Source organism: Zootoca vivipara, chromosome 12 (genome assembly GCF_965207765.1).
Source record: "Zootoca vivipara chromosome 12, rZooViv2.hap1.1, whole genome shotgun sequence".
NCBI classification, from domain to species: Eukaryota; Metazoa; Chordata; class Lepidosauria; order Squamata; family Lacertidae; genus Zootoca; species Zootoca vivipara.
The window spans coordinates 22,537,265-22,766,613 of NC_142595.1; the positions used below are offsets into that span (position 1 = coordinate 22,537,265).

The window sequence follows — 229,349 nt, forward strand, 5'->3', positions numbered from 1 at the left end:
AGTACATTTATTTGAATCAGCCTCTAGCACTTTTTGAAATTCATAGATGCCTTGCTAAGTAATGATTATAACAAAACAAACAAACTAAAACCTAGGAATCAGCTGGTATTAATAAAATACCTTACATTTTAGCCCTTTCCAGAGATTTCCTTCCTTGTGCAATTAACTTCACTGGCTCCACCCTACTCTAGTGTCCAAGCATCGGGCGGTAAAGATGGAAGCGACCGACAGCTCGTTGTACATCCCTGCGCAATCAAACCCCCCAAGTTGTTACGTTCTTGTTCTCCGTTCCCTACAACAGAGAGATTTCTTCCATCTACTCGCTGTTTAAACTGTAAAAGCTCCCTACGCACTCACAAACCTTACTCCCCTGACCAAAGTGGCCATTGTTAACCAAAAAACACACACTGGCCATTAATTCCCCTGCAAAATTGCAGACAACACTTTATTAGTAGCACAGGGCTAGAGAACATTTTCAAAACATTAATATTTCATCAAAATATGTATTTTCCACATAAAAAGTGTCTTTTGTTCCAAATAAAACCTAAAAGGCATTTAAATCTATATCCCTTGAGTTCTCCCATTTCCCCCAAATTTAATAATAATAAAAAATCAGTTGCTCCTATGACTTCACTTTTTAGAGAGTGATATATTAGCAGAAAAAATATTTTTTTAATATATTTTCCATCAAAACTCTTCATAGTTTTGGCAAAATAACTATTTAAAATAGTGCAATAGTTCTGTTATTTAGGGTGCTTTCCCCCACCCCACCCCGAAAATATTAGCAACATTTGCAGCTGTTGCTTGGACAGGCTTGGCCTCACTAGAGAAAATGAGACAGGCACAATCCACCAGGAATTTGTGTGCAGTTTCCACGGAAATGAATGGAAACACTGTGCTCTCCTGTACAAGCCCCACAGGACAACTGCCTAGCGGATCACAGTGCCCTGTGCAAAGGGAAAGAGGAACAGGAAGTTATGACAACCTGTTCTGTGCTAGACTGTTGACCATTGTTTACGTTCCAACCTGAAGCTGGATTGACATACAAAGCTCCTGTAATTTTTTTTGCCAGCCTTCAGCCCATTACAAGGATTTTAAAGCGTATGTACTCATTTCACATAAGCACTGTCACCTTACTTAAATGTGATACCTTGCTTTGTGTCACATACAATTTAGGAACACAGAAAGCTTATATATTCTGAATCATAGACCATTGGGTTCATCTAGCTCATTAACATCTACAGGGATTGGCAGTGGCTTGTCAGGGTTTCAAGTGGGTGTGTGGGGTTGTCTTCACCTTAAGACGCAAGGAAATTGGGCCTGCAGCCTTCTGGGTGCACAGAATCTGCTCTTCTGCTAAGTGACAGCTCTTCCCTATGTCACTGACAGCTCCAGGAAATGTGTCAGGCCCAGGACATGTTTGTGTCTCAGTGTAGAAAATTTACATGGCACCCCATCTCCCACACTGACCAATAGGGAGAACCATCCATTGGGCAAGTTCTCCTGCACAAGTATCCTTGCAATGAATGGGTAATGCTGCAACTCCTGCTCATTTTGATGAGGCAGCCACAGAACTTCCTAATGGATAAGGCTTCCGGTCCGCTCGTGGGGGGGGAAATGGCTGACCCTTGTTCCACCTCTCCGACCTTCATGGGGAATTTGGTGGCTGCTTGGGGAGTAAAGCAGTCTCCCCACCCCCCTGGGTTTGGACGGGGGGGCGCTGGCCCGCGGATGCCCCCTAACCCACCCCGACTCTTTGAGGGGGGGCTGGGCCGAGCACCCATGGGGGCCGGAACTCCTGGAGGCCACCCTATACGAGCGCGATCTCCATGATTAAAGAGAATAATTGGATTTAAATTCATGGACATGCTTCAAAAGAAGGGGGAGAAGATACTGCCAGGACTTTATCAGCGTCTGAGCAAGAAGAGAATCGAGGGAGTATTTCGTCAAGAAGAATGAATGATTGGGACGGAACGAAAAGGGAAGTGAACTTTTTATTTTTATACTTTAAGATGTACTTACCACCTTCCCGGATGGACTGTCTGATTATTTGGGACAAATGAGAAATGGAAACGAACTGTGTGGCATCGGAATTCATATAAATAGAGGATTGTCATCTGGTATGATTTTAGAAGTTGCTTTGTTAAACTGTTAAGAGTAAAAAGCCTCCCCAGTCAGTATGCTTATTGGAGTGGCCTGGAAGCCGCCGGTGAGTTGGATTTACGAGCTGTGGCATATTTGGAATTTGAAAGATAATAGCAGCCTAATTGGAGTCTCGGAACGCAGAGGGTAGCTAAAAGGCGAGGAAAGCCATAATCAGCTATAAGAGATTGTGCATAATGTGAACGGGCTGTTCCTCGCCAAAAAGCTGTACTCTTGCGATCGGTGGACAGTTTAGAAGATGGAATACAATCTGAGGCGTTCAAGATGGCGCTGGCTTGTGTCAGACTGTTGACGCGGCAAGAAAGGCACTCCAGATCAAGAGAGATTTATGGGGAGGTTGGACTGGATAAAAAACCCACACAGGAAAAATGGATATGTGTTAAATCTTGTTTGATGCCTATCTCAGAAGCTGCGACAAAAGACAAAGAGAGAAGAAAACATCTAGAGGGACTGTTGGAAAATATCGGGACTATTGTGGATTACAGCAAGATTTTGATATCAGGATTAGGATGGCAGTGCGAACAGTTATCTAGAATCCCCAGACATTGAAGCATGGGAAGCCTAAATTTTTTTATGATTTGGCATAATATTTGGCTTAATTGATATGTATGTGCCACCATAACTTGGTGGCAGAGCACGTGCACAACCTATACCAAGTTCCAGATTCAATCCCTGGCATTTAATGGGAGAGACCTCTGCTGGAGACTCTGAGAGCTGCTGCCAATCAGAGCTGCCGATGCTGTGCTAGATTAACAAATAGGCTGAGCTGGTGTAAGGCAGCTCTTAACGCTAGCTGACCCTGCCACCTGAAAATGGTGGAAACACACACACACACACCCCTGTACTTTTCAGCTTTTAATATAAGCAGTCTTTAAAATTCTTTAGCAGAGTCCTCACAATAAACTTAGGCTGTATCCCTGGGAGCTCGAATAAGATTTGGCTTTTCCATTTGCCTGCTGTTGATGGGAGATGTATTCTAACCATTTGAGCACCATCCAAGAGCTGTCATTTGAGCACCATCCAAGAACTGTGTCACCCTCCCCAGGGGTCACCCCAAAAGTGAACAGGACAACCTCTCACTGCACACTTGTTTTGTCGATGCCAGGAAAAATATGATAGTTGTTATATCGGAGACTGAATCCTTCCCTCCTAACAAATTACCTGTTCCACAGATGCATATGTGAGAAAGCTACAACTTCGGTGTCGAAGTTAGTCTGAGCTTTATCGGTGAGTAAAAAAATAACGTTTGGAGGGAGTTGTTCTTCCCAATTGTTCAGCCAAATGAAAGGGCAGGAAGCTGGGGGATCAGAAGAAAAAAGGAACAGATTGGGCAGGCTTTGTCCATACATCTAGAAATTTCCACTCAAGGCATCCCTTTTTTCCCTCGGAACCCAGCAATGAAATCCAGGGGCCTTCTTCTCATGCCACCCCTAATCCTAACAGGGGGAACACTGTTTCTGATTCTAATTCCTGCACTTTCGCTTGCAACTTATTTAAAAACACCACCACCATCACCACCCCTCAGCAATCTGCTGAACTTTTGATACCTGGGAGCAAAATGTCGGGCACATCAAAAGCCAAAAAGTACTAGATGGTGCAGGAGCCAAGAGGTAAGCGACTATCTTGAGACAAGGCAAAAAGAAAGGCGTTGGGGTGAGGCGACAGATAGTGACTCCAGAGGGTTCTGTCAACCCAGGGGGACCTGGTAAGAGTGGGCTACTACAGAGGGGTCCGAATAGAAGCAGCGCTCCCACTGAGTCAGGGTCTCTTGCACAGAATGCTGCTACCCACATGCGTGTGCACCCGGGAACACAGGTCAGAGGCAGGCAGACGCACGCACACACCCGTTTATCCTGGGTGCAGACAAGAAAAGAAATGTCAGACACATAAAAAGATTACGAAAGACAAATACTTCAAATAAGGCCTACTCTCCTCCACAGCTCAGCAACCCCCCACCCCCACCCCAAAGGCTCCTGGGCAAAGGACGTGGCAGTGTGTGGAATCCTGGGAGAAGGGGAGGGAATGATCCCCAACGCAAATCATATGGCAGCTTGGCAGGAGGCAGTGCGCCAAAGCAGAAGGCCCGAGAAAAGCCGAGCAGATGGGAAAGCCAAGCGATACACTCCACTGCCTTTTGCACGTGCGAAAGGGGAGAGACAAGACCCACTGCCTCTCAGGCACAGCCCCACACCCCAGTCAGGGCAGGGCGGGCTTGCCCTCACTACGGGGTGAAGAAATGCAACCCCCTCCAAACACACACACAGCAGCTGTACTCCCTAACAGCAGTGCCCCCCCCCATTTTTCACAGTCTCTACACGGTCTCTCCAGGGGAGGCGGCATGGTCATGACTGGGCATGTGAGATCCACTGGCTCTCCATGGGGCGCCTCAGCAGCTCTTCCACGTGACGCGCCACGTCCATCGAGTCATCCAGGTCATAGTCCGCTTCTGGGTCCAGCACGGAGTCGGGGCTGAGATGGAGAGAAAGGAGTAGTATAGGTCAGGTGGGCTGCAGGTATGTGTGTGTGTGTGTGGAGATGGGTTGGGAGAGAAGCTTCTCTGCTTCTGAAAATGCAGGAAACTGTGAAGGAGCTGTGGTTTTCAAGCCAATTTTTCAACACCCTCAGAAAATTACGTACAGTCCTCTGGCTTGTTTGGAGGAAGCCAGAAGAGTTAACTTGGGATTTAAACAGAAGATTATGCAGAAGTTGCATTAATGACAGCTGCCCTGTAAATAAGCCAACAAAAATTACCAGCCTGCAATTTTTTAATTTATTTTACTGGTTTGGTAAGAGGCTAGTAACCCATGTTTCTATGCTGGCCAAGGAGAAGGAAAAGCCTCTTCTTTCGCAGCTAGCAATTAGCCTCTTAGTAGCCTGGCTTTTGGGGGTTTTTTTAAAGAAAAAAATGCCCTCTACTGGTGAAGGAGAGACAGATTTGAGGGACAGGCTTTCCTTCCTCTGTTGCCAGTGTAGAAACCAGGTTGCCTGAGAGAGGAAGAACAGAGAAACCTGCCGGCCCCCTCACTCTCCTGTATGGAATTTCTGGTTGCCCATAGTTACCAAGCAAGTTATTAAATACAACGCTGAATAATAACAGGTTTGCTGAAGAGCACGGTGAAGGGCCATGAAGCAGAACCCACTTGCAATGGAGAGCCCCCTCCCGAATATCCCACCAACCCAGACTTACTTACTTTGTTGGATAAGTGTTGTACAGGGACTGATGGCAGACAGCTGGGGATGAAGCTTGATCCATGTAGGTAGGCCCTCCAGCCGTAGAGTCTCCAGATGTAGTGGCAAACCTGCAACAGATGGGGTCCGCATTGGTGCTAATTTCATATGCCCAAGGGACCTTTTGCCCATTGCATTGGGCACCTAACTCCACCAAAGGGGGACTTGATATAGACAAATGAGGATCACCTCTGTCTTAGTAGTTTTCCCAGCCTCCATCCTGCTTTGTTAGCAATCCTTCGCCCTCCCCTCTGCAGCAAAGGCCTATCTGCCCCAATTAGCTTATACTCTCCTGCCTTCTACCCACTGCCATTCATTCATTCATTCATTCATTCATTCATTCCAGGAGTTCTGTTTCCTGTTCCCTGCATGCCTTCCATGCCCTGTGTTTTAAGGAAACCCCCCCCCCCCAATGACTGTCAGTATCTGAAGCAGTCAAACTCACTCCCTCGCATCATAATTAGAAGCTGGTCAAACAGCAAGCAGACATAGCTGTCAAGAAAGAAAAATAAAATAAAAAAGAAAGGCCCATCACAGTGGAAGGTTGTGTGTGGAGAGAAAGACAACCTTGAATGTGAAAACCACAAGTCCTCAACCATGTCAATTTCCTACCCTTTTGTCACCCATTCCTTCCCTTGGGGATACTGCTAGCAAGATATAGACCCAGACACATTTAGCTTGCTTCCGGTTTCTAAAAACACGAATCCGAATGCAGAAGCCATCACCCCCATGTTTGGAGATAGGGCAGTGGCCAGAACTCTTGGTCGAGGGGTAATGAGGAGAGATGGCAGCCAAAGCAGAGAATGCATCTGCTTCCCACCCCAAATATTTACATTTCCTTCCATTTTTTAAAAGAGCCTTTAAAGAGCCATGGTACTCACTCTGGCACAACTTGCTTGATCAGTGGCTTCACATACCCATCCCCTGTCTTTGCTGCAAAAGAAAAAAAAAGCGGGGGGGGGGAGGCACTGAGTTATTACACAGGGCATGCAAGCACCTTGTCCTACCAGCTCTATGCAAACAGATGAGCACCTTGAAACCTTTCAGTGTTCCTTGTTCCTCTTGCTTTGCTTTATTTGTTTTATTTTCTTCCTATCCCGACTATTTCTCCAAAGAGACTAAATGCGGCTAACAAACAGAAAATATGCTTTCAAAGAAATGTGTTAACGATATCCACCTCATTTAACAAATCCCAGCAGCGTAAATAGAATGCAGAACTGCGACAGCAAAAATTAAAACTATTGTACAGTTTTGCATCAACTGCTTTGAAGCTGAATAGTGATGGCGCCTGGTGGACCTCGGCTGGCAAAGCATTCCATAGGGTAGGTGCCACAAAGGAAAATGTACTCCCTACCCCTAAGCTGCCACCCATCTTGTATCCCAAAGTCAAGGGAAATGCAGTTTGCAGGGAGGAATATACTGAAAAGGCTATCATACACTTGGTCATGCATAACAGGGCAAACCCCTCTGGCCCATGGAGAAGGCAAGATTAAACCTCACCTTTACCCCTTCCTGGCATGCTTTATTCTATCTGTTTTTTTCTAATTTCTGGCAACTTGGCTATTCTGTCTGCAAGAACAGCTGCCAAACATGGTTGTTTGTTTTTTCTCTCTTTGAGCCCCATTCATCACAAAGACATTTTTCCAATAAATCATTTTCACCTGCAATTCCATATTCTCAGCCTCTACACAATCCAAGTCTAGCGCCACCCACTTTCCTCTCCCTTTCCTTTTGCTTCTTCTCAGAGCCATTTCTGATCTATGTTTATGTACCTGGCTAAACATTATAATCATGTCTATATATCCCCCTAAGGTAGCCTCTTCTCAACCTCGGATTCCCAGATGTTCTTGGACTACAACTCCCATCACCCCTAGATAGCAGGGATGATGGTACTTGTAGTCCAGCAACATCTGGGGACCCAAAGTTGAGAAAGGCTGCCCTGAAGAAAAAAATGTTGCACATACAACAGTGCAACACAGATCACAGAAATTCTAGAGTAGAAAAAAATGAGAGACTTGCAGCTGAATGTAACCATTGCTTAGGCTCCCTTGCCAGAGGCATACAGAAGTCTGTCTGTGATTAGACGTGAGAGTGGGAATAGACCATGCCTGAAGAGTGCTGCAAAACCTACAAAGGACTGGCATGTAGTATTTGGAGAAGACCTCTTCCTTGGGACGGTCAGGATACACATAGAGGAGGTATGGGAGGTCCCCGAGACGGTCTGCCAGGGTGCGGATGGAGAAGTCACGAGTGGTGAAGGGCATCAGGTTCCAGAACATCCTATCAGCTGCAAGACCCAAGAGCATAATAACTCAGCAGCAGAAACAAACAAGCAGCTCTGCTGACCAACCAGAAACAGAGACAAATCCCCAAATAAAAGCAAAACACCTACGCAGAATTTCAGGGAGAGGAAGCCTGGCAGAGGGCTTTCTGTATGGCAGCTCCTAAATTGCGGAGTTCCCTTCCCACAGAGGTGCATCTGTATAGCTTTCACCATATGCTGAAGAGGCACTTTTTCACCCTGGCCTGTGACACTTTAGGTAAGTTTATTCTGTGGGACCTCCTCTTTTGATGAATCTATACTGCTTCATACTATCTGTAACCATTTCACTTGTCTTATACCGTAATTGTAATAGTTTAATCTTTTTTTATATATTATATTGTGGGACGTGGGTGGTGCTGTGGTGTAAACCACTGAGCCTTGGGCTTGCCGATCGGAAGGTCGGAGGTTCGAATCCCCATGACGGGGTGAGCTTTCGTTGTTCGGTCCCAGCTCCTGCCAGCCTAGCAGTTTGAAAGCACGTCAAAGTGCAAGTAGATAAATAGGTGGGAAGGTAAACAGTGTTTCCGTGCGCTGCTCTGGTTTTGCCAGAAGCGGCTTAGTCATGCTGGCCACATGACCCAGAAAAACTGTCTGTGGACAAACGTTGGCTCCCTTGGCCAGTAAAGCGAGATGAGCGCTGCAACCCTAGAGTCGTTCACGACTGAACTGTCTAGGGTCCTTTACCTTTTTATTATATTGTGGTGAGCTGCCCTGGGACCTTATGGTGAAGGGCAGGTCAGAAATCTAATAAATAAATAGCCACATTTATGACTGCTACGAAACATTGTTGCTTCAGCAAATCAGATATGAGTGCCTATTTCCAGCTCTGCCTGGTCCCTCAGCTCCTTGCCTTCCTGATACTGGTACAGTGGAATCTCGGTTTACGAATTTTCGGTTTACGAACGCCGCGGACCCATCTGGAACGAATTAATTCACTTTCCATTACTTTCAATGGGAAAGTTCGCTTCAGTTTATGAACGCTTCAGTTTATGAACAGACTTCCGGAACCAATTAAGTTCATAAACCAAGGTACCACTGTACTGTATAGGAAAGTCAGTCACAGTGATGCATGCTCTGATAGCTTACAAATTAGACTACTACAGTGCACTCTATGTGGTGCGGCCCTTGAAGATGGTTCAGAAGCTACAAGTGGTGTAGATAGAACACAGCAGCTAAGCTTCTAATCGGACTCATATTACACCAGTCTTGAAAGAACCTGCAATGGTTGCCAGCTCCCTACCAAACCCAATTTAAGGTGTTGGTATTGACATACCAAACCCAAAATGACTTGGGCCACAAATACCTGAAGAACCACCTCCTCCATGCATCTGTTGAGATGCTAACATTGACAGGGGGGACTCTGTAAGCAGTAACACCACTTTGTGTGGTTTGGGCATGTGAGAGGGCCTTTTCTGTGGTGTCCCCCAAGTTATGGAATGCCCCCCTGGTGCATCTTGCATTACTGTTGTACTGTTTTTGATCTGAGGTGAAGCTGCATCACTTTACCCAGGCTTTTAAGTGAGTGGATTCCTCCCCACCCCGTTCTGCTGAATTGCTGCATTCTTGTTTTGCAGTGCTTGTGATTTTGTTTAGTTTTGTGGTTTTAACACATGGTTATAATGAACTGTATCTTGTTTTAAATTGTGGTATTTTATGTAACCTGCCCTGGCTCCATTCAATGAACGGCAGAATACAAATATAAATAGCAAAGAAAGTAAATAAGATTTCACACATAACATAGTCACATCTAACCCAACTAATAGGAACATACAGGACAGGAAGTGAAACCAGATGCAATTATAAGCCAGCAATTTTGACCCAGAAGGGCCAAGTTAATGCACAACATGACAAATGGAATGGAATAAACTAAAGCTATATTAGCCAATGTCACCTAGAACCCCAGCGACAATTAATAATAGTGTGTTAATGGTAAACAGTAACTTGTTTGCAACGATTTTTGATTCAACACTCTCAGAGCAGGCAAGGACATAATGCAATATTTATTCTGCCAAAAAACCGAACTCACTGTTGTCAAACCTCCAGGCGATTGTGATACCTCCAATCTCAGAGTCACTAAACCTCAAAAGGAAAGTTCCATCTGGCTTGTTGATTAGCAGGTTGTGGGCTTGCTGCTTGTTGACAAAACCTAGAATAGCCCTGGAGAGAGAAGAGAGAGAAGTCAAACTACAAAACGGTAAGGTATGGCTATTGCAGCCTGTAAAAGCCAGTAAAGGCAGCAAAAGGATGGGGGAATCTCACCCATCATTCCAGTGAGGTTTCAAGTGTTTCTTCAGGACTTCCATCACCCCATCAAACCACTGCCAGAATGTATAATTTCGTCCTGGGAGGTTCTCCTGGTTAAACAGAAAGAAAGACCAACATTCCTGCCTGTTTCTCAGTCACCCTGGGGTCTTGTAAAGCAGCTAGAAGCCTTTATGTGTCCTTGGATCCTAAACTAATGGTTTACAGAAAGTAGAGTAAATTATTATCCAAATAAGGCTTGCCACTATCACATGTTATGGGGAGAACAAGCCATCAGATGAGAGACACTTTTGTCTTTGTTATGTACCTTGATGATGATCAGCTGTTACTATAGCACTTCATTGTCAAAAGACAGTGCAATCTCAACACATTTTTTCACCCAAAAGGTCCTCATGAGCTGCTTTTACAGATTAGGGACAGAGAAAGAATGACTTCTCCAGTGTTACCAAGGGAACCCAAGGCTGAGAAGGACTTTTTGGACCAAACTTGTTTTTGTGCGTTATATATATATATATAGCCTTCTGAACTACCACCTCAAGTCAAGTCAGTTTACACACAGAGCAAGTGAGGAAACATCTTGGCATGGCCCAGAGAATGTCCTAAAGACTTCTGACCAGGATCCAGGATCAGAAGTCCCCAAAACCTCTGTCATGCTTTATGGGTGTGTACAGAAAGCCCTACCTGCATAAATGCCTAGAGTGAATTGTGGAATCTGTGTAAAGATACTACAATGTGTATTTGTTAATAAGCTTGTTCAAAGTAAAGCAGTTAGCTGGACTGAAATTTCTTTAATCAACCGATGGCCTAGTTTTATACCAGCCTTTCCTAAACTGGTGCCTTCTTGATGTTTTAGACTACCATTCCCATCACCCCCAGAATGAAGAAGGTTGCTTGACACAAATGCCAGTACAGTGGTACCTCTACTTACGAATGCAACCCGTTTCGGGGTGCTATTTGCACCCCGAAAAGTCTGTAAGTAGAGCGCTGCTTCTGCACATGCGCAAAGCACGCAGATAGCTTCTGCGCGTGCGGCGAACCTGGAAGTAAACACTTTTGGGTTTGCCGTGTTTGTAACCTGAAAAGCCGCAACGTGAAGCAAACATAACACGAGATTATTGTGAACATTGGCACAGGCCTATAGTCTGGGTTCATGTAGAGAGGTGTGTTCTTTCCATTTCTCCCTTACTGATTGGATCTCAAAACTGGCTGCCCCTAACAAGGCTGGCCCTAAATGGTACTGTTGCCAACCCAAGCTCTCCTTCCTCCTGCACCAGAATGAAATGTTTCAGACAGCAGGGAGAGGAAGAAGTGAGAAAAAGAGACATAGATATGGAATGGAACACAAGTCCAGGTGGGGTGGGGTGGGGTGAGCTGCAGTGATGGGAGAAGGCCTATAGGCCATGATACCTCGCGGCCTATCCTAAAAATGGTTATCTGGCCAGTCTAGTTACTAACCAATTCTGAACTACAGTCGTACCTTGGTTGTCGAACACCCTGTAACTCATACATTTTGGCTCCTGAACGCTGCAACCCCGGAAGTGATTGTTCCTGTTTGCAAACGTTCTTTTGGAACCTGAACCTCCGATGGGGCTTCCGCAGTTTCTGATTGGCTGCAGGAGCTTCCTGAAGCCAATTGGAAGCCGCGGTTTGGTTTTCGAACATTTTGGAAGTCAAACGGACTTCTGGAACGGATTCCGTTCCACTCCCAAGGTATGACTATAGAACACACACTCACACACCCTTACCCTGTTGAACTGGGCCCAAGAAACAGCCATGCCGTTGTAGTCTTCTAAGAGGTTCATGTTGCTATTGAACAGTTTCTGGGCCAAGAAGAGCAGGTTTTCCTTGGTGAGACCTCGGCTGCTCTGGACCTCCGATTTGAACTTCATGTTGAGGGCCTCGCACAGCTGCGACCACATCACCTTGTCGGGCACGGCGAAGGGCACACGGCCCGGCTCTGCAAAAGCGTTGTCCCACAGCACTGTGGCTGTGGCGTTGTTGTCCTGGCTGCCGTGCACAATCACCACCACAGGCAGGGACAGAGTCTTCACCTGGAAGACCAACTCGTTGCCGCCAACACTGAACTGGGATTCAAAGAGGATGGTGAACTTCTCCTCGGTCACTGACTCGGCGCCGCGTCGGTCGGAGCGCTTGATCCGCTTCAAGGACTGTGGAGGGGTGCCATGGGCAAGGCAAGCACAGCAGCAAGGAGAGGTGGAGAAAAACAGAGCACAGGCTGTAAAGGCCCTAGAAGTGATAGCCATCGCTTGCAGATAGTGGTAGGAGAAAGCTATGCTGTATATTGAGGCATATTTGTGGAGGGAAATACGCACAGCGTATTTCGGTCTACCTAGAGTTTTTCAGATGCAGATTTTGGCATTTTTACCAAAGGTCATCACACGGAATTGGATGGGGTCACTTATAACACTGGCAAAAGGCCAAAGAACCAGAGAGCAGGGAGAGGGAGGACAGGTACAATTGAGTCCCCCAAATGTCATTAAAAGCTCCACCTTGGCCCCTGGCTTTTGGCTCCATATATGGCTCATTTCTCTCTCTCAGAATCAGGAGGATTAATAACAGACCCTTGGTAAGAAAAATAAAAGCGGGGTGGGTGGGAATCAGTGCAGGCATCTTTGTCTTACCATGTTGCGGAAATGAGCGCTCAGAGTACCAGTCGCCTGGTGATATTCCATCACACAGCAGTTGTTCAAGATATCGCCGCTGCTCTCACTGCCAAAATAAACCAATGGTAGTTAGCAGAATATAAGCCAGTGCACCACAGGCAGTTTAATATCTTCCCATCTACAGTTCTGCACTAGGACGATCCTGCTGACGTAGCTTTTCATTGCTTCAACAAAAATCTTGATTTATTTATTTTTTAACATTAGGCTAAATTCTACAAACGAATGCATGCAAATGTACACATGTATACTGAACGGGCTTAAATGGAAGTGTCACTTTTTGCCTTGTGACCTTTCATTGCCAGCCTTGAGGGAAGGCTGCTGTCATGCCAGCAAGCATGTCAGCTTCCAAGAAGAAAGCCTTTTGCAACACAATGGTAAGAAGACGTGAAAAGTCTGCTTGCACAGAAGAGCCCAAGAGCCATGATAGCCGCAAGGGAGCAGTCAGGAAAGGAAGCTTCAAAAGTTCTATGGACTGAGGGGTAGGATGAATTTCACACACTGGCCAAGATTGACATTTCTTATTTCCTGAACATCTTGCACAGGTGTGAGACACCCTTTTTTTTTTAGCCTAGAGACCATATTTCCTTCTGGGCAACATTCTGGGGGCCACATGCCAGTGGTGGGCCGGGCCAGATGCAAAAATGGGCAGAGCAAAAAAAAATGCAAATTCTGCCTAGTTTCTGCACATGCTCTCCTCTCTAGCCTCCCTCCAGGCAAGCAAGATGCATTATCAGAGTACAATGACATGTTCCAACCAGGCAAAAAACACCTTTCAAGGATATGGAGCATGTCTGGCTAACCCTAATCCCCTGCTCTTGTATGGAAATAGTGAAAACATTCCCTCTACTAACTCCCCTGCTAATATTTTCCACTTCTACTTTCTTAACAGAATTAAACTCTATGCACTGAAATGCAACTCCCACCCTTCGAGCTCCATGGCTTAGGATGAGCACAAGTGTCTGTCCTAACCTTGTAAAATCACTCATAGAGTCCCTGCCACATGAGGTGTGTGAGGGTTACACATACTTGCGGGTGCTCTCATTCTTCAGGAGGGCTTTGGCCTGCTGCTCGCTGATGATGGTGGCCTTCACCTGTGGAGGGTTCATGTGGACATTTAACTTTCCACCAACCAGCAGCCTCACTGTGGCTGCAAACTTGGTCTGGGTCTTCAGCACCTGGGGAGGCTGCTTTTCAATAATAAAAGTACTGTGGAGGGAAGGGAGAAATAGAAGGAGTAACTATTTGCAAAAAACAGGACATTGTAAAGGAAATCATTTACATAACTAGATGTATCTGAAGAAGTGTGCATGCATACGAAAGCTCATACCAATGACAAACTTAGTTGGTCTCTAAGGTGCTACTGGAAGGATTTTTTAATATATATTTTTAGCTGCTATTACTCATTTATGTCCATGCTCTTTCCACCATGGTTGTAAAAAGTTGAAATTCCAGATGTGGAGAAAACAGGGAGGGCACATTTGCATGATACAGGAAAGTAAATCTTTGCAGTTCAACCCCACAGTGAACACCATACATTTTTTGCAAATAAAATGAGGAACCCACACTATAACTACAAGAGGAGAAAACTCACACTATCTGGCTTGCCCTGTTTTTTTAATGCGAGTGTATAAACTACATACATGCATTATTATATGCTGCTGCTTACATTTTTAGTTGTCACTGCAATCTATTTCAATTTTTTAAATGTGTTTATAGCATGTTTTTATTTTTTATCTGAATCACAGTTTATATATTTACATTAGCTACCTTGCACTCTATTGTGGAAAGGTAGGCTATAAATGTGTTTAAAATGGACAAATATTGCTTATGCAACTGGTTCTGAATGCTAATGATTTGGTGTATATACCGTTCTATTTTAAATACATTTCAATAAATATACCTTGCTGTGTATTATTAGATGGAATGACCCTACATCTCTGAACAAACAAAAGTCCATCCACACCTCGATGATTCTCCCACAGAAGATTTTCCCTTCTTTCAGCAAGAATGTCCCCACCACCGCTCAAATTACCTAGTCACCAGGGCAGAAATTATGTCTGTGACGGTGGTGTTGATGTCAGCCAACATCTCTTCATTGGGCCCTGGAATGGGCAGCTGCTGACACAGATGTTCAACACGGCGCACTTGTTGGCGGTTCTGGCAGATTATCTCAGCTAGCTTCTCACACCTGCAGAAAGAAGAAGCTGGTTTAGGAGCATGGGGGTGGGCAGGATGCCAAAAGTGAGATGGGCTCAATCCAGATAGCACTTTCAGATGATGTCTACATCACTGCCAATACATCCTACCTACACCTTTGCTTAGGACACTTCAGCACATGCAGGCTCCCAAAAGTTTGAAAATGAGTATTGTGTATTCAAGGCTATGTAGAGTAGAGCCATTGAAGTTAATGGACATGACTCACTTAGGTTCATTAATTTCCATGCGTCTATTCAGAGTAGGACTTGGTTGAATAACACTCGTAGTGCTGCAGTAACTTAAGATTGTGTGTGTGTGTGTGTGTGTGTGTGTGTGTGTGTGTGTGTGTGTGTGATCTGTGGTTCAGCTACAACTCCCATCATCCTTGACAACTGGCTATGCTGTCTGGAGCTGATGGGAGTTGCAGTCCAATGACACTGGGAAGGGAACAGATTCCCCAGGGAAAGGTGCAACTATTCCATGCTCCTTCCCCACCAAAGTCACAGCCCCACCTATAATGACTTTCATCTTGTCTGGATTTAGGTTTCAGCCAGTTCACTCATATCTAGCCTTCAACTATGGTAGCATATTGAGTAAGCTTTGCATTAGTGATGTACTGGATTTCAAATGATATCCATATAAGCTTGTGATGCCAAATTGTTTTATTAACTATGCAATTTTAACTGCGGCGTTTATTTGATATGACATGACTCTGGTTTTTGTTGTTGTGTGGCCTTGTAAAGGCTAACCGCTGTATCAAAAATGCATTTAAGCTGAAACTGAGACTGCAGAATGCAACAGGACAAAGATGAATGTCATTAGCGTATCAACAGCACTAGCATGTCTCCAGATGATCTCAACCTGCTGTCTCATACACATGCTGAACATAAAGCGGGGAAGAAGATGTAATCTTGCAGAGCTCTCCAAGAAATATTTGGGGAGTAAGGGGCTGCATTTGGCAGCTCCCAAGTTCAGCTGAAAAAAGTGCTTTGTTTGCAATGTAAGTAGTAGCTCTTGTCACTATCAGGATGTGAAAGTTCACTCCCTGGTCAAAGTTGTTACGGATTCAGCATCTAAAGTAGTGCAGCTGGCAGCATTTTGTTGTTGCTGCCAGGCTTCAACACTGTTGTTGTTGTTGTTGTTGTTGTTGTTGTTGTTGTTGTTTTAAAACAACTATTAATGCTGCAATGTGCTTGATGTATGTAGAGAGTCACTTGGGAAGGGATTACATATTCCACCTCATTCCTTGAAATTCCTCCACTGTGGCATTAGGAGGGGGCAACTTACTGGTGGGAAAGCCTCCCATGGGAAAAGAGAGTTAGTTCAATGCCTGCCTGCGTACATTTCCAGAATCGGCCATGCCCTTCACCCTAGATCCAGTTTGCTAAATAGCACATGCAGTAGTTCTGCTCTGCCTGAAATCACTCCATCTGATGTAACCTGTAAGCCTCCCACCCTTATCTCAGAGCTGCACATATTCAGGCTATGATCAGGGCTGTGTACACGCAGCAATTCTGCAGAAGCACAGAAAAGCGACAGCATATAAATTGCTAAACATCTCAAGCTTTCCTTTCTTATTTTTGAAAAGTATGTTTCCAGCCCTTGTGGCTTTAAAGATTTTCTTGAAAACATGTGTCAGGTGACTTTCAAGATGCCAGAGAGGTGGTAAGGATCAGGGGGCAGCATAGCACTTTGCCTTGCCTTGCTTAAAATTTGCATATTTCAGCTTTCAATGTTAAATAATTTGTATTACCTTGGGACTGAGTTTCGATTTATTCCGGTGTAGACTACTCACAGCCTTGTCTAATGTAATTCAATGCCCTCTGCACACGGCTCAAGGAAGCTCTCTTCTCGGTTTTTACTTCGCGTTCCTAAGACTGGACCCCCGACACTTTAAAAGTGTGCATCTTACATTAAGCCTTTCCCCATCACCATTCATTAAGTGTGGAGCTAGTTGGGAAGCCCCGTTCCCCCTCTCACCACCACCCAGGTTCCCTCCTCACCCATCACCTACCAAGCCTGCAAGCCATCCAAAGGGCCCTCAGGGGGCCCGCCATTCCCTGCTAACTGTTGCCGCCTCTTCCACTGAATCAGCTCATCATCCAGGATAATGGTTTGCTGCTTGCGGAGCAGTGAAAGTGTCTGCTGGTGCTTTTCAGCCAGCTCCTGTGAAGGAAGAAGAGGAGACATGCATAGAGAAATTGTCTAGCTCAACGCTGGTGTATACGGAAGTTTGGCCAGGGCTGGAGATGGTAGAGCTCACCACACGATACTGCTGCAGTGTCTGTGCCTCACGGGTCAGCCAAGCTTCCAGCGATACCTTCCTCTGCTGCAAAGTAGACTCACGGGCCATGCGCTCCTGGGGGTTTAGCTGGGCAAGTTGAGCAAACTGGGCTGGGAAGGGAAAGGAGAGAGTATTAGGCTCCCTCCTGGGTCTCCTCATAATCCCCCACCTGTCAGACAGGGGTGCCTCAAATCCAGCCCTGTCTCCTCAGCTGCTTATCGCTCTGTGCTTCAACAGATAAGCCTAGGAACATGGGCCATGTTCTGCAGATGTCTGATTGTTGTCTTCGAAAGCAACTACTCTATTCCGAACTTAAAAATGGAAAACGCCATGCTGGTGGACAACAAAAAGAGGTTTAAAGACTCTCTCAAGGCAAATCTTTAAAAATGTAGTATAAACACCAACAACAGGGAAACACTGGCCTGCGAGCGCTCCAACTGGAGAACAACCTTTACCAAAGGTATCATAGGTTTTGAAGATGCTCAAACTCAGGACGAAAGGGAGTAGTGTGCTAAGAGGAAGGCACAATTGGCAAACCCTCACCATGATCAACTCCCACCCGGAAACCTATGTCCCCACTGTGTAAGGATGTGTGGATCCAGAATTGGCCTCCACAGTTCCCTATGGACTCAATGTTAAAACCGTGTTCATGGAAGACAATCTTACTCAGCTACGAGTGATCGTCAAAGAAGAAGAAAATCCCAAGTCTGACTGTTGGTCCGTCTAGCTCAGGACTGGCAACCCTTATACTGTTGGCTCTCCTGTGTTTCAGAACAATATCTTGAGTTGCCAGGGATTGAACATGGGACCTTCTGCATGTAGAGGACATGGCAGCTCTTCCTTCGGCTTTGCAGAGTGACCTACTACTTGCCTCCTCTTCCACATACACACACCTTGTACGCGATGGCTTTCTTGGTACTGGATGATGAAGTACTCCTGCGTCTGCTGAAGCCTCTTCAGCTGGTTCTCAGTGTCCTGAGTAACAAGGCGAAGCTCCTCAAAGGTCTGGTTGATTTGCAGGTGCTTCTGAGACAGGGCATCGGCCAGATTGCTAGCTGGCGAGGGACTCTACAGACGAAAGGAGAGAAGGTAATTGCCCACAGGCAGAGCAGAACTGACAAAGCAGGGCACGGGACACAGGCACCCTTCCAAAGACTATGAGTTGCAACACCCAACTTAGCTCTACTTGAGAGCACACCCTTGGAAAACCATGAACCAAAGTTATTCCTCTGCCCTGAGTAGAGCAGTCCTTTATCCTACTCACATCTGTGGCCTCTCGCACCAGACGCTGCTCATGGTAAAGGATGTGTCTGATGCAGCGCACCAGTTCCATAGGGCAGCGTTCGTACGTATTCTGTAAAGAGATAGAGAGAACAAACAGGCTGAGGTGTTGGGGGTAGAACAAGTCGGGAGGATCAGCTAGTCACTCCACAGCCCATTCACTCATGAGGAATCCTGAGTGCAGCTTCTCTCTGCTGCCCTCCCTTCCCACCACTGACAGACAAGCCACTAGAACCCACCTGCAACTGGGTGGCATAGTGGCCCAGTTTGATCTTCAGAAGGAAGCCGTCCTCGCCCACCTGGTGGTCCGCTTTCTTCTGCAGCTCCTGGATCAGTCCCTCCAACAACTGTGTGGCCTTGGCACCCTCCTGGGGGTTTTCCGGATCGATAGAATCCCTACCAGTTGGGGTACAGACCAGGTGTACATTTGTCAATCCCAGAGAGCAGCCCCTGCACACCTGCCAACCATTATCTGCCTTATCCAAAACATTAGAAGGTAAGAGGGAGAAAACCGCACCACCTCGACTTTCAAATGAGGACAGAAATCCTCTGTCATACAGCAAACCCATGACTTTGTACATTGTGTTAATTTGTTTGAAAGAGCTACAAACCACCCACCCCTTGATTTCTTATCAAGAAATCATCACTGAACTAAATTTAAATTCATGTGTCATTCAAAGGGATTTGAAAGCATATGAAAGTTTGTCCACTTATCACTCTGATAAAAAAGCCAATTCAACGTATATAAAAATACAACACTAAAAAGGAACAGTAGGGTTTTTCCCCTCCTGCAATGCATTCTCAGCATCCTCCCACCTTTGAAACGTACATGGCACATGTATATATATGTAATCAAACTGAATGCTGGTTTAGCCATCAGTCTTATCCTTCCTTGAATACTTCCACCAGACTGTCTGGTGTTTTTTTTAACCTATTATTTTTAAATGCTGCATGGGCATCTGTTTATTTGAAATATCCATCACTTAAAACAAAAGGCACAATCCATTTTAAAATAGTTACAGAACTGCTCTGCGGTGGGGAAGAAGTGGGTTGGTGATGTGACATGCACTATCCTATCAGCTCCATCCATAGAGAGAAAACTGTTGGAACAGAGATGGCAAGTGCCTTTCTAGAGCAGTCCCACCCACTGAAATAATGCTATGTCTGTTCCCATGCTAAGTGGATGAAGAAACAAAAACTCAGAAGCAGTGAAAGGAAACTGTATACTATGGAAAGCTGTGATTGCAAGGTGGAAGTAGCAGTTATCAGTTAGGGCCCCTACAAATTCATGGGGTGTTGTTGTTGTTGTTGTTGTGTGTGTGTGTGTGTGGCTGTGTCCTGTAATATGTCATGGATGCTATAATACTGCACCAGTGGATAATTTATACTGGACCGTCCACGCCTAATTCTGCTTTATTAGTTGTTCCTTAATGCTTCTCCACTGTCACCACATTATTGCTGCCTGCCACCTTTGTGCCACAGAACTGCAAAAGCAGGGCAATAAAATAAACTGGAACACCTTTGGTCTAAACAATAACAGGACTTCAGTAGGAGGTCACAGGCCACGTACTGATTGGAAAACGAAGCAGGACGTCCGCACCAAAACTTTTGTTGGAGGCACAAACAGTAATAGAAAACGGAGTTGTGTACAACTGCCCAGATATGATCATGAGCACCGTGAATGCACAAGAAAATGGATGTCTGGAGAGGCCTGGCTCTATGGCACTCAAAAGGCATGCTCTAGGGTAAATAAATGTTCTGAAAGGAAGCTGATTGTCCAACAATGGAATACTTCCAAAAAAGAACAGGAGAATTGAAAGAGGGGTACCAGTGGCGATTACTGGTTAGGTAGGTACCAACAACCATCTCCAGCAGCTGTGAGATACTACTTCAAGCAGATCCAGAAGGGAAAACTGGTGACTGAAGGAAGAATGTGTAAGTGCTTTATAAGTTGGGACAAATCAGGGACACTTGGGAGGCACATGGATCAGGCCTGGAAAGCCAAGGCATGCTGTGTGTGGTGTGAACCAGAAGTTTTGCCAGTATCCTATCCCACCATATTCCTCTGCAGGGCTGAAGATGGTCCTGGACAGCCAGGCCTCGCGCTCACCTACCATGGCTGGCTCTCAATCCACTGCGAGAGGTAATGGCGGACCTCGATGGGAAAGTGCTGCCCATACAGCGCCTGCATCTGCCGCAAGGCATCCCCCTGGAGTTGCTGCGCTTGAATCCATACCGCCATGGCTTAGGACCTGACAGGGGAGAGAGACTTGTTAAAAGAAGGGGTCGCCAGGCATAGAGCTTCTGACTCATGCACACTCAAGCCTGCGTATACTCAAATCACCCCAACCTCCAGTGGCTGGAGAACTTCCAATTATAGTAACAAAGCCAGACACAGCAAGGACGTTTTCCTCATGTAACTCAAGAGCAAACACTTGACATACCTGGATTCTTTTGGAAATATTCCATTGTTTGTTGTAAGTATCTTAATCCTCTACCCTTCTTTCCAAAGGACGGATTAAGAAGAGATGAGAGAGGGTATGGGTGTAGTAGGGTAAGCTTTAATTAAGAGGATTGCAGCAATGAAATTCCAGGCTTAAAACGAGCAATCTTATAAAGTGGCTTGGGAAACAAGACCTTCCTACCTCCTTCTTTATCTGTAAAATGGAAATTACAACCTATTCTCCTCCTACCAGGTTTATTGGGATCAGTGCGACAAAGGACCTTGACACAGTATAAAGTGCTGGGACACAAGCCTGGCTAGAAACTCTACTTCGGTCTCCTGAGGCTCAAACTTCCAAACACCAACTTTGGGCACAAATAGCAGCCAGGAGACATAACTTTATGGCAGAAAACCAGCTGCCTGCACATCTCCTGATCAGGGCCCCACATTTCAAACGCAATTCCTTCCACGTAAAAGCAGCAGCATTACACCCACTTTTGAACAAATAATGTGTAGCTTGGCCCTCAGTGGGTAGATCGTTGAAGCTAGGAGGTACTGTCCAGTAGCATATGGCGGGTGATCTTGCGAGGTAGGTCAGGATGTAGAATTAAGTTGTGCCTCAGGGGAGGAAGGCAGGCTGTGCCTATTAAAAGCACTTTGTACATACCAGATACACCTTCCTTTATTATTACTTCACATCACCCCATACCACCCCATCCCTGCCAATGAAATATCTGACAAGGGCCATGAATTAGTTTTTACAGCCAGAAAAGATAATTGCTGGTGTTTCTTAACACGTTTTGCTGGGAAAATCCTTCTGCCATTGAAAGTTGGTGGAAAGGAAGTGGAAACACCCACTGCTTGCAAGTTTGGAGAGAGCTGCAGAGGGAAACCAGAGGGTGAGAAATAACTTCCTCAAAAAGCGAGTGGCTCACTCAAATTCCGAAAACGAAATGTGCCAGAGGTCATAGAACTGCAGAGTTGGAAGGCATGCTGAGGATCATCTAGCCCAACCCCCTGCAATGCAGGAATCAAGGCTCCTTTGAAGCTATGGACCCTCTGGTGTGAAAATTCCTTCTCCTTAATCTGAGATCTGTAGAAGGTTATTGCGGCTCCTCAATGGGGCAAGTGGTATATGTGTGTATGACTATGCTCATGCACAGGCACACTGTTTGTTATGGCTTTTCATATTCCAGGGCTGAACTCTGGAGCTAAGGCAAATGAAGCTGGCGATTTGCATTCACCTTGATTTGTGTTTTTAAAAATCTCTACTGACATCTAAAAGAACAGTAAGGGCACCTTCTCTTAGAATGGGCTCATGGGCCAGAATCACCACTCTCTAAGCACTTTTTTTTTGTGGCCCCAAAGGAACCCACTGAATTTGCTTGTGGCAGAAGTGTCTGCCTGACTGTTGGCATTGTCACTGTACTCATCCCAACAATGGGAATTTTCTTCTTTCTCCAGCACTCAGGAAACAGGAAGGAACACTGAGATGTAGGACCCAGTGCTGGGATCCCCAATGTGGCACTTGTGGGCACTACAGCACTATCAGACACCCCCATGTTGCTTGCCAATGACCCCTACCCTGCCCAATTTTATGTTTACTTTTAAGTGTTTTGAGGCTTTTTAAGCTTGGCAGTGGGTAGGAAGGCAACTGAAGGCCAAACAACACTTTTCATTCGGAGATTCAAGCACAAGCAATCTCTTAATGGGAACACCTGTGCGGTTTTTAATAAATGCAGGCATCGAGAGCCTGCTAATATGATTGGGCAAAGATACACGTTAAGCTTTCCTTTCACCATTTATTGATCTAAACCACCCCCACCCCCGCCAAGTTGTTATTTTTGCCCACTTTTCATTCTATGGAATGAAAAAACTTTCCCAAACAAATTACCACCCCCACTGTGGTTGCATTTAGCAAAAAGAACCCCATACAGCAGGAGACCAAATTATAGTTCTCCCATTACATTTCCTCATTCACGGTAGTTATATCTCACTTTTCAAAGCAAGGAGCCTTTGCAAAGTGGCTTAGAAAGTCAGGTTCTGCCTCTGTGGTTGGAGGCAGTAATGCAGGCATCCCCAAACTGCGGCCCTCCAGATGTTTTGGCCTACAACTCCCATGATCCCTAGCTAACAGGACCAGTGGTTGGGGAAGATGGGAATTGTAGTCCAAAACATCTGGAGGGCCGAAGTTTGGGGATGCCTGCAGTATTGCTTCTGAATACCAGTTTGCTGAAAACTCTAGGATGTGAGAGTGATCTGGTGCTTCAGTCCTATTTGCAAGGTTTCCCACAGGCACCTGGCTAGGCCCTATGAGACCAAAATAATGGGCTAGATGGGCCATTGGCTGGATTCAGCAGGGCTCTTCTTATGCAAACCCCAGAGGCTGCTCAGCATGGCTTAACAGTGTGGCTGAGTGACCTCTGCATTTGCAGCCTTCCGCACATATCAGCTGGGGTGGAAGATGTGTGGGGAAGTGGGTAGGCAAATCACTGCAGCTGCCTGGACCTGGTGCAGTGACTGGGCCTGAATTGGGCCCAGTGCCATCACATGGTGGCTGTAGGGCCATTTATCTCAGCCCCTCACTGCAACAACCCACCCTGGGTCCCTCTGCTAGCTGCGGGAGTACTTCTATATACCTTTTCACCATGTTCAACAGGAGGAAGGGGGAGCTGTGTGCCAGAAAAGTGCCACTGGCGTCGCTCCCACAGGCAGAGGCCAGCAGGTCTGGGCAGAGGGAGACTTATGCGCAATTCGGCACGAAGGGGAATTGGGTTTGTGCCCTTGCAATATTATGAACAAGTACAAATAAATAAATAAAACTCCTACTAGTTTAAAGCTGATTAATACTAGTGTAGTTTAGCAATGACATTATAAGAGGTTTACAAAATTCTAAACACGGGAGGTGGGGGTGGGGAACAGATGGAGGAAAATCTCTTCCTCTCAAACACTTGGGATGTCATCTTGACATTGATCGATTGGATTGAAAAAGAAGTACTCCTTCATAAAACGCATAATCAACTTTAACGGAATTCGCTACCACAAGAGCCTTATTTGATTGTTTGAAGGACATAGGGAGGAATAAAGTGTGGAGAGGCTGCAGAGCCACCTGTGTCAAGCTGCTCTGCCTTGTTCCCCACCAGCTCCACCTCTACCCTTCATAGGAGCACTGGCTAGAGAATGAATGAACACAGAACATTGCCTTACACAAAGTCAGACCACTGGTCCAACTGGCTCAGTAATGCCTACACCGACCAGCAGTGGCTGTCAAGGGTTTCAGACAAAGGACTTTCCCAGCCCCGCCAGGAGATGCTGGGGATTGAACCCAAGGCCTTTCAAATGAAAAGATAATGCTCTACCACTGAGCTATGGCTTGTATAGAAGCTGATAATCCGAAGGAGGATTCTTCACGTTTTCAGCTGAACACACTTAGTAGAATCCTCTCCCCTGTGTGCTATTGGGGTTCCCAATCACAGAGAGGATTTGAAGAGTGTTCAGCCAAACATGCAAAAAAAAAGCCCCTTCCGACTTCCCCACACAATGCGTGATGGCTGGAGGTGGAACCAATGAGGAAGATTTTTGGGGGGCGGGAAGCAGGGCTGATGTGCATGGCCCCACAAAACATTTTTTCCTCCCATGTGTTCTTTGAATGCCCTGAGATTTTATGAAATGGGATCATGCAAATTCAAAGAGGTTAAGTTTATCAGTAAGCTATGAAGCTGTGACAGGCAGCTAAATGAAACACCCATGTACAAAGGCAGCGTGCATCAATATCAGGTGCCAGAGTGGGGGGGGGGGCAGAGTGAAGTTACAGAGACTTTCCAGGGGCTTATGGCTTGGCTGCTGTTAGAAGAATAATGCTGGGGGAATGAGCTGTTTGGTCTACAACAACTCCATTCTTCTGCAGATCCTGGGAGCTCACTTACAGTCAGACACATAACCCACAAGAACAAGAGTGTGATGATAGACGTGAGTTCTACCATTGGATCCATGGGTGCTATTTTGGGCGGTGAGACTTCCCAACTACTACAAGTTAGTGCCAGCTTCTATTTCAGCCCTGGGCCGCACTCAAGCATGGCAGTTTATTTTGGGCTGTTGGGTGTTCAAGTTGGTGTGTGCACTTTATAGCAGGAATAACAAATGCAAGCATAGGAAGGACAGATGGGGCGGAAAGGCCCATTATTATTATTTTTAAGCAAAGCTTTGCTCTGTCTCTTATGGATCCAAAGCCTGACAGGCCAGATTCAATGGCTGGAATCCTAGGAGATGATGCAATGGTAACTGAAAAGGAGGTGCAATGTGTGTGTTTGTGTAAGAGAGCAAGACCGAGACAGAACAGACTGGGCGATTACTGGCCACAAAAGCACACAACATACTACTGCTAGTTCAGAAATTTTAAAAATGCAAGCGTCTTTCATGCCAAAAGGCAGCCTGGGATAGAACAAGCTGGACTGACAAATGTGAAATGCACGACTAGTGTGACACACCTCTGCTTCCATTGTATCAACAGGGTGGAAATGGTAAATCAAGCAAATGTTTCTCTGTAGTGGAATCGCTGCCTTCTTTAGGCATACTTTGCATGCCATAGCTTAGCTGCAGTGCTGTGAACATATTCTGCCCAACAGAAGATGAACTCTGAACTTTACTCCCCACTGTGCATGACATACAGCCCCCTGGAAAATAAATTTATCCATGTTCCTACATGGACCTGCCTGGCCATTTATATTTCCCTTGGAGACCCTGCTCCATGCTCACACTCTAAAATGAGGTGGGCAATTACAGGAGACAAGGCCTTTCCAGTTGTGGCACCCCAGAAAACTCCCAGAGAAGTCTGCCTTATGCCATTATCGCCCCCCTACTCCAGCCTTAGCTAAACATCTTTTTATCTGCTCAGGAATGCTATTTCTGAGATCATTTTATTTTAATTTTACTAACTGCTTGGTGCAATTTCTTGATACAAGTTTTATTTTATTTATCATATTTTATGTTACATATATACCGCTCTGAAAGCAATGATTGAAGACCATATCTGTGTAGGTATGGATGGAAGAGATGGAAACTCCAAGCCTTCCCATTGCTCTGAAATGCCCCAATATGTGAGAATATACACTACACCAAGAACAGGCTTCATTTGATTGAATGCAAAAAGCGAATTATTCCAAGTTTTTCCCTAGCAAGATATGAGCCTGGCAAGGCTTAGAAAGTGGTACTTCCAATGCCATAGCCTTTTCCTCCCCTTTCAGCTCTGTAGGAATGCTCTGCTCCGGGTGACGGGGCCGAAGCGCGCCGGAGAAGCCTCGTCCCATCCCCGCCTTGTCGGGTGGTGGTGGGGGGAAGCGGAGGATCCAAAAAGCGCCCGCCGCGAACTGGCTTGGCGGCGGGGGGAAGAATCCACTTCTTCCCGCGCTGCAGCCTTTGTGTTCCGCTGGTCTCTGCCGGTTGCCCCTCACCGGCAGAGACCAGAGGAACACAAAGGGGAACGAGCTACAGCGCAGGAAGAAGGCAAAGGAAGATCAGCTGAGAGGCGGTGACAGCTGTCAGTGCCTCTCAGCTGATCTTCCTTTGCCTTCTTCCTGTGCTGCAGCTCGTTCCCCTTTCGCTAGAGGAATGCCCTGTAGGTTTTGTGATCGGAGGTTTTTATGGCCACGCTTCGCAAGACGAAGCGGCAGCCATAGAAAACCTCGTATTGCGAGGCAACCTCCTATCGCAAAACCTAGCGGAAAATTCGTCTAACAGGGCATTCTTCTAGCGAGGCACCACTGTACAGACTTTTATTGTATGCAGTTTCACCATATAAAAGAATTTCCCAGAATCCAACAGCGATGGCACAGGAACTGAAAAGGACATACAGTACAGCTCATACTTTTGATAGTCACTGTTGTGGATCACCAGCCGATTTGCACCACTTCAGCATGTCACATTTTTTTCACGCCTCACCGTTCTTCTTGCCTCTACACAGCCAACCAACCACCAATTACAGAAGCAAATCCCATGCACACTATTAAGCAAGGCCTACAATAGCAAGAGTAGTGTTCCCACCTTGCCTCTTGATGTGAAGGCTGGAGAACAGGGAATTGACAAGATCATAGAATTGTAGAGTTGGAAGGGACCTCGAGGGTCATCTAGTCCAACACCCTGCAAAGATGAAGAGAACAAAGCATTAGACCAGAGCTTTCCAAACTTTTCATATTGGTGATACACTTTTTTAAAAGACATGCATCAATTTGTGACATAGTAATTCAGTTTTACTAGCAAATTGGAGGTTAAACTCACTGCTTTCCAGTGCCAGGAGCATTTGCACAACACACCTACACACTACAGCCGGCACACTAACATGTCGCGACACATAGTTTGGAAAGCTCTGCATTAGAGGGAGAATCATGACCGCAAGGCAAAGGGGAAGGAAAAGAGCTACTCGCAAGGAGGAAGAGGGGCTGCAGTAGGGTCTGACAGAATCAGGGAGAGATCAGTTTTTTTTTAAAAAAAAAACCTAATAATTTTAAAAGCATGTTCAAATTAAGAAGAGATTCCAAAGCAAGGTTAAGAAACAAGGGAAATCCACTCAGCTGTTGCAGGATCAAGACTGAGCTTGCCAACGTCCTGATCCTTGGAGAAGAAAAATAAATCTTCTGGGCCATTATAGTGCTTCTCAGCTTCTGACAGGTTTAGTACTTTCGTCATGATGTGAAGGAAAACATACTCAGTGAAGTGTGATACCCAGCCCATTAATTGTATGAAGGCCACATGTGAAAGAGAAGGCCACATGTGAAAGAGAACTGAAAGAACTCTCATAGGTTTTCTGTGCTTGACCAACCAAATCCACATTGTTATACCACTGCTACCCTCCCATGACTGCTGTGCCTTTAAACGATGTGTTTGCAAAAAATAAATAAAAATAAGAATGTGGCACATGCAGATATACCCAGAGTTGAGATATGGTTGCACCTATACCACTGCTGTCTTCCATTTCTATATGATACCATCAGAACTTAATCCACAAGTGATATTGTTAGATAATGGTGGTAACTGTTTCGGTTCTGGCTCAGCTCTTTCAATGCTTATTAGATATACAGTCTCCCCGCCCCTCCTTGTCAGTCACCACCAGGCATCCCCAAACTTCGGTCCTCCAGATGTTTTGGACTGCAATTCCCATCATCCCTGACCACTGGTCCTCTTAGCTAGGGTTCATCGGAGTTGCAGGCTAAAACATCTGGAGGGCCGCAGTTTGGGGATGCCTGGTCACCACACACAGCTTGACAATTGGGGACACCCAAAAAGGGTAGCAAGCAGGCTCTTTACCTTGCTTAGCAACCTGCCCACAGGTTTGCCCCTGGAGCACCAGTGACTAAACACCATGGGTAGGCAAACTAAGGCCCGCGGGATGGTCCGGGATGGATCCAGCCCGCAGATGGTCCAGGAATCGCTGCATGGATCGACAGCACACACCTTCTTTCCTTCTCCCTCCCTCTCCCTCATACGGCAGCAGCGCCTCCTCCCTCCCTCCTCCTGGCTTCTCCCCACCCTGCCTAGAGGTGGAAGGGGGCTGGGCTTTATTGGAGCCAGCAGCAGCAGCAGCAGCACTTGAGTGGCCGCCATTTTAAGCAGCCCCTCTCTGGAGCCCTTTCACGCACCACTCATTGTCCCACTGCCCCCGCTGCCAGACCCTGCTGCTCGCAAGACAAAGGTAAGCAACCACTGGGGCTCGGGGTGCTCTTGCATCATTTGTCCCCCCCCCTCAAAATATAGTCTGGCCCCCCATGGTATTCAGCAGGGGTCAGCAAGCTTTGTCAGCAGGGGACCAGTCCACTGTTCCGGCCCCCTGCTGAAAAAATTTGCTGACCCCTGCTGAATAACATGGGGACAGGCCATTCTGATAACCTTCCTTCCCAGTCTCCTCAACCACAGGTTTCTCCACCTTTCACATTTACAACGTAATTGTTAGCCCTCTCATACTGCTACTCTCATAGGGGAAACCCATGCCTAATATGCTGTGGAAGCAAATGTGAGTCTGGGCTGGAAACTCTTTCTGGGAACGCTGTGCTGGGGGAAAACACACACACCAAGTTGTTCAGTTACACCAATTCACAGCAGTCACTGAAAGCAAAAGTAGCGAGCCTTGAGTCACGAGCCACAAAGTGACTCCAAACTGCAAAAAACAGGAAAACGAAACAAAGCTTTTAATATTGGAACATTACCAAAAGCAACAACCTACACCAAAGGAAAGTCCTCATTACCCCATAGAGAACTCAGCAATCGGTCCATGTATAGGGAAGGGTGTGTCAATGTGATCTATACTGAAAATGTTTCAGGGCTTAGAAACCCCAACAAGACTACTGTAGTACATGATTAAAAGCCATCCTGCGCCACAGGCAGTTTTACACAGGGAGAACTGTCACAGCCCTTAGTTCATCTATATGCCATTAGTTCATCTACAACTGTTGTCATATTTTGCCACAATTTTTGCCTGAATCCAGTTAATTCAGGACCAACCTGCACACGAACAAGTACATTTACAATCACTTTTTTTAAAAAAAGGGCACAGCAATGCCAGAACCACAGACATGTTTTTTTCTACGCAAAGTAGCAGAACAGCCCTCCTGCATGGAGATGAGGGTGACAAAAGATAACAAGGTGTGCCAGCCTTAAGTTGCACACATGCAGACAAAGTGTGCGGTGTGGTGACTTGGAGTCGGAGGGAAACAGTGCAAAGACATTGATCTAAGCTAGCGAAGATCTACCCTTTTAAGGCACAGAAGAACCCCCAGGTGATTGGAAGCCCTGTCTCTGAAATTGGGGACAGGTGAAATCTGAAGCCTCCCGGGTTCAAACTGCCCCCCCCCCTTATGCTACCCTCTCCTGGTTCTATGGCTGTCTGGGACTGGAAAAACCGAAGATTTGTTGAGCACCAGGCAGAATAGTGGGTTACATTAGTAGGTCTTAAGTTTGCAAGCCTGAGCCAGATGGCTGTGAGAAACTAGTCTCATAGAAGCAACCTGGGCCCCAGTTCTTGCTGCTGCCGCCACTTCTCCAGCTGCCCCCTGACAGGAAGACGCAATTTCCTTCCAGAAAATCAGCTGCCTCTAGTAAACCAGCTTCCTCCCACTCAACGTTTAACAGAAACATTCACCCACATGCTTGTACTGCCTGGGAGACAAATGCACCATACTACAAACTTCTGGATTCGTTGTAACAAAGGACTGGATTCAGTTCAAATACATAGCAACTTCAAAACGTAGGGATAAACAAAAGTTACCCTGGGTACTATGTACCCAAGGAAAACCCGCCCCCCAAAAAAATACAAGAAAATGCAGATTTTGTACTTCACATAGACATAGCCATCCTGGTGAGCAGGGATGCCCTTTGGTTCTAGAGAAATGGACCTGGGCTTGGTTCCAGAGATATGCATGTGGGAGGTGGTCGGCAGATTACTTTCCTGTCTCCTGTGTTCCCCTGGCAGCCTTCCGAATCCGGTAAAAGACTCTTCTGATGGTTGGGGGGAACTCACCTGAATTGGGTGGGTTGTGGCAAGAGGGTTTTTGTGTGTGTTACAAATAAACAACTCGAGTGGAGCTCTCTCTTATGGGTGATAATTCCACATGATTTTTGGCATTCCCCTGTGTCTCATTTCCCCACAGAACAGCCAACCCCATTAAGAGAATTTTCAGAGGGGCTGGATAGGTCTCCTTTCAGTATCATTTCTCTAAAAGCCAATTACTATTGATGTTGTAGCCAATGTGGTCATTGGATTCCCATCTCCCCTTGTCAGTGTGGACAACCACAATGGAGGACACTCATGTTTGCTACCCCTGCTTAGATAAGAAAAAAATGGAGGACACCATACTCTGAAGTACCTGGCTTTAGTTGACTAATATGGACAGACAAAGGCAGTTATCCGTAACAGAACACAGGGTCTACAAACCCATTGCTGCACAATATGTCAAGTTCTTTTGTTTTTTGGAAGAAAGGCAAAAGGCCCAGTGCATCCGAAGAGGCTTTTTCGAAAGCAAACCCTGAAGAGGCTTTTCAAACTACCAGTCCCTAAGGATCAGGCTCAGTTCCAACAAAGCTGGAGGGCACTTGGTCACATCTCTGAAAGTTGTGAACTTCATCCTTATTAGTCAGTTCATCTGTACACAAGCCTTGATTCCACTGGGTAACTTAAGTAGACTAACTTTAGCTGAGATACGATTCCAACTACGCGATTTCATTCCCCCACAAAGTTTTAACAATGTGACTTGAATGATCACCACAACCTGGAAGGTTTGCAAATGAACCGGAAAGAGGAATGCAAATCTTGGGTGTTTGTTTATATATTTTAGCAAATGTATCCACCACCTTTCTATCCAAGATGTTCAAAGCAGAAAACATTGAATAATTTAAAATGAAACACACACATTAAAAAATAATAATGGAAACAGTGACTGATAATATAACAGATGTTAAGATCATTAAGAAGGGCACCAGACAGAAATCTCTGAGCAGCTATGTAAAGGAGAGCCAATGTGGTTAAGAATGTCAGTCTATGACTTCGTAGACCTGTGTTCAAGTCTCAACTTCGGCCACATAAAAGCTCACTGGGTGGTTTTGGGCCAGTTACTGTCTCTCAGCTTTACCCGAGGATAAAATGGGTTGGGTGGGTTGGGGTAGAACCATGTGTGCCTCCTTGGAGGAAAGATGAGGTATAATTAAAAATATAATAATAATTAATCTGGATTTCACCCCAGAAAAAAACTCTCTTCTGTATTCCAGCTGCACATTTATCTCATGCAGGCGGGATAAATGAAAGCCTCCTTGATTAAGCTTACTGGACATCAACTTCGTTGGACTGGTCATGTGGTTCTGATGCCTGGAAACAGCCAGGGGTTAATAAGGCAGTAACAACTTGACAAGTACTCTGAATATAAGTAATTTTGCTTATACTGTAGTAATTTTGCCAGGAAAAACAGCAGCAAGCTGCTTTGTTAGAAACCCATGGGGGACCCTAATCTCTATGTGTGCTGCCCTGTCAGTATAAACACCTTCAATTAAAGATGTACCCAGGCCTGATGTACTGAAGGCTCCCTACTGGATGTGGCAAACAACTATCAGCACAAACTAGAAGCTGGTAGAGTTTTATAAGCACTAGAATAATGGCAACTTAGCACCTGTATTTTATACTAACTGAAGTTTCCAGCAGGTTTCCAAAATGGTAGCCTCAGGAATAATGCATTACAGTGTCCAAGAGGTTCTCATATCCAAGAGAGAATGCAGCTGGCCCACCAGTCTCAGTTGATGAAAGACCCACCAGCTGGACTTCTGGTGACAAAGCTGGGGACACTTCCAGGGGAGTATGGTCCTGTCCTGAAATGCCTGAACACCATCTCCTTAAACAAATGAAGCACCTCTGTCCATAACACACCCATCTTCTCAGGACTGAGCTTCAGTTTATTAGCCCTGATCCAGCCCACTACAAATTCCAGGCTCCAGGCTCAGCACTTCCACCACCTCTTGATTCAGATACAAATGAGAAATGCAGAGTTGCTTGTATTGTGAATACTGATGACACCTCACCCCACTGCATTCAACAGTTTCATGCAGATGTTACAGGACATGGGAGAAGAAGATGGAACTCTGTGGGACCTCACAACATAAACGCCACAAGGCCCAGCACAACCAATGTGACTACGAAAGAACCGATAATAAGCAATTACTCCAACCGAATAGGGGAGGGATCACCCAAAACTCCATGCCACCAACTCTTTGAGAATCTACCCAGAAGGGCACTGTGGGTCAATGGCATCGAAAACAACTGAGAGGTGCTGGGGAATTATCAGGGCTCCACTCCCACTCCCAAGGCAGTTTCTGAGCCAAAACCAAACCAAAGCCATACTTGGCATATGTCCAGAAAATCAATCAATAATTCCTTGAGTTGCCCTGCTACCGCCCTTGCCCCAAAAAAGAGTATATGTGACCAGCTTATTACACTCCTGAAATGCAGAAGAATTTCTTCAGGAGCAACTTTGTTCAAGGGAGGCGTTAATTATACCCTGCTTTCAGATAGGCAACACCCTTTCTGGGATCATCAGCCATGATGGGTTGAGTAGGCACCCTCTCCATGCACCTTGCCCATATTCTCAGGCCACAGTAGCATTCATTCCCTTAAAACAGGATCAGATTACTGTATGCCCTTGATGTATTCATTTACTTTACTGCACAATATACAGTATTGCATTTGCAGTTTTCAATTGGATTCAAGCAATTTTTCAAGTGAAGTGTCTTGCAAAAAAAATAGCATGCTTGTGATAGCTGTGGGCTAAGACCAAGTATGTCCCAAATGTCTTGGAAACACTCCTGAGGGTAACACACTAAGAATGCAATGGTGGCAAAGTATTATTGTACACTGTCATCATTTCCCCAGAGTTTGTTTGTTGGTTTTATTTATTTATCCACAGATCACAGGGCAGTTCACAATACAGTAGGCAAAATCATACTCTCTTAGCTGTGTTCAACTGTATTCACATTAAGTTTAATGCCGCATGCTATCAATCTTCGTGTTTCATCATCCCTAGCTCTCTGGTAAAACAAGGTGCCAATTGGACCCTGCAAGAAAGTTTAGGTTCTACTGCATCAAATGCCCAGGTAACCTCCCCATCCAACCGTTTGGCTAGGGCAGGGATAGCCTATGTAGTGCCCTTCCATTAGTCAACATGGCAAGTAGGCAGGAATAATGGAGATGGAGCCCACAACATCTGAAGGGCATCGCACTGGATACCCCTTTAAGTAGGGTTCAAATAAGAGAGCCAGCCATACCAAGCGGAAACTCCAAAAGAGCCTCAAGTATCATCTAGAGTCCATTACCCTCCAGAAGTGAACAATATCAATAAGTTTGTCAGAGTTTTGTGTGATGAGTGAATTATTCCCTTTTGCCAGTCCTCAACTTTCTGACAATCAACTTCATTAGTTACTCTAGTATTACGAGACAGCGGGAAAAAGAATGCCTCTCTTCATTCATGTCAATAAACCAATTATATCCCCACCTTTTAGTCTTAATAACAAAACAACTAACAACACACACCAAGCCCTTGAGCCCTTCATCATAAGAACAGTGTGGAAAAGAACTAAGCCACAATCCTTGTACATCTGTACATAACGCAGACTACAAATATATTCATATTTAATTTTTGGCAGAGATTTATTCCTTCCCACAGCACAGCCCCAGACTATTAAAATCTCTCTCCAGCTGCCCTGACCCAGTTGTTATCTGCGCACTGCACCATCCTTCAAAAATTAAGAGGACTTAAGACAGTCATAACCTGGAGGATTAGTAGCCAATATGTAGCCCATAATAGCTCCTGCTAAATAAAGAGGGCACCAAGCTCTATCAGAGTGCTGCCTACCACAAGCTTGGGTCAGACAGAAAGAACTTGAAAGAAAGTGACACATTTCAGGGGGAGAGAAGGTTCCAAAGGAAACACACACATTTTTTATTTATGTTTTACGTTTATGAGGCCGAGGAAGGGAAAGGCCTCAGGAACAGCCTAGGCTCTCCAGCAACAGTATGCTGACTATAAGCAACGAAGAGAAATGTTGAATTCTAATTCTTAACAGCAAGGAAAACTTCTTACTGGAATAAGCTGCTGAAAGATTGTCCAGAGCCATACCTTCTCAGGTATTTTTTTATTTTAGTTTTTGACAGAAGGAACAAAAAATCTGCATCAGGTTTACCGTATATGCCGGCGTATAAGGCGACTGGGCATATAAGACGACCCCAAACTTTTTCAGTCAAAATATAGAGTTTGGGATATACTCGCAACTATGCAGGTTCAAAAACCCTTTCTTCCAATTCACAGCAATAAATAAAATGCAAGACAGAATAGGAGAGGGAAGCTTGGAGAATGATAGATTGTGGGAGCCACACCCTGTCAATCTCTTAGCTTTACAATGGAGTGATAGATGCCCTCTAAACAAGAGCAACTAGCAACATGAAAGATTGTGAAATAAGAGCCACTAGACACCAACAATTAACTGAAGAGATATATCAGTGTATTAGATAAGGCCTACCTTCAGAAGAGCAGGGGAGTTCATAGCAACACTAAGTATTCACAATTCACATCCCGACCCAGAAGTGCACCGGAAATAACGTTTGTGTGCTTGCGCAAACGTCATTTCCGGTGCACTTCCGGGTCGGGGGAGGCCCATGCGCACAAACGATTTTCAGTGCTTTTTTCCAACCCTGAAGCGCACTGCCGCGCCAGTAAGAGTGCATGCGCATGCGCACGGGCGCAAGCCCAAAGCCGGGTAAGTTTGGGGACCCCTGTTTTGAACCATGCCTAGTAACTGACCGTGTGTTTTCTAGATGCTCTCCTGCCTTCCTTGTGAGAGGAATAGGGCTGTGTAATAAACCGGTATTGAAATAACATTGTGATAAGCAGTTTGAACAAGGCAATATACCGGTGAACAAAAGGTGGGTATTTAACAGCTTCCCAGGGGGGTAGCTCAGCTGAATGGATACTTTGCAGGCACCAGTGTTTCCAGCTTTGTTTGCTCTAGTTCAGGGGTCCAAACTAAGGCCCGGGGCCCGGATGCGGCTCAATCGCCTTCTAAATCCGGCCCGCGGACGGTCCGGGAATCAGCATGTTTTTACATGAGTAGAATGTGTCCATTTATTTAAAATGCATCTCTGGGTTATTTGTGGGGCCTGCCTGGTTTTTTTTACATGAGTAGAATGAGTCCTTTTATTTAAAATGCATCTCTGGGATATTTATGGGGCACAGGAATTCGTTCATATTTTTTTCCAAAATACAGTCTGGCCCCACACAAGGTCTGAGGGACAGTGGACCGGCTCCCTGCTGAAAAAGTTTGCTGACCCCTGCTCTAGTTGATAAAAAGGGAGAGATTGGTGGGATGAGGGCTTGGGGGGGGGTGGAGGGGAGAAGATTTTGCTGGCTGCCTAATGCTGAGGTTAGGTACTATGGGAGGTTAGGTACTATGTGAAAATGATGGGGAGGGTGTTTTTCGGTAAGCAGTGCAAGCAAATGTGTGTCTACTCACAAGCAAGTACTACTGAATTAAATGACACTTACTCCTGGGAAAGTAGAAGTCAAGTTTAGTTGAACTCAGTGGGGCTTATGCATGTACAGATTCCACTAAGACCTCTTGACTAGAGGTCTAACTTGACTAGCAAATCACTTAAACTACCCTTAAATTAAGGGACGTGGGAGGCGCTGTGGGTTTAACCACAGAGCCTAGGGCTTGCCGATCAGAAGGTCGGCGGTTCGAATCCCCGCGACGGGGTGAGCTCCCGTTGCTCGGTCCCAGCTCCTGCCAACCTAGCAGTTCGAAACCACAACAAAGTGCAAGTAGATAAATAGGTACCACTACAGTGGGAAGGTAAACGGCGTTTCTGTGTGCTGCTCTGGTTCACCAGAAGCGGCTTTGTCATGCTGGCCACATGACCTGGAAGCTGTACGCCGGCTCCCTCGGCCCATAACGCGAGATGAGTGCCGCAATCCCAGAGTCGGTCACGACTGGACTTAATGGTCAGGGGTCCTTTTACCTTCACCTTTACCCTTAAATTAGTTGAAAATATATTAACGATATTATATGGAAGTTTATTTAATATTTTTATTAAATCTACTAGTTCTTTACATTTTAAGCCCCTCCACCAACACAGGGAGGCCCAGCAAGGTTCTCCGCCACCACCAATATATATCGTGATATATCAAGATATCGTGATTTTTAGCTGGTGATATATTGTGATGTTTAAAATCAGATATCGTCCAGCCCTAGAGAAGACAGGCCTTTAGGGACTGTTCTATCAAGACTGACAGAATCAGAGAGCTGAAAGAGATCCTAAGTAGTTTTTGTTTCTATTTATTTTAGGAGGCCTTTTAGGGCAAAGCTTTCTTAAGGCAACTTACATTGAACAAACAAAATGTATTTCATTTTTAAAAAAACAACCACATTAATCTAGACAAGAGAATCTCAAACTTGAAAGCTCCATTCAGGCGGTCAACAGAATGGTTAAGGAACAGCTGAAAATATTTGTACCTGACTGATTCCCCCTCCCCCCCCCTGTCCCCGATGGTGTTGATTGAGGCTGTTTTAACCAGGGTCAAATTATCAAACAGGCTAACAAGGTCATGGTCTATGGTACAACATTTTCATAATACTTGTGTTTGTCTTGACACTGATGCTGGTGCAGAAGAAAACATTATTTTATTTTTCTGCACATGTAACTCAGAAGCACATTCATATGGCTATTAAAACCATGAATTACAGGTCTGCTTTATATGCAGAAGAAGAAATGTTTATTAAGTGATCCAGAAGCATTCTCAGCTATTCTCAAATGGCCCATGTTTGTTTGTTTTTCAGAACTGGTCCTCAGTCATAATTGCTTGCCCTGAAAGATCAATAGATGTCTGCAGTGCAATACTTCCGCATGATTCATGCAAACAAGTCAAGCTACATTTCTCAAGGAAACAGTATATACTTGAAGAAGCTGGGCTGGCGGGGGGAACAGGGAGCACACAGTTTTCAGAACTTTCTGAAAATAAAACTTAAAAGCAAAAGGCTCACAAAACGATGGGGCCTTATGAACATATGAAGGTGAATTTCAGACTGATCCATCTAGCCAAGAATTGTCTACTTTGACAGTGGCTCTCTGGCAGAGATTTCCCTCATTACTTGCTACCTGTACAATTAAAATGGAGATGCCAGGAAGCCACTGTGCAACCTTCTTCAACCAAAACAGGTGGATCTAACAACCACTGATCTACCGGCCCTTTTCTCCATATTGGGGGTAGAAAGCAGAAGTATATTTGCATATTTTCCACTGGAAAATATGTTATGTATTTTTCTTTTGTATGTTTGTTCTCTTTATAATATAAAATCAATAAAATATAATAATAATAATAAAAAAGAAGTATATTTGCAATATTTAAATTTCTTAGCGGCTGTTTTGAGTTTTACCATCCTTGAGAGGTATAGCAAAGGAGCAATGTGTTGCCAAGTGACTGAAAAAACAACAACACGAGAATCCTAAAACTGGCACAAAATGCCATGGACCTGGGTAAGATACCCAACAGATGCCCGAGGCACCCAGACCATCACATGCTGATTGTACCTGAAGCGCTAGCAAAAGGGAAAAGCTGCAAATTATGAATAAAAGACAGCATTTTCAGTGCCTTGCGGAAAAACTACATACCTACTCAATCGAAACTGATACCTCAAGGAAAAACCACCAGTCTGCCCCTTACACCCATGAACAAATGAGGAAAAACTGTGCATTGAGATTTGTTTTAGGTGGGATTCCTCCTTGTGTCAAGTTACTGGCCTGGATGACCCATATTCTCCCTTCCAACCCTAGGAAATTACTGGCCTTAAAAGACAATGTTATGAGCTATACCCTCACATCTGAAAACAGTGTCACTTCTGTCAATGCTATTGGGCCAAACAGCATCAAAAAGAGATGTTTACAATTCCAAACACTGCCAGCTAGAGCAGCTGCGTTACTAAACTCCAGGGCTCAAGCCTCAGAAGGGGAAAGGTATTTTTGCTATCTCCGCAATGAGAGGCCAACGAAACCTTAATCCGACTGGGAGATTCCAGGTTAAACCTGCCCTTAATCTCCAACATAAGAACAAATCACTCTGGATAAAGCAGCATCTGTCTGCACACATACACTTAAAAATGTGTCATTTTGCAAATACTGACAGAAGGCAAAGATCCCAGCGTTTCTGAATATTTAATAAGTGCAAGGCGGGAGGAGCATTCTAGGTTCAAACAAACTTGGAAGGCCTTCCATCTCAGCAATGACAAATGTTTTCTGTATCATGCAACTCTTTAAAAAAAACCAAAAAACAAACAAACAGAGCAAGTGCAACTTGAACACTCTTTAAAAAAAATCAGCAACACTTGATGCAGACAATTTAAACCCTAGTTACAGGTAGGTAGCTGTGTTGGTCTGACGTAGTCAAAACAAAATAAAAAAAATCCTTCCAGCAGCACCTTAAAGACCAACTAAGTTTTTTATTTTGGAATGAGCTTTCGTGTGCATGCACACTTCTTCAGAGACGTTGGATTCTTATCTCATTATACATGATAAAGCGATCTTCAGCTATCTCACCCCTTGCTTTTTCATGCAAGACCACCTGCAGTTGTTTACAGTCGTCAACAGCTATCAGTCAGTCAATCACCCATTTCCACCACCCTTCTGAGTGATACCCCTCCCCACCCTTTCTCTACATATAAGCGTCTGGGGACTTCTGTTTCAGTGTATCTGAAGAAGTGTGCATGCACACGAAAGCTCATACCAAAATAAAAAAGTTTGTCTTTAAGGTGCTGCTGGAAGGAATTTAAACCCTGTAATGGGCTAGTGCTAGTGCAAGTTCAAAGCTACCTGGTTTTTGCGTAGGGTGTCTGGGAAACAGTGCAAGAGAGCTGGGAAAATCCCAGGCACCTTGCTTCCTTGATGTTTGATGTCAGTGTTTAGAAATGTGCAAAACCTATCCAGACTGTGCAGGAGCACCAGCTCCTAAAATAAAATGAAAAGCAACACATCGGGAACAAAAACGTACGGTATTTTCCAGACCTGCAGCAGAATCTTTTCCCATGGTAGCCCCATGACTCTGGAATTCATTGCCAGCTGACCTCCACTAAGCTAGTCCACTGCAGTTCTTAAGAAGGTCTTCAAATATTTGTTTTATATGGCAAATGCATGTGGGAATTTTTTTAAATTTTATTTTATGACTACAAGGCAAACAAGATGCTCCGCGATGAGCATCCCATTTCCTTCAGTGGCTCACTGTATGCCTCTGGGAAGGCCCACAAGCACAACCTGATCAAAGAAAACCTGCTTGCCATATAGGCAGGTAACCATCAAAAAATAGTTCCTGGACCAGCTTCTGCAACATGAGACCAAGGGTCCATTGGGGCCGTCTCCCTGACAGTTTGTGGCTCTAAGTCCCAGGCCATGTGGGAAAGGCTTATAGCAGGGGTCAGCAACCTTTTTCAGCCATGGGCCAGTCTACCATCCCTCAGACCATGTAGTAGGCCAGACTATATTGGGTGGTGCCCCACAAATAACCCAGAGATGCATTTTAAATAAAAGGACACATTCTACTCATGTAAAAACACACTGATTCCCAGACTGTCTGCGGGCCGGATTGAGAAGGCGATTGGGCTGCATCCAGCCCACGGGCCTTAGGTTGCCTACCCCGGGCTTATAGTAACTACTAACCACTTCAGCTTTGACTCAGTTTCTAGGATGTTTGCATGGTGAGAAGTTGCACTGTAAGCTCAATTCACAGAGGTGAAGGTCTCTCATGATACCCTTGGCGGTGAGGGGGGGGGTCCACATTGCAGGAGTTCCCATATCAATGGGTGCATCATCAGTCAGAAATCCAATAAACAGAAGTAAAAAGAGAAGCCCAAAAGTGGAGATGGAAAGCAGGCATGGAGCAATGGAAGGAATAAACTGTCATCCATGTCGCTCCTTCTTTAGCGAACATTTCGCTAACTGAGCAAATGTCAAGACTGCTGCTAGTTTGCAGAGAGCAAAACAAAGTCACTAACAAAGGAAACACCCTTCCCCAATGATGTTGTCACCGGGGGGGGGGGGCGGAATCTGTGGACATGAAATGTTGATAGTAAAAGCAGTTAGGACACATAACATGTGTACATGCATATCTGCAATAATAGTACGACCATTAACATATTCTTTTCTTGCATACAGAAAAGAAATCACTAGATCGGTGTGTGATTCAGCCTTTTTTAATCCAGCAAGGAGGGAGGAGCTCGCAAGTTTTTTCTCTGTCCTCTGGATCCCAGCAAGGCAACATGACCGTTTCAGCCCACGTTGCTGCGCCCCCCCCCCAACTGACAGGAATAGTTGCACAATCAGTACGTGGCTTGTGTAGCCTGCAGGGCGGCATCCTGCTTTGAGTGCGGGAGTGTCCTGGCAAGGGGGTGGGCAGAAAGGTACCTGGCTTTCCCCAGGGACACTTTTCCTATCCTCGCAGTTATGTACTGCTCGGTAAATGGGGCTCCTTTGGCACCCTGTTCCACCCACAACAAAAATCAGTTTGCAACAAATGCACTTTCAGCGACGGGCTGGGGGGAGTTAACTTAGGTAGGGTTCTGAAGGGGAGGAAGCAGCAGTTAAAATTATCAAAAACACCCTTGTGTTGTCCTCTTTCAAGCCCTCTTGGCTTCTTGTGCAAAGAGGAAAGGAGAGGCATGAAGATGAGGACTGTCACAATCCGCGCACCCCAAAACAAATGTGACCTTTGCTGCCATCTGAATGCACTCCTCACCGTTCTCATGAGCACAAAAGGACTGCTGATGATGAAGGGACGCAAAAGGAGAACATAATGAGCGCAGCCGGAGCCTGCAGCCTGAGACGTCACCAAACACGCAAGCTTGGCAGTCAGGGAAGGTCACAGCTTTATTTAATTTTCAAAAACATCACAGCTATTCTGAATTGGTTTGGAGCATACTGCTTGTTTGTGTAAGATACAAAAATAGGCAAACATTTCATTGGCTTTCCGTATGCCATTCAACAGATAGCACTGGGCAAGCATGAAAAACACCCAGCTCTCCAAATCAACAATAGGGTGCTAAACATGAAAGCAATGTAGTTTTTTAAAAGGAGCAAATGCTCTCTACCATCCAAGACGTCACAAGAGTTCACCTAAAGCAACTTTGCTACTAACAAGCATGAATGTGAGAATGTTGAGGGAGAGAGTAAGAGACAGAGAGAGAGGAGAAAAAGAGTGTCTGCTAAACTTACCGACAATTGAATGAGGCAAGACCAATCCGTGACCATGTTACAGCAAGATTACAACATTGCACAGTGGGAAACTGTTATCATTGAGTTGGGAAACCGACCTACTTTGCCAAAGACACAAACGTCAAAGAGTAGGCTGTACATACATACAGCTGGGGAATATGCACAGCCAAGGTAGCAGATTAAATAGCTCCTTCGAGGTTTTGCAAGCAAACAGAGGGCACTTGCTGTTCCACTGTCTGGGCCAGTCAGATGGGTGAATCCTGTTTTATCAGCAGCTTGAGCCCAGCCATATCATCCAGGAAGTGGTGCTCACAAAGAGCCACCCCCAGCACAGCAGGGAAGAACAGTTAAAGGCAACGCACCTTCTATCAACAGTTCATGGCTGCCCTGGCGCAAGTAACCAAGCTTTTAGTGAAAGCACACCACAATACTTACTGTACTCTCTCTTGCGAAGCAGCATTCCCTTAGACACCCTCAAAAACACATGTACACATTCCTCCCCCCCCCCTACAAGGGCTACAAATGGATTGGGGAAAATATAGGGAGGGTTAGAAAAGTTAAAGAAGCATAAACTAAATGCCAGTATTGATAATTTTTAAGGAAACAATTTGAAAAATCGCTTTCTGTAAAACAACATTAATACTGATTAAACAACATTGGAAAAGAGGAAAACCATTCATTCCTGCATATTCCCACTCAAGAATGTTGTCTTAATGGAAACTTCTGGAGCAAAGGCTCCAAATGTCTGGGTTTCTCATTATTTTCCTTTTTCTGGATTTGGTTTCAACACAATACATTACTCAGGCCATCTCTGGAGGCAACTAAAAATCACAAGGAATTACTGCCCAGCTCGGAAGCCATGGAGTCAAATGAATATTTCTGTACTGAGCAGAACTCAGTTATGAGAAATACCCTCCCACCCAGGGTATGATGATGATTGTCAAGCCCCGACATGGAAGTGAAAAATTTCCTGATAAAAACAGTTCAAGTTTTGTTATTACACAAAGACACACACATGGGAAATCCCTGGCATAAACAAATACTTCATTGCTCATTTACAGCAAATGCAATTTACCTCTGCCTGGAGAACTGCTAAGGGCAAAATTTGAGTTCTGTGCACACAAAACCTTTATTATGGAGAGAAGTCACAACAAGGTGTAGATGACCGTGCATAGTGTACATACTGGAAGTTTCCTACCATTGGGCAGAGTGATATGACCACCTTAGGCAGCTGATTCAGTGTGTCAAAAAAGGGCAGCAAATTGTTATGACTCATAGAATCATAGCACTGTAAAGTTGGAAGAGACCAAGAGGTCCAACCCAGGAATCTTTAATTGCCATGTATCAGGAGTGAAACACCTTTGGCCCTCCAAACATTGCTGGACTCCCAACTCCCAATCACCCTTGGACAACTGGTCTTGCTGGCTGGGCCTGATGAGAGTTGGAGTCCAACTACATCTGAAGATCCACAGGTACCCCACTCTTGTTTTTACTGCCAATGAGGTGGAAGAGGCACTTGTGGGATCTGCTGCCTCAGATACCAAAATAACTCAGCTGCCCTTGGCTGCTATATACCTTGGCTGGGGGTGTGGGAGAACCATTTCCTACTCCAGCTAAGGCAACAAAGTTTCTTGGTGAGTATTCTTGGAGCAAGGGTTCATTTGATCAGATGCAGGAAAGTCATACAGGCAGACCTCCCCCCCCAAAAAAAAATTTTATGTACAGTCGTGTATACATGCATCGCTTTGATCCCAGGAGTGATCCAGAAATGTCATAAAGTCATCACTGAAACGTCACTAAAAGGGCAGGACGGGTGTTTGCAGGCTTTTTCAATTACACACGATTTCACCAACGCACGTGGTGCCTCTGGGCATAACCCCGTGCGTAAACAGAAATCCATCTGTGTAGACAAGACTAAGATCGGGCAAGTGGCAGGCCAGAGGCCCAAACCAACATTCCTGTACTCTACCTTCTTTCCATATTGCCCTATCACTTACTGTTCACACTGGTAGCTGAGCAATGTGTTTTTGAAGCTTCAAGTATTAGGCACAGGAATGGAACAACTTCTCATGCGTCTGGATCCCCACGCTCTTAAAACCACACACAACTGAAATTTAACTCACTGGCACCCACACACGGGATACACACACACACAGAGAGGGGGGGCAGGCATCAGCGCGATTCCCACACTTCTAATACATTTCCTTCACATCATACCATTTGCAAACGGTAATTAAAGTTGAAACCAAATATCATTTTCCTGGCAGTAAAGCTCCAGTGAATTCAACGGAGCTTACATCCAAGTAGACACGCATAGGATTTCACTGTGCATAAGAAAGGAGTACAGTATCTGTGGCCCTCCATACATTGTTGGAATCACTCCCATCAGCTCCAGCCAGCATAAACAATGGTTTGGGAGTTTTAGGTCCAACATCTGGAAGGCCATGGGTCCTCCATCCCTGAATTAAGATAGTATACTAGTAAAGGAAAACAATAAATCAGGGGCACACCACTGAGACGACCTTATATGGGGGGGGGGAACCATACAAATGACATCACAAACTAGAGAAGTCCTGGGGAACCTGAGGCCCTCCAGATGTTGCTAAACTACAACTTCCAACACCCTTGACCATTGTTGGCTGAAGCTGGTTGAAAGGAGTTAAGAGTCCAAAAACACAAACAAAGCCACTGTTTCTCCATACTTTATGAACAGGCTCCTCCTTGTTAAAATGAGAAACAAAACTGATCTCAAGTAGGTACATTTTTAAAGCCTCATATCCATACCCTCTCTAGCAAAGGAAAGGGTTTGGGCTAAGTGCTGTCAAGGTCCAAATTCCGTACAATAAGCAGGCACAGAAAATTTGACTAGTTAAACGGTCAAAAACTGAAGAAAGACACTGAATGAAAAACATAGCTGAATACATGGTGTATTCAGAAAGGAGGGGGGGGGAGAAAAAGATTTCTACAACAATTTTAAAGTGTCTGTTTCAGCAGAAGTCTACCAAAGTTTGCAGAAAAAATTATTCTTATTGTTTTATCCTGAATTCAGCCTTTTCTGTCTTCAAGCCCTTTGTATGTTTAGTAATGGTTCCCTTCTAAAATGTTCTGCACATTAGTACAGCTCATAAATCACTTGCAGTAAGTCATTTCCATCCTCAAGGTTAGGGGAGGGGACCTGTGGGTTACAATACATTGTTGGACTACACCTTCCTTCAACGCTGACCACTGGACATGATGGCTAGGACTGATGCGGGTTGTACACAGGCGCCCCATCTCCGCTCCAGCTAGTCAGCCTTCCTCCAAGTCCCTGTCTCTCTAAATACTCATGTCTCAAAATACCCATCTAACCAGCATCGGAGAGTGTTTTCCCCTCTAGACATACCCTCCCCTTGGTCACCTTAGGTTACTGTTTGCATTTATAACCTCGACAATGGAGACCCATTATCTGCCTCATTTGAGCTCTTATACCTAGCTTCCCTCTCCACCTATCAGCCATCAAATCTTGAGCTTGTTACTGATAGATTGGTAACTATAAATAGGCAAAAAATAGTCCTTTGTCTGTCTCCTGTCCTGTCACCTACAGGCTTTCTGCCCCTGGACAATGGTTCTGCACTGTCACGAGATGTTCACAAACATTCTAACTGTTCAGTGAGTGTCATAAACAGAATGTTGACAAATAATAAGGCTTGCTGTGGATAGAAGTGAAAAGTTAGCTTGTTTGGGAAAAAGTGATAATGAAGGGCCAAAGGACAGGTGGAACTATGTGCTGCCAGCAGGAAGGAAAGAGACAGAATTCTGGGAAGATACAAGGAAGACAGAAGCCACACAACTGAAGAAAAAAGGGCAGCAGGCTGAGCGAAAGACATTGAAAACATTTGAAAGTGTGGAGACAGAAGACTGAGATAAAGAACAGCTAAGCAGAGTGAGGGGCTAGGGTGAAATAGCTTGTGCAGCCTAAGCACAATAGGAGCTCCAAGTGGTTGGCAAAAGGGGAAAGTATAAGGACAAAAAAACTTTTAAGCTAGGAGCTGAGGAGAAGGGAAAAGACAAAGGCTGAAGGTCACATATCAAACGGAAATAACCAGCCAAGTGTTCAGCTGCAGGTTTTTAAGGTACTTAGAATTAGTTTATTTAGCTATTTTAAACCCAGAAGCAAGCTAGGAAATAATGAAAGAAAGTATTAAAATACAAACATAGTATTACCACTTATAGCTTTTTATAATGAGAACATTTTTTTCAAAGAACATACAATTACAACAGAAAATGCCTATTGCCTTGTCAAGCCAAGTAAAATTGGGCCCCACACTGCGATATAATAATCTAGGAGGCTGTGTTCTTCTACTTCCTATGCCGTATGAACAGGCAAGAACAACAATTCCCTCATCATTTTAACACTCACAGGAGAGCAGTAACCATCTTTCCAATTACAGGTAGGTAGCCGTGTTGGTCTGGCATAGTCGAAACAAAATGATTTTTTTTCTTTTTTCTTTCCAATGACAGGGAATTTAAAAGTAATGTTAGCTCCCCCTACCTGCAAAACAGAATTATCTATGGCAGAGATGGGGAACCTATGACCTTCCATCATACCTGTTGCTCCCATCAGTTCTAGCCAGGGTGGCCAACAGTCAAGAGATAATGGAAGTTGTAGTCATAGAATAATAGAATCCTAGTCCAGCAATCTCTGCAGAGGTACGTGTTCCCCACTCCTGATCTATGGTCTTCAGAGTCTGGGAAGTAAGGCTCATGCTTGTGGCCACATATGACAGTCTCTGCCAAATGGTGCCCTCTAGTCCTTTTGAACCACAACCCCCAGCATTCCAGATCACTGGCCATGGTAGGTAAGGCTGATGCAGATTGGGAGTTCAACAACATCTGAAGGGCACCAGATTGGGGAAGGCTAATATGATGCATTCCTTTTCCCCCACCACCTTCATGCCTTAAGCTGTATCCTCATGTTGGCCCAATAAGTTTCTTCCTTCAGGTAAAACCTTTCCTGAGCAGTGTTAGAAACTGAGACATGAAAGCTAGGAGCTAAATGGCACCTTAAACCTAGGTTATGGGCGCAACAACGGAATGTCTGAGCGCACTTTTTTAATATATAACAAGAATACAAAGCTGAAAATGAATGAACTGCAGCTAAAATATTATGTTCATTTTTCGTATGGTCTAATCCTTCCCCTGCCCACCTCCCTAATATTCTTAAAAGGGTCTCTTCTCCAGTCTTCAGGGAGTAGCTGGAAGTGGGGAGGCAGAAAAAGATCCTCTTTTTCTTCCACTTTGCAGTTTTAACCTGAAATCTTAGGTGCAGTACTGCACCCAGAGCTCAGAAACTGGTTGCGCTAATGAAATTCCCTGTCACAAAATGCGCCTAGAATAATGGGAGTTTTGAACGCTGCTCCTGAGCCACTGTATATTTAACCTGTCTCTGGTAGCAGAAAACATGCTTTGCATTCATAAGAACAAAAGTTCAGAATCCCTGCCATCTCCAGTTAAAGCAGGGATGAGGAGCTTGTGGCCTCCATATGTTTTTGGACAACAGAGAGAGATAAACTGTTGTCCAACAACATCTGGAGAGCTGCAGATTACCCATCTCTCTCTGTGTGTGTTTGTTTGTTTATGTCATTTACATACAATTTTGTCATTAAAGGCTCTCAGGCACAAGAGGCAGGGGGAAAAAATCTACCAAAGACGTTGGAGAGTTGTTGACAGTCAGAGGGAAAAAAATACTGGACAAGATAGTCCAGTGTTCTGGCTCAGTATAAGGCAAGTGGATACATCTCTCACTTTATAATCTTTCCGCCTAAACCTTGTGCTGCCCATCAATTGTAGACTGGGAGCTTTCCAAGCAAAAATAATGCTAGTTCTGTGCTCTACACAGCATCTAGAAACATTACAGTCGTACCTTGGAAGTCAAACGGAATCTGTTCCAGAAGTCCATTTGAGTTCTGAAACATTCGGAAACCAAAGCGCGACTTCTGATTGGCTGCAGGAAGCCCCGTTCGACTTCCAAAAATAAGTTCGCAAACTGGAACAGTAATTTCCGGGTTTGCGGCGTTCGGGAGCCAAAACGTTCAAGAACTAAGCTGTTCAAAAACCAAGGTACGACTGTACTTGTGTTAGAGAACATTGCTAGCTGTTATAGATGTGAGATATGGGGCCATAATGTCAGTTCAACACACATACACATACCCCAGATCTGCATAAATTTAAGGGGAATATCAAAATTCTGCAGAAAGGCAACCCAAAATCTACAACTTAAATAATTTATGCAGATGTGCTCACAGGCCTGTCCAGGGGCGTAGCCAGGATGAAAATCAGGGGGGGCAAGGGGCGAGGGGCGGGGCCAAGGGGCGGGGCCACATCGGAGCAGCCCGATTTCGGGCTGCTCCGACTCCCTCCTCCCCCTCCGCGATCGGCAGGGACGAGGGGGAGCCAGGATCAGCCCGAAATCGGGCTGCTCCGACTCCCTTCTCCCCCTCCGCGATCGGCAGGGACGAGGGGGAGCCAGGATCAGCCCGAAATCGGGCTGCTCCGACTCCCTCCTCCCCCTCCGCGATCGGCAGGGACGAGGGGGAGCCAGGATCAGCCCGAAATCGGGCTGCTCCGACTCCCTCCTCCCCCTCCGCGATCGGAAGGGACGAGGAGGAGCCAGGATCAGCCCGAAATCGGGCTGCTCCGACTCCCTCCTCCCCCTCCGCGATCGGCAGGGGCGAGGGGAACCAGGATCAGCCCGAAATCGGGCTGCTCCGATCCCCTCCTCCCCCTCTGCAATCGCTGGGGCAGGTGGAGGGAAAGCCCCAGAGCCGCGCAAAGCGGTTGCCTGGCTTTCCCTCCGCCCGCCCCACAGCCAGCCGGCTAGAAGGGACGTCTCCCTTCTCCCTTGCTGGCTGTGGGGCGGAGGGAGGGAAAGCCAGCCAAACGCTTTGCGCGGCTCTGGTGCTTTCCCTCCGCCCGCCCCACAGCCAGCCAGGGAGAAGGGAGACGGCACCGGGCGGGCAGTGGGGCAGGCTGGCCAGCGGCCCTGCTTCTAGGGGGGGCAATTGCCCCCTCCTGCCCCCCCTGCCTACGCCCATGGGCCTGTCTGCCTACTTGTTCTAATGGCCATTGAAAAGGGCAAGAAACATTGTAGGGCAACTAAAAGTCTCCAGGACCAAAGGAGATTTGGGTCTTTTGAGATTTCATTACTGATCATTACTCTTCAAGTTTATCACTGTGATTCATAGGATGCTGAATTCTGTGTCTAAAACAGATACCATCTAGCAGCAGATGGTCTGATGGTGGACGTACAGCTTTATGCACTTGGCATAATAATAGTAATACGGTAATTAAAAGGGGGCAGACGTCTGGGAGAAAAGTATTTCGCAATCCCACCCACCATTGAACCCATTGCGTTTTGAGTGTATGCGATTTTGGCTTTACGTGCTATCGCCAGAACATAATCCCAGTGTAAACTGAGAGTCACCTGTACAGAATATACACTACCCAGATCAAAGTGAACTATAAGCAGGAAAGTCCAGAGTGTATATGTCAAAGGGACTTGAAGTAAATAAAGTAAGTTCTGAAACAAACTTTCCACGATGCCGCAAGCAATAAAGCAGTACCATCAACCAGGAGAGAGCAAATTCTCCTAGTCCAGAGATCTGAAGATTTGAGGGGGGAATGGGGGAACCCCTCAAATTCCCCTTGAGGACCCCCCCCAAAAAAAAAACCTGGGGGGGGGGTTTTCCCATACGTTCACATATTTACTGCAGCGCATAGACAACGGGTGGTATTCAACTAAGTTTCACTCAGAGTAGACTTAAGTTAGGTTCATTCATTTCAATAGGTCTACTCTAGAGTAAGACATAGCTGAGTAACACCCACTCTCTCCAGAAATACACAGCAGCAAGACTCAGTCTACAAGATATAAACAATAAGGGAACTGCAAAGCATATCCATCTCTGCCTACGCTGTGCATCATAATTCCTTCCATTTCCAAAATTCAGACTGTGTATCATTTGCTTATGTAGCCAAAAAGGCACATCCCATGCAGGTTTGGTAAAAACCCCTAGGTTTGCAGAGATACAAAATATTTTTAGGTGGGATAAAACCCAAACTGACAATGGGCATGAAATGCTGACTGGTTGTTTGGAAGCAGGGAGAATGAAATGGCAGGAATCCTCAACAGCAGTACACCACACTGGATTTTCTGTTGCTGCCCTGGACTTCTGGAGGAAGGGCAGGATATAGATGGATTAAATAATATTAAGTGTAAACAAGATTTCTAACCCGGTTTCCACCACAAGGTCCCAGGGCTGGTTACAACAACGCAGTGATACAATTTAAAATGAGATAAAGAATTTAAGTAAGAAACCAATGCAGTTTAAATAAGAAAATACAGTAAGAGTGACTTCAAAATCCGATGACCAATGACAGCTATAAGGTGAAGAAAAGTACACACCTCTTTGGGAAGAGAATTCCACAATTTCAGGGCTGTCAATATGAATGGCCTGATTTTTATTAAATTTTTCAATAATAGAGCAGTTAAGTACCAAACACAAAAGATTTGTTCTAAGGAAGACACAAGTCTCTTTCCTTAGCACCCTAGAACCTAACACCCTAGAACACAAACATATAAACAACAGCCAATGTGAAAGAAAAGGAAAAGGAAAATAACCCACACACACACCACCAAAAAAAAAGCCAAACTCTGTAAAGGTTCCAAAAGTTAAAGGTAAAGGGACCCCTGACCATTAGGTCCAGTTGTGACCGACTCTGGGGTTGCAGCGCTCATCTCGCGTTATTGGCCGAGGGAGCCAGCATATAGCTTCCAGGTCATGTGGCCAGCATGACAAAGCCACTTCTGGCGAACCAGAGCAGCGCACGGAAACGCCGTTTACCTTACCTATTTATCTACCTGCACTTTGATGTGCTTTTATACTGCTAGGTTGGCAGGCGCAGGGACCGAGCAATGGGAGCTCACCCCGCCGCAGAGATTCGAACCGCCGACCTTCTGATCGGCTAGCCCTAGGCTCTGTGGTTTAACCCACAGTTAGAGAATGGCTTTAAACATCAAAGTAAGTACCTTGAATTGGGCCAAGAAATGAAACTGCAAACAATGCAGTTTGTTTTAACACAGAGCTTATGCGAGTTCTAAATGGAACACCAGCCAGTAAACAGGCTGTTGCATTTTGATCAGTTGAAGTTTCTGAGTCATCTTTTGCTGCAAGTTCCACTTGTAAATTCCAATCAAATTCAATAACGATGAATGAAAGAGTGAAAAAGAATGTAAAACAACTTTGCAAACTTTAAATCTGAGGGCAAAGCTACATTGCACAGGGCATCTACAACTTGATCTCCCAAGATTTGCATTTTTACTGAAAAGCAACCACATTCAAGAGGTGTGTGTATGAATTTCATCAGAGCAGTGGAGCTGTGGGGTATTTAATTCTTCTGTGCTGTTTTCCCAATTTACATTCTTGGCTGCACTCTCAAATCTGGGTTATCTTTAGGATCTGGGGGTGGGTGGGTATTTAAATAAGTAAAATGGCACCTGTATAGCTATATAGCTGTTTTGATAACTTTTCTTATCTGTACATGACAAGCTGTGCCTTAAAGCCCCCTCTTCTGCATAATATTAAAGAGATAGGAGTCCCTGTCTCCATTCTGTCTGGTTGCCATAAAGCAAATATGGGGAACCTGTGGTCTTCCAGATGTTGTTGGACTCAAACTCCCATTAGCCCCAGCAAGCATGGCCAGAAAGGAAGTTGAAGTCCATCACTATCTAAAGGGCCACATGTTCCCCACCCTTGTCCTAAAGGAAGACGCAGAACAACAGCCATGTGTTGCTTTTTAAAAAAAATGGGTCTCATTGTTGAAGGCTGCAGTTAAAGAGGTGGCCTTGCTTTGAAATTATTGGGCTAAGGCAGCTATTGGTTTTCAAACTGTGTTGTAGAAAAGCTTTAGAAGGGTTCCTCAGTGGAGGACGATGTAAAAACAGCTCCAACAAAGTAGAAAGGATGGCAAGCCACTGAGCTGAGTGTTTAACAGCAGCACTACCACTGTTACTGCTAGGGACAATGTATGCAAGTTGCATCCCACACTCTGTTTCTCGAAACATAGTCTTCATCCTGCTTTATTCCTGGACCAGACCTATAGCTTGTACAGCTGACTACAAAAACATACAGAAGACCAGTTTGGTGTAGTGGAAGACCAGGGTTCAAATACATGATTCTGTGGGGAGGGCAAATTTCTGGTTTTAATTCTAAAACCTAATAACATTTTCAGTTTGCTCTACCCTAACTGAAAAGTATGGGGAACACACTTTTTTTAACAGAGAAGTTTTGTAAATATGTTTAGGGGCTGTATGTGAGCAGGGAGATCTCCGGCTAAAAGTCAAGACTAAAGCTTCCCACCCAAAGAGCAGGTTTTTGCAGCACTATTCATTTTATTATTCATCACTCATAAAATACCCCACTATGCTTTATGTTCTGACTCTCCTCCCTGGCTGGCATCTCCACTTGCAAGAACACCAGCTTCCTCTCCTCATGTGAACTCCTTGGAAAATACAACAAACCTGATGAGATTGGCAGAAATTGCTATGAAGGATAGAAATGGAGATACATGGAGGATGGCCATTTCACGTTAGAAGCCATACAGTATGCCCTCTGAAAGGGAAAACTGTCTCATGAAACAGATAGGTATGTACAGGTGAAACTCGGAAAATTAGAATATCATCGAAAAGTGCATTTATTTCAGTAATGCAACTTAAAAGGTGAAACCAATATATGAGATAGATGCATGACATGCAAAGCAAGATATGTCAAGCCTTTATTTGTGGTAAATGTTATTATTTGTCGTTAGGCGGGTCAATTATAAATGGAACGTAATTAATGAAATGTAATAGCAATGTTTATTTTTGTATTATTGTAACTTTTTGTTTTATTACTGTGGAATTTCCAAAAGAAAGCATTTATAAAAATTAAAAGAATAATAAAGAATAGTAAGTTGCATTACTGAAATAAATGCACTTTTCAACGATATTGTAATTTTCCGAGTTTCACCTGTATGTGTGTATTGATTGATTTGAGAGACCAAAACACGTCTAGCACCTGTTTCCAGCCTGCAAGGCCCTCAAATCATTTGCTGAGTTTTTGTGCAATGTCAAAGAACACTACGGACAGACAATTTACCAAAACAATGTTTTTCTATCATGGCATTTCATGGCTGTCTGTATTTAGCAAAAGAAGGAGCAATCTTTCTCTGCTATGTAATACTTGGTAAATGTTGGGAGCCTATCACCCCCTACAGCTGCTATATATAAGTTTTTAAAAAGATTCATGCAATGCCAAACTATGTCTTTATCACTGTGTGTAATTTGTCCTTGAGACTTCAGAATTCTTTTTCCAAGTGTTGTTTATATATTCTGAAATACCTAAAATGTGTTTAGTTCTGTGTCACATCTTTAAATAATCTCTTTTAGTTTTGTGTGTTTTGTGTAAGAACGCTTTTTAATATAGAAATAAAACTCCTACTCACATTATTTGCAAGTTGTTTATTGCTGGAATATCCTGGGCAAAAACTAAGAAGGATCAGGAAAGAAGTCTTACTCCTGTCCATAATAAGAGGTTCCAAATCTAACCCCATAATAGTCAGATCTGAGATATAAAAGAACCCTCATAGTTCTGTGTGAGTTGTATGACAAGGGACTGGGGTGAAATGTGTACAATCCACACATGATTAATCTTGATTTTAAGGTGTGATGTTACACTCAATAGGCAGCTTCACAGGATTAAAAGCTACACAACAATGGGCTTCGCAGACAGAAATTTTGTAAAAAGTATGTTGTTGTTTTTACTGAGACAGAACCACTCCAAAGAGAGTGGAAAAATCTTACTGACCTCTTTGAAACAACACAATTATCAGTGTGAATAAAGTTTTAAGACTGTAAGAACAAATAACCTACCTACTTCCCTAAACAAAGACCCAATAAATAGTGATAAAACACGGTAGCAATGCATGGAGGGGCAGGCCTTCCACTCCATGGCAACAGAACAGAATTATTCCGTAACTAAGGGCAGAGCAACAGCAACCACAGAATAAGACGAAGCCAGCCATGGTTGTATGTGTTGTTGCACATAAGAAATGGGCAAACTTTCCCACATTCACTGCTCAGTAAGCTGATGGTTTCTATTCACTCAGTCTATCTGCTCAGAATGAGAATGTGTCTGCAAGCAAGGAAGGGAAAATAGTGCAGCTTCTGAAACGGAAAGTTCCAGAACGTAGTGGGTGAGAAGCAGGAACTTTAGTGAAGATCAGATGGAGAAGACCAATGCCCACAGAAAAAGGAGGAAGAGAGAACCACCTAAATATAGGAGGGGCTTGGACAGTGTTGGCAGAAAGAGAATGGTGAGGCTAAGGAATTCGGAAAATTTTGAGACTACAGGCCAAAGAGTTGGAGAACTAGGGGGCTGAATTTCACATCGCTCTTTGATCTAACATGTGGCACTGGCCAAATGTTTCTAGTTTATATCAGAATTATTTTGAAAGGGTCAACAAGCATATAAGCAAGAGCAGTTTTACAGTTTACTTTGTTTTCATAAGTGCTTGGTCAAACACTTTATAAAGGCTTGCTCATCTTACGTTTATACTTCTTCCCAACCCATATATACATTTTGTCAGAACTGTGATGTGCAGAAACTGCAGACCAAAGCAACATCCCTCAGGCTACTACATCTCACCCCACCCTTGGCATGCCACTTGTCTTGCATTTCTCTATGTGGTCATGCTCCGCACTAGGGGAAACTTTACTCTCACTTGGTGTTGCATAGAACTTGGATAAAGAATGAAACAAAACCAGGGGAAGTTTTTTTTTTTAAAAAAAAGGGAGATGCAGAAGCAGCACAATAGAAATTATGTAAACATAGATTATGAAAGTTTGGGTTTATATAGGACCTACCTACACTGGTTCCTTGCCCTCAACTTGAGCTCTTGAAAAGCACTGCAAAAAGATAGGAAACAAAATTACTACAAAATTAAAATAAGTGGACTCTTGTAGGCACATAGTGTACTGTATTCTAAATAAAACTTGGCTCTAGATTTATTAAGCATGCCTATAGCTCCATGATTTCTACACACACAGACACAATACAGCATGGAAAATTTCCCAGAGCCCCTGCACAGAAAGCAGGCAGATGGAGTTTGGCCTTCTGAATACTTCCCATTGCAAGTTGAGTTCCCTTTCTCTCTGCAAAAGGCAAGGCAAGCTAACCTTGCTAGACTTTTTCATGAGGCCAAGTTATAGCTAACACTTTAGGGGGGGCTTCAAAAATCATACTATTAACATAATGAAAAGATGGCCCTGTATATCTAACACTGTGCTGCTTTAAGAAAAGTGGCATATAAATGAAGTAATAGCAGCCATAAAAACTTTATCAGCCCCACATTTCTATGCTAGAACTGTGAAATCATTACCTGGGAAGGGACTGAAAGTCATCTGCTCATCCATCAGCAAGTTACGGTATTCTACTACCAGCTATTTAGAAGATCAACTGTGCAGTAGAGTAACAGCCCATTACAAGGCTTCAAGCCGAGAACATGTGTTAGCACTGAAAAAGGAACCATACGTCTCGTGCAAACAAATCAAACCACACAATGCAGGCAGTAGGCAAATGTCCAGGGTGTCTAGCTTTCTATTTTCCCCCCACAATTCCGCGCTCTGGTAAAGAACTACAGTTTATTCATCCTAGATACCTGATCTGAAGGAAGTGCTTATCCCACACAGGCAGCCAAGTATTCTCATGGTGTAAACTGGGCTTTTTCTATTGCCCTTTGCTTCACTGTATCGAACAACAACGTAATTCCAAAACACACAACCCAATAGATAAAAGAGTAATTGCTCCACAGCCCCATTGTCCTGGGGAAATAAACAAAGGGGTGCCCTCTTTTAAAGGCTTAGATAGCAATATGGGGTGGGGGGAGATTGATTATCCATGTATATACAGAGATAGCAAAAGCTGTATCAGTTGAATTTGAGCCTGCCATGTAGCAAAATCTCAACCCGAAAGCAACTATGCGAAATGCATATCAATTGCACTTCATAATGAATTAGCAACAAAAGCTGTAAACCGCACATTTAACAACAGGTGGGATCAACTTAGCAGCCAGCTGGTATAAAAGCCCGTCTTTAGAGCTTGATATCTGCCCTAGAGAGATATAGCGCAGTGGAACATTTAGGAGTCATGTGCAAAACTCTGTTCTGCCATGAAGCATTCATGTTTTACTTGCAAACTGCCCACCACTATGACAGAAAGGAGGAAGTGCCCATATTGTGGGGAGGGGGGAGCACAATTCATCTATGTGTGCTCTGCTTTATATGAGAATGCAGTTGGACTGTAACTAGGGATAGAATTCCAGGTACAGTGGTACCTCTACTTACTAATTTAATGCGTTCCGAACGCACATTCGTAAGTCGACAAAAAATTGTAAGTCGAAACCCTTAGGAATGCATTGGGAGAAAAAATTCGTAAGTAGAAGCAACCCTATCTAAAAATTCCTAAGTAGAAAAAATCCTATCTAAACCGCATCGAAGGTGGCAGGCGGAGCTCCATTCGTAAGTAGAAACATTCGTAAGTAGAGTTATTCGTAAGTAGAGGTACCACTGTACCTCAAAAGAGACTGTCCTAGTATCTATGATATGGAGCAAGTATTGGCCCTCTGTAAATTTAAATCCTTTGTTCTCTATATCAATAAGCAATAAGAGCTACAGAGACCAAATCAAATCCCCAATGTCATCACCCACTCCTGCTTCTATGTCATGCAAGATGCAGCAAAGAGTAGACAACTGTACCCATCAAACTATTGATAGTTATTTATTTTTATCATACCCACACATTATCTATGTATATCTATAACCTATAGATGATTAGTCATATTTGCATCTTGTCCCTCCCTCAAACGAACTCAAAAGGGGTGTACATGGGTAGATGCCAAGTGATACCTCACCTTATCATTACAACAATCCTGTCCAGTAGGTTTAGCTTGAGAGATTGTTGCCACATTTCAGCTATGCTAGCGTGCATCATCCCAATAAGATAATCAGATATAGCGCCAATAAGTTGTTTGGGATGGGAGGCTCACAGCTGACATGAACTGGGCTTCAACATCAAAGCCCAACCGCTCTAGCCTTTGGCATCACACTGCTTCTCAATGTAGGAAGGAACCTTCTGTGAAGGTACACTGCAGTAGTAGCTTACAGAGAGCTAATAGGTGAAGGTGATTCGAAGCCGAATACAGCAGAGGAAACTTCCAAGGTCACCATGCAATCTGGCCTGAGGCAAAATCCATTCCTTACTGTGAATCTATCAAGAGCAGAACCAACCCACAGAACATCAGTGTCATTTTCTTACAGCCTAAACATGTCTCAAGAGGCTGTTGCAAAGCTGAATAGAGTACAACTTGTTCACAGAAAAGTACCATAGAAATACATAATAACTGTTTTAACGCCAAACACACGCAACAGAACAGAATTAACCCAATAAATTAGTTCTTGTAATCTGGACACAATTATTTTAGCTGTACTGTATTAGTTATACAATACTCTGCTAAATAGATTGGCTACTGCAATTTACTGCACACAGGACTGCCATTAAAGGCTGTTCAGTAACTGCTGTTGTTTCAAAATACAGTTACTAGATTGCTAATTACAAATGAATATATTATTCTTAAGGAAATCAGCCCTGAGTGCTCGCTGGAAGGACAGACCGTGAAGCTGAGGCTCCAATACTTTGGCCACCTCATGAGAAGAGAAGACTCCCTGGAAAAGACCCTGATGTTGGGAAAGATTGAGGGCACTAGGAGAAGGGGACGACAGAGGACGAGATGGTTGGACAGTGTTCTCGAAGCTACGAACATGAGTTTGACCAAACTGCGGGAGGCAGTGCAAGACAGGAGTGCCTGGCGTGCTATGGTCCATGGGGTCACGAAGAGTCGGACACGACTAAACAACAACAACAACATATTATTCCAGTCCTTTGCTGCAGTCTGCTTCCAAGTGTAATTCAAGGTGCTGGTGATTTCCCTTAACTCAGTTTTGTAAATAACCCAATGAAAGTTTTTTGCCAGGCATCTAAACTAGATAGTGATGGTGCCAAGCATGCCTCCCCAGGGAAAGCATTCTAGAAGACCCACAACTGAAAAGGCCCATTCTCATATCACACAGAGAAGAGCCTCAGATGCTGAACACTGGGTCTGGTTGGTTCATGTGCGAAGAGGCAGTTCTTGAGGTATTGAGATTCTGAGATGCATAAAAAGGTCAAAAACAGCAATTAAAATTGAGCCTGGAAACTAACTGCTAACCAGTGTAGTCTTGGAAATAACCCAACAAAAATTACTAGCCAGCAAACTAGCCTGCAATAAAGACTAGCATGAAGCATTTCCATGCTGGCCATGGAAGATGGGGAAGTCCTATTTCTCCATAGAAAAGCAGGCTTCTAGCTTCTTAGCATACTGTATTAATAAAAATGAAGCCTTCAATGAAATGGACAGCTGGATGGTCAAAATGATCCATCCCGTCTTCACCAGCCCTCTATATTTCCATGCTGATCTCATAGAAAAGGGCTTCCCTTCTTTCACAGTTGGCAAAGAAACCAAGCAGGGTATCAAAAGCAGGATGGAGCAATTCGTCCCTCGTCCACTAACTCCCTTACTCACCTGCATAGAATTTCTGGTCACCTATGGCTCAAATGCAAAACTGTTTTAAATCCTTGCATATTTTGAGACCTAGGTGCCTGAAGTAATGCCTGCCCTGGTTCAACCTGTCCATATATTGAGTTGACCTTTGGAGACCCGCACCACCAGGCATCTCCACCATCTGAGATAAGTGACAGACACCCTTTTCAATTGTGGTGTCTCATTTATGATAGGATTCTCCCCCCAAAATTATTATGTTTTCTGCACCAGGCAAAGTTATTTTTATTTGTCCAGGCTTCTAAACTGACATTTATTTCAATCTGTTGTAATTTATAAGTTTGTTTTGAGCTTGGTATTTAAGTAAATAAATATTAGATACATGGCTAAGAAAATCTCTTACATGTTGTGTGTGTTTTTCAGATTGTTAAGCTTGTTTTGTTTGCATGTAAGCCACTCTGGGAGCCCTTTTGACAGAGTACAAATGCTCTAAATTAAATGAATTCAATATATATTATTACAGTGAATGAAATGTGGTGCAGTGCTCTCAACACTCACATACAGAAGTTGTCCAATAGAAAAGAAATTTTGTAAGGACACTGAGGAAGTTATGCATTTCAGATAAAATTTCTGTTCAGCTAGTTTCATCAAGAAAGTTGTGAGCGGTTCAATGTGATGATACACATGGTTTAAGCATTTGATTCAACAGTGGAGTCATTATGGCACAGAAAACGTCTACGTGCACCATGACAACCATTCCACCAGAAAAACAGCTCTGCTACAGAGGGAATTTGGGCATTTTGAATTAGGACCTTGACTCTTAGGACCCCCCCCCCATTTTCTCCAGAAGGCAATGCTATCAGAATCAACAACCTGTGGCAAACATGGAGCAATACACAGGCAGCAGATAGTCCAGGCACCAATGACATTGCTTTGAAACTGTGTGCAGCAACGTTTGGGAAGCAGCAGGGAGGGGAAACTGCATGGCAGATTTATTGCTTCTTCTGCTAGAAAGTAAACACTCCCCCCACCTCCAGCACATGCTGTTTACAGCTCAGCAGGGAAAGCAAAAAAGCAAAATAGACCACTTAAACTAACACAGCCCTGGGTAATCATGGTCATCCACATGAAGTGCCTGTGTTAAAGGCAGGCTAGTTGCCATATGAAGGCAAAGGTAAAGGTAAAGGGACCCCTGACCATTAGGTCCCGTCGTGGACGACTCTAGGGTTGCAGCGCTCATCTCGCTTTACTAGCCGAGGGAGCTGGCGTACAGCGGCCGGGTCATGTGGCCAGCATGACTAAGCCACTTCTGGCAAACCAGAGCAGCACACAGAAACACCGTTTACCTCCCCACCGGAGTGGTACCTATTTATCTACTTGCACTTTGACATGCTTTCAAACTGCTAGGTTGGCAGGAGCAGGGACCGAACAACAGGAGCTCACCCCGTCACGGGGATTCGAACCGCCAACCTTCTGATCGGCAAGCCCTAGGCTCTGTGGTTTAACCCACAGCGCCACCCGCGTCCCATTAGTTGTCATATAGGGTTGGTTAAATAAATAAATAAAAAGCAAACCAATATACCCAGGATTTTATTTTGAATTGGAGCTTAGCCTGGAAACCTATTTTCAGGGCAAAGATCTACCTGGCAGTTGTGAGCAAGATAATACTTCTGAGCATACACAGAGTGCTTTGCTGTCGCTCTGAAAGGATGAGGAAGGAGGACCTGCAGGGCAGGCGGTACAATTTCAACTCGGGTTCAAGTTCCTAGCACCTCTTATACTGTATAGCAATGAAACACAGGAAATCTACTTTGCACAGAAGCAACTGGAAAGGCATTCCCTGCACCTCTCTCTCTCCTCAAACTGCCACTCATATATGCAGGATCTAATGCACGCACAACTTTTTAATACTATCCTTGTCCTTACTGCCATTTCTTAATAGCCGCTGGTAGCAAAATACCCTGCAGTCCTTATCTTCTCCGCAACACAAACACACCCACCCACTGCCGCGGCGAGAGGAGGGGGTGGGGGTGGGTTTCAACAACGGCACGTGTCACACGACCGCAATTATTTATTTACCCAAATGTATTTACCACACAGGGAGAGACTGGGGGGTTGGACCCATGTGCAATCCTACATTACAACAACACGCGCATCTGAACCGACGCCACCCAGCGCGCACACAAACACGGCCAGGAACACGGGTTCACGACGCGCGCGTTTATTCGCAGTTTCACGGGATACACGTGAGAAGCTTTGTATGTCCCTGCTTAAACACAATATTATTATTATTATTATTATTATTATTATTATTATTATTATTTTATTCATACCCCGCCAGCCACTCTGGGCGGCTTCCAGCACATATAAACAGCACAACAAAATGCCGAGCATTAAAAAAAACTTCCCGATGCAAGGCTGCCTAATCTAAACAACCCATAATGTGTGTGTGGAACTGTACAGAACGGCGGCTCCCAGGAGCTTTCAACTCTAAAAAAGAAACACCCGTCACATGTCGCCTCTCTCCCCACCACCAGCACCCGCGTAAAGAGAGGTGGGAGGTGAACGTGGGAAACGGCGTGCGCGTGTGTTTCGCACGCGCTTCCCTCCTGCCCCGGTGCCCCCCGCCCCAGTTTTTTACCTGGGCCGCCGCGGCCCAGCCCGGCTCGGCTTCCCGGGCTCGTCTCCTTCCTCCCTTTCCGTGCGTCGACTCCGGGCCTTCGCTCGGCCCCGCACAGCCCTGCCAGCCCCGTCACAGCCCCAGCTCCAGCCACAGCCCTTCCTGCCTCGGCGGGGCCCGCCTCCTGCGCTCCGTCCCCCGCTCGCTCCTCGCCAGACCCGCCTCCCTTCCCGCCCGAAAGCGGGGGCAGGCGCCGCAGAGCTGTCAGGCGATACGCCCCTCGGCCTTCCCCCACCCCTCCCACCGCGTTATGTACAGAAGAAGAGCCTGGGGTCGCCTCTCAGACGCCGCCTCCTCGTCCCTCCCGCCATAGGCGCGTGTGTCACCGTCACACATACACACGGTTCTCCACAGAAGCGGGGCGCTCCTTCTCTGAGCTCCCTCAAAAGCGCGCCAAAAACAACAACAACAAGCCGCCTTAGACCAGAACCCCTGTGCTATGAGCATGGAGTTTGACCCACAGGTCTAGAGGCGAGGCGACCCTTGTTCACTTGTCCTCCCCTCTCCCCCTAAATCCTCAAAAATGAATTGAAAAGCCTTAATTCAGTGAGGTAGAAGCCTGCCCCGGTAATGTCATTCTTTCGGGAGGGGGGATTATTATCCATGATCTTCCTTCCCCCCCCCCAAAAAAAAAAGCTCAACAAGTTTTTGGGCTATCTTCCAAAACAAGCTCAACAACTTTTTGCTCCCCCTTTAACAAAAATCCTGCCTACGCCCATGCTCTCCTCACAGATACACAGAGTCTATGCCAGTTATAGCACCTTCCATCCCTCTGCAATTATCTAAAGCGGGTTTTCATTGCAAGGCTCAACAGCGCAACTACCGCAAAATGTTGTGGCTCTTCTTCCACCCTCTTTCTCTCCCTCACTGTTCCCCTGTAAGCTGGAATTCCCACCCCAAACACTTGAGCGAGTATGCCCTTGCCTCCCTCTCCTTGCACAGCTTTCCTCAAAAGTGACATTTTCTATGAAGCCTTTGAAACAGCATATACACACCCTTATTCTTCATCTGGAACATATAACTCGGGCCGAGTTTCCAACTCTCAGCAGACATAGCCAGCATGGCCAATGGTCAAGGATGATGGGAACTGTGATCGAACAATGATTTGGGCATAATGCCAAGACAAACCATGGCTGAGCATGAATGAGTAGGCATGCAGGTGCTCAAAGACTCTCATCACTTTGCTCATCTCCTGGTCTTGCTTCTGCTGCACTTCCCAAAGTTAAGAAGTGGTTTGGTTTTATGTCCAAATCCGGAATTGTGGTTTGTCTCCCCTAAACAAACAATATGGAGTAAGCCAAGAACAAACATTTTAACTACAGCTCATGGTTTGCTTAGAGAAATACACCACAAGCCTAGGTTCAGATGTAATGTTAAGCCAAACCATGGCTTGGCTTTGGCTAATACAGTGGCAACAGAACAGCTGACTGCAATTTTTGCATTATCTGCATACTTGTTCACACGCAGCCATGGTTTCTCCTTAGCATTACATGCAAACTGCACTACAGATTCCTCATCCAAATGTAAATGAACAATGGAACACATTTTTCTTGTATTTTTCCTTGTTTCCATGAATTGCCTCCCCTGTAGCAAATTTTAGATTGTAAATTCCTGTCATCAGGGACTGCCTAGTTACTCTGTTGAAACATTACACATGGTACCATTATTAATAACAACAAACTGGGAACATGGGCACACACCTCACTTTCCTTTAAATCTTACAACTCTACCCCCAATTCTCTTCCTGGTTTATGTTGTTGCCTGAGTATAAAAAAACCTCAAATGTGTTGCAATTTATAATTGTAAATAAAAAATAAAATATCATTAAACTATAAAAAATAAAAAGCATAAAAACAAAACCAATAAACAAATAGTAGAAAGGGTGGGTGATAGTACAGACTCTGCTTCTGAGAAGAACAGTAAGAAAGGAAGCAGATTGTCAATTCAGAATCTTCATTCTCAAGTGTCAAGTTTTTTGGGCTTTCTTCAGAACTAGAAAGTATGCTTCTGCATAAGCCATAATTACAACAAGGACATCTCCATCTCTATAAAGTTTTTGCAAATATTGGTGAAACGGCAAACAGGAGCTAATCTATTACCTTTGCACCATTTTTGCAATGAAAATTTCCTACTACATCCTAACTGGAGCTCACTCTTTGCTCCATTAATACAAACACACACACACACACACACACACACACACACACACACAAATGTTTTTACTAATCTATCTGCTTCAGGTGTGGGTGAAGGGTTCATGGTGAAAATAGTGCAAGGGTAAAAGGTTTAACACACTAAGGCAGAACTTTTCAAAGTTTTCATGTTGGTGACACACTTTTTAGACATGCATCATTTCACGACACACTAATTCAGTTTTACTAGCAAACTGGAGGTTAAACTAAGGTTACCAGAAGTCCCCGTTTCCCAGGTACAGTCCCCGGATTTACAAATCAGTCCCCATACAAAATCCATTGAAGTCCACAAGGAATGGAGAATATTTAAAGAATATTTGAAGAACCATGGTATAAAGGGTAATATCCTGGCAGACCTAGACTGAGCCTTGTAGTATATAAAGGTAATTGACAATCTACATAAAAATATGATAAAAAAAATAGAAGAAAAAAGAAACTGTACAGTAAAAGTGTATTTAACAGATAAAGTACAATAAGAATGTTTGGAAGTCTTTTTTAAAACCTCAACTATGTTTTCTTTTTCTTTTTTTTTCTTTTCTTTTCTTTTATAAATTGTAATGTCATGTGTATTGTGAGGTATACAAAGTATCTTTGCTTCAGTTGCCATCATTTTCTTTTTTTTTGTTACAAACAAAAACAGAGAGTGTTGTATAAATGTATATTTTTTAAAATAATAAAGATTGAATGGGGGGGGGGAGGAATCCATTGAAGTTGAAAAGTGGCCCCGGATTCAATGAAAAAAATCTGGTAACCTTAGGTTAAACTAAGGTTAATTTAACCTTAGTTAACCCTTTCCAGCCCTGGGAGAAGCGTGCGGAGGGTTCACATGACAAACCTACACACTGCAGCCAACACATTAACGTGTCACGACACACAGTTTGGAAAGCTCTGCACTAAAGTCTAAGTCAGTCCCCCATTAGAAAAAAAAGTGTGAAAGCTCTTCTGTAACATATACTTTAGCCTTAACTTTCAGCTTTCTTATCCTTCTCCATGCATCCCATAACCCACTTTACTTCGGAAAGGGGACTTGGGAATGAACACCTTGCCAGTTGCCACACTCTCCAGGGTTTCCCTCTTCACAAGTCAGGAAAAAGCAACCTTAGATATGTCTGCTGTCACCCACACCTAACTTAATCGTTCTCCAACCCTTTAGCACAAGAGTTGGGAACCTCTGGCCCTCCAGATGTTGTTGGACTTCAACTCACATCAGCTACAGACAGCAAGATCAGGGATTATGAGATAATCAGTCATTCATCTGAATAGGAACTTGAGGATATTTCTGGTTCCTATTGTTACACAAACTCTTCCAGAACCCAAACAAATGTTAATACAGAAACCCTCCTTTGGTGAACATTTCACATTATTCTCCCCCACCCAATCTGTAAAAAAGAATTCATCCCATGTTTGGGTCACCTCATATCTTCCCCCGATTTCCACATGCAGCATTGGCTATGTGCATATTAGTGGCTTAGAATTCAGAAAAGACATTTCGCCCTCTGCTGCGCTTCAAGTCACATTTGCATGTTGCTACACACACCCGAGATGGTGCGTTACCTGTTTGGTTTCCACAGGCCTGCAACCCATGGCTATCTCAAATTTACACACCTTAGTTTAACCACATGGTAGTGAATGTGGATTGAAACTGGATGGAAGCTGCTTTGAGGGGATACAGATCAAACAGCAATATTTCAGACTCTCCAAGTGTCCCTATTTTCCAGGGACGTCCCTGATTAAGAGAAGCCGTCCAGGTTTCTGATTTGATCCCGGAATGTCCCACTTTTTTTAGGAAGTCCCTATTTTAATTGGAGAAATATTGGAGGGTATAGAGTTATCTGCCCCCAAGTCATCTGAAGGCAATCTTGTATAGAAAATGTTTTTGTAAAAAAATGTTTCATGTTTTATTCTGTTTTTTTTTTAAAAAACAACAACAACAACAACAACAATAGATGTTTGAAGCTGCCCAGAGTGGCTGGGACAATCTAATAAGATGTTGTGGGGGTATAAATACTAAAATTATCATTATGGAATGGGACACCTCTATTTTCACCGGAGAAATCTCGTAGTGTATGATATTTCTTGAGACAATACAGTAGATATGGATTGTGGCTAATGTCATGTGCGCATAGATTCAAACACCAGCAGAGGGAGCACTGTGGAGCTGGGGTAAACAGTAATGTGTACAGTTACAGGTAGGTAGCCGTGTTGGTCTGACGTAGTCGAAACAAAATAAAAAAAAATCCTTCCAGCAGCACCTTAAAGACCAACTAAGTTTTTTTTTTTTGTATGAGCTTTCGTGTGCATGCACACTTCTTTAGATACACTGAAATAGAAGTCCGCAGACGCTTATATAGAGAGAAAGGGTGGGGAGGGGTATCCCTCGGAAGGGTGGTGGAAATGGGTGATTGACTGACTGATAGCTGACGACTGTAAACAATTGCAAATGGTCTTGCATAATGTGTACACACAGCCATAGATTCCTCTAATCACCGTTTTTTTTCAAATCTACACAGCAATTACTCTTCTCACACACACCAGTTTCTCAGGCTTTGTGTACCTCCTTCAAACTTTTATTGTTGTGCAGTAAGTGTCATTACAATGACTGTGGCGCCCTTGTTTTTCTGGATGACTCCTTTGAGAAGGAGATGGTTGACCAAAGAACCCCAACCTCCCACTCCACAAAGCGTTCTGCTGGCAAGTCTTTTTGGCACATTCAAAGCATATGACTTTCCCCAAAGAATCCTGGGAACTGTGGTTTATTAAGAGTGCTAAGAACTATAGCTCTGTCAGAGGGGAAATTACAGTTCCCAGGATTCTTGGGGTGGGGGATTTACATTCTAAATGTATAATGTGTATAATGTATAATGTGTATGCAACCCATGTAACACTCATCACACCACTCTTCAACTTCTAGCTGCCAATATTTATTTCAATATAGCATGCGGATGCTATTTTAACAGCACTCAGGTGAATACCATATTTTTCCATGTATAAGACACCCCCATGTATAAGACGACCCCTATTTTTTTTAACCAACAATTGAGAAATTAAGTTGTTTAGCTTTTTGGGGGGGTCACTTCCGCCAATTGCCCACCCACCTGCCCACCACTGCGGATCGCTTGCCACAGTCACTGCCAATCACACACCTCGCCACAGCTGCCAATTGTCTGCCCACTCACCGCCACCAACAGCCCACCCGTGGCCCACTTGCCGCAGCCTCCAATCGCCTGCCCAATTGCCACAGCCACAGCCAATTGCCAGCAGGCCTTGCCGCAGCCACCAATCACCGGCCCAATCACCGCTCCCAATCTCCTGCTTGCTGCTATTAATCGCACGTCCCCCTCTGCATTCACTATCCGTGTATAAGACGACAACCAATTCTTGCCTATTTTTGTAAAGCAAAAGGCATTGTCTTATACACGGGAAAATACGGTAAATGGGTAGTGGTGCTGTCACTACAGGAACTGAGCCCAAACCACCCCAACTTCAGTTACCAGTACAAATTGTCTCTTAAACACACGATATTTATTTGGCACTGGCCCCTTCTGTCATCCATAGGCCCCCTTTGAATCCTCTCATCCTTGCCTCCTATGCATTATAAACCAAGCCAACCATCTGCTATTCTGTTTCACTCCACCCAGATTGTTTGCAGACGACCTATTTAGAATCATCCTGATTTGTTTGTGCAATGTTTGCAGGCAGATTAGACAATGTTGGCTACATAATGAGCATTATTTATTCTTTGTTTGTGGAGAGGTTATATGATGTGGCGAGCAAGCTTTCCCCCAAACCTTTTAGTGCATGTTCCTGTCACTTCCCGTAGTATAAAAAAAAAGCCTGTAGCTGTGCACACACATTGCTGACTTAAATATTCACCTAGTTCATTCTTTTTCTCATTCTGAATCGAAGCTGGTTTGCAAGGGAAATGCACCAATGCATAGAACTTCATAAGAAACAACAGAACAGATACAGGATAGATACAGACTCTTGCTAATGTCATGTGTACACCGCTTTCCAAATCTGTAGTGGGAGCACACTGGATGCAAGAGTAAACAGGAGTGTGTACACAGCCTGATTGTTTTGGGAAGTGGGTTCAGTGTGCAAGAGTTTCAAACCAATTGTGCAATCTGAATTGTCTCTATTTGCAGCAGTAGCATTCAAATGGCGTCTTCCTCAAAAAGCAGGGGAGGGAGAAGTCTTCCAATTTACCAACATTTGGAAAGGAAAAAGGAGATAAAAACATTCAATAAAAGAAAACAGATATGTATATATACTGTAATTAAACAGGGATTATAGAAGGGTAGAAAGCAGGCAGACAGCAGCACCCCTATATTGTCTTCCAGCCAGCTTAATAAAACAAAACAGGAGCACTCTCTCTCCTCCCTGATCATTACTGTACAGTATTGCTTTCCAGCTCTATTGGTCTTGAAGCCCTTTTAGCAGCATGACTGCTCCTTCTGCTTCCTCGCTCTCACAGTAGGTTGGTACTTGTAAAGTAACCCACTCACAGGGATACATCAGCTCATGGTGCCTCCAGACTGTCCATACTTTGCAGGAGAGATTCAAGTGCATAATTGAGGTTTACACAGGTAAAGTGGGTTAAAGAGCTTTGCACATACAAAAACCAATAAATATTAATAATACAGACTTTTTGCAGTCTGGAAATTGATGGGGGGAAAGGCATTGAAAAGTGTGCAATAAATTAACAACAGGAAGATGTATAAACACCCCATGAGTAAATCACGATGATTGTTCATTGTCTTATAACATTCATTGTCTTATATATGGGCACAACAGAAGTAATAATGCTCAATAAAGACCTAACATAGTCTAACCTTCCTACAAGCAAATCAGGATGAATGCTCATGTGCATGCACACGAAAGCTCATACCAAGAACAAACTTAGTTGGTCTCTAAGGTGCTACTGGACAATTTTTTAATTAAAAAAATATTTCTACTGCTCAATTAACAGGTCATCTGTAGGGGTCCTAAAACATTGAAGATATATGGGGGGGCAACTCTGTCAAACTCTCAGAGCACTAAAACCAGTTCTGCAGCCTCTTCCTACCCTGCAAGTGGATGTGAGCTATGTTAGAGAGAGGGGTTTGGAGGAGAGATTCTTACTCTCTGGTAGCTGAGTTGGCACAATGGTGATTTCTCCAAACACACTTAAACTTGGTTAGATTTTGCATTTACCCTCATCCACCTTTAAAAATCAACCCAAACAAAAATACTTCAGCTAGAATCAATAGCAGACACTAAGCTTTCCACAAATAAGCAAATATTTTACTCACAACATTCCAGAACTTACATCAAACAAGCCTCCATTCATTGGCAGTAAAACAAAAAAGTTAAAAGGTTCCAAAAGTAGTTGGAAGTACAGTAGTTGGTTTCCTTGCAAAAGGATAATGCAATCTGTGGGTTAGCAAAGATGCAGGCTTCAAATTCTCCCCTTTGGAGAGATTCAGTTCACTGGGCTATTCCTGCAGCTGGGAGCCATTGGCCATGTAGCTCCTTGCTTTTTCCAAGAAGCATGAAGAGAGAATACTGAGGAAAATGGGGAAGCAGAGGCTGCTAGGAGCCTGCTCAACCACACCCACTGGTAACATGAGCTCAGGGCTCGGGTTAACCCTTGTAATGCACACAAGTGTGAGTCAGTAACTGTACAGTATATTATTGCAACAAGAGGACCATCATTAAGAGACCCAGAGGTGAGCTACTGCCTCAATCCCCCTTGATTAGTTTTCATACTAGCCCCTACCCATGCTGTAGTAATGCTTTCAGCCTCATCCTGTGCAAAATTGTTGCTGCTGCTGTGAAAGTCTATTTATGTACCACATTACAGCCCAAAGGGCCACCAAAGTAGGGAACAGAAAATAAAACAGCCCCATCCATTACAACATTTTACTGGTCATATGGATCATTGCTATTCCATTCCACTGTTGCACAATCCTCAGAGAATCCAAATGACATTCAAAAGCAGGAGCCAGCCAGACTTCCCTTAGCTCCCTTACCCAAAGTGTCACACACCACCAGAAAGCTGGACACTTCAGTGGAAGCACAGCGAGCTCTTGTGTTAAAGGCAAGTGCTTTTACATTCTCAGCTGTGGGCCAGGGATAATTTGAGCTAAGGGCTCAGGCTTGGAACATGTACTTAATGCCTGGATTCAGCTACTGTATCGGATAAATGAAGTGATAATGAAAAGAGTGGTCTTTTGCACATCTCCCATTTCCTGCACAATGTGTTTTACTCCAAATTTGAGCTCCCTGGATTTTTGTGTTCATTGACACTGTGCTTGCTTGGAGTTTGCTATAGCCTTGCACTTTTCACTGGCACGAAATACCATGCTTCTTAAAAGCATTTGTTCCAAATATCAGCAACACCCAGGTTTATTGCCAGTTTTTATTTTACTCCCACATGCCTTTTTATATTATCAGATTTGTTAGCCACTGAGATTAGTTTGCTTATTTGAAGGATACAGATTAGAGCTTTAGGAAAGCTATAAGGAGATGTTTTCTGTGGTGCTTTTGGTTCTTTATTTCTTTATTATTTGGAGACTTACACTGCTTTGCAAACAAAACAAAAACAAAAAAAAAGTCTTCACAAAGCAGCTTGCAACATCAAACCCGCCAGAGATACAATCAAAAACTATAAAAATTAAGTATTTCAAGAAACGCAATAATATCATAAAACAGATTAAATCATTTTAATCGAAAACTGCCAACAAATTCATAGAAGTGAGCAGGTTCATGCTTGGTGAAAGACCTGCAGCAATAAAATGTTTTTTTCTTCTTTTTTTAAGAACATAATTTAAAGTACAGATTGTCGGTGTTTGTCTGATTTCGAAGGGAAACATGTTCCACAGCGCTGGCACTGCTACACGAAAGGCTATGTTCCAAACAGCCACAGAGCAAACCTCTGGCACATCATGTGGCAAAGACAAGGCAGCCTTCTCCCACAGATGACTGTAGCAACTTGGCAAAGATGTGGATAATGTGATTCCTTAGATACCCTGGTACCAAATTGTTTAGGGCTTTGTATGGTAACAGCAGGTGTTTGGTGGTATTCAACGAAGTTTTCGAGCAGGTTTATTGAAATTAACACGCCTTAGTCACATCCATTAATTCAAATGGATCTACTCCATGTAAAACTTAGTCGAACGCCACCCACTTAACTTGGCTCAGGATCATATTGGTACGACTGCAGTATATAAAGGGAGGTTGCCATCATTTGTGGAGGCCCCTTAAGGCACACAGAGTTTTTTTGAGCAAGAAGAAAAGGCACCTACACTTTGTGTAACAAAATCAAGGCCCTACTTGGACACTGTACCAAAGTCTTGTTAATGCTGAAGGGACCCAAAGCATCGGGCAGTTAGCTGATGAACTACATTTTCAAGTTTCAAATTCTTCCTGCCCTCCCTATTTCTGATATATTGGTTTCTGGTTGAGAACAGGGTCTTCTTCTTCTTCTTCTTCTTCTTCTTCTTCTTCTTCTTCTTCTTCTTCTTCTTCTTCTTCTTCTATCACTCGTAGCCGAGTAAGATCGTCTTCCATAAACACGGTTTTAACAATGGGTCTGTAGTGACTGTGTGGAGGCCAATTATGGATCCACACGTCCTTCCACAGTGGGGACATTGGTTTCCAGGCGGGAGTTGATCACGGTGTGGATTTGCCAAGTGTGCCTTCCTCTTAGCACGTTTCTCCCTTGCGTTCTGAGATCGAGTTTCTTCAAAGCCCATGACACCTTTGGTAAGGCTGTTCTCCAACTGGAGCGCTCGCAGGCCAGTGTTTCCCAGTTGTCAGTGTTTATACTACATTTTTTAAGATTTGCCTTGAGACAGTCTTTAAACCTATTTTGTTGACCACCAGCATTACGCTTTCCATTTTTAAGTTCGGAATAGAGTAGTTGCTTTGGAAGACGATCATCAGGCATCCGCACAACATGACCAGTCCAACTAAGTTGATGTTGAAGAATCATTGCTTCAACACTGGTGATCTTTGCTTCTTCCAGTACACTGATATTAGTTTGCCTGCCTTCCCAAGTGATGTGTAACATTTTTTGGAGACACCGTTGATGAATTTTTTTGAGGAGTTGGAGATGGCGTTCATAAGTGGTCCATGTTTCACAAGCATATAGTAAGGTTGGTAGTACAATAGCTTTGTAAACAAGCATTTTGGTTTCCCTGCGAATGTCCCGGTCCTAAAACACTCTGCACTTCAATCGGGAGAAAGCCGCACTCGCAGAGCTCAGGCGACGCTGGATTTCGGCATCAATGTTGGCCCTTGTGGAAAGATAACTGCCTAGGTAGGAGAAGTGATCAACATTTTCCAACATCACACCACTGAGTTGGATTTGTGGCGCTGCAAAGGGGTTATTTTGTACTTGTTGGTGCAGCACTTTGGCTTTTTGGAGTGATAGGCCAAGCTTTTGGTAAGCTTCTGCAAAGATATTTAGGATGGTTTGAAGGTCATCCTCTGAGCGTGCGCACACTACGTTGTCATCAGCATACTGAAGCTCTATGATGGAAGTTACGGTAACCTTACTTTTTGCTTTCAGCCTGCTCAGATTGAAGAGCTTTCCATCTGTTCAATATATGATTTCTACTCCAGTGGGGAGTTTCCCGTTGACAAAGTGTAGGATCATGGCAATTAAAATAATTAATAGAGTTGGGGCAATAACACAACCCTGTTTAACACCTGATCCCGCTGTGAATGTTCACTTTGAGAACAGGGTAAGCATCAGATGTTTCATGGCTACAGAATGTGTCACTTGTCCCACCCCTCACACAAAGGAACTATGTAATAATTTGATTTGTTATAGTTGGATAGCTTGTGTATCATTTTCTCTCCAACCTGCAAGAGCAATGAGACCTTCTAAGAAATATAACGCCCACAGCAGACATAGCTAGGAGGAAGAGGCTTACTCATCTGTAGAACTCACTGCTGCAAGGTTTCCCATTTTAACAAGTTAAAATAATTATCAGTTTTGGGGAAGTACTCAGTGGCAAAATTGCAATAACTGTTATAACGGTAACTACCGGTAATGCTTATGCTGCCAGGATGATGCAGATGAATAATGAAGACAAATGCTTCTGTTCTCCCTGAGATCAGCAAGCTGCTTTCCTTCTGCCCATGGGGATAACTTCAGGATTTAATCTCAGCCAGGGATCATTAGAGTTCACCCCTATTTTCAGTACTAGAGTTCAGCTCTGGAATAAAGTCAAAGGCTTTATTACTTAGCCAAGAGCCATCAACTGTACGTACACACAGACACACACATCAAACACACACAAAGAACCTTGAAAGCACATCGCACCCAGCCTTCTACAGTTCAACAATACTAATAGCCAATAGCTCATTACAAAAAGGAAGGAAACATACAGTATTCCTATATGAATGTGTAATTTTACTTAGTACTTCTAACTCAAAACTGGCAAACAGCTTTTTCTCTTCTCTTTTCTTCTCTCCCTGCTTTCATTGCTCTAAACTGTATCAGCAATCAACCGCTTTTTAATAGATAGGACAGCAGCTAGGAAGCTGGCTAGATCCAGTGGGTCTGAATGGTCAGTAGGAAGGCCAATATTTCCTCTTCTCTCCAATCCATTTTGTCCCCCAGACCCATTATTATAATGTTCTGTCTTGGGTAGCTATGCAGACTGCACTGTAGCAATATGTGTCCTAACATGTCCACATGAAAAACCCTATATGCGCCGACTCAGCAGTAAAACATTAAAAATTCCCTACTTGGCCACAAAGCTTTAAAGCCCAGACCTGTGCCTAGAAGTCTGGCACAAAAGGAAGTCCTTAGGGACAACTTATGCAATAAGTGAAGTAAGGGTGGAAAGAGTGCCTCTGAGTATGTGCAGAATGGTTTGCTATCACCCTTTAGTACCCATAACCAGCCCCACATGTTTGCACAGGGAGTGCAAAGGTTCCAAATCAGTATGCTGTTGCTTCTTTGCTAGTGATGTCACAGGCATTACCCAATAGTTGCCCAAGACTCATGCCCCACCCTCTATATAATATTTTCTGTTGTGGGTCAGGACAAGGATTTCATTCTGGTGTCTTAGATAGAATGGGCTGCTCATCTTGCCCTACCCTTGTTTAAAAATAGAAAGGGGATAATGAGAGAGCTATAGTCTTGCGACCTTCCAGATGCTGCTGAGCCACAACTCCCATTGCCCCTGACCATTCCCCATGCCTCTCCCTTGGGCCTTTTCTGTTGTGTTTCTACATCTGCAGAATGTTCTCCCCAGTGAGGTCCACCTGAGACCATTGTTGCCATCTTTTCAGGGCCAGGTAAAGACTTGCCTCCCCTGCACCTGATTTTGTTCTGCATACGGTAGTTCGGTTGGTAGAGCACAAGACTCTTAAATCTCAAAGCTGTGGGTTCGAACCTCATGTTGGGCAAAAAGATCCCTGCTATTCAGGGGGTTGGACTAGATGACCCCCCCGGGGCCCTTCCAACTCTACAATTCTATGATTCTACTGTCCACGTGCTGCCAAGGCTTCCTGTAGGCTTTTATGAAGGGTGTTTGTGTGTGCTTGTTTTTTGTACATATAAATGTGGCTGTGCATGGACATGTATATGTGTTGTGTATGTATGTGTATTAATGACTTATAGGCATATGAAAACATTAACATTTTACAGGAACCTTTCTATGGCATGATGCATTTATGTTTACGTTTTTAAATTTCAGTCAGCTGTGGAATTTTTAGGCAACAAGCAACTAATATGTCAAGCAGGAGCAACACTGGATGGGCCCGTCCTGACCTTTGACCTTCCAGGAATTCCTGGACCATTATGGACTCTTTCAGGCCCTTAAAGCAGCAGTTCACAGCAATCCTTCTGCAGTTTCAGTAGGTCCTCTTCTGCCGACCTCATGAAAGGGAAGCCAGGAGGGCAAATACTAACCAGCAGTCACAGACACTTGCTGGAGGGAGAGGAGAGGAGAGGAGAGGAGAGGAGAGGAGAGAGAGAGAGAGAGAGATATGACTAAGTATTTGCCTGGACTGGTGACTGGTGTTCTGCCATGGATGGGTTGGTGAAACTGTGAGCGATCCCTGCCCCCTCCCCTCCCCCCGCCGCAAGGAGGCTTGAAAGAAAAAGTGTTGAAAACACTTTGCAGACAGAGAGGTACTACCGAAATGATTAACAAACAGAAAGTTCTACTATTACTATTTGGAACGTTCAGAGAATGCGCCTCAGAACTTCTCTGAAAACCACAGCCGATAGAATGATAGGGTGACTGCGAAATCATGAAAACGGTGGCTGCGTCTCTGTCTCTGGAGGCAGCAGGGGCTACATCAAGGCGGCAGCCAGCGCCTTTTCTCTTTCTGAAAGCAGCTTCCATGAATCCTGTGTGCTCTGACGCAGACCCTTCAAAGGAAACAATATTCAGAGCCGTTGCCTGCGCTTCAATGCTTTTGGGCTGCCTCTTGGGAGTTTCCTCTTATACTTTCACTTTCAGTCGTAGCTGAGACTCCGGCGCCAACCACTTCCGAGAATGCAGCACACTTTGGGTGGGACTGAAGTTGGGCTGCGCTCTATCCCTGCCGAAATATCTGTGGCGTAACGTGACACTTTTTGTAACGTGCATTGATCTACAATTATTTTTTTCGTTGTTTTTTTTAGTTGACAAATCTTACAGAAATGTTGTCATCTGAAGTTTTCAGAGAGCTTTACAATAATACTGGGAGCAGCCAAGATGGGCAAGGTTGGTGGATTATCGATTGGTAAAGCATGAGACTCTTGATCTCAAGGTTGTGGGATCGAGCCCCACATTGGGCAAAATATTTCTGCATTTGCAGGGGGGCTGGACTAGATGACCCTTGTGGTCCCTTCCAATTCTATGATTCTATTATATTTTTCACAAGCATACCCCTTCCAGCTCACTGTGTTACAAAGCAGCCACTTGCTGATCACCAAAATCATATATATTCATATATGATAAATAAAATGGTGTTTATTGTTGAACTGTTATAATATGCTGGTTGGGTAAGGTGACTAAAGCTCCAATTAAGTCTTAGAATAAAACCAAACACTTTTAACTTTAGATGTCATCAATAGTAGGATAGTTTGCATTTTATATCATACACTGATTTCTCTGATACTTGTGTATCAACTAAAAATAAAATAAAAGTATAAGCACTGTGTTGTGTATTTACCTAAGGTTGTTACCCGAGTGACAGCTTAACATTAAATGCTAATCTATTGAGAAATATTGTATCTCACTAGACACAGGGGGTTTTTGCCCTCAGGATAGCATCACCATTTACCGTAGGATACAAATGCATGAACTTCTGGATTCTGTACTATATTGCAGGCATAGCAGACTGTCCCAAATACACACTTTAAGCAAGATTGTCTCATATTGAGATTCTTGAATAGTTCAGCAAGGATCACCAAATTGTCCACTCTGAAGTTGTAATGAAAAGTACCAATCATGTGTTAGTACTAAAAGGGAATTCATGGATAATTTTCAGAGCTTAATTATATAGTGCTAAATCAAATGTGTTTTTATCTTCTCTGCACTGGGTATATGACGCACACATGACATTTACTTGATTTGTAACTCTTCCTACTGCTTCGATGATCCCATAGATCTCTTCTTCAAGAAGTGTGTTCAGTTCCACGGTTGCATTCCCCCCCCCTTCTCCATCAGATAGGAAGAAAAAAAATTCCCAGATGGATTAATCTTCTCCAGGTGCCCCACAAAACAAACAGGCTTCCCAATGTACTGCGCCAACTGATTTGTGGCTACGTAATCCCAGGGTCCTTGCAGCAAGTCTGCCATTTCGGAATTGGAGTCAGAATCCACCACAATCATACAGTATACTCTGAGCACAAGCTCAAAACTCAAGCTCAAAGTGTTCAAGAATGCAGCTGTTGGGAACAGTCAACTGAAACATTCATTTTAGAGAGGGGAGAGCTGTCCTTGAAAATGATTATTCATGAAACAACTGCCACGATTTCAAGACCCTGCGGTTTCAGAACTGCTTTTTTTATTCAATAAAGCATACCACATCTGCTTGTTGTTTTTTAAGTACTGTGAAATGACTTCCAGAAGTGTGCCCTTGGCACAGCAGGTTTGCATAAATAAAAATTTGGTAACTGAGTGGACAAGAGTAAAAAACAAAAACACAGAAGTAAACATTGCTGAGTTCAACCCAACCAAGGGAAGTAACCATGCATCACTCTGAACTAGCAAAAGTTGTGAGCTTTTTCACATAGGTTCCATTAACAAAAAGAGTGCAACAAGTAGCTATTGATATAAATTGCCTTTGGAAATCACAATTGTTGAGAGGGTAGGGTTGAGTAGAAAATGCTACTTCTGCTGCTGCAGGGAACCATTAGCCTTTGGCTATTTAGGTAGCTGAACTGTATTGGGAAAAAGAGAAAAACCCTATCCTTAAAATACATCAGTCAACCATTCAACAGCAGCAAGAACAATAATTTCCATCTGATCTCCCCGTTTCCAACCACATGCAACTCATATATGTCATGTATGAGTAACTCGTATAATTCATACTCATATGCCTACTAACCCTATACCCATAACGCATGAATGACGTAGATGCTCCTGCCATAATAAATCTATTGGTCTTTTTATGGTGTCACAAAACTCTTTCAATCAGACACAAGCTTTATAACGGGAGTTTTGCATTTATTTTCATGCAGTATTTGTGCTATCTGGGTTTTGTAATCCACAAATAAGATTCAATTGGCCAGTCTTAAGTTTTATAATAAATAATAATAGTAATAATAATAATAATAATTTATTATTTATACCCCCGCCCATCTGGCTGGGTTTCACCAGCCACTCTGGGCGGCTTCCAACAGAAAAATAAAATAAAATAATCTATTAAACATTAAAAGTCTCCCTAAACAGGGGTGCCTTCAGATGTCCTCTAAAAGTCTGGTAGTTATTTTTTTTCTTTTTTCTTTTGCTCTGTTCTTTCACCCTCGCTACTTGTTTCAGACAACATCACCATCCATGAACAACAGGAAGATAAGGAGGACCTTCTAGAGGAAGAGCAGAAAAATGATGAGGCAAAGGAAGTAGACGAGGAAGAGATGGAGAACAATTCTGACTTGGGTGAAGAGGATGCTGAACTGAATGAAAATGTAGGTTTGTATGTGCTTGCACTCTAAGAAGCAGTTGAGGATTTTATGTTCCGCAAAGAGTACTAATTCACTGCACGTGGGTCCTTCCCATGTATGTCACAGTGTCATACATGTAAAGTATAAGAACTGTAAAGTGCTATGTATTCTATTTTAATGTTAGATTCCCAAAACCATGGGCTACAGATCACTCGACATAGCTGTGCAGACAGAACCCATCATGTCACAGGCAGCCAAAGTCAAACGTGGACAATTGAAGGGGTTATTGCAAGCGTGGTGGAGATAGAGAGGAAAATGAATAAAGCGGGAAACTGTGGAATCACCAGAGATGTAACTTTACAAGCTGTGCTATAGTTTACAAACAATAGCCATTAACTGCTATAATGATGAAGGCATTTGAATTCATGGACTCCACAATAAGGACATATTAGAGCTGTGCAAAGAACTGAAAATCTTGAAGATTCAGGGTTATGTTCAAGAAGGACAGATAATTTCAGCAGATGCAGGAATTATTTAATGTTACTTGTCTTGTCTCAAGCTTGACAATGTACTGCAGTGTTAATAATGTTACTTTTTATTTAAACATGTTCCGCGGGTGGTGCCAAGTAACAGAGGCTTTAATTTTAAAATGTAGGAACTGCTTACTGGCTCTATGTCATGTTAGCAAGCATGGATATTTAAAAGGTGTGCATTGAACTGAGATTGTATTCTTTTTATGTGTTGAATCACAGCCAACTTTTGCTGTTCCTTTGCAGTACAATTCACTGAGCACTGGGAGCCTGCCAACTCTCAGTTTGCAAAGGAACAGCAAAGGCGTATACCTGAAATTCCCTTTTAAATTTTCCTTTCCTTTTACAAATAAATAAATAAATAAACAAACACGAGATTATGTGGGTTTCTGTGCTGAAACAGAGACCTTAGTTTTAGAATGGAAAGTTTCAACTCCTATGGAAATTTTTGATGGATAGAGAAGTTTACATTTTAGTATCAGAGTTTATTTTTTGTCTGCAAATATCCTTTATTTGGTACTACATGCAACCAAGAGAAAAAAAATGAAACAAATAATAAAAGAAACATCTTAATTTTGAAACATCTCCTTTTCATTATGAGTTTGCACAGCTAAAATCAGCACCATCAGCAGAACTGTGGACATCACTCAAGTTCTCAGAGTGCACTGGAAAACCATACTTTGTCCTAGTCTACTTGTGTTTTTAACAAGACAACAGCACCTTATAAGTGACTGGCTGAGCCTGAACCTGACTACTGTACGGTACTTACAGTCTGCATCTTGCAGGAGGCTTAAGTGCATGAGCTGTACATTGCAGCAAGGTTGCGGATGCAAGGTGGAGTTCAGCAAGCCAGAGATTACAGTTTCACACTGTATTTATTGGTCCCACAAGAACACATCGTATTTAGAATAATTTTCTTTATCTTATCGACACTCATAGCATTGCTGCCACTGTAATTACCCTCTTTTGGCACACAGTGGGTTGGCAACTGTTATTATTGCAGGAATATTCTCACCGCTGTATTTTATATTGGTAAGTCTCTTGCCATTTGGATGGATAGAGACTGCACTGCATGTCATGGTTCACAACCTGGCTGGTTGTGATCCTGTAGTAGTTGCAAGTCTGCACTTACAATGGCAGCTGCAACTTTTTTGGTTTGGGGGGGGGCTGAGTTAACCCTGATGCCCCCTTTTACAAGAGTATGAAGCACGAAATCATTTTCACCCACAGAATGGGTAAACTTTTTTTCTATCCTTTCTGCATTCTAAAGCATCTTCCTTGATTTGAAAGAATCTTTCAAGATCCCACCAAGGATCAGCTGGAATTCCTGTGTGTGTGTGTGTGTGTGTGTGTGTGTGTGTGTGTGTGTGTGTGTGTGTTCCAGTCTTTCTCAACCTTGGGTACCCAGGCCCTTATCCGCCTCCACTATTATGTGGATGGAGATACCATTTCATGTAGTATTTGGCCACCTCGGGCCATCCAGATGTTTTGGAGTACAACTCCCATCAGCCCTAACTGACTGGGCACCAGCTTGGCAAGGCTGATGCGGCTAATGCTAGTGCAACACTGAGGCAGAATTGCTATGTCTCTCCTCCACATGCCCTTTCCAGCATCTAGACAGGCTCTGGGGCTGTCACCCTACTGTGAATACAAGGGGCTTGCTGGCAGAGGCGTACCTACCAAGAAGCTGTATCGGCACCTGCCCAGAGCAACATGCAGACGGGCTCCTCGCTACTCCGAGCCAGAGTGGAGAGATGCAACTTTTGTCTCCACCCCCATCGCTCAGCCTGGACACTGAGGTCCTCCTCTCAGGGCCTTCTGCTGGTTCTCTCACTGCGAGAAGCAAAGTTACAGGGAACCAGGCACAGGGCCTTCTCGATAGTGGCGCCATCCCTGTGGAACGCCCTCGAGGAAATAAACAACTATCTGGCTTTTAGAATACATCTGAAGGCAGCCCTGTTTAGGGAAGTTTTTAAGGATTGATGTTTATTTATGTTTTTAGATATGTTGTAAGCTGCCCAGAGTTGCTGGAGAAACCCAGCCAGATGAGTTGGGTATTAATAATAATAATAATAATAATAATAATACTACTAATAATTCCCCCACCTGGTCAGCGTCAGCCTAGATACGCCGCTGGCTGCTAGATGCACCAAGGCAGTTCAGAAAAAGTTAATCTGCAAATAATGAACCAATGAACATGTGATGTGAGAGTCTGGCTGGGCCTTTGGCCCTTCAACCTACTAATGAGCCAGAAAATCACTTGTGCGACTTCCTCATCCTTTGCTAAGTGCTGTATTCTGTGGGGGCAGGGAGGGGGGGGAGAACTGGGAAGCTCCTGTTACCAAACCTCCAGTACATTCTGTCCCTGCATAGTCACTGGATGGGATTGTCTCAGGGACTCGCCCCCGTCCTTATTAGACCGGGAACCTTTGCCCCCTTTGGCCTGGTTCCTGGAGCATAAGCTGCTGCCCTAACACATATTCCTCCAGCTACATGCATGCATGCATACATGTTTTTTTTTTAAAAAAATATATATATAGCAGCAGTGCAACATTTCCTGCATTTCGAGGACTTGTTGCTGGCATAGCTCAAAGCTACATCTGCATCCAGGCAGCAGGTTCTTGCATGGCCAACATAGCACTGAAACGGATGGATGAATGAATGAGGTACATAAAGGAAAATACCCCTGAAGAGCAGTCCTTCTCAACACAGTCACTCTCCTGTTGTATTGAATCAATCTAATCCTGCTAGGCTGCAGTTTACAGTGCTGGCAATGTGCCCATACTGTTTGGACTGTTGTTTTTAGTGTTACTCAGTGCTTTTTTTCTTTAAAAAATGTTTAGGGGTACTCTCATTTTGACTAAAGAAAACCACCATTTCATAGTTCAAACCGGGGGAAATAAATACAGTAAATGGACAAATGGACAAAGATTCACAACATGTTTACAGGTATGCGCCCCCCTGCGCCCCCCCCAGAAAAAAAGCATTGGTGTTACTTATTCATCACCTTCCACAGATACTGCTCACGCGATGTACACAATGGCTGTGTACACATTATACCTTAAAAGCACACATATATATGTGATACATATATCTTCTGCCCTGAAAGAATTCTGGGCACTGTGGTTTGCTAAAGTGTTGCTGGGAATTGTACCTCTGTGATGGGGTAAACTAAAGTGTGCATAATTCTTTGAGGGAAATAATGTGTGTATGCGTTTTTTTAAATGTGCTTAAAGACATAGTGTGCACACTGTGTAACAAGACAGCTAAGAATAAGGCAATCAAAACAACACAGAAAATAACAACAAATGAATTGAAAAACAATTAAAATGAGACACCCATAGTAGAGACCTAGTCACCCAGCTGGGAAAGCTTGTGTGAAATATGTCTATGTTAGTTTCTGGAAAGTGTGCAGGTAGTGGACACCTGTCATATCTTGACAGGAATGCTGTTCCATTGAACCGAATCAGCCACACGAATCAGGGTTCAGCCACACTTCAATTTGTCCCATTATTTCTTCCATTTTGTCCTGTGATTTCTAAGCATGGGTCTGAGAGATTCTTCCTTTGTCCTTTCCCCCCGGAAAACCTGTTGCTTACTGCTGAATTGGAACAAACACCAATCTGCAGAAAACCCAATTGACATTTGTTCTGATTCAGCAGCTCACAGCGGGTTTTCCCCAGGGAAAGTGGAGGGATGAAAGAAAAAACTCTCAAGCCCATGTCTAGAAATGGCAAAACAAATGGATGAACCCTAAAAGCCAGTAACCAACTGCATTTTAATAAAACAGACCCTCCAACATTTCTCCAATGAAAATAGGGACGTCCCATTCCATAATTATAATTTTACTATTTATACCTCACACATCTTACTGGGTTGCCCCAGCCATTCTGGACAGCTTCCAACCTATATAAAAAACATAATAAAACATTAAATAAAATTTCCTATACAGGATTGCCTTCAGATGACCCAGGGGTTGGATAACTCCATAGCTCTCAACATTTCTCCAATGAAAATAGGGACATCCTAAGGAAAAGTGGGGCATTCCAGAATCAAATCAGAAACCGGGATGGCTTCTCTAAATCAGGGAGGTCCCTGGAAAATAGGGACACTTGGAGGGTCTGGAACAGAAAAAAGGTTATTTGATGGGATACGTCATACCAGAACATTTGAAAGTAGCCTTCCATATGTGTGGTTCAAACAGATGGTTGGCATGTTCTGGTGGCAAAACCTGTATCCTCCCGCTCCCTGCTCTGTTTTTAAAACTACCCTTTCACATAAACACAGGCCTAAAATGCAGCTATGCCAAGGCACACACTCCCAAAAGGCTCGTGAAATGCAGAAGACCAGCTACATTATATGACCGTAGGTTGCTGATGATCTCTAATTGATTTCCAAGAAAGCTGTCCCCTCCTCATTCCGCATGAGAAGCACTAAAGTGGACAGTTTTCATGGTAACCCTTCTCCCTCTAAACGGTACCTGCAATTACCTTCTAAAGCATAAGCACCTCTTTAGCCAAGAGATGAGACAGTGGGGGCGGGGGGGGGGGGGAGAGAAAGAGAATGAGGCTCCTTAAATGCTCCCACTTCTTGCTGCTGCCAAACACATTTTGTGAATGCACTAAGCCATTTATTTCCCAGCTGTGCCGCAGACCGCATGAGGATCCAAGCCTGGGTCATATGCTTTCTCTTCCAGCGCCCTGCTGCCCTTATTATTGCACAGAGCCCCCTGGGTGGAATCTGGAACGGGGGTCATGCCACGAACACTGCTGTTGCCACTGCCTGTTGCTGCTTCCATCAAGTGCATTTCAGTTTCAAAACTCCAGCTGCTGCACAATTCTTGTTTGGAGCCGGATGGCCCAGCGGTGGCTGTTTGCTTTTTAGGAAAACTAAGGAAAGGCTTTAGAAATAGCACAGATAACACTGTTGACATGTTGGCAATCTTTCTGCCAATTATATAACTAAAAAAAAGCACTGAAAATGTTAAGCTAGGTGGAATCTAGACACATATTAAAAAACGTGAAAATACTTTTTAAAGAAAACGTTTGAAAAATATATATTGAATTTGCCATAGCTCACTATCGCCGTCTAGTGTCACATTTGTATAATGCACTTTACAACACACGTAAAGCTTTTTATTTGCAGCTGTACAGCTGAGTCCTTAGCAACATCACAAAGGTGAGAAACAAACTGTGAGCCAAATGAAACTGGGGATATGTCACTGTGTCTCCCGTCTCTGCTTTTAAATGAGATGCAATCACAGGAGAGGGAGTTTATTTAATTCTTGTTAGGTGTGTGTGTGTGTGTGTGTGTCTTTCCTAATAAAAATAATCCAATATTTATTTATTTTTTCCTCCAGGGGACAGAGTTGCCTGAGGGTACAATTTTGATTAGATAAGAAAGTGCTCATTGCACATTTATTTTATTTAGTTTCATTTTTTATTTCCCACGCCCCCACTGCTTCCTCCTACAGAAGCCCAAGGTGGGTAACAACAACCAGCGAAAACAAAAATAAAATAGTTAAAGCATCAGCAAAACCTATGATTTGAATCAAGGATTAAAATATGACACCACAAACAATTAAAGTAGTTATGTTCCCAAAGCCTGACTAAACAAATGCATTCTTATTTTGCACCTGAATGGGGGAGGCACAACCGAATTTTACTCAATTACATTTTGGGTTATATACAAAATAAAACAGAGAGCTCCAGTCATTGATCTCTCCCACATCATATTGTTTTGGACTTGGGGAAAACAGAGTATTGGAGAGCAAAGAGTGTTACATGAGCTTTCCCAAACAGGTCACACCCATGTCCTTATTTCACCACCACCATGTTATAGGGCCTGTTTTGCTGCATTGTTGGAATGCCCTGGATTGCAAAGACAACAACGGTATCCGTACCCTAGCAGTACTGAGTTGCATCGTATGGCTTTGGGGCAAGTTGTATCCCCCTCAGTCTTATTCCTCACAATCTGTAAAATGGGAATGAGGAATGGGTGAGGCCATGGGCTGCATGTGCAGTAACAGTAAGAGTGATACTTTAGCTTTTCTACATTGCATTACAGTGGAACCTCGGTTTTCGAGCATCTCGGAAGCCAAACGTTTCCAAACCCAAACGCCGAAAACCCAGAAGTACCGGTAATTGCTTCCATCTTTGAATGTGCCTCAGAAGTCAAATGGCTTCCGCTGCATGTTTTTCAGTTTTCTCAATGGAAATTGCTGACAGCCCTTTGCACCTTGGTTGTTGAACATTTCCGAAGTTGAACAGTCTTCTGGAACAGATTACATTCAACAACCGAGGTGCCACTGTATTTATAAAGAGCTTTTCTTAAGTGCTCACTTCAGCTAAAGAAAAGGCAGGGAGGGGAATCAGACTTTGGAAAAAGGCAAGCAGCTTATGATACCCAACACCAGGCCCCTGTCCTCCTTTGTGCACCTTTCTAGCAATGAAGTCCAGCAGCTCAGTGGGTTCAGGCAGTCTGTACCAGTTGCACTTGCACCAAGTAAAAAAAAGTTGACCAGAAAGAAGAGCCAGCAGAAGCCATTACAGTGGTACCTCGCAAGACGAATGCGTTTTGCGATGTTTTCGGCGCTTCGCAAGGCGACGTTTTCTATGACCACGCTTCGCAAGACGAAGTTTTTCGGCAGTTTTTTTTTTTTTGCCACGACAAACCGAGCTTCGCAAGACGAAATTACCGCAAGACAAAGCGACTCGCGGAACGAATTACTTTTGTCTTGCGAGGCTCCACTGTAGTTGCATTGGGCAGTTAAACTAAGAGGAGCCAGTAGTTATACTAGACTCAAAAGGACTTACTGTCACCTCAGCCCACATTTTGATGCTGGAGATGGTGAAGAGCAGCAGCGATCAGGCTGAGAGGACCTTTAGCTTGCAAACTTCCCTAGTGGTTCAGGGATTGGGAGCAAGAGAGGGATGGGCCTCCTTTAATTCCCACTTGCAGGACCAGGCATCAGACTTCCCATACCCCAACCCGAATAATAAGAGACCAAAGAAACTGGTTTTGGGTCAAAACAGGCCACAACTTTATTGAATACAGATGAAAGAGGTTTGGCTTGGGCATGGGACAATCTAAATACTTCCGGCCTGCCTGCCGGAAGTGACACGTGATCAATCCAGGCGGGGGTTCCTAAGACTTGCATCCAATAGGGTGACCCCTGCAGGGACCGCCATTTGGGGGAGTGCCTTCGGCCCTGGCCCCACCTGGGCACTGATATGGCCACTCCCCCCGGATCCCTTTAATGGGATACCCCAGTGTTTGGAGGGGCAGGCGAAGACTACAACCTCCCCTCCATCTAAAACAAAGGATTGCCCCAATGCCCAACCAGTTGTGATGATTGCTATGAGGTAGGCAAAACCACTAGGTCAGTACCAATTAGCCTGATGGGCAAATTCCTACCAGGCACCTTAAAGGACGCCGACCACCGTAGCCACAGCAATGTCATTGACTATCAGCTAAAACCAAGGGTAGGTGGGCAAGGAAACCCGGCACAGAAACAAACAGGCTGAGCCCCAGGTGCTGGCTGCTTAAATGAGCAAGGGGGTGGATCCAAGGGAAGCCCACCATTGACTCCATCGGCTCTGCCCCCAGCACAGCCCAAGCCCTGGCCTGCAGCCCCATTTGCCAAAGCAGGGAGCAGACCAGAGCCAGTTTTAATTCCCTCGTCAGGGCCCCAGTGAAGCCTCCTCCGTCCTGCAATGCTGTTGCATGAAAAGGTTGAGTGGGTTTGGCCAGGCAGTGTGCTCCTCCAACTAAGGTAAAGGTAAAGGTAAAGGTAAAGGACCCCTAGATGGTTAAGTCCAGTCAAGGTTGCAGTGCTCATCTTGCTTTCAGGCTGAGGGAGCCGGCATTTGTCCACAGACAGTTTTCCAGGTCATGTGGCCAGCATGATTAAACCTCTACTGGTGCATGGAGGGCCGTGATGAGTGCCAGAGTGCATGGAAACAGTACCTATTTATCTACTTGCACTGGCGTGCTTTCGAACTGCTAGGTTGGCAGGAGCTGGGGCAGGGCAACGGGAGCTCACCCCGTCACGGGGATTCGAACCGCCGACCTTCCAATCAGCAAGCTCAAGAGGCTCAGTGGTTTAGATCACAGCACCACCCACGTCCTCCTCCAAATATCACTGCCCTCCCTCCCACACACACTTTCTCCTCTCTAAATCTGGAGATACCCCTTCAGCTATAAACAGGAGAGCTTCATATTGATTACATATGAATTGAACTGAAATCTCAGGCTGAGGTACTGACAGGATGGGCTCTGCCTTAGCTAAACTTTCCTGCAGGCTACTTTGGAGGAAGTGAGACCATTTTGTACCTCCTCCCCCAGTTAATCCATTGGAGGAAAAGCAGTTGCTAACAAAGGGAATTGGTTTTCTGGCTGTAGGTTATACGCAAATAGTGACTAACTGAACAGCTGCCTCCCCCCTTCACCTAGCTCCTTATTCCGGCTATGCAGAAAGCACAGCCTGCCTGAGGCTCAATGTACTTGTCACCCGCTGGCTGATGTGACCAGTTGCCAGGGTAACCATTGCCAATTCCCCCCCCTAAAGACGCAGTCATTCAGGAGCCTCACTAGCAAAGATAACATGGCAAATAATATTTGTGAGATTAGTTGGTGCAAAGGAAAAAATTGGTATATAGAGACAGAAAGAAAATTTTCTGGATGCCAAGATTCAAGCTTGGGACCAGTACTCCTCAGTGAAAAAACCTCAGTATATATTTAAAATAACAAAATATGCGGCAAGTAAAGCATGGAAATATGCCCTTGTGAGTTCCAAAACATCCCTCTTCCCCCAGCATAGGAAAAATCCATGTGTTTGGCAAGTTAAAAATTGGTTTACTTTCAAACTCTTCAAAAGTCAGGTTCACGTGCTTTTCCATAAATCAGTCAGAATGTTGCACAGCCAATATAACTTGGCTTTGCCAGAAAGCGATAATTGTTCCTAGATTGTTGGCATTGGAACTCAACAGAGGCTTGCTAAAGCCATGCAGCTGCAGACAGCAGCTCAGAGCTCCTCATATGCCAGAGTTCACATGTAGATGGGAGAACAAAGGCTTGATTACCTAGTTCCTCCCAAGATGAGGGGAAGTGGACATAGCTAAGCCTGGCAGGACAGCTGACTCTATGGTATTAACCCCTTCACGCTTTAAGTAGACTTAAGCATGTTGGTTATATGAGGCTAGTTATCCCATAAGATTGTCAGCGAGGAGTTTATAGACTGGCACAAAGACCCTGGGTCCAGTGTTGGATTTCAATGTGGCCTGAGTGGTCCAGGTAGCCAATATTTTAGAAGATCACAACAGGGCAGGATCTGGCTAAAATGGGTTAGGTTGGGTTGAGGAGTTACCGGTACTTGAGAGTTCTGTATGTCTCCCTGCCCCCACTGCCATAAAATTGTATACACCACTTAATTGTGAAAAACCTCAAAGCAACGTACAGTACAAAATGAATACAACAATGAAATTACCAGTAAATAAAGAAGAAGAGAGTTAAAAACTATGTTCTAAAACCTTCAAAAATAATTAAAAATCACTGGAAAGTTAAAAACCAGATTAAAACACATATCCAAATTCTAGAAGGCCAATTATGCTTGCCTAAACAACAATGTTTTTAGCAGGCCCCAAAAAGACTGAGTGCAGGTGCCTTCCTGATGTCATTTGGCAGGGAATTCCAAAGTGTGTGCTCCCCTCCAACCCCCTCCCCCAAATAATTTGCGTAAATCCTTGGTGAAAGCACACACAGATACAGTTGTTCCTTGGATCCCGAACGCCTTGGTACTCGGACATTTTGGCTCCCAAATGCTGCAAACTGTTCTGGTATGTGAATGTTCTTTGGAACGAGAATGTCCGACGGGGCTTCCACAGCTTACTATTGGCTGCAGGAGCTTCCTGCAAGCCAATCAGAAGCCGCACTTTGGTTTCCAAATGGAATTCCGTTTGACTTCCAAGGTACAACCATATAGTGTATACCTATAGTGTGAACATGAATCCCTGGCTAACTCATGTGATGAACTTTTTCAATTTACAGTACTAGCATACTTCCAAGAAATGTGGGGAAGGTGAGGAGCATCTTTCCCTCACCCCACCCCACATTTTTGCTTTCTGTACCAAGGGTGATAGGCAGCCAACTCAAAGACTGCCAGGTTTTTTCTGTTTGACTGTTGTCTTGTGGCCTTGTACTTAGTTCAGATTAGTTTGCTTCCATTTCCCTGCCTGAACAACACCAGGGGCCGCTGGCTAAAGCTGTAGGGAAGGAAAGAAAATCCAAGTATGAAAAGGATTTTACTAAATGATACAGATTTCTCTGCTCATTTCTCCACCCACATGCCTTTCCCTCAATGAAATCTTGTTTTGAAAAGTATGGAATAATATAAGAAACTGTCTCTGCCACAACTCCTTGATCTCCAGATTAATAAATCACTTCACAGATTACATTCAATGGTAAATTAATCGATTTGGCCTCAACTAAAGATAATGCATTTAGTCAACTGGCTAAAACATGGCTATATAGTTTCACTAGACCAAACTACGATTTTATTAAATCAAATAAGACCTCCACTCTTCCAATATCTTCGATTCTGGCATAGAACAAATGAACGATGTGGACTGCAAAACACCACGTTTGAAAACATAATAGTTAGTGATAATCCAAGGTTGGGGGGTAGTGGTAAGTGAGGAATATGCCTCTTCCTTTCCAATATCAAGACTGATCAGCTGACAACCGTATATAAAACAAAATGCAGGGGGATTTGAGAAACAGTCACATGAAGTACAAACAGAATGGACTTAGTTTTTTGAAGATAAATACTGAAAATAGAAATAAGCACAAATCTAAGAGATATTTTTTTCAAGTCTGTTTATCAGTGGTCCTTACATCTTATCAATTAAACAAGATATACCAGTTTGTTTTGTTTTGTTGGAGGCATAGGAGATGAAGAGCGGATTATGTACACATTTTTGTGGAAGTGTAAAAATGAAAATCAGACATTGGTCTTAAAACACACTACAGGAAATGACAGGATACAATATCTTAAGGAAGTCCTAAAAATGCTGTTGTATATTAAAAGCAGGTATACAAATTTTCCCCAGTTTCTTAACAGGAATGAGACCAAGTTTGGAAAGAAAGAACTTCATCTTTAAAAGAAAGGTTACAGAAAATATAGGAAATTGCTCTAATGAGTACATTGACATATTAGAGGCAAACGCCAAATAATCAATGAGAGAGATTTATAGAACGACGAGCTTTCTTTAGTTACCATATAATTAATTCCCACCCACATGACTCTGAGTTCTTCTCTGATATTGACATATTCTTTAATATACTCTTCTTCTACTGTACTTTTATATATATTTGATATATATTTACTATCTTTAACATAAACACAACTTATAATGTAATCACAACTTTAGTTCTTCATTTTTTTATCTGCTCAAAGAAAATAAGGAGGGCAAGGTTGAAGGTCGAAAACAATGGTTGTGGTGAAGCCTTTGCAAATAGCTGAACCCACACTAGAAGTTGTTTCTGAGCCTTAAAAAAAACTATTAAAAAAAACCATTTTCAAAAATTGCCTCCTCAGGATAGATTGATGCTGCAGCCCAAAATCTGGTTACCTGAGAGAAAGCCCTATTGAACCCAGAAGGGCTTACTTCTGAGCAAAGGTGCCATCTTTTGAAAAACATGGACATCACTGGAGGGCCCATCTTCATGTTTGTCCTAACAAATGATGTGCGGCCCCCTCAAAAACAACATTGAGGGGGCCCAAAGTGTTTCGGCCCCTATGAGCTGGCCCCTATGCTTCTGATCAGAAAAAGTATGGAGGGGAGAGTGTTCTTGTGCTCATGCCCGGCTTGCAGGCTTTCCCACAGGCATCTTGCTGACCACGGTGGGATCCTGCACTAGAACGGCTTTTGGTCTCATCCAGCAGGGCTGCTGTTATGTTTTATATTAATACTGTATATTGAGCAATGGTCAGGGATGCATGAAGAATTGTCCCTTAATTGCCCCTTGAATAACCTCTCTCTTAATTGCCTCTCAGTCCACTTTTGCTCTGTGGGGGTGACTTTAATTGCTAATTTATTTGCATTGCCTATTCTTTCCACTATTTAACAGAAAAATGGTATTTCTTCAGAAAAAAGGGAAGCGGACAGTAAGAGGAAGAGAAACTCAGCAATTAAAGCCTTTCATCCTCCCCCGATAACAGAAACTGAAATTGGGGGAATTAGCAGGAGCAATTCAGGAGGCAAGAGGGTATTCACTGCTATTCGTCACTCAGCCTGAACCCACAGAAAGCTACAAAAGAGGCCACACTGGCAAACAGGATTCTCTTTGTTAAAGGCACAAGAGCCCTGAAAGGCCTCAATAGTGTTTTGCTTGTCCACACTGGGCAGGCTGGTTTCACACCTGCTTTCCATTATTGTTTTGTTTTATGCTAGATTTTGCTTTTAAAAAGAAAGAAAGAAAAGAAAATGTAATGTAACGTAATATAATGTAATGTAACATCACATCACGTTGCGTCATGTCACGTCTTGACGGCACAACACATCATGTCACAACACGTCACAATGCCACAGCACACCATGTCATGATGTCGTGACCCGTCACATCACGACCCACCATAGTGTGGCACCCGCCATGGCATGACACGCCAAGTTGTGACACAGCACGTGATGCCGTAACACGACACACCACACAGTCACATCACAATGTCATGTCCTGACATCGTGACCCTCCGTGTCGCGAGTCCCATCACATCATGACACTGCTGGTCTCGTTGTGTTCCACCCTACCAGCCCCAATGGGTATGAGATGAAACACAGCTGTTAAAAAGACGACGACAACTTGGGTTATTATATTTCTGCCTGGTACTTGGCTGCATTGGAATGATTCCTGTGGCCTTTTGGTCACTGAACTGCTGATGATGGGTTTGAACTTCAAGGTTCTTTTCTACAGTATCTGAAAGACTGTTCTGACATTTTGATTCATTTGCCACTCTGGAGTTCCTCGGAAAGTAGGCAGGATATAATCCAAGTAATAATAAAGCCACAGACAGCAACCTTTTAAAGAATAAACTTCCTTTTTTGCAACGCAAGCAAATTGACTAAAATTGACCCCCAAAGGTGCACTTGCAAGACTACTTGCAAGACTACTTTTACTATTGCAAAAGCACAAAGCAGGGCAGCAGGTACTGTAACTCTTAGGGCACCAGGTCCAAGTTAAGAACACCTTTACCTTTTGCATGCCTGTCTTGGAGCTTGCAAGGATGCAGGGGCCTGCTTGGGGCCAGTCTGGCATCGTGGTTAGAGTGTCAGACTAGGACCTGGGAGACCCAGGTTCAAATCCCTACTTGGCCATGAAGCTCAGTGAGTGACTTCAGGCCAGTCACTGTCTCTCAGCCTATCCTACCACACAGGGTCGTTGTGGGGATTAGATAAGATGGGAGAGAACATTGTGTGTCACCTTGAGCTCCTCGGAGGAAGAGAATATGGACTGTGTTGTATATCTTGTCCTTCTCCTATTCTGGGGTCAGCCCTGCCCTACCACCATGCATTATCCTGCACTTCCCAATTGATTTTCCCATTCCCTTTCCTTATTGCAAAAGGGGGAAGCAAGTTTGTTGTGCAAAATCACCAAATCTACATCCTGAATTTTCTGGGATGTGACTGACTCCTACCCGCTAAATATCAACAGTCTGGTGTCCACACAGCAGTCTTGAGAGACTGGTGAGCTATTTGCATTTTTCTGTGAAACTTTAAATGCCATTTCTAGAAACCGTGTAAAAGCTGATTTCATTGAGTAAGATGTTAGCAGCCAACAGTAAAGGCATTTCATATAGGCTTGAATAAAAGGTAAAGGTAAAGGGACCCCTGACTATTAGGTCCAGTCGCGACCGACTCTGGGGTTGTGCGCTCATCTTGCATTATTGGCTGAGGGAGCTGGCGTATAGCTTCCAGGTCATGTGGCCAGCATGACAAAGCCACTTCTGGCAAACCAGAGCAGCACATGGAAACGCCGTTTACCTTCCCGCTGTAGCGGTTCCTATTTATCTACTTGCATTTTGGCGTGCTTTCGAACTGCTAGGTTGGCAGGAGCTGGGACCAAGCAACGGGAGCTCACCCCGTCACAGGGATTCGAACCGCCGACCTTCTGATCAGCAAACCCTAGGCTCAGTGGTTTAACCCACAGCGCCACCTGGGTCCCTATAGGCTTGAATAGGGTTGACATATTTCAAAAAGTAAAAATCCAGACACAAAAGTTGTTGAGCTTTCGTCCGGATGCTATTTCCAAATCCCAAATATGTCCGGGAAATTACAGGTGTATGGCAGCCCTAGAATGGAGTAGGCAATCTGGAAGAGGGAGCAATCTAGCAGCCACTTACAGAGACTTTAACAAAAAACAACCTGGAGGATTAAAACACAGAAGCGATATTGGAGTAATGAACTGCAGATGGAGGGAACTCGAGGAAGTCCCCCCATACAATGTTAAAAGAAAAGGATTTTGCATTTGGATTTTTGTATTTGTCTTTTTAATGTTGTCTTATTGTGTTTATTGTTATTTTCATATTGTGTTGTTTTTTCTGTTGTAAAATCAATAAAAATCATTACAAAAAAACAAAACAAAAAAACACAGAAACAATATTGAATAACAACTATCAAAGCCAGTTATTATAACAAGGCTGAAAACAATGCTCTAGGATGGGGAAATGGGGATGATAAAAGGGGTTGAGAGGGACAGAATTAGCTTGATAAAATAGCTGCAAGAAATAGATTATCACTGTTGTCTGTATGAAAGACCTTGTGTGGGACTCTGCTGATGAGGAGATCCGCACCAGTTCAGGAGAAAAACAATGTGGGTGTGGGTTGTATGAGTGTTTGTTTTAGTAGGCATATCATGTGCTTTAAGGAGGTCTGTGTTAAGGTCAATAAAACTACAATACTAATCCTGTACAGCTGAAAAAGAAGGGGAAAGGAGATAGTCTGAGCTCTGCAAGTGCACCTTCCTCCCGATGGAAGTGCAGAGGATCTGAGGACCAGGACATTGGCAGGGAAACCAAAATACTTCTTTCCGAAGCTATAGTACCACTTATAATAAATGCCATCTCCAACTCCTTGAAAGATTCCATCAACAGAGTCTCCGAAATTTTTTGCACATCGCTTGGGAAGACAAGCAAACTAATGTCAGTGTACTGGAAGAAGCAAAGATCACTAGTGTCGAAGCAAATTATTCAACATCAGCTTCGTTGGACTGGTCATGTTGTACGGATGCCTGATTATCGTCTTCCAAAGCAACTACACTATTCCCAACTCAAAAACAGAAAGCAAAATACCAGTGGACAACATAAGAGGTTTAAAGACACTCATAGAATCATAGAATTGCAAAGTTGGAAGGGACCACGAGGGTCATCTAATCCAACCCCTGCAATGCAGGAATATTTTAATGGACACATGTACCATGAACCTATCACAGGTGGTTATAAGGCAACTTCCTATGTTCCTAGCAGTCTATGCTGGCTGTGGGCAGTCTTTCGCAGCCCTTCCTGGAGATGCCAGGGATTAAACTTGGGACTTTCAGCATAGAGAAGCACTACGCCAATGAGCTACAAGCCCTTCCCTAGCTAGTGTGCTACCATTTGTGCCTGAAAGCAAGACTCCAGCCCATCTCTCGGAAGGCTGAGGTCCATGGCAACCAGGAACTCATGAGATGGCGACAGGAGGGTCCCAAGAAAATGAAAACGGAACAGCTCACCCTTTCCCCTGGCCTTTGTCTCTTTCACTGGCTGAAATCTAAACCATCCATGTATATCTGGGCAAACAGCATGCTGAAATTGCATAATGCCCTAGGAAATTGCGTAATACAATTCAAGTGTCCAAGGAAGTGGGCTTGGTGAGTTTCCAAGCCATTTAGCTCTAGTCCTGAGAAATCCATCCTCTTTCCTCAGCTGGGTCATGGAAAAGATCCAAAAGCGTGGGTGACTGGTTAACACAGCCAAGGTGGGGCTGTTTGGGAAAAGCTGGTTTCGGAAGGTGGTTTCTTTTTTGTTTGTTTGTTTGTTTTTGGCAGAGTCCTAGACCCATTTAGCATTTGCCGCCTGGATTTAGTTGGGAAGAGTTGTAACCAGAAGCATCTTAAATACTCTGTGAGATGCAAAGTGGAGTCACCAGATGGATTTTGCATGTGGGAATAACAAGAAAGAAGAAGAAAAGAAGCAAAAGCAAAGACTTGCTTGTTTTGTTTTTAAAGCTGTTGCTAAGCGGTGGTGCTCTATTTGTTGGCTAAACTGGGTTGCCACCTTTTTCCATATAGGAATGATAAGCATTTTCCCACATGAATTTGTCTCATCCTCTTTTAAACCCATTCAAGTTGGTGGTCATCACTGCCTCCAGTGGCAGCAAGTTCCACAGTTTAACCAGTGTTGGATTACCAAATAGGCAGAGCCTTTGGGCCCTCACGTCTTTTAGGGTCTCTGTGACAACAGATCAAAATCATATTGATTTGATCTTGAAAGAAATTTACAAAAACATACTAGCAGATAATTTACAAGGGGAGGCCCCTGAAATTTCAACTGCCTAGGGGGATCCACAGGGGTTTAACCCAACCCCAAGTTTAACCATGTGCTGCATAAAAAGTTACTTTATTTCATCTGTCCTGAATCTCCCAACAGTCAGCTTCCCTGGTTCTAGCGTTACGAGAGAGGAAGACCAGGCTTTCTCTGCCTGCCTTCTCCATGCCATTTTGTGCTTACCGGTTTTGATATACTCAGGCAGCTTTACTTGGAAACAGGGCTGCTGTCTCTGGGACAGAGGTGGTTGTCCAGATCAGCTGGAACAATCTGATCTGGTCTCTAATCAAAAGACAATTTACCTATCAGCCGAACAGAACAAATACATGAACAAAGAGAAAAACAAAAGGCACAAAAGAGGACAGAGACGTGCCTAGCATTTGTGCGTGTTAATTTACACGTATAGATGCCAACTTTGAAATCATTAGTATAATAAAAATAGGAATACAATATGTCTTACCATAGTGGGGAAGACTGTGAGCTGGTGACTTACTCTGCTCGACAGATGCTAACGAATGATGGTCAACTTGTTCTTCCCTTCTTAGCGTTCTTTATCATTAAGCTGGACGTGAACCCGGGCAGCCCTTTCATAGAGGGCTCCTTTACATAGAGGACTGCCCTCTGTGAACTAGGCCACCTTGCCCACTGTAGCAGGAAGGCAAAGGCAGCAGCGAAACAAGGCAGCTTCTCCCTCAGGTGGCCTCAGGTGAGGGCATTGTAGTGGGATCCAGACAGTTTGGACCTGTGGGACGCAATGGGCTGGAGTGTTCTCCCTGCGCAAGCCCCATCGAAAGGAATTAAGCCCACATCCATACCTTACATGTAAAGCATTCCCATGCTACTTTAAATAGCCATGGCTTCTGCCAAAGCATCCCGAGAGCTGCAGTTTGTTAAAGGTACTGAGAGTTGTTAGGAAAGGCCTATTCCCCTCACAGAACTGCCGTTCCCAGAGTTCCCTGTAAAGAGGCAGTGATTGTTACAAACCCACCCTCTGATAAGTGTAGTCCTGGCAGGGGAATAGCAGGTCTCCCTCCTAACAACTCTCAGTACCCTTAAACTCAGTTCCCAGAATTCTCTGTGGGAAGCTTTCACTGTTTAAACCACGGTGCCTTAAAACTATGGTGTGAATGTGGCCTAACTCTGCACAAGGGCACTAAGCAGCTTTCGCATGGCTCTTTTTCATTCCAGTGCGGTGGGTGGGTGAGAATGCCCTAGTGGTTTGGGCCCTGTGTTAATTAGCTGAGGAAAGCATTTTTTTTTTTACCTCAGGCACCGACCATAATGCCTGGGAGCAGCTCAGAGCAGGAAACCTGGATGTGGGAGGGACGACTATGAGCCCCAGGGTGTTCTCTTCCGAGAACTGTTTTCCAGAATGGCTCCCTCAGATAGCCAGAGATGGCTATGGCCAAAGACAGGCACGTCCAAAGTCCGTTTTGGGGGCCTAATCCGGCCCGCTGGTCGATTTAATCCGCCCCCCATGGCAGTATATGCCCTGGGGTAAAACCCTAAAAAAAAACCTCAACAACCTTGGTTGGCCCTCACATATGTTCACTTCATCAAATCTGGCCCTCTTTGAAAAAAGTTTGGGCACCCCTGGCCTAAGACCTTCACTGCACCTCAAGTTGTGGGTAATCATTCTGAACAATGTGGGATTCACTGCAGCTGGGCTGCTGTCCATCTCTGCATGCTATTCTGGCGATATGGGAAATGCAGCAACTGGTAAGTTGAGTGGAATGGGCCCTTCTCCTCTGGCTCCTACCGTATGAGGATGGCTTCTTGTCAGACATTACCAAAATACCCCAGGAAGTAAATGGTCTGTGCCCCAGCAAATTGCACTCTACTGAGGGAATAGCACCCTCATTTATTCAATCAATCAATCAAAATTTGCAGACTAAGAAAAAGAATAATATGGCCACGAACAGCAATAAAATTACACCCACAAAACATACAAAATGCACCGGAAAATCATAATACTTCAACGTAGCTAGATCACCCCTTGGGGGGAAGCCTGGGGGAGCAGGGTTGTCAGAGCACTATGCCAATCATTTCACGGTTCTTTTTTCAGTCAGCTGAGTCACCCAGAATCTTGTCTCAGTTCAGCTCATCTGTTGGTGAATTCCCACATGGGAATAAACTCTTCACCCTTTCCAGTTTAAAGCAGAGGTTTTCAACCTTTTTGAGTCCATAGCTCCCTTGACCAACTACATTTTTTCTGCGGCACCCTTGTGGGGCTCAGGAGCCCAGTTATGATGTCACCCCTTGCTTGCAAGAGCCCAGTTATGTCACCCTTTTTTGAACATCTTCTATTGTGAAGTGTTCCCTCAGCCTCCTCTCCCCTCCTTTGGGCAGTGACTGATGTGACTGGGCTGGGCTCTGTGCTGCCCTCCTTGCCTCAAAGAGAGGTGCCTCCTCACACTGTCCCACATTGGCCTAGGACTTGTCTGTCCATTCCCAACAGCAAGGGCTGGTGGACTGGCTGGCTGGGCTCCCTCACCCACTTGCTTGCTTACTCCAAGGCTGCCTCAGCTCCTGTCAACCAGCACCCCCTGACCAGCCCCACAGTTACCATTCACATGGGGAGCTTGTAGCCGGAGCAGCTGCAACAAACAGCTGTGCAAGTCCTTTGGGAGACGGAGACATGAGAGGGCATCGGAGGGGGGGAGGGAAGGAAAGAGGGACAGAGGCCAGTGTTAAATTACTGAATTATTGAATAATTAAATTAATTAATTATTGAATAATTACTACAACTTATACAACTACTGGTCTAAGGAAAATAAAGTAAAACTATGTAACAGATAATTATTTCACCTCTTTGTTCTTTAGCCATCTGGGCAAAGTAACAGCCACATCACTTCTCTCCCCTTTTTGGAGTCTGTCTAATAAATAAGTCTTTTGCTAAGGAAAGCCTGTTGCTAGGGGCAAAAATACACAAGGATCATTTCAAGCCTACTTTTAGACTACACCAACAAGGGTGAGTTCTAAGCAGGTGTCAAAATGCCAGTAGGTGCCTTCCTGATATTTATTGGAAGTGCATTCCAAAGGGCAGGTACGGTACCACCACACTAAAGGCCCTGGTCTGAGTGGAGACAAGATGAACCTCAGTAGCATAAGACAATAAATGTCACTCCTGAGGACCAAAGTGACCAGGCAGCGGTATGCAAGGCAAGGGTATCCCAGAGGCCCTAAGTTGATCATGCCTTTACATGCCCATAGGAATACCTTAAACTTGGCCTAGTGGTACATCAGCAGCCAATGCAGCTCTTTCAGCACAGGCAATGCACCTCCTCCAGCAATTTTGCTGCAGCATTCTGTACCAGCTACACCTTAGACGTCTGCGCTACTTATCACTGTGTGTGTGTGTGTGTGTGTGTGTGTGTGTGTGTGTGTGTGACAGAGGGACAGCCGCCTGCAGCCTCCAACCCTATGATCAGTTAATCCTTTCATTACTGAAGCTGCTCCCCCAGATTCCTTGTTGTCTGTAGGGAGTGAACTTTGTAAATAAGAGAACAGAAGGCTGGGGGAAAGGAAAAGGATAGGCTTTGGTTGTTCCCAGTCTCAGAGGCAGCTGGTCCTACTTTCCCCCTGGAACACCATTTTTGAAGAGAAAACAACAAAGGGGTCTTGAGGCACCTTGAAGATTAGAACTAGCAGACTTATTATGCTGTCCTCTTTTATGTGCGACAGACAGTCCACGTCTATCGGATGTACGAAGCCTTATCCCAAATTGCAGATACATAAACAGATGTCTGGGTGCACAGGAATATAAAAAGTGAAGTGAAAATGCAGAAAAGTACAGCCAGTGGTGACTACCTACTGAGCAGTGGTAATTCACAAAGCAGTTTTTGAAGACACAGACACCCTAGCATTGGTAACTGGCATATAAAGTGTTAAGAGTCCTCAGTCGCATTTCAATCCACCAATGCCAGTGCTGGTTTCACATAGCAAGGGCCTTTGCTCCAGGATTGCTGCTTTTAAGGTCACTTCCAGTGTGTCCTGGGAAGGTTGAACAGTTCCCCCGCAGGCTTTTGGATATTGCGTGGCAGGGCATCTTCCCTCTGTGCAAGAGTAGCTTTTGTGACAAATTACCAGCAACATGGGTCCCTCCATCCATCTTCTGCCATCCTCTCTGCATCTAACCCAGGTGCCTGAGGGTTTATCTGGGGAGTGGCATGTATGCAGTGATAAGGGCTCCTTGCCTTGCTTTGCATCCTCCTACTGTATTAGGTGTGCGAGTCACATTTGTTGCTAAAACGCAGTTGCAATAGCGGTTGTATTAAACCCAATCAGCACAATGAAGAAGAACAGCCTAATGCTTCATCTTTCCCCAGGACTGTCTGGACAGAGCTCCCACCCTGCTTCAGGGAAGAGGAAACCAGACTGGTTTGCAGGGGGTGATGTCATGGACTGGCTAGACACAGAGGAATGGTGGGAGGCACCAGCTGGGGAACCCCCAAGGGAAAAAGGCTCAGAACCAGGGAGTTGGTGGTGGGACAACAATGAGTGGTCAGAGGAAGAAGACTGAGAGGGGCAGGTGTCAGAAGCTGAAGCAGTAACAGGGCTTGGTGAGCAGGGGGAGTCTGTGGCAGAAAGAAGTCCAGAATCAGAGGCAGAAGCGGAGGCTGCAGGGCCAAAAGGCAGAGATGAGTCAAGCTGCTGAAGAAGCCAGGGTGTTTCCCCCTCCTGCTGCAACAAGCTCCCCTCCCCACTGGACTCCCAAGGCCAGAAGAGGTATGAAGAGGGAGGAACAGACAGAGACTTGCAGGCCTAGTCTCAGGTTGCTTGGGAAGAACCTGGGAAGGGAGTGATTTAGGCAGCTATGGGAAGGCAGGGACCTTCAGCCCCCACAACTGCCTCATAGGGCAAGACCTACTGAGAAGAGCTGCTGTGGCCATTGGGCCTGGTGCTCTTGAGTTGACCTTGTTTCTTCTAATGAAGAGTTTATGTGATTTATTTATGACACCCGCTCTTGACAGACAGGATACACATCACATTGACAACTAGGGACTGGGTGTATAGCCAGAGAGATAGATAGAAAGATTATTGTGTGTGTGTGTGTGTGTGTGTGTGTGTGTGTGTGTGTGTTCAAGATTCAATCACATGCTGGCAACTTTGGGTAGCACAACTAAAGCTGATTTATGGGCTCTTATGCAGCAACAAGCTCACTTCCCCAGAAAATCAGGTTTTGGGGGAGTAAGGAAAATGATGGGGAAATGAAATGCTGAAGAATTTCCACAAGGGCTTTTCTTTAAAAGTAAGTAAATCACAGACTGATATGCAAATGTGAAGAACTGAATGTTAAGGTTGAAAAAACGAGGAACCGAAAACAGGAGAGATTTGCCCGTCCTTAAAGCTTGACAAACAATCTGCCTGGAAGCATCCGCAGAATTATAGCCGCAGTGATTCCAGCTCTCCACACGAGAGCAGCACTTCACCTCTTCCAAAAATAGTGGTTTTTACAAAATTTGTTCCTCTCCAGCTTTGCTAGATCAGAAATGGTGGGCAATGACAGCTTGGGAAATCAGGGTGGGAAACTAGTTTACTACAAGGAGACACCTATAATAAACCAGACTGGGGCTTCACCCCTTATCAGATCACACCTTAGGGTTGCGGGGCGGACATTCTTTCTATTTGTTGTATTTTTATATTCTGTTGAAAGCCACCCAGTGTGGCTGGGGCAACCCGGTCAGATGGGCAGAGTACAAATAACAAATTATTATTACTAATAGTAATTATTACTAATAATTTGTATTATTATTGAGAATCTACTGAGCCTTTTCTACTTTTTGCACCATAGCCACCAAACAATCGTGTGACTTCCCCATTACAGGTTCTCTACTCTCCCCCCGCCCCAGTAGTGGCAACCTGCAATTTTCCAGACAAGCAAACACGAACACCTGCAAACTAGATGCCTTCAGGAAGACTCAATGATAACCTCCTCTGTTTCTTTCCTTGCCCCCTTCTCCGAAAATAAGACATAGCCATAAAATAAGCCATAGCAGGATTTTTAAGCATTCAAGGAATATAAGCCATACCCCGAAAATAAGACATAGTGATAGGTGCAGCTGCAATGCCAGTCGCGGCAGGAGGAGGAGGGAAAAAATAAGACATCTCCTAAAAATAAGCCATAGTGTGTGTGTTTTTAAAGGAAAAATAAATATAAGACGGTGTCTTATTTTTGGAGAAGCACGGTACCTTGCCCCATGCTATGATGCCGTGCAGCCTCAAACATCAAAGTTGGTCCATGGTGATGGAGGGGAGATAAAGGTCTGGGGCAAAGAAGGTTCCTCACTACTGTTCTGCTGGATCCATCTTTTACCTGCCCCCCCAAAACTCTCTCTCTCTCTCTCTCTCTCTCTCTCTCTCTCTCTCTGTGTGTGTGTGTATTTCATCAGTCTACCTGGGACAGAATGACCCAGGGGTGGGATTAGGAAAAGAGAAATAACCAGAGACAGTGGTACCCATAGCACTGTCTCACAATTCCAAATGTGCCAACAGCCCCCCCCCCAAAGTTAGTAACCTCTGTTTGCTTATTTATGGACTAGCACTTGAGACGAATACCATCAGCCTAACTGCTGAGGTAAGAACACTCCTGAAAACCCGGGATTCAGCCTTTAAGTCAGGGAATATAGACATATACAGAGAGGCAAGAACAAATCTCAAAAAAGGCATTAAGGCAGCAAAACAACAATATAAGCTTAAGGTGGAAAATTATTTAGCCGAAAACAACATGAAACAAGTGTGGCAAGGACTGCAGCACTTAACCAACTACAATACGAGGAACATGGTTAAGGCTGATGATTCGCTGGCAGAGGAGCTGAACATCTTCTTTGCTCGCTACGAGGTTAAGAGATTGAACACTTTAGCCCCTGCCTGCCAGCCTACAAACTCTCAGCCACTTATTCTATATGATCATCAAGTGAAAGCTGCATTGAAGGCAGTGAATCCCAGTAAAGCGGCTGGCCCAAATGGGGTGCTGAGGATAGTGGTCAAAAATTGTGCTGATCAACTAGCAGGGGTCCTGACAAAGATTTTTAACATCTCCCTGCAAATGGCTTGTGTTCCATCATGCTTAAAGGCAGCTACTATTGTCCCAGTTCCAAAGAAAACGGCAATTACCTTCCTGAATGACTACAGACCTATTGCATTAACATCTGTAGCGATGAAATGCTTCGAAAGACTGGTCCTTCAACACCTTAGAACTTGCTTTCCACCGGACTTTGATAAACATCAGTCTGCCTATAGAAGAAATAGGTCCACAGATTATGCCATAGCTACTGCCTTTCATCTTACAGCAAGTCATCTAGAGAAACCGGAGAACTGTGTCAGGATGTTGTTTATTGATTATAGCTCAGCTTTTAATACCATCCTTCTGGACATCCTCATTAAAAAGCTGACTGACATGAACCTTTCTTCTACCATATGTGGCTGGAATTAAAGACTTTCAGATCGATCGGACACAAACAGTGAGGATTGGACAAGTAACATCTAATTCCTTAAAAATCAGCACCGGCACACCACAGGGATTTGTGCTAAGTCCCTACCTGTATTCATTGTATACATACGATTGTGTATCAACTGACTCGTCTACTGCAATTATTAAGTTTGCAGATGACACCACCATAATGGGTTTAATAACAGGTGGAGACGAATCAGCGTATAGAGGGGGAAGTCCAAAAAATATCTACATGGTGCCTAGAGAACAACTTGCACCTTAATATTAGCAAGACAAAGGAGATGGTGTTGGACTTCCGGAGGAAGAGAGAACTAGCCCCGCTGTACATCGGGGAGGGCTGTGTGGAGAGAGTCTCTTCCTTTAAATTCCTAGGAGTTTATCGCAGGGAAGACCTTACTTGGGAAATCAATACAACCCAGGTGGTTAAGAAAGCCCAACAGAGACTCTATTTCCTTAGAGTATTGCGAAAGAACGATGTCAATCAACATTTGATGATCTCCTTCTACAATAGAAAGTGTCCTTCATACTGCATCATGGTGTGGTACGCTGGCTTGACATCAACAGATAGGAAATGCCTACAGAGAGTGGTAAATACAGCACAAGATATTATGGGCTGTCCCGTCAATCCGCTGGATGATATCGCAGAAGAAGAGTGAGGAAAATTCTTAGGGATGATTCACACCCTAGCCGGCACTTTTTTGATCTCCTGCCCTTGGGCAGAAGATATAGAAGCATGATTAGTCGCACCAACAGGGTAAAGAACAGCTTCTATCCGTGGGCTGTTAGGCTGCTGAATGAAAAGATAACAACAGGGCAACTGACTTTCGGGTTTGGTGGGTGTGCGTCAGTAAACGTGGGGAATTAAGACTAAGAGAGCTGAGTGGGGGTGCTTGTGTAATCTCAATGTATACAAGTTGTACAAGTGACAATAAAGTATATCAAATTTCAAAATTCAAAAACTTGAGGCATCCTTTTCAAGTATGATGCAATGAACACAAGGGTGGGATCCTGGGTGCTTCCAGACTGATGCTATTTTCAGGAGGGATTCAGTCCCATAGCAACAAATACAGGCTGCACAGTTTAGTTGTTGGGGAGGTCTCCTAATCTCCCCTCATCTCTGATCTTCTTCACAGAACTAAAATCGCCGGAGTTCCCTGGGAAGAGGGATTGGCTGTTAAACCAGTTTCAGTCTGTGGTGTGGATGTGCCCCAAATCTTCTGCGCGCACACACACACACCTTACTAAAAGTGTACCTAAAGCACTTAAAAGAATCTCATTTATACTTCTTCAAAAAAACAACAACAAACCACCCCACAACCTTTAAAAAGTAAAAAGTTAATGGAGTGAAGTAGAAACCTAGTTAAATGAACAAAACTTAACACCTGCACCAAATAGTTCAATCTTGTTTATACGACTTCTCTGAAGTAAACCCTGGAAATTTCAATGGGACTTACACCCAGGTAACTACGGACAGGGTTCCACTCATCACCTCAATACAGTTTTGGCCCCACAGCACGGGGGGGGGGGGGACCCAGCCCCTCATCTATGCATTTGGAGAAAAGATCCAACTCATCTCATCTCTAAGTCAAATTTCTTTCAAACAGACTCTCTCTCTCTCTCTCTCTCTCTCTCTCTCTCTCTCTCTCTCTCTCTCTCTCTCTCTCTCTCACACACACACACACACACACACACAAGCCACTCTGCTTTCTCAGCTCAACAAACACACCAAGTACCCAATGCTTCATCTCCAGCAGAGAAATGTGGTGTTAAGGACATTTATTTATTTAAGAGAAAGTTTAAGCCTGTAGATACAGCAATAAAATATACAAAACATACTATTAAGATATTTACGCTTTGGGGAGCAGTTAGCTATAAAAGAAAAAAAAAGGAAATTTTTGGCGGTGATGATGGGGGAGTAGCTTTGGTACTAAGAATTTGGGGTATATAAGCTATTTTGGAATTAGGGCAGCTTTGCACTAGTTGGTACGCTTTCTAAGGCTTGGCATTTCTGAAGGAGGCAAGTTCTCTTCGTAATAGCAAGGGCCTGCTTTTCCCTCCAAAGGTTGCTGAACTACACTCTGGGTTGAGGAAGTCTGGTGTAGGGAAAGAGGACAGCTCTGACCACGAACTGCCTCCTGTTTAGCCAACGCCTCTAAGTAATACTGGAAAATACTTGTTGCATCATTCTCTCTCAGTGCCGGGAGAGCCCACTGGGCTATTGCAGAGCTGAAAGGGACCCTAAGGGTCACCTAATCCAACCCCCCCCTGCAAAGCAGGAATCTGCAGCTGTGATTCCTCATTCCTTTGGGTTCCTGCCCATCTCTACGAGGCTACAATTCTATGAACTCGCACAAGCCCAACAGCTGAGATTTACAACTAGATTATCAGCGTCTGAGTTCTAGTTTGCCTATGCCAGACTGCCAATTGTTATCTCAGGCAAGCAACAGCCGACTAGCATCAGGTACAGCTCAGGCTTAAGCCCCAGGAGGTGGAGAGAATGACTGGGCAGATAGTAATAAAAAATAATTACAGCCGAGAATATTTTAAAAATGGGAAAGCGTAGGAAATGGGCAAGCCAGACAAAGCCCGGTTTGGGGTGGGAGGAGAGGAGAGACGCTGGCAGGAACGCTTTTTGCCTCTTTGCTCCTAACACAACAGCTAAGATGAGAGTGCAGTGGCTAGAATCAGGAGACCCGGGTTCAAAGCCTGACTTAGCCAGAAAGCTCAGGCCTATTGCTGCCACTAATCTACCTTACAGGAGGAATCCTTGTCATCCCTAACCTACACCGCAAGGTTGTTGAGAGGATAAAAGGATAAGGGGAAAGGAAGGGGCGGAGGTGTGCATGCTGCCCAGGGCTCCTTCAAGGAAGGGCAGGATAAAAGTGCAATAAATAATAATTATTTTAAAAAAGATAACCGGAGTGAACAGATCTCCAAGTGTGAATCTAGCAGGTGAGCTCTTGACTCAGCTCGGTTGCCTCATCTGGGCTTAAGCGCAGAAGAGAAGAGCTCTCCACCGCTAATTTGAGTGTCCTGGGTCAAAACCCCACTTCTGCCAAGGGTTGCTCCATTAATGGTGAGCACATAATTCTAACAACTTTCGTTCCCTATCTGTAAAACTGGAATTAGCCTAGTGCTGGTGGAAAAAAAGTATTTAAAAAATAGAAATTCCCGGAGCTGGCAACCAAGTGCAAAGTGTGCACAGGTGTCCAATGCCCCTGGCCTTTCTCTAGCCCTGGGGAACACAGGTATCTTACCTTGAAGGGCCTAGGTGCTAGGCCTACATTCACCTTCGCACCATTTGGCAAGTTTTTTTTTTAAGCAGAAGTGGGCCAGCGAAAGATGAGTGGGGAGGGAAATGGAGCTTTAATGTGGGCAATGATACAGAAAAAAGTTGCACCGATATCTAAGAATGATACCCCCACAATTTCTTCTTCCTTCCCCTCCTGCCTACACTTGACAACACAGCTTGTCGAATAGACTGGTTAAAAACCTTGGAAGTTGGTGTGAGCTGCACAAGCAGCCTTTTGCGGCATGCAGCAAACATGTACAGGAGGCCAGCAATGTGGACATGAAGAGGCACTTGGTCTAGCGAAGACAAACAGAAACACCCCTGATACAAGTAGCTTTTATACATGAGGGAGAACTATTTTTTTTTTCTTCTGGAGGGGAAAAAGCCCAACTAAAATCAAGCAGGGCTTTCCCTCCAGTCACGGGAGCTCAGGCAAGGAGCTGCTGACGACGGTGTATTTGAAAGCGGCTCGCGACGGACCCACAATCAAACGTCTCATGCCGAGGCAGAGTCTGGGTGCCGATTGGGCTCATCCGACAATGCAAGAAGAGGAAGAAGGTGTTTCTTGTGCCAGGGAAATGCAGAACCGATCAGCTGCCCGGGAGGAGTCCAATCACATGGGAGAGTTGGCGCTCTCAGCGGCCATCTCCATGTCGAAGACTTGCAAGGACTCTGCGGGAGATACGGAAAGAGAGTTGAATGCAATAATTCCGGTTCAACATCTCCTGGACAGATTCACAGCCTGCAGCATGCTCAAGGTTTTGCATATTCCTCAATGAAGTGCATATGTAAACAAACCCTTTCAGAACAGGATATGGCTGTAGAATTCCGCTCCTTGAGATCTCCCAAGTTTCTAGCCATTATGGTTGCAAAGACAGTCTTTAAAGCCAGGCTGGAGAGCCTTGGGCCTGAGGGTTAGATATGGCCTCTCTTATCTCTCCTCCTTTCCCCTTTCCACAGCACATACCCCTTGACGGCTATGCTTTGCACCCCAAATATTTTTGCATGACTGTAACATGTCCTTGAACTCTAATAATGCCACTTGCTGGCCTGGGTGGAGTGGGTGTAGGAACTAGCCTACTCCACAAAGGTAAAAATCCGCACTCGTCACTTTGTTGTCTCCCACCCACCACTGCTGTGGAGCTCTTGGGAGGCAGCACAGAAGGCAGTGCAGCCCCCAACAACATGACCATTGGAGGAATCCTTTCTGACCGGGATCAAATTGTGGTTTGCAATTCTACCGTGTTTCTCCTAAAATAAGACACGTCTTATATTTATTTTTCTGCCCAAAAAACACAACATGGCTTATTTTCAGGGGATGTCTTTTTTTTTTTTTAAGCTACTACCCTGGGAGGCTCGGCTCGCCGCTGCCGCAGCCGACGTCCTCCCAGGCGGAACGCTCCACAGCGCTTTGCCCCACAGCGAGCCCTTCAAGGCGCCGCCACCGCCACCACCGCCGTTGGCCACCAGGTGCTGCTGCGGATGCGACGTCGGCTCCTCCTTCCGCTGGCCGCCGCTCATTTTCCTTTTCGGCCGCGGCCGTCTCCCTCCCTCCCCGCCGGGCCACTGCTGGGTCGGGGCTCGAGCGGGAGCCGGCAATGACAGGCGCGCCGCCGCCGCCTCCCTCCCTCCCCGCCGGGCCGCTGCTGGGTCGAGGCTCGAACGGGCGCCGGCAAAGACAGGCGCGCCGCCGCCTCCCTCCCTCCCCGCCGCTGCTGGGTCGGGGCTCGAATGGGCGCCGGCAAAGACAGGCGCGCCGCCGCTGCCTCCCTCCCTCCCCGCCGGGCCGCTGCTGGGTTGGGGCTCGAGCGGGAGCCGGCAAAGACAGCAGTGCGCGCCTGTCTTTGCCGGCTCCCACTCGAGCCCCGACCCAGCAGCGGCCCGGCGGGGAGGGAGGGAGGCGGCTGCGGCGCGCCTGTCATTGCCGGCTCCCGCTCGAGCTCCGACCCAGCAGCGGCCCGGCGGGGAGGGAGGGAGGCGGCGGCGGCGCGCCTGTCATTGCTGGCTCCCGCTCGAGCCCCGACCCAGCAGCGGCCCGGCGGGGAGGGAGGGAGGCGGCGGCCGAAAAGGACAATGAGCGGCGGCCAGCAGAAGGAGGAGCCGACGTCGCATCCGCAGCAGCACCTGGTGGCCAGCGGCGGCGCCTTGAAGGGCTCGCTGTGGGGCAAAGCGCTGCGGAGCGACTCAGCGAGACCCAGCGGGACCCGGGAGAGACAATACCCCAACACGTCTTATTTTTGGGGGATGTCTTATTTTTTTTTTCTTTCGAAAATCGTGCCATGGCTTATTTTAGAGGCACGTCTTATTTTAGGAGAAACACGGTAGTTCAAAGGGAGCACTGAGACAATAGTTCCCTGGGTTGGATGCAATAGGAAACTGTGGTTTGATTAAAACAGGAAGGCAATGAATTAAGCTGCAGGAGGAGGAGGAGGAGCAGGAGCAGGAGGAGGGTGTGTGTGAGAGAATGATGCTTGTTCATGATCCACTGAAATCAGAGGCGCTTGGACTTGTGGAATCTACATTGACAAGGGTTGAAAGCTCGAGTTTCAGTAACCTGCTTCTAGAGGGCAGTCTGGATGCAGCCTCGGCCTGTCCTTTCCATAATGAGATGCACGAGAGCAGAGCCCGCCCCCTTCCAGCAAACAAAACAGCACTGCAGACCACACACTCACCAAACTGGCCACTGGCGTTCCCCTCTGCTCCCTCACCATTACTGCCAAAATGGATCAGAGATTCGAGAGTGCGGGGTGACATAGGCAGTTCAATAGTATTACTGCAAGTGGTTCTGGGAAAGGCACGTGGGAGTGGGGGGGGTAGAGAAAAATAGGAGAGGGTACAGAAGGGAAGCACAAGTTATAAGTTGTAAAAGCCCCAGTCTCCAGAACCACCAAACTCTGCTCTGCACCATGGAGTACAGAGCTTTGACTCTCAATGAAATAAAACCCAACCTGTATCTTTATGCATACGTGTGTAGCTGCGCATGTTAGTAAGTTTGATCCCTCCTTCTATCTCTATGCCTTATGTCTTTAACACGAGGTGCCTGCCGGATTTTGTTCCTCACTTATGCACCGGGTGCAGTGGTGTGGTGGTCGCTGCATTGAACCACTTCCTCTCTGGGCACTTTTCCACCTGTGCTTCAGCTGTTTCTGAAGAGAGACCTCTTGTTTCCAAAGCACAGGTGAGGGAGGGAGCTCGGCTTCTCAGCAAGCCCCAGCTAATTGCTGTGCAAGACCTCTGGAGTCCCACCCAACCCTTTCAAAGAGGGAAATACTCACGGGGTCACACAGATGAACTTGGTCTTCAGATATGGAGCAGCACCTGTTTTTGGGGTGGGGAAAGAGGAGAAGGTATTTGATAAGCTGGTGTGTGCCAAAGATCAGCAGGGGCATCTCCTCTTCAATATGCTATGACTCTGAAACCCTTTCCATAGAGAGGATTTGAAGGTGGGAGAGGGGGAAAGGAGGGGAAGTGAGAATTGCCCCAAAACTATGGTAGGAGGATTTGGAGGTGGGAAAGGGGAACTGAGAATTGCCCCAAAACTATGGTAGGAGCCAGAGGGACTGCTGCTGCTGTTGTTTTTTGGGCTTCTTAACTGCTAACAACGTGCATATTGTTTCCAGAAGCATCAGCAAACAATACAAAACTCACAGCGGCCATGCCAAACTTCAATTTGAAAAAGTTCTTGCCTTCACTCCTCTCTAGTTTTTAAAAAGCTGCGAGTCAGACTTTAGCCAACAATGACAATTGGCAACAATTCATACGGGCTTTTCCCCTGGCTTCCCATCTGTTCGCTTTTTTCACCAACCCGTTATGGTCACAAAAGGAAGAGCTGGGAACGTAATCAAAATAAACAAGCCAAGCCCCCTGCATTTTGGAGAGAGTGCTGGAGGATGCTAGTCACAGTTATTACCGTAGCAGTGTGAGACCTTTTTGTGGAGAAAGCCAAAATCCCAAAAAGTCCCTGTAAAGTGGAGAACCAAAGGGCTGGAGCAAGCGCGGAAAGCCAACAACTACCTGGGTCAGTGGCTTCGGGATGCTCCTGGCTCTCAGGGCGGCAGTATTTTCCAAAAGCCTCCTCCTTGGGGATATCAGGATACAAGTAGACAAGTGGGGAGACCAGGATGTTGGTGGCATCCATGATCTTATAGCCCATGATAATCTCAGCAAACGACATGCTGTTGAGCTGTTGCTTGGTGTACGGCTCCACTGACTGGATTTGTGTCTTCCCTATGGCAAAGGGTAAACAAGAGATTTGATCAAAGGGGACGGTTTTTATTTGCAAGGATAGCATGAAAAGGAGCACAATTTCTTGCTCAAATGAAGAGAGCCAGAGTCACATCAACATCAAAGCTTCACCAAATTAAGAGAGTTGAAAATATATTTTTTTAAAAATCACAAGACAAGATTAAAAACTGACCATCATTGATGGCCTGTCCCCTAGCCATTGGCTGAGCTGATGTGGTGTCACTGAACGTTCATGAATGCTACTTAGGAGTGTGCAACAGATGACTGGTACAACTTCTGCAAGAAGTGAGGTGTCAGTATGGGGTAATTTAGGAGCAGAGGATATACTTTGCCTGCAGAGTGCTGTAGGCTCAATCTATGCCATCTCAATGATTAAAGGATCTCTGCAAGGCTGAGAAAGACCTTTGCGTAAGAGGGAAGGGCCATAGCTCAGCGGCAGAGCACCTTTGTATGCAGAAGGTCCCAGGTCCAATTCTTGGCATCTCCAGGTAGGGCTGGGAATGTCCTCCACCTGACATACCTGGAGCGCCACTGCTGGTCAGTGTAGACATCACTGACCTAGATGGACCAAAGCTCTGACTCTGTATAAGGCAGCGTTCTTCAATCGTTCATTGACTGACACAACAGTCTGGACCAAGTACCCTGAGATTTACCCTGATTTGGTATGAGCAGGGCTGCAATGTGTGAGCAATTAACTGGGTTCTAAAAATGGTTAATTGGCTAAAAAGCCTCACCCAATTAACAAGGCAGATCTTGTTAAAAACACGATTTTTAATACGAGCGCTAACAAAAACTGCTGGTAGCACAGAGGCCTTTCTTTCCAAGGAAGAATGTGTCCTTTTCTCGCCTGCTACGATCAAGTGCATGCATCATCCAAAAATGGAAAATGGGCTTGAGAAGAACACAGCTTTTACACACAGGCAAACGTAATTAATAGATAAAAAGGAAGATCTGGCTTCAGCCCTAAGCATAAGGCAGCTCCAGTGGCATTCCTTACCGCTAATGTCCTTCTCCACCCAGGTGAAGGTGATCCCACCCTCCTTGCTGCTCTCACTGAATCGCAACAGGAAGGTACCGGGGGGCTTCGTGCTCAGGATTGCTCTCTCCCGCTCCTTGCTGATGAATCCCATGATATATCTGAGGAAGAAGAAATGGAAATATGAGGTTTTCATTGGCTTCCTTTCCTTTTCCTTGGCCCACCAAGCCTAGCCCCCAACGCCAAGAGCCACCAAGAAGTTCCACTGGAAGTTTAGCACAGGGATGGAGAGTCTGCATCCCTCCAGGTAAGGATGAATTCCTATCAGCCCTAATCAGCATCAGATACAGCAGGGTTTCCCGAACTTGGGTCTCCAGCTGTTTTTGGACTACAGTTCCCATCATCCCTGACCACAGGTCCTACTAGCTAGGGATGATGGGGGTTGTAGTCCAAAAGCAGCCGGAGACCCAAGTTTGGGAAACCCACAGGGCCGTGGGCACAGCATCTGTCTTGCATGCAGAAGGTCCCAGGTTCAATCCCCAGCATCTCCAGGTAGAACTGGGAAGAGAGGCCCCTTCCTGGAAATCCACTACCTCTCCGTGTGTAGACAATGCTGAGCAAGATGAACCAATGGTGAAGTGTTCCAGTTTGCGAACTATTTTTGGAAGCTGGAAGTCCGACGGGGCTTTTGTGGCTTCCGATTGGCTGTAGGAGCTTCCTGCAGCCAATCAGAAGCCACACCTTGGTTTCCGAACATTTTGGAAGTTGAACAGACTTCCGGAATGGATTCTGTTCAGCTTCCGAGGTACAACTGTGTAAAGCAGCCTCCTATGTTCCCATCAGGAATAATGGGAGCTGGGAGCTCAACAGCCACTATAGGGCAACACGTTCCCCATCCCTGCTCTCCAACTTGTTAGGGTTTCTTTGTTTACTGGATAGGCAGAGTGGCCTCTTTGGGGGGGGGAGGGAGAGAGAGAGAGAGAGAGAGAGAGAGAGAGAGAGAGAGAGAGAGAGAGAGATATGCTGGCAACTGCGGTGACGTCTCTGGCAGATGCTCACCCTTCATTCCACAGGGCCAAGATGTACTTCTTCACCAGGTCGATGATGTTATCCAGCCAGACCCAGAAGGAGAAGCCTTTGCCTGCCATGTTCTCCTGCAGCGATAAAAGCAAAGGTTCCCCCCACGTGAACAAAACGGCAGATGCACCTTCGGCCCCACCCAATGCCGCAGCTAAGCTTTCCGAAACCCCCTACCTTGCAGAACTTCGCCCATGTTATCTGACATCCGGAGTAATTGACGCCAGGGCCTGTAGAGGGGTGGGAGGGAAGAAAAGACATTAAAGAGAGCTGGTTAGAGCCTCAGGCAAGGGCCTAGGAGGGCCAGGTTCAAATCTCACCCATCCCCACCCCTCAGCCACCATAGGAGCCAACACCTAGAGGCCAAGGGCCCAAGGCCCCTTCAGCCCCCATTTGATGGGGTTGCCCCCCTAAAGTTGTTGGGAATTGCCATTCAAATGGTATGTGTGCACTGCATCGTGTGATTGATTATGAGGAGGCCTACCTGCCCTGCTCCCCCCCCCCATATTTTGTTCAAGTTGGCATGCCTGTCAGCCACAAAGTACACTGGGGGTCTTGGGCCAGTTGTTGCTTCTCAGCCTAACCAACTTCACACGGTTGTTGTGAGGATAAAAGTGTGTGTGTGTGTGTGTGTGTGTGTGTGTGTGTGTGTGTGTACACACATCCATATGTCTGTCACCTCATGTTCCTTGGAGGAAAGGCATTTTTAAAAGGAAGCACACTATTCTTAAAAGGCTTGCCCGGGCTTTTCTAAACTGTCAACACCAACTTGAATATTTGATATTTTGGCTTCCAGGCATTCAACATGCCAACACTTTTTGCACATGCTTTGGTCCCAAGTTTGAATCCCACAGCTAAAAAAGGATTTCTGGTTGTGCACCTGGGCAAGGCTCCTCTCCCACTTAAGAGCCAATACCCCTAGGCTGGGTAGCCCAGATGGGAAGACAGCAACTCCTTATGACCCATATCAGGGCCTGAATGCTGCCCCTCCAGGCCTCTCTGGACTTCCCCCAAGGCCACAACCCTCACAGGATCTGCTTCACACTTCTTGAGTGTTTTTGCCTGATGAGAACTTGCCACCAAAGTTTGATAATGTTTGCTGGTTGCCTGGACAGGAGGACAGAGAGGGGCGTGTTCCGAGGTAGAAGCTTACGGCACAAAGGGAACATCCACATTTGTTTCTGCTTCTGGCCCTGTCCACCCCTGGCAATGTGGACCCCGGAAAGTTGCCTGGAAGGGCATGTGGCCCTTGCGCTGCTGAGCAAGGTTCCCTGCCATTGGCCCACATATAAGGAGGAGAGGAGCTTGTTAAGTTACCAAGTAGTTTCTCTGCCAGTGTCGTCAGCTGCTCTATGCTGAGCCCTCGCTTGGTGGTGGAGGAGAACTGCCAGCTCAGCACTTCGGCCACCTGGTCCCAAGTGCCAATGGGTGGTTTGGTGAAGAAGTTGACGTTCTGTCAAGAGAGGGACTCGGTCACAATCAGGAACAAACAACACACCCAGACGAAAAACAAATAAAAACACCCTCCTTCTCTTGCTCTCTCGCCCTCTCTTTTGTCCGTGCAAGCTTTGGGAAACTCAACGTACCTTGGGGTTGTTTGTCAGCATGTTGTACCACAAGATTGACGCCCAGGCGTTGGGCATCTGGCAAATGTTGGAGATCACCACCACAGGGAGGGAATGGGTCTACAGGGAAAGAAAGACAGCAGCTCTCGAGCACATAGACTAGCCCCTCTCTTTTTTCAGGTCTCTGCTGTGCAACAGGAAACCCCCCCCCCCCAGGCTCCTGCTCCACAGCAAACCAGAACACCAAGTTTCTAGTCCTTATGCATCGTTATGAAGTTAATTGTCTTCAGGTAGGGAGACTCATGGGACCCCTTTCCAACTCTCTTGTGGTGAAGCAAGCCAGAAATGCTGGTATGACCATAAGAGAAAGGGGAGGTTTGGAGAAGGCATGCAACAAGCAGTTAGGTTTAAGAGATTTAACAAGAGACTTTATCTCTAGAGTTTGCCATCATTGTTTCGGACTGTTCAGTTTTTCTGAGTTCTTTTTCATGGATGTTGTCAGTCTAGGTTTTCAAGATTTGCCCTTGAGCGTTGTTGAGCATGCAAATTGTAGGTTGTAGTTTACTGACATGGTTTCTTCCCCGCATTCTGCTCAATGCAAACTCCCAACAAGACACCCACACCAGTACCACAAAAGAGGGTTTCTAGCAGGGTAGATTCCCAGTGCAGTTGTAACCCCCACCCCACCCCTATAAAGTGGGTGGACTGTGGGGAATCAGCACAACCAGGGCTCACCTCTAGGTCAATCTTCAGGCCTTGGTGGTAAACCTCTGTCTCAAAGGTGATGAGATGGAGCTCTTCTGTGACGATGAGGGAGGCCTGAGGAGGAAGTGGAAAGTAAATGCGGGGGAAGATAATAAATATTTCTCTAGGGTATTTTTTTTGTCCCCTTGGAAAAAAACACAGCAGCAACCTGCAATTTTGGTTTCGTTTTTAGTTCTGCTGAGCTAGGCTTAAGCGGAGAGACCAACAAAGGAATCAGCCTTTGAAAAGGCGTTTACAGGACTAATCTTCCCTAAAGTCAAACCTAAAAGAGACCACTTCCCCATTCCCAAGGGTTGGTCTTTTTCTTTTGCAGGAGATACTTGACTGTAAACATTTTAGGGGCATGGTTTAGAACAGTGTTTCTCAACCTTTTTTGGGCCAAGGCACACTTGTTCCATGAAAAAAATCACGAGGCACACCACCATTAAAAAAGTTAAAAAAATTAACTCTGTGCCGCCCTATATTGACTATATAATTATGACTGTAAGAAACACTTGCCAATTGCTGTGTTGGTTGCAATCTCCTGTAATAAGGCTTCACAAGCCGCTGATTTCTCTGCCAGCACAATCCTTTGCTCAGCAAGTTTCAGGTTGAGCTCATCCAGCCAGCTTCTTTAAGTTTGTCTAAATTTTAGTTTAGTTTGTCTAAATTTTGCCGCGATGTGCGGCGACGAGAAGGGCGATTTGCATTGTCACAAGCCTAGCTTTCCAGCGGGTCAGCGGTTAAGCCTAGCTTTCCAGCGGGTCAGTAGTGTGTATTGGCGGCCGCCAGGCACGTGACAATGCAAATTGCCCTTCTCGTCGCCGCACGTCGCGGCACACCAGCCAGCGTTTCACCAGAACAGCGGTTGAGAAACGCTGGTTTAGAAAACCTAGAGGAATTGGGATGATGAGGAGGGAGGGAGGGAGGGAGGGAGGGAGGGAGGGAGGGAGGGAGAGAGAGAGAGAGAGGGGACATCCCCAGAACAGAGATTTCTGCAAGTAGCACTTCCCAGTGGAGCAAGAGAAGTAACTACTCCTGCTCTCAAACATTTCATTTTACACCAGCAGTGCTGTGTTGGGTCACTCACATCGCAGTTTGCTCTTCCGCCATTACCACACCTCTGTTCCCGCAGTGTCTGTGATTGGGGGGGGGGGAGAGAGATAAAAATGGATAAATTAGACACACTGTGCTTCCAGGGAGTGTTTTGGGGAGCAAGGGAGGGGAGAGATGCTGTGTCACTCACCAGGTGCTTGAACTCTGCAGAGAGGCTCCCATTGTTGGACTCTTCCATATTCATCACTTTGGTGTTTGTGCCCAGGATGTTAAACTTCCGGGACCTTGATGGGCAAAGCGGGAGGGGAAAAAAATGAGAGGAGTGCCTTGAGAGTGTGTTAGATTTAAAATACCATTATTAACCATCACCAACCCCATCTTTTAAAATGTAAAGAGCAGCTGCCCTGGATCAGACCAGTGACCCGTACTCACTGCGGCCAGCTGGACGCTGCAAGCAGCTTTCAAAGCACTAGAGCACTCTTCCCGAAATGCAATTCCCAGCCAAACTCTGGGACATAAAAGCCCCTGACCGCCCTCATCTTCCCTGATTTGATTTTGCCTACCCCCCCCTTTAAAAAGCCATCCAAGTTTGTGGTCATTTTGCAGAAGCAGATTCCACAGCTGTACCCCACCCCAGAAAACACGAGTGGTCCCCTTCTTTGCAAGCCTTTGGAAATGGATTCCCCCCCCCAGTTATTCCCCCCAACAAAATGTTAACTTTTATTTCAGTCTGCTTTTTATTAAGGGCTCGGGTTTTAACCGGATGATTTTTTTGCTCTGTGTTTTACAGCTATTGCCTTGAACGTGGTGGTGATTGGGAGCTATTGTGCCCCCAAAAGCAACTGAATATAATGATTTAAAATAAAATTATTTTACTGCTAATGAAACAATCCCCCACCCCATCCCCAACAAAGTGCAGCTGCCTGCAAACCCATGAGATGCATCTCAGCAGAGGGGAAGCCACAGGGCGCAGTGCCTTCAACTTACCCCCGGAGGGCAGCAACTTCACCGGAATCCCTGTGACACGAAAAAGAACAAGAGAGCACGTTCAGATTAGGTTGCTGTATGCAGCAATCAGAAAGGGCTTGCGGCAGCGCCTGACTTGGGTACTGTGGGGCCCTGTGTCAGGCAAAAAATTGGCACACCCCCCACCCCGAACTGCCTTCCCAAAGGCAGGTAAGGAGGCTTCCGGCTTTGGGAAGGAGGTGTGAGGCTCTGACAGGGTCTGAGAGCCCCCTGACCTCCTTCCCCAAACTGGGAAAGTCCTAACTAGGCTTTGGGAAGGAGGTGGGAGGCCCGTCGCCCAGTGCTCAACTTACTGGGCTTTGAAATGGCTGCCCCCCCCCGGCCCAGTCAGTACCCAGTGCGTGCACACCGCTTCAACAGCTCTAAATTCCACCCACTCCCTGCAGCAAGAGGGACAGGGTGTGGTTTGGCAGAGAAGTCAGCATAATAATAATAATAATAATAATAATAATAATAATAATAATAGCAATGCCATCACTGGAAGGTATTAGTGTAGGGGTGGCTAGCCTGAAGCCCTCTCCGCTTCTGGCTGGACTACAAATTCCTGTCACCCCCGATTACTGGCCAAGCTTGCAGGCGCTGGGGTCCAAGTGGAGGGGCCAGAGATTTCTTCACCCCTGCATTTGGGGGGGGGAAGGTCTTGGGGCTCTGTGGGCCTTCCTCCCTACTTTTAAGGGAATGCGGGTAGGCAGGCTGAAGACCGCTGAAGGTTAGGCTCTAAACCTAAAACCTGAGCCAAATTAATATTAATAATAATTAAAGGAATAATATTTGTAAAGGCCTCTCAAGCTGCAGTAGCAGACAAGCTTTACAGGTTTGGGCTGTGCCTCTCCTCCCCCCTTCCAGGAAAGATCATCGCCACACTTTGGGACCAGAAGAACTGATCTCTTTTTCAGGAGGGGCAGGGAGAGCTGGCTCAGTACCAAGGCGTTCCTACGTAGGAAGCTGTGGTCACTGTGCTCTTCCTCTGGCACTGCTACGAATTAAGAGATAGTTTGGCTTAAGAGCGCTGTTCAAACCGGGGCTGGTGGTTTCTCTCCTCTGGATAAACTTTGAGCGATAAAGAGCCCAGGGGCAAATCATGAGCTGCAAAAGATCCAAGGACAAACCTTTGTTACAGCTCATGGTTTGTCTGAAACGGGACAAACCATAAGAATGGATCCGGGTGACACACTCAAGCAAACCAAGGCTTAGCTCACAGCGGCACAGCAGGATTATAGGTGGAGCAACCCCCAGGAGCCAGCACTAAGCCATGGTTTGACCTGTGTGAACCAGTAAGTCAGTTATATATATTTAAAGGAACCTCTGCCCACAATCCCTGCCCTCAAGTTTGTTCACGAAAAGGGTCCGGACCTACTTGTCAATGCAAACTTTGATTTTCAGCTGGTAGTTCAGCTCAGGAAATTTAACCAGTAACCTGCAGAAGTCAAAAGTTCACATTAGCTTCCGAAGACACAAATCTCACCCTTTCTCCATGCCCCCCTATCCCTCATATGCTATTCATATGCTCCAAATGTTGATTTTTTTGGGGGGGGAGCAGCTGGGCAGCTGCTGCCCCTTGGAAGGGGCACCAGGTTAACAAGTAGAACATAGTCCATGTCCATTGAAACTAGTTTCACTGTGTACAGATGCTTTTCAGGCAAGAGAGCTTCAATATACCACCACTGTGATGCTCAATTGCACTGTGCTTAAGAATCCCATCTACACCTTTTGGGGGGAAGAGGAGACAAAAAACAAGTTTCTAGGCTGCACCAACAAACTTGAAAATATGTGGGTAATGCCCAGTTTAAGCCTCAGAAGCTAGAATGGGAGGCAGTTGTGGGTAGGGAGGAAAGAGAGGCTGAGAAGGATTCCCGACAGCACGTGGGGTTCCCTGTCTTTTTCCTCTTTGCCCCTCTCCCCAAACCTACCGTAGCAGAAGTGAAATAAAATTTGAAAAGCCAAGTACATATACACAAAGTCTGTATAATTTATACTGTTGCAGAATGCCTCTTTTCTGGTGCAGAATTTTAAGTGTAGAAGGTACGCAGAACATCAGAACAGCCTGCTGGATCAGGTCAATGGCCTATCTAGTCCAGCATCCCGTTCTCACAGTGGCCGACAAGATACCCCAAGAGGAAACCTGCACAGAGGACTCAAGCACAAGAGCCACTCTCCCCTCCTGTAGTTTCCAGCAACTGGTATTCAGAAGTATTGCTGCCTCCAACTGTGGACAGCAGAGCGCAGCCATCCTAGCTAGATGGACAGCCCTCTCCTCCTCCATGAATTTGCCCAACGCTCTGATAAAGCCATCCAAGTTGGTGGCATATCACTGCTTCCTGCGGGAGTGAGTTCCACAGTTTTACTAGGAGCCACGTGAAGAACTACTTTATGTTATCTGCCCTAAGCCTTGCAACATTCAGCAACATATAGCTGACCCTCCGCCCCATATAATGCGTGCACACACACAAAACCAACAACTCACCGCACTTTTGTCGTGAACTGTACTCCAGTTTTGATAACCAGTGGGCGATCCGGGTGCATTGGCATACAGGGCTGCCGCTCCACCACAAATGCACTGTGGGCAGGGGTGGTAGTGTTAAGAGACAGACAGACAGACAGACAGACAGACAGACAGGAGTCAGTGGTGGGAATTGGGTGCTGATCCAAACTTCCAGATTCAGTAGAAGGTTCCCAGATGAACATGCTCTCGACAGCAGCACCCCACCCCACAACCTCACGGGATGGCACCCCTCCCATACACGCAAGGGCAGCAGGCCAACATACCTCTTCATGAGGTTCCTGAATAGCTCCACGATGCGCTCCTCCAGCAAGGGCCGGTGCTGAACGATGGGGTCACCCTTGTAGGAGACCTTCTGCTGGAGCTCCTCGAGTTTCTTAATCTGCTGGCGGGTCTGAAGCTGCGACTCAGCAAGGGATGTGATCCTGCGGCGAGGGAGAAGAAAGTGAGCTGAAAATACACACACACACACACACACACACACACACACACACACACACACACACGTGTCTTAAAAAGAAAACAACACTACCGTGTTAACTGGACATTGTCTTGATAATGCTTTTGAACAGCTGTATCCTCCCCTTTGGGAAACCTCACCGATGCCACGTTCCATCCAAATCTACGCAAGCGGAGACCGCTGTGGCCCAGCTAAGCCCAGTATTTGCTCTGACAGGCAGCAGCCTGTCCAAGGGCCAGGCAGAAAGAGCTGGAGGGCCAGATTTGGTCTTTGCCCTGCCTGTTCTGTCTTCCACGTAAGGTCGATGCTGCTCTGTGGCTCCCAACACCCTCCTCTGCTTTGAGGTGTATTAAAGTAAGGGCAATCCACTCTCAATCAGATTCTCGCTTTGTAAGCCTTGGAAAGGTAAGTGGGCTGTCAAGGGCACTCGGCTCTCACCAGTTCTCTAGGCGGTCAAGGCAGATGTTGGGTGGGCCACCGATGCATGCGATCTGCTGCCTCCTCTTCCAGTCAGCCAACTCGTCATCGACCAGCGTCTTCTGCACGTACTCCATGGCTGACAAGAGCCCAGCCAGCTCGCTCACAATCCCCTAGGTGAGGAAGGAAATAGGCAACGTTCAGGACTCCATTTGCTTCCCCTGTTTACATGCAAACTTGCCTCTCCATGGCTTTAATGTACGATAGAGGCAAACCCCAGAGGCGGAGACCTTTGCATCAAGATAAGGAAATCTGAAATGTCATTGTCTGAAATAGAGCCAGCAGCAAGTCACCTGGCCAAGAGACGTGGAGTTAAATAGGCTTCTGGTCCAGTGCCAGCGCCGTCCGTTGGGGTTTGCCTCGAGCTCCGAGGCAACTAGACTTCGCGGGGGGGGGGGGAGAGCAGCGAGAGCGACGCTGTGCCCCAAAGAGCCCCAGATCGAGCGTTCTGGGGACGAAGATAACTCAGCAGTGCCCCATGCCGGACTCCCCAACTCTCTAGTAGGCTCTAATAGAGCTCCGGAGCGAGAAGGGTCGCAGTCGCCATCTTTGAGCGACATCGTTACCCTCGTGGAGGGAAGCTCCGAAAACGGAGGCGGAGAGCGCGGAATGCTTCCAAAGAAGGATTTGAAAAAAGACTGTGAGTAAAAGAATCAAAAGTTTTATTTGGAGTCTTAAATTTGGAATGGGAGGGAGATTTAAAGAACGGAAGCCGATCTCCCCTCACTGATTGAAGTAGGAAACAGTTAAGAAAAAAAATACCCGGTGCCGGGGAAAGGAAGTTGTTTGTTATCTGAATACTTCCAAGGACTGACTAAATATTCTCCCGCAGAGGCAGGGCAAAGGGGGAGAATTGTTTAAAACTGGAAAAATCCCTGTAAATATGTGTTAATTGAAGACGGAAGAGCCTTTTCCTAGCCTGAAACCGGCAACCCGGACAGAACAGTAAACCTATGGTGACGTCACAAAGGGGTGGAAGGAAGGAATTTCTAGAGACTTTTAAGTTAATAACAGGAGGCTGAACTGATGCAAAGTTGAAGAATTGGAGAGTTTAAAAAGTGGGAACTGTTGCAGACTGTTGGAAATAACTGTAAATTAATGTTACAAGACTTGGATGGATATACTGTATCCAGTATGGAGTATTTGGAAGAGTAGCAATTTGTAACCACTTCCTGTTTTTCAAGCTTTACTCTGTCCTTGGAAAGTCCTGAAAATGTCAACAAAAGATTACGCACCTGGATTCCAAGACAAAGTTCTGAAATTCTTATGGGAAATTAAAATTGGAATGAGTAAGACTGAACAACAATCGAAAGAATTGAACCAAGTTCTACAGAAAGAACAGTGAAAGAAGATAATAAAGTCCCTGAACTGAACAATAATATTATTAAAGAACAAGAAGAACTCTTTCGGGAAGTACAAGAGGAAAAAGACCAAGTCTGGATTTAGATTATCCCCCCCGGGGGGGGGGACAATATTGGTTTGAGGATCAGAAAACCCATAAGAAAAACTGTGTGCAAGGAAGAAGGGAACAAGGGGGGAGGAACAGAGACGTCTGGGTGGTAAAACACGTCAGGAAGGGAGTGGGATGAAGGAAGATTGGATATTCTGTTTATTAGGATGGATAAAAAGGATTGAAAACTGGATTGTTGATTTTGGAGCTTGCTGGACTGGAAGGGAATAGCCGTGATCAGGGGAGGAGGAGGTAAAATAGAGGATAATATAAAAAAATTAAAATTGGGAAAGTAAAAAGGATTTAAAATGTATGGATGTGCTTGGAAGAAAATTGAGGCAAGGGAAGAAAAGAAATGTTAATTATGTTAGAAGTAAGATGTAGTTAGTAAATGAGAATACTAGAAATATAAGGTTTTATTTTTCTAAGATGAATTGTTATGTGGGGATGGTTGGATGGTTCTCGCCCTCTTGTCTGTCACCTACGTGCTGGGGGCCCTTGGTGGCAGGGGGGGCCTCTGGGGCGGGGAGGGGGTAAGGATTCAACCAGAAAAAGAACCACCTCCTCCTTCCCTTTTCCCTCTAGGGACTTCTCGTGGCAAGGGGAGCCCTGGGGGATGGGGGAAGGAGGGGGGGGGTAATGATAATAAAGGAGAAATTAATAAGAAAGATAGATAGAATGCCAAATATAAGGTTGGAAAATTTGCAATTAGAATGGGGATAATGATAAGAAAACTGTTAAATGATATTTAAAAATGAAAATCGGAAAAGTGTAGGGGAAGCCTAAAAAACAATGTTTATGAAAAATGAATAGTTATAATAATTTTGTAAGTGTTGTGTTGTGTTTATTTGCTTTGCTTTGTATTGTATTTTATTTGTTTTTGTATTGTAGTTTTTATGTTTTTCTTTATTATGTAAAATTAATAATGTATGTTTAGATAAGATAGTTGGGTGGACACTCGCCTGCATCTCCCCTTGTCATCCTAGAGCCTCTTGGTGGCAGGAGGTGGTTCTGGGAGGAGGGAGAGTGGGGTGGGGACAAACCCAATTATAAAATGGACCACCTTCGACTGCCCACTTTTCATGGGACTCTCTCGTGGCAGGAGGGGGCTCGTGGATGGGGGTTAGAAGAAGGGGGATAATATGTTGCCTATGTTTTTCTTTATTATGTAAAATCAATAAAAATTTATTATAAAAAAAGAGAGGCGTGGAGTTAACCACGGGTGTGTGACTCGTCCCTATTAGAGACAGAAAGGCAATGCCCAAAGGTCATCGCCCCCCTGGCTTGCTATAAGCATCAATGTTCAGCAAGGAGGAAGCTCTGTGCTAAAGCTGGATGCTTTTCTCCCAGGCAACATGCTGCAAAACCAGGCATATCCCACACCATTCTGCCTTACTCAATAGCAGTTCAGGTGGGGTTGTTTGGAGCTGGGGAGGAGCCGCCCTTACTTACCCTCCGCATCTGATCCAGGGCTGTCAGCATCTGCTCCAGCTGCTGCATCTTCTGTCGCGTCACCGACTGGTTGTTCCCGTTCAGGTCCTGCATGTCTAAAGAAAAGCAGCGGGAGAGGGGCAAGGAAACATGTCAGAGGTTCCAGGAGTTTCCTAGTTCTTCCCCTCTGCACACCTGTTTTGGTCAGCCTAATTCAGATGCTGTTGGAGACTCCCACCTGTCCCAGCCAACATGGCCCAATGGCCAGGGATGGTGGGAGCTATAGTCTAAAGCAGGCATAGGCAAACTCGGCCCTTCAGGTGTTGGCCCTCCTAGCTAACAGGACCAGTGGTCAGGGATGGTGGGAATTGTAGTCCCAAAACATCTGGAGGGCAGAGTTTGCCTATGCCTGGTCTAAAGCAACAGAAGGAGGGATACCAGATTAAGAAAGGCTGGCCTAATTCCTCTTTTAGGCAGTTGGGCATTCTGTTCCTCTTTAGCAGCCCCACGTAGAACAGATTTGGGAGACGATGGGCATCATGTTCCTGGTGAGAACTGCAGCCAGTGTACAAGGTTCCCCTGCCTTTTATTTAAAACAGGGGTGGTGAACTGGATCTGGCCAGCAGATCTTCACCCACCCTCTGCATGCCATGGGTGACAGGTGTGCGATGGTGTCAAGCGAATGACATTTGCCCACCCAACGTTGCAGAGCTCACGTGAAAGTGTAATGCCTGGCTATCAGTTCGCTGGCGCGTATTATGGAGCGCTGCATAGAGGGCTTTGCAAGCCCCTTTTGGCTCAGCGCATCCTTACCTGCCCCACAACCTGACATTGTACATGACATCGGGAGTGACGCAGGCCGGTGTGGCTTGTCAGAAATGCCCTGGCAGACCCAATGCTGAGGCCAGGCATTCCTCGTGAAGTCTGCAGGCCAGAAGCTCCCCTGATTTAAAAGGAAAGCTAAGCGCCTGGGCTGCATGAGCACCCTTGCCCCCCAAAGGATGAGGACAGAAGGGCATCTCCCCATCCATGAATTTGCCGCAATGGAAAAGTTGTTACCCCCCTTTCCCCAGCAAGCTCCCACCTACCGCCTTGACTCTTCAAGGTTTTGTAGTTGAAGTCAAAGTCATCCTGGAGGTTTTCCACCACTTTCATCTTTTGCTCCAAGTCCTGCAAGAATAAGCCAAGGAATAGGAGGTTGGGGAGGAGTCACAAACTCTAGGCAGGCTTGAAACTTGGGGGCAAAGAAGAGAGAGAGAGAGAGAGAGAGAGAGAGAGAGAGAGAGAGAGAGAGAGAGAGAGAGAGAGAGCACAGCTCTCCCACCTACCTGCACCCTTTTCCTGACATCTTGTAAGTGTTGCTCCAGCATCTGCTGCTTCTCTGTCACCACGGCAGCCGTAGGGTGGTTTGCCTGCCCACCTTGCTGTATTAAAGCGGGGAGGAGGAGAGAGATAAGACATTAAGAGATTTAAGTTCATAAATCAGTTTTGGCCAAGTGCAAATGTAATAAACCAGATTTTCCGGTTTACTGCAACTTATCAGGAACACACACATGAATGCTGAGCTCTGGTCACCGGTCCACCTGGCTTGGTATCGTCTGCCTGACTGGCAATGGCTCTCCTGGATTTCAGGCAAGGGACATTCCCAGCCCTGCCAGAGCTTGGACCGCCTACTCTTCCACTGAGCTGTGTGTCCCTTTGCCAGGTACACGCTGTCAGGTTGTTCCTCCCTTGCTCCTCCCCAGTGTGAACAGGATTAAAACAAACAAACCCTGGAGGACCTGTGGTTTCCTGCTACATCCGAATCTGGGACTGGCTCGCCTATCCCCGTTCCTGCTGGAAAGGTGCAAAGCAGGAGCAATGCCTTGGCATCCGCTTCATTCCTGAACACTGCAGCAAGCAAGCCAGTTTAGAGGAGGCAGCGTTTTCCCCTGGGGGGGGGGTGTCCATAGAATTGTCTAGCCAGCGTTTTGTCACGTCTTGTCAAAACAGGGGACACGCTGTGAGTTAAGCCGGGGTGGAAGTGCCAGCAGTGTTGGTTCCACCAACTTGCCCCTGTATCTGTTGAGATGAAGGCAAAGGGCTTCTCTCTAACCCATGGTGTGAGACAGGCAGGGGCGTCCTTTTATTAAGCATCTATCCTACCTTTTCATGCATTTTTCAACCTGCACCTGCAGGGAGTTCCATTCCCCAACACAGATTGGGATGACGACACACAGCAAAGGAACACCTGACATTTCCGCCTGTGCCGTTTTCAAACTGTAAGCACCCTTCCCCCCCCCCAAAAAAAACCCCTGCTATTTGCTTCTGAAGGGGCCATTGCAGCAAATTACACCTTCTGGAGAAAACAGCAAATGAGAAGGAGGGAAAGCCAGCCTCCTGCTACCGTGCTGTTGCCTTGATCCAGACTGAGGCCCCTCATGGCTGCAATTTCTTTCATTCTTTTTAAGAAGAGCAAACCTGGGAGAGACTATCACATGGTAAATACATTCTGATCCAGACTGCGACATTACAAATCAGAATAAGCCCTGAGGTGTCCACAGGGAAAATTCTGATGAGTGCTGGGGGTGGCATTTAAAGACCTCTTTGACTTTACCTAGGAGAAAACAGCTGAGTTGCATAATAAAAAAGGATGGACAAGAAGCCACGGGGTGTGGGTGTGTTGACTGAACATCCAGGGCTGCCTAGCATTGGCCGCTTGCACTCACTTACCTCTGAGTGTGCTCACTCAAGGAAAGAGGATAATGTCTTTGGAGGAGCTCTTTTGGTGCTGCTTCCTCCCCCCACCCCCCATGGTTAAGCTTCAAGCTGGCACAGACTAGCAAGCCATTTGCTCTGCTCGGAAGCATACAGCTGCGCAGACTTGTCTTGTGGCAAAAGGAAATATTGTGCTGAATGATCCACCCTGGGGGGCCAACACCTGCAAGACCTTGCTGCCATTCAACAGCTCCAGCCACAGAATTAAAAAATGGCTGCATTTCAAACCCCAACGCAGAAAAGAAATATTGACAAGGGAAAAGCTCAAGGCGTGTTGAGGCAACCGAGGCAAAAGCGTGCAGGGACCCGTTTTGGGTGGTGTGTGCTACCCTAGCTGCGAGGTACTGCTTCCTGGCAAGCAAAGATGTAGGCTTTGGAAGAAACATCAAAGGAAAGGCCCGTTGTGTCAACCATCAAGCTTTTTACCCCTTATAAGCCAAGGACAGGGAATGGGTTGGGACTCCAAATTCCTGTCAGCCCCCGCCAGCGTGTTCAATGTATGGTGTGTGTGCCGTACTCCCGACAACTTTTGGAGTGTCCCAGGTTTCTCTCTCCCTGCTGCAAACAGCAGTAGCAGCATATGGAGACAGGAGGATGCACTGATCATGGTGTATTTGCACCGAGAGCCGTCAATGTGATTCACTCTTGGCTCGTGTTCTAAACACCCACGCGGCCAGCCAGTCCCTTACGGGAACCGATGCCGACAGCACAAGCCGCTCCCTTCAACCTCCTCTCACCTGGGCTGCCGTGGCTGCTGTCTGCAGCAGCCGGTTCTCCTCCCAGAGGCAGCGGGCCACGATGCGGGCAATCTCCATGGGCTTCTCCAGGTACCTGCTCTGTAAGAGAGGAAGAGGAACGGAATGAATGATCGCCACACATAGAGAGCAAAACTTAGGTGAAGATGTCAAGCTTTTCTTAAGAAACCCAGCCTTGATTTGGAGGAATGCAGCGATGGGGCAGCTGGGTGCTTCTTTTATGGGAGCAAGTAAAAGAAGTGTTGTGTGCTGGTTTCAGATTCAGGGCAGCAGGTGAAAATATATGCTGGGCGCCCAACATGAGCAGCCGAGAATTTACGTCCAACAGGATGTCATCGTAAAAGCTAAAATAAGCCTGTCGTGGGCACTGCTCCTAAGCTCAGGGCTCATCATCTCTCTCTAATCTGTGCTATTAAGAGTTCCCTAAACCATCAAACTATTCCATCAAATTTGGCCTTGCAAATTTCAGCGATGCTCTGTGCAAGGACAAAATTCAACGCTCTCCCGCCTTCCTACTCTTTCAAATAGTTTGTAATAATTCCTATAAATCCAACTTAGTAGCCACCGATTGCTCTCTCCTCTATGGATCTGCCCAATCCTCTCTTGAAGTTGGTGACCTTCATCACTGCCTCCTGTCAAGAGTGGAATAAACACCGTCATTCCCAGACACTTCCATCTCCTGAGTTCTATGACTTGGGTTGGCGTGCCCACAAAACACAAGACCCTCCGAAGCTCAGGACCTGCCAGCTCCTCCCACCTGCAGGAACTGCTTGATCCGGCGCAGGTTGTGCTGGTAGAGGACATTGGACTCCTGTAGGAAGCGGCTGTACTGCTGGTCAATTTCCCCCAGGAGGTTGTGGAACACCAACGTGGCGTGGGACTCCTTGCTGGCAGCATAGGCCCTGTACAGATCGGAAAGGAAACAAGACTTAAACAAAAACAGCCTTCCCCCGGGGCGTGACAAAAACAACAACACTCCAGTGCCAAGTGTTCCCTCTAGAGGATTCCAGTCACACCAGGCCATGTCGAACTCGGGACGAAAGGGAGAAACGCGCTAAGAGGAAGGCACGCTTGGCAAACCCTCACCATGATCAACTCCCGCCCGGAAAACTATGTCCCCATTGTGGAAGGATGTGTGGACCTAGAATTGGCCTCCACGGCCACTTATGAACTCACTTTAAAACCGTGTTTATGGAAGGCAATCTTACTCGGCTACAAGTGATCGCCAAAGAAGAAAGAAGACACATTTAAAGCACTATTACACCACTTTAACACACTCATGCCTATTCCCCTCACAGAGCTGCAATTCTGGATATTTCCATTGGTTCTGTTAATGTCAAAGTTGCTGGTTCGATCCCCGTATGGGACAGTTGCATATTCCTGGATTGCAGGGGGTGGACGAAACGATCCTCAGGGCCTCTTTCAGCTCTGCAATTCTGTATGATTTTCAGAATGGTTTAGCAGCCAGTCCCCCTTCACAGGGAACCCTGGGAATTGTAGTTCTGGGTGGGGAATAGGGGCTCCTAACAATTCTCTAACAAACTATAGCTCCCAGAATTATTTAGGAGAAGTCATGACTGTCTAAAGTGGCATCAGAGTGGGCTTCCCATCTACCTATGCCCCAAACAGCCAGCATTCTCAGTTCCTCACCGGGCTGGTTTGGGGTATCAATACCCCCCCTCCCTGAAGTGGTTTTTTTTTTAGTTCTGGACACTGATCCAAGCCAATACTTCCCTTTTTGTGCCTGGGTAGTGCCATTTTGGCTTCATAAGCAACAGCACCTCTCAGTTACAATGTTGGAAACAGAGGAGGCGACTCCGGAGGCCAAGAATCTCCTCTCAGTTTCATTCCATGAATGCCGCTTCTTCCATTCGAAGCAGGAAGTACAATTAATATCAGGAAGCTTCTGTATGTTTTTCAAGAGGCAAAAAGGTTTCTGGGAATTTCCAGCGAGTTTTGCAAAAACGTAATCAAGAGCAAACTCTCGCTCAAGAGAAAATGCCCACAAAGTGAAGGTTCTTGGAAATCTCAGGATTTCAGCTACAAGCCACATTGCTTTATCATAATAAAGAATTTACAGGATGCCAATTGGAAGGTCGTGATGGTTTGAGCATTTAGATCAGGGATTAAGAGCTTGTGTGTGTGCCCCCCCCCAATGATATTGTTGGATTCCAACTCCCATCACCCCTGCCCATTGATCGTGCTGGCTGGGCTTGATGGCAATTAGGAGTTCCAACAGCATCTGGAGGGCCAAAGATTCCCCACCCTTGATCCAAATCATTAAACCAGCAGCCTGTAGGTTAGGTTCAATCCCCAGAGCAGTTTTGCCTGGACCTCAATGTCTCTCTGCAAAATATTGTTCAAGTTGGTGTTTAAAAAAAATGCAAGAAAGGAAGAAAGTTTGCAAGGAAGAAATGGCTCCCCACTTCCATGTTACATCATGTTACCTCTGGAGCAAACAGCACAACTCCTCCTCAATGACCTCAGCTTTCTCCAGAGTGACCCTAGGAGCCAATCCTCAGTGGCTGACTCTTCTCCTTTCACTTTGATTGGCTCCAATCAGCACAAAGTGTGAGAAGACGTCTTCTCAGTGGCCAAAAAGCTCCCTCTTTCATGCTGACTGCGTAGCACTAGGACTCTATAGAGATGGGGACCTTGCTTCAGTGGTGACCCTCCACCACTAAAAAACCTCTTTGCTTGATCATGCATATGGGGGTCAGTTTGCATAGTGCAATACATGCATGGCCACGTTCTGGGTCTCCAAGAAGAGAGGGGCTGAGCACCCCTGGATCAACAAATTCAAGAATGGCATTTTACTGTGCAACAATATTCATTTCCATCATAAAACCCTCTTTTAATTTTTCCTATGTCGATTTGCAGAGCTCTGGCATTAGGAAAGGATCTCACTCAAAGCCAGCCAGTCCATTTCCCTGTGTGGGTGTACACAGGCACAAATGCTGAGAAAAGTTCAATGGCTCACCAGTCCTGGCTCTCTATCCAGGGTGCAAGGAACTGCCGCAGCTCCATCGGAAAGCTGTCGCTGTAGAGCTGGTGGAGCTGCTCCAAATACCGGGTGTCCAGCTGCTGCAGCTGGTTCCACTGTGCCATCTTGGCCACTGACTCTGGAAACCTACGAACACACAGAACATTTTTTATTTAACAAGCAAGTTGGTGCACCAGGCTATTTCCACCAATATGGGACACTTCCTTAAAAATCCGTAAATTTCAATTGCAAACCAACCTAAACTTAAAACACAAAGGGTTTCTAAATAAATAACTAAATAGGCAGACATTCCTATTAGTGATTCATAAATGCATTTTTCATGTCAAGTTAAACTACATCATCCAGTTCTTTTTCTCAGAGTTTAGGTGTGGGGAAACTTGGGCCGTGGGGGCGGGGCTACATGTAGCCCCTCTCACAGGTCCTGGGGACTCTTCCTGGCCACGCCCCCCACCCCCTCAGTAGCCCTGCTCTGTACCGAGTGCTTTCCCCTGCCAGAATGGGTCCTTGCACTATGACAATATCTCTTCCTTGTTTTGATGGAGGACGGAAAGGGAGATGTGTGTAATTACGGCTTGCGTGGCTGGTAGATAGCCTCTACTGCAGGCTTCTTCAACCTTGGCCCTCCAGATGTTTTTGGCCTACAATTCCCACGATCCCTAGCTAGCAGGACCAGTGGTCAGGGATGGTGGGAATTGTAGTCTCAAAACATCTGGAGGGCCAAGGTTGAGGAAGCCTGCTCTACTGCATCAAGATAAAAGTCCTTTCCATTGTTTCTAACCACTTTTGTCTTAGAATCACCCACTGCTGGCTTGTGGCTCCTGGAAGGTTCTGCGAAAACTTCCAGGTAGAAAAAGGTGCCCCTCCCCTCCCCTAGTCGCTCAGGATGATTAGTTCAATGACAGTACGAAACCATGACGTCATGCTTAATCTTTACTTCAGACCAGAGCTTGGTAGGGGTTTTCATTATGGTGGTGGGAGTGTGCCAATTTATACATTAACTATTGTCTTGTTGCATTCGCCTTCCTTTCCTATTCTTCTCGCTGCTAATAGATATGGTATATGTTTCCCCAGAAGCAGGGTAAGAAGTTAATTTGTACTACATTGTATCTGATATAGCTATCCGGTGCGCAAATCTGAAGATAACAACAGAAAGAAGCCACGCGAGCCTCCGAGAAATGGAAAATTACTGTCTGCCTTTAAGAAGTGTCTGCCTAGCCCTAGATAATATATCAGCCCTGTAGCAGCACCTCAGCTTTGATCTTCAAAAGTGGCTTACACATTCCACACAACAGTTGCGGCCCCTTCATCCATTTTCAACTGGAATCTCAGTCAGTGCAGATTTTACTGCAGCTGCACAAATCTCTCTGCTCACCCAAGTAGGGGAGGTCTGCAAGGAATCTTGATTCCTCCACAATTAACAACAGGGGGGGCAAAATGGTTGCCTGGAGCCCCCCCTTTGTTTCTATCCTGTTCTTTTTCTTGTTCTTAAAGTTTTCTTCCTTTCTTCGGAGACTAAAAGAAACAGAATAGCTTTGTAAAACAAATTTGTTTCTGTTCGCTCTGATTTTAAATACTGTATATTTAAATTGTAATGCACACTGGGACTCTGAGGTGAGAGGCAGGGTAAGAAACAAACAAACAAACAACAACAACAGTAAGTTAAATAATCCTAAATAATAAACACATTTGGTTATTTGAATCCCAGAATTCACTTTCTTTAGCACAGAATTATCAGTGCAGAATTCTGCCTCTGTGCAGAATTCTGCCTCTGCATGCTGCTTTGTTTATACAATGTATAAAGCAGGGGGTGTTATTGGGTTGTTGTTTTTATTTTGTTTATATATTTTGTTTATACAGGGTGAGTCTTTTAAAAGAGGCCCTGTGGCACATGTGTACTCTGTATCCACGGGGCTTCTTTTAAAGGACTCGCCCTGTATATACAGTGGTGCCTCGCAAGACGAATTTAATTCGTTCTGTGAGTCAATTCGTTTTGCAAAAATTCGTCTTGCGAATACCATAGGATTGAATTTTTTTGAAATTGAAATAGCATTGAAAAAAAATATTTTTTTTGCCCATAGGAACGCATTAATTGAATTTCAATGCATTCCTATGGGAAACTGCGATTCGCTAGACGAATTTTTCACAAAACGAATTTGTCTTGCGAGGCAACCTCCGATCGCCAAACCCTCCGATCGCCAAACCATTCGTCTAGTGAAAAATTCGTCTAGCACGGCATTTGTCTAGCGAGGTACCACTGTATGGTGGTTTTTATGTTGATTTTTTCTGTGAACCGCCATGAGACCTCCAGGTATAGGGTGGTATATAAATTCTAATAATAATAATAGACATATGAGGTGGGAAATGCTAACAATAATCCATAGCCAGATGCACGAATAATCTTGATTCTCTCCATCCCTCCTGCTTTCCTGCATGCAAGATGACTAAGGCTGCAATCTCATATCCACTTTCCTGGGAGTAATCCCCAGTGAATTTAAAGTGGACATACTTCTGAATACAGGTATACAGGTGTGCACTGCAAAAATTCCTTTGATGGGTCAGGTCACTTAGCTCAACACTCATTTTCAAGAGTGACCAGCCAGATTGCATAGGAAGTGCATGGGTTGAGCAGAATGTAACAGCCATGCCCTGTTCCTGGCTACCAACTATCAAGAGGTACATTGCCTCTATTCATGGAGTCTCCACTTGGTTTACCAAGGCTGTTATCTACTCACAAGCCTCTCTTTCATAAATTGGGACTTTTTAAAAAAGTGGTTTCTTAGTGATCAGGGACTGTCCCCTTGCCCTAATGCAACAAGCGGGTTCCCTTCCTCCCAGCGCAAGTCAGATTTGCTGCATCCAGCAGCCACTTCCCTCTAACGAAGGAAACAAGCCAAGGCAGCACACAGGAAATCCCGTTTTGCTTCAAAAAAGATACTGGGGACTTGTGGCAAGGCAATGCAGAATGATCACAATTGCTTCAGAAAGCAGAACTCGGTGTAGAAGAAAACCAAGATCATGACACATGTGGAACAAGCAAATATTTGCCAAATCAACTGTGATGAAGAGCAGAGTTGCGTGAGCTCCACTAGGGAAATCCCAAATGTTTGACCTCTGGAATTACTGGAGTAATTCAAGGTGAGTCTGAACTGCTAGGCCTCATAGAGATCTCAGCCTAACATAGCCTTTCCTCCAATCTCCAGACTCCCAACTATTACCAAGCCCACTCAGAGTGGCCAACACTTAGGAATGATTGGAGTTCGTAATCCAAAATTTACAGGGTGGTCCTGATGTTGGGAAAGATTCACAAGGAGAAGGGGGCGACAGAGGACGAGATGGTTGGACGGTGTTCTTGAAGCTACTAACATGAGTTTGACCAAACTGCAGGAGGCAGTGGAAGACAGGAGTGCCTGGCGTGCTCTGGTCCATGGGCTCACGAAGAGTCAGACACGACTAAACAACAACAATTCAACTAATTTCACTCAAAGTACCCACTGAAACTGATGGAACCATGACTCAGGTACATTAATTACAACAGGTCTACTCTGAGTAAAACCTAATTGAATACCAACCTTGGAAGGCAACAGATTGGGAAACCATGTTAAAGTGTTAGCAAATTGCTTGGAAGGCCTCTTAATAATAATAATAATAATAATAATAATAATAATAATATATTATTTATCTGCCAGTTAAATAATATAGCAGTTCGAAACAACCTAGCAGTTCGAAAGCACGTCAAAATGCAAGTAGATAAATAGGAACCGCTACAGCGGGAAGGTAAACGGCGTTTCCATGTGCTGCTCTGGTTCGTCAGAAGCGGCTTTGTCATGCTGGCCACATGACCTGGAAGCTATACGCCGGCTCCCTCGGCCAATAATGCGAGATGAGCGCACAACCCCAGAGTCGGTCACGACTGGACCTAATGGTCAGGGGTCCCTTTACCTTTACCTTAATATATTATTTATACCCCGCCCATCTGGCTGGGTTTCCCCAGCCACTCTGGGCTGATTCCAACAGAAAAATGAAATAAAATAATCTATTAAACATTAAAAGCCTCCCTAAACAGGGCTGCCTTCAGATGTCTTCTAAAAATCTGGTAGCTGTTTTTCTCTTTGACATCTGATGGGAGGGTGTTCCACAGGGCGGGCGCCACCACCGAGAAGGCCCTCTGCCTGGTTCCCTGCATCTTGGCTACTATAACAATCCCCCCCAATTCCTTTGACAGATGCTACGGAGTTTCATGGAAGCTGTCAATATATGTTCCATTTTGGACAGTTTTCTGTTCCACCCCTGTTTTGGTAGCAGAACATTTTTCACCCAGAGCTATTTTTAATATTTGTGGTATGTCACCAGTGACGTTCCCTCCTACCTCTTTCTTATATGTGTGAAAATAAAAGTAACATTTATTCCACACATTGTCCTCCAACTCTTGGCAGGTTTTTGTGTGTCAGTTTTTAAGTGCACAACATATGCCCAACTTTTATATGCCTGGGAGTCGCCATAGCGCTTAAACTGGAACCACAACTGACTGAGAGCGAGGGAGCTCATGTGATCCCGTTCACTCTCTCACCCAAACTCCATGATCAGAATACTATCTAGACTCATCTCCATGTACCCTAAAAAGAGACACATGCTGCAGAAAGTAAGCAGCAGAGAGGACTCTCCAAAGCAAACCATGCCACAATCTTCAGCAAGCCATTCCAACCACCAGCTAGACTGGTGACTAGGAGTGGCCGCCAAGACCACATAACACCAGTCCTGAAAGACCTACCGTTACATTGGCACCCAGTACATTTCCGGGCACAATTCAAAGTGTTGGTGCTGACCTTTAAAGCCCTAAACCAGGTGTCGGCAACGTTTTCCACCCATGGGCCGGATCATCGACACTGACGCTGGTCCGTGGGCCGGACACGCTCTGGACTTGTGCAGAAGCGATTTCCGGTGCTGCGCTGCCCATTTCCAGGGCACTGGAAATCGCTTCTGCGCATGCCTGGACATACGCAGAAGCGGTTTCCGGCGTCTGGGCATGCCCAGACGCTGTTTCTAGCATCTGCACATGCACAGATGCCATTTTTGGCACCACTCTGTGAGTTCCCATGCGGCGCGGCGCCAGTTTAGCGCAGCGCGGGGACTTGTCGAGTGGGCGGCTGGGTGACCGGGCGGCTCATGGGCTTGATAAACAGCCTCCGTGGGCCGCAGGTTGCCGATGCCTGCCCTAAATGGACTCAGCCTAGTATACCTGAAGGAGTGTCTCCACCCCCATAATTCAGACCGGACACTGAGGTCCAGCTCCGGGGGCCTTCTGGCAGTTCCCTCACTGCGAGATGTGAGTTTACAGGGAACCAAGCAGAGGGCCTTCTTGGTAGTGGCACCCACCCTGTGGAATGCCCTCCCATCAGATGTCAAGGAAATGAAACAACTACCTGACTTTTAGAAGACATCTGAAGGCAGCCCTGTTTAGGGAAGTTTTTAATGTTTGATGTTTTATTGTTTTTTTAATTCTGTTTGGAGCTGCCCAGAGTGGCTGGGGAAACCCAGTCAGATGGGTTAAGTATAAATAAATTTATTATTATTATTATTATTATTATTATTATTATTATTATTATTCAGGGTCAAGCAAACAACACAGCACCAAACCCCCCAGGTCTGAGGCCTGGAAAGAATTTTGTCATCAAGACACAAAGGCAACGCAGTTCTCTCTTCCGCTTTGCAGGGCAGGCAGCTCAAGTAGTCCTGCTACAACTTTCCACTTATCTTCTGCAAGCTGATTAAGGAAGCCGCCCACTGCCATCACCAAAAGCGCAAATAAAACAAATCAAAGACAAAACTATTTGTTGACCGACACACATAGCCAGGCAACAATGAAAAGAACTTAGAGAAACACTGGGGCGTGGGGAGACAGGTGTATGTGTATAGGTACTGAAAAGATATATGCAGAAATGCGGGTGTGTGTTCCTAAATGGCATTGCCTCATTGACTGCCAACATTGTCAATCAACACAAAAAGCGAGTGACCAAACAGCTGCCCCATGATACTAATCAGAAATCATCCCATGGTGGATGGAGCCAAAATGGGGCCACTAGGAAGCAAGAGGTAAATATAACGTTTGTGGGCACACAGGGTTTTGCAGAAGTACATCTATTTCTGAGGCTGTTCTTTTAAATTGAAGGGAAAACCAAAGCCAGTACTGTAGCTGCAAAAAGGTTATGAGTGTCACTTTGAAAAACAAATGGGAAATCAGAGTGTAACTGGGTGGGGGCGGGGCACTCTGTTTCATAACACAAGGGATAACTCATTGTTGGGAAAGGTGCCGACTAGGCACCTTCAAATGGAGCACCCCCGTTATAAGTGATGACAAATTGCCCTCAACTTGCCCTCTCCTCATTTAAAGGTAGGTGAGGCTGAGAGGCAGTGACTGGCCCAAGGTCACTCAGTGAGCTTCATAGCCGAGTGGGGATTTGAACCCAAGTCCACCAGGTCCAAGTACCACACACTCTTAACCACTACACTCTATATTCAGCATTTATGGAGCTCACTTCCAAGTGTCCAAAGAGCCCAACATATTTTCTCTCAGTTTATCAACAAGTTAGGTCAGCATTATTATTTCTGAAAGCTAGACGGTCGAGGTGGAATCTGGACTGGAGATTTCCCGGGAGCTAAGCAAACAGGCTTGTGCCCCTGGCTCCTTACCCCAAAAGACATAAAATGTTCCAAGTGTGTGTATTTAACTCACACTTCAGAATGACGACAGCGCGAAATTCAGTGAGGTAACAAACGTCGTATTGTTTTCAAAGGGAAGCCGCCATTAGGCGGGCAGCCCATACCGAAGCTTCTCTGTAGAGGGAAAACATAAAAAACATAAAAGAAGAGAAACGGGAGGGGGTAGGGTTTTCTGTGCCTAATTCTAGTTCAGAATACCTGTGGATCTAGCCCGGTATTGTCCACTCTGACTGGCAGCAGCTTTCCAGGGCACCTATTTTCCCCCTTTTAACTGGAAATGCCAGGATTCAACCTGACACCTTGTAAAGGCCAAGCAGATGCACTACTGAGGAATCCACAATCCTTCCTCCCCAGGAATATATATATAGTCTCTGTACCATTCACATTCCCCGCACAGAGAATCTCACGAGAGGATGCCAGCCAGAGTTCTCTCAAGTTCAGATTCCTAAAGATGTATTTCTCCTCCGTGGCAGTTAAAGTCAGCCTGGAAAGGGGGGGCAGACCTCGTTCTGGTAACAGTACGTTTTTTGCATTGATGATTTCATTTTGGCTAGCCTGCTCCTCCTGTCAAGTTACAAATTAAAATGAGCAGAGGTGACAAGGTAAGGAGATACAGGATCACTTGGCACGTATTCAAGTGAGAAAATGCCCTTAACACATCCGCATTCGTAAAATGGCAGCATTGCTTGGAAAATTATTTGACAGGTCATGGTTTCGGTAAGTGTCCTCTGGTTTCAATTTATGCAGGTAACTGACTTAAAAAGAGCCACTATTCTCAAACGTGCATGAAAGGCCACATTTTGCATTTGTTGGTCTGGAGTGACAAAATAACTCTTGCCTAATTTGCAAGTATCAGCCACAGGGTAAATTGCTTGCATCTGTTCTGGACAGAAGCCATAGTCAACCCCCATAAACTAATTAATCTGCTGAATTGCAAAGAAGATGCTATGCAAATAACAAGTAGCTTCATTTGTTTGTTTGTATTAAGATGCCAACAGATTTTGGCTGGCCTTGGCTGCTTAACAAGATACTGTACATTATTTCAGTTACCCGTAATGTACAGTATTTGTTTTAAAAGTTCGTCTGGCTTTATCTGTGCTTTAATAATTATTTTATGTGTGTTTGTTTTTTAATTGTTTTGCAGATTTTAGCTGGGTTAGCTACATTTTATTTGTACACCACTTTAGGGAGCTCTTTGATTAAGCGGCTTATAAATCTTCTAAATAAATACAGTTGACTCGAAAGTTGCGCGATCACAGTTTTATGCATTTGGCGGCTGGCCAGCACACCCATCATACAAATTAAACACATGCAAGGTGGAGAGCTTACCAGGCCCTGGTATATCACAAAGGCCTCCAGGTGAGTGTCTCCCAGAGCCTGGTAAGCAAGTCAGAGTGCTTAAAAGCTCTTTTTGCTGGGTTTTCCTGCTCTTTGTTTATCTTATTGCATTTCTATCCCACCTTTCCTCCAAAGAGTTCTAGGTGGCATACAGAGTTTGTTGAGCTTTTTTTGGCAAACAAACAAAGAACTTTTTGCCCTATTTTTAAGGGAAATCGAAAAAAATGACACTTCCAACACAGGTTGCCCTATGTCTGGATTTCCCCGAACATTTTTAGTGATTTCCACCCAGACACTGCTTTTGACTGCAGTATTCCGGATATGTCTGGGATATTCCGGACGTATGGCAACCCTAAGTTTTCATCCTCTTCATTTAAACCGCACAACAACCCTGTGAGGTAGGCTAGACTAAAAGGGAGTGTTTGACCCAAGGTTCCCCAGTGAGCTTCATAGCTGAGCGGAGGTTCAAACCCTGGTCTCCCAAGTCTTAGTCAGACATTCTCACCATTACACCAAACGGATGCTCCTCCAGGCATACCTCCTAGGAAGGAAACAAACTAGAACATCCATTTTTCAGTTCTAGTTTTCTAGTTACGGAATTAAAATATTTACATTTAAATAAATTTTATTGTATACTGTATAGCCAAAGGCCTTTAAAATGGATGGCAGGTTGTCCAGAATTAAAATGAGATAGTTTTTTTAAAAGTAATTCCCCACCATCTCTTTGCTGTGGTGCGATTCACACCAGCACCTCATTCTGTCACATCTGCAGAACAGACCTGAAGAACAGATGGGACTTTTGGCAAACGTGCCACATTCACCGAGTCACGAATCATGTTTACTTTCACCCACATTCAAAAAGCCCCTTCGGAGCACGAAACAAAACAAAACTCACAGGACAACCCCTCAACAACACTGTACCTTTAAAGTCCTGACTCGTAAGCACGGGATGAATTCTCAATCTCTGTTCTCATTTGCCCCCAAAGCAGGAAAGGGGCTTACAGGAAATGCAGGAGGCAGACTCTGCTGGGAACTGCCCCAGAGACAAGGAAGTTGCCTTCAGATGTGTTCCACGCACAGGTCATTTGGAAGCTAGCTATGAAGCCCAGGAGGAAAGAACTGTTATTGTCTGTTCCAATGTTTCAGTTTCCTGAGGGTCAATAATCATTTGAAATAAGTCGGCAGCAGGCAAGGGAGAGGGTAGACATTCAGTCTCACAGAACAACGACCACCATGGCACAATTCAGAGCCGTCTTCTTTTTTCAGACCATGAATGGAAAGTGAAAGAAGCCAGCAGTCTGCACAGTGGATCAGGAAATGCTTTTGATTCCCCATTGCAAGCAGCAGACTCATCACGCTTGCACAAAAGCCAAGCTGGGCCAAGAGAAAGATTTTAAAGAAGCAGAACTTCTTTAAGTACTGGGAGGTGGCACATAGCCAATCCATAATATAAATTCTCTAAGTGGCCCACAAAACAAATACAACTATTAAAATACCGTATCAAACAAAACCTATTAAAATATAAAAGCACAATTAAGACACTTGACTTGACTTGTTTTGTTTTTTAAAAAATATATATGCATGAAATTTGTCCCTTGTCTGGTTTGGATGTAACACAGCAAGAACATGCATAGGTACAGGTGCCTAGGGAAAAAGCTGACTGCTTCACTCCTCCTGTGGTTCTGATGCTGTCAGGCTACCCAGAGCAAAGCCCTGATTTGGCTCAGTGCTGTATGTGAACTCAAGTGGCTCCAAGGTTTGTACTTAGTTAACTGTCCATGGTTTGTTTGGAGGAGACAAACCACGAGTGCTGGTTTGGATGACACACTAAGCTCAGCGGCAGGACTGTGGGGTGGAGGGTAGTGAAGTGGCTGCAATTGCTCACTAAGCTATGGTTTGGGCTTAGCATTAGAGCCGTACCTTGGATCCCAAACGCCTTGCGAGCCGAACGTTCTGGCTCCCGAACGCCGCAAACCTGGAAGTGAGTGTTCCAGTTTGCAAACGTTATTTGGAGCCCGGATGTCCGAAGGAGCTTCCGAACATTTTGGAAGTCAAACAGACTTCCGGAACGAATTCCGTTCAACTTCCAAGGTACCACTGTATAAGCAAATGAGGCCAGTGAGCTAGATGGTGTCCATAAAGATGGGATCCCCAAGACAAACACCACCTCTAACAGTGGTTACAGGCTGTGTGAGCTTTCTGCACATGGTTGTTAATAAGCTGAATCTGCAGGGGTCCCATCTGTCAACACGCCCATGCTTTTCTTCAAGCAGTTGAAGGAGTGGGATGAGGGAGGGTGCTGATAAATGTCCTCTGAGATACAATATGCTGCTGGACGAGATGGGCCATTGGCCTGCTGCAGCAGGATTCTTCATAGGCTTAAAAAAGAGAGAGAGGCGCAGAACAGAAACCAGATACTGTACACCAAGAAACCATTGAAAGCACTTCTGCACGTGGAAGGAGATAATGCAGCTTTGAATGCACTGGCCACTTCTCACTTTGAGAAACGTTTCCTGTGCACATGGCAAAGGAACCACTAAAAGCAAAGTGCTGGGAGAGCCACAACAAGCAAAGAAAACTGAAAGCATTTGTTTCGAAATAAAGACAGCCACTGAACTTTCTGCCTCTCCTACCGGTAGTTGAGTGACACTTCTCCACTCATTTGAAGGGATGGCCTCTGGGATTCTCGCCATTTCTATGAGAAACATTATGACACACCCTTCTGAGCACCCTGGGAAACTCGGAATGCAAACTAAATAGAGACATACTGTATTGTCAAAGAAGATGCTACAGACTTAGATATCTATTCTGGAGAAGCCAAGACTTGAGGGGTGTGGCGGCTGCTGTGTGAAAATACCTTCAGGTAATGAAGGAGTGCTATGACAAAGTCTTGTTCTCTACGTCCCAGAGGGCAGGATTAGATTTTGGATGTACATTAAAAAGTTCTTTATGATTAGATCAGTTTGATGCTGGAAACTGTTGCCTGGCAGGTGGGCTGGCTCTCTCTCTCTCTCTGGAGATATTATCATAAATATTACAATTTATTACCCGCCCTTTACCCTAAGGTGCCAGGCCATGGTACAACAATTAAAATGCAATACTGACACTAAAACACAGTATTGCACAACATTAAAAGCAGTTCAAAACCACCTACAATCGCAGAAACAAGTTGGGTACTAAAAATAAGACATAAAAAGGTAAAGGTAAAGGACCCCTGACAGTTAAGTCCAGTCACGAACGACTCTGCGGTTGCGGCGCTCATTTCGCTTTACTGACTGAGGGAGCCGACGTTTGTCCACAGACAGTTTCTCCAGGTTATGTGGCCAGCATGACTAAGTCGCTTATGGCGAAACCAGAGCGGTGCACGGAAACACTGTTTACCTTCCTGCCAGGGAGGTACCTATTTATCTACTTGCACTTTGACGTGCTTTCAAACTGCTAGGTTGGCAGGAGCAGGGGCCGAGCAATGGGAGCTCACCCCATCGCGGGGATTTGAACCGCCAACCTTCCGATCGGCAAGCCCCAGGCTCAGTGGTTTAGACCACAGTGCCATCCGCGTCCCTAAAAATAAGACCTATCGAGTGTCAAAAGCCACAGTGAAGAGGCATTGTCTTCAGCATTCACCAAAAGCTCCCTATTGAAGGTGCCAGACACACCTCTGTGGGGAAGGAAGTTCTACAGATGAGGAGCTGCCACAGAAAAATGCCCTCTCCTGGCCTGTCAGCCTGAGATCTTCAATCAGTGGCTTGGCAGTCACCTATTCATAGAATAACAGAACTGTATGATTGGAAGGTACCCATAGATTTACCAAGCTCAACACCCTGCGATGCAGGAATCCTGCCCACAGTTGTCCCTGGGTGGGCTCGAACCACCAACCTTCTGGTTAAGAAGTATACTGACCCACTGCACCACCTGCCAAGTATGCTGACCCACTGCACCACCTGAGATATGGGGCACTCTAGCTCTGAATGTCCTGCATGGTGCAGGGTGTGTGTGGACTACAAGGCACTCTCCAACTCTACAAGTTAGGCAGAATAAAACAGTGCATGGAATGCGGGGGGCAGGAAGACGCTGAGTGCAAAAGCACTTCACCTGCCGAAAACCCTCCAGCGGCGCCATTAAGAAGCAGAGGTTCTCCTGTTAATTAGAGCTTAATTTGGACTAAAGTACAGGCACATGCTAGAAGAGATGAGATCACAAAGTGCAGAACAAACCAACTGCAAGGATAGAAGGTTTGAACTTGAGATAAGACTTCATTTGGTGCAAATGACTGGGGGGGGGGGAAGCCTACAGGTTCAAATTATATTTTTACAAGCAAGGATGGAAGAAAAAGGATTATAAACATGGAATATAACATCAAACGGAAATGTGTGTGTAAAAAGGGGGGAAAGGGAGGGAAGCTCTATTTTGCAAAAGGTTTATGATGGAAACTTAGAACTGACTCTTCCCCATCCTTTATTATTTAAAAAGTGAACAATGCCAAGAGGACATGAAATTTAATTTTATTGGAAGTATAATTGCTCATATATCTTCAGCAGGAAGGAAGGATGAAAGGAGTCTGTGAACTGCCAAGTAGCTGCTAAGGTTCTTTACTGAATCATCTGCAGTTCGACAGACCGCTCTTCTTCCCAGGCGGAGAAGAAAAATGGTGACAACAGTTTATTTACTGGGAAAGAGTGACTTTTGCAGCTATTGTTAAAGTTCTCAGTGCAAAACAACGAAGCATGGGATGGAGCGATGGAGAAATTTCTGAAACAACAATGGGATATCAGCTCCGCTAAAGGCATGACGGATAACAGCAACGATCAGAGGAAAGAAAGACATAACATCTTACAAGGACAGGAAGAAACACCATGGGCAAAATAATTGCCACACACAGGAAGAGCAAGGATATAGCTTGAGTTCCTCACTTGCAATTTTATAAATCATTTAATGTGACAACACGATTAAAAGTTATTAATATTGCTGTTGTATAAGGGATTATCATTATGACTGGAATGTAATTGAAACTAATAAGATTTTGGAATGCAGAAATAAAGAAAATCATCAAACCATCAAATCTAGCACCTGGGGCCACTTTAACTAAATTAGATAATTCAGTATTTGAATGATTGGTATTAATAAATGTATTATAAATTGGCATTGTTATAATGAGGCTATTATTGGACTGTAATTGAAAACTAATAAAAATGTATTACAAAAAGAAAAAGAAAAATTATACAGCACCAAAACAGACAATAAAATTAGTGATATTACTATGCAAAAAAAAATACAAAATGTTACTTGGGAGTAGGTAAGGGATAGGGGCACGGACTCCCTGTGTGCATTCCATGGGTCCCCGGACCCCTAATTAGGAACCACTGGTCTAAGATAAATTTAGTGATTGTAAAGATATGTTATTTTGCTGCATTTTATACATGTGCATTTTAAAGAAGACAAAACAGCATGGGATTAAAACTTAAGATGCAGAAGTATGTCCTGAACATAGGCACACAATTTCATTTCAATACCTGTTAACAGGACTATCACATGACATATGGGGCAAAAGCTTTGGTTTAACTCAAGGGCCTCACTTCAACTGGCTAAAGTAAAACAGGCATGCCTCTGGCAAAGGACTCATTAGAAATCCAGACTTCCAAGCAGGACCAGTTCCTAATAGCTGGCAGACTTTGTCAAACTTTTAAAAGCCGCATTGAGTACCCCCCCCCCCGCCGAATAAATGCTCCCATTTCTATTTATTCTGGGAAAAGAATTAAAATGAAAGCAAAGTTGTTTTGCATGTGTGACCTTTAACAAGTTCCATTTGTTCCACGTAGCCAAGGGCTTTGTGGTGGATCATGATGGGTTATTATGCTTACAGAATAGCTGTCCTGATCTTTATAACCAAGCTCCTCTATAAGATGTTGCTTCTTTCGCACCTTGCTTCTATAAACTCAGGCCAGAGACAAACACTGCACTGTGGTTTTGACATTGGAGACGTCAGCTGGGAGAACAGCAGCAGCAGGAGTCAGCCAGGAATCATAAAACTGACTTACTGCAAACCAGAGGGGGGTGGGGAAGCGGGGGAGAAAGAGACAGAGAAAGAATACTGGCTCTCAGCAAACATCACAGTCAACATCATGGAAATCAGGGCACTGGAACATCAATATCAGACCCTCCAAGTGTCTGTTTTTTTCTAGGGACAGTCCCAGATTTACAGAAGCCGACCCGGTTTTTTATTTGATCCTGGAATATCCCACTTTTCCTTAGGATGTCCCTATTTTCATAGGAGAAATGTTGGAGGGTACGCAACCCCTAAGCCAAGGAGATAAGTAACTATACAACCTATTTACAAGACATCTGAAGGCAGCCCTGAATAGGGAAGTTTAAAAATTTTATATATGTTGGAAGCCGCCCAGAGTGGCTGGGGCATCCCAGTCAGATGGGTGGGGTATAAATAATAAATTATTATTATGGAATAGGATGTCCCTATTTTCATCGGGAAAATGTTGGAGGGTATGCAATATTACTGCATCTTTTAAGTGCCCAGATCAGCTGAAAACAGCAGGACATTCCTGCTTCTTTGCAAGATCTCAGCCTATGCTGCTGCTCTTCACTTCCATTTCCCTGTGGTTATCCTGTGATACGGAAATTATTCCACCTTTTTCACCTGGAGGACAGGAGCAGGAATATGTCCCAATGCCTAAACCAGGGACAGTGGCCCTCCAGGGTCTGTTGGACTACAACTCCCATCAGCCCCAGCTAGGATGGTCAATGGTCCAGGATGATGACAGCGACCAAAGCGTCCAGGATGGAGCCAACTGACTTCTTAAAGGCCACAGTTCCTCATCCCTTGTTAAGAAAGCAAGCACCTTGCCGTAGGCAGGAGAAAGTGATCATCGCTAACCCTGCCCCCTCAATTAAATAGCCATTGTAATGTCTATACAAGGGATCCCTGGGTCAGATAAACTAACGGAAAAACCCGCCTGTGCAACCCACAGTCAAAAGAGCAAGCTCCGTCTTCAGCCACTTCCCTAACCATGCAAGAACCCCCCTGAAAGATCTGAATGCTCTGGTGAAGGAGCACATTCTTAAATTATTGCTAGAAGCTTCTTAAGGACAATTTGGGAATTTGCAAGTTCCAGCAGGCATCCCAGGCAACCTTGGAAGCAGCCAAGCACCTCCTCTCCCCATCAAAACCTGGTAATGCAATCCAGAGCAAAAAGCCGAAGTACCTCGAAAGTAGCGAAGGCCTTCCTTCTGAAACAGAAAGGTAAACATTGACGGAGGTTTCAAGGCCGCACCGCCAGATCCTAACCCTTGGACTGGCCAGCTTTGCAGCAGAGCTGTTTTTGCACCATAACGCAACCTCCCCCACACTTGGCCTATTGAGACACTTGTGCAAACAGAAGCTTCCTGTCAGCCTTTTTTTTAAGTTTAGTTGAGTTTTTTTTTTGCTTTGTTTTTAAATCTGATTTTTATGAAGACTCATGTTCAGGGACACTGTGTTTGTATAGCCAGATAAAGAAGTGGTGCCAGGTCGGGTGAGAGAAGAGAGGGGAAAAATAGGGGATTTCCCAATTGATAACTTCCAGCAACAGGGATACCACCCCCACACAAAAAAAGGCATGTGGATGTCAGCTGTGGCCCCAACCCTTCCTTGTTGAATGATAGGAAGAACCAAGAACAATGCACCCTAGATAACACCATATCAGCTAGCTCTGCATAGGTGACAGCTGCCATACTGCCCTAGAACCCCCATCGTCAGTATACTCTTAAAGCTGCATCACAGCACTTTATTTTACTTATTTCCTAAAATAAATACACCGCTTGATTTAAAAAACAACAACATAAACTGCAAAGGAGTTTTTTTAAAAAAAACGCCTTAAACCAGCATGCGTTTTCCCCAAAGTAGTTTATAAGAGTGCTGAGAGTTGTCATGAGACAGCCCTCCCCCCTCCCACACACATTCAGCTCCCAATCTCAGGGAGGTCTAACAATCAATCCTTCTTCCCAGAAAATTCCGAGAATTGACGCTCAACTCTCCTCACAACTTTCAGTCCTCTTACACTTCCCAGGATGCTTGGGCGGGAGGGGAGGGGGTTCCATGACTGTTTAAAGCGGTACAAAACCGCTTAAAATTCGTAGGGCAGATGGGACCCTAGCTTTCAGCAGCCGTTTTCCTTGTAGTTGAGGGAACAGCATGGGTTTCCAAACCACCTGCAACAGCCCTACAATTATTTCCTTTTCCGCGCCTCTCCAGACGCTCCCCGCCATTGAGGCAGGGCCTGCAGAATGTACCTAATAAATACTTCAGGGGCAATAACCTACATCGGGGCGCGCGTAGACTTCTCACACTTTTTGGAGGAAGTACGGAGAGCAAACATCTCCCTCCTCCGCCGACAGACCCAACACCTTGAGTTAATCCGAAGTCCAGGAAACCGAACGCGCATTAACACATAAACACACCCACCCCTCCAAAAGAATTACGGTATATACATGACAGCAGACTTCCCAGCTCCTTCAAGAGACAACTTTCGCTCCCATGACCCACCACTTCTTCCAAGGCTCATAGCTGGCTGGATAAAGCAGACCTCCCCCCACCAGCACCCACAAAGCCACCTCTTCCCGGCACCCAAGATGAGCCACTTTTCAGCCTCTTCCTCCCCCCTACTTGCTCTTTCCTAGCCGCTCGCCGACCCCATCCTGACTAAAGCATTACTGCCTACTCTGCCCTTGATTCCCCAAGGGAAGCAGTTGTTCCTCGGAGCAGCGCCTCGCCCCCAGCTGTCACCCTTCAAGTGGCGGATGGAGCGGGCACTCTGCACATGCTTAGAGGTAACCTCTACCTGAGCCGCGGCTGAGCCCTCCCGCCCCAGAGCGAGCCTTCGGCACGCCCGGCCTCCCCCCCCCCCCATCTGTGCCTCCCGGCCTACCTTGCAGACCACCCGGCGCCCCTTGCCCACCGCTGGGACCGATCCGGCCTCTTCCCGTCGCCGCGCTCTTAGCCCTGCCCCAGCTGCTGGCTGCGAGCCTGACCCCGCCCCCTCCCTCTCGCCCGCGCGCCTCTAGTTGCCGACACTCTCCGCCGTCGACCAATCGCCGGCGAGCTCCGCGGGTCCCTTCGCCGGGAGGCGCCTCTGGTAGCCAATCAGCGTGGGCATCGGCTTTCATTATTCATCCGGCTGTTCCACGCCTGGCTTCCTCCTCCCGCCGCTCTGCTGGAAACCCAGCTGAGTTCCGGGCAGCGCGTGACGTCGCCGCCGCCGCTGTTGTCTTTCTCCTAAGCGGGAGGGAGGGTTCGCTTCAGCCCCAGCTTCTCCCAGTCCCAGTGGGCGGGGGAAGGAGCTCTCAGCGGGGCTGCTGCAGGGCTGCTTGTAGGGTGGGGTGGGGGTTGCTGGGTCACCTCCCCCAGTGGCATAGCTGCCAAGTTATCCCTTTTTTTAAGGGATTTTCCATTATGCTGAATAGGCTTCCTCGTGAGAAAAGGGAAAACTTGGCAGCTATGCCCAGTGGGCTCAGCCCTCTCCCCTGCCCTGCTCAGCAAAGTGAAGTCGAGCCCGCCTTTCCTCTCCCAGTGTGACAGAGAGTCTTGACAGGAAGGAAGCCACAGCAGCTGCTGTCTCTGCCTACTCCTGCCAGGAAGCACTGGACGAGTGCCTAGTTGCAAGGAGCCTCCATCAGCTGGTCGTTTGGCCCAGACTCTCTCCTACCTCTTTGCTTGCCTTCTCTCTTGGTGGAGCAGTAGGTATTGGGCGGGGGATAGGAGTTACTGGGACCCAGCCCCTCCACTTTGTGTGGCACCCAGAAGAAAATGGCAAGTGACCAAGGAGGAGGAGGCGGCGGCTGGTATTTGCATGAGTAGCTGCCACAGATGGTTCTACCATTCAACAAAATGAGGTGGTTGCCTTAGGGGCAGATCCTGGGAGGCAAGAAGTGGCGGCGAGGTGGTTGATTACATGGCATGGAGAGAGGTGAGGAACAGAAAGATAAGCCGCTTCACTTCCTTCCTCATGGAGGGTAAGTGGCATGACCTAGCTGAGTCTAGGAACTCTGTGGTCTTAAACCCTTCATGCACCAACTAGTATGTATGCATAGTTATGTTTGACTGCCATTTCCCACGGTGTATAAATTATTTTAATAACAACAGCAATCCGGTTTCCTTTGTTGTTTTTGTGCCATGTATGAAAATAATTCAGTACATGTAACAAAAACGGGTTTCAGAACTTGTTGGTTTGTAAGCCAATCAAGAAAATGAGTTTCACAAAACAGAGAAACACACAAAAAAGAGGAAATTGGCACAACAGGGACAGAGGTGAACAAGTGAGCTTTCCAACATCCTTTGCTACGCAAGGCAGAACTCATTAATCCAGACCAAACGTGTTTTTCCTTCTGGTGTACACACCACCTGTGCACTAACAGTGCTCATCCCTTCCCAGGGTCAGCTGCAGAGGTCACACAGCACCTTGGGAGGACTGGCTAATGCCAACCACTAACACACCTCAAGGAGGTTTGGGACTTTCTGCTTCATGCCATACCCACCAGTAGCAATGCTGCCACCTTCAACTGATACAGAGACAGACTCAAAGGGCAAGGTAGCTCAGGTCAGAAGCTAGACACTCATTTCCCCATGAAAGTCAAAAGATGATTATTACCGTTACAAAACACCACCACCACATTACCAGGCCCAGTTCAAATTGCTGGTTTTGACTTTAAAGTTTGGGCCCGAGCTACCCGTATTTCCTGGATCACCCACACCTATACCAACCAGCCTACACGTTAAGATCTGCTTCAGAGGCTCTCCTGGTATGCTCACTACATAGATCAGTAATGAGGGTAGCCATGAGAAGACCTTTTGGTGGCCTGCCTCTAGCTTCATACAATTCCAGGATTGTGATGCAAGTATTCCAATGGGGGCTGTGTGATGACAGCCTTATGTGTATGTGTATAGGAATAAATGTATTCACCATTGTGGCACCTTCATGCTGCAAAGTTGCACTTTTTGAAGTGCTGCAACTCCTGCAGCTGTTGGGGACACAGTGACTCTGTTGCATGGATGAGTGGGGCACAATCCTATAGGTAGTAGGAGACCCTGGAAGAAATCATTCCACAGCCGTGAAGTGCACTGGCTAAGCTAGTTTTTTCTTGGTGGGCTGCTCAGCTGGGTTATGCAATTTAAGACCTGATTAATATGCAGTGAGTGTAGACATGATAACCAGAGTAGAGTCCGAGGGCTCATTCACATTGGGGTTTACTGTGTGTTGGCAGCTGTTTGTATTCCCATTTAATTTGCATTGGCTAAATGACATTACCATCAAGCAACACCCATCTGAATGCAGACCCCTGTCAATTCTAATCCAATAAGTTGGGGGAGATAAAGCTCTAAACATCTCTACTCAGGGTTGCATACAATGTGTTTTGTTTTTGTTTTTGGGGAGTGGATGGATAAATTACCACTTTCTGCTACTCTGCTTTCCACACCCGCTGCTTCATCAGTGTGTTCATTTCTTATCCAGCTTTCCTTTGACCCTCAGATTTGCATGAAACCAGAAAACTGCACAGGCAAATTTACAGTTGGCTGACTGCACTTTTGCACAGTTCTTAGGTGAGGATTTTTGTGGTTTTGTTTTGTTTTTTAATTTAAAAAGCTATCCATGTGCATGCCTGTACAGTCCTTAACTGGCATTACAGAGTTAATAAATTAGAAGGCACACACAAAAGGGGGTGGGTAGTGAAGCTGCTTCGCATATAGAGATTCAAAAAGGCTGTGGGCATGGATTATTCCAGTCTAAATGTGAATGTGGGGAAAGTGGATTAAGAGCTGAATGTGGACAAGCCAGACCTGTGGCAAGGATTCTCAGTTGGACATGGCTGCTGCATCATTTTGGGGGAGCTTGCAGCAGTAATCGTATTAAAACAATCCATGGCCAGCAGTGATCTTTTCGAAAACCTTAGCATGCCACTCATTGAGTAATGCTTTTATGCAACTATGCTTTAAGTTCATGCCTATGGCATATCTGAATGGCACGTAGAATAGAATTCCAGGAGGCTCGCAGTTGTGGGCAGCCAATATGTTTTATTATCATTTATGGATCCCTGTGTGGTCAAAATGGCTCCATCTGCACACGAGGGGAGGAATCAGCAGCAGGATTACAGAAAAGCCGAAGATTTGCAGAACTATCCCCCCAAGAAACAAACAAAGCAATTGGGGACAAAACCCTTAAAACGGAGGGGCCCCCAAAACAGACCAATGAAGACTGAGTGTGCTCTATAGCCAGGGAATGCCAACGTGCTTTTTTGGGCGGGGGAGGGGGATGGAATGTAGTTTCCTGGGAAAGAGCATGAGTAGCTCACTGGCTGGCATAAATTTGGATGAGGCTCACTCTGCCCTGCAAAATTTCCCCCCAGTTGCACTTAATGAGCCACCCCAAGAGAGATTTCGGTCAGACCTTGTTAGTGGTTTCAGAGGCTTTACAGACTTGGGTTGGCTTTGATATAAATGATATGACAGCATTGTTGGGTGTTGTGGGGGAGAAGCAAGTGTGTATGGTCTGTTGCAATGCCTTGTTGTGGCACCCACCTATTTTGAGCAAACAATTTTGTGAAATGTCTTTATTTATTTCTTAACATGCCTTTTATGGTAATCTGAAATCTTTTTGGAGTTACCCACATACACTGTGATGTCACTAGGCGATGATGACCTTTGCTTTTAAGTCAATAAATGCCGCAGTGGCAATTGAAACTTGTGGTTATTGTGCCTTGGCTTTGATCTTATAAAAGGTCTTCTGCTGTGGTCTGTCTTGCCCTTTTGTCTTTCCCCCTACGAATCCCACGCAAATGCTTCTCTGTGCAGAGGGCTGTGTATTCAACTAATTTTCACTGAAAGCAGACCCACTTAAATAAATGGACTTAAGTTAGTCGTGGACATTTGTTTCATTGAGTCTACTCCGAGTAAAAGTTGGTTGTATACCAGCCAGAAGATTTTCCTTTCCTATCTCTTTCTCTCTGTTCCAGTGAAGACTGTCCTTTTCAGCTGCCAGAGATCAGTGGAGTCTCATGTGGTACTTCTGACTCAGCCTTGATATGGGTGGGTAAATTAACCCAGTCCCTTAGCATTTCCCGTCATGTTCAGTAACATCAAAGGAAACTCCAGGATAAGGACACCACTTTCTTACTTTCTTTTTTGAAGGAAGTGAAATGCACGAAGTCAGAAGAATGGGAAATCCATCTTTACAGATGGAAGGGAGTAGCTGTGGAATTTTGGCACTATCATATTGTCCTTATTCATTGCTCAAAGGTGGATTCCATTCTGGAGTTCCAAAGTAATGTATCAATTACCCACCCACCCACTCATTCTGTCACCATCATCTGTGTTCCGTGTCACGGGGGCCACTTACAGAGCGAGGAGGGGCCAACTCTGGAAAAGTCCCTTCACCTCTTCGCAGCAAGTCCCAACAGATGATGATGTGCTGTGGTATCAGTGATGGCTTCGCCAAGAACCTTCTGTTGAATGTTGCATCCAGTGGCGAATTAGTCGCTGGCTACTTCCCAGGACTGGCCCACCCAGGTGGTCTGATGAGGCAATTGTCTTGAGCGGCAGGCTGGGGACAGCTGGGAGCAGCAGCAGATCCAGGCCCTGGGGAGCATGCCACCCACCTCCTCCCGTGCTTGGCTCCCACCTCTTCCTCTACCTGCTCCTCTCCAGCCTCCTATTTTTTCTTCTCCTGCCACCTTCAGCCTGCCAGGGCTTCCATAAGCTGCCTCCATTCAGCGACTTGTGGGGTTGTGGGCAGAGGAGGAGGGCACAGCATGCATTTTTTGTTTTGTTTTGCCACTGACAAAACATCCTGGGCCGGCCATGCTACTTCCCGAGATTCAGCTAGGTCTAAGCCAAGGCTAGCTGTTTGGGGGTGATGGGAGGGGTGAGTTTAAGGCTGCACTGCTGGCACAAATAAAGGCATAACTAGGCAGAACAGTAGGAGATCCATAATGTGATAGGCAATTTTTAAAGAGCTAAATGCTGGTTCCCCACCCCTCAAATTTGAACTGGTGTCCATGGTGCTAATGGATGAGTATGGTAGTTTAACCCTTTCCGCTCTGCCATTCTCCTGATTGGAATTGCCCCACCCCAAGGTACTATTTGCCTCACAGGTCAAAGCATAAAGGTCACGTACCTTATCACCCCGAAAGGATGTACATAACCCCTCTGGTTGTTGAAGGAGGCAGCTGTGCAACTCTTACTGAACAAACCTGCGGGATGCTTCTAACTTACCTGGTTTTAAACCCGACCTCTTCTGCGCAAAGCGTATCCAGTGCCAGTCTTACTCATTGGAATGAATGGCCCTAAGTTGGTCGGGCTCATTCATTTCATCGGGTCTACTCTGAGTAGGATTAGCATTGGATGCTCCCCGATGGGTAGGCAAAGATTCCCCAGGAGGGGAAGAATGGTGCTGATAACATCCAGCTAGGCTTCTTTCCTATTCAATTTGTGAGCAGAGGCCTTAATCTTCAGCTGGTGTCTGGGGGCTCTAAGAAACTATATGACTGACAAACATGGGCTGTATCAGTGTTTCAGCAATGGCAGTGCCCTTCTGTTTTTTTGGTGTTTTTTTTTTAATGCTCCTACCTGAAGGGGAGCTGCTGCCACCTGCAGGGGAAAATAGAAGTCACACTTTCAGATCCTGGCTACTTGGGTGGAAATAGTTCTGAGTGGTGTGTCTCCTGCCTTGTCTTTTGGCTTGTCTTGTGGAGGGAGAAATGACACTATTTTTAAAGGGGCATACTGTACTTAAAAGTGACGCTTTTTGTTTGAAAAAAAAGCAGCCAATCTGCAGTTGTTGGTGGTTTAAAGAGAGGTGCTCAGATAGTCCTCATCCAACCTATGCCCTGTAACAGAGCCTAGAAAAGAGGCTGCCACTCCCCTACTAGTAGTTCAAAAGCACATCAGCGCAAGTAGACAAATAGGCACCGCTGCGCTGGGAAGGTAAATGGCGTTTCTATGCGCTCTGGCATTCATCATGGTGTCCCATTGCACCAGAAGCAGTATAGTCCTGCTGACCACATGACCCAGAAAGCTGTCTGTGGACAAATGCCGGCTTCCTCAGCCTGAAGCGAGATGAGCGCCGCAACCCATAGTCGCCTTTGACTAGACTTAACTGTCCAGGGGTCCTTTACCTTACTAGGTGGCACGGGGACTGGGCCCAGTGAATCCAATTGTCTCCGTCATGCCACCGAGTGAGAGAGGGTAAGTGAGCATGCAGAGGCTGCTCCTTTTGCCTGTTCCCTCTTCATGACCCTGCTGTGCCACCCAAAGAGAACAGGTAAAGCGTTGCGATCAAAGGCAGTGGGGTGGTAGCAACCAACCTTGGTGCCATCATGCTGAGGTGGGAACAACTGCTTTCTCCTCTTGCCTATCCTCCTTCAAGTGGCATAAGAGGAGGTGTTAGCCTTGCCGCGGTGAATTTCCATCATTGCTTCACCCAGGAGAATGTAGGTGAGCAAGTGAGAGAACAACGTGGCTGCTTCATCTGCAACCAGCTATCCATGCTGCACTGCCCAGGGCAAGGTTAGCCAACGTGGTGCCCTCCAGGTGTTGCTGGACTACAGCTCTCATCCAGCACTGATAGGTGTCCATTGGGACCGGTAGGGCAGAAGGCAGAGACAACAGGACGTAGAGTCAGAGCCAGCTAATTCTAATTTTGCCTCTATTCTCCTCCCAACCAAGTTCCTAAAGGGTGACGCTAAGAGGAACGAGGAGGAAGCTGGAAAGCAGCGCCACCCTCTGTGTCTTCTTACCTAGAAGGCCTCTTTCCCCTATCCAGCCTCTCCTCAGGACCTAGAAAGGGAGGCGAGGTTGCGATTTATTCTGCCTCCTCTCCCTAGCAACAGCTTCCAACTGGCTTTCACTTCAAAATAAAATAAAAATGGCACTGCTAAGGACACTCCCCCCCCCCAAATTTCACATGTTAAATACAGGTCCCATGGTTTCAGCACTAGTGCCCATCCCTCAGTTTTGCTTGCTATGAAGAGTTCTGGAGAACTTTAAACCTTGCACACCTACTTTGCAAGTTTGGCCTGTTAAAGGTATTGCCTTCATGTTGCCTTTAAGCAAAGAATAAAAAAAGGAATCATGCTTTCTTTCAGACAACCCAATTATTGAGCATTCATTCTGATTTGTGTGCACAAAGTCTGCAGGGAGGTTAGATGATGTTGGCTATTTATTGAACATTCGTCTAATTTGTTTGCAGTGACGTTATACAATATAGTGTCAAGAAACCACTACCCCACATTCCAGTGTGTTTTCCCGTCACTTTCCTTACGGCACAGAAAGTATGATTAGCAAGAGCACCAGGTTGGCTTTCGCTGCACAACCTGAATTTGGCGGTGACTGAATCCCACCTGAAACAAAGCGAGCCTGGAAGTCCCCTTAATGTGTGTGGCTTGGTGCTGCGCTGCACCTGCCTAAGTGACCTGCCTGATGCCGCTCCCCCCCCTGCCCCTTGCAAACACCTCACACCTGTTCTTTTAGAAAAGGAAGTTTATTAGTCATGCTGCTCACCAGGATGCAGTCTTAGAAAAGGAACAATGCAGCAGCTTGGCACAACCCTCCCCCTGCCCCTTGCTCTCTCCCCAGAGTGGTGTGTGGTCTCTGCCCTATGTGTGATGGCCTTAAGAAAAGTCCAAGCATATCTGGTACTCTGGGCACTCCTGTCTTCTCCTGGACGCAAGATCCACAGCAACGTAACAAGAACAGAAAGGCTCACTGGAAACTCTAGTGTGGTGGGAGCTTGCACACTCCATGGTTGAGTAAAAACATTCCTATCACACACGCACATACCCCTCTACCTCCTTACCGGGCTATGGATGGCTCAGCCAAGCTACTGGCTAAGTTGATAGAGCAGGCAGCATTGGTATAGGTTGTGGTGGAAATGCTGGGCATGGAATGGTGGAGGTGGGTTGTTTTAGGCTCTGGACTTAATGGCCTTTTTCAGCCTTTTAGCTTATATGGCAATGCGTTACTACTTCATTGCTGCAGGTGGCAATGTGCATTACTTGTTCAAAATATGATAAAGCTGCCTTTGCTAGGTTTGGGGGCCCACCTGCTCTATCTGCTGAGATGTCTGCCCCCAAATCTTGCCCTGTTGGCACCACTGCCAAGGGAACCCTGGCAGAGTTCGCTGCTGGGACAGAGCATGCTGCAGACTTTCCCTCCTTGATCCCACAAGGGAGCTTGGGAGAATCACAGCAGGAAGTGGGGAAGAGGGGGCTGCTCATCTGCTTCATGAATTGGTGGACCAGAGATGTGTGTGTGCAGGCAGCTGCATGTGTTGAACACCATGGAAAGAAGCCTCTTTTTGGTGGTGCTTGGGGAAAAAAGTGAGGCTTCAGGCTCACCCACAAACTTAAAACAAAAAAGCCCAAAGAGGTAGCTATAAGGAAGTATGGGGAGTTTGCTGAGAAGCACCTTACCCATACAACAAAGACGTCTTGGGTCACTGAATGCTCCCTCCCCAAGCAGCAAGTTCAGTCACTATAGCGACAGCAAACCCATATGGGTACCCCACTGGAGAGCACCCAAATAGCAGTGCCTGAGTTAAAAATGGGCTGCTGCAAGTCAGCCTAGCAGGAAAGCACAGATGTTGACCTGGAATCTAGGCACTGCAGAAAGCCATCTTCAGTGCGCAGAATCCAGCTCAGGGACAGGAGTTAAGGTGGCTGGCTGACCGGACAAGAGTTTCCTCTTGGCTCTTGCTATTAACACTTTGCTTGCAGCCAAAGACTCACAATCCACCTTTTCTCTGTGCTCTCTGTCCTCTTTCACAGACACACCTACTGGTCTGCCACTCCCCACCATGCCCTACCCAGGAAATGAGCACTGACCATTCGAGCCTGGACACCTTTCCTCTCCTCTCCTCCTTCCGGCATGCACAGCGGCAGCTGCTGTTCTTTCATGTATGCAAATATAAGGCCCTTTGAATGTGACTGCATAAAAAATAATCTCTTGGAAAATGGTTTGCGGGGTGCACAGACCTCCCTCTTGCACCATTGCATGGCTTCACATTTGCATCCCTCCCCAGTCACTTTTCCTCCCCCAGTTCAGTAAAGTACTGTGCCAAACCCTTCCTTCTTTTGGTTCTGCACCACACTGCTCTTCCTTCTGTCCGTCCAATCTTGTCTTCTGGTCCCTGGAAGCATTCTTGAGCCCCAAGGAGAATAGTTAAGAGGCAGCATGCTTCTTGGGCATGCAAATGGATTATTTTGCTGATAGCACCTTGGGCTGGGTGGGCGGGGGGTGTTGCCACAGCAGGCTGGCAGGCAAAGCAAGCTCTCGGTCGTAGGAATGGTGTTTGATGGATTGCTATGAAGTCCTGTGCTCTATATGCTGAAACAGAAATATACAAAAATGCACCTTGGTGTCGCATTTGGGGGGCGGGGCTGCAAGATCTATATATATATATTCCGTGTGTGTGTGTGCGCACACCCATGTGAGGCCAAAAAGGGGAAACGTGAGAGATTACATGGTCAGCTCTTGATGGTCTTCCAATGCCACTCTAGCCTCACTCGCTGTCACTCTTGTCTGCCAGCATCGTGTCCGCCTCTTCTTTAATATGCAAGAGGGTGCTCATCTCAGGGCTCTCACCCCTCAGCAGATCTGTGTTCTCTGCCTCATCCCCACCAACCTCCACCATCTCAGTGGCCTTCACTTCCACCTGCCCCTCTCGGATCTTCTTGACATGGAACGTGAAAGGTGGTACTTTGTAGACAGCTGTCTTGGAGCGTGCATAGACCACGTGGTCGGGGGTGAAGGACTTCTTCAGCTTCTCCCGGGAGGTCTTCATCTTCTCCCTGCGCTCATTGGTGACAATCTTGGTGCCCAACTTGTTCATCCTCTTCTCCAGGTTGTGTCGGGTCTTCTCCAGGTTCTGCTTGGTCTTCTCCAAGTTCTCTCTGGTCTTCACCCTGGTCTTTTCCAGGTTCTCTCTGGTCTTCACCCTGGTCTTCTCCATCTTCTCTTTGGAGAAGGCCTTCTTGAAGTCATCCACTTTCCTCATGCCACTCCTCTTAATGCGTTCTGCCCGTGACTCCTCAATAATCTCCTCCACCTCCACCTCTTCATCTGAGGAGAGCTCAATATGTTCCTCTTCATGGTGCTCCTCATCCACCACGACCTCTTCGCCTTCTTTTTCCGTCTCTTTCAAAGACTTACTAATGCTCAGCTTGGTTGGCAGCTTCACCTCGTCCTGCAAGACACAAGGATGAAATCATGAGATTCTTAATGCTGGCTGCCCTGTCCCCTGTGCTGTGGGGAGAAAGCAATCCCCACTGAAGGAGTCCTTAATTCTTCCCTACATCAACTAACCAGTGTCTCTTCTCTCTTGAGGAAGAGCTGGAGCTCAGAAGGTCTTAGGTTCAATTCCCAGCATCTCCGGCTAAAGCTGGGAACACCCCCTACCTGAAATTCTGGAGAGCTATCGCCGGTCAGTGTAGACCAGGGGTAATAATATAATAATAATAATTTATTATTTGTACCCTGCCCATCTGGCTGGGTTTCCCCAGCCACTCTAGGTGGCTTCCAACAAAGTTTTAAAATACATTAAAATGTCACACATTAAAAACTTCCCTGAACCTTTTAGCTCCTGTGACCAGAAGTTGATCTGTGCCAATTCTGGCAGGTGGCTAGGGCAACAGTTGTTTTTTTGGGCTGCAGGGCCCACACCTTGAATGGGGCAAAGGAGACGGTGATGCCCCTCATTCCATGTCCTGCACTGGCAATTGAACCTTATTTCAACACTGGTGATGGGACAAGAGCCTCCACTGAACCTAATGGGGGCAGGCTAGTTTAGGGCAGGTGTGGGGCATCTTTGGCCCTCCAGATGCTGTTGAACTTACAACTCCCATCATTCTTGGCTGTTGGCCATGCTTGTTGGGGCTGATGGGACTTTTAGTTCAGCAACATCTGGAAGGCCAATAGTCCCCTAAACCTGATTTAGGAGATTCACTGAGAATAGTGGAGGGACTGCTGCTGCCTGAGACTGTTTCTTGCTGCCTAATTGTAGAGCCTGCTTATGTGGAAAGAAGCCCACCTTGCAGAAACCTCCAACCCAGCACTGGCCCCACCACTAAAGGACTTTCTCCCTTTAAGACACCACATTTTCAAAGCAGTCCAATGCAGTATTTTGACACTGGCAAAACTATAATTATCCTTCCTGCATATATTGTTACTGTTAAGAGCTGTGAAGAATGGGATTGCAGAAATTTTGTGGGTACTTACTACTTATTGTTTGTGGCAGCATTTGGGAAAATGTCCATCTCATCATGTGACATATTCTGAACAATTCTTAGAGCTTCCTTTATTTCCAATGTACAATTTTTGGGGGCACAAGCCAATTTACCGTATATTGCATTATGTGCCCTGCTAGACACAAACCCTCACCAGTTTATGTTGTTGTTGTCCCAGGCATGCTGCAAAAGCAGACACTTTCATAATCCTGATTGGACTATAATTCATGGTTGATGTGCTGCATGAGGACTGATAGTTCACAGTGTGAGCAGACATGATCTAGTCAGCCTGTAATTGGATTATGAGCTACTAAGGTGCAGTAAAGATAGGGGGAAATTGTTAAAATAAGGAACTATAATCAATTTTTGAGAGTGGCTAAGAGCAGCAGTGGCGCTGTGATCCAAATCACAGAGCCTAGGACTTGCTGATCAGAAGGTTGGCGGTTCAAATCCCCGTGACGGGGTGAGCTCCCGTTGTTTGGTCCCAGTTCCTGCCCACCTAGCAGTTTGAAAGCACAAAGTGCAAGTAGATAAATAGGTACTGCTCCAGCGGGAAGGTAAATGGCATTTCCATGTGCTGCTCTGGTTCGTCAGAAGCGGCTTAGTCATGCTGGCCACATGACCCAGAAGCTGTCTGCGGACAAATGCCGGCTGCCTCGACTTATAGAGCGAGATGAACACCGCAGCCCCAGAATCGTCCACGACTGGACCTAACGGTCAGGGGTACCTTTACCTAAGAGCAGCAAAACTATCCCTCCCGTAAGCCTCTTCCACCTCCCCCGCATCATTGTTACATCTGTCTGTCACCATCTATGTCCTTGACACTTTAAGGAAACAGGCACGACAGGTCCCCGCATGATGGAAGTTACAATCCATAAGCTCACAGGGAAACAACAGAGAAAGGAGGTGAAATAGAGGCAGGCCTATGCAGGAGAAGAGTATGTGACTATTTCAAAGTATATGTACTTTGCTTTAAGTTACAGTAAGTTATTGTTATTGTCAGAAAAGATGTTCATAGTGCAGAATGACACCATGACTAATAGGTACAAGTTTGTGGCACTTGCCTGAAAAAAATTGCTGAAAGTCAAGGCTGCCCTCTGGTGCATATGGTCTGATATGGCACTTTCCCAGAGCAGCAAAAAAGGAAAGTGGTTAGGAAATGATTAGGAAATACAGTAATTCAGTAATAGGCCCTGAATAGTAATGGGCTCCTCCAGACAACCTGTTCATTGGGCATTCACTCTGATTTGCTTGCACTCATTCTGATTTGTTTGCGGGACATTCATATGACAATGGGCATTCACCCTGATTTGCTTGTTGTGGAGTATACACATCTTCTCATTAACCATCTGTTCAATCCACGCTTTCTAATGCATTTCCCCATCACTTTCCTAGCTGCAGACAGACGTAGTTGTCACTGCATTGGTCATCCTAAGTCAGAACTGTACCATTTCAGGGTGGGGGCTTCCATGATTTGTACACTCTACCCTGCAAAAAATAATACTGGTAATCTCTTTATGCAGTAAACTCAGGGAGAAAGGTTCTAGCTTGGTCTCCTGGACATGCCAATCTTCTAGATGGGAATTTTTTTTTTTATGAAGCAACTCACATTTATGTTATCCTCTGCTGCCCCCACCCACCACAAGGCAGTTTGAAGTGGTGCCTTCCAGACACTGGGATGCCACTTCAGATCAGAATTAGACCAAGTCTTCTATTAATTCAACTTCTTGTTCCTCTCTGAACAGAACCCGGCTCAGCCATGGTGTGCCTGCATGAAAGCGTGCAGGCAGGCATGTGGGTGAGGAGGGGGCAGATTGGAACTGATATTGGTTTTCACCCAAGCAGCACATAGCGTGCATCCCCCGCTTGGCATTCTTGGGACACGCTGGAAATAGCCACCGCCGTACACAGCGTTGGGACTGGGGCTGAAAGATAGGCAGATTTATGACTCCTGGAATGGTACTATTTGAAAAGTAGAGGGGGGGGCAGGGAATTGCTGGGAAAAGTCACAAGCCAAGCCCAAGGAAAAATGGGGAACGAGGCACAGGAGGAAAGGCGACAGAACAGTGACAATTCCAGCTTCCCATGCAGAAAACTTTTCTGCCTGATGAAGAACCTTGTGATTTGGGGAAACTTGAACATTTTAAAGACCCTCCTCAAGTTTGTCCAGCTAAAGCCCACACTGTCCTTTGTCCCTGACTTTTGCAGAGGGAATTCCTGAACGAAGCAAACTCTATCCTGCTTGGAATTCCTAGTTAGGCGCTGGTAATTTGTCTGTTTCATTCTTTAAGCCATCAGGCATTCACACTATCTGATATTACAAATTTTAAAAACTGGTAGCCCTTGTGGTTTATGCCACTTTATGACCCCGTTTATTTTTTAATCAATCTTTTAATTCGTGCAAAAATGCTTTCTCAGCTATACTGTTTTTAAATGAAAGAGACATATAGTGCTATTACACCATAATGCTGCTACGATTGCTTTATAAATGATTTTTTAAGAAGTCAATTCTGGTCACCACCCTTTCAAGCAATGTGACTAATGGCTGTGTTTCAACAGACCGGTTTGGGCTTCTTTGTTTTGCAGCAGTAGCTAGAATGCAGGCTTGACATGTGAGAAGAAGACCAAGCTGAAAATCTCCATGCATCTGTGAAGACCACTGGCTTGCATGTAATGGGGCAAGTCACTGTCTCACAACCTCACACGTTGGTTACAATAATAAAATGAGCCACCTAGAGCTCCTCAGAGGAAGGACAGGGTCCAAACATGACAAAGAAAAGCTTACGATTTGTGGGGTTGCACCAATACAGCAAAAGGTCCAGAGAGCTGCACTGGTGTGGTAGGCAATGCAACTGAGGTGCTGCATGGAGGGTATACCATACAAAGCCCTGCATGTGTTAAGATGGGACAGAGCTACATGGCCCACAGTCTATGGGTGAATATGCTCAAACATGAGTCCCAACTCAAGGCAAGGCAGGCAAAGTGCAGCAGCTCCAGATGGATTGAGCTGCGGCCCTTGCTACAAGCTAAGGCCCCCAATCTCACACACCTTTTCCTGGGTAATATAGTCCCAATTTTTTTACAAACTATCAAAGCAATAGCAATACTTTCTCAGAACATTCTCTCACATTTCTCCATGCCTGGGTCCTCTCCAATGATATCTGCTGTAGACACCAGGAGTTCACCCCAGTCCCAATCATCTTGGGTGGTTCACAATGGGTTATTTCTAGCTTGTGGGGTGTGGGGCACACCAATAGCCCCTATCCCACAGCTATGGGATATAGGGAGAGATCAGTCCTCTTGTTGGTGCCTTCTGAGGACACCCAATGGGCACTCAAATGGCCAGGTTCCCCAATATCCTCTACCAAGAGTATTAGGGTGGTAGGGAGAGCCTCTTGTCAGGTCCCCCTTGCCCTGGCCGAGAAAGAAATTGCACTGGATACAAGAGATGGCTGTCCCTCAGGCCTATGTTCCTCTCTTTCCTTCTCCATCAAGCCAGACTTCTTCCTCTCCTGATTACTACCTCTTGGCTATTTAAATTTCTGAGCTTCAAGAGCCCTTCATTAGGTCTTGGTAGTGCTAGCTGCTCCCTACTCTGCTCTTCTTTTGGGCTGGCCTGACTGTCTCCTGGAAAGGAGGACTGGGGCCTCCTTAAAGGGCCAGTCATGGTAGAAGCCATTCTGCACAAGGCAATCCCCTGAGGATCTTCATTGGAAGAAAGGAGGCATGGTGGGGCATTAGCATCACTGGTCAAATATCCTAGACCTAGAGTAACTTTCTACAAGTAGCTTTCAACAGTGTGTACAGTGACACGCATTTTACAGGCATCCAGAGGATTGGGCTGGTTGCTTTCCCAATGAGAACAGAATCTGGTTCTAACATGGACTTTGGCTATTTAAGAAGCAAAGTGATAACAGAACTAGGAGTTCAGACCTTTTTTTCTCTTATGCATGGGTTCAGCTGGTGGCTGTAGGTAAGCCATGAACTTTCAGCCCCAACACAGCCATAAAAACACTTGTCTACTCATAGGGCTGTTGTTATTGTGATAACATCTCAAATAATCTATTTGGCATGTAATAAAATGGCTACAGCAGTCCTTTTTACCCAGATCAGCATGCTCTGACAAACTATTTTTTGATATGGTGATCCTTTTAGTGTTGTCCTCGTCAAGTATCAGGCAGATATTGCTGTTTTAAGGTTTGCAGGTGACCCGTGTTTGCCAGACAAGCAGTGCAATGCCTGAGAAAAACCAGGTCCAGTGCTGAACTGTACAGAATGGCTGTGCTGGCTGCGGCTGGTGGGAATTGTATTCCAAAACCACTGGAGAGTATCAGGTTAGCAAAGGCTTGTAAAGAAAAACCCCATACAACAACAACTGAAACTTTAGAAATAGTTATTTAGTGGTATTGTGAATCTTGGATTCTCAGTTTCTGGCCCTGAGAGCACCCATTCTGCAATCAAGCAGAGCAGAAGTGATTTTTCTAACCTAAACCCTCTGCTGTTTACTCACACGAGCTGCCGTGCTGTGCTGGTTTTCCAGTCTTTTACTGGCTACGTAGGGCCAACATCTGCTTTAGCAATAAAGTCTGCAGATCTGGGACAAACTTCACATGTGGCCTCTGAGGGGAAAGGGTGGTTCTTCGGAATCAGGATATCCCACCACCCCCAGCCCCCAAATCTAGCAAGGGCAGTCATTTTCTCCACAACAACACCTGCGAGGGCAATTCCTCGTCTCCCAGAGACTCTTGGCTACTGCTGGACCAGCAACACCAGGAATCACTTCCTTCCCCCGGAAGTCACACAATGACAGCCTGAACAAAAGCTGCCCCCCTCTCCAGAGTGGCATAGCTACACCTGGAAGCCGGCCATATCCGGACGGCTCTGATCCTTATCGGCTCCTTCTTGGCTTCACAACATTTGTGCAAGGAAGGGCGAGTTCCAAACACCCCCTCTGTTGCACGTAGGTCCCGTCTTGACAGCCCCCCGGCTTATGGCACACAATGAACTACTACACCACAAATCATGGAACATGGTCTGCCATGAGCTTTTGTTCTTTTAAAGAGCTGCAGGTTTCAAGTCCTCAAGGTTTCAAACCTGCAAGTTTCAAGACCATCCAGCTGCCAAGCTCTACTGTTTAAACTTAAATGGAAGTGAACTATGACCAACAGCAGCTACAATACTCAGCATTCAACAAAGTATGCAGGAATATAGACTTATCCCACTGCCAGTGTGCATACAAACAAATGCTGGAGGAGGGCACTTAGCAGAGCACGAGACTCTTAATCTCAGGGCCATGGGTTCAAGCCCCATGTTGGACAAAATATTTGCATTGCAGGGGGTTGGACTAGATGACCCTCGCAGTCCCTTCCAACTCTACAATTCTATGATTCTAACACAATAGCGCAATGGAAGTATTCTCAAAACTGGCATGAACAGGTGGGGCTTACTATTTAAATTTGTGGTAGAAGTGGGAGGAAAAGTGGTGGATGACTGGAAGCAGCACCTCTGATAGTATGTTTGAAATAATCTGCCCCCCCCCGATATGCTCTGGGAACAGTTGGTACAGTCCACACTGGATTCTGAGTGGAAGCATTTGTGACTGAAACTGCTAAGCTAGGGCACATCTGACACGAGCACATCCACGAGCACCCTAGACTGTGTTTTAGCTTGCATTTTTATGCTGTGAACCACCCTGAGATCTAAGGATGCAAATTTAATGATGATGCTATGAATGGCAAGCAGATCTGTTGAAGAGAGACCCTAGCTAGTTTTGGTCAAGCAATTCCTGGCATAGTCCATTTCAGTTCTGAAGTGATTTCAAAACGACTCCTTGTTCTTTAGCAGTGAAACTGACCAAAGGAAGGATGGGCTTGCCAGGCAAAGGGTCTAGCATAGCATGGCTTGTAAAGTGGCAGTCTGCAACCCTCCCAGTCAGTCCACCAACAGCTTATGAGTAACCACCACAGCCTGCCACTCGGAAACAATAAATGTTTTGCCATCAGGGTACCCTTTCCACATGGACCCATCTGCTGAGGAACCTCTGCATGTATGCCATGAAACTCCCAGCACACTGCAGAAGGAAATTGGGGCCTGTTCCAGGGCTTGTACTTAGTTCACATGGAGCCTGGATTGGGTCTCATAGCCATTACCTTGTGTAATGCATCCAACATTCCCCCTGTGGCTGTGTGCATTGAGATGAAACTCGGGAGTAGATGGGCCAGCTGCCTTTTAGGGAAGCTTACCTGCCGATAGTGATGTCCCCACTGAGAAAACTTATTCGCTCCTGAGGAAGAGGAATGCAGGATTCCCTGGCAAGAGCACACTTTGAAAATTAGCAAGCAAGGATGCTAGTCCACCATGAATTCCTTGGCTGCTGTTTGTGTACGTACACAACCAAAGGCACAAAAGGGACTGGAATCTACTGGGAGGAACAAGGAAGAGCAAATTGGCTCCTTTGTCCTGGAAGCAATATAGACTCAAAAGGGAGTGCTGTTGCCGACCATCACTACCCCACCTCTGCTTTCTGCTGCACACAGAATGGAAAGAGGGGAGTCTGGCTTGTGCACTCCCAAATCCTTGATTTCCAGCTCCTGGGAAGGCTGGGTACACCTTTATGGGAGCTGCAAGGAGACAAAGTAGAAGGGCTCAGCTGTGTATGAATCCCTCCCAACTTGCAAGCTCCGCAGGACAGCTTTCCTTCCTGCTAGCCCCTCCATGTGTTCCCCATCCAAGTCCACGTTCCTGAGCAGTGAGTCACTGATCCAGCAGTCTTTATGGGCACACTCAAACCGCCTGGTTGCTACAACACATATAAACACTCCCCTTCATGTATAAAAGGCCAACAAGACACAAAGACGAGTGATGTTCCCAGCCTGGTGGGGCCTGGCGTTACGAAACTAGGAGTGGTGTAGGCGTAGGGAACAGCTAAAGGCCTGAGAGTGCGGCTGCATGAGAGAAGCAAAAACAACGGCACCGTTAGCCCAATTCAGGTTTCAAGAGAAGGGAAGGGGCATGGTTTCAAGCTCCAAATAAATAAGGGCTTATCCAGACAGCCGGTGAACTTACGCCACTACCATATTTTAATCTTTGGGACAAGAAAATGATGTTTTCAAAGCACTTGGGTCCTGAATGAGATCGAGCCAAATGTGCATATTCTCCTACAGTATCATGGTCTTGGGGTGGGGGGAATGTCAATAAATGCCACCCATTTTTTGTACTTTAAAAAGAAGTTTCCTTTTTGAAAAATAAAAAAGAGCCAATGCAATGAATGAATAGGTAAATGCATGAACTTTAAATATAAAATAAAAAGCAAAGAGTTGCCTGAACTGTATACAGTGGTACCTCTGGTTGCAGACAGGATCCGTTCCTGAGGTCTGTTCGGATCCCGAGGTTTCCGCAACCTGAGGACCACTGCTGCGCATGCACGTGTAGGTGAAACATGGTAAAATACTTGTGAGTTTGCCACACGCGCATCCCGAAGTTTATGTAACCAATGGGTTACGTAAATGGTGGTTCGACTGTATTCACATGTCATTTTAGTTGCAAAGCCAGACTTGTACCACAGCTGTGGGATGCTATTTTTTGTCTGTCTCCATCCTTTGTGTGATGGTGTCCCAAGTCTCCATTCAAGGACAACAGTGTGATACCAAATCTACCTATAATAGTTTTTGTGTGGAGCTGAGAGGGGGGAAATGGTTGTATTGCCATTTATTATGAGACGGGGGGTGGGGGGAGAGAAAGAAAAATAAAGAACCAGGGTTGTTGTGCACTCTGGCACTGAAGAGGAGTGTTCAGCTTCCAAATAATAATGGATGGGAAAGAAAAGGGTCAAAGAATGGCATGGCACAGATCTGGTGGAGAAGTAACATTGCTTGTGTTCACCATTCCTTCCCTCCTTCCTTTTTTTTCTTTTTTCTTTAAAAAAGCTCCTATGCTGGACTGGTGCATTGCTGTACTACTTGACCTGTAAAATGAGCTGTCAACTGATTGAAAGGGTTTTATTTATTGGATGGTATTCAACTAGGTTTTGCTCTGAAATTAATGAATATGACTAATTTGACCCAATTAATAAATCAATATGCATTTCCCCAAACCTGAAGTTTAAGATAACTTAAAATTTAATAAGCAAAAGCTACTATCCATTTTTCCAATGAAAAACCAACCTTTCCCTACTTTCATCCCTATTTCATTAGTAAACCAAAACTACACAAAATGTAAATTGGTATGCCAAATATATCCTGTGTGGGAACAGCAGCTGGGGGAGAGGGTATTCTGAGTGCAGAAACAGCTGGAGGGTTAAATGTTATGCACCTTTCCCCATCCTATATTACTCAGATCAAATTTGCAACTTTCTATAGATGCTTTTAATCAGGACACTGTTACATCTACTGTGCAAATTCAACTTTGGCTTTTACTTCCTAGGAAGCATGTTTAGGATTCCACCTTGGCTGCATTACTTTTCCTTATGTAGTTTTAATCAAGTTACATAGAGCTCACTTGGGCTTACTCCAAGTAACCATGCACAGTATTGTAGTTCAATTCTCTCAATGTTTATTCAGAGAAATGCTGCTGGGTAATGCCTACGACTGCATCCCTAATTGCATTATGAATGAATGAAAATACAAACTTTTTTTAAAAAAAAATGGCACAAGGTTTGGAGATGGGATTGTGGGAGAGTGACATTGCTTGTTGCCACAAATATCACACTTATGCCTGTGACATTTGATACAACCAGGTTCTACACTACAATCACAGCAGCAACAGATGTCCTGTTCTCTGGAGGGTACAGGAAAGAAAACCACTTTATTTATAGTTTGTCATCCATTCTTTCATTCAAACGGAAAGTTGATTTTCCCAGAAAGAAAATACAGCATGTGCAGTGCAGGGGAAAGGTATCACCCCTAGAAACAGAAACACAACCTGGAAAGATAATGTTATTGTAATGTTTTATTCTTTTATCTATGTGCTGCCCTGGAAGCTTGGGCAGCCCATAAATTCTCTACAAGAACAACAACAGTGATAAATAGTAGGCATTTTTATCCAACCCAAGGGTGAATACTACACAAAAAACCATTTTATGGGACCAAAGCAAGCTCCTTATTGGCCAATCTCTTCTCCAGATTAAAACCTTGATGAAGATTAGACAGACACAGATCTCATCACCTGTACAATCTAGCTATCCATCTGCCTAACTCTACTCTTGCCCATCCCAGACCAGCAGAGTTTGGGAGACTTCTTAAATGTGCATTTGGAAGCAACAGAAATCTGCTTGGGAGCCTGGCTCCTCTCTAGCCTCCAAAGGAACCGAGTGTGAATTCTGTACAGTACTTCTTAGTCACAGCAAAGCACTTCATTGTTCCACATCCTCCCTCCTCTCTCCCTGGCCTTTCCCGCTAGGTGCGGCTTCAGGAGGGAGAGATTAAGGCAGGAATTTGAAACATATACACACCAGGAGGGGGCCTCCTATGCCCAGCCAGGAAAATAATGAGGCTCTTCACTCTACAGAAGCATTTGAAATCTGTGTTCCTCTCAGTGAGGGTGTGGCTGGACAGCTAAAATTCCAAACTGGAACAAGCATACAACTGGGATCAGGCAGATGATACATTTATTTCCTAGCAGCAAATGTAGCCGTAGGTCAGGAAATACTCCAGTTTACCAAGATGACTTGCCCAGAAACAGCATATGTGAGGTCGCTCATTCTTTTCGCCAAATGGAATGTGGGATGTGCCAAATGGAATGTGGGCTTTGCTGCACCTGATGTGGGCTCTATATGCCTTTAACCTCTGCACAGCAGGCTTGAGGTTCAACAGGATCCTCCTTTTCCCATTGCTAGACCTCAAGGCTAAAAAGAGCCCTATCTGGGTGAATTTCTGCTTGATATGCATCTGTCAAAAGTCACAGTGGTGTCACGCCCCTGAAGAACAGCCCACTCATTTACCTGTATGGGGTCAGCCTCAGTCTGGGCCCTGCTTTCAGGGAACGCAAATCCTAACACAAGGATTCCTAGTCGTTGAGTGTGAAAACAGCAGGCCACACCTACATTTAATACAGCCTTGTATTTAACACTTGCTGGCTGCTAGCGATAAGTGACAAGGAGCTGCATGCAGACAAAGGCATGGAATTCAATGAAGCACAATGAGTGGGCTGGCTGAGGCAGAATGGCACACCCTTTCCCTCCTCTGTGCTCAGCACACAAACCAAGCAGGTTGGCTTTAAAGGGGAGATGCTCCTCTTCCATACACCCCATAAAAATGCAGTGGACAGCTGCGGGAGGGGCAGAGCTCTTTTCAGCTTCCTCTGTGAGTCCCCAGCAGGCTAGTAAGGGTTTTTTTTTAAAAAAAAAAACACGAACAAACAAATAAAAACAGGCTAGTAACCTTTTGTGAGTTTGTTTACAAAGCTGATTTAATAATAGGAGTCCGTTAAAATGCTGTAAGAGATCTAGGGGCCCCAAACTTTTCTTCGGACAAGAAGCTGGGCCTATTTTGAGCTTTGAACAGAACATTCTTTTTTTAAAAGACAAACAAAAGCAAAACCTTATAGTAGCTGACTTTTGCACAGCAAAGATAAAAGGTACAATGCAGAATATTCTCCTGCATAAGCTCGGGAGCTTCACAAGAGCTTGCTCAGGAGAACTTCCTGCTGGATTACTATTATGGTTCCAGTCACTGTTATTGTGGAAGGCAACCTAAGCTATAGGAGACAGGCCTCTGCTCTTAGGAGCCAACAGTTTAAATTTTGACAGCTGGATGGCCCAGCTTCGCAGTCCAAAATTTCTGGTGAGCACCAAGGTAGGGAAGGCTGATGCACACACATACACATAGCAGGTTCCAGATAAAGTTTGTTAGCTTAGTTCCTACTGAAATCAATGGCCTTACATTAAAACATGCCCAATCTGTCCCAATGATATCAATAGGAACTAACAGTCCAACTCCAACCCACAGTATTTCAAACATGGTATTCTTAGGGAACCAGAATAGTTCTGGGGTGGGATTACCCATCAGTGGATTAGAAAAAGAAAAAGAAAAACCTTTTAGAGATGTCTCTCAAGATCCCATGAAATATTTATTTTGTGGAGCTAAGTTAAAGAGGAGCATTACTTTCATTCAAACCTTTTGCCCAAGTACAAATGCTGCCAAATATACATTATTATTTCATACTCAGGACCCAAAACAATCCCCGAAGAATGCAGCTTAGATTTTCAGAAGACCCATGATTTGTCCAGTTTTAATTTTGCTACCTCTTGAATTTGATGCTGTCCAAAATCTTAGAGGAGCTGATTTCCATTTCCATGACACCTTGGCACACACATTGCTTTGGGCAGGACTCTGCCAATATGTGCCACCTTGCCAGGGCAAGTGCTAGTTTGCACGACAGTGAGGCGGATTCGAAAACGTCACTTGCCAGCTAACATACAGCAGGTAGATCCTGTTGCCAGGCTCAAAGCACACATGAAACAAGGCGGCACCAACCCTCGGACCCCTTCCCATGCACTGACCTCAGGGAAATGCGCCCTGTCTACTTGGAGTGTCCAGAGCTTGTGGCCATTCTCAAACTGCTTGTACCTGTTAGTTCATCTTCTTCCAGCTTCCTAAGGTTGCAGTAGCCAAACCAAGCAGTTAAGCAAATGGTGATGTTCAGGAACATGTTGGGGGGGGAGGAGAAAAGAAGCTCTAGAGGACCTGAGAGGGTGTTTTTGGAGGACAAGAAGATATAATATATCCTTGTATTCAGTTCAGTGAGATGAAAAGCACAATTCCTCAAAGGAATGGTGCCAGTCAGGTGGTGTGGAGAGAGGAATCTCCACCCTCGGTTTTAGACCACATAGAATTATTTCTCAGGAGCATCTATATTTGTAGCCAACTATAGGCACATATTCATTTGAGGAAAGAGGGTGTGTCCGGCTTTTGTTGATTGAAACCTAGTTCTTTAGTTGCACTGTTTTGATTGTTATCATTTCTACAGTGAGTATGGGGGATAATCATCGTAAAAAGAGGGAGCAATGCAATCTTGATTGTATCCATGAACAGCACTTTGGATCTTACTCTGAATTCCTCACGCCTGAAATCCGCTCCCACTGAGCTTCAAAATGGCTGCAGACTCCCTCCCACTTTCACGGAAAGATAAGCTAAAGCACCGGGAGAAGCTGCACCTTGTTCAAGACTATCAAACAGTGCTCAGAATTATTATTAATAATAATTTCATATTTATACAGCTTTATGGTAAGGGGGGGCGAGTACCAGAGGGATCTTTTGCGAGAGCCCTGTAATTGTTAAGAAAAGGCTATGGGAAGCCATGATTTGGCTAAAGTTGGTGGGGGCCAAGGGTGGGGCTTGTGGCCCTCCTCTCTTTCCCCCTTTCTCCCAATAAGCTGCATTACAAACTGAACAGTGCAAAGCACCCAAGAGCTCTGGATATCCTGCTCTCTTTTTCTCCTTCCCTTCCAGAGGCGGCTAGGCAAACACAGCAGAAAGGCACACAATGCTTAAAGCAGAAGCCTCCTGCCCCACCCTCTGATCTACCAAGAAGCTAAAATGAACCAGGACCTCTCTGCAAGCAGAAGGAGCAGGGTCCTGGGTCTCAATGAGGCCAGCAGCCATTACTCAGGTGCCTGGTCAGCTGCTTTCAGAGTCTCAGGAGAAGGGGCTCAGTATGATCCGTGGATGGCTTTGCCTCCATTGGGCCAGAGTGGCTGCCTCCCTTCTCATCATGTGCTGGTTGGGGCCAGGGCCCATTCTCAGAAGGCAAAGTCTCTTCTGAAGGATCAGAAAGCTCACTGTCTTCCAAAAAGGGCATGCTCTCCGGTGATGGTCCATGGATGCTCTTGGGCTAAGGTGAGGAAAAGGAATGATCAGTGGGCACCATCGAGGAATCCAAAGGCTTCTTGGTAAGCACAGCCACAGCCGCCAGGCGCAGGCCAAGTCAATATCACGGCAGCAAGGATGTTGCACAAGCAAAGGCGCCCATAGCAGCCGGGCAAAGAATTCCCTCATCCCCCCAAAAAAGTAACAGGCCCCTGCTCTCTCACACAAATGTTAATAGGCATTTTCAGCCCACAAAGAAATGAAAGCTTCCTTTCTTGTTTCGCTGCAGACCGTTCTTACTCGCCACAGGTGACTTGCTGTTCCAGGTCTGAACAACTTGTAATTCACCCAAGGTAACCACAAACCCACCACCAATGAGTTATGGTCTGTCGGGTGCTTAAGAACCCCACCCTGATTTTTGCAGCCTGCAAAAACAAGAGGCTTCCCTTCCTGTGATTTGATATTTTTCAGAATTTCCTATGTTCCACTATTAAGTGCCTTCCTTCCTCATTACTGAAGTATATGCTAGTCTTTTTCTCATTTCACCTGACCACATTTGTGCCTGCTTTTATCTGTCAAATACTGAAGGTTGGACATTCAATCAGACCTTCTCAGCTTGAAGGGGCAGGGAGGGTCTTGGGGATAAAAAGTAAAGAGATTGTGCTGCAACCCTAAAAACTTGCAAGCCTAAAAATAACTTATCTTTCCTTCTGAAAATTAATGCACTTTCTGCTTCAAATGTCTACCCCATCTTTCAATGCAAACAGGTCAACTGACTGATTCCGGAGTTTCTTTCTCCTTCTCCCTGAAGCTATCCATAACTCACAACCAGGCAGCCTGCAGAAGATGGAGTGAGACACACACACACACAACCTAAGCCATATTTGCCTCAAGGTGCAGACTAAACATCCTGTGGCATTCTGTTCTAAATGTTTAATCTGCTTTTCCTTCCCCCGACATGATACAAAATCAACAAAAGCCTCCTGCTCTGGTCTTTGTTCTGTACTGCAGGCATTGTCAGCTTTGGAATTTACTCCAGGAGTCTGAAAAAGGGTCCACAGGTAGGCTTGGTTCCCTTTTGTAACAAATGCACCTACTGTAGAAGAAAACTTTTCAGGGCAGTCTGTTTTTATGCAAAAGTACTTTTTGGACTCCCATTTCCTCCGGTAACAAATCTCTTCCCTAAATGGCTTTTCTTCAGACTGGTTCTTTTCTCTACTTTTGGTGCATTTTGCTTTCTCATTTCTCCATCTCACATAAATCATGGAGCTAAGCCCATGAGTACAGCCTCCGTGTGATGAATTCTCACTGTCCCAAACTGTATTACTGTATAGCCAGAGAGCACAGCGAAGAGTGTGTGCATGTGCGTGCTCTCTCTTGCTCCTCTTTCTCGTTATAACCTGTCAGTTGATGTCAAACAATAGGTGCCTGCTTAATGGATAGTGCAGCTGCTCTTTGTCTAAAGTCATGTCACACCCAATTCTAAAATTGTGGTGGAGCTGAAAATCAGTTTTGCATGGCAATGGTTGCAAAAAGGCATGGCAAAGTAAAATAACTTTTTGATTTGGTGAAAGAACTGTTTTCAGGGACACAGGGAACTGCCTTAGCAACTCTCCAGGGATAGAGACAGGAATCTTTACCAGCTCTGCTTGCATATGCTGTGGAATGAACATGTAAAACACACACTCTATTACTGTGCTGTGCTCTTTCCTCCAGGGTTTAGGGGTGCTGGACTTCTATTGCTTTGGAATTAGCACCGATTGCATGTGCCTATCAGCCTGTATATCTGTTGGAAAAGAAAAAGTGTACTAAGCTACCGTATGGTCCCAGTGCTCTGGACTCCAAAGGAAACTGGTTCAGTAAAACACGGCTATAGAACCTGTGGCCCTCAAGATGTTGCTAGACTCCAGGTCCCATCAGCCTCAGGCACCATGGACAATTGTCAGGGATTATGGGAGATGCTGTCAAACAACATTTGGAGGGCCACAGTACTCCCATCCTTCATGTAAAGGCTTCCCTGACTTGCCCTGTTCCCAAGGAAGGGCTGCTGAATTTGCAACTCGAAAAACAATGCTGACTGAGAGGATAGAAATAAAATGGCTCCATAAATATTTAATTTATGGGTAAGAGATTGATAGCAAACCCTTTTGATGTCTAAAGTTTGGCAAAGGATACAACTTTATTCATGGCTGGAATGAGATGTAATTACTTCCAACCGAAAAGTGTGCTGCATTTATTTCTGTGGGCCCACAAGTACTATTATTGTTGTAGCTGTCATTACAACTTACCGTAGGTACCACTATGGCACCATGCCCCACTTTCATCCTCTTCCCAACTTTATCTTATCTTGAATACCAATGGGAAATGTTGCTTCCTTCCATCAAGCTGCTTGCAAACAGCATTCCAACAAGGCCATGTTTCCAGCCTCAGTTACTTTAAAATAAACAGCAAGAGCAGCAGCATGTTAACAATAAATCCTTCAGATTCTGCATTCTACGTGGGCAGAGAAACAACCCTATGCATCTAGATACAGAGCTTTTTCTTCATTTAGAAATTTGAAAAAGTAACCTTTTTTGCTAGCAGCCAATGATTATCATGATATACTGATGTTTAAATGGTGCCGATGGGAACCATGAAGCTGAATTCTCTGGGTGTCACTGGGGAACTGCAGCTTCGAGGCCACAAGTGAGTCTGAAAATAGAACAATCCCACAGCTGGCTCCCAGGAGAGGGCACAGCCATGGCCTTATAGGGCCTTCTGCGGCTCTAACTGGGATGGATTTTTATGCCCGAAGGACAAAAACTCATTCGTCAAAAGCACGTTGCAGCATCCAGGAGTTGCAGTTGTTCTTCTGACAGAGAGAGGCTGCTGTGTTACAGTAAACTCCAAAGTGAGGAGGGGAGAATAGGTGGGGTGTGGCAGCCCTTGACACTGCAAACCACATGCCTAAGGGTGTGAGCATGGGTGCACATGTATACCACAGAGTCCATATGCAGGTTGGGCCAAATCATGGATTCTCTCTGCAGTTTTGTTCCTGTTGCATATAGGACAAATGAAGAACCATCTTCTCTTGTGAAATCGGTGTGGAAGTAAATATATCAGAATAGATGAAGGGCTTGCATACAGGAGTAAAGAATGACTGTCATCAAGGTTGTGTGTGTGAATTCAATACACGGCGCAGATAAGAGAACCCTGAAAATCTCCAAGAATTTTGTCTGCCTTGTGGTTCTGCTGGAAAGTTTGAAGAGGTGCCAGCAGCCCGACAGTAGTTCACAGCCAAAGGGAAACTTGGGGTGCAGCTTCCAGTGATCAAGGAAGGGTTTTCGGCAGCCCATATTGTTCTCTCTTCCTCTTGATTCATGGCAATCGCCTTGCAGAAAAAGTCATTCCCTCACGCACCTACAGTTTTGTGTTTACGCCAAAGAAAGCTTCTTCAGCATTCTTGCCAAAATCATAGGAGTGTTTGTAAGTATGACTGTCAGATTACCGGTACATGTGGCCGGAACAAGGAGGACATGTAGACAGAGATCTAGAAAGACAAACTCTTTCTCCCACTTGCCTCAAGCTCTCACCACTGCCTTTAAAAATGGGAAGGGGTCGGCCCCTCTGTTTTACTGTAAGCCAAGGATGCTACCACCACCACCACACGCAGAGGGAGTAGAAGCAAGGAATAATGGAAAGATGTGGAAAAATAATTCTGTCTCATTGGCACCTAAACAGCGCTGCCAAAGACAGGAGTCAAGGACTGTGAATGATCTGGAATTCCAAATGATCCAGGCAGGAAAACAAGCAGCATTTCCAAGGAGTCAGCACAAGAGGTACTCATAACACCACCCACTCATTCCAGACTGAATAAATCCAGAACAAATGCCACACCCTAATTCTATTTTCACAGAGGAGCAATTCACACATTGCATTTTGGAGTATTATGTTTTAAGTGTGCACCCTTCAAATTGTAAAGATTCTGCAAAGACGTATTGTGCCAAAAACATGAATGCCAAACCTGTGTTCAGTGATAAACCAGGGTTTGCTATTGTGTAATTGCAGAGGTGGGGGAAACACTTTCAGCATGAGGGCAACATTCCCTTCTGAACAAGGGCCAGATGGCAATGGTGGGTGGGATCAGAGGCAAAAGTGGCAGAAGAACAAATTTACATTTCACCTTCTTATGCTAGGCTAGTTTCTACACACCATCACACAATCTTCTCTATCCTCCATCCAGGACAACAAGAGGCATTATCAGAGTTGTAGGGCATGTTACAGCCAGGCAAAAATATTTGGGGTGCAAAACAGAGCCAGTGAGGGCTGTGGCCTAAGGAGAATTCGAAGAATCAGCCAGCATTTGACTCTCAGGCCTGAGTGTGTAATGCATTAAAATGCTCAAATGCAGACAGCAGTTATTTCAAAGACTTTAAAGAAGGGATTCTCAGGACTGTCTACTGTGCTCTAGGTATTGCCTAACATACTTCAGACTCTTTTATTTTTTTGACAGAATCATTGTCAGCTGCAGTGTGAGTTGTGTAGGCAAGGTCAGGTGGCCTGGGCCTTAGAGACAACCAAAGTGATGGTGACAGAACACAATAGAAGTAGAGAGGCAGACCTTGGCACTCCTGCCTGCCAGTCCTCACTCACTGTACTCAAGTAGCCTTAGCAAACAACAGGCCATACTCAGGCCGCATGAGCTAGGTGCATGTTGATCTGCTAATTCTGATGAGGGCATGAAGCAACAATGAAAGTGCGTCCTGCAGTGTTCACAGTCACACCTGTGCAAGCAGCTGCTTTAATAAGTTCTGAGGAAATCATCCGCCTCTGATGTGGTCGATAGTAATAATCCACCCAGATCATGGCGCCAAACTTGCTCTGCCACCCCACTCCCCAATATTCATACAGTGCCCCACCTCCACCCCACTCAGTCATCCTAGACTGGATTCTTTGAAAGCTTGAATCAAAAGCATAGATTGAAAGCTGAAAACTCTGCTGCCCAGAGGGTTTTCAGAGTGTTAGTCCCATAGCTGCAGAACAGGGAATGTTAGTATTTTAGCAGTGCAACCCAATTCTCGCCCCAGATGGCAAACTCTGTTCAGCGTGCAAGACAAGAGTAATTCTGAAACAAAACAAACAGTGCCAGAAGCATCCACAGCAACAGTACAGGCTGACCTCAGTGAGAAAAAATCCCCCTTTGAAAGCAAATCCATTTTCTCCCATTGTTTGAAAAGTTGTTGCAACAGGGCAAGGTTCTGGTATATACACCGCCAGCTTTTCCTAGGCCCCCTACAGTCCATTGTGATTAATCACTGTGTTATGGGGCTATGTGTGAGGGAAACGCTTGCTCTCCATTTGCTCCAAAGGGCAGCATTTAATCATTGTTTCTGCAGCCCTTAATGGCGTACAGAAGTCCTTTGTGATTCTAATTTCATTTTTGCAACACCACAAGCCTGTGCCATCACTACATTTCCTTCATTATTATTATAGGCCTGCAGGGGTGGCCATCACTATTCCCATTTCAAAGATAAGTTAACAAAGGGTGTTTACATGAGACTATGTGCATGTGACTCTTAAGGGCAATGCTGGGATATGAACTCCAGACTCACAATATTTCAGTCAATACTCCACAATGGGCAACTATGAGGTGGCTACTCCTACTAATAGCCAACATGGTGGGGCACTGGCTAGAGTGTGATATCTGGAAATGGAAATCCTAGATTCAGGTCCTTAGCTCAGTCATGAAGCTCTCTGAGTAGCTGCAGCAAGTCACCATCCCTCAGGCTGCAATCCTATACAAGCTATCCTCGGAGTAAGCCCTGTGGAACTCAATGAGACTTCAGAGTATGCCAGCAGGTTTCCACTGCCAGCCTCTCTTACACCACAAGATTGTTGTGAGGTTAACATGCTGCTCTGAACTCATTGTAGGAAAAGTGAGATATAAAATCTAATACGTATCAAATAGAAATAGTAAGCAGCATTGCAACTGCATATAAGGAATGCTGCTTCGTGGAGGTACAAGGAAAGGTACTAATGGCTTCCATCTGCATGGCTTATGTCTTTCCAGTGGTTCTATCCTTATCATGCCTCCCATTGTCCCCAAACACAAGAAAATCCCTGTTGTCTCCAGCCATGAGATAGAAATGAGAAAATAACATGATCATCATAAAAAAATGAAGATACGATTTGGTCTAGTGGTGTGATACCAGGATCACTGAATAATCACTTCAGAAAGTGTGGAGTTTGGGTTTTTTCTTATGGCCCAACATGGGTAGGACCCCTTACATTTTATTTATCTTTTTTGTGATTCAAGACATGTCAGCTTGCTGGGATGTCCTTGAATATCTTGAATGGCCAAAGGAAAAATGGCAAGGTGGGTGGAAAACCCATTATCTGCATGGTCTGAGAAATTTCCCTCCTGATATCTGATCAATATCTGGTATTCACTGAGAAAATAACATTACGATGCTAATGCTAAACCAATTCTATGCAGGCTTAGTCAGAAACAACTGCCACTGAGTTTAAGCTAAATCACTTCAAGTTCCAGGTAAGGACATATAGGGCTGCAGCCTTAGTATTTATATAGCACTTTTGATGGAGTTCTCTATTGCACACGGGGTTCTCTGAGAAATTCTTAAGAACCATCCTGTACTACAAGTTAATATTATTACTCCCATATGACAGAGGAAGGTATGAAGGTTTGTTACCTGGGCATTGTCACCTAGTTCCCCCAGGGATGAGCTGCATTTGAACTACCGGTAGCTCCTGGCTCATTCCCTTAACCACTATACTGCACAACAGTATGTTCCCTATTGAGTTCATTCCAGGGGAACCAGACCCTGAAGGTGCTTTACAGATTCCAAGGTTTACTATCCCTACACCTGCACAACTTGGAACCCCAGGCTCCACTGTTCAAGAACTTGTTCAAGATCAGGTTGCTGATCTGGTTTCCACAAAAGCCCAAGAGCATTTTGCTACCGCCTCATAACTGTTTAGACTCCAGTGAAAGGGGAGAGGAAATATCTCAACCAAAATACTATCTGTGTTCATATTTGTAAAACGCCCTGAAAAATAAAACAGCACAGACAGATTTTCCTTTCTATTCCCTCCTCCGTTGGCTGCTGCATGTTCCATTTCTCTCTCCTCACTCCTGCACAATTTTCCTACTGGTGGGACCTGAAACTCCCTCAACATAATCTACAAGGCTTCCGATAAAGTGTATTTATAAATCTGGTTTGGTGGTGTTCATAACCCTTATATACTGGAGTATTCCCGCCTTTGAGGCATGATATAATTGAGAATGCTCAAGCCGTGAATCAGAGGGCTATATCCGTCAGCTACTTGCCAGATTCCTCAACCAGACATAACTAGATCCCCTTTCATGTTGCGATAGTAAGAAACGCAGCTACATTTTTGTAGGTTTTCTGTCCTAAGCCGTGTGTGTGTGTGTGTGTGTGTGTGTGTGTGTGTGTGTGTGTTTGTTTGTCCTTACAGGACAGGGCAACCTATCTCATGATGTCCCACTTCTCCTCCAACACAGGTATTAAAGGCCAGACCACCACAGAATAGGACGCATGGTTCAGAGCTGCCTATTTTGAACTGTTTGATATTAGGAGGTCCGTGAGGCTAGCCCGCAAACGTGTTAGAAAGAGGACTGCTAACAGCAGAACAAAGCAACCTCTCACTGAAGTGGTGAAAAAGCTCCAGGGCCTGAAAGGTCAGGGCCAAAAGAATCTGTAACCCACACTGCATCAGATTTAGTTTTGCAGGGAAAGTAGCAAGCACAAACCCAAGGGACAGAGAGCTCTGACTTGGCACCAAACTCCCAGAGTAGGAGTGGGCTCCTTGCAATGCTACTTCTCTAACAGACAACAGTGAAAATGTGCAGATTGCTTTCCCAAATGATTGCCCCAATAAGCACATTTTACAAACCAAAAAAGGGATTTCCAGGCTTTGTAGCTTTAAGGACACTGGTTGGCTTTCTATTGCCACGAGACAACAAATTATTTCCCTCCCCTCCTGCACCTGGCTCCCTCTACGGTTCTTTGGCAAATTCCTGCAAAGTTTGCACTGGTGCAGCATTTAAGGCGAACTCTGGAATATTTGCAAAATATTGGGCAATACATTTGTTCTCTTTAGGATTCCAGTGATGACACAAGTCCTGAATATCCTATATATGGCGTGCTGTAGAATGGGAATCTTGGGAAGCCCCATATAGAAGGCAATCTGTCATGCTGGACAGTCTTAAGCACCAACTGAAAAAGACACGAGCGGAAGAGATCAAAAGGTGCCTTACCTGGTAGATCATGACTTTGAAGTTCCTGCGCTTCAGCAGCTCTGCCTCATTAGATTCCAACTTCTTGATTTGGCCAGCTTGCTTCTCCAGGTTCTGCCGGACAGTTTTGACGTTGACACTGACCTTGCGGACTTTCTCCAACATCTTGTTGACTGTATTACTGGTGGTGGAGTGGGCCTTCGTGAGCTTGGCGAGCTCCCCTTGGATGCTGGACACCACCCCATCCATCTCCTGCTGCCTTTCCTCCAGCTGACTCTGGGTCAGCTGAATCTGATCAACAGCTCCGATGATCTTGTCCAGAAGGGTAAGAACCATAACGCCATTGATCTGGTCAGATTTGATGGGTTCTTCGGTCTCACCTGCTGGCTCCTCCGAGGCCTCAGAGACTGCTGGCTGCTCGACGATATGGAGGGTGGTGTCTGCCATGGTTGTTCAGGAGTCCTGACTAGCAGAGCTTGGAGAAGTTCGACACTGCAGGGACAAGAGAAAGTGAGAGAGAAGGGGTGGCTGAATCTGAGATCTCTCAGATCTGGGAGGCGAGCCAGAAGCCAAGAGCGCAGTGTGTGGATGTGTGCTTCTATTGAAATGGCACAACCCTTGCAAAGCTGTCCGGGGAAACTGCCCTGCAAAATTTTCCAAGCTTCCAGGCCATTGGCTGACTGCACTTCAACTGGAGGAAAGGAGCCTCTTGCCAAATGCCTGGCAGACCCACCCCTTTTTTTTCTGAAATGATTAAAATAGTTGGAGAGGAGGCAACAGCTTTAGCATGCGAGCACAGGCAGGGTTCGCTCGCTCGCTCACTCACTCGCAGAGGAATGCAGCGCTCCAAACTTCAACAGCCTCTGATTTTAATAGACAGGACGAAGGCAGGGATTCCTAGCAAGATTTCTGGGGAATCCAGGGTGGTGGCGGCAGGGGACAAAACAAAACAAGCTCTGTGCAAAGCTGCTGATGAGAAACTGACAGCCCTGAACCAAACTGCAAATGTTTAAGTGTGGCTGGGACAAACCCAAAGGGATGCCTGCCTTCAGCCAGGCCTGCACAAAGTTGAGTGTTTCCTTTTAAAGTCACATAGTGACAGTTTAGGGCACGTGTGTAGCCAAGTGCAACTGGCTGTGTTAGTGAGCACATTTATACTGCAGAGATGTGATCGCAAGAGCAGGCACATTCAGCTCATATGCACTTCAGAAATCCAATCTGAATTAAAAGGAGCGTTATTTGGTATAAAATGCGAAGGGAGTAGGCAAGGGAAGATCATTAGCACACTATCTGTTGCAGTTGGCAACCATCCCCAAAAGCAGGGGTCAGCAAACTTTTTCAGCAGGGGTCCGGTCCACTGTCCCACAGACCTTGTGGGGGGCTGGACTATATTTTTTTGGAGGGGGGGGAAATGAACAAATTCCTATGCCCCACAAATATCCCAGAAATGCATTTTAAATAAAAGCACATTCTACTCATGTAAAAACACGCTGATTCCTGGACTGTCCGCGGGCCGGATTTAAAAGGCGATTGGGTCGGATCTGGCCCCCGGGCCTTGGTTTGCCTACCCATGCCCATAAGCAACAGTTGCCATATTCTGCAGTGTGAAAAATAAAATCCTGATTGTGAATCAAATGCAAAGGGCCTATCTGAGGATGATTCTGGCTGTTTTCTGGTGCAGCTGTTTTGCAAGTGGGTCTGATAAAGTCGGGTTGTTGTTTTTTTAAATCCTATCTACGTACCTTGGTGCACCTTGGCCTCTCCTTAGGAGACAACAAAATGTGAGAGCTGGTGGCAGTGCAGTGTCACAGCATAGGGCTTGGATGTGGGGAATGCAAAGTTCACATCCTTAGTCAACTGCTATGAAGCTTGCTGGGTTCCCTTATGTAAACTGCTATGTGCACAGTCAGTGTAGCATAGGACAGCATAAGCAAAATACAGCAAGCACCTATCCACTGCACATCTGGCTCCAGGTCTACATCCCAGCTCCACAACGGATATCAGAGAGAATGAACTGCTGCTGTCAACAAACCCAGGCATGGGTCATTCCTCTGGCCACCACAATCTAAAATCTGGACAAAACACCTAAGGCTCAAAGCAAAGAACTTCAGAATCACTGTTTCTGCTGCACATCTCAGCAGAATGATGCACCTCACCTGTGGCTGGCATCTGACCAAATACCCACAAACACTTTGGGATGGTAATTAAAGTCAGAGGAAGTTATGCTATTTGCAGAAATTACTGCCTCTAGGTCCTTGAAGTTTTACAGAACTCCATGCCAACTCTCCCACTGCCTACAGAAAATGTAACTACAAGTCGTAACTGCTGAATACTTGTGACCTTTTTCTTTATAAATATTCTGGCATGTAGGCCCGAGTAGCTCCAAGTATGCACTCTTCTCCTGCACCCTTTTACAAGGAAAAAATACTTTCCAAAACATAACTAAGACCGAAGAGCTTCTGATCATGTATAGAGTGCTTTTCCTTTGTGCATCCAATGCAGGCATAGGCAAACTCTGGCCCTCCAGATTTTTGGGACTACAATTCCCATCATCCCTAGCTAACAGGACCAGTGGTCAGGGAGGATGGGAATTGTAGTCCCAAAATCTGGAGGGCCAGAGTTTGCCTATGCCTGATCCAATGCCTACTCAACTATCTAGTGCCCTGCAATCGGGTGCCCTGCATGGGGATGGCAATGATGAGGCCTGAGGGAATCATATGGTGTGCAGTCATTTGACAGGAGAGAAATTTGAGCTTTCATTTGGGCTTGCTGGTTTGCTTACGTGGCATCTGGCTTTTTTCAAAAAAAGAAATGGAAGAAATTTGGTGCTCTCAAGTATTGAGATTTCTGAGATAGACTACAGTTCCAATTACATATGCTACAGATGTTGCGTCTACAGAATCTATGTACTCTAGACATAATCCAGAATAAATTTCCAACAACTCTTATGTTTACCAGCTGCTGTACTGAGAATGGAGGCAGGCCTGGCATTCATTCTTTATTGGCTGCAATTACAGAAATTGCCAGATAATTACCCCCTCCCTCAAATTCTCAGTGGAATGTTTACTTGCTTTAAGTTGACATAAACAGCTTTCATGTGCTGCAGTTGTCAGCATTTCAAGAATAGATTGAACTCCAACAGCATTAATTTTGAAGTACGATTGTCTCCTGAGGTGTAGAAAACTGTGGACTAAAGTGCTAAGAAAATAAAATCCTTCTTGTAAATGCTCCTGTTTAAAACGGAGAACCATTCAAACTATTTGCTTTGCCAATTGGTATTATCTGCTTGAATAAAATCATTCAGTAAAGGTAGCTTCATGTATTAATAGTAGTCAATTTTCTGTTCTCATGCAATTGTGTTTTCAAGCAGTGGCACATCTTGATAGAAGATTCTCAAGCCTTAATCAATCAGCAGTTATGTGTACATGGCCTCACTACAGTTTAGGTGAACATTGTTCTATATATCCTTTGTGAACAGAGAATACTGCCTAAAATGGAGTATGTTTGATCCATCTAGCTCAATATTGTTTGCACTGATTGGCAGGGACAGCCCTACCTGAAAATGCCAGGGACCAACTCTAGAACCTTCTGAATGCAAAACATGGGCTCTATCCCTGAATTATGATCCTTCCAAATTTTTATCCAGTAGTGGATAAAATCATACAGGTAGATCATTAAAAAGTACACCTATATTGAACCCTCCCCCCTCAAAAAAAAATTCTGACTGCCACATCTCTTGCAATACCAATGTGAGCAAGGTCACTGGATATAAGCTAATCGTTTTGCTGCTCTTCGGCAAATCTGTTCATATTTCTAATGATGATGCCCTGTTTTCTTGAACCGTAAAATAACAAATGAATATTTTTAGGAAGGTTATTTATATATCTCTGTTGCTGGTGGTCTAATTCAAGCTTTGCTTTTTAATGACCTATGGTTGTATACAAATAAAGATTGCCTGACTAGCACGACATTGGAAACAAACAGAAAAGCATGCGCACAAACCAACCAACATTTTGCAAGGTGCATTTGGCAAAACTTCCTGAATTATTCTTATGAAAGGGTGGAGATGTAGGGAGCAGCATAGTCTGCATACCTTTGCTTTTTCCATCACAATGCTTTCATCAAGCATGCAGTGGAATACATACATTAGAAATTCAGTTGCTATCCTCATGTACCCACATAACTCAGCAGCATTCTCCAACCTCCTGACCACAGCTCATGGGTACTTCAGTTGCATTTGCAAGCAGGCAGTCTCAAATTCAGTCCTCGAAAACTCCAATTAAAACCTGCCTGAGCCAGGAGAGCTGCTTTCATACCCAAGAGCATTCTTAACACACAGGAGATTTGCTGTAAAATAAAAAAATTCCTTCAGTAGCACCTTAAAGACCAACTAAGTTTTTATTTTGGTATGAGCTTTCGTGTGCATGCACACTTCTTCAGATACAGTGAAATGGAAGTTTCCAGGCACTTATGTAGAGAAGGGGTGGGGAGGGGTGGGGATGGGGAGGGGGGATCACTCAGAAGGGTGGTGGAAATGGGTGATTGACTGACTGATAGCTGTTGATGACCGCAAACGACTGCAAATGGTTTTGCATGAAAAAGCAAGGGTTGAGATGGCTGAAGATCGCTTATCATGTATAATGAGATAAGAACCCGATATCTCTGTTCAAACCAGGTCCCTCCATGGTTTTGAGCTTGGTGATAAGTTGCAATTCAGCAACTTCTCTTTCCAGTCTATTTCTGAAATTCTTTTGTAGTAAGACAGCTACTTTGAGATCTTGTATAGAATGTCCTGGGAGATTGAAGTGTTCTCCTACTGGTTTTTCTGTCTTCTGGTTCCTGATGTCAGATTTATGTCCATTTATCCTTTGGCGTAGGGTTTGGCCTGTTTGTCCAATATAGAGAGCTGAAGGGCACTGTTGGCATTTGATGGCATACACAATGTTAGAGGATGAGCAATTAAATAGTCCTGAGATGGTATGTTGGATGTTGTTGGGGCCAGTAATGGTGTTGTCTGGGTGTATGTGGCAGCAAAGTTGGCATCTGGGTTTATTGCAGGCTCTGGTACCAGTGTCCATGTTAAGTCTGGTGGTTGTATTATTGTGGGTGAGGAGTTGTTTAAGATTGGGTGGCTGTCTGTAGGCAATGAAAGGTCTTCCTCCCAGAGCTTGAGAAAGGGAGCGGTCATTGTCCAGGAGAGGCTGTAGATCTCTGATGATGCGTTGTACTGTTTTAGCTTGGGAGCTGTATGTGATGACTAGTGGTGTTCTGTTATTTTCTTTTAACAGCTATCAGTCAGTCAATCACCCATTTCCACCACCCTTCTGAGTGATCCCCCCTCCCCATCCCCACCCCTCCCCACCCCTTCTCTACATAAGTGCCTGGAAACTTCCATTTCACTGTATCTGAAGAAGTGTGCATGCACACGAAAGCTCATACCAAAATAAAAACTTAGTTGGTCTTTAAGGTGCTACTGAAGGAATTTTTTTATTTTACTTCGATCCAGACCAACACGGCTACCTACCTGTAACCAGGAGATTTGCTGGCAGTCAATTGAGCAGCATCCCCCTCCCCCAAGTGAACAATTTTATTTTTTATCAGGTTATCCCACATAAAGTGGAAACAATGACCCCTGTTCGTTTGGGGTTTTTTTGCCATATGTCGAAAATAGCAGACCATTTTATAGAAAAATATTTCCCAAGGCACGCCTGAGCAGAGGAAAAACAAATGTTCCCAGTGTTTGAGGGCGATGAGTCAGTTTTGCATGAAAAGTCTCTATTTCAAGCAGGAGCAAAGCAAGGGCATTTGCCCATATTACTCATATTGTTATGACATCTGCTTCAGAGATGCTCCAAAACGGTTAACGTTTCGTGCTGTTTTGGACGTGAGCCACTATATGAGGAAGATGTATGGACTTTAAAATGTTTGTCAAAGTAAAAAATGTTTACAAAAAGTTCTAGAAGTCTCATTGCTGATTAGAAGGCTGAAGTATTTTTACAAAACACACACACACACACCACAAAACATTGTTGGATGAGAACTTTAGATGTTTATGCCTTAATGTGCAAGCATTACAAAAAAAGAAAATCTTCCCTCTCCAAAGGTTATAGTGTAGTAAGTACACAACTAGGTCTGGAGAGAACTGAGTTTAAAGTCTGCTAAATCCCAAAGCTCATTGAGTAATCTTGACCTCATAATACTTTCAACCTAACCTATTTCACAGGCTTGGGGAGAAACACACACACAGTGCACATTACTGCCCTAAACTCCTCTGAGAAGCAGCTGGATAAAAATCTAAGAGACAAAAAAATATTTAAAGCTTTTCCTTGACAGAAACTCTATACACTTTACAGGTTCACGACAGGCAGAAATTCAACCTACAAAGCTTTGCTCATGAGGAAGGGCTGGAGAAGCTGCACCTACTAATTTCTCCTCACTATACTGCTGTTAGGCACCGTACCCCTAATGAACAAAAGTAACCATGAGGACAAAAAGAGTAATAAAAATAAATTCTACTCACAGCACAAAGAAGTCCTTTTCCCTACAGGTCTTCAGGCATCTCCAAATGCACAGAAAATTAAGTGATCTTTTGTTCCTTTCTGTATTGTTATAAGAATTTTGAGGTCATATATATATATAATAATTGTTCATAAAACATGTACATGAATGTACAGAAACATGTCTGAAGCAGCACAGGAAGACAGGCCTAACTGACACCATTTTGACTCTCTCTCTGACCAGGTGTTCCTCTGCAAGGAAGAAGGGGGGTGGGGGGAACCTTCTCATTGTCTCAGGAATTAAAGTGATAATCCCTGGCATCCTGATACCTGGGTGCCAGACAAAAGGGTGTGATTAACTTGGCTGGGAAACAGGGAAATGTAAATATCTCTCTTTTTTGTTGATTAGGTTTTGGGGGCAGGGGGCAGGGTCCAGGATGCTCAGATTACTGCCACCAGACCTCCCCTTTCATGATGTACCTATGATGAATCTAGGGAGAGGGGTCTTGGGCTACACCCCTTCTGTGACATATGGATGATGCTTCTGGGGGGTGGGCTGAAACCAATTTCAAATTTCTTTTTAAGGGCAGGACACCTTTGTTTGGGGTTCCTTCCTTGTTCTCCTGCGTGAGAGGAAGGACCCTGTTGCAACAGCGAAAATAAAAAGTGCCTTGCTTCGTACGTCCTGGTTTGGTCTCTGTTATTTGGTGGGCAGGAGACGCTTAAATTCGTCTGCCTGCCAGGATACCTGGACTCTACCTGGGTCAAGGATCCACTTATTCCTAGGACCGTGTAGCTCCGCAAATTTTTACAACAGTATCGCATTCCATCTCTGTGGACTTCTCTCACTTTTACAGCTTCCATAGTTTCTCCTGGGGGGGATTTCTGTCCTGCACCTTAACAAGGCCTATGTTACCCAATTTCCCACAGGAAACACAAGCTTTTCATGAAGGAGACTAACCAGATTATTGTGCAGTAGCTTTGCAGCTGAGCCATGCTATATAAATATTATTTCAGGTTGGGGGCCTGTACGGACTCACCAGGAGAAGGACATGGCCTCCTTTTGATGCCATACAATTGATAAGACTGGAGGAAAATGGTGGCAAAATTGGGGGAGGGGAATTATAACCTGAGCTGTACAGCATCAAGAGACGGAATTAAATTTATCATTAGGAAGATACCTGCTGCAGCAGACCAAACACTTTATCAGGGCCGGCTCTAAGGCAAGGCTGGGTGGCGCAGGGCCGCCAGGGGGGGCGCCGCGTGGCTTCACCCGCTGCAGCGGCGCTGCGCCCGCCAGACAGCCGCGGTGGAAAACGGGGTGGGGTGGGGCCGCTGGAGCGATCTTTGCACCACAGCGCCAGGGCACCCAATAGGCTTAAGACGGCCCTGCACTTTATCATGTTTATTGCTCTCTTCGCTTATCATAAAACTACCAATACAGTGGTACCTTGGTTCTCGAACTTAATTCATTCCAGGAGTCGGTTCGACTCCCGAAACGGTTCGAAAACCAAGACACGACTTCCAATTGGCTGCAGGAGTTTCCTGCACTCAAGCGGATGTTCAGCTTCCGAAAAATGTTTGCAAACTGGAACACTTAATTCCGGGTTTGCGGCGTTCGAGAGCCGATTTGTTCGACAACTAAGCCATTCGAGAAGCAAGGAACCAGTGTATACCTATGGGCACAGCTGACTCAATACATTTTGGCACCCAAGGCAGATCCCAAAATGGCACCCCCTTCCCTGCCAAGGAAGGAGTGAGGGAAGAAGGGCTATATCAAGAAGGGCAGGAATGATGGGGGAGAAATATCAACAGCAGGATCTGCTGCTCCAGTGAGTCCTGCTGCCTGAGGTGGTCCTCACCTTGCCTCAAGAGTGGGCCGGCCCTGTCTATGGGAAATCCACAAGGATATGAATTCTTCCCAGTACTATAACTGGTGTTTAGTGGAACACTGCTTCCAATTCTGGGAGCAATGTAGCCATCATGACTAGTAGGCTATAGCCTTATCTTGTCCAGTCCCCCTTTAAAACCGCCCAAGTCAGCAGCAATCACTATACCTTCTGGTCAAGAAGTGTGCCTTTCTCTGTCCCGAAGCTCCCACGTCCCACTGCTCAGTTTCATTGGATTCTGTTGTTAAAACTCTACATTCTAGTATGAGGAGATTTTCTCCCTGAACACTTTCTCCACAGCATAAACCACCCTTCTAATCTGCTATTTTCTAAACCAAGAAAGCTCCCGAACATTGCAGCTTTTCCTCACAGGGAAATTACTCTAGATCTCCCTAAATATTTTGGCAGCCGTTTTCCCGTGCTCTTTCAAGTTATTACACTATCCTCCCCCCCCCCACCTCAGAGCCCCAGTGCGATTTACAATGATGCAATGATGTTTTGGGGACTTTCTTACTTTTCTTTATGCTATAAAGAATTTAGTAGGACGGCAATGTTTAGTGAATTGACCACTTAGTTAACGCAAAAAAGAAATAAGAAAAAAAAGCTTGAATCTCTAATTAATCAGCTGAAACTCAGTACAGTGGAACCTCGGTTTATGAACACCTTGGTTTACGAATTTTCAGTTTACGAGCACCGCGGACCCATCTGGAACGGATTAATTCATTTTCCATTACTTTCAATAGGAAAGTTCGCTTCAGTTTATGAACAGACTTCCAGAACCAATTACACCCATGCTTTGGGTTAAGTACGCTTCAGGTTGAGTACTCCGTGGACCCGTCTGGAACGGATTAATCCACTTTCCATTACTTTCAATGGGAAAGTTTGCTTCAGTTTATGAACGCTTCAGTTTATGAACAGACTTCCGGAACCAATCGTGTTCATAAACTGAGGTACCACTGTACAACTAATTTCTTATCAGGTAACAGCCTTGATAATTATGAATCAATGAGAATCATAGGATTGTAGAGTTGAGAAGGACCCTGCAGGTCTAACTCCCTGCAATGCAAGAATCTCAACTAGATCATACATGTCAGACGGCCATCCAGCCTCTGCTGTAAAACCTCCCAGGAAGGAAGGAAGAAGTGTCCACCATTTCTCGTGGGAGTCTGTTCCACTGTCGAACAGCTCTTACTCTCAGAAAGCACGTCCTGATGCTGACTTGGAATCTCCTTTCCTGTAACTTAAATCCATTTGTGTTCTTCCCTTCGAGATACATCAGTCAATGAAGCAGGGGGTAGGGGTAAAGAAACCATTTTCTGAGGCGAACCCTCCCAATTGCCACGATCACAAAAAACAAGGCATGACGTCACCGGCCATGGCACGTCGCCGCCGCGACTTACGAAAGCGGTCGCCAAAATGGCGGCCACTTAAGGCAGGCAATCCAGCGAACCTTGCCCGAATGCACCACGCCGGCGCGGTCCCTGTTGCTAAGCAACGCCACCCGGCCGGGCGGAAGAAGGGAAGGCGGGCGCTGCGCATCTACGCAGGGGCGTCATCAGCGGAAGCTGGGGGGGGGGAATTGGTTGCCGCTTTGTCGGAGCAGGTGCTGCGGCTTGTTTTCGGTGCGGCGTTTAAAGGTCTGCGGCGGCGAAGCCCTTTTCAAGGTGCGGGGGAGGCGGCGCGGTGGGGCAGGGGGCGTTGAAAGACGGTTAAGACGGGGAAGCAACGCAGTGCGTCATGGGAGAGCGCGGGGCCTAGTCGAGGAGGGGTAGGGTCTGCCCTGTCCTCTGCGGTTGTGGGAGTGGGGCACGTGATTCTCCGCTTAGGGCCAGTGAGGAGAGAGAAGGGGCAGTCTGGCTGCGTTGGTGGGTCAATTAATGCGGGTGGGTCGCCTAATCCAAGGTCCCTTGGTGGGAGGGGGAAGCAGAAGGTATTACATTTGAATGTGTGGGGTGTCATTGGGTTTCAGGGGCGCCCCAGGGGGCGAGCTGGTTTCTCCCATGGGTGCCTTTGGAAAGACGTTTAAGAGTGTGGGGAGGAGGCCGGTTTCATGTTGGGAGTGATACCTGGGGCGTTGCCTTCTTGTGGGCAGTCGGCGCTGGATGGATAAGATGATGGGATGGTGATGGAGGAGCCACTTGCTAACCCATCTGTTTCTGAGAAGTAGATGTCTCCTGCTGTTTGTTATCTGTTCCCTCTTTGGGGTGGGGTGGGGACTGCTGTTCATGTTTAATGTGGAGTGACAGCAGCTTCCTGCCTTTGTGTTAGATATAAGAAGATGGAAGGCACTTTCCTGCTTGCCAAGGGGGTGAAATAAAGAGAAATTGCCCCAGTTTTGATGGGGTTGAATGAACATGGGCTCTGGCACACAGCGAGGAGATGCATTAAAGTCAGTTACAAGAATGGAGAGGTCTCTTCCCCTCCATAGAGAGTTCTCTAAAGGGGAAAGAATGCACTTCACTTTAAAAAAAAAATGAGTTGGGGGAGCTCAAGAGACAATAAAATGAAATGAAATGGAGATTCTAGTCTTAAGAATTCTTTAGACGTCTGTCTTCCACTGCTTATTAACTTTATTAATGCATTAATGCTATCCTGGTGTGAAAGCATGTGATTGAGCATGACATTTGATTCGGTTGCTGCACCTTAGCTTGTATAAAATAATAATTGCAACTATTCTTGGAGTTGGGCCTTACAAATTTGTCAGGCATTTGGGCAGATAAGCTCAAAGTTCAGTCATACTGCTGCTGTGGTGCCCTTGCAATGCCCCCATCTCTTGTTGAGTGGCTTATTGGAGTAAGATGCCAGAGTTAATTTGTAGTTTATTTTTTGGAAAGGCTCCTAGTCTCAGTAATTGTTAGCATTCAGCATGGATAATGTGTGTTGCTTTTTAACTCTTGCTGCTCAGCCATTAGTGAGCAGTAATGTCCGTGCGTTATTTTCATTGAATTAATTATGTCAGAACTTTCAAAACTTTTAATGTTGGTGACACATTTTTTAGACATGCATCATTTCACAACACAGTAATTGAATTTTACTAGCAAACTTGAGGTTAAACTAACCCCTTTCCAGCCCTGGGTGGAGCATGGCGACCGTTTGCGCAACACACCTACACCTCGCAACCGACACACTAATGTGTCGCGACACATAGTTTGGAAAGCTCTGATCTATACTATATTATAGTAAGCTATATTTTCACATGTGTTTCCCAAGTACCTCTCTCTTTTGCCCACTGATGAAAAACCAAGTGGGCAGTAGCAACACCATTCCAATCATTGATGTATTAAATGCTTACAGCATCAGTACAAAGCAAGACAAAAGTATGGACTGGATAAATCTCTACATAGTGTTTTGCCTAAACTGTTTGAAAGAGACTTTCCAAACAACAAAAAATGATTCACTTTAAAAACAAACAAACAAACCAATCTGCATATATCTGTTAATAAGTTGAAATATTTCTGGACTCTGATTAGGCCCATATCATTCTGATGTGACATTTCTTATGTCTCAAGCCTGACATTAGTGGCTCACTTTCTGTTTTATCAGCATGACTGAGGATACCACAAAACCAGCCAGACTTTACTTTCACTGGATAATCCCTGCAGACTATGACATCCGGATGTTCTCCCTTCCCTTAGTGAAAATAAGCTCTGAATCCCTATGCAACCATCGAAATCTGCTGCAGTGCTATGTAACAGTTTTTCCCTGGAGATGGCTGTCAGCTGATAGGCTGCTGCTTGTGTTTCTGGGGCAGCAGCTTGCAGAGGTGCCACATGATGGGCAGCTGGTCATGAAGCATTAGCTTGAGCTGAGAGGTGAAATTAAAAGGCAACAGCATTCTTTGAGTGCTACATAGTAGTGGTTAGTTGTGTGTGGCACATAAAAATGAGACACCATGGAATAGGCTTTCCTTTTTTTTACAATCTTTAAATAATATTTCCAGAATTTTTATGCTCTTATTTATTCAATTTGAGGTGTTCCAGTCCTAGTTTTCAATCTCCATGAGAGATATATAAGTTAATCTACAATATATGCCTTCCATGCGCCCCAAAAGGTAGAGAACAGAATTGATACCTTTCTGATGAGTCTTACATTTATCCTCCTTTTTTTTTCTCTTAAAGGCAAAAGGATTCTCACCCTAGTTTGTCTGGCTCTTCTCTCTCACTATGGGGGAGCTCTTCCGGAGTGAAGAAATGACCCTTGCGCAACTTTTCCTTCAGTCTGAAGCAGCGTATTGCTGTGTCAGTGAACTGGGAGAACTTGGGAAGGTCCAGTTTCGAGATGTATGTATCTGCCCCTGTTGGTCCACACAATTTATTGCGTTGTTGTTTGTGACAACTATTACCTATGCTCAAAGGGTTCCCCCCCCCCAATACTAGGATATAACTGAAGCTTCTTTAGATTCTGTGAAGGTATTTACTATCAATGTTGCTGCCTTTTGTTGTGGGTGATTGTTCGGTGCCCTACAATGATCAAGTACAGTGGTACCTCTACTTACGAATAACTCTACTTACGAATGTCTCTACTTACGAATGGAGCTCCATCCGCCATCTTGGATGCGGTTTAGATAGGATTTTTTCTGCTTACAAATGTTTAGATAGGGTTGCTTCTACTTACAATTTTTTTTCTCAATGCATTCCTATGGGATTTGACTTACAATTTTTTTGGACTTACGGATGTGTGTTCGGAACGCATTAAATTCGTAAGTAGAGATACCACTTTATTCAATTTCATACTTGCCTTCATAAGGTCCCAGTACAGGTTACATCAGTTTAAAAATAAAACATTAAAAACAGTATGAAACAAATTACAATCGCAAGAATAGGATGGGTCCTGAAAAGATATCTCAAATGTCAAAGGCCAGGCGAAAGAGGTACGTCTTCAGCATACAACAGATATCATACAGTGAAAGTGCCAGGTGCACCACTGTAGATAGGTAGTTCTATAACAAAGGGGCTGCTGCAGAGAATGCCCTCTCCTGGGCTGCCACTGCTCTTTGAACAGTTAAAATGTTCATGAGCTTTCTGTGACATCACACCAATATAGTTAATGGGTACAGAAGGGTTTGGAGATGGGCAACAACTGGTTTTCAGTCACTGCACACATGTGATAGAAATTATGTTTTGTTCTTTTTGACAGCTAAACCCTGATGTGAATGTGTTCCAGCGTAAATTTGTCAATGAAGTCCGGAGGTGTGAAGAGATGGACAGGAAACTTAGTATGTCATTGCTTTCTCTTGCATGTGCGTAGGCCAGGCATAGGCAAACTCGGCCCTCCAGATGTTTTGGGACTACAATTCCCATCATCCCTGACCACTGTTCCTGTTAGCTAGGGATGATGGGAGTTGTAGTCCCAAAACATCTGGAGGGCCAAGTTTGCCTATGCCTGGCATAGGCTGATGGGGCTAAATCAGTCTGGGATCCTTTAAACCTCTCCCCAGATTTTTGTGGCTAGGCTAAATAATCTGCATGTTGTATTTTGATGCAGAAATTAGAACAGGATCCAAACCATGAGAATATGATATAGAGCATGACATGATAGTTAGCAGCATAACAGATAAAATAGAAGGAAAATAGATTCCAATAGCAGCTAGCAAAAGTCTAAGATGTCCTTATTGTGTGGAAATGAACCCATAAGGTTAAAATTCCTTAGTATAGGTCTGGGGAGAGTGACATGTGATTATCTAGTCCTCATGCAATTGTTATTTATTAAAGCATGCTGCATCCATTCTACTATCATGAAATCAGAACAAAAAATTATATGGTAGTAATCTACTTTCTTTGACCTGTGATTTTTAAACTATCGTTTTATAGATTATTTAAATGAGAAGAGATGTTCATAGTGGAGGTGTTTGTGTGGTCTGATTGAATGGGGCATCAGATGATCAGTTGTACAAGGGAGGTACGCAGATTCATGAGGCCTTCTCTCATGTACCTTATGATATTACATGCTCTTCTTAAATCATCCCCTCATTACAGTTCTCCCCCTTTTTAGGGTTTGTGGAAAAGGAGATTAAGAAGGCAAATATTCCCATCACAGACACCGGCGAGAACCCAGAGGTGCCGTTCCCCCGAGACATGATTGATTTGGAGGTAAATAACACTGTGGCTTGTAAAATCATAGCACCTTGGGGTTTTGCAAGGCTTATTTCTCTTGATACAGGGCTGTGAAAAGTGAATATTGAGTGGGAAAATCAGATTGCAGAGGAAATAGCTAGAACTGGGTGCTGAATAGAGTTTTACATAAAAGTCTGGGGGAAGACCCTGACATATTTTTCTGGTTTGTTAACCATGGTTCAGCCAGAGTTCCTTAGTCCAGACATTAGCAAAGAACTCTGGTTTAATACTAGCCATGGTCTTTGTTCTGAAGGTGGTGCACAATAGGGGTGAGGGTTTTGCTCCAGCACTTGTTCATGACTTCATAAGCTATCATCCAAACAGCCTTGATGGAAGACCAGCTTTTATAGGTCTCTAGTTTACCAATAAAGGGAATCATAAATGCATCAGCCAATGGCAGTCTAGTTACTGATTTATATAATTTGTTCAAGGGTATCTCTGGCTGTAAAAATGATAGTTCTTTAATGTAGAAGATTATCTCTATTATAGCATAGGATTTGAATTTGGCTATAGAGAGATTAAAGGAACTGACAGTTCATACATCAAGGAAAAGATGAGTCTACTACAAGATATTGACAGCTAATAATCAACTCACTCTCTTCTTACTTCTCTTTTTTTCCGCAGGCAAACTTTGAGAAGATTGAAAATGAGCTGAAAGAGATTAATACCAACCAGGAAGCCCTGAAAAGGAACTTCCTGGAGCTGACGGAGTTAAAATTTATACTGCGCAAAACTCAGCAGTTTTTTGATGAGGTCAGAATATCGGATGTTTTTGCTTCTTATGCAGCTGGGCCAGCTCATCACAACCTTCCACTTTTCTTCTTGAGAACGCTTGTTTAAGTTGCAGTTTTGGGCAGCAGTGCCTCCCCTTGATTTCGAGAAACTTCTACAAGTTGTTTTCCATCATTCATGCAAACATACGAGCCAGCCACCCCATGGCTTACTTTATGTGCAATTGCTAAGTGTTCGTGTCGAGGTAAAATATTCCTCTGTCACTTGTCAGAAGGGTGTATAAACCTTTGATCATGTAGAACTCCTGAAAGATTCCTGGGGGCATGATGGAAAAGGGCTTGGAAAGCAGAGCACCTATCCAGATTCCCAGTTGCTAGGATCAAAGTTTCAGTAATAAGGAAAATTGGATGCTAGGATATTTCCAGCCTCGTTTCTGCTAGCTAGGCAAGAAAGAAAAGAATGGATGCATAGTGATCTGTCTCCCTCTTTTGAATAGCACAATGCTAGAGCAGGTCAACAAGAGCTTTCCACAATCTAAGCCTTACCTAGGTGTCAGGCTGGGAGGCCCTGATGTGTTTCGGACTTGCTGCTCATGCCCTTCAGATTTCTCGGCACCTGGGCAGCCAGTTGGCTAGGATTTTTTTAGTCCTGTTAGTCATTTAGGAAGGGTAGAGAAAGTGGCAGAAGTTAAAAAATCTGGATCAGCAACTATTTTTGACACACCATTAAAAGAATGTCACTAGCAAATCCAAACACATGCTTTAGAAAAGTCTGTGCTTCCAGGTGGTGATATGACGGCACTGAACACGTTTAGATTTATGTTCCCAAGACTGTAGAGATATTGACGCAATTAAGAGGCTTTTTGCAACATATCATAATATTTCATGTTCAACTTGGATAGTTGGAGCCCTGGTAGAGGCCTGAAACCTGTGGTCCAGTAGTGCTAGTAAAGGTAAAGGTACCCCTGACCATTAGGTCCAGTCACGGACGACTCTGGGGTTGTGGCGCTCATCTCGCTCTATAGACTGAGGGAGCCGGCGTTTGTCCGCAGACAGCTTCCGGGTCTTGTGGCCAGCATGACTAGGCCGCTTCTGGCGAACCAGAGCAGCACATGGAAAGCAGCACATGGAAACACCGTTTACCTTCCCACCGGAGTGGTACCTATTTATCTACTTGCACTTGATGTGATTTCGAACTGCTAGGTGGGCAGGAGCTGAGGCTCAGTGCTTTAGACCACAGCGCCACCCGCTTATTCCAGTAGTGCTACTCTCCCTCTAATTCAGCACTCAGAGAAAAATGGATTTGTTAGGTAAACAAAATGGGATCTTGCTTTCTTCTTTGAAAAACAACAACATGTTTTTTGCTGCCTCTGCTCTTGCTTTGTGGATGATAATGTGGGTGCTTGGGGAATATGATCAATAATCTGTCTAAGCTCCTTGTCTTCAAGTGTTGAAAAGCAGTTTGTAAGCTGTGGTCGGTTGGGGTGGTGCCTCCTGGACACACATACACACACATGAGTTGTGCTTTGGGTTTTGCAGCTGCCATCTAAGTGTGGAATTTGGTATTGGATGTGACATTCAGCATCCTGAGAATCTTGGCTTGTGTATATTTTAAACTGAGTGTCTGCCTGTTAAGGGTGCCAAGGTAGGATTGAAGGCAGTGTCTGGTGAAATCTCAGAATCTTGAGAGTAAATTGTACAGGATAAGCAAATACATAAGCAAAAAGTTTGCTTTTTTTCCTCAGGAGCATCAATGGCCATAACCTAGCTTAATTACAAATGTGGCCTCTGGTAAAAATTACCGTAATTGCTGACCATGGTGATAGGGCCTTCCTAATGTTTTTTTGCTGTTAACCATCCACCTAGCACTAAGGCAGGGGGCTGCATGGACAGCATGTTCCGTCTGAGGTGCAGTGCTCAAATGGTCCTCAAGAAATACTTGAAGCAGCTGGAGCACTTAGAAATGTGACAGCTAGGATTAAGTGGATATATGCTCAACTTCCGCCTTTGAAATAAAAATGAAGTTCCTGACCCTTCACAGTTGTGGAAAAACACTTGAACATGCAGTGTTTGGGGAAGCATCCAATCTTGGTGCAACAAGTGCTGGTTATTTTTACTTTGGCTCGGCAACCTATGTGTGTAAATGTTGAGCTTTGTGTGTTGTTTGATGGCCAACTTAAGTGTCATACCAGCTGAAGAGCAACCTTATGTTGGACAGCACAACACCAGCTACCTAACATTGAGTTTAGGTCAGTTATGTGATGATTTTGATTTGTGCCCTTAACCACAGCTGAACTTTTGTTTTCAGTGCATTGCCCAGCAAATGTTTTTTTCCAAGTTTTACCACTTGGGCATTGCTGGAGTTGCAGTTCTTCCAAGCGCTTACTTGTACTAAATACGTAGTGTAAGCTTTTTGAGCATTTACAGCAGGATCACTTGATGGTGTGCTTCTTCATATAAAAGAACAATCCCTTCTAAGCAGCACATCTGTTTTCTGCATACAGGATATTTTGTGTGGTGGAACATCCCATCACTGGAACTCCACCTGTGGTTTGAAGTAGTACATTCCAGACACAGGTTTGGCCACGTCTTCTGCTGCTTAAGAGAGCTAGGCCTTCACTGCTTTTCAGCTTCAAAATCCAAACAGGGTATAATGAATAGTAGTGCTTGCTGAATGGTGCAGTTGCCTCTACAAAGTCTCTTTTTAGTGTTTTTAGGATTGGGGACCCATCTGAGCAACTGTTTAGACTAAGCAGGCCATGGTGAATAGTATGTACTGTGTAAGTTTCCACTGAAATGTAGTTTCCTCAGAGTCATGAGTTGCTTCATGTTTGTTCTTTGAAAGAGCTTCACATAAATAGATGATGGTCCTTTCAGTGATTCAAATTTAGGGAGCGGTTTTTAAGGAGGCACAACAGAGCTGTTGCTCAATCATCTTCTTCTTTTTTCTTAAACCACTGAGGAACTTGCTGCTGCAGTTCAACATTTGAAGACTTTGTAAAACTTTGGGGGAGTTTGTGAAATATTCATAATTTGACAGCAAGAAATGGTTTGCGAGGCAAGTCTTTGATCTGTGGACCCTGGGTTCAGTTGTGGGAGCTGCAGGAGGGAACATGGGGCCTGACAATTAACGAATGGGACCACAATGCCAGCGTAGCCATTTCTTGCCTATGAAAAGGGACGCAATGGTTTTGATTCTGCTAAAATGGTGATTCTTTTCTCGGTCTTCATATTTTTGCTTTGTGAAGAACAGTAAGAGCTGGAGAAATATCTCTGGATCTATTAACCATAAGTGCCCCAGAATAGACTGGAAGAAGACTGGAAAAGTAATGGTTAATGGCATGCAGTTTCCATCTCTTTCCTCTGGTTTCTTTCTTTTCTGTCATCATCTTCAGTCCTTAGTTCTCATTCTCCATCTGTCATCTGTTCCTCCTTTTGGTGGTCCCTGCTGCAGTTGTTGCGGACTGTGAAAACTGTGTCTGTGTTTACTCTTGTCATTCGCTCAAGGGCTCTGTGTGTGTGTGTGTGTGTGTGTGTGTGTGTGTGATGTTTTGTATATCCATTGCAGAAAGACCTTGAGCTGCACACCCCGGACAACAGCTAAAGTATTTATAGAGTGCCTCTCATATTAAAAAAAAAAATACTAAGGTGGTGTAAAAGTAATATGCAAGTACAATAAAACATAAAATGCCATAAAAGGATGCTCTTGTAGGAAAGCTTTCTGATTGTGCCTTTCTTCTTCAAGTTGTGGGATGGTTGCTGCTTGCTGATACAATTCAATCCTCTTTAGCAGGAACTATCACTGGGTCTGAGCTTGGCCCCCCCAAACAGCAAACGAAAGCTAAGACATTGTCATCGAGTTGATGGCAGAAGTGGCACAAGGTTTGAAGCAAGTGTCTACCTCCCTGCCCCTTGCTGACTTCCATTTTCCCTCCTTCGCATGGGGAGGCTCCCTGTAACATAATTTGAGGACTTGTACAATAGAAATGAACATTTTTGTACTTGCAAATGCAGTTCAAGATCTTTCGCTTTTAAAAACCCCCAGCCATTTGTGTTCTCCACGTACGTATGTTGGAGGAGCTGTGTTTTATAGAGTATGCTGGCATTTTATTTCCTGCTTTCTTTGTTGCATTCCTTGAACAGTCGGGCAGGGGACTTCAGCATGGTGGTAGGCACAGCGAGGGGAGATTTCGGAGGCAGCAAAGAGGCCTTGAAAGCAGATTATCTTTTCTCATGAATAGGAGAGTTGGAAATGGAAGATTTAGGGCTAGTTCACATGATGCTGCTTTCTGCCAGGATATCATTTGAATCCTGCCTATGCATTTCTTACATGGGACTTCACTTACCCCACACATCTGTTTTGCTACATGTAGAATGAAATAGATAGGTGAAGATATCACCCTAGTCTTTCACTCTAGACTCTTAATGGGCAGAGCCAAGGTGGGGACATTCAGCTGTCCTCTCCACACCCAGTTCCAGGTGCAGCAAGTTATTTGAGTTTCCCAGGAGGTCCAAAGGATGGGGAACAGGGGGGCCCTCCACTCACTGCTCTTTCTTCACTCTCTGCCCCCTCCTCCTTGAAGTATTGTAACTGGATTGGATGGGGAACCTGTGGCCCTTCAGATGCTGTTGGGCTCTCATCAGCCCAAGTCAGCATGGTCAATGAGCATGGATGATGAGAGTTGTCATCCAATATCATCAGGAGAGGTCACAAGTTCAACATTCCTGCTATAGATCAGAGAAGGAATTGGAAGACCAGGGGAACATATCTTTGCACGCTCCCACCTTATTACCCTGTTGCCGGAAGCTTGTGCATTTTACAATTTCAGGGATATCTTAGGAGCCCCTTTGTGTTCTGAATAGCAAATCAGTCTGCCTGTGCTGCTAGAGTGTGGTCTGTTCTCATGGCCAGTTGCTTGGTCTGATATGTGTGACTTCAGATTCTCATGCCCCTCATTTGCAGGAGCCCCTTGCATGCGTGTTGGAAGGTGATGTTTTATTTTAAAGCTGCACCTGCTTCTTTTCTCTGCGTGTTTTCTTTACTGTATGGGCTGTGTCAAGGTGGGAATGATTTTAACTGTTTTGTCATGTTAATGCTGCCTCTGAGAGTGTAGCATCAACATCCTTCCTGAGCTATATCATGAGCGCTTGCGCAAGTTAAGTTTCCATTAAGTCAGCCAGCAAGTTACAGGGGGAAATGATTAAGTCGTGAATTCCAGCTAAAAAGATGAAGAGCTAAAAAGATGTTTTAGGGCAGGCATGTCAAACCTGCGGCCCTCCAGATGTTTTGGACTACAATTCCCATCTTCCCCGTCCACTGGTCCTGCTAGCTAGGGATCATGGGAGTTGTAGGCCAAAACATCTGGAGGGCCGCAGGTTTGACATGCCTGTTTTAGGGGAAACAGTTCATAAAAGAAATTAAATAATAAACAAATGTGTGCAAGTGTTCTAAGTCATGCATGCTTTGTTTGAAATAAAGCATGCTGGGGGAAAAGGGTGTCAAAAGTCCCTTTTGTGGGCTTCACCCAAGGTGCAGAAGTAGCAAGTGATTTGCATTTGGGGGGATATAAAATTATCTTGTTCCTCTTCAGATCTTTCGGCAAGGTCAATCTGGTCAAATAAATCGGGGCTGAGTATATTCTGTACAAGCACAGAACTTGGTATAAGACAAGATTATGCTGTAACTTTAGAACCTGGCTTCTTGATCATATTGAAATAAAAAGAAAGAATAAAAGCCCTTTTCTAGCCATTATGGCAGAGTATTCTTGGAAGTGTGTGGGCGAACCCTGCTGAAATCTCGGAAGCCAGTCAGGATTGCTAATGAGATTTCTATTATTTGTAGCTGAGTCCTCCATGTTCTTTGCCACGTACAGCTAGCAAGAGCAGAATAAATTGGACACAGCAATAACATTTCATAATAAATCATTCATAATAGGATATTACGATGATTTGCCTAAGTTCTGATTCAGCTTGCAGAATTCTGGTTCAAATTTTTAGGCCCTGGTGTTGGGTATAAGCACCTAAAATCCACATATTTCTTAAATCAATCTTAAATCTGTTTTAATACTTTAAACTTTTGTATGTTTTAAAGTAGGTATGTAAATTTTTCTTGACTTTACTGTTTCATCTTTTGTAAACCACTTTGAGGTTTCTTTTTCCAATCAAGCAGTATATACATTTTATTAAATAAATAAGTGAGTGAGTAAGTAAGTAAGTAAAGCAAAGGTTAAGACCCCTCTGGCCGTGAAACTACGCAGGAAAAATACATAGGAAATGCCTGCTGAAATCACAGAAAATGGAATAGGGTCTGGGAGGCTTTCCAGGACTGAGCTTCAGTCCCCTATGTAACTCTTGCTATTCCCCGTTAGTAACAGAAGCAGAGAAATTACAAGTAGGTAGGCACTTTAGTTTGCTTAATCATAACCCACTGACACCAAACTTTGTTTTGTGTAGAACATGGTTTACTTTATGGCAGAATTTTGATATTTTGTTATCTTCTCCCTAAGGTTCACAGTATGCATAGCCCTGTGTATATAGCAGTGTTCCCCAATCTTGAGTCTCCAGTTGGACTACAACTCCCATCATCTCCAACCAGTGGTCCTGCTCGCTAGGGTGATGGGAATTGTAGTCCAACCAACAAGAGCTGGAGACCCAAGTTTCAGGAAGCTGGTATATATCATCCAGTTCTTGGCCAGACAACCTCTTGCCTTCCTTCCAACTTCTATGTACATGTTTGCTTCTCTCTATTGAGCCTGGAGCATCTTTGCTGAGGCTGATAGCATGCACAGAGCAGCTGCATAGTTGCACGGTGACATTTAAAGGGGTGGGAAGACTCATTTTTCAAAAGTCTGCAGAGGCTTGAATGAGGGATTGCCTGTTTCCCACCATTTCTTGGGAGCTTAACTTGCAGTTTTTATGTCCAGCTTGGAAGGTCTGTGTTTCGCAAGCATCATATCTCTCTCCCTCTGTTGGCTTTGTGGAGATGCCTTGCTCACCTTTTCTTCACATCCTCCTAGAGCCTTCTCTTCTTTAATTTCTTTCCTCCTTTGGTATTTCTTTGCTTCTCTCCATCCATCTCCTGGTTCCTCATCCCCCTGCATGCCACTAACTAGTTTCATTAGATGTTAATTGATTTGTGAATTCAGGCTGAATTGCATCATCAGCAGATGGCGGATCCTGACCTGTTGGAGGAGTCTTCATCTCTGCTGGAGCCGAGTGAACTAGGAAGAGGAACTCCGCTACGATTAGGGTACGTGCAACATTCACTTTCAGCAGCATTGGTTGTGTTCTGTAAGATCTCTTCTGTGCATCAGGCATGATTGGTTAAGGCCGTAGGACTTGGGTTTGCATTCTTCCGTTCTATTCTTGATTCCTTGGAGGAAAGCAAGCCATTTCTTGGTGTGTTAATATTATTTAGCTGAATCTGAATTATGTTGCTCAGTACTAGATCTGATTGAACAGGATGCATCTCGTGCCAAATTGTTGACAGAAAAGCAGTTAACTGACAGCAGTTCCACTTTTGTGTTTTTTGGAAATGTAAAGAACCGAATAAATATTGGCCCCAGGCTGTGCAGATAATGTAGAATTTCTGTAGCTTATCAGTTTTCATTCTTCACTCTGTCTCCTTGTAGTGCTGCTTTGATATTTGGATAGTCTTGACAGCTGCTATGGATGCCTTTTATGTGCACCAACAATTGATAAACAGAGTTCTAGATTTACGCAATACTGTATTGGATTTTGTTCAGATTCTGAAAAACTGACATGGAAATAATGATTTTCAGTTAAAGAGCTACCAAATTTGTCCTTATATTAGCATGCAAAATTCAGGCAAAATGACAATCCTGTGTTTTTTTCTCTTTGCGTGAATTTTGTTCAGCTTCCATTCCCATGTTTGTTTTCACATAGTATTGTACTTAATAGTCACTTGTTTTATTTTCTGTGGTGCATCTCAGTGGTGGTTTTTTTATATATAATTGCTGAAGAACGAATCATGTTATATGGACCATTTTAACAAATAGTGTCCTGCAGCAAATTTCCAGCCCTTTGAGAATGTAGATTCTTTAGGTCTTAGTTCTATAACATTTGCTAATTTTTACCTCAGCTCAGATGTTAATGCCAACCATGCTTTGAACCCATAATGGTTTGAGGTTCCGAACGTATAGCAGGTATACTACGTGGTGTGTAAAGTGCTTGGCTGCTTTTGTTTTTCCTTTGTCTCAACACTCAGCGTCATAAGATTATACCTACTCTGGGAGTAGACTGTAACCTATAGCTGGTCAATTCAGACACCACATTGCAAATCATAATTCGCAAATCCATCTCAAAGCACGGTTTCCCATCCTGGTTTGCTGGTCAGTTGCAAAACAAGGATTGCCAGTTTATATCTCATACCAAACCATAGTTCTGCTTCCTTAGCCATAGTGTGTCAAGCCTTTCTATAGGCACAGCACAAAAGAGCACAAGTGGCATAATAATAATAATAATAATAATAATAATAATAATAATAATAATAATAGTAGTAGTAGTATTTATACCCCACCCATCTGGCTGGGTTTCCCCTGCCACTCTGGGTGTCTCCCAACAGAATATTAAAAACATAATCAAACATTTAAAACTTCCCTAAGCAAGGGCTGCCTTCAGATGTTTTCTGAAAGTCAGGTAGTTCTTAACGCTGGAAGAAACAGAGTTTGACGCCTACCTTCTTCTTTTTTTACTAAAATTGCATAGACAGTGGCTTGTTTCCCTTTCACATTCACCAAATTGTTCATGTTGGGTCCCTCTCTTGCTTTCTGTTGCCTTTACAGTATCTGTCTGTGTGTCTTCCAGGCCCTGCACGGAGCAGAACATTGCTGAATGAGTGCTAATTTCAATTATTTTTGTGTGATTTCCATTGTGTTCAGATTTGTGGCTGGTGTGATCAGTCGTGAGCGGATCCCTACCTTTGAGCGGATGCTGTGGAGAGTGTGTCGTGGAAATGTCTTCTTGCGTCAGGCTGAAATTGAAAATCCGCTGGAGGACCCCGTGACGGTATAAGGACTGCTTTTGCAGCCGCAGGCTGCTGTGGGCTGTCGAGATGAAAGCTTGCAGCCTAACTTCTTACAGTGTGTTCTTCTTAACAAAAGCTTGACTTCTATTGTGGATCAGGGAGAAGTCATATTTTAATTGGATCTGAAATATAACTGCCTGCTTGCTTTGAAGCCATTTGATAATGCCCTCACTATGTGGAAGTGTAGGATCATGAAATTTTAAAAGTGGTCTTTTCTTTTGACGGCTTTATAGTTCACTTATAGAGTTACCTTTTATCTCAGTACCCTCAAATACATCCTCAAAAGAGTTTTATGTCAATACTGTATCCTTAAAAAGATATTCTCAGTTGAAGTTTTGGCTATGTATGGTTTTAGTCCACTAAAGAAGAACATTAAGCTAGATGAATGAGCCCCAAAAGCAAATGCTCTCTAAATATTGGATAGACTTGATTTAAGTACATGTTTGCATATTCTAATGTAGGTGTGCTATAATAATTAAATTTGTCACACGTTTTAAAATGTCATCAAAACAGATCCTGAAACGCACAGTTAAATGACACACATGGACCTGCTTTTGTTAACTTAAACAACTAACGGTATTAACAGGGTTAGTAATGAGGACAAATAATGGTATTAACCTTAATTTGAGTGTCGGAAGCCGCCCAGAGTGGCTGGGGAAACCCAGCCAGATGGGCAGGGTAGAAATTATTATTATTATTATTATTATTATTATTATAATTATAATATAAGGTAGTAAGTAGCATGGAGCTTGAACAATGCTAGCTACTCTAGAATTTGGGCTCAGGGGTTACCATAAGTCTTGGGAAATGCTTCTACCGTGTTTCTCATATTATAAGACACGTCTTATATTTATTTTTTCCTCAAAAAAACACACACTATGGCTTATTTTCAAGGGATGTCTTATTTTTTTCCTCCTCCTCCTGCCACAGCCGGCATTGCTGCTGTGCCTATCACTATGTCTTATTTTCAGGGTATGGCTTATATTCCTTGAATGCTTAAAAATCCTGCTATGGCTTATTTTATGGGTATGTCTTAAAATATGAGAAACAGGGTAGGCAGGCTTGGCTATTGGGTGTCTTGTTTGAGAAACCAAACACCAGTTACAATGAAGGTGAAATTAGGATTTGTGAAAAGTTCAGATGGGTGCGTGAAAGGCAGAAAAGAGGTCTCTCTTCCCCCCACAAAACAGTTTGAAGCCCCTAGTCAAGGTTTTTTTTGTTCCTACGTCACCTGTCTACTAATGTCCAAGATAAGCAAATCTTTTCATTTTTCCTTCATTTGCATGTCTGTATATGCTGCAGAAACCAGATGTTTGTAGGATGGGATATATTTTTTTAAAGCACAGTCCCAGCTTAGGATCCAGAATGTCTTTGTCTTAGAGAAGGCAGTCGGAATCAGCAATCAGCTGCCTTCATCCTTAGCAGAGGAAAGTGTAACGGACAACAAGGTTGCACCCACTCAATGCCCCTATTCTCATCAAGGCTGGACAAAAGTTTCCTAATGGAGGTAGCCCGGTGTCTTGTTCTTGAACAAATGCAGGAAGGGGGGGGGGAGTCGCTATCTGAGCCCAGCCAGCTGCCTAAAGAATGCACTGCTGGCCTCCCCGGAGAGTTCAAGGGTTTGGACTCTAAAGTCTCCCGCATACATCAGTTCCTTTCCATTCACTCCTTTTCCTTCTTCTTGTTTACTGCAGATCGCGTCCTTGGTCAGCTGCTAGGCTTATCTGCCTGGGTTCTGTGGTTACATTGCAATTCCTCTTTATACCAGCCAAACTTAATTAGATAGGGTTATTAATCTCTTCTCCTCCTCCCCTGCCCCCCTCAATTATTCTGCAAAAGCACAATGAGTTTACTCAGTAGCCTCTCCCTGGAACATGTATGAGAGCCTTGCAGGGTCTGAGATGGAACTGGATACATTTTGAAAGGCTTCCTAATGCTACAGATGTTGGCAGGCTGCTGTGTGTGTGTGTGTGTGTGTGTGTGTGTGTGTGTGTGTGTAGTTGAGACCCAGGAAATGGCTCCATATTTGTGTTAAAGGTTTTGAAGGCCTAACCCCAGAAGCTTATTCCACTGTTTTTTGAAGGCTTCTCCCTGCATTGGTTTCCTCCCCTCTCTTCTAGGGGGATTATGTGAACAAGTCGGTGTTCATTATATTCTTCCAAGGTGACCAGCTGAAAAACCGAGTCAAGAAGATCTGTGAAGGGTAAGCAAGTTGGAAATACGGGAGGTTCTTGCGAGTTCAAGCCGCTCATACCAAATTCATGTAGAGCTGGCTTTCAAGTGGTGAGCACTCCATCCTATTAGCTGTGTTGTCACTTTGTCACTGAGCAGACTGTGTGCCTTTCAGATTCCGGGCTTCTCTCTACCCCTGTCCAGAAACTCCACAGGAAAGGAAGGAAATGGCTGCTGGAGTCAACACCAGGATTGATGACCTTCAGATGGTATGAAGGATGTCAGGGTAGGGGGTGTGGTGTTCATTGATCTAAGTGGACAGATAATTTGGCTGTGAAAGCTAACTGCCAGGTGTCCCTAGAATCAGGTGTGGCTTTAAGCACCCTCCTGTTGTGCCTGTTTTCCAGTGTCTTTTTAGGCTGTGGCTGCTGTCAATGCACATTTCTTTACTGGACAAGAGGGGGGCAAACTGTCCCTCCTTCTGTTGGCAAGCTTCTGTGCTGCACTTGTTAAGTTCACATGCTCAAGTAACATCGCAGGAATTATATGTGAGTGTTGGGCATCAAGCAAACCACAGAACACACACCATTCCTTCTTCCTAGTAATGGTCCAGTTAAGCAACCATTCCCTGCCTCTGACATGTTGGCTCTGGTCCAACCCCCCCCCCAAGGCTCTAACTATTTTCTTAATGAAGTATTTTTAGGCCGTATTTCAGGGTAGATACCCTCAAAAGGCTGCTTACAATGGTAAACAATAATAAAAATAGATAAAATAAAAACAACTATTTAAGGAGCTCCGGGTAATAGTATACATGATTCAAAATAATTTCAATTTCAGCAGTGTAATACCACCAACAGGAAAAAAATTCAGCAGTGTAATACCACCAACAGGAAAAAAGCTATAGCTTCTTTTTCATAGACTTATTCTGTGTATATGGCCATTTTTCAGACGTAAAGTTTTGAAGTAATCTGGTATTTTTCACAAGAAATCTGCCAAAGTTGAGAAACTCCCCACGCAGTCTTTCCTCACCCCCCTATGCTGCATTTTTTCTACCAAATGCCAGCAGAGGTGGGGCAGAGGTGAACATTCTCTTACTGGGAATGCAAGCAATTTGTTCTTTTGCTGTACTTGGCAGGGATGCTGTGGGATATGTAGCATATGTAACAGCAACAACACGGTTGGAACTGCAGAGCTTGTGAGCAGGGGTGGGCCTGACCACCCCCCATTTTTCAGTCTTCCTCACCACTGCATAGTTATCATTCCCTCCCTCTGCCTTCAGCTAAACATCTTGTTGTTCTTGGGCTGGAAGGGATTTGTGAGATTGTATCATGGAGGCATGGGCATGGTTGTCTTCTGCACAACGAAAAACATCCAGGGGAGGCGGGGGGGAGGGTAGATATAAAGTTTGTAGCCTGTATAGCTGCAAAAATAGGATCTGAAAATATGTGAAATCTCAAGCTAGAGTGGGCTAAGTAAAATTTCCATAGATGATAGGGTAGAGAATGAATGATGAATGCCCCATTTGAGTCTCATCTTTCCTTGGTTAATGCAAAGCAGAATAAACATTGCACGTTAAGACTATGGGTAATTGCATTTATTTTAACTGGAGCAAGTAATTCCCTGTTTTCCGGATGCAAAATCTGTAGTATACACAACCATGGTCTTTGTTCCAGGCTTCCTGTATCTTCTGTTACAGCAGAACTCTCAGAATTGGACAGTGTTGGAATGCAGTTCAGCATCTCTGAGCCTGGCCTTATGTGACATGGTCCCTCTTCTCCTTCAGGTGCTGAACCAAACCGAGGATCACCGACAGAGGGTCCTGCAGGCTGCTGCCAAGAACGTCCGTGTCTGGTTCATAAAGGTGCGCAAGATGAAGGCCATCTACCACACCCTGAACCTCTGCAACATTGATGTGACCCAGAAATGTCTCATTGCCGAAGTCTGGTGTCCCGTTGCTGACCTTGACTCCATCCAGTTCGCCCTCAGGCGGGGCACGGTAAGTACAATTCATACCACTCTGGCTCTACTGAAAACACTGCTGGTGCACACTTCCAGTGAAAGCATCTTTATAGGGGGGAATGCCATTGGTCTTGGAAGCAAAATCTGCTGCTTTTCCCAAAAGACTCTTGGTTTTTGGATACAGGTGTCCTGAGTCTAAACAGGACTGCAGAATAGCCGTGGCGAGTTTCGTGTGTGGACACAAAGTACTGCTCTGGCCTTGACAAACGTGCTTCTTCTCCAACCCTGATATTTGTGTGGATATTTCAGTGGCAATCTATTTCTTTCCCTTTTTGTCTCCACCTTCTAAATGGGAGAAGAGCACAGTGCACTCATTTGAAATCTGTCTGACTTTGAAAACAAACACAGCCTTTGGCCCACATTCCTCACTTCTTTCTGAAGGGAAGAGACTCTCCTAGAATTTTTAGCCTATAACAAAGATACACCCACAGCTTGGATCCCCTTTCTGACTCTGTAGTGTTAGGACAACTGAATTCTTCTAGTTCTGAACTCCTTTGGGTGGTGACGAGCATATTTTTTCCACTGGGTTTTAAAAGCTCGTTTGACATGCTGTATGTTTTCACATAATGAACATGACATTTTAATACACCCACACCTTCCTGCCTTAAGGCACTTGACTGGGAGAAGGACTAGAATACATTAATTGATTTGCTGTTAGAGGCGATCTCTCTTACCTTTGGAAACATGCCTAATCATGTAATTTGCATCCCTCGGAAACAAAACGCAGCTGTGCAGGGAGCCTGCAGAGTGGCAACCTACAAGAGCTTTCTAAACAATTAGGAAAAGTGTGTGGTGATAAGTTGATCTTGGTTTCTGCTCCACAACAAGTCAATCTCTCTAACCTCCAGTGTGTTTCTGTGTAACAGGAGCACAGCGGATCCACTGTCCCCTCCATCCTGAATAGGATGCAGACCAACCAGACGCCACCCACATACAACAAGACAAACAAGTTCACCGCTGGGTTTCAGAACATCGTAGATGCCTATGGCATTGGAACCTATCGTGAGATCAATCCAGGTAATGGTCTTTGGCCTACTAAAAGCAGCCTTTCCTTCTAGCACCTGATAAATTGTTGAAGAAGCTTGATCTGTTTGTTCTCTCTGGCTTGTGCACCTGCATAACCCTATGTGGAGAGGAACTGATGTTGCTTGGGGTGGGGGAGGGTTGAATCTTAGCAAATACGACTGCAGCATAGATCTCTTCTTCACCACCACCACCACCCTCAGAAACTAAACAAATTTATGAACATAGTGAACCAAATCCATATAGAACTAAGGAAGCCAAGGAAGCATGGGACTTACAGGTGAAATTCGGAAAATTAGAATATCGTCGAAAAGTGCATTTATTTCAGTAATGCAACTTATTATTTTTTTAATTTTTACAAATTCTTTCCTTTGGAAATCCCACAGCAATAAAACAAATAGTTACAATAATACGAAAAGTAAACATCACTATTACATTTCATTAATGACATTCCATTTATAATTGACCCGCCTAACGACAAATAATGACAATTACAACAAATAAAGGCTTGACATATCTTGCTTTGCATGTCATGCATCTATCTTATATATTGGTTTCACCATTTAAGTTGCATTACTGAAATAAATGCACTTTTCGACGATATTCTAATTTCCCATGTTTCACTTGTATTCTCTTTCTGGATGGGAGGCCGCCGGGAACTCAATGTAAGCTGCTTCTCAGCTTCCTTCAGAGGGAGAATAGGAAGTATAATGAATAATAAAAAAGACACAAAACTATATGGCTTTTAAGGTATGCTTGTCCATATTCTTGAGGCATGTGTAGAAGGTGCTTCATAAATTAATAAATAAAATAGGGAGGTATCAGCAGGCTCATAGGAAAGTCGAGATTTGTAAAAGTAGGAAAAATATTTAGGGGATCCCCCTACCCTACAAAAAAATCCCACAATTAAGGGTTGAGCCTGCACAATAGGTACATAATGCTGGCTGGCAGGGTAAAACTGAGAATTGGAAAAGGATGTGGATGGCTGGAACGCTGAATAGGAACACTCCACACTGCAATATTTTGTTGTAGCTCTCACTTGCCATGTCTAACATTCATTGTTAAACGACATCTCCATGAAGTTATTAAATTCTTTCTTGGGGAAATAGGCAGTTGTGCTAGTTCATAGAGGATACGTTAGCATTTGAAAAATAATTAGGTTTGAAATACATTGTCTTATCCCAAACTAGTTAATTTCCCTTACCTCAGAAGCAGAATTGCTCCTTTGCTAGCTTAACGCAGCATCTCCTTCATGAAAACTAAGCAACTTCTCAGAGCAGAAGGACAAGGGTTGGGGGTTTTTTTGGTCAGAGAGAAAGAAGGCTCTGTTAGAGAGGGATCTGAGCACCGAGAAGGGGAATCGAGTGAGCTGATATGTCGACTTACTTTTTAATTCAATTTAAATGAGCATGAAGCTCATTTCCTTACACAAGGACTTCTGTGAAATATTGTAAAGCTGGATGAGTGATGGCTTTTTTCTTCAGGGCAGCATAGGCTTGTGAAAGAGAGAATGTCTAGTCTTCCGAGTCAGTTGCGCAGAGTTCAGTAGAATGGCCAAGTAACATCCTACAGCCCTGAGTGGTATGAAAAAAAGTCATAGTAGTAGCCTGAGCAGAACAACTGCACTAAGGCTATTTAGTTAGGTGCACGTAGCAGTCTACTACACAGTATAATACACTTTGATATATCTAAGGATATGGTTGATATTTGTCCAGATTTCAAGTATTCATTGCGTTTACCCCCTAAACAAATTGCCAGTGAGGCAGCAGATTTTCAGAATGCGCTAAGCCAGCTCATATAAGGAGTCCATAGGGCTAGCGGTCCAGAACTTGTCCTGGGACGGCTGCCTCTCCCAAGAGATGGACTGCGTTGTCCATCATGCACTTACCTTCACTTGCATCCCTCCCAGCTCCATACACTATCATCACCTTCCCGTTCCTGTTTGCTGTGATGTTTGGCGATGTCGGCCACGGAATGCTCATGATGCTGTTTGGCTTGTGGATGGTGATCCGGGAGAGCCGTATCCTGTCACAGAAGAGCGACAACAACGAGGTATTGACGGCAAACGCCCCCTCCCCCCCCAAAAAAAAATTGGGCAGGGCGTGTGGTTGGGAATGAAAGCGAAAGTGGAAGATAAGTCTCCAGCTCCTTGCGAAGTATTCGATTCCATCTTCAATATGGAGAACTCATTGTAATCTAGAAAATAGCAAGAATTAGCAAGGTCCTTTACCGGCAGAGTTGCGACTTTTGCAGCCTTTAATAAGCGTCCAGAGAACAGCTTTGCATGCTGCCATAAGGCTAGTAAGCTTTGAGAGGTACTAGAATTTGGTCTGGAGAATGGCAGGGGTGCAAATATGCTTCAATTAATTTAGTCACATCTACTGGGATCTTGTTTGGCATTCAAATTCGAAGAAGGAAGCTTTGCACTTTCTGGTGTTTTTCTGCCTCCTTTCCCTGGGCAGAGCAGGCAGGTAGGTGTTTTCAGTACATTCTCTGTCCTTCTGGATCAGGTGGGGGGCTTTTAAGCCCTGGAATAAGGTGGACAGATATTTCCCTTGTCGTTGGTTGCAGTGTCCTTCTCTGAGGGGTGACAGCGGTGGGGAGATGACAATGTCTTCATTATGCAACTCATACTTTTTATCTCTCTCTCCCCCTCTCCCCCCACCGCCCCCAAATTCTCCTTCTCTTAACTTGTTTACTGGCCAGATGTTCAGCACCATTTTCTGCGGCCGGTACATCATTCTCCTGATGGGCTCTTTCTCCATTTATACCGGCCTGATCTATAACGACTGCTTCTCAAAGTCTCTCAATATGTTTGGTTCATCCTGGAGCGTCCGGCCAATGTTCCTGAAATCCAACTGGACGTAAGTTGATGAGATGGTCACAAAGGCACAAGGAAGGCCTGTGAAATGCTCGCTCTGAGCAGTGTGCTAATGCGGGAGGGGTGGGTGGGAAGAGGCGGACATGGCAGGGATGCAGTAGCACCTCCTGTGTGACTAGCACATTCTCTGTGTGGAACTAAAGAACCAGAAGCTGTTTCCCGCCCCGCCTCCCCTTCCCCCCAGCTGTGCCAAAGATGCACTCCACTATTGTGTCTTGTGTTGTACTCCTCCAGTCATTCTTTGTTTATAGCTTTCTGCTCTCTTGCCCACAGAGAAGATCTTCTCAAGGAATATCCTAGCCTTCAGCTAAATCCTGCCATCGAGGGTGTCTTCGGCGGGGCATACCCCTTTGGCATCGATCCCGTAAGAGCACCTGCTTGCAGCTACTGTTCATGAGTAGAGCTATTTGTTTCTTGAACAGCGAGAGTTGATCAAGGTGGTAGAGTTCTGAACTGTGCCACTTCCTCTTAAGTCTCTTTTTGGGAAGCCACTGTGTAAAGTACTCCCTGCATATACAGTAAGCTTAGTAAACCAGGGAGGAGGCTGTGCTGAACCGTTCCCCTTCTGATGTTGGTTTATGAAGGGAACTCTTTACGTAGGAGAGTATTTTTTAAAAAGACTGAAGCGCTACAGTCCTGAATTACTCTAGTACCTCTTTCTATAGAACAGCTCTGCCTCACAAATTAAGTACATAGGAAGCTGCCTCATGCAGAGTCAGACCATTGGTCGGCCTATCTTAGTACTGCCTACACTAACTGGCAGCAGCTCCCTTGGGTTTCAGGCAGGAATTTCTCCTAGCCCTACCTAGAGAGAACCTGGGGCCTTCTGCATGAAAGGCAGATTCGCTAGAGTCAAATGTGGCATGCTACTGCTGTGGAATGGAAATGCCCTTCAAGTTACTCACCCCTAAAGTGCAAATTGTGTAGTCTGACATCAGGGTGTATTAGTGGGCAGTAAGGTTGATACCAAAGTTCACACAGGGGAGGGAGATTTACCTAGATCCTTGGAGTATCCTTTACACTCAAAGCCTTTCACAGAAACTGTCTTAAAGTTGTTCCTGTAGCCATGAACACACGGTTAACGTTTTTAAAAATAAAAGACACACCACGTCATGCTTGGTCTCAAGGATGCTTTACAAAGTAAAAGGAATGTTCCTACGGAGAGCAGATTATTTTGGGTGTTACTGAGGATATTATGAGTCTGGGTGTACTTAGTTAGCTTTTTCATTTTTTGTCCTCTTCCTTGGTTCTAAACACCCTTGGGTCTTAACTTTGCACTAGATCTGGAATATCGCCACCAACAAGCTGACCTTCCTCAACTCCTTCAAGATGAAGATGTCTGTCATTCTGGGCATCATCCACATGCTCTTTGGCGTCTCTCTCAGTCTGCTCAATCACATGTGAGTGTGCTCCTTTTAGTTTAGTAGTCAGTAGACAGGCTGAGAAGAGGCAGGACCATAGAAAGCTGCCTTATACTGAGCTCAGACCTTTGGTGTGCCTAGCACAGTACTGTCTGCACTAACTGGCAGCAGCTCTCCAGGGTTGGAGACATATCTCTTGTATCCATCGATTGAAGGCAGGATCTTAAATTCCTTCTTTTCATATCCTCTAGCTACTTTAAGAAACCTCTGAACATCTACCTTGGGTTTATCCCTGAAATAATCTTCATGACATCGCTGTTTGGCTATCTGGTCATCCTCATTTTCTATAAGTGGACAGCCTACGATGCTAAGAACTCCATGGATGCACCAAGTCTTCTCATCCACTTCATCAACATGTTTCTCTTCTCCTATGATCCCAAAGAAAAGATGCTTTATAAGGGACAGGTAGGTGGTTTGGTGAGGGCAAGAGCTGTTTTGCAGAGAGCAGCGCCTGCCTTGTTCTGGCTTTAAGTGTGGGGGGAATCTACGGCTGAGCTGGGAGGGGCAAGAATCATAGAATTGGAAAGGATCCTGAGGATCATATAGTCCAACCCCCTTCTGTGCAGAACTATGCAGCTGTCCCGTATGGGGATCGAACCTGCAACCTTGGCATTTCAGCAAGAACTATTCCTGTGCAAACCACATCAAAACATGCAGAAGCTTCCATTTGTTGTGAAGTTTGTGCAGGAGCACAAACATCTGTATCTGCTAGCATTTACGCAATTATTTAGAATATGAGTTTTGATTTAAGAGCAAGTTTATAGACCCTGTGGCAACAGGGAAATGTGGGCACGTTCTCCTGAAAGAATCTGAAAGGGTTCTTCACGCAGGCAGGAGGGCTTAGGGAACTGGATGTGCTTGCCTGTTGGTGATAACGTCACTCCCTCATCGCTTTTCCCCACAGAAAGGGCTCCAGTGCTTCCTGGTTGTGGTAGCATTGCTGTGTGTGCCGTGGATGCTGGTTGCCAAACCTCTGGTCCTTCGCCAGCAGTACTTGCGAAGAAAGCACTTGGTGGGTGAATCTGTTTTTCCCTCTTTCCTTTGTAGGTCTTATTTTTTCAAATACTAGAGGCTTAGTCTGGATTTCTGCGAAGGAGATCTGCATCCAGATGAAGCTCTGTTAGCACTTCAGTCCTAAGCATACTTTCTTAGAATGCAAACGTACTGGAATCATTGCGACTTACTTTCAGGTTTAGGATTGCAGTTTAAATCCCGCTTGCAGGCAGAGGCACAGCTGTAATTTAGCAAACAGGCAGCATCTCTCATGACCACTGGTCGCTTTCTGGATCCATCTGAAATCCTGGTTCATATGCATGCATTTGCCACCCATGGCTGGGATCCACAGAGCTGCTTTATGTGTGCCCCAACCCTTTCTTTTGACCCGCCGGCCCCTATTTAGCAAAAGAGGCTATGGAATCTCCCATTTGGTTTCAATGTTCACTGTTAAGAGTGAGACGTTGCTGCTCAAGGGAGCATGAGCTCAAGCAGCCACTTGGGAGTGCGGAACTGGTGTGGTTCTGCTGGAGGAAAATAGCCTTCCTTGGATGTTGCCGAATTGGTGCTTTGAGCAACCTAAACACGTCAGCAGAGACATTCAGAATGGTTTAGTCCTAAAACCCATCGTGCAGCTGGTGACGTTAAGCTTTTAAGGACACTAACCTGCTGCTGTGGTTCCCCAGAGACATGGCGGCTGTGGTGTTCTTGTGGCAAGCTGTTAAAGATGCAACAGCCCTTCAAATTGCAGCTCGGTTAAAGACGCTCCCTCTTCCTTCTCTGACCATCTCATCTCCCCATGACCCCTCCATTCGTCTCCCTTCTTTTCTCTTTGTTTTTCTCCTCCTTTTCCCCTTTTCTTTCCTTCCATTCGCTATCAGGAAGGGCAGCCCGTGGAACCCCCTGTCAGCCCAGCCCAGAGTCCGCAGGCAGTAGAGGCAGCGGCGGCTGCAACAGTGAGTGGATTAAAAGATGCCAAAAGGATGCACATGGCGAGAACGGGAGGTGCCCAGGGGCCTTGGAAAGTATCTGCCCCGAGGAGGAGGAACGGCACAGCAGCCCTTTCCTCGGGAAGATACGTTCCAAGAAATCTCATTCTTTCCAAACCCTACACTCACATACTCAGGGGACACAACACAACCATATAATGTGGTTGGGTTTCAAACTTTGGTGTGTGTGTGCCAAAGGTCTCCTGCAGTTGTGCTTGGCAGAGGACTCTAGGCAGTGCTCAAGGGTGCGCTGCCCTCATTTCCTTGGAGTGCTGTCCAGGTTTGTTGGGACCAGCCGCCGTTCTTCACAAACTTGAGTTGTTTGTGCGCTTGTCTTGGGATGCGCCCAACTCTCCTCTGTGGATGCACACTGCAGGGGAAATTGGCAGAGATGGACAAAGCTGCCTTATGGGCAGCTTCCTTGTCATTATAAATGTTATTGTGGAACTCCTGCTAAGTGTCTAAGGAACCTCAGAGTTCCTGGGGCACACAGTTTGAAAACCATGGTTGCAGCACAAAGAGATTATTCGCCCTAGTGTATGTATGCGGGGGAAAGCCCCCTCTATCCAGATGCCAAGGCCCTTGGCTTTTGCATAGCTGCCACTTCTGTGGCTTTCCTCCCCTCCCTTCACAGTCCTCCCCAGGATTTTTGTCTCTCGAGTATGTTTTTAATTTGCATCCCATGTTTTCAGAGTGCCATAATTGGTGGTGTCTCCTCAGCAATGCCATCCCTTATGAGTTCACTTCTCTGGCCTTCACCAGTTTCTTGCTGCCTGCTAGCTAATGGTTGCTTTGGGAATCCTTGTGGCAGTGCACTGAGTTGCTGGCTGCCCACTTCAGTGCTGTTCTTAATTGCGCCCACAACTCTCTGTGCCGTTGTGACAGTTGTAGCCTACCGACAATTGCTGGGGAGCAAAACAGCTATTTGCATTTCGGCATGCTGTTGCACTCCACAAAGTCTTCTGCAGTCAGTTGAATGGCATGCCAGGTTTTTTGGAACAAAGCACGTGATTAGTGCTGTGAAATTGGGCGTGGTATTTAGCAGTTAACCCGGCAAAAAAAGTTGTGTGTTCTACGAGAACTTGCTGCGAGAACATGGAATTTGCTGCTCATGCAAAATCTGGTAACTTGATAATTTTTTGCTTTCATGTGGGAAATGGTTTTAACCCTCAAGGCTACGAAGGCGGGTTGAAGAACTTAGGACCAGAAAGCCCATCCAGCCCAGCATTCTTTCCAGATGCCTCTTGGAGCTGGCATGCTTGAACCTGAAGCTGATAACCTTCTCAACATCTAGTATTCAGAGGTATACTGCCTCTGAGTATGGGTGTCCCATTTCACTTTCAAGTAACTATCTGTGAAATCGGAAACCAGTGGGATGGGAATATCGCTAGGGCGTGGGATTCTAGTGATCAGGTGCTCTGTAGCCTGCAGATTCCACACTATGCCCTGTTAGACTTAGAACCAGTATGGGTTTCCTTTTTGCCTAATTTTTTTATAGAACATATCAAATCTATTTCTTAAAGCAAAGGGTGTACACACAGGCAGATCTGTTCTTTTTTTTAAAAAAAAATACTGATTAATCTACATTACAAAGAATCCCTTATGGACTTAATCAAAGTAAGTTGCCTTTAAGAACGATCTAGTTAATGTATTCCTTCCTAGCATCTGATAAAGGCTGCAGATATTGGAGAGTCTCAAATGGCTGAATGTATGCCCCAAAATGGAGTGGCTTGGCCAGGCCAGGCCTCACCATGTAAGGACAGGTCTGGTCTTCCCTGCTTGTGTTGTCGAAGAGCCAGACAGTGTCAACCATACCCAGCAGCAGAGTTCAGGAGGCTTTGCATCCATTTCTTCACTTGCTAACAGATTATTTATTTCATAGGCCACTGATTGCATCTTTCTCTAGGGAATATTGTGAGATTTCTTGCTGATGTTGCAAACGTATAGCCTTTTTTAAAAAAAGCATTTGAGATTCTTGATTCCTGGCTCTCCTTCCCTCACTTCTCCTCTCTGCTCTTTCCCTACCCCTCCAGCCCCTAACCCCTAGTTTCCCATTTTGAGAGGCCCAGTCTTTCTACTTTAGACCAATGTTGTTGCGCCAGCTTTTGCTGCCTTTGGATTCATAGCAGAAGAAGCTTAGGCTGTTCCGAAGGAGGAGGAGCCCTGGAAAACAGACCAAAGCATGCTTTAGTAGCCAAAACACTTTTAACAAATTGCTCAGTTCTTGGTGCTCAAAAGCGGCAGAAAATGAGGCATGTGCTTATGATCAGGCAATGCAGTGTTTTGTGCTAGCCTCAAGGTGGAAAATCTAAATAGCAGTCTCTCAATCCCAAAAAACTGTGTTGCCTGAAGTGCTCTCATGCAACTCTTGTTTAACTCAATGGGGCATGCACATGAGAACTTCTCAGTGGGTTGTGCCCCGTGGGTCGGATCAGATCTGTCTCCTGTGCCACTACTGTTATCGGTACCCATAATTTGTTGCCTGAGGCAAGTCTCTCTCTCTTTCTCTCTCTCTCTCATATGGTAGGGCCAGTTCTGCTAATGGCCCTGCATGCCAATTCCATACTAAAACACGAACCAATGGTGTGTCTCCTCTTCTTTTCTCCTCTGTTGTCTGCTTTAGGGGACACTCAATTTTGGTGGGATCCGTGTGGGCAATGGCCCAACTGAAGAAGATGCAGAAATAATCCAGCACGACCAGCTCTCAACCCATTCGGAGGAGGGGGAGGAGGTAAGACCTCCTGTTCTTCCTTTGTACTACAAACCTTCATGTGGGAGATGTTACAAGAAGGGGTGGACCTTTTATGACTCTCCTTACGTATATTACCACATCAAACCAGGCCTGTATCCCTTTACCCTCTCTTGTTGCTGCACCCCAACAGACATTTGCTCAAACTAGCCAAAGCTTGGAAACTATATTGCCCCAGTAACTGTTTTTCTTAAAACTAGGGAAGCTCATTTTGACATTTGGAAACAATTCCCGTAGTGTCTTTGTTCTGGCACTTGGAAAAATCTGTGGGCAGCCCCGTTCAAAAGGTGGTTGTAATAAGCTGAGGCTGTGTCTTAACTTCTCAATAGTTTGTGGTGGATGGGGTTCCCTTTCAAGGCAGGTAGTAAAGACTCCAGGTCATATTTGAAGGTCTGTTACAATCTCCTCACTTCCCCATGGGAAATCTCTGAATAGGCCGCATCACTGCTGCCCTTGTTTCAAAGAGAACTGAACAAGGGATCTTCCATTCAGTTTGTTTGTCTGCATGGGAGAAGGTCTTCTGATTTTTCCAGGCAGACCACTATGTCTCAGGGTGGTTATCCGCTGTTTGAAGAGGGCATCCTTGTACACTACCTTTGTGTACAAGGCAGTCTTACTGAGATCACTTAGACCCCTGAAACATTAATATAAACTCAAGCATACAAGATCTCTGGTTATAATTGGTGATGTGGCAGTTCAAAATGTAAGCCAGTTGAGCAGTGTAATGGGTCTTGGCCTGTCCTGAGGGCTGCTGTCCTAACAGAGGTTTTGGCCTTCATATAAAATGAGCATTCTCAGGGTTTCTTGCTGGAAAGCAGTTTTAAGTTCAGAGATTAGGCATTGCCATTGGTGCAAATGTATGAGCCTGCCATATCTTGAATCAGACTGTTGTTCCACTTAGCCTTAGTGCTGTCTACTTTTGACTGACAGTGTCTCTCCAGAGTGTTAGGAAGTCTTTCCTATCTCTACTTCCTGAGATCCTTTGGAGAATCCCTTGGAGATGCCAGGGATTAAATGCAGTTCCTTAATGCATGTGGAGTATGTGCTCTTAACTTTGAGCTTTGACACACACACACACACACACACACACCCCTACAATGCTTGGTACACTACAAGCTTTCAGAGTTTTTCCCAACTGGTACACAACAAGCACTGTAAACTAGACTAATATCCCTCAAATTGTGATGACAGGGCTGAAACTGAGAACTGATGGTTTTGCAAATCAGTCTTGGCCTTTTCTCCCTTGGGGAGAAGTCACAGTTGTTACCAATGAAACATGAAGTGGAATGCAGCAACAGCAATGATTGAGCACAGTTGCATTTTAGGATTTTGCACTGAAAGAGGATATGCTCTTGTGTTATCAAATGATGCATCATGACCAAACCAAATATTCCCTTGTGTTTTCAAGCCTGCCGTGGAGGAGGTGGTAAGCCTGTAGCCAGTTTCTCTGTCTGTCTTTATCCAGATCATTGCTCCCATCAATATAAACCATTTTGTAGAATTATGTGACTTGAAATTCTTTCTTCATCTTTTCATAGCATCTCATTTTGTGATGGCTCCTTCTTCTTGTAATCAGGGGTCATTAATACCCATTTCCATAGAAAACAGCTTCATATTCATTTAAAAACAAAATACATGTTTGTTTGAACAGCTGCATGTGCTTAATGGGGGCCTGCTGTCTTACCTTTGTGGTGTGGGTTGCATATACGTCACTGTTACATGCACAACCTGTGCCCCTCAATAATTTGTAGAATAGAATCCCAAAGTAGTAGAGGCCTTTGGAACGGGGCGGGGCGTGGACATGTTTGTACCTTTTTTTAAAAAAGCTAACTTCCTCCATCCCCTGAACTCCAGCGTGCCCCTTAATTGCCAAATTTCCAATATCCCTGGGGCCTTTCTCTGCTCTCCTGGGTCTTTTGTTTACTCCCATGGCCGTTTCCTGAAAATTCTGGCAAGACTTTACAACAGGATCACTCATTGGGGCTGTTCATGCAACAACTTATTGAGAGAGCTGACTGCAGACACACTGAGGTCAGTTTTGTTACAGTTGCTGGGGGTGGGGGGAACCCACCCCACCTGGCATTGACCTATGCACTGCTGAGCTGAACCATGGCTTAGCACAAACACTTGAGCGTGCAGGTTCCAGAAGAGGAGATCACAGTCACATTGCTTCTGCTTCCATCCTCTTGTTATTGCAATGCTGTGGGCTAAGCCACGGTTTGGCCTGAGTGTCATCAGAGCCTGGACTTGTGGTTCGTGCCATTCTAGACAAGCCACAAGCTATAATCAAGGTTTGTTGGTTTTACAGCATGTGGTTTTTCTAGAGAAGACAAACCATGAGCCTGGGTTCAGATGACACACTGAGCCAAACTGTGGCTTCGTTCACAGCAGTGCAGAGAAGGTGCAAAATGGCGGCGATCGCCTCTCCAGCTGCGTTCTCCCCAAATTGGTTTATTGTTCTGTGCAAATTGAGCCAATCAGTTGATAAACATTCAGATTAGGAGTGACAGACGCCAGTCTTCAGGCGGGGTGTTAATGTTCGCTAGCCACCTACTCAAAGTCAACAGGTCTGGACACAATCCACCAGTAAAAGGGGGAGTTGGTGGATTGGGATTCCAGCATATTTGTTCCTTGCTTTGACTTCTTTATGAATGACCTGTCACTTCATCTAGCTTTTGTGGAGAGCCACCTCCCTGGCAGCAAACGATAGCAGAAGTTAAAAATAGACATTTTATCTTTGTGCCTCTGCCAAGAGAACATGCAGCAACCTCCACATCACAGTCAGTTGATAAGAGGCTCTGATAATGGATATCAATGCAGTGATGGGAAATGCAGGATGGGCCCAGAAGGTTCTGCATAGGAAAAGAGCAACGCTTGAATTGCCCCCATTGCCTTTGTACAATAACCATGGAAATGCTGAGCGGCGCGGTCCTGAGGGGTCTGTTGCCAGGCTGCAAAAGTACGACAATTAACAGAGTAAGCAGTGCATCGAAAGAACTGGAATACTGCTTATAATTTTAATGTTGGTTTATCCGTCTGCTGCTGCAGCCATCCTTTCAATCACCTGCCAGCTCTTACAGCATTGTGCTTTGTTGCTTGCCCTTCAGATACATATTGGAGTTTGTCAGGGCACAGCACCCTGCAGTTCTGAGGGAGTGCAGAATGAGGCTTTAGGCACAGAATTCAGCCGCCTGAAAAAGTCAGCTTTCACTCTTCTCCCCCTGCCCCCTAACACATTCCTAGCCCTCTTCACTGTGATGGTATGTCTGAAGGTTTATAGGCAAATGCCTACAGAAATGTCAGAAGCCGGGGGGGGGGGGTGATGGAATGTGGCAGAATAAACTGCCCTGCTTATTGCAGGTGGGGATTCCTTGCTTGCTACCATTTCTTTCATTCTGCCCTGCCCCTCCCCCCAGCACGACTAGCAAAACCAGGATCAGTTATATAATATAGTGGAGACGGGGATGGGAACCCAACAGACTCGATTATGCCAAAAGGAGGCCAAGCAAATTTGGATCATTTTGATGCAGAGCATGTGTGTCCCTGGAGTCTAGTAATTTCATAGCTTGCTTGGCGCACTCTCATCAGGGCAGCTTTTGCTAAGAATTTTTGTTTCTTGGTTCCAAAGCTTGAGGCCTAAATGTTAACAAGTAGCTTGCCTTCCTCAGCCTGAAACGTTTGCTGTGCTGGATACTGTAGGGGAATGAGAGAGAGCGCTCAGTTCACCTTTATCTTGGAACAGTTTTGGAACTTGGCAGCTTTAGCTGGGTGTAGTCAGTTTGATTGCTAGAAGACTCCAGAGATTCTGAGATGTGGCAGACAAAATACTAAGATGGGATTTTTCACAACTTTGATTTTGCAACACTTAATCTCTCTCTGGTCACTTCTCCTCCTCCTAGTTGTCATTAAAACCTTCGCCACAGTGACTTAAGCAGCATTTCCTAAGAAGATTTGGGGATGTGGGGTGGGGGATGACGACAGGGTGGCAAGCAAGAGAGGACAGCAGGCTTAACCAAATCTCAGCAGAGGCAAGCAAGGTCTTGTCTTGCACCCAGTTTTGTAATGGAAATGTGAGCCTCGCCTGATTGTATGCCAACGTTAGTCCAGTTCCCTTGCAGTCCGTCACTTCTGGGTTCCAAGGCCACTTGAGTGCCTATTAATGCCAGGCAAATAATGATTCTGCCATAGACGCATGGATAGAGTGACTCCTGCTGCCTGTGCTTGATCCAGCTACTGAATCTTACCTTTCAGTTTGCCACCAAGAAGGGCAGGGCTGAGAAACATTCAAGTTGAGTCTTAGATCTGAACAAGCCATTGAACCCTTGTACATTTTAATGGCGCTGAGTGTCCTGCAGTTTTGAGTTGTGTTGGGCAAGTGATCATCCCAAGTCCTGGTGACCAGAGAGGGAAATAGTCTGGCCAGCGTTCTAGCTGTGAGCTTTGAGTGCCCTTGCAATAGAGTTAGTTGCTATTGCTGCTACTGCTGCTGTTCCTGCTTTCTAGCTGTCTAGTCATTGCTGCACGCTCTGCCCACTGCTCAGAACTGGCTTTATTACTTCCTTTTGCAGTTTGACTTTGGGGACACGGCTGTTCACCAGGCCATCCATACCATCGAATACTGCCTGGGGTGCATCTCCAACACGGCGTCCTACCTTCGCCTCTGGGCACTTAGCCTGGCACATGCACGTGAGTAGCTTCACCATGGCTGGCTTTTCGAGTCCAGGGATGAGGAAGGGGAAATCTGAGCTGTGAGAATAGGGGGAAGGTGTCACAAGCCCTTTTTCCTGTGGTAGTAGCCAGTGACTTTTGTGTACTTTCATTCCAGGTCATGTCATGTAGAGAGGACTGTGTAGCAGTCTCCTCTGAGCCCAGTATCTTTCTTTGCCCACCCAAATTCTTATTGAAATCTTCTGAAATCTCTGAAGGGGAGCATTGGGTAGCTTGTGATAATGAGTTCAAAATGCCCACAGAGTGCAGAATTTGGACCCTAAGCAGTAGGAGGCTTTGCTTTTTCTTAAATGGAAAATTGGTCTGGGGTGTGATTTAGGGGCACAGCTCACTTTGGGAACTCATCCAGCTTCCGAAAACTCACTCTTATCAGAGCAGTGGGCACTGCCCTCCAAAGATGAGCAGCTAGAGTGAAAGAAGGCATGCAATCCCCTCTCCTCCTGAGCTGTGGCCCTTGCTGAGCGGTGATCATTCTTCCTGTCTTTCTCCTTACAGAGCTTTCTGAGGTCCTCTGGTCCATGGTGATGCGCGTGGGGCTCAGCGCAAGGAGCTTAGCTGGTGGGTTCGGCTTGTTCTTCATGTTTGCTGCCTTTTCCACCCTGACAGTGGCCATCTTGCTGATCATGGAGGGCCTCTCTGCTTTCCTGCATGCCCTCCGCTTGCACTGGTAAGTGTCATCTGGTACAGCTCTGCACTGCAAAACAAACAAACAGCACAGTGGGTACAAAGTTTACATCACGTTTGATCTCTGTCATCTCTACTTAAAGTATCTCAAGAAGCATGGCTGGGAAGTGCTCCTGTCTGAACCCGGGGAGAGCGGCTGGCAGTCAGAGTAGACATTGCTGGGCCAGATGAACTCAGGTTTAGGCTGGAGAGAGGACACCTTTATTTGTTCAGGTCTAGAGAAACTAACATCCATTTTTCTGAGATGCATGGTTATTGTTCTGATTGTGCTCTTTCCTTGGCAATCATCAGTTTACTTTCTGGGGCTTTTCTAGGCATTAAGTTCAAAGAGGGTGCTCCTCCTGCATTTTAACTACTTGCAGGATAGACCTGCAAGTCCTCAAATGCTCAATATCTTGTCCATATGGAATAGATTGAGGCTGGGGTTAGCTGCTGACATCATCATCTTAAAGAGTGGCCAGTGTGCGAAGCATGAATGAGGGAGAGAGTTCTTTACCTGCAGGTAGGTTCAATTGGGGTTGAAACTGGCTGGTCTCAAACAAAATCTGAAGGAGTCCCTTTTTGGTCAGCTAACAAGCAAGGCCCTTGCATAAACCACTTTGGATCCCAGGAGCTGCTCATAGAAAACCTCTGTAGTTTGCAAAAAGGATGACATGCAAAGTCTTCCATGCTGGATCAGAACTAAGATCCATTTGCAGACACATGCAAACAGCTAGAATAGTTTTAAGGACAGTACAATAGACAAAACTGAAGATGGCCATTCAGCCTGTCAGAACAAAAATGTCTTCAGTTTGTTTCTGGAAGGTACAACTAATGGGTGCCTGGTATATCTCAACATTATAAAAAGAATATTCACTATCTACACACCATGATTTCATAAACTTGTACCACCCTGTCCCTTTTTCTAAACTAAAAAATCCCAATTCTTGCAGAAGGTGCTTCAGCCTCTAGGATCATTTTGCTGTAGAAGCAGAATAGTGTAGCCTTAAATGAATGGACAGATATAGTAAGTTTGTATGCCGTTGATGAATGATGATGATGACAATGTTGTGTCAACACTTCCATGCACAGTGGCAGTTTTCTTACATTTTAGAGCTGTAGGCTTCCTCCAGAATCCAGCTTGGTTTTTCCTAACCCAGCTTTAACTCCTGCCCTCGGTAGGCCCAGCTGGTTTGACTGGGCTCCGTTCCTTGTCAGGAAAGCCCATCTTAGCAGAACAATAGCAACTGCACCCCAAGCAATCATGACATCAGCCGTTATCTTGATCTTGTGCTAGGGGCCAGGGATTGCTGTCCTGGCCCAGCCTTTTCTTCTCTGTGCCAAGTTCAAAACAAATAAGCTTCCAGCAGGGGCCAGCTGTGTCTGGAGATAGGAGCGGTTGAGTCATTCTGCTGTAGGGCAGGAGTTGCTGTCAATATCTGGGAGTGTACAGGAATCCCCACTGCTGATTTGAGTGACTCTTAACTGAAAACTTTGAGGAGAAAGCCAGAGAGACTGGGGTTTGGAGTTCTTTCAAGGTGTTGTTTTCTGTCAATACAGGGCAAGTGGCTGGAGAGAGAGGGGGGGAGGAGGAGGAAAGGTTTCCTATTGAATCAGTTGATTATAATTTAGATAGCTGGTGATGAGCTGCAGCCAAACAATTCTCAGCAAGGTTTTTGCAAAGGGTGAAAAATTGCACATAGGTTATTTAGAGGTGCAAAACAATGAACCTTCTGCTCCTCAAATATAAATACCTTTCCAGATTGCAAAATTCACTTCCATTGGGGGTAACGACTCAATTAGAAAATTATTATGAGCTATTTTCGATTTGTTGTGCATGTGCATTTTTTTAAAAAAGGCAGATGGCAAAGTTCTTTAAGGGGGAATAAATTAGGGAGTTTGACTGCTGAGGTGACTAAATTCAGTGCTAATATGTGGAACTTGCAGCTCCTGCATCTCTTCCCTTTAGCAGTGGAATCTGCAAGGTGATGACGCACACATATGGAAGGTAGAGTGGAGACTTGGCAGATTTTGTTGGCCTCAGCAAATGGTCTTTATACCAAGTCAGACCATTGGTTCATCCAACCCAGTTCTTTCACTGGCACCAACCCTCCCAAGTTCCCTTGTCGAGCTCTGTTAACCTGGAACCCGGCTGATTTGGTGATGCCAGGGATTGCACCTTGGACCATCTGCATGCAAACGATTTGCTTTACCGCAGAGCCTTGTTGCTTCCTCTTAGAATTCAAAAGCTGAGGGTGTGCTAGCCTTCGCTGGGGAGGAGGAACAGTGAATCTTCTTTCCTGCTGGAAAAATGCTTTCCATCTCTCCTTCCTCAGCCCAGCCACTCCCTGCTGGGATGGGTTTATCTCGTAACTTTTCAGGCAGCAGTACATTCCAAGCAGATGGTTGCCTTGGCTGAAAAACAAATAGTTTTGCAAAGCGGGGGGCTTCCTTATCTCCGTGGCTGTGTGGGAAGCAAGTGTGTATCTCGCTGCCAATGCCATTGGCTGATCACGCTCTACCTCCTTAGCTGCACAAAGGGCCCCTTTGACATTTAGCTTGCAGCCAAAGGAATGTTGGGGTTCATTGTCTTGCCACTTGAGACCTTAGGAGGGCTGAGATGGAGGGCAGGCTGGAGATGTGCTCCGGGGAGGGATTCACTGCTGGAATGGGAGTTTCCCTACACCTTGGGCGTAAAATTAATGGAATGGAAAAGAGAGTGATGGCAATGCAGTCCTCTTCTCTCTGCCTTTCTGCGTCTTAATAACTGGCATGCAGTAGAACCCTTCAGCCTTAGAGAACTGAGTTCCAAAAAAGATATCTGGGGCCAGGAAAACAGAACGAAAGTTATCCATCCAGTTGGCCGGTGCTGCACGATGCACAGGAGGCGAGACCTGTTCCAGTTGGAGAGGGCAAGATCTTTGGCTAAAAGCAAGGAACCACCTTAGCTCCAGATGGCTGGGCCAGGAGGTTTGGGGGGGGGGGGACTCAGGTTATTAGGTGCCAATGGGGAGCTACACATTCCATGGCTGGAAGGAGCGGAACATTCCATTGAGGGAGGATGTTCTGTGGAACTGTGTGTGTCTTTGTGTGTATACACTTAATTTGATACAGGCCTTAGTAGAATCTGAGCTGAACTCGGAAGGGGAGAGGAATTGTTCCTCTGCTCCTGCAGTCTTCAAAGAAGGAAGGGAACCTCCAAGTATGTGTGCTCTTGTCTAGCAGTAGGATACTATCACAAGCTCCTCTCTTGAAATCATGCAAGGCTTTTGACTCGGTTGCAATCTTTTGACTTGGTGCTACCCATCTCCTCCTCTTGCCCGGGGTGGGGGGAGTGGGACATTTTTGTTGCTGACCACCTGCAATTTCTCCATCCACCATCTAATCCTGCAAATGGGAGCCCCTGCCAACTGCTTTCCACGCCGCTACTTGGGGCATGTGGAAGGTAATGTTTCCAGACACTGTGTTCCCTGGACCCGACGGCTGGCAATTCATAAAGTTCCTTGGCCGAATTGCTGCGTGTCCATTGGAGAACAGTGAAACTGAGACCAAGGAGCTCCCCCACCCCACCCCTTTGGATGTGAACCACAAATTTCTTGCCTGCCTCTTGATCACGCAATGCCTGTTGCCAGAGACATGAGTCTTGAAACTTGCTAACTTCTTTTAAAAAGGGCTTGAAATATGGCCGCCCCTCCCTCCCACTGGCCCCATGTCCCTGCCAATTAGTGAAACAAGTGAAGAGGAGCAGAGCGCGCAGCTGTTTCCAGTCTGTAAGTGCAGCTGGCACACCCTGGATATGCTGGGAATGCTTGGCGGTCTGGCAGCGCAACTGGTATTCTCAGTGAGGGGGGAGCTGGTCGCCGTCCGAGGGACGTGGGCATGCTGGCAGGGGCAAAGAGAGCAGAGGTGGTGGTGGTGGGCTGTTGCAATCCTCTGCCCTTTCGCTCTGCAATGGTTTTTCCTCTTAGCTGATCAGAGGCTGCATTTTGCTTGCGTCTGGGATATATCGCTTCAGGCTATGGGTGGGCAGCTCATGTGACCGAGTGCTCCTCCGTAACATGCACAAATCTCTGCACGTAGAAAGGTGGTGTATCGGGAAGAAGAGCTCTAGCATAACCTTTGCCCTAATGCCCAATCTTCTGTGTGCAGGGATTTTGCTCGTGTGGGTTTGGCAGGCGAATCGTGAAATTGGAGATTTTGCAAAGGGAGAGAAGGCCAGTTCATATTGGTAGCTGACAAATTCCATCTGCGCCTTTTTCCTTTTGGGGGAAGGCGTTGAATTTGCTTGCAAAGGTGTACGAGAGTTTGCTTGTTCCATTATGCCTTCTCACTTAGCTCTGCCCCTGAGTTAAATGCAGTTTCTTTGTGTTTTCTGGTGTATTTGGGTTTGTAAGATGGATGTTAGTCTTTAAAAAGAATCCTCCACTTGAAACATTCCACCCTAAAGGAGCAGCAGCAGCAAATCAACTCGTACTCCAGTTTTTCTCTGTATCTGGCAGATGAAGGGGATGGAAAATGTTTCTCACCACAGCGCCAAGAGAAGAGCACGGGGTTTGTTTTCTTAATGAATCATGGGGTTTTTCTTTCCATGTTTGGTGCCTGTTTATGATTGGGCAGCCTTCCAGTACCATTCCCTTTACATTTTGAGTTCATTAGTGGAAACGGCAAAACAGCAAAAGAAACAAACCGATCCTAGAATGCAGGCCTCTCTCTGTTCCTTTCTCCGGTGTTCCCCTATGGCACCCTGAAGTTGGTGATGGAAGAAGACGGGCTCCAGACATCTCTGGTTCAAAAGAAATATGTCTCGCTTGCCATGTGTATGCATTGTCACACTTTAAGGACACATCACAGTATCCAGAAGTGCTTGAGAGAGGTGTGGAGCCAGTGAGAGTCCAGAGGGATGGAGAGAAGGGCCTGTATTCAGCCACCAGACCTGAGGTTCCCCATTCCTACGTTTGGGCATAGAGCGCTGTTATCGCTTGCATGCCTGAGTCCTTGCACCGATACCCATTCAGAAATGCTGCAATTTGAACCTTCTGCAACGGCAACGGGGGGGGGGAGGGGCTGAGGGTTTAAACTTGGACAGGGAATTAGGATATGTGATGAAACGGTACATTGCAGTAGTAAAACATGAATGCCATAGAAAGGAAAAGGTCACTGCCGCTTTTGAATCTTGCAATTCTTCAACATGCCTATTGAGCTGATGGTTGCTTGCTTCTTGTGTTCCTTTTTGTGTTTCTCACTAGGGTGGAATTTCAGAACAAGTTCTACATGGGCGCCGGGTTCAAGTTCCTTCCTTTCTCATTTGACAACATCCGTGATGGGAGATCTGATGAATGATCCTCTTGAGGCCAGTTGGACGGGTGTGTGGCAGTAAACCTTGGCTCCCTCCTGCATGTGTTTGTGTTTGCCTGTGTGTGTTAAATCTGAAGTTGTATAGCTCTCCTGTTGTGTAGTCGAGCTGCTAGTGTGACAGTATCTTGCTTTTCTCATGAGAACCTCACTCAAAAGAGAAAGGGAATAATAGGAAAAACATAAGAATCATAAGAAAATATTGCTCCCGCAATCACCTTGGCAGGTCCTGGGGTGGGGCAGTGTCCTTCAAGTTGCACAGAGACTACCGTGGAGGAGCACATCCTACCCATCTGCAGCCTGTTAATAACAAGCATGTTAGCTGCACAGTTTGGTACCAGAAAGTGAAGTGCAGTTCAAAAACACACAGGACTAGAAACTTGTATAAACTTCTTCTGGCAAATTGTCTTGCCAGAGGGGCCATTATTCCTCAGTCCAACCACACATACTTATCTCTCCTGACCTCTAGAGCAGCACACTGGACTACTTGCAACAAGTCCCAGATTTGCCCTGTGCAAAAGTTGTATTCCAACTTTATGCCTATCCAGCGATTTGCTGGGGGCAGATTCTCCTCTCTTACTGGCACTTTTGCTCTGCCATGCCCTCAGTTAAATTGCCATCATAAAATTGCTTAAAAGGCAGCACACATGACAAGCAAGAGAGCTCCCACCCCACCTGTGCCTGCCACATGTCCTAGCTTGACCTCTGAGCAGAGCATTCGCTGCTATTCCCTCCCCCTCTCATTGCTCTTGCTCTACTACTTGTACAGCTACATTTTGTCCCCTCTTCTCTGCCTCGCCCCTCTGTGTGTTGGCGTAATCCTCTAGGAAACTCTGACTGAAAGCAAAGGATTCTTTGGGAAAGGTGACCCCCCACATGGCATTACAACTGGATGTTTTTGGAACTGTCATTCCCTGGACAAGAGCAGGCCGGCGAGGGGGGGAGGGAGTTTGCTTGCCTGCCCCATTGCAGAGCCGACCTGTGCTTGGTTCTGCAGGATTAGTTTATAAGGAAACTTTGACTCACCCTGCCTGCAACTCTGAATGGCTTGTTTTGTTCCAAGGAAACTGAGGGTCTTTCACCTCCAGGAAGCTCCTATGTAACCCTGACATTACTAGATGGAAAGAAGAAGCAGGGTGGGGAAACCTGCACACCCCGATTACTACCGAGCATTTGTAAAAGCCATCCACAGCAGCCCTTGTGTATTTTAGGATGGGCTTCCCTAGGAAAATAGGAATCTCCCAAGGGCGGGCAGCATCTGCCTTCCGTTTGGCATAGGAAAGAGGCTGGGCTTTCTGTGCCTCTGCTGAGTATTTATATGATTTGTGTGTATTTGTGTGACTTAAGCATGCACTGTTCTAGAAGTATCTCGGTATGAGGCCACCTGTGTTGAGCACTAAAGGCAAGAGCACTGGAACTGGTGTGGCAAATTTATGGGCAGGTGCTAATCCCTTATTTGCTCTTGAGTAGAGACTCTGAAGTATCAGGTGCTGCCATGTGTATGTGTGAAATACATTGTGTTTACTGTTGCTGTTTTGGACAAGTGAAGTTTTTCCCCCCTGCTGGTCCTCATCAGTCAATCACTGTGTCTATTAAACTAGTTCATCTCATCTGCTGTGTGTCCTGGTCTTTTTTGACTGTGCCTGGAGTGGGGAGGGTTAATGGAAGGGGGTTGGCTGGGCTGTGTGAACTAATAAATATTGCACCCATGCAGTCTAAAAACTGAATTCTGGGATTGGTATGAATGATGCAGGTGGGATTGCCTTTCATAATTTGCCGGGTGTAATCCACATTTCTGCCACTTTGCATGCTTCCGGTTGTGTTGCTGATGGGAGAGGCAAAGTCCTGCCTCCAGCCAGCGATTGAGTGGGCAAACCTTTTCAGCCTCCCCTTTGGCTTGTGCAACTCCAACAAATATTTGCAGCCACAAGAGCTGAAAACTTCCTTTTTTAAAAAAAAAAGTGGAGGGGAACACCCTCTGATTTGCAAAAAGTTGATGTTTGCTCAATACCACATGGTTTCCGAGGAATCCCAGAATCCACACAGCTGGGCTTGCTGTCTCC

At 45.3% G+C, this 229,349-nt stretch overlaps 4 protein-coding genes, 1 long non-coding RNA gene and 1 pseudogene across 26 annotated transcripts; 2 read left to right on the forward strand and 4 right to left on the reverse strand.

The window, feature by feature from the left end:
• Nucleotides 1-418: 418 nt before the first annotated feature.
• LOC118094191 (signal transducer and activator of transcription 5B) lies at nucleotides 419-68,593 on the reverse strand. 7 transcript variants are annotated; one of them, XM_035134280.3, is made up of 19 exons: nucleotides 68,480-68,592; nucleotides 54,572-54,613; nucleotides 26,904-26,999; nucleotides 20,536-20,673; nucleotides 18,661-18,817; nucleotides 18,405-18,494; nucleotides 18,034-18,208; nucleotides 17,120-17,250; nucleotides 16,871-17,022; nucleotides 14,693-14,848; nucleotides 13,687-13,866; nucleotides 12,619-12,706; nucleotides 11,722-12,144; nucleotides 9,974-10,068; nucleotides 9,741-9,871; nucleotides 7,523-7,678; nucleotides 6,273-6,324; nucleotides 5,355-5,462; nucleotides 419-4,632 (listed from the first exon to the last, which is right to left on the reverse strand). In XM_035134280.3, the coding sequence occupies exons 4-19, from the start codon at nucleotides 20,661-20,663 to the stop codon at nucleotides 4,506-4,508; spliced, it is 2,349 nt and encodes a 782-aa protein (XP_034990171.1). In that variant the 5' UTR covers nucleotides 20,664-20,673; nucleotides 26,904-26,999; nucleotides 54,572-54,613; nucleotides 68,480-68,592; the 3' UTR covers nucleotides 419-4,505. The 7 variants fall into 7 exon arrangements, with proteins under 7 accessions (XP_034990171.1, XP_034990168.1, XP_060137440.1 ...); XM_035134277.3 differs by lacking the exon at nucleotides 68,480-68,592 and adding an exon at nucleotides 60,941-61,107; XM_060281457.2 differs by lacking the exon at nucleotides 26,904-26,999 and having other exon boundaries at nucleotides 68,480-68,593.
• A 6,085-nt stretch (nucleotides 68,594-74,678) lies between these two features.
• On the forward strand, nucleotides 74,679-78,333 carry LOC148683823 (uncharacterized). Its single transcript, XR_015946542.1, has 3 exons — nucleotides 74,679-74,885; nucleotides 77,151-77,296; nucleotides 77,457-78,333. It is a non-coding gene; the product is annotated as an uncharacterized LOC148683823 (long non-coding RNA).
• Nucleotides 75,505-75,965, reverse strand: LOC148683824 (replication protein A 14 kDa subunit pseudogene; annotated as a pseudogene).
• A 25,259-nt stretch (nucleotides 78,334-103,592) lies between the features above and the next one.
• On the reverse strand, nucleotides 103,593-145,752 carry STAT3 (signal transducer and activator of transcription 3). Of its 7 annotated transcripts, none has more exons than XM_088655305.1 (25): nucleotides 137,623-137,797; nucleotides 130,019-130,158; nucleotides 128,623-128,772; nucleotides 126,400-126,544; nucleotides 125,625-125,723; nucleotides 123,459-123,554; nucleotides 123,219-123,300; nucleotides 122,152-122,246; nucleotides 119,211-119,362; nucleotides 118,579-118,737; nucleotides 118,277-118,369; nucleotides 117,170-117,229; nucleotides 115,774-115,803; nucleotides 114,977-115,070; nucleotides 114,821-114,868; nucleotides 113,722-113,805; nucleotides 113,008-113,106; nucleotides 112,739-112,874; nucleotides 111,599-111,651; nucleotides 111,404-111,498; nucleotides 110,366-110,505; nucleotides 109,135-109,350; nucleotides 108,399-108,441; nucleotides 107,796-107,908; nucleotides 103,593-105,795 (listed from the first exon to the last, which is right to left on the reverse strand). In XM_088655305.1, the coding sequence occupies exons 3-25, from the start codon at nucleotides 128,748-128,750 to the stop codon at nucleotides 105,737-105,739; spliced, it is 2,319 nt and encodes a 772-aa protein (XP_088511431.1). In that variant the 5' UTR covers nucleotides 128,751-128,772; nucleotides 130,019-130,158; nucleotides 137,623-137,797; the 3' UTR covers nucleotides 103,593-105,736. The 7 variants fall into 7 exon arrangements, with proteins under 7 accessions (XP_088511431.1, XP_088511433.1, XP_060137442.1 ...); XM_088655307.1 differs by lacking the exon at nucleotides 130,019-130,158 and adding an exon at nucleotides 135,377-135,477; XM_060281459.2 differs by lacking the exons at nucleotides 130,019-130,158; nucleotides 137,623-137,797 and adding an exon at nucleotides 145,617-145,752 and having other exon boundaries at nucleotides 109,138-109,350.
• A 7,127-nt stretch (nucleotides 145,753-152,879) lies between these two features.
• On the reverse strand, nucleotides 152,880-178,615 carry CAVIN1 (caveolae associated protein 1). Its single transcript, XM_035136521.3, has 2 exons — nucleotides 178,042-178,615; nucleotides 152,880-155,921 (listed from the first exon to the last, which is right to left on the reverse strand). The coding sequence occupies exons 1-2, from the start codon at nucleotides 178,465-178,467 to the stop codon at nucleotides 155,238-155,240; spliced, it is 1,110 nt and encodes a 369-aa protein (XP_034992412.1). The 5' UTR covers nucleotides 178,468-178,615; the 3' UTR covers nucleotides 152,880-155,237.
• Nucleotides 178,616-187,797: 9,182 nt separating this feature from the next.
• ATP6V0A1 (ATPase H+ transporting V0 subunit a1) lies at nucleotides 187,798-228,896 on the forward strand. 10 transcript variants are annotated; one of them, XM_088655314.1, is made up of 23 exons: nucleotides 187,805-188,070; nucleotides 190,525-190,686; nucleotides 191,543-191,621; nucleotides 192,398-192,495; nucleotides 193,144-193,272; nucleotides 200,417-200,499; nucleotides 202,151-202,277; nucleotides 204,417-204,499; nucleotides 204,644-204,737; nucleotides 206,252-206,464; nucleotides 207,354-207,504; nucleotides 209,420-209,562; nucleotides 210,217-210,374; nucleotides 210,665-210,755; nucleotides 211,673-211,791; nucleotides 212,004-212,217; nucleotides 212,717-212,824; nucleotides 213,687-213,761; nucleotides 216,418-216,525; nucleotides 217,952-217,969; nucleotides 221,112-221,229; nucleotides 221,767-221,938; nucleotides 227,181-228,891. In XM_088655314.1, exons 2-23 carry the CDS (start codon nucleotides 190,570-190,572, stop codon nucleotides 227,272-227,274), a joined length of 2,592 nt encoding a protein of 863 aa, XP_088511440.1. In that variant the 5' UTR covers nucleotides 187,805-188,070; nucleotides 190,525-190,569; the 3' UTR covers nucleotides 227,275-228,891. The 10 variants fall into 10 exon arrangements, with proteins under 10 accessions (XP_060137445.2, XP_060137446.2, XP_088511437.1 ...); XM_088655313.1 differs by having other exon boundaries at nucleotides 187,922-188,070; nucleotides 200,396-200,499; XM_060281462.2 differs by lacking the exon at nucleotides 213,687-213,761 and having other exon boundaries at nucleotides 187,798-188,043; nucleotides 227,181-228,896.
• Nucleotides 228,897-229,349: the final 453 nt, after the last annotated feature.

Bases quoted from the DNA above. Each gene is read 5' to 3' on its own strand.
- CAVIN1 (XM_035136521.3), bottom strand. From the start codon at position 178,467: ATGGCAGACACCACCCTCCATATCGTCGAGCAGCCAGCAGTCTCTGAG. The intron at 155,922-178,041 runs GTAAGGCACCTT...TGTGTCTTGCAG, and splicing joins TCAAAGTCATGATCTACCAG to GACGAGGTGAAGCTGCCAAC.
- ATP6V0A1 (XM_088655313.1), top strand. From the start codon at position 190,570: ATGGGGGAGCTCTTCCGGAGTGAAGAAATGACCCTTGCGCAACTTTTC. The intron at 192,496-193,143 runs GTAAATAACACT...TTTTTTCCGCAG, and splicing joins GAGACATGATTGATTTGGAG to GCAAACTTTGAGAAGATTGA. The intron at 221,939-227,180 runs GTAAGTGTCATC...GTTTCTCACTAG, and splicing joins CATGCCCTCCGCTTGCACTG to GGTGGAATTTCAGAACAAGT.
- STAT3 (XM_035136519.3), bottom strand. From the start codon at position 128,750: ATGGCACAGTGGAACCAGCTGCAGCAGCTGGACACCCGGTATTTGGAG. The intron at 118,370-118,578 runs GTATGTTGGCCT...CCCTGCCCACAG, and splicing joins TTCAGGAACCTCATGAAGAG to TGCATTTGTGGTGGAGCGGC. The intron at 109,351-110,365 runs GTAAGGAATGCC...CCTTTGCCATAG, and splicing joins GGTGGAGAAGGACATTAGCG to GGAAGACACAAATCCAGTCA.
- LOC118094191 (XM_060281457.2), bottom strand. From the start codon at position 20,663: ATGGCGGTATGGATTCAAGCGCAGCAACTCCAGGGGGATGCCTTGCGG. The intron at 18,495-18,660 runs GTGGGTTCTAGT...ATCTCTTTACAG, and splicing joins ACTATGCCACCCAGTTGCAG to AATACGTACGAACGCTGCCC. The intron at 9,872-9,973 runs GTGAGATTCCCC...TTCTCTCTCCAG, and splicing joins AAACCTCACTGGAATGATGG to GGCTATTCTAGGTTTTGTCA.